The 243731-nt window shown below is 43.8% G+C and overlaps 7 protein-coding genes across 12 annotated transcripts; 1 reads left to right on the top strand and 6 right to left on the bottom strand.

Annotated features, from left to right (window-relative positions):
- Window positions 1-13031: 13031 nt before the first annotated feature.
- Window positions 13032-31408, bottom strand: LOC120051242 (trafficking protein particle complex subunit 10-like). The gene is made up of 23 exons (XM_038997998.1): window positions 31237-31408; window positions 29599-29680; window positions 29306-29441; window positions 27746-27942; window positions 27265-27460; window positions 27058-27169; window positions 26451-26698; window positions 25924-26070; window positions 21814-21928; window positions 21387-21463; window positions 20956-21047; window positions 20542-20682; window positions 19470-19582; window positions 18501-19057; window positions 18129-18270; window positions 17835-17993; window positions 17279-17508; window positions 16930-17030; window positions 16478-16604; window positions 16229-16399; window positions 15855-16035; window positions 15489-15683; window positions 13032-15283 (listed from the first exon to the last, which is right to left on the bottom strand). Exons 1-23 carry the CDS (start codon window positions 31295-31297, stop codon window positions 15027-15029), a joined length of 3837 nt encoding a protein of 1278 aa, XP_038853926.1. The 5' UTR covers window positions 31298-31408; the 3' UTR covers window positions 13032-15026.
- Window positions 31409-50529: 19121 nt separating this feature from the next.
- LOC120051240 (glycogen synthase kinase-3 beta-like) lies at window positions 50530-101744 on the bottom strand. Of its 4 annotated transcripts, none has more exons than XM_038997994.1 (11): window positions 100863-101744; window positions 82790-82983; window positions 79658-79741; window positions 61036-61146; window positions 59714-59844; window positions 59186-59292; window positions 58459-58556; window positions 57072-57179; window positions 54969-55176; window positions 53936-54034; window positions 50530-53257 (listed from the first exon to the last, which is right to left on the bottom strand). In XM_038997994.1, exons 1-11 carry the CDS (start codon window positions 100948-100950, stop codon window positions 53193-53195), a joined length of 1293 nt encoding a protein of 430 aa, XP_038853922.1. In that variant the 5' UTR covers window positions 100951-101744; the 3' UTR covers window positions 50530-53192. The 4 variants fall into 4 exon arrangements, with proteins under 4 accessions (XP_038853922.1, XP_038853924.1, XP_038853923.1 ...); XM_038997996.1 differs by having other exon boundaries at window positions 54969-55155; XM_038997995.1 differs by having other exon boundaries at window positions 57084-57179.
- Window positions 101745-111146: 9402 nt separating this feature from the next.
- LOC120051239 (leucine-rich repeat-containing protein 58-like) lies at window positions 111147-115004 on the bottom strand. The gene is made up of 4 exons (XM_038997993.1): window positions 114379-115004; window positions 112704-112832; window positions 112260-112537; window positions 111147-112049 (listed from the first exon to the last, which is right to left on the bottom strand). Exons 1-4 carry the CDS (start codon window positions 114831-114833, stop codon window positions 111856-111858), a joined length of 1056 nt encoding a protein of 351 aa, XP_038853921.1. The 5' UTR covers window positions 114834-115004; the 3' UTR covers window positions 111147-111855.
- Window positions 115005-115716: 712 nt separating this feature from the next.
- LOC120051238 (follistatin-related protein 1-like) lies at window positions 115717-136683 on the bottom strand. The gene is made up of 11 exons (XM_038997992.1): window positions 136551-136683; window positions 136386-136442; window positions 123950-124051; window positions 123626-123755; window positions 123322-123357; window positions 122840-122970; window positions 121967-122085; window positions 119701-119813; window positions 118982-119092; window positions 118597-118697; window positions 115717-117764 (listed from the first exon to the last, which is right to left on the bottom strand). Exons 1-11 carry the CDS (start codon window positions 136551-136553, stop codon window positions 117723-117725), a joined length of 945 nt encoding a protein of 314 aa, XP_038853920.1. The 5' UTR covers window positions 136554-136683; the 3' UTR covers window positions 115717-117722.
- A 19248-nt stretch (window positions 136684-155931) lies between these two features.
- Window positions 155932-157080, bottom strand: LOC120050452 (gap junction alpha-8 protein-like). The gene has a single exon (XM_038997040.1). The coding sequence runs from the start codon at window positions 157078-157080 to the stop codon at window positions 155932-155934; it is 1149 nt and encodes a 382-aa protein (XP_038852968.1).
- Window positions 157081-190604: 33524 nt separating this feature from the next.
- LOC120050451 (gap junction alpha-5 protein-like) lies at window positions 190605-191872 on the top strand. Its single transcript, XM_038997039.1, has one exon. The coding sequence runs from the start codon at window positions 190620-190622 to the stop codon at window positions 191829-191831; it is 1212 nt and encodes a 403-aa protein (XP_038852967.1). The 5' UTR covers window positions 190605-190619; the 3' UTR covers window positions 191832-191872.
- Window positions 191873-195619: 3747 nt separating this feature from the next.
- LOC120051237 (B-cell CLL/lymphoma 9 protein-like) lies at window positions 195620-229947 on the bottom strand. Of its 3 annotated transcripts, XM_038997989.1 has the most exons (11): window positions 229588-229947; window positions 226903-227095; window positions 219283-219357; window positions 213518-213909; window positions 211122-211435; window positions 207914-208024; window positions 207025-207187; window positions 201482-201575; window positions 198865-201157; window positions 198378-198626; window positions 195620-198079 (listed from the first exon to the last, which is right to left on the bottom strand). In XM_038997989.1, exons 4-11 carry the CDS (start codon window positions 213835-213837, stop codon window positions 196953-196955), a joined length of 4671 nt encoding a protein of 1556 aa, XP_038853917.1. In that variant the 5' UTR covers window positions 213838-213909; window positions 219283-219357; window positions 226903-227095; window positions 229588-229947; the 3' UTR covers window positions 195620-196952. The 3 variants fall into 3 exon arrangements, with proteins under 3 accessions (XP_038853917.1, XP_038853918.1, XP_038853919.1); XM_038997990.1 differs by lacking the exon at window positions 207914-208024; XM_038997991.1 differs by lacking the exon at window positions 213518-213909.
- Window positions 229948-243731: the final 13784 nt, after the last annotated feature.

The raw sequence follows: 243731 nt of genomic DNA, 5'->3' as shown, positions 1-243731 counted from the left end.
TGCCTATGCATAGAAAATAAATAGAGAGTAGCAACAGAGTAAAAGGGGAGGGGGAGGGCAATGCAAATAGTCTGGGTAGACATTTGATTAGATGTTCAGTAGTCTTATGGCTTGGGGGTAGAAGCTGTTTGGAAGCCTCTTGGACCTAGACTTGGCACTCCGGTACAGTCTATGACTAGGGTGGCTGGAGTCTTTGACAATTTTTAGGGTCTTCCTCTGACACCACCTGGTATAAAGGTCCTGGATTCAATCTTAGTCCTGTATTGACGCTTTGCCTGTTTGATGGTTTGTCTGAGGGATTAGCGGGATTTCTTATAAGTGTCCAGAATAGTGTCCCGCTCCTTGAAAGCGGCAGCTCTAGCCTTTAGCTCGGTGTGGATGTTGCCTATAATCCATGGCTTCTGGTTGGGATATGTACGCATGGTCACTGTGGGGACAACGTCATCGATGCACTCATTGATGAAGCCGATGACTAAGGTGGTATACTCCTCAATGCCATTAAATGAATCCCGGAACATATTCCAGTCTGTGCTAGCAAAACAGTCCTGCAGTGTAGCATCCGTGTCATCTGACCACTTCCGTGTTGAGCGAGTCACTGGTAGTTCCTGCTTTAGTTTTTGCTTGTAATCAGGAATCAGGAGGATAGAATTATGGTCAGGTTTGCCAAATGGAGGGCGGGGGAGAGGTTTGTATGCGTCTCTGTGTGTGGAGTAAAGGTGGTCTAGAGTTTTTTTCCTCTTGTTGCACATGTGACATGCTGGTAGAAATTAGGTCAAACTGATTCAAGTTTGCCTGCATTAAAGTCCCTGGCCACTAGGAGAGCCGCTTCTAGAGAAGCATTTTCTTGTTTGCTTAGGGCCTTATACAGCTCATTGAGTGAGGTTATAGTGCCAGCATCGGTTTGTGGTGGTAAATAGAAGGCTACGAATAATATAGATGAAAATAATCTTGGTAGATAGTGTCAGTCTGTACACGTAATACCACAGAGACAGAAAAAAAGATCATCAAATGGTAGCGTCTAGAGGATTGGATTAATATGCTACCCTTATGAAATTGAAGTCATCAGTCTAAATGACAATAGCTTGTGAAAAGCACTGTGTGTTTGAGGTCCGCTATCTGGAGAAGTGCCTCATTCTTCTCCTTAAGAACTTTGCTGTAACACTGTTCCAGCTTTTCTCCTTTCACTATAATGATACAGTAAGAGAGATTTGACATTAGCTCTCTTTAACTCTTGATTAAAACTTCTTGTGAATAGGGGGGCGCTGTTTTCACTTTGGAAAAAATCGTGCCCAAATTAAACAGCCTCGTACTCTGTTCTGGATCATACAATATGCAAATTATTATTACTATTGGATAGAAAACACTCTGAAGTTTCTAAAACTGTTTGAATTATATCTGTGAGTAAAACAGAACTCATTTGGCAGCAAACTTCCATACAGGAAGTGAAAAATCTGAAAACGAGGCTCTGTGTCAGGGCCTGCCTATTCAACTGGATTTTATTTATGGATCTGTATGCACTTCATACGCCTTCCACTAGATGTCAACAGGCAGTAGAAGGTTGAATGGGGTGTCTAGCTTGATGTGAGGCCGAATAAGAGCTTTTGGAGTGGCAGGTCCGGTCTTTTGTCAGTTTTCGACGGCGCGCAGGGGAACCTCACATTGTCTTCTGAAAAGCGTTCGGTATACACTACGAATTGCTCCGGCTCTCATTTTATTTGATACATATGATAATAACATCATAAAGATGGATTTTCAACTGAGTTTGACCAGTTTATTCGAAGTTTATTGGGAATTTTGGAATTTTTCGTTCCATGCGCCAAGAGATGAAGGACACGTGCGCTCCACAATGCTAGCCAAAGTTGCTAATTCGACAGAAGAAATGGACATTCTAAAACCAAACAACGATTTATTCTGGACCTAGGACTCCTTGCACAACATTCTGATGGAAGATCAGCAAAAGTAAGACAACATTTATGATGTTATTTCGTATTTCTGTGTAATATGTTGACTCCAACACGGCGGAGAATAGGTGAGCGCTGTCTCACAATAATGCTTGTGGTAAAGTTATTTTTTTAAATCTAACACAGCGGTTGCATTAAGAACCAGTGTATCTTTCATTTGCCATACAACAAGTATTTTTATGTAAAGTTTATGATGAGTTCTTTGGTTAGATTAGGTGAGTGTCCAAAATATCTCCGGACATTCTGGTGAATTGTTGCTACGTATTCACAATGTATAACCACGATTTGCAGCTCTAAATATGCACATTTTCGAACAAAACATAAATGTATTGTATAACATGATGTTATAAGACTGTCATCTGATGAAGTTGTCCAAAGGTTAGTGATTCATTTTATATCTATTGCTGGTTTTTGCGAAAGCTATGTTGGCGGTGAATAAATGTTTTTGTGTGTTTGGCTATTGTGGTAAGCTAATATAATTCTATATTGTGTTTTCGCTGTAAAACACTTAAAAAAATCGGAAATATTGGCTGGATTCACAAGATGTTTATCTTTCATTTGCTGTACACCATGTATTTTTCATAAATGTTTTATGATGAGTATTTATGTATTTCACGTTGCTCTCTGTAATTATTCTGGCTGCTTTGGTGCTATTTGTGATGGTGGCTGCAATGTAAAACTATGATTTATACCTCAAATAAGCGACATTTTCGTACAAAACATAAATGTATTGTATAACATGATGTTATAAGACTGTCATCTGATGAAGTTGTTCAAGGTTAGTGATTAATTTTATCTCTTTTTCTGGGTTTTGTGAAAGCTACCTATGCGGTGGAAACATGGTGAAAACATGCCGTTGTGTGTTTGGCTATTGTGGTTAGCTAACATAAATACATATTGTGTTTCCGCTGTAAAACATTTTAAAAATCGGAAATGATGGCTGGATTCACAAGATGTTTATCTTTCATTTGCTGTATTGGACTTGTGATTTCATGAAATTATATTATATGATATCCCTGTGGCGCTAGGCTAGGCTATGCTAGTCAGCTTTTTTGGTGAGGAGGATCCCGGATCCGGGAGAGAGAAGCGGTAGAGGTTTTAAAGGTCACAAAGAAGCTGTATTAACATACTGATGTTACTGAAAATGCCTGACAGTGAAAACTCACACAGGTGGTACTTGAATTTGACCTGAGACAAAAAAACAAAAAAAAAGATTTAAAAAAAAAATACATGATTTGCACTAGTGCTGAACAACATGAAGAGTAAACAAAAACAACAACTTTCACTCACAAAGAAAGCACTGTGACTATGATTATAACAGTTATGAATACATATTGCTAGCACATTAAGGACTATTGCCATCACAGCTACAACGTTAATAAATTCCCAAATGAGCGCTGTGATTAGTTCTTATCTGCAGGGCCTGAGCACCCTGGAGGTCATGGACAGACCTGGGCAGGGATTCTGCAATCCGGGGGTAGAGCAGGGCTTCTTCCAGGACATGACGGTATGGGAAAACCATTAAAGTGTGGAAAACTGGTCGGCCTACTCCACACACAGCGACGTAGGTGTCGTGAGAAATAGGTGGTCCAGGAGTGATCGGATACGATTGGTGGCTGGTGTCCATTCCTTGGGCAGTGTGGCAACCTAGAAACATACACACCCAGCCAAAAACACATTCCAGGGTGGAGGCAGCCCCAGAGAAGACACCAATTCAACTTCAAATAAATCAAACAGCGTAGGTTTCAAAACATTGTGCAGCTGAAGTTGAGCACGATAGACAACTAGGCCTACTGGGCAATGGTAGCCTATTAACTGTAGGCTAGTCGGCTTAGTATAGTCAGTAGCCTATAGTGGTTGAAATTCTCTCTATTTAAGTCTTCCTTAAATAGAGAGAATTTCATGGTAATTTTGTCATTCAGTCATCATAGATAAATAATAGTACTAGGCATATATGTCCACATAATAGACTACACATACAAGAGCGATGACAAACCATTCTAGTTAATAGGCACCCACAAGAAACCACAATGGCTCAAATTGTATCACTGCACATACACTTTACATCTGCAACACCCGGAGACAGCATTGCTTATGCAGTATCAGAAAGCGTATTTATACATAAACTATGCTGCAATACTGACATCAACAAAGAGTAAAAGCCAACTTAAGCTTGCTCCGAAAATGAGTTCCACAGGCTACAAGTGAAGACAGACACATCGTGGACGTGTCCTTATCCAATTCCGAGATACATATTAAAGATATTGGAAGAACTGTGAACTGATGGATAGTTCACAGGTCAAAAGCAGAGAGACATGCTGTAGCGTTTAGTCAATTATATAAAAAAGTGATCTAGTACAATGTTGCAACTTGCATGGGGCACATAACTGTCGGTTTCACGTAATTGACCGTTAATTAACAAACACATTAACATCTCTTGGATTCCACACATGCAGTGATGCAGACCTTTGGAAAGCAGACCACTGATGCAGACCTTTGGAACATCAACATTTTAAAAAGTCTAATAAATCCATGTAATATAGCCTACACATTCAAGCAGTTAAATAAAAGTTACATTTAAAATGAAATGAACTTGATAATGCCTCGAAATTCACGGCGACATCCCCTTTGTGTGGCCGTAATGCACCCTAAAAATAATTCATGCCATTTGCAGCCAGGCCTTGTGCCCTTGTCACTGAGTGCTGCACCTCTCACTCACATGGCTCTCCATCACGTGATAGGGTCTTTCTCACAGGCTACAAGTGAAGACAAAGACATCTTGGACGAACTGCGCGTGTCCTTATCCAATTCCGAGATGCATATTGAAGATATTGGAAGAACTGTACTGTACACATTTACTTTTCGTCAGCCAACAAGATGAGTAGGCCTAACTAACATCAAAAGCACTAGTCTATGTCAATCTACTATCCCCCATAGTACAAAAGTTGACCTATTCTATTCTGTGTGAAAAATGAATATTCCAAACATAGTCTGGGACAGTTGGGGATACGATAGATCCTGAATTAATACAACCACTAGCATCAAAAAAATGACAGATCAGAATATTTAGATTAAAATGTTGATAAACTATTAGGAAATTTCTTCACATTATGAGCGCATCAATGCACACATGGCAGTAGGCTATAAGCGCGAATGTTCCAATAGCGGGAAAACACCTTCATTATTGTTTCTTGCCTTATGCTGAGCATCATTCACAAGTGATAATATATAATTCACAAGTGATAGGCTAATATTGTCACCCAACAGATTATTAAGTATTTTTTTTTTTAAAAGAGACCACTGCAAAATTATCAGTTTCTCTGGTTTTACTATTTATAGGTACAGTTGAAGTCGGAAGTTTACATACACTTATGTTGGAGTCATTAAAACTCGTTTTTCAACCACTCCACAAATTTCTTGTTAACAAACTAGTTTTGGCAAGTCGGTTAGGACATCTACTTTATGCATGACACAAGTCATTTTTCCAACAATTGTTGACAGACAGATTATTTCAATTATAATTCACTGTATCACAATTCCAGTGGGTCAGAAGTTTGCATACACTAAGTTGACCGAGCCTTTAAACAGCTTGGAAAATTCCAGAAAATGATGTCATGGCTTTAGAAGCTTCTGATAGGCTAATTGACATAATTTGTGTCAATTGGAAGTGTACCTGTGGATGTATTTCAAGGCCTACCTTCAAACTCAGTGCCTCTTTGCTTGACATCATGGGAAAAACAAAAGAAATGAGCGAAGAAAAAAAATGTGGACCTCCACAAGTCTGGTTCATCCTTGGGAGCAATTTCCAAATGCCTGAAGGTACCACGTTCATCTGTACAAAAAATAGTATGCAAGTATAAACACCATGGGACCACACAGCCGTCATACCACTCAGGAAGGAGACGCGTTCTGTCTCCTAGAGATTAACGTACTTTGGTGCAAAAAGTGAAAATCAATCCCAGAACAACAGCAAAGGACCTTGTGAAGATGCTGGAGGAAACGGGTACACAACTATCTTTATCCACAGTAAAACGAGTCCTATATCGACATAACCTGAAAGGCCACTCAGCAAGGAAGAAGCCACTGCTCCAAAACCGCCATAAAAAAGCCAGACTACAGTTTGCAACTGCACATGGGGACGAAGATCGTACTTTTTGGAGAAACGTCCTCTGGTCTGATGAAACAAAAATAGAACTGTTTGGCCATAATGACCATCGTTATGTTTGGAGGAAAAATGGGGAGGCTTGCAAGCCGAAGAACAACATCCCAACCGTGAAGCACAGGGGTGGTAGCATCATGTTGTGGGGGTGCTTTGCTGCAGGAGGGACTGGTGCACTTCACAAAATAGATGGCATCATGAAGATGGAAAATTACGTGGATATATTGAAGCAACATCTCAAGACATCAGTCAGGAAGTTAAAGCTTGGTCGCAAATGGGTCTTCCAAATGGACAATGACCCCAAGCATACTTCCAAAGTTGTGGCAAAATGGCTTAAGGAAAACAAAGTCAAGGTATTGGAGTGGCAATCACAAAGCCCTGACCTCAATCCTATAGAAAATGTGTGGGCAGAACTGAAAAAGCGTGTGCAAGCAAGGAGGCCCTCAAACCCGACTCAGTTACACCAGCTCTGTCAGTAGGAATGGGCCAAAATTCACCCAACTTATTGTGGGAAGCTTGTGGAAGGCTATCAGAAACATTTGACCTAAATTGAACAATTTAAAGGCAATGCTACCAAATACTAGTTGAGTGTATGTAAACTTCTGACCCATGTGAGGAAAGAAATAAAAGCTGAAATAAATCATTCTCTACTATTATTCTGGCATTTCACATTCTTAAAATAAAGTGGTGATCCTAACTGACCTAAGACAGGGAATTAAATGTCAGAAATTGTGAAAAACTGAGTTTAAATGTATTTGGCTAAGGTGTATGTAAACTTCCAAATTCAACTGTATGTGTTTGGGTAAAATGAAAATGTTTGTTTTATTCGTCCTGCTAGGTAACCTAAACTGGGACATGCTTAAACCACCTGACCAAGTCCTAAAGCAATGGGACTCCCTAAATCTTTCTCAGATTATTACCAATCCCACAAGGTATGACTCCAAACACCCAGAAAAGACTACTCTCTTCAATGTTATCCTCACAAATAATCCTGATAGGTATCAGTCTGGTGTTTTCTGCAATGACCTTAGTGATCACTGTTTTACAGCCTGTGTTGGTAATGGCTGCTCAGTGAAACGACCTGTCCTGATTTGTCATAGACTCTTGCTAAAAACTTTAATGAGCAAGCCTTCCTTCATGACCTGGCCTCCGTATATTGGTATAGAATAAGCTTGATCCCCTCTGTCGGTTCGACCGTGATCTTGCAGAGTTACTCCACCTCAAGAATTGCATTTGGCGAAAATCTCGGCACATGCATACTCAGGCTGACTGGCTCTCGTTCAGGCAAACAATAAATAAGTGCACTCAAGCTATCCGGTAGGCCAAAGTTAGTTACTTTAAAGAGCAGTTCTCTCTCTGTGGGTCTAACCCCAAGAAGTTCTGGAAAACGGTTAAAGACCTGGAGAATAAACCCTCCTCCTCACAGCTGCCCATGTCCCTTAAAGTTAATGATGTGGTTGTTGAGCTTTTTAATCACCACTTCATTAAGTCAGGATTCCTATTTGACTCAGCCATGCCTCCTTGCCTGTCCAACATTTTCTCATCTCCCACCCCTTCTAATGCGACTAGCCCGATGCTCCTCCCTCTTTTTCCCCTGCCCCGCTACAAAGTTTCTCCCTGCAGGCGGTCACTGAGTCCGAGGTGCTTACGGATTTCCTTAAACTTGACTCCCCAAAAACTTCTGGGTCAGACTGTTTAGAACCTTCTTCACTAAGGTTGCTGCCCCTATAATCGCCAAGCCTATCTCTGACCTTTTTAACCTCTCTTCTCTCTGGGGAGGTTCCCATTGCTTGGAAGGCAGCCACGGTTCGTCCTTTATTTAAAAGGGGAGATCAAGCTCATCCTAACTGTTACAGGTCTATTTCTATTTTTCCCTGTTTATCAAAAGTTTTGGAAAAACTAGTCAATAATCAACTGACTGGCTTTCTTGATGTCTATAGTATTTTCTCTGGTATGCAATCTGGTTTCCGCTCAGGTTATGGATGTGTCACTGCGACCTTAAAGGTCCTCAATGATGTTTGCACTTGATTGTAAACAATGTTGTGCTGCTATTTTTATTGACTTGGCCAAAGCTGTTGATACAGTAGACCAGTCCATTCTTGTGGGCCGGCTAAGGAGCATTGGTGTCTCTGAGGGGTCTTTGGCCTGGTTTACTAACTACCTCACTCAAAGAGTGCAGTGTATATTGTCAGAACATCTGCTGTCTCAGCCACTGCCTGTCACCAACGGTGAAATAGCAGCCATTACGAACGTAATCGCTCCTCTTTCACCCCAGCTTCCAAACTAACCCTGATTCAGATGACCATCCTATTCATGCTAGATTACGGAGACGTAATTTATAGATCGGCAGGTAAGGGTGCTCGAGCGGCTAGATTTTCTTTACCATTCGGCCATCAGATTTTCCACAAATGCTCCTTATAGGACAGACACATCACTGCACTCTATACTCTTCTGTAGACTGGTCATCTCTGTATATCCGTCGCAAGACCCACTGGTTAATGCTTATTTATAAAACACTCTTAGGGCTTAGTCCCCCCTAATTGAGATATCTACTGCAGCCCTCATCCTCCACATACAACACCCGTTCTGCCAGTCACATTCTGTTAAAGGTCCCCAAAGCACACATCCCTGGGTCGCTTGTCTTTTCAGTTTGCTGCAGCTAGCGACTGGAACGGGCTGCAACAAACACTCAAACTGGACAGTTTTATCTCAATTTCTTCATTCAAAGACTCAATCATGGACACTCTTACTGACAGTTGTGGCTGCTTTGCGTGATGTATTGTCTCTATCTTCTTGCCCTTTGTGCTGTTGTCTGTGCCCAATCATTTTTGTACCATGTTTTCTGCTGCTATCATGTTGTGTTGGTACCATGTTGTTGTCATGTTGTGTTGCTACCATGCTGTGTTATGTGTTGCTGCCATGCTATGTTGTTGTCTTAGGTCTCTCTTTATGTAGTGTTGTGTTGTCTCTCTTGTCGTGATGTGTGTTTTGTCCTATATTTTTATTAAATGTATTTTGAATCCCAGCCCCCATCCCCGCATTAGGCCTTTTGCCAGGCCGTCATTGTAAATAAGAATGAGTTCTTAATTGACATTGCTCGTTAAATAAAGGTTACATTTTTTTTAAATGTAAAGAATCATGCACCTGTCTCGAAACAGGGGCAGCGTGAAAAAATACATCTTCTGTGCACTTAAATAGCAAATGGAGGATGCTTTTCCTGTGGTTTTTTCATGCCAGCCAAGTAGGCTATAGTCCTGTTGTAAAGATAAGCAATTTGCTTAATATTAGAAAAGTAAATAAATAAATATATTAGGCCTAGCCTATAGAAAGCTGATGGGAGTTGCAATCTACTGCAGAGATAGCCTGCAGAGTTCTATCTTACTATCCAGGTCTGTACCAAAACAATTTGAGCTTCTACTCCTAAAAATTCACCTTTCCAGAAACAAGTCTCTCACCGTTGCCGCTTGCTATAGACCACCCTCTGCTCCCAGCTGTGCCCTGGACACCATATGTGAATTGATTGCCCCCCATCTATCTTCTGAGCTTGTGCTGCTAGGTGACCTAAACTGGGACATGCTTAACACCCCGGCCATCCTACAATCTAAGCTTGATGCCCTTAAACTCACACAAATTATCAATGAACCTACCAGGCACAACCCCAAATCCGTAAACATGGGCACCCTCATAGATATTATCCTAACTAACTCGCCCTCCAAATACATCTCTGCTGTTTTCAACCAAGATCTCAGTGATCACTGCCTCATTGCCTGCATCCGTAATGGGTCTGCGGTCAAACGACCACCCCTCATCACTGTCAAACGCTCCCTAAAACACTTCAGCGAACAGGCCTTTCTAATCGACCTGGAATGACAATGTATCCTGGAATGACATTGACCTCATCCCATCAGTAGAGGATGCCTGGTTATTCTTTAAAAGTGCCTTCCTCACCATCTTAAATAAGCATGCTCCATTCAAAAAATGTTGAACCAGGAATAGATATAGCCCTTGGTTCACTCCAGACCTGTCTGCCCTTGACCAGCACAAAAACATCCTGTGGCGTTCTGCATTAGCATCGAATAGCCCCCATGATATGCAACTTTTCAGGGAAGTTAGGAACCAATATACACAGGCAGTTAGGAAAGCTAAGGCTAGCTTTTTCAAACAGAAATTTGCATCCTGTAGTACAAACTCAAAACAGTTCTGGGACACTGTAAAGTCCATGGAGAATAAGAGCACCTCTTCCCAGCTGCCCACTGCACTGAGGCTAGGAAACACTGTCACTACCGATAAATCAACAATAATTGTGAATTTCAATAAGCATTTGTCTACGGCTACCCCTACCCCGGTCAACAGCCCTGAGCACCCCACAGCAACTCGCACCAACCTCCCCCACTTCTCTCCCCTACAAATCAGCCGGGCTAGACAATCTGGACCCTCTCTTTCTAAAATGATCTGCCGAAATTGTTGCAACCCCTATTACTAGCCTGTTCAACCTCTCTTTCGTATCGTCTGAGATTCCCATAGATTGGAAAGCTGCCGCGGTCATCCCCCTCTTCAAAGGGGGAGACACTCTAGACCCAAACTGCTACAGACCTATATCTATTCTACCCTGCCTTTCTAAGGTCTTTGAAAGCCAAGTCAACAAACAGATTACCGACCATTTCGGATCTCACCGTACCTTCTCCGCTATGCAATCTGGTTTCAGAGCTGGTCATGGGTGCACCTCAGCCACGCTCAAGGTCCTAAACGATATCATAACTGCCATCGATAAGAGACATTACTGTGCAGCCGTATTCATCGACCTGGCTAAGGCTTTCGACTCAGTCAATCACAACATTCTTATTGGCAGACTCAACAGCCTTGGTTTCTCAAATGATTGCCTCGCTTGGTTGACCAACTACTTCTCCGATAGAGTTCAGTATGTCAAATCGGAGGGCCTGTTGTCCGGACCTCTGGAAATCTCTATGGGGGTGCCACAGGGTTCAATTCTCGAGCCAACTCTCTTCTCTGTATACATCAATGATGTCGCTCTCGCTGCTGGTGATTCTTTGATCCACCTCTATGCAGACGACACCATTCTGTATACCTCTGGCCCTTCGTTGGACATTGTGTTAACTAACCTCCAGATGAGCTTCAATGCCATACAACTCTCCTTCCGTGGCCTCCAACTGCTCTTAAATGCATGCTCTTCAATCGATCGCTGCCTGCACCTGCCCGCCCGTCCAGCATCACTACTCTGGACGGTTCTGACTTAGAATATGTGGACAACTACAAATTCCTAGGTGTCTGGTTAGACTGTAAACTCTCCTTCCAGACTCACATTAAACATCTCCATTTCAAAATTAAATTTAGAATTGGCTTCCTATTTCGCAACAAAGCATCCTTCACTCATGCTGCCAAACATACCCTCGTAAAACTGACCATCCTACCGATCCTCGACTTCGGCGATGTCATTTACAAAATAGCCTCCAACACTCTACTCAACAAATTGGATGCAGTCTATCACAGTGCCATCCGTTTTGTCACCTAAGTCCCATACACTACCCACCACTGCGACCTGTATGCTCTCATTGGCTGGCCCTCGCTTCATACTCGTCGCCAAACCCACTGGCTCCAGGTCATCTACAAGTCTCTGCTAGGTAAAGCGCCACCTTATGTCAGCTCACTGGTCACCATAGCAGCACCCACCCGTAGGACGCGTTCCAGCAGGTATATCTCACTGGTCACCCCCAAAGCCAATTCTTTCTTTGGCCGCCTCTCCTTCCAGTCCTCTGCTGCCAATGACTGGAACGAACTGCAAAAATCTCTGAAGTTGGAGACTCTTACCTCCCTCACTAGCTTTAAGCACCAGCTGCCAGAGCAGCTCACAGATCACTGCACATAACTCATCTGTAAATAGCCCATCCAATCTACCTCATCCCCATACTGCATTTATTTATCTTGCTCCTTTGCACCCCAGTATCTCAACTTGCACATTCATCTTCTGCACATCCTACCATTCCAGTGTTTAATTGCTATATTGTAATTACTTTGCCACCACGGCCTATTTATTGCCTTACCTCTCTTATCCTACCTCACTTGCACATGCTGTATATAGATTTTTGTACTGTATTATTGACTGTATGTTTGTTTATTCCATGTGTGACTGTGCTGTTGTATGTGTCGAACTGCTTTGCTTTATCTTGGCCAGGTCACAGTTGCAAATGAGAATTTGTTCTCAACTAGCCTACCTGGTTAAATAAAGGTGATTTTTTTTACCGTGATTAGACGGTCACATGGAATTTGACTGCCTTCATGACCGCCAGGTGTGACGGTAATACAGTCACCGCAACAGCCCTAGGCACAGCACACAATGGCTAATATAGCACACTGTTTTACAGGTCTACTGTCGAACATATTGTAAAGCAGTTCAGTAAAAAATTATTTTATGGAACTGCTTTACATTTATATTACTTTATATAAAAAGTATTTTATGGAACTGCTTTACATAACTTGCCACAATAGCCCTGTATCTGAAGATTTCTTCTATATATAAGGCTACTGAAAATGTAAGACATACTTGTGTCCCAAACTTACATTGGATCCCTGTCAGATTCCCATCACCTAAGAGCCTCATGCGCACCTACAAGTTCCTCCATGGCTTGCCCCCTCTGACCTGCTCTATGCACACACCCCCTCCTGCGGTCTCTGTTCCTCAGACTTGGACTTCTCACCCTTCATATACAAAAGCTATGAGTGTGACAAAATTGCATGCGACTTTGTAGTAGTGAGGAAACACATTGAGGATCAAGTTAGTCGATACCATACAGGCTTATAGTAGCCAAATCAGACCTTGTAGGTGTTTAATTTGAGCCACCCCAAACACCGTCCAGTTTCTCTTCGCACAAATACTTCACTGAACACCAGAACAGTCACATTAAAACATAGGTATATTTAATTTCAACTGTATAATGCATACATATGATTAGTTTAAATAATTATTCTGAAAACAATAAGTGGTGCTGAATTTCAAATGAAATCATTTACATACATTTTTTTTTATTTGATTTCATTGACCAATGACTGTAGAAAAAAATAAAAATATCACCAGACAATTCCCAATGGCATTATTTATTTTTGTGAGTGTGATTGATTCCATCCCTTCCAGCTATTTGCCATTAAATAATATATAAAAAATAAGACAATAAATACAGCTGGACATAAAATAAGATGAGTACATAGACGAGCACTGATATCACTAGTCTTCATATATCAGTTTTCCTGATCAGTTAAACACCCTTGTACACACCGAGGACACATGGAAGTTGCAAAGACAGGCCCGTGTTGCTGTAGGATCGGGCAAGTACGTTTTGTATGTGGAGTCTGAGTGGGAGGGGTTCTATTTCATTAAAATGGCCAGATAGAGGGAACAAGCCTTCTGCCTTTCGTCCTGGCGGTGAACACTACTTTCTGTTTGTGGGATTATGCTAGATACAAGCCCAGAGGTCTAGGAATACAGGACAGGAGTATAGCTGAGGGGGTGTGCTAGGGCCTCAGGCCCAAAGCCCTCATTGGCCTCCAGTAGATACCAACCAACCACACCGACAGACACAGAGCAACAACCAGAACTTGACCGGCGACACAGTACAAAAATAGGTCAATAAGCGAATGAAAATCGCATTTATACAAGCGAATTTCCCCTCCTAAATTGTTGTTTCTGTTAAAAGAATTGTGCTATGATAAGTGCTCTCCCTGACACAGTTACCGTAGCAACAGCGAATGTCTGAGAAAAAAGGGGAAAAAAAGGTCAGACACCACATTTACTAAACATAGAATTTACCTGCTCAGCATTCAAGTAAACCACAAAGTCATACAGAACACATGATGGTAACACTTCAAACAGACGGTCACTTTCAGACAAAAAGTAACTGAAAACAACCCATTGTTCTCAGGTTTCACCGATACCTGAATAAGTGAATTTCAGTGAACCTTAAAACCTGAACAACCAAAAACAAGGCAAAAATAGGTCCTCTTCCAGAGCCAAAAGCATGTGTTCGTTAGTACTCGGATTAAGTGCGTCTCCCACCTGCTCTAAAACAAAAATAGTTTATTTTTCCTCTAACATATTCCTTCGAGACAATTTGTTTTTGGTGCAGCCTTTGCACACAGTCAGTCAGTACAGTGATTCCTCTGGAATAATATGTACATATTGAACAGTTTGTACAGTGGCCAGAGGGTGGCACTATGACTACAGCAAAGGATAGAGGATTCAGCAGGGTTTGGGGGGCAAGGGGCTAGAAGTGAGTGAGGAGGAAAAATGAAGAAGATATTGCTCACACACACACACACACACACGATGAACTGGCCCCGCTCTTTCCCTTCATCTATCACAACTTGCCATGTCATGCATAGACAGAGACACACACCAACCAATACAAACAACCACAAACCAAAGCACCCCTGTCCAAACACACGTTAGTTTGTCCATGTGTGCCTCATACAGAAGGTTGTGTTGGCGATCAGTGGAACCAGCAAGCCAGTCACAGGTGCGTGGGGGGGGGGGGGGTTCTATGCAGAACAGTTTTAAGCGGTTTACTGTGTCCACGGAGCATGAACCAATAAGAGAGCTAGTATTACAGGTACACCAAACCCTCTTCGCTGACAGTGGGGGGAGAGAGGGGTATTTTCATATGAGAATTCAGTGAATACTGAAAAAGATTGACAAGATAAAAATACAGCAGATGGAACTCAGGCCAGAACAGGAGCAGGGCCAGTGGTCGGCCAGCAATGAGTCCTGAGAGGAGAGCCAGTGTCAGTTCCCTGCCGCCATGCCACGTCCCGGTTCCAGAACCACAGCCAGGAACCAAACCACAGAGGTCCAGGTGTGGTGGGGGCACAGCGGGGGGCGGGGCAGCGGCCCACAGGGGTCATGTTACGTTAACCTCCATCACATGGTCGTCAGTAACAGGCAGCACCAGCACCTGCCGCCCCTGGCTCCAATAGAACACCTGTCCTGGACTGAAGGGCTCCAGGCGGGGCATGGGTAGACCCCTCTGCTGCTCCCGCTGCTGCTCCCCACTGCCCACCGAGTGGACGCTGCCCCGGCTACGGATGCTGGCCGTGTCGCCCTGGTCGTCCAGACCTTTGTCCAGCAGGGACATGGTGTCGTTCTCTAAGCAGCTGTCTGTGAGCGGCCAGAGAGAGAGGGAGACGAGTGCATGTGACCGAGTACAACACATGCTGTAATAACGCCTATAAGCAAATAATCTAAACAGCGTGTAAGAGGTCGACAAAGACGGCACAAAATATAAACTACCATTTTGTTAAGTAATGGGAGACATGCCTACGGACTCAGTTTAAGTACCGTTCTGCAGCTGTGGGTTACATACCTGTGTCCGGCTGAATGGCTGGGACGGCACTGTGGGGCAGGTACTTGAACACTTTGATGTTGGGGAAGGGCAGGTGCCCGGCGAACAGGGGCATGACCTCCATCTGAACCCTGTGTGTGGCGCTGGCAGCCACGGGCATGGACACCACCCCCGAGCTCTTGCCACACACCGCCCAGTTACTGCTGTTGTCCACTACTGCAGACAACACACACCGGGGTAGACAGGTAAATAACGGACATGGACACACACACACACACACACACACACACACACACACACACACACACACACACACACACACACACACACACACACACACACACACACACACACACACACACACACACACACACTCCCGTGTCCTACCTTCATACATGAGCTTGGTGGTCCTCAGGCCCTCTATTTCTGTAGACTCCTCCTCCTCCCCTTCAGTCTCGCTGGGCTCCGCCTGCCGTGTGATGGATACCTCGAGGCCACAGAGGGCGCCGGTGCGACAGTGCTGGTCGCCAGACGGCGGCAAGATCTCGGCCTTCAAGCTGTAAAGGGTCTGGGGAAGAGGGGTTAGCAGAGTCCACGGTTAGCAACATCGAGCGAAGTTCGACAACCAGAACGCCGTTTGTTTGTGATGAGAACAGGGCTGTGTTCATTCGTTTTGCAATGGAAAACAAAAAACTGATGTGTTTTTCTTCCATGTGATGCCTAATGATGGGGACCCAGAGGTGGGTCTGGAGTATACGCACAGAGACCCGGTCCAGCTGGAACTCGTAGCGGTAGGGTTTGAAGGATGTGTGTGCGTCCGAGGCGGAGACGGGCGCGAAGCTGGCGGAGAATGCACACTGCAGGCACAGCGGGAGGTGTTTGACCCAACGCATCTCCCACAGGCAGAACACGGACTGCTGACAGCACACCGTCTGAGGCAAAGAGGATCAGATGAGTGAGTGACAGATGAGTGAGTGACAGATGAAGTGTGTGCACGGTCAGTTACTCACCTGTTGTGTTTTAGCATTGAGTGAGAGCAGCTCCACCGGGATTGTGGGCTGGCGCTCTGTGAGGACCGGGTCCGCCAGGTGGAAGTTTGTGTCGGACACGTTCTGGAGACACACCTGTATGTACTTCCTGTGTGACCAGTCAGATCAATGTTTAGATTCTCAACGTCACCATAGATTCCTTACTAAATGACTGAGCAGACACGTCATTGAATAGACACCGAGGGCGCCGATTTTTTTGTTTGAGCATTTCAAATCCTGTAGACGAGAAGGTATATTACCCAACGCAAGTTTCAAATACTGCAATTGGAATTTGCATTGCGTGCATCACTCAGTAAATAAATAAAAAAAAGTTCAAATTTAATCATGCTGTATTTCTTTGCACACATCTGTGACTATGCGTGACAAAAATGTTTCCCCATACAGTAAAAGCAGGTGGAGTGTGTGTGTCCTACCTTTTCCCAGCAGAGAGTATTGAGTGCTTGGCTTTGAAAGGGACATAGAAGGTTAGGGATATGAGCGTGGAGTAGATGGACCAGGGACAGTCGATGGAGACCTATGGAGAGAGAAAGAGAACACACAGGGCTGTAAACATCTGTTAGGCATGGTCATGTTCATTAGGGCACAGCGTAACAAAACACTTTCAAACATTTTGAGGCGGAATACTCATTGGACAAATCCAGGTAGTCCCTCCGTTTCAGTCTGTTGTCTTCCGTTGGGTGCCTAATGAACATGACCCTAAAAGATGACAAAGGTGGTCCTGGGGTTAACTCTATAGGCTAGGAGGACAAACGGTCTTCTAACCTTCTGGTCGATGTTGATCATGCCACTGTCTGCGTGGCTGTGGCTCTTGGGCCGGTGGCGGACCTCGCCGTTGGTGAGATGCTCGATGTCGGGCTTGAAGGGCGTGGGGGGGATGTGGCACAGCACCTCCAGCTGGAACTCCAGGGTGTGGTAGGGAGGGGTGGGGGGAAGGGAAATGCTGGTCACCTTCTCCGATGACTGGACGGAAAGAGCACGCTCCCCCACGCGCTCTGCAAAGAGATGGAGAGAGGGTGCGAGAGAGAGAGAGAACAGAAAATAGTTAGCATCAGCATTAGTAGGGAAAGGCAGTCAGCATGGAAAGCTAAAGGTGTCTCCCCCTATGGACCGAGGGACTGATCTCCATGGTAACCCCCAGACCTGCCTGGGCTAATATTAGTGATTGGAAGCATTGGCTAGTTAAACAAAAGGTGTGGATTGCAGTCTCTCCTCGTCTATAGACTACTTTCAATGTAACGAGGAAAATTTGTTCATTTGGATGAACTATCCCTTTAACCTCTCTGACCCTTGACCCAGAGTGGATGGAAGAAAGGCTGACCTCCCGTGCTGGACAGGATGGTAGCAGAGCAGCAGCTGGAGTGGAGGATGGGCATGGAGTCTGTATTGCTAAGCTGCAGTGCGTCACCCTTCTTCACACTGTAGTGGCCTGTTGCTATGGTGAACTTCACCTTCTGGGGAATGCCTGCCAACAGGTTGTCTGGAGGGCAAACACAGATACACACGGTTACACAGTCACAAATGTAAAAAGACAAGGATGACCCAGTCCAACAGGCAGTGATTAGCATCCACTGTTTATGGCAAAAGAGGGGGACAGAGGGCCAGACAGACGGACCTGAGAGGGGCTCGATGGTGAGCTGAGGCTCCTGGGAGTAGACCTCGTACTGCACCACAGGGTAGATGTGAGACTGGACAAACTGGACTCTCCCCACGCTCCCGCACAGCTGACGTAACGTGTATGAGCCCGGCTCTCCAGTCTAGAGAAAAGGGTGAGAGTGGAGAGAGGGGGAAGAGAAAAAGAGAAACCGACAAGGAGGGATAAAGTAACACTTGACCTCTAATCGACAGCGTTCCCCATTCTGTTTTAATGGAGAGGAGGCAAGGAGATTACAGATTTCTTTAGACAAATTGAAAATGAGTCATGGGGTGGACTTGGCTTCGAGACATGACTATTGATGACATTATAGGAGGCTGAAAAAAAACGTACCGGGGCCGTGAACAAGATGCTGTTGTCGCCGGGCTGCAGCGTTATGTCGCGTGCCCTCAGCATCTGGGCCCCGTCGTCCACGGCAACCGCTGCCGGGAGGGCCCCGGCGGTGGGCGTGTCCAGGGAGGCTGAGCTGTCATGGCGCCGCAGCAGCAGGTGCATGTTCTTACACACCACCCCCGTGGAGTTGAGCGAGCTGTCCGACGGGCTGCGGTCCTGCATTTCGTAAAGCTCCAGTGCGGGGGGTAGCGGAGCGCCCAACCCGGCCCCAGCTAGGGGGCTTCCATGGGGGAACAGGACCACTCCGTCCCCCTGGCCTTGTGGTCCCTGGCCTGTCCTCCTCTGGGTGCTGCCCGCCCGGCCCCTCGCCCCGCCCTGCTCCAGGCTGAAGTGGAGAGTGGCAGCCAGCTGCTCCACCTGCACGGCCACAGGCATCAGGCAGCGCACGCGCAGCTCCAGCTGCAGGGCGGCACCCACGTGCACCACGGCGCCAGGCGGGCTGAACTGCATCTGGCGCAGCTGGGCGAATGCCGCCATGCTCAGAGCCACAGTCTGGTCTGGAGAGACGAGAGGAGGAAGAGGGGGATGAGAGAGGGAAGTGACAGAGGGCATGGCATTACATGGACACATTGTGAAGTCAGAGTTATGTTGGTCTAGCCTGGGTGCCAGTCTTTCTCCTTATGGAATTGTCAGGCTTGACAATGACAATGGAGCAATCAAAAGCACAAACAGATCTGGGGACCAGGCTAATGTTGATCAGTCTTGGGAGAAAAACTAGCCACTATTTACATGTTTGACCAGTTTAGTTGGCAAGTCTCTCAGAAGTTGAGACAACCAGACAAGGATCCTTGAATTTTTCATTGTGCAATTAGAAGCTTTCAACTTTCTTCCTGCATCAATGAGAACAAACAACTGGCTGTTCCTGCCATGTCTCGAGTGTACGTGGTGTGTGTGTGTGTGTGTGCTCACCTGAGGGTGCCGGGGGCTGGCTGGCAAAGGTAAGGATCTCCTGGCAGAAGTGCCTCCTCTCCTCCTCTGTCAGGTTGGCGTCGCCCGCCAGCAAAGCACTGGTCTGCAGGTAGCTGGCACAGTGAGTCAAGGAAAGTTGAACTAGAAGATAGCCAGGTGTCTGTATCTTGACTATTTCAATGCAATGGGAGAGTGAAAGGAGAGAGAGCCTTCAGAAAGGATTCCCTACCGAGCATGCGGATTGGATAGGGGTAAAATAGTAGCCAACCTTCCTTTGTGGTCATTATTCATCTAGCGACCCATGATGGAAATCTTTAGTGCACCCACTCATTTAACGGATGACCTCTCAAACAAGTGATAGCACAGAAGGCTGGGTTGTGTTCAGCAGACACAAAATGGGGGAAAGAAATAATACTCTGAAACGCTATGAACCAGGGAGGTACTATCTTTCCAATAGGAGTCCCACGTTTTTGTTTTCCATTGAAAAAACGTTGCTACGGTTGGCCCTATTGAACATGACCCTGGGTCATATAGAATGTACACCAATGAAGACATTGTCCGTGTTAAGAGCATCTAAACCGTGATGTATTATGGGTAAATTGTGGCTGACTGACCTACAAATAACATTGAGTAGTTATTTATGATGCAAGGTGATTCGTAGTCAGTCTCGATTAGCCTTTAAAATTGGTTGCAATGTCCAATACGCCCACTGAGACTGATTGACATTGGGTCATATACACTAGGCACAGAACAGAAAGAAAACAGAAGGAAACAGGCAGGGACTACCTGAACTTGTCCAATGGCAAACACTTGTTTTGTTTTGCAACAGTGTGCTATAATGAATACGACCCTGTAGTGAGGTGGTCAATGTGTAAACTCTTTGTCAAATCATGAGGTCAGTGATCTTCAAGTCATAAAGTCAGAGCTCTAGAAAGGAGGCCTGAAAGAGGCTCGAGTTTCCGAGTTGGAATTCCGAGTTGGATCACCATTCAAAGCGATTTTCCCCCAGTCGGAGCTTGTTACCCCCCTTGAGTTCCCAGTTTTTTTTAAACGTAGCATTTTAGAAGGATACTCTTCGGTCTGCTGCAAGAGCTTCTGACACTCGGCCATCTGCTTCCTGGTATGAGTCACCTGCAGGCTCCACCCCTCTGCCACGTAGGACCTCAGAGAGTCATCAAGGAAGCCCTCTGCTCTCTCCGGGACACCTTTCTTCCTACGCACACACAAACCACACACAGTTAACACCGTTTTTATTCGTTTAGCATCAATCAATTAGAGCAACCCTATAGTCTTTCATTCAGTAGACATTAGCACATTTAGCTGACCGGGGCTAATCATTTTTCCCAGCAACCTTCATCGTTTGAAAACTTACAATACGTATACTACATTTAATCGAAATGATTCCCTCACTGGAAACACAATTCAGAGATAGAGAGTGATAGGGCAGAGAGAACACAGAAAAAGATAGAAAGAGAGAAAGGCTTACATGTAAAACTCAGCTAGACTCTTTCCAATGAGCCGGGATGAGCGCATCCTGCCGATGGTTCTGTACATCTCCATAGCAGCATGAGACAGCTCCTGAAAAGAAGGAGGGAGGGAGAGAGGGTAAGAGAGCAGGATAGAGGGGGAGAGAGAGAGAGAGAGAGGGAGGGAGAGAAGGATCATCAGAGGACAAAGATGGCATTCACTAAATAAGAATGTTTAGCTCTGTGATGGCTTTCTGCCCCAGTGCCTAAAGAGAGCGGGCCTGGTTTGCAACGGGGCCCAATGAACTAGATACCAAAACTATAAACAGAGGCACTCTGTCTAGGAAGTGTCCCACGCACACACATAACATGATGAAGCATAATCAAGGCTCTTAACAAGGACCACTGTAACTGGCTACACCATTATCCACTTAATCATCATGGCACTTACCAGATAGTGTTTTTCAAACGCCTCCACAGACGATAAGGCCTCATTGAGTTTTTTGTAAGGGCTCTGCAGGCTGTTGACTGGAAGAGAGAACACAGGAGAGACACTTAGACTATCTCTAAAGACCATTTCAGCTTTTTCCTTAGCGCAAAGAACTTCCAAGTCCTCACAATGATGTGTTTGTGTTGACAGTAAAAGTAACCCACTTCAACCTCAAACAGAGTCATCTGCACAACAGAGGGCTAAGCGGTTTTGACATGGCACACAACACAGCACAACCATTATCAAATGACACCATCCAACATTATCCAATGCTCAGGTACTCCTACTTTATAACTAAGGGCCTATTGTGAACCAAATGGGTCTCTAGCACACCTGTGTTAGCCAGCTGAGCTAAAGCCTATGGCATTAGTGTGTGTGTATATAATACCCGTCTCTGGTCTCTCTTCCCCCAGGCCAGCCAGAAGGTCTACGGTGCGGTTTAGGTCCTCGGAGGTGGGGCCCTTCTCGGCCACCAGGCCACACAGGTAGCCCAGAGACTTTAGCTGGGAACGCAACAACACACGCGTCACAACATACATAAGGCCACAATGACAAGCTGGAAATGGAGTCTTACGACGATCACCAGAAAGTGTGTTATCAGAGTTTCTTGACCACGTAAAACTCCTTGGGCCAGTTCCGCAGACACAGATTAAGCCTAGTCTTGGACTAAGAAGCACTTTTAATGATGATCCTCCATTGAGCATACTTCCAGAAAACAAGCCCCTTGTGACTTTAGAACAGTGTAGGTCCTCAGGGCAGGGGCTAACACAGTGTACCTGCAGTGGTGTGTGTTAGAATCAGAGGTGCAGTACGTACAGTGCATTCGGAAAGTATTCAGACCCCTTGACTTTTTCAACATTTTGTTACGTGACAGCCTTATTCTAAAATGTATTAAATCATTTTTTACCCAATAAATCTACACACAATAACCCATAACGACAAAGCAAAAACAGCTTTTAGAAATGATTGCAAATTCATTCAAAATAAACAAACTGAAACACCTAACTTACCTACAGTTGAAGTCAGAAGTTTACATACACCTTAGCCAAATACATTTAAACTCAGTTTTCACAATTCCTGACATTTAATACTAGGAAGAATTCCTTGTCTTAGGTCAGTTAGTATCACCACTTTATTTTAAGAATGTGAAATGTCAGAATAATAGTGGAGAAAACTATTTATTTCAGCTTTTATTTCTTTCATCAAGTTTACATACACTCAACTAGTATTTGGTAGCATTGCCTTTAAATTGGGTCAAACATTTCCGGGTAGCCCTCCACAAGCTTCTCACAATAAGTTGGGTGAATTTTGGCCCATTCCTCCTGACAGAGCTGGTGTAACTGAGTCAGGTTTGTAGGCCTCCTTGCTCGCACACGCTTTTTCAGTTCTGCTCACAAATATTCTATAGGATTGAGGTCAGGGCTTTGTGATGGCCACTCCAATACCTTGACTTTCTTGTCCTTAAGTCATTTTGGAAATATGCTTGGGGTCATTGTCCATTTGGAAGACCCATTTGCGACCAAGCTTTAACTTCCTGACTGATGCCTTGAGATGCTGCTTCAATATTTCCACATAATTTCCATCCTCATGATGCCATCTATTTTGTGAAGTGCACCAGTCCCTCTTGCAGCAAAGTACCATCACAACATGATGCTGCCACCCCCCTGCATCATGGTTGGGAAGGTGTTCTTCGGCTTGCAAGCGTCCCTCTTTCCTTCAGACATAATGATGGTCATTATCGCCAAACAGTTCTATTTTTGTTTCATCAGACCAGAGGACATTTCTCCAAAAAGTACGATCTTTGTCCCCATGTGCAGTTGCAAACCATAGTCTGGCTTTTTTATGGCGGTTTTGGAGCAGTGGCTTCTTCCTTGCTGAGCGGCCTTTCAGGTTATGTCGATATAGGACTCGTTTTACTGTGGATATAGATACTTTTGTACCCATTTCCTCCAGCATCTTCACAAGGTCCTTTGCTGTTGTTCTGGGATTGATTTGCACTTTTCGCACCAAAGTACGTTCATCTCTAGGAGACAGAACGCGTCTCCTTCCTGAGTGGTATGACGGCTGCTTGGTCCCATGGTGTTCATACTTGCGTACTATTGTTTGTACAGATGAACGTGGTACCTTCAGGCGTTTGGAAATTGCTCATAAGGATGAACCAGACTTGTGGAGGTCTACAATTTGTTTTCTGAGGTCTTGGATGATTTCTTTTGATTTTCCCATGATGTCAAGCAGAGAGGCACTGGGTTTGAATGTAGGCCTTGAAATACATCCACAGGTACACCTCCAATTGACTCAAATTATGTCAATTAGCCTATCAGAAGCTTCTAAAGCCATGACAATTTTCTGGAATTTTCCAAGCTGTTTAAAGGCACGGTCAACTTAGTGTATGTAAACTTCTGACCCACTGGAATTGTGATACAGTGAATTATAAGTGAAATAATCTGTCTGTAAACAATTGTTGGACAAATTACTTGTGTCATGCACAAAGTAGATGTCCTAACCGACTTCCCAAAACCATAGTTTGTTAACAAGATATTTGTGGAGTGGTTGAAAAACAAGTTAACGACTCCAACCTAAGTGTATGTAAACTTCCGACTTCAACTGTATGTATTCAGACCCTTTGCTATGAGACTCGAAATATATTTATTTTAACCTTTATTTAACTAGGCAAGTCAGTTAAGAACAAATTCTTATTTACAATGACGGCCTACCCTTGCCAAACCCTAACGACGCTGGGCCAATTGTGCACCGCCCTATGGGACTCCCAATCACGGCCGGTTGTGATACAGTCTGGAATCGAACCAGGTTCTATAGTGACGCCTCTAGCACTGAGATGCAGTGCCTTAGAACGCTGCGCCACTCAGGAGCCCAGGTGCATCCTGTTTCCATTGATCATCCTAGGAGATGTTTCTACAACTTGATTGGAGTCCATCTGTGGTAAATTCAATTGATTGGACATGATTTGGAAAGGCACACACCTATCTATATAAGGTCCCACAGCTGACAGTGCATGTCAGAGCAAAGAGGTTGAAGGAATTGTCCGTAGAGCTCCGAGACAGGAGTGTGTCAAGGCATAGATCTGGGGAAGGTTACCAAAAAAAGCACACTGTGGTCTCCATCATTCTTAAATGGAAGAAGTTTGGAACCACCAAGACTCTTCATAGAGCTGGCCGCCAAGCCAAACTGAGAAATCGGGGGAGAAGGGCCTTGGTCAGGGAGGTGACCAAGAACCCAATGGTCACTGACAGAGCTCCAGAGTTCTTCTGTGGAGATGGGAGAATCTTCCAGAAGGACAACCATCTCTGCAGGACTCCACCAATCAGGTCTTTCTGGTAGAATGGTCAGACAGAAGCTACTCCTCAGTAAAAGGCACATGACAGCCCGCTTGGAGTTTGACAAAAGGCACCTAAAGACTCAAGACAATGAGAAACAAGATTCTCTGGTCTGATGAAACCAAGATGGAACTCTTTGGCCTGAATGCCAAGGGTCACGCCTGGAGGAAACCTGGCATCATCCCTACGGTGAAGCATGGAGGTGGCAGCATCATGCTGTGGGGATGTTTTTCAGCAGCAGGGCTTGGGAGACTAGTCAGGATAGAGGGAAAGATGAACGGAGCAAAGTACAGAGAGATCCTCGATGAAAACCTGCTCCAGAGCGATCAGGACCTCAGACAAGAGCGAAGGTTCACCTTCCAACAGGAAAACAACCCTAAGCACACAGCCAAGACAACGCATGAGTGGCTTCGGGACCAGTCTCTGAATGTCCGGAGTAGCCCAGCCAGAGCCCGGACTTAAACCCGAACTAACATCTCCGGTAAAGACCTGAAAATAGCTGTGCAGCAACGCTCCCCTCCAACCTGACAGAGCTTGAGAGGATCTGCAGAGAAGAATAGGAGAAACTTCCCAAATAGAGGTGTGCCAATTTTGTAGCGTCATACCCAAGAAGACTATGCTGTAATCGCTGCCAAAGGTGTTCAACAAAGTACTGAGTAAAGGATCTGAATACTTACAATACCAGTCAAAAGTTTGGACACACCTAATCATTCAAGGGTTTTTCTTTATTTTTTACATTGTAAATTTATAGTCAAGAACTCAAAACAGCTTTGCACACTCTTGGCATTCTCTCAACCAGCTTTACCTGGAATGCTTTTCCAACAGTCTTGAAATTTCCGACATATGCTGAGCACCTGTTGGCTGCTTTTCCTTCACTCTGCAGTCCAACTCATCCCAAACCATCTCAATTGGGTTGAGGTCGGGGGATTGTGGAGGCCAGGTCATCTGATGCAGCACTCCATCACTCTCCTTCTTGGTCAAATAGCCCTTACACAGGATGGTGTGAAAATTTCTAAAAACCTGTTTTTGCTTTGTCATTATGTAGATTGATGAGCATTTTTTATTTAATCAATTTTAAAATAAGGCTGTGCCGTAACAAAATGTGGAAAAAGTCAAGGGGTCTGAATACTTTCCCGAATGCACTTTATATGTAGGTAGGGTACCTTCTCTGTGGCGTAGGTCCACAGGCCGACAGTGTGGGAGCAGTTGGCCTCTAGCTGGGCGCGGTCGCAGCAGCCCTCGATCCTGTGCAACACTTCCAGACAGCTGAGGAACACCCAGCAGTCCAACGCCCCCTGGACCACAGACACCTACACACACAGGATGAGGCTCTCTAGATTTACATTTTATATACTTTTTTGAATCCACAAACCTTCTCCATCTGCGTCCCACACACACAGATACACAGCTCATGCACAAACTAAAGCCAATATATAACACCAAAATTGATGTTTCCAACCAAACTCTTTTTGGCAGGAGGCAACAGAGTTATACAATGGTAGGGGAAACACTGGAGTGTGCATGGCCAGAATCAGAGTGTTTGAGGGGATCGGTTTGAGCAAGATGAGGTGCACTGCAGAATAGTTCATCTTCATCACATAATGAGTAGTAATTTGGGACCGAAGGTGAGTCGTATGTCAGCAGTTTGGCCCAGTCTGACTGCAATACAGTACTCAAAAACGCACTATACCTCGAGCAGGCGCAGCTCCTGGACACAATTGTGCAGCAGCTCCAGGGCTCGCTGGGTGACCTCCCAGGGCCTCTGGAGAAAGATGAGCAAGGTGCACTGGCGGGAGAACAGGTAGCTGCGCAGGTCCAGCAGGCTGGCCTCGGAGCGCTGGATCAGCTCGCGCTTCTCCATGTCGATGGGCCGCCGCAGGAGCAGCCCGCTCCAGCGCTTCACCGGGGCACAGAACGAGCCCAGCCAGTTGGCCCCGTCTGAAAGACACAACATAGAAAGAGACACAACAGACATGGCCACAAGAATAAGATGTTGCCCTGAGAAGTACAGTAAACATACACACAAATAGGCCTATAGTAAAGGTAGGGAGGGCTCTACGCTGACCTCTTTACAAGGAGCACGTGTGCACCTAAGTTGAAAAATGTAGGCGTACACGAAAAACATTTTGAAGCACAATTAAATATTTCGGGGGGTAATAAAGCTGGAATCCTTCATTTTTCTTAGCACACTGGTGCTGCTAAATAACAATTCCAGGTCACACAGCTAAATATTTAGGCGCATATGCAAGTAAAATGGTCGCACTGTAGAGCCATGTTAGGGGTAGTAAACACTCTACCTCCAGCCCCAAAGTTGAGGACATACTGAGTGAAGAGAGCGTCCAGCTCGTCATACTGGACCAGAGCATCCTCAAACTGCTGCAGCATCTCAAACACAAAGGCCAACTCCTCCTGCACAACACACACACCCCCATTGGTTAAATAGCTTACAACTGCTTCCCCTGTAGTAGAGCATGGATGATTGACAGGTGGTGGGAGTGACCCACCTGCACCATGAAGTAGTCGCAAAAGCTCCAGCCGGGCTCGGTGCGTTTCTCGCGGAGCGTGCGCATGTCATCCTCGAAGCGGCCCAGGTTCTTGGTGAAGGACATGAGCAGCAAGGTGCGCAGCTTGGTCAGGAAGGAGCTCCACGAATCCTGGGACCGAGACGACTCCTTCAGAGGGTCAGACAGAACCACACACCTGAACCATGTGGAGGGGAGAGAGAGTGGGGGGAGGTGGTGTTAGAGAGAAAAGTCCTCCTGGAGAGCCACACTCCTGCAGGCTTTTGCTCCATCCCTCATCTAGCACATCTGATTATACTAAATGAGTTGCTCAGGTCCTTGATAAAATGAATCTGGTGTGTTACACAACAGAAATGGATCAGAAGGCAGCATGCCCAGTAGATCTCCAGGAGGAGGGTCCCTTGGTAGACAAAATAGCTCAGATTCTGTTCTAACAAGAGATCAGAGCGGTGATGTTTCCGACCTGTCGCTCTGCTTGTTGCAGAAGTCGTTGCGGATCTTGTCTACGATGGAGGTGCGCGGCAGGATGTTGGTCTTGTTCTTCTTCTTGGCTTCGCTCTCCACCACCACGATGAGCCAGTCCACCGAGCCGTGCAGCCGCAGAGTGCTCTGCCACCGCAGCATGTCATCCTTCACCGACGCCTTGTACATCTCTGTGTCCTGAGACACACACACACACACACACACACACACACACACACACACACACACACACACACACACACACACACACACACACACAGAGTACACAAAACATTAATAAACACCTGCTCTTTCTATGACAGACTGACCAGGTGAAAGCTATGAATCCCTATTGATGTCACTTGTTAAATCCACTTCAATCAGTGCAGATGAAGGGGAGGAGACAGGTTAAAGAAGGATTTTTAAGCCTTGAGACAATTGAGACATGGATTGTGTGCCATTCAGAGGGTGAATGGGCAAGACAAAAGATTTAAGTGCCTTTGAACAGGGTATGGTAGTAGGTGCCAGGCGCACCGGTTTGTGTCAAGAACTGCAACACTGCTGGCTCAACAATATCGTGTGTGTATCAAGAATGGTCCACCACCCAAAGGATATCCAGCCAACTTGACACAACTGTGGGAAGCATTAGAGTCAACATGGGCCAGCATCCCTGTGGAACGCTTTCGACACCTTGTAGATTCCATGCTACGGATGCAAACTGACCCTCATTAAGCGGTCAACAAACAGTAAAACATTTTCCAAACAGTAAAATGACGTGCCCCCCAAAAAATGCTATCAGATCTGTATATAATGACGAGATGCTTATGTTCCCGCCCTAACAATGTGAGTCACCCCAAGGCGGGAAGGCAGGCGACAAGCTTAGGCCCGAAATAAGCCCATAGAAACGAATTGGACTTGTTTTGGACAGATTTAGGCTAGAGTGAAACCTCTCGCTTCGCCTCTTCCTCTATGATACGATGCATGCATAACAAGGACCGGCCATTTTTCATTAAGAGCTTAACGGAAACATGCAACAATAGCACGCCTATCATCTTAAGGTCAAAAGGCTATAGCCTATTATTGAACATGCAACTCCTGTAATGGAACAGCCAATAAAACGTCATTTTCAAACATTTGCCAAAATGCAATTAGTGGAAAACACAGTTCAAAACAGCGCAACTAATGTTCCATATGTGACAGAGATGAAAAGGCTACTTTGAAGCAAGGTAAGACATGCCTCATTATTTGAAGTAAAGTAAAATGTTCAGGTTTCAAACAATTATACTGCCTCAAGCTCACATTGCAAAGTGGTGGGTGACGGGCTGATAGTCAATAGTAGACAGGCTATAGCCCATGCATCCGAATGGCGAATGGGAGGCGCCCTTTACATGTTGAGATTTAGAAATAAAAATAGCATTAATACACCCATATGAGACAAACACACAAACAGCTATTGGAGCTCTTGTGAATCATAATACGGTGTTGAATGTTATGATACCAACAACGCCGGTCTGTCCAATATGCTCTTACTAAATCAAATAGTGACTAGCTGACTACTCACACAACAGTCTGTCCAGTATATGTGCAGGAAGGGAAAGGTGAGCAGGGCTCTGTTTCCATCCTTAGGAAGTAGCTCCTCTTTGAACTGAACAAAGTTGGCCTCGAGGTGAATCATCTTTGGTGCGCGTCCGTAGGACCTTCAGATGAGGAGACATTGGCATTGAAAACAAAGGAACTTAAAACAGTCAGCCACACACTCAAACACGTACACACACAACTTTGCACTAACCACACAGTTGCGCATGCCTGCACACACACATCTGATAGCGAAGTGCAAACATCCCAATAGCTCACCTCCTCCACTCCATGGGCTCCTTGGGTAACTGCTGTGCCAGAGAGGTGTAGAGGGAAGTGAACAGGCTCTGGTCGCCAGCACCTGTGTGTCGGGGTTGAGAGACAGAGTAGTGAAGAAGAGAGAAAGGGAGAGCAGACAGGTACTCTGTGCTTCCAACCAGCATCTTATTCCATTTTCAGGGATCAACGAGATCTGTGAGTCATTTGTTTCGTTACATTTTATTAGCTAGCCATCTAGTTAGGTCTCACTGCACACCTTAGGCTACATCACCCAGAGCAACAGTCTGAGTTTGCAACATAACAGCACTATTTGTGTTTTGAGATCATAGCGAACTACACTAGCTAGCTAGAAAATATGTTCTTGAAAGTACGTCCTGTCAGGGTCTTTTCTAGGTTGCCTCTTCAACCTCAGGAGGCTGAAGAAATTTGGCTTGTCCCCGAAAACACTCACAAAATTTTACAGATGCACAATCGAGAGCATCCTGTCGGGCTGTATCGCCGCCTGGTACGGCAACTGCTCCACCCACAACCGTAGGGCTCTCCAGACGGTAGTGAGGTCTGCACAACACATCACCGGGGGCAAACTACCTGCCCTCCAGGACACCTACACCACCCGATGTCACAGGAAGGTCAAAAAGATCATCAAGGACAACAACCACCCGAGCCACTGCCTGTTCGCCACGCTATCATCCAGAAGGCGAGGTCAGTACAGGTGCATCAAAGCTGGGACCGAGAGACTGAAAAACAGCTTCTATCTCAAGGCCATCAGACTGTTAAACAGCCATTACTAACATCAAGTGGCTGCTGCCAACATACTGACTCAAATCTCTAGCCACTTTAATAATTAAAAATTGGATGTAATAAATATATCACTAGTCACTTTAAACAATTCCACTTTATATAATGTTTACATACCCTACATTACTCATCTCATATGTATATACTGTACTCCATACCATCTACTGCATCTTGTCTATGCCATTCGGCCATCGCTCATCCATATATTTATATGTACATATTCTTATTCATTCCTTTACACTGTGTGTAAAAGGTAGTTGTTGTGAAAATGTTAGATTACTTGTTAGATATTACTGCATGGTCAGGACTAGAAGCACAAGCATTCCGCTACACTCGCATTAACATCTGCTAACCATGTGTATGTGACCAATACAATTTGAACTTGTCATTGATACATTGACAGACCTCTACTTGTAGCTCTTCTTATACAGGCCTCGTTTGATTAGTAGCTTGTTAACTAGCTAGCTAAAAAAAGCACGAGCCGACTTTGTAAAATAAGACAGTGAGGGGATGCCGAAATGCTGCATAAGGAATAGGCTATTTTGTTGGCTAGTTAGCTACTAACTGTAACCAAGCTAGCAAGCTATGCCCTTTTCAAAATTGTCAATGTAGGACTTCTGAAACAATCTTTATAAAACTGTATACGGTAGCTGGCTAGCCTGCCGGTTAGACAAAATAGATTATCTGCAGCGGCCACTGCATTGGTTGAGGTGTCACTCAGATTCACACCGCACAGCAACCACTGAGGTATACTGTAGCTAGCTACAGTAGCTAGCTAGCCAAGCAAGCTAACATTGCTAGCTAGCTAACGTTAACGAGACAACTCAAAGGTTAACTAACATGTCACAATCGGCTTGTTTTCCATTGTGTAGATTATTGGCGTTTCTTCATGGGTCTCCATGGATTCCGAGAGTCAACATTAGTCCTCCATTTGAAAGTGAACAATATCACTAGTGTTGTTATCAGAGCTGTACATTTCTGTTTGTATCGTATTTGGGCCTTTTTCCTTTTAATTTCCTGTATGTCCCTGACAATATGACGACATCCGGCACAAAGTCAACGAGAATAATGCCGCGTTCATGACTTCATGATTTGACCTCGTTTTTCTTCCCGAGTTCCCAGTTGTCTTAAAAGCACCATAACTATTATGTGTGCGTGCGTGCGTGTGGCAAATGTGTGCCTGTGTGTGTGTGTGTGTTGGAGTGTCAATATAAGTATGTGTGCATAGTCAGAACGAGTTTGTGCAAAAGGGGTAAATGCAGATATTCTGAGTAGCTATTTGTTTAACTATACTGAACAAAAATATAACACAACATGCAACAATTTCTACGATTTTACTGAGTTACAGTTCATATAAGGAAATCAGTCAATTGAAACAAATTCATTATGCCTTAATCTATGGATTTTACATGACTGGGAATACAGAAATGCATATGTTGGTCACAAATACCTAAAAAAAAAATGGGCCTCACTATGGGCATTCAAATAGCCATCGATAAAATGCAATTGTGTTCGTTGTTCGTGGCTTATGCCTGCCCATACCATAACCCCACCGCCACCATAGGGTACTCTGTTCACAATGTTGACATCAGCAAACCACTCGTCCACACAACGCCATACACATAGTTTGCAGTTGAACGTACTGCCAAATTCTGTAAAACGACAATGTTAAAAAAATATAAAAAATTACATTTATTTCACTAGGCAAGTCAGTTAAAAACAAATTCTTATTTACAATGACGGCCTACACCGGCCAAACCTGGACGACGCTGGGCCAATTGCGCGCTGCACTATGAGACTCCCAATCACGGCCGGTTGTGATACAGCCTGGATATGTAGGTGGCCTATCATAGAGAAATGAACATTAAATTATCTGGCAACAGCTCTGGTGGACATTCCAGCAGTCAGCATGACAATTGCATGCTCCCTCAAAACTTGAGACATCTGTGGCATTGTGTTGTATGACAAAACTGCAAAAAACTGCACTAAGAGGGATGTAAACACTTTTGTGCGTATGGAACATTTCTGGGATCTTTTATTTCAGCTCATGAAACATGGGACCAACACTTTGTATGTTGCGTTTCTATTTTTGGTCAGTGTATTTAGCAATGTTGTTACTTGGGGATAGAAGCTTGGGTAGAAGCTGTCCAGTATTTACACGTGTTTTGTAGAAGGTAGGATTGGGGGGCAAGTGTTTAAACTGTGCAGTATTTAGCAATGATAATAAGAGTCTTGTAGCCGCCATTGTGCGCGTGTGTGTGTGTGTGCGCGTGTGTGTGTGTGTGTGTGTGTGTGTGTGTGTGTGTGTGTGTGTGTGTGTGTGTGTGTGTGTGTGTGTGTGTGTGTGTGTGTGTGTGTGTGTGTGTGTGTGTGTGTGTGTGTGTGTGTGTGTGTGTGTGTGTGTGTGTGTGTGTGTGTGTGTAAGGTGCGGAGAGTCAGTGCAGGTGGTCAGTCCAGTTCAAGTGTTAAGCAGTTTGATGGTTTGTAGATAGAAACTTTCGCTAAGCCTTTTGGTATCAGACCTCATGTTCCAATACCGTCTGCCCGATGGTAAGGGAGTGAACATCTTGTGTGTGGGATCCTTGATGATACTGCTGGACTTCCTCAATATACAGAATATACAGTATGTCCTGGATGACTGGCAGCACAGCCTCAGTGATGTACTGGGCCATCTTGATCTTGACATGTTCCCTCTGCTTCCTGAAGTCAACAATCAACTCCTTTATTTTGCTGATGTTGAGGGAAAGGTTGTTGTCCTGGCACCACAATGCCTGTTCACTTATCTCCTCCCTATAGGCTGATTCATCATTGTTGGTTATCAGGGCTATAACCGTTGTGTGGTCAGAAAACTTGATGATGGAGTTGGTGTCGTGTAAAGCCATGCAGTCATGGGTGAACAGGGAGTACAGCAGAGGGCGGAGGACACACCCCTGCACCTGTGTTAAGAGTCAGTGTGGAGTAGGTGTTGTTGCCAATCCTCACAGCCTGTGGTTTGCTCGTCAGGAATTCCAGGATCCAGTTGCAGTGGGTGGTGTCCAGACCCACGGTGTCTGAGTTTGGTGTTGAGCTTGGAGGGAACAATAGTGTTCAATGCTGAACTGTAATCAATGAACAGTCAAATTGGAGTGGGTCCAGTGTGCCTGGTATGCTAGCCTTGATGTGAGCCATGATCAGTATCTCGAAGCACTTCATGATGACCAAGATGAGTGTGACGGGGTGATAGTCATTTGGGCATGTCACCTTGTTTTTGATGGGCACTGGGATGATTGTGGTCTCCTTGAAGAAGGTGGGGACTACGGCTTGGGACAGGGACAGTTTGAAGATGTCAGAGAAGACACCAGCCAGCTGGTCAGCACACACTCTGAGGATGCAGCCAGGGATGCCATCTGGGTTTGGGCTGACGGCTTTGTGAGTATTCACTCTTTTGAGAGTTTTTCCTCACGTCAGCCTCAGCGTGTGAAAGGACCTGGTCATCCGGAGCAACGAGAGTCTTCCAGATTGGCTCGGTATTGTTTGCCTTGAAGCGAGCAAAGAATGTGTTAATATAACTGCAGTGTCCAATTTACACTAGCTATTACAACAAAAAATACCATGCTATTGTTTGAGGATAGTGCACAACAAAACACTTTTATCATGGCAACTGGTTTGATACATTCACCTCTGAAGGTAAATCATGTACTTACATTCAGTAATCTTGCTCCGATTTGTCATCCTGAGGATTCTAGAGATAAAATGTAGAGTAGTTTTGTTTGAAAAAAATCTATTTTTATATTCAAATATAGGAACTGGGTTCTACAGTTTAACCCCACTGTTGTCTCTGGCTCCACACCCCCCAGCCAAGTTCTTTATTTTGATGCATCTCCTGTATGATGGCCTAGTCAGTCAAAAGAGAAATGGGTGATCATACCAGGCTGATTATAACAGCATGACAACTTTGGAGCATTACAGGTCTGAGTAACCTCACCGATGTCTACACGTTAAAGCTCTACTTCATAGCTAGCAAAACACTTAACACATTGTATAACCTGCTCACATCCGGCTCTGTGGCTTTTCTCTCAGAGCTCAGGAGTCTGGCCTCCTTCAGAAGAGCCCAGAGCTTTTTCAAATCAAAATCAAATCAAATGTTATTTGTCACTTGCGCCGAATACAACAGGTGTAGACATTACCATGAAATGTTTACTTTACAAGCCCTTAACCAACAATGCAGTTCAAGAAATAGAGTTAAGAAAATATTTACTAAATAAACTAAAGTAAAAAATAAAATAAAAAGTAAAAAATAAAGTAACAATAACGAGGCTATTAAACAGCGAGTAGCAGCAGTGTAATACAAAGTGTGTGTGTGGGGGGGGTGGTGGTCAATGTAAATAGTCCAGGTGGCCATTTGATTAATTGTTCAGTAGTCTTATGGTTTGGAGGTAGATGGTGTTAAGGAGCCTTTTGGACCTAGACTTGGCGATCCAGTACCGCTTGCCGTGCGGTAGCAGAGAGAACAGTCCATGACTTGGGCGACAGGAGTCTTTGACAATTTTTTGGGCCTTCCTCTGACACTACCTAGTATATAAACTCAGCAAAAAAAGAAACGTCCTCTCACTGTCAACTGCGTTTATTTTCAGCAAACTTAACATGTATAAATGTTTGTATGAACATAACAAGATTCAACAACTGAGACATAAACTGAACAAGTTACAAAGACATGTGACTAACAGAAATTGAATAATGTGTCCCTGAACAAAAAATCTAAAGTAACACCAGATGCATTTTGAGTACTGCAGTGCATCTCCTCCTCATGGACTGCACCAGATTTGCCAGTTCTTGCAGTGAGATGTTACCCCACTGTCACACCCTGGCCTTAGTTATCTTTGTTTTCATTATTATTTTAGTTAGGTCAGGGTGTGACATGGGGAAGTTTGTGTGTTTTTGTATTGTCTAGGGTGTTGTATGGTTTAGGGGGTTTAGTAGAGTAGATGGTTTAGTGTTCAGTGTAGGTGTCTAGGAAAGTCTATGGTTGCCTGAATTGGGTCTCAATTAGAGACAGCTGGTTATGGTTGTCTCTGATTGGGAGCCATATTTAAGGCAACCATAGGCTTTAGCTGTTTTGTGGGTAATTGTCTATGTGTAGTGTTTGTGTCAGCACTATTTGTATTTATAGCTTCACGGTCGTCTGTTTGTTGTTTTGTTTCATTTTTTCCTTCTTATAATAAAGAGAAGATGTATTTTTCACGCGCTGCGCCTTGGTCCTCTCTCTCTCCTATAGACGATCGTGACAGAATTACCCACCAACATCGGACCAAGCAGCGTAAATCAAGGCAGAGTGGCTGGAAGCCCGAGAGGCTCCCCCAAAAATTTCTTGGGGGAGGGCACACGGGGAGTGTGGCTGGGTCAAGTGGGAGAATTGAGCCAGTTCCCCGTGCTTACCATCAGGAGCAGTTGGCTAAACTAAGGTATGAGTCGGAGAATGTGGAGGAGTTATTGGACAGATTGGAGGAAAGTGAAAGGATGGGAGATTATGAGACATTTGAGGAGTTATTGGTGTTATTGGAGGAGAGCGAAGAGAGAGAGATGTTGATATGGGGGAGCATACAACCAGGTAAGGTTGGGAAGCCTCCTGTGCGTCTCCCGAGCCCTGTACGCACTGTTCCTTCTCCCCGCACTCTTCCTGAGGTGCGTGCCCTCAGCCCGGTACCACCAGTAACGGTACCACGCACCAGGCCTATAGTGCGCCTCGAGAGTCCAGTGTGCCCTGTTCCTCCTCCACGTACTAGCCCTATGGTGCGTGTCTCTAGTCCGGTACCACGCACCAAGCTTCCTGTGTGTCAACAGAGCCCTGTTCCTCCTCCACGCACTAACCCTGTGGTGCGTGTCTCCAGCCCATTACCACCAGTGCCTACACCACGCACCAAGCCTCCTGTGTGTCTCCAGGGTCCAGTATGCCCTGTTCCTCCTCCCCGCACTAGCCCTGAGATGCGTGTCCCCAGCCCGGTACCACCAGTTCCGGCACCACGCACTAGGCCTAATGTGCGTCTCCAGGGTCCAGTATGCCCTGTTCCTCCTCCCCGCACTAGCCCTGAGATGCGTGTCCCCAGCCCGGTACCACCAGTTCCGGCACCACGCACTAGGCCAAATGTGCGTCTCCAGGGTCCAGTATGCACTGTTCCTTCTCCCCGTACTCGCCCTGATGTGCGTGCCCTCAGCCCGGTACCACCAGTGCCGGTACCACGCACCAGGCCTATAGTACGCTTTGAGAGTTCAGTGTGCCCTGTTGTTGTTCCCCGCACTAGCCTGAAGGTGCGTGTCCTTAGCCCGGTGCCTCCAGTTCCGGCACCACGCACCAGGCCTACAGTGCGCCTCATCCGGCCAGAGCCATCCGTCTCCCCAGCGCCATCTGAGCCATCCATCTCCCCAGCGCCATCTGAGCCATCCGTCTCCCCAGCGCCATCTGAGCCATCCGTCTCCCCAGCGCCATCTGAGCCATCCGTCTCCCCAGCGCCATCTGAGCCATCCGTCTCCCCAGCGCCATCTGAGCCATCCGTCTGCCCAGTGCCGTCTGAGCCATCCGTCTGTCCCGAGCCATTAGAGCCGCCCGTCTGTCCCGAGCCGTCAGAGCCGTTAGTCAGTCAGGAGCCGCTAGAGCCATTCGTCAGTCAGGATCTGCCAGAGCCGCCAACCAGACAGGATCTGCCAGAGCCGCCAACCAGACAGGATCTGCCAGAGCCGCCAACCAGACAGGATCTGCCAGAGCCGCCAACCAGAAAGGATCTGCCAGAGCCGCCAACCAGACAGGATCTGCCAGATCCGTCAGCCAGCCATGAGCAGCCAGATCCGTCAGCCAGCCATGAGCAGCCAGATCCGTCAGCCAGCCATGAGCAGCCAGATCCGTCAGCCAGCCATGAGCAGCCAGATCCGTCAGCCAGCCATGAGCAGCCAGATCCGTCAGCCAGCCATGAGCAGCCAGATCCGTCAGCCAGCCATGAGCCGTCCAGCCAGGATTCGCCAGAGCCGTCCAGCCAGGATTCGCCAGAGCCGTCCAGCCAGGATTCGCCAGAGCCGTCCAGCCAGGATTCGCCAGAGCCAGCCAGCCAGGATCCGCCAGCCAGCCAGGATCCGCCAGAGCCAGCCAGCCAGGATCCGCCATTCAGTCCGGTGCTGCCCTTCAGTCCGGTGCTGTCCCTCAGTCCGGAGCTGCCGTCCCTCAGTCCGGAGCTGCCCCTTATCCTGGTGCTGCCCCTTATCCTGGTGCTGCCCCTTATCCTGGTGCTGCCCCTTATCCTGGTGCTGCCCCTTATCCTGGTGCTGCCCCCTAGTCCGGTACTGCCCCTTAGTCCGGTGCTGCCCCTTAGTCCGGTGCTGCCACTTAGTCCGGTGCTGCCCCTTATTCCAGTGGGGTTAAGAAAGCGGGTAGTGACTATGGTGGGGTGGGGACCACGACCAGTGCCAGAGCCGCCACCGTGGACAGACGCCCACCCAGACCCTCCCCTAGACTTTATGCTGGTGCGCCCGGAGTTCGCACCTTAAGGGGGGGGTTATGTCACACCCTGGCCTTAGTTATCTTTGTTTTCATTATTATTTTAGTTAGGTCAGGGTGTGACATGGGGAAGTTTGTGTGTTTTTGTATTGTCTAGGGCAGGGGTGTCAAACTCATTCCACGGAGGGCCTAGTGTCTGCAGGTTTTTGGTTTTTCCTTTCAATAAAGCCCTAGACAACCAGGTGTGGGGAGTTCCTAACTAATTAGTGATGTTAATTCATCAATCAAGTACAAGGGAGGAGCGAAAACCCGCAGACACTCGGCCCCCCGTGGAATGAGTTTGACACCTGTGGTCTAGGGTGTTGTATGGTTTAGGGGGTTTAGTAGAGTAGATGGTTTAGTGTTCAGTGTAGGTGTCTGGGAAAGTCTATGGTTGCCTGAATTGGGTCTCAATTAGAGACAGCTGGTTATGGTTGTCTCTGATTGGGAGCCATATTTAAGGCAACCATAGGCTTTAGCTGTTTTGTGGGTAATTGTCTATGTGTAGTGTTTGTGTCAGCACTATTTGTATTTATAGCTTCACGGTCGTCTGTTTGTTGTTTTGTTTCATTATAATAAATAAATAAAGAGAAGATGTATTTTTCACGCGCTGCGCCTTGGTCCTCTCTCTCTCCTATAGACGATCGTGACACCCACTCTTCCACCAAGGCACCTGCAAATTCCCAGACATATCTGGGGGGAATGGCCATAGCCCTCACCCTCCGATCCAACTGGTCCCATACGAGCTCAATGGGATTGAGATCTGGGCTCTTCGCTGGCCATGGCAGAACACTGATATTCCTGTCTTGCAGGAAATCATGCACAGAACGAGCAGTATGGCTGGTGGCATTGTCATGCTGGAGGGTTATGCCAGGATGAGCCTGCAGGAAGGGTACCACATGAGGGAGAAGGATGTCTTCCCTGTAATGCACAGCGTTGAGATTGCCTGCAATGACAACAAGCTCAATCCGATGATGCTGTGACACACCGCCCCAGACTATGACGGACCCTCAACCTTCAAATCGATCCCGCTCCAGAGTACAGGCCTCGGTGTAACGCTTATTCCTTCGATGATAAACTCAAATCCGACCATCACCCCTGGTGAGACAAAACCGCGACTCGTCAGTGAAGAGCACTTTTTGCCAGTCCTGTCTGGTCCAGCGACGGTGGGTTTGTGCCCATAGGCGACATTGTTGCTGTCGTGGAAATATTGAATCAAATATTTCTCAGATACCGGAACATGTAAAATCAAAATAGACTTTATTACAAAAGTAACAGAAGCCGAGCAATTCCATGTAACAACGGAAATCTCTTGGTACAGACCGCAGGCTTTATAGGTTTCCACCTTCAGATAACACACATGGTCACTCCCCTCTATGTAGATGATTAACACCCCTTGGCCTCTCGCCACCATTATCTTAAATGTCTGCGCAGGAGTGAAGGTTTCCCGCGAGAGAGTAACGGTTAATGTGATTGGATGTTAATTATTTGACTAGGCTACCTGTATTTGACATCGTGTTGTTATTTCGCTGAACACTAGATTATTTAATTTGATGTTTGGCAGTGAAACGAGGCTACTCAGGCGAGAAAAAGAACTCACCCAAATGTATAGCCCCATTGGAAAATATAACTGTACTGTTTGAAAATGTGAAGAAAAGAAAAACATGTGATTCGCATTTTTATTTGGCGTACCCCAGACTGCATTGTGCATACCCCTGGGGGTACGTGTACCCCACACCTGCTCTAGGGCTACTACCAAACCAGCCCTACTGTTTAAGTGAGTACTTATCTCTACACGTTAATTGACATTTACTATGAAATAAAAGAAGCCAAACATCTAACTGATGGGGATTTTAGATTTTTCTACTCCAGTTTAAAGAAATACGATTATTTTAGAGGAATGTGACTTGTATTCACACTATTTCACAATGATTAACATTGTGTTAACACCATTTCACAAGGTTTTCTGAAAAAAAACATACCTCTTCACCATTCACTAATCAATCACTTCTATAGTTCAGATTAAATAATTTGGTGTGATGAACCAATAACAAAGGGAGAAATGCAGAGAAGCAATTTGACCATAAGTATTTAGATTGTCATTACTGATACACCTATTAACTAAATGTGAGAACTCTGGCCTTGTGGGCAGGTTTTGAGTGGTCATTGGGCTATAGGTTTTTGCTTGATTTGGCAACACTGTATGCGCCGAAAATCCTCGTGCTGCTTCACATGAAGGTGACATATCTGAGCATACATTTGCACAATAGTCAGTAGTAGGCTACAAGGCACGGAAAATCAAACATTGTATGAGGCGTTATACGTGTCTATACCTTGACTGTAACATGTAATATTCAACTAACAACTGTTAAGGCAAAGCCGCAATATAGTAATTATTGTAAGAATCGAACCGCTCATGCAACGAGAACCAGACTGTTAGGGGAAACCTCAGCACAAACGTTTTTGGGAGACTGGTGTGGAGGAAGGTGGTACAATGTGTAGCTACAGGGCAGACTGCCAGACTGCTATGGAAGGTTGAGTGGAAGCTTATGTGAAATGACTAGCTAGTGTAGTCCAGGGGATGTAATGGCAGATTGGTAAATCACTGGTAATAGGCTGACCACTCCGCTCGCGTTGCCAAAATAATTTTAGAAATCTATGTTGTTCAATTATTGCACCCACACTGCTTGCGGCGCCAACGAGCGTCTGCGTTGCCAAGGGCATTGGTTTATAGAAGCAGGTACCCACGTGCCATCTCCTCATTGGTTATACCCACGTGGGTGATTGAAAGACTAACTCTTTTGCCTGTTGTCCTAGTAATAGTATGAAAGTGTAGATGCCAATCGCCATATAAATTCAAAGATGAAAAAGCCTGGAAGGAGAAGAGATGACTAGAAACGATTCGGTTGACCGTTTTATTTGTGGATTAATTGTCGGAGTAGAGGACCTTGTGCATTTCAGGTAAAATAACAACTCAATGTTTATATCCCAGGACAAATTAGCTAGCTAAATAGGACAAATTAGCTAGCAAGTGCAAGCTAACTAGCTAAATTGCCATACATGTTTAATGCCTTTCGACCTGTCCCCAAATCAATTTCATTGGTTCAGAGTTTGTTTTGATATTTGAACCTGCGTGTCGTGATCGCATCTGGTGTAGGGGGACAAAATAAATGTATGCACGATAGCGCACGACGGCGCACGTGCGCAGCCGGTTTGGGTTCCGTGTAAGTGTAATATCTTGCGTGGAAGTATACTCACTGGCTGTTTGCAGCCTGGAGCAGCTAGCCGCATGGCCAGCCCTTCTTGAGTGTTCCACTTGCTGTGTGCGGTTTATCTGTATCTACGCCCGTGCTTTGTCATACTTGTGTTTTGTTAGCGTTACGTTACGACTCTGTGTGCGTCCATTAGTATGGTGGCTCTTGCTGCCACAAACTGTAATTTACATTACACAACTTTCCGACTGGCTTGTTCTATGTGTGTGTTGTGAATTGCTTTATCATGCTTCTCTGCTAATTACCCTGCAGGGTTTTTTTTCTCTCGTTCTTTCCCCTGCAGAGTGTAAGAGTATCATGGTGGGCTTTCCACTATGTTGAGACATTAACTTTGGAGTTCCTTAATGGAGTTACTCCATCATATGGTGCTGCTTGGATATTAATCCGGCTAGGTAATATTGCAGTTGGCAAAAAACAAATAAATCAAATCCATTACCTGGTTGCTGTTTTCTTTTTGTGTGCCGGCTTTTCCCACACTGGTCTTCCCTGTTTTTTGCAGAGGTACTGGGTAATTTATCCCTCACCGGGCTACAAGCGAGTCATGACAGAAGTGTTGGACCCCTGCTCCGTGGCCTTGTTGGCATGGCTGATATATGGCTTCCCTTTGTGACAGGTGTGATGGTGTCATCCCCCTGGGGATCTGCATACCATGTGTATGCACTGCCTGGGTTTGAGCCATGCGGAGAGGGTGCTGGAGTGCCCTAATGGATGCCTGTTTGTGTGGTGTTCTCAAAATACCTGCACCTGGCGTGATTGGAGGCCATGCGTGAGTGGGTCGGTCAGGCTGAGGGCGAGCTCCCTCCCTCAGGAGTGGTGCACCATCGAGCTGTTAGTCCCTCTACTGGGCCCAGTACCCCTCCCAGGAAGCGTGGCCGGAGCCACTGCAGGTAGAGCCCATCTGCTGCCAGTCCTGGACGGGGGCAGGAGTCGGACCGCTTGGACCACCTTGAGCGGAGGGCGCATGCCCTGCGTCAGGAGGTTGATAGCTTCAATGGCGACGACAGCTGTTCCCTGTTGGCCAGTGATAGGCTGTTCCTTGGGACGATGCTGACACTGTTCACCACCGTGAGCTGGGCTACCAGGCTGACAAGTCATCCGAAGCCGGCAGCGTGGCTTCATCTCCCCCAGCGGCTCGAGAGGCTATGAGGAGCCTACTCACTCAGGTAGCCTCTGCACTGGATATCAAACTGGCGGACAGTGATGACTCTCCATCTGTCCCCATCTCTGCTGAGTTCAGCGAGGCCTTGCAGGAGAGCTGGGCCTTTGTCAGGGGGCGCTTCCGACTCACAGAAGAGACTGGACCATGGAGTTATGTTGCGGGGGTAGAGTCACTCGGCCTCTGGGAGTACCCGACCATGGACACCATGATAGCTGCCCTGGAACTCCCGGACTGGGAGATTATAGAGTGGAACCCGCAACTGAATCCGGGACCCTCCAGAGTCTTTGATCTGGACTTGAAAGCCACATATGGGTCCATCTGCTCACCAACGCGGCCATGCTGCTGCAGGCCTACCTGCAGGCCTACCTGCAGACTCTGTTGCCCCGGCTGCGGGAGGGCGCAGAGGAGCTCTTTCTGGAAGTGATGAAGGTGTCTTGACGGCTTTCCCTGCTCCAGAGGGATGTGGCCCGCGCCAACAGACGGGCCATGGCGCAGGTGGTTACCTCTCAGTGCCATCTCTGGCTGGCCCAATCCCGTCTACCAGCTGCTCTCCAGAGCACATTTGCCACTCTTAGTAAGAACTTTTCAGAAGTTATTCTTGGAAGTTGTGAGCTTAAGTATGATGGGTGCAAAGGATTTACTTCTAAGTTTCCTTGAATGAAAATACTATTGTGATATCATTAAATTACGTTTGCATAACTGCTTGTGCAAAGGTTTTTAAATGCGTAATTTTTGCACATCAAGTGCAAGTTGTCTCTCAGCCAAGAACAGCGAGAGAATGAGGCCGACTTCTCCAAAGAACTAGATGTGGTCAAGGTCTGGAAATGAAGGGTGGAGGAAATGGACAAAAAATATGTAAGCAAGGTTGGCAGTCTCCCTCAAACACATGCAATTATGATAATGCCCTTTTAGTGTAAGAGCTGTTTGAAAATAGCGTTCCTAACCTCTCTGCCAATCAGTGGTGACCCGTCATTCAGGGCAGGGGCTCTCACATTTTTTTTGTTGTTGGTGGGGTTGCCTCTTTTGCATAATATTTTCACATTAATACGTGTAACATATCAGTTTGTAAAAAAAAAAAGTTAATAACATTGAGTTATTAAAGCCTCCATACAAACATGGTCTTGTTTTTGCTTTCTTAAGGCAGCTCCAAAATGCAGGCGTTTCAGCCTAGCTCAGTGCTTTCTGTGGTGGTGGGGCAGCCAGCGGAAAATACGGAGCGTAGGGGTTGGTAATGTTCTCTAGTTGCGCCGTGATTGGCTCAGTGTTCTGTCACTCATGGGGACACCACATCGCTGCCAAATCTATGGGTAGAGCTTGAAAATGCATGCCCCTTCGGTGCTGCCACGTTAGAGGTGCCCATCCAAGAAGGCTCAGGGTCATTGGCCGAAGATAAAATGACATCAAATCTACAGTAGCTTTGATTGGACTGATCATGTCAACGTCATACTTTCAAAATCTTAGCTAGCTGTCATCATCATGAATCAAGTCGACAATCTACTGGCAAATCATTTTTAATCCTTGTCATATGAAGATAAATTATAGATAAAAAGTATCGGTGCTCATCGGCCATTAGACATAAACATTACACAACAAGTTGGAAATCGCAAATTCAACAATGAGTGGTTTGGAAGGAATCAGTAGCTAACTGCAAGCATTGCAAAGCAATCACTAGCCTGCTATTCAGTGGAGTGGGTGTGTGGTCCCAATCCTCGGTTTAAGGTTCTCTTTTCCAAGCTTAAAATGATAGACATTCAACATTGGCAATGCTTTCAATCCAGCATGATTTCTGCCATGCTCAAAACGACTGTTAACTCAGAACTTGGAAATCTGACTTCAGTGAGTTCAAGACACCTGGGAACTCAGGAAAGGTTATCCAACTCGGAATTGTAAGTCGGGAACTCGGGCCTCTTTCTAGAGCTACCTGAAGATCACTGACTTCATCATGATTCGAGATTGTTTTTTCCCCCCCCAGTTCCCAGTTGTCTTGAATGCACCATAAATCCAGAGAATGCCAGACTTTGATGACAAAGTTAATGACAAAATTTGCCCACGAAGGACCACGGCGCCACCTTCCTGTTCAAGTGAGCACAGGACAACAAGGTGAGTCCAAAAAGGTATTGTATGCTGCTGCATAAATGATGTAATATGCCAGGGAGATATGTATACTGCTAAGAAAGTAATACTAAGTGTATGTTGTGTGGTAAGTTGTTAGTAGCCCATGTGCCTCACCCTAATAATTTGGTCTATTTCCCCCTCTTAATTTCACCTACTGTTCTGACTTTGTGGTGCACATGTAGCCTATAACCTGTTTTTAAAGAAATGAAATCATTGAATATTGTAAGAGCTTTCATTGTCTGCTTATATGCCCCCTTTATTTATCCTACGGTTCTGACTTGGTGTACAAGGAGAACACTGTACAAGCGACCCATGTTTTGAATTCTGTCACTGTACATTTCAAAAGTGCTGAACAAAAAGTAATATTGACTACGTCCATCCTAGCTCGCTCATTAATGTCTTAATCCAAATTACGGATTGCCTCTTATCCTCTTGTCGTCCCCTTATGCCATAGTTTGTACATCTCAATTGTCAGTAGAAACTACATTTGTTTAAGCAAGTCAGCCATATCAGCTATGTTTTTGTAAAAGGCAGTAAATGAGGCTGAATGAACTGTTTTGCTGTCAGACAAGGCTCCACTTATAGCCAGGTGTAGCAGTGGTAAGGTGTTGGGACAGCTTTATTTAGGCCCTAACAGTCTGTGGGTACCGTTTGTCACCGTTCTAGTGCAATTAATGTATTGTTCAGTGTTGTAGTGGCTTTGCTGGCATGCAACCCCCCCCCCCACAAAAAAAGGTGTTAGCCCCACCATGCTAAAATTGCCACTGCAGCCAATAACTGCAAATTGTCATTTTTCCACTCTGACACTCCTAGCAAAATTCTTGCTTGAGAAATTGCCCTTTGCTAAGAAACAATTTTTTTTGTTTTCAATTAAAATGGTGAAAAATAATCACAGTTAGGTACTTAATTGTTACCCAGAAGTGATTTGATAGTCAGATAAAAGAGGCTGCATTGAACCTTTTAAAGTTGCAATTTAATGTCTAGAATGAAGCCTGTGCTGCTATAGATGTGTTGAAGGAGAGGGAGAGGGAAATGGCAATCCTCCACCGCAGGTACGTCCAATAACTAAAATAAATATTCAGTTTGACCATTAATGGAGTTCATTGTACTGTAGACAGACAATCCCGCTTGGCAAAAACTGGTTGAATCAACGTTGTTTCCTACATCATTTCAACAAAGAAATTCAATGTGGTGAATCAATGTGGAAAACTGATTGGATTTGCAAAAAGGAAATTTCATCTTTTTTTCACCCAACTTTTAACCTAAATCCAATGACATGGTGACATTTCATGTTGAATTCAGGTTAGTTGACAACTCAACCAAAAGTAAATCAAAACTAAATGTTGAACTGACATCGGTGACCAGTGGGATGGATATGGAAAACATACACAACAATACACACACGTACATTTCAATGCATATTAATTATATGGTTTACTTAGACCATTGTTAAACATTATCCTCTGTGGCACACGAGAGCTAGGCAGCCATTTTAATGTTAGAACTATGTCTAGATGAACTGTCTGAGCTAATCAGAAAACACTATTTAGGCATGGATCTTCTGCTGCTTTTCCCCCAGGCTCACACAGAATGTCCAGCAAATCCTACCCGGTGTCATGCTATCACCTGGTGCCCAAATCCCACCTGGTGCCCACAGACTCTGAGGCCAACACCACTGCTCACCACCCAGGGGACTGTGCCCTGGAAGGCATCTCTCACATGCCCCTGCCAGAGCCCAACTCCTCCCTGGGGCTTCTGTCCAGCTGTGGCTGATCATGGACTAACAGCTCCATCGGTGTTGGATATGCTAGTTCTGTTCACTCTACTGAACCCAGCTGTGGCATCAGCAGCAACTGTAGCAGCAGCAGCTCCTGCTCTGCCCCCCAGCAACACTGACACCACCCAGGGGTGACACTGCCCGTGGCTAACTTAGCAGGGAGCCTATCAGGGCACAGCCACTAACTATATGTGCCCTGAATACAGAACAAAAAAACTGGTAAACAACCAAGGACCAGACTTGTACTGTGTATAACCCTCCCATGCAAAGTGAATGACAGGTAAATACTTTTTTTCTGACAACCAATCATCACAGTAACATACAAGTGCTCAATATAAAACCTTGAGTATGAACAGACGTACTCTCCTTGGAAGTAACATTTGTTTTTATGATACAATATGCTGTTATATCCATCAAACACATCCAGAGTGTACATACAGGACGTGTTCCTAACTGTTCTGAGTCTCGGTGGTGGAGGGAGGTGGAGAGGTAGCATAGATGACCTGGAAGCTCTTTCCCTCGTCCATCAGGTCCTCCATGCTGACCCCCAGGAAGCCCACAGCCCTCAGGGCCTGCATGTAGGGCTCAGGCTCCACCATCACACCTTTGAAGAAGCCCTGCGTCATGCCATGACGCAGGAAGCCCAGGTCACACGTTGCCAACATCCTCGCTCCTACCGGGAAGGAAGAAAAGGAGGTGGTTGTATTCATTAGAACTATCCTTCTATTTCTATGGTAACCATCATACAGAGAGATACAACAACAACAGGTTCTGTGCACTGCAATACTGTCTTCCTGTATAGGCTGCTGTGATAACTCTATAGATATGCAGTGCCGTAGAGATGCAGTAAACGTTTAGTGCATGTTGTTATACAGCTTGTATAGTATGGCTCTGATTGCACTCACATTGCCCTCTACTGTTTGCAATAAAGAATTGCATCTTGTGTGTGCCTGTGGCATATGCATGTGTGTGCCGTGCTTCCACTAACCTGGCCTCATGACACGGAGCAGTTCGGCGGTGGCGATGGCCATGTCCGGCCAGTAGAGATGGCAGTTGGAGTGGAAGACTCTGTCAATGCAGTGGTCCGGGAGGAGAATACACTCCACCCTGCCCTGGAGCAGGTGGACCTTCCCTGAGGCCAGCTGAGGGCCCAGACGCTCCCGGGACACCTTGTGCATGTACTCTGAGACGTCCAGGCCGAACAGCCTGCCCCTGCGGGTCCGTCGGGTACTTCAAAGCCTCCTGGAGCCCCAGGCCTGGACCAAAGCCAACCTGGAGGACTGAGTAGATTTGATCGCACTGGATCAAGTGTGTGCGAGTGTGTGTGCGTGCGTGCGATCTGTTGGTAAAGCATGGTGCTTGCAACGCCAGGGTTGTGGGTTCAACCCCTTTGGGGGACCAGTATGAAAATGTATCCACTCACTACTGTCTGGATAAGAGTGTCTGCTAAATTACTCGTGTGTGTGTGTGTGTGTGTGTGTGTGTGTGTGTGTGTGTGTGTGTGTGTGTGTGTGTGTGTGTGTGTGTGTGTGTGTGTGTGTGTGTGTGTGTGTGTGTGTGTGTGTGTGTGTGTGTGTGTGTGTGTGTGTGTGTGTGTGTGTGAAATAAAGTAATACCCCTTTCATACACAGACAGAAATCCCATCTTCTTTCTACTTGCTTTTTGTTTATCTGAACGGGGTATGTTGTAAAAAACAAGGTATATTAAATCCCACCTCGAGACCGAGCCATGAAACCTGCATTTTCACAGACCCTGTAACCAAAATACAGGTATTGGGTCTAGGTGAATGGTCCTCAACTTTTTTTGCAGGTAAATTCATTAACACTTCCATTATTTACATGTCCCAAATTTGAATTGCACCCCTCCCAATTTGCCAGTTACCGACTGATACATATAAAATGGCAAGAAAGTGGTACATAAGGGTTTGAAAGGGGGTCATGTAAACATTGCTTTGCATTTTTTTACAGGTAACCACATCTGTGTGAAATAGGTATAAGTGTATCACATAAGCTGCTACCTCCAGGATAGCATGATGGGCCTGGATCTGACACAGTTTGACAACGTTCTTGATCATCACATTGTTGTACTTCTCCATTGTCCGCTTAGTGTAGAGGCCCATCAAGCTTTTGTTGGGGTGCGCCAGATTGCGCGTTATTCCATTAGTAAAAATGGCCGATACACATGGTGAAACAAGTGCCAAAATGAATGACAGTTGAAGAACACACGTGATACGTTCACATTAACGGGCACTAATGGCTGAACTATTTTCAAAACATCTACGCTGATCAAATAGAACATGAGTTGGAACTGGTTGTTATAAATTATACTGAAATGTTGTGTTAAAAATGTAGCAGGGGCTGAATACTACCAATAAATCGCCCTGGACATATCTGACACACCGGCCCACCAGAGGCAAATGGGCCAGTCCACTAAACTATTTTGAGCCAGTGTTTTAAATGGGATAGCTGCCCATTAGCCAAATTATAATTTTTTGCAAAAAATCCTAACATTTGTTAAGTCGCTCTGTATAAGAGCGTCTGCTAAATGACTTAAATGTAAAATGTAAATGTTAAGAGGCCTGTTTTTTTTGGCACGAACTACTATTTCTGTTTTCTGGGCTGCAGTTTTGGATTTTGAGAAGCTTTTGAATTGTTTTTCCAGTTATGATGCTGTTATTACTAAGAAACAGACAGGAATATAATATCATATAATATAAATATAAATTAAACACATTACCTGGAAAGAAAGGAATATCTCTCAGTAGATCATTATACTTTCTATATTTACTCATAATGCTGTGGAAGTATTTATCCTACAGGGATAAAACACCAGAGGGTAAGTAAGTCATTAAAGTCAATAATTACACAGAAATAAAACATTTGAAGCAAAAGCTTTTTGACAAGATTTCTTCATAAAGTTTTTGTTCACAGACATAGTGAGTAATTCTAATGTAGTCTACAAATGTTTGATTGAAATGGGAACAATGAATGATTCACTTGCTCAGACATTGATTGAATAAATACACTTATCAGGTAATATCTCACATCTACACTGCTATTCTACACAGAGTTCCTAGTTTTGGGAATAAAAGGAAACTGACCTGATTGGTTTGAGGGGATCTGGGTTCAGTTCAATATGGAATCCCTCGTAGTAGCAGATCAGAGAAGACCGAACTAACACATAAAACAGAATCCTGGTTTGTCTGACTTACTGTCCTGTGAATGTCCTGTAGCATTCTTTAAAAACGTGTATCAACTCTCTATCTCTGATTGTGCAGTCTCTTAAAGTCACATTCGGACAATGAAAATGTCTTCACATTATGTTCCTCCAATATGATAATATTGTAACAGTCAAATTAGCATTGAAAGACAGCTTGTAGTACCCTCCGTTTGCCTCAACAGTCCTTGACTAATGAATAGCAGCAATACCCTGGTGCCATTTTCAACTCCGTTACATACATTGTATAGGTTGCGATTAATCTATATGATTAGACATTTACTGATGATATACACTGCTCAAAAAAATAAAGGGAACACTTAAACAACACAATGTAACTCCAAGTCAATCACACTTCTGTGAAATCAAACTGTCCACTTAGGAAGCAACACTGATTGACAATAAATTTCACATGCTGTTGTGCAAATGGAATAGACAAAAGGTGGAAATTATAGGCAATTAGCAAGACACCCCCAATAAAGGAGTGGTTCTGCAGGTGGTGACCACAGACCACTTCTCAGTTCCTATGCTTCCTGGCTGATGTTTTGGTCACTTTTGAATGCTGGCGGTGCTTTCACTCTAGTGGTAGCATGAGATGGAGTCTACAACCCACACAAGTGGCTCAGGTAGTGCAGCTCATCCAGGATGGCACATCAATGCGAGCTGTGGCAAGAAGGTTTGCTGTGTCTTTCAGCGTAGTGTCCAGGGCATGGAGGCGCTACCAGGAGACAGGCCAGTACATCAGGAGACGTGGAGGAGGCCGTAGTAGGGCAACAACCCAGCAGCAGGACCGCTACCTCCGCCTTTGTGCAAGGAGGAGCACTGCCAGAGCCCTGCAAAATGACCTCCAGCAGGCCACAAATGTGCATGTGTCTGCTCAAACGGTCAGAAACAGACTCCATGAGGGTGGTATGAGGGCCCGACGTCCACAGGTGGGGGTTGTGCTTACAGCCTGCTGGAGGTCACTTGTATAAGAACGCAAATACCTGCGTTCTTATACAAGTTCAAGTAACTCAGTTTCAATGTTTTCTCTGTTCCAAACACAACCCAGGTAGCATATGAGAACATAACAAAAGACATGACACAGTTTGTTCATTTCCAGGCTAACCTACTGTTTATTTAATGCAAATTACAGTATCAGGTAACTATTTCTCTGAACCAAGTCACATAGAGACAGAAATATTTACAGGGAGAGGGGACATTAAGCATACCTTCACAGAACAAAAGGTTTATATTCAAAATGAAATCAAAACTTCAGTCACAGAGGCATTCAAGTAGTAGTAATGTTAGTTTTTTTCTGTTGTAAAGTCTTAATTTCTGAATATAACCCAGTCCCTTTTCCTTTAATTTTTATATATATATTTTTTTAAACATTGTGTTTTGTACATATATTATCCTTAAAGTCACAAGAAGTGGTCACATTGTTTGTTTTACAGGCCAAATGATTGGATAGCAACACATTTACGGATGCAAATATTACAAGCAAGCATACAAATATATGCTTTAAAAAATGTAATAAAAAAACATGAAGGATCGGTGCTACATGACATCTCTCCCAGAGTGCTGTTGAGAATGTGGACACACAAATCCTACAGACAAATTGTTTATTGCCATAGTTGAGAAAGTAATACTGAATACGATAAGACTTCCCCCCCCAAACCATGTGGGGTTGTACGTGCATCGCTCATAAAACCATAAAAACACATTTTAAAACCCACCCCAAACCTTCCTGGAAAGAGAATGTATTTTTAAAGTGTCTGAGAAAATCAATGCTACAACTCCCCCAACCCACCACCATCAAAGGGGATCCCAAAGTCAAAGACACATAGCCAATCGTACAAAAAGAAACAGTGACGAGGTGGAGGGGTGATGTGATGAGTGTGGTCTGTGTGAAGCCTGGCTTTGCAGTGAATTGTGGAACATGAACGATCAGAGAGGTGGAAAGGGGAAGTCAACAGCACTCCGCGAAGGAATAGGGTGAAGCTGCCCTGTACGCTGGTCTCGAGTCAGTTTTGTGTTTTCACACTATGATTAGGATTTCGGGAGGCCAAGCTGATCCTAGATCTGTGCGTAAGGGCAATTTCACAACAGAGCCTCCAGGTAGGACCATAGAGGGAGGAGACCTGGGGAAGAGAGGAGTGAACGAGTGGAAGCAAAGGCACTCCAACCTATAGATACACTATACATTACTGGTTATCCTTACAATGATACAGCCGGCACCTACTGTACAGTCGAGATTGAACTATATGGCTGGAGGAGAAAAACAAAGCTGATCTACAGTTTGACTATACAATAACTTTTAACCTGAATGTTTTTTTCTTTTGTATTCTTCTTTATACCATTCATTTTTGTTTTGTTTTTGCTCGTTAACAGTTCTTGGGTCTGCCTACTTACATACCATACATACCACAGGAAGACACGCACACGTAAGCCAGTTTGGTGAGGAGCATCTACTTACATAAATACATACACATTTGTGTGTACTTCTTGTATAGGTCTTCAAAGTGTTGAGGGATGGGATGGAAGGACTTTCAGTTGCAAAAGGAGAGCAGGAAAGGGTGAAGTCAGAATGAGGAAGAACTTCCAACAGTGGTTTAAAATGACATGGGGGCTGCGTCTGAAATGACACCCTATTCCCTACTACTTTTGCCCAGAGCTATGTGGACTGTGGTCAAAAGCAGTGCACTAAATTATAGGGAACATTCGGACACAGAATGGTAACAAAGAAAGATTGTGATGAAATGCAGCACAATCAACAGCATACGCCCTCATCCAAGCATCCTTCATAGCCAGTCCCCGAAACCCACCCCACCCTAACAAGAAATGGAACAATACCAGGCATTACTAGTCATAATGTCTATCTGACAAGCAGCAGGAAAAGTAAAACAGAGGTCGTGGTCTTCATTGAAATCACATGAAAGACCAGCAGAATATCTTGCTCTTAGGTCTGTTCTGGCAAAGCTTTGTCGGTACGGCATTACCCTTAGGGGAAAAACGGGGTAAAACTCATTTCTGCACCGCTTCTGGGGACGAACCCAAAAAACATGCGGAGGTGCGAGACAACTGTTGCCTTACGAGCAGAATCACAAAATGGTGCTGCATACAGTAGCAGAATTGTGATTTCTGAAGCGGGAGAGAGAGAGAGTAGCTGACACAATTCTACAATATATCAACTGTGTATGTGTACATTGAACACAGACAGATATCGAGGTCAACCATTAAAAGTCACAATGTCATCAAGGTCCTCAGATGTATATGTATGAATGGGTGGGATGGGGTCGACAGGGGCCCCAAGGGGCCACAGTCTGAACGTAAGGCTGTTGCAGGAGGCATGTAGAGGCCTCCCCTACACAGAGAGTGGGTGACTATACCTAGCGTAAGAAAAAAAGAAGATTGTCTATGGAAACAAACACGTCAGAGTACTTTTGTATACTTATTTAGCTATACATGATCTCTACACTAAACACACCCGCACTCAGTCCCCTCCTCTTCAAAGCACAGAAAGATGAAGTGCAGCTCTGAGAACATATCACGGTTGTCCTTTTTGTACAAATAAATAAACAAACATTAACACGATGGGAGAGGGTGGAGGTGGTAGGGGAATAACGAAGTTCCGATTCGGTTTTCCTTGCGTTCATCTTTATCGGGTGTCAGTTTTCTTGCTTTGCTTTATTAGTTGTTTGGTGTGCAGCCATGCCACTGTTGTTGTCCAGGAGCTGGGGCATGGGCAGCGGGCAGACGGGTCAGGAAGAGGGCTCAGGTGGAGGCGTTGGAGGCGGAGGCAGCGTTGGTGGTATGGCCACGGTCTCCGCTGTTGGCATCTGGAAATGGAAGCAGTACGTTACACTACTCGCCTTTAATGAGGAGAGCTCTGGGCCCTTATTCACAAAGCGTCTCAGAGTAACAGAGCTGATCTGGGATCAGGTCCACCCTTTCCATATCATGTTATTCATTATTTTCTAAAGGGGAAATCTGGTCCTAAATCAGCACTCTAGACGCTATACTCTGGGACGCATTGTGAACACGGGCCCTGGTTAGTACTGAGAAGAGACTAGCCAGGAGTACTGAGAGGGAGGACAGAGGAGGAGAGAGAGAGGTTCCCAATCCTCCACTGACCCCTAGCCCCTGCCACAAGAACCCTAGTTTACACCTATCCAACCCTGTCAGATATACAAACGTGTCTAGGGGTTGATTTAGGAATGGCAATAGTGGGAGAGGCAGGGTGAGAGAGACACGAGAGGCAGGGTGAGAGAGAGACAGAGAGGCAGGGTGAGAGAGAGACAGAGAGGCAGGGTGAGAGAGAGACAGGGTGAGAGAGACACGAGAGACAGGGTGAGAGAGAGACAGAGAGACAGGGTGAGAGAGACACGAGAGACAGGGTGAGAGAGAGACAGAGAGGCAGGGTGAGAGAGAGAGACAGAGAGGCAGGGTGAGAGAGAGAGACAGAGACACAGGGTGAGAGAGAAAGAGAAAGACAGGGGGGTGGGGGGTGTACTGACCTGAGGGTGCGGAGGCATTGGTAGGGGTGAAGGCCCCGGGCTGATTCCGGGCGTGGGCGGGGATGAGGATGGAGGCTAGGGAGGGGTTACTGGACAACTCTGGAAGCAGAGAAGAAAAAAACACCACGTTAGACACAATCACCTATAGACAGAGAGCACATCTTAGATTTACAACTACAGACCCGACTATCACCACCATCCTACCGGAGTCACAGCATGCATTGATGACCACATCGTAATCAATCACCATCCTCAACTTCAGTAAGTCACATTCTGTGTCTATGGACAAAATTTGCATACGCCCAAAGTTTACACTTGCACACTCCCCATCATGGATTTAAAAGAGTTGGATTGGTGTAAATAGTGACTAGAGGGTGTTTCCAACAATGTCACATCCACGACAAGAAGTGTGAAAGTGCACACTTTGTGAGAAGGGTGGAGAGTCAGGATACAACCACATCTACCAGTTACAACCACAGAGCCAACTACCCAAATACAGTTACCTATAGACACACATTCTACCATTTGGCCTACAACCACAGATCCAACTACCCAAATACAGTTACCTATAGACACACATTCTACAATTTGGCCTACAACTACAGGCCCAACTTTCACATTCACCATCATAGCATATTTAGCCTTTATTTTAGCAGGGCCATTGAGACCAAGCTCTCTTTTACAAGGGAGACCTGCATTACAAAGCAGCAAGGAATAGTGACACAATTACATCAATCATAGTCACAGCATTAATTCGCTGTGATCAAATTTCAATCTTAACCACAATTATCTGATGGATTAATAGTCACATTCCCCATTATCAACCACCACGCTAATCAGGAGTCAAATTTATAGAAATATAATTACTAGAACAGACATTCCTATTCAAGTCAAAGTTCTGTGATGAGAAGACTGGCATCCATATTTAGTGGTCCCATGAGTGTTCCAGTCAAATTTGCAGTCGTCTGAGGGGCTTTGTCCATTCTAGTAATTCTGTAGGAGATACAGAGCTGTGTCTGAGCTCCATCCATACCCTGTGTGGAGAAGTTGAAGAGCAGGGGCTTCTCGCGCCCGTTGGGCAGCTTGAGGTTGGGGTCCCGGAGCTCGTCGAAAAAGGTGTGGGCACAGGCCTCCAGGGGCGTGAAGCGCGCTGTGGGCGTGTACTCCAGCAGCCGCGAGCACAGAGCGATGGCCTCAGGGGGCGTGCGCGGCCGGAACACCTGAGAGCCAATCACACAAGGCTGAAACCGGTCAATGACATAGGTTAGAGGTGACACGTCGGCTAAAGCTCCTGGGTGAAGATTACCCTAGGTACAGATCTAGGATCAGCTTCCCCCAATCCTAACCTTAAGCATTAGTGGGGAATATGCAAAACTGACCAAAGATCAGCGTCCAGAGACATCTTCACCCTACACCTGCTAAACCAATGACAGCTAAATATTATACAGTGCCTGTGCAAAATCCCAATTAATTTTTAATTAAAAAAGAAATCTAAGGCTGCAAAATGTGAAAACTGTGCAAGGGTGAAGACTTTCACTAGGCACTGTATATACACACGACACTACAAGTGGAATGACAGGGTTTTAAAATCTTGCTCCTTGCTCCTTTAAACAACTTTACAAAGCCTTACATACACTATACATATACACTAATATATATATATATGGTTCTTACATCTGGTGTTTTTTTGCCTATGAATGTTTTCTGAAGCATTTATAGACTTATAAAAGCTTCATTAAACCTTTGAAGTGACTGTTTAAAGTGGGACCTAAAATGTCTTGTAGATTCACTTTTATTCAGACACCAACAGGCCAGAGGACAGTGCAGTGCAGTACTACACCACCAGAGGGAGTGTAAACATATCTTAAAGGCGCTACATGGTCAATCCCGATCTCTGCATTGGCCGTGCAGCGTTTAAGGTGATATGGCCTCTGCAGAAGTCAGGGCATTCATACTTCTTGCGCTTCACCGAGCAGCCCAAAGCTGTTTTGAAGGAAGAAGTGAGTTTGTGTTTATACAGGACCTCCCGCCTTCACCTACCGTCAACCAATCATGTCAATGCGGAGCCATACGGAGCCCTCCGCATTGTTACAGAATTTGAGAGGCGCAAAGAGATACAGAGCTCAACTTGGCCACACCACCCACACGTCACCTCCGACCACATTTTCAGATCAAGCATAAATTGTCTCTTGCAGAGGAGAGAGCTGGTGTAAAACCGTGGGTCAAATATTGCGGTCCCAATAACCTCCCTACCTGTATCCCTTCCCCTTGGCCCTAACATGCTGACCAAACCGCAGGCGTACGCCATAGCGCGCAAGTTCATTTTGTTCACCCACACCAGAAGCGATCAGGACACGCAGGTTTAAATATCAAAACAAACTCTGAACCAATTATATTAATTTGGGGACAGGTCAAAAAGCATTAATCATGTACGGCAATTTAGCTAGCTAATTTGTCCTGGTATATAAACATTAAGTTGTTATTTTACCTGAAATGCACAAGGTCCTCACAGATAAAACGGTAAACCGAATACGTTTCTCGTCATCTCTCCTCCTTCCTTCAGGCTTCTTTGGACTTTATATGACAGTTGGCAACCAACTTTACAGCATTACTACAACCGACCGGAGTGTGGACCTAAGTTCATTTTTCAATCACCCACGTGGGTATATGCTCCTAAAAACCAATGAGCATGTAACCCTTCGATGTGTGCAGATTTGTAAAGGTGGAATAATTATCCAACCCTTCAGATGTGGAAACACTCAAGGGTTAGAGCCTACGGGGAGAGCAATCGTCAGCGAATTTGGACCAGCTGTCCGTTTTGTCACCAATGTGGTGAGGTACATTGTGAGTCCTGCACCCAACTGAGCACATGCTGTTCAACCTGCAGATTCTAAAATGAGCTCTGTGTGAGTGTTTGTGTGTACACTGCTGTTCCTCTGCTTGCCCCTGGGGCTGGTGACTGTGTGAAAGTGTTTAACATGCTTATCTCAAGAACACTGGAGTTCACTGATGCATGTGTGAGATTTGAAGACGGGGAGAATCTGAACTTCCTCTTAAATTACATTTTCACTCAGCGACAGAGAAACTCAGATGTAGGCAACTGAGATTTTAAAATAGTAAAAAACGGTTCCTGTACCTGTTGACTCACCTTAGTCCATGGGTGTGCCTTGATCTGAGGGAACTTAAACTCAGTGTAGTTGGGATTCATCTCTCTGATCTGTTCCCGAGTGGGAGTGCCGAGAACCTGGGGAGACACGGAGACAGAGGAACCGTTTTCCCATCGATATGTACAACTATGTACATTTGAAGTATCAGGTGTGTACTTAGTACTTGTATGGCAAAACGGAAGTTAATCACTTATTACATTAGTTACATTACCACCAGGGTTGTTCTCAATTCAGAATTTTGGAATTGACTCCCATTCAATTCATCAGTTGAAATTCTAATTGGACTGGCCACACCCCACAGGATGTAGAATTTGAGTGGCAGGAAATATAATTTAACTCAAAGAAATTCCACTCAGTCATAGAACATGGGAGATTCATTGAATCTGACAGGTCACACAGACACCAAAGAATACATTGGTTTTCTCTGGAAACAATGTTCATACTCTTAACCTTAGTGCTTAAAATAGCCAATTATATTTCCACCACCCATTTCATTTCTTTGGCTTCTTTTTGAAGGCTCTAGGGTCAACTTGAGGGATAAACTGGGAAATGTAGTACTTAAAAAAATTTAAGTGATTAATGACATATAAAAAAAAAAACATTTTAAGAGTGTCCTGAAAATACATTTTTTCATCAATATTTTATATGCGAGTATATATGATGTTTTATGTACAATATGTACACTGAACAAAAATATAAAATGCAACATGCTAAAATTTCAAAGATTTGAGTGAGTTACAGTTCATATAAGGAAATAAGTCATTTTAAATGAATAAATTAGGCCCTAATCTATCGATTTCACATGGCTGGGAATACAGATATGCATCTGTTGTTTACAGATACCTTAAAAGAAAAGGTAGGGACGTGGATCAGAAAACCAGTCAGTATCTGATGTGACCACCATTTAACTTATGCACACATCTCATGCACAAATCTCCTTCGCATAGTTGGCTTTTGACTGTGGCCTGTGGAATGTTGTCCTACTCCTCTACAATGGCTGTGCGAAGTTGCTGGATATTGGCAGGAACTGGAAAGAGCTGTTGTACAGGTTGATCCAGAGCATCCCAAACATGCTCAATAGGTGACATGTCTGGTGAGTATGCAGTCCATGGAAGACCTGGGACATTTTCAGCTTCCAAGACTTGTGTACAGATCCTTGCGACATGGGGCCATGCCTTATGCTGAAACATGAGGTGATGGCGGCGGATGAATGGCACGACAATGGGCCTCAGGATCTCGTCACGGTATCTCTGTGCATTCGTTTGGTTGACGGTCCGGCTTACCGTCCATCCGGCTTACCGTCCGTCTGTCCGGCTTACCGTCCGTCTGTTGACATTTGAAGGCAGGTGTTTTTACCTTGATGATCTCCACCAGCTGATCCACCCCACTGTCGCCGGGAAAAATGGGTTGCCCTAGCAACAGTTCTGCTAGAACGCAGCCAGCGGACCATACATCTGCAGAGGATGGAGAAATACTGTGAGGACTCACACACAGACTCGCGCACCCACACATACACACTAGTAGTGGGAGTGTACATATGCTGGATGTATAGTTGGTGTAACGTGTAGGTAGTCAGTGTAAGGTGTTAGTAATGGGATGTGTAGTCAGTGTAAGGTGTTAGTAATGGGAGGTGTAGTCAGCATAATGTGTTAGTAGTGGGAGGTGTAGTCAGCATAATGTGTTAGTAATGGGAGGTGTAGTCAGCGTAGTGTGTTAGTAGTGGGAGGTGTAGTCAGCATAATGTGTTAGTAGTGGGAGGTGTAGTCAGCATAATGTGTTAGTAGTGGGAGGTGTAGTCAGTGTAAGGTGTTAGTAATGGGAGGTGTAGTCAGCGTAATGTGTTAGTAATGGGAGGTGTAGTCAGCATAAGGTGTTAGTAGTGGGAGGTGTAGTCAGTGTAAGGTGTTAGTAATGGGAGGTGTAGTCAGCATAAGGTGTTAGTAGTGGGAGGTGTAGTCAGCGTAGTGTGTTAGTAGTGGGAGGTGTAGTCAGTGTAATGTGTTAGCAGTGGGAGGTGTAGTCAGCATAATGTGTTAGTAGTGGGAGGTGTAGTCAGTGTAAGGTGTTAGTAGTGGAAGCGTACCTATGCTGGAGGTGTAGTCAGTGGCCCCAAAGATGAGCTCGGGGGCTCTGTAGTACCGTGAGCAGATGTAGGACACATTGGGCTCACCACGGACCAGCTGCTTCGCACTGCCAAAGATAACCAAGGATGAAGGAAGGAAGGAAGGAAGGAAGGAAGGAAGGAAGGAAGGAAGGAAGGAAGGAAGGAAAGATGGTGGGTAAGGACGGTCAAAAGGAGGATTTGAGACTTCAAACTGCTCTTTCTTTTATGTATACCAGTTAGTAGTTTGCTCTATTCCTCTCAAAGGAAAAAAGGATGGAGGAAGCAAGGTAACGAAGCTAGTAATGTTCTCAGACACATCTTCAGACACAGCCCTAACCTAGTCCATCTCATAAAAAAATTCTTACTAGAACTCAGGCCCAGACCACAGCAAATTGCTGTTGTGTAAGCCTGAGGGGCTTTGTCCATTCTAGTAATTATATTTCTATGAGCTGGGCTAGGTTGGGTCTTTGTTCCTCCATCAATATGGCTTTCAATGTTCCAGCCCACCTGCCAAAGTCACAGAGCTTGAGCACGGCTGTCTCCGGGTCCAACAGAAGGTTCTGGGGCTTGATGTCTCGATGGCAGATCCCAAAGGAATGGATGTAGGCCAAGCTCCGGAAGAGCTGGTACATGTACATCTGCAGAGAGAAATGTGGACACACACAACTTAGTACATGCTCTAAGCTAGCTACACATAATGACATGAGTGGTAGACCTATAGAGTAGAGGCAATTCCTGTTCCCTTGTATTCAATGGGCTAAAAATAACAGCGTGCCAGTGTCCAAATCCCCCAGAAGCCTCAGCCAGCGGTCCCTGGCTCTGACTCCAGTCCAGCCCTTTGTTTATGCCACTACTTCCACTTCCTTAAGTGGCAAGTTGGAAAGGCAGAGACGGCGGGGGCGCTATAATAAGGCCGCTGATGCCATCTCAACTGGCCGCTACATGATGACGCAGGACAGCATGGTGAGGAGGACGGGAGGGAAATGCCGAAAGGAGTCTGTCTGCCTGCCCAAACACACAACCATCCCACCACCACTCATTGCGCGAGACTATTCTGTTGGTTCTACAGTACCAGGCAAACATTTTTATTTGTACCCCTTTCCCCCCCCCAATTTCGTGATATCCAATTGGCTTGTCCCATCGCTGCAACTCCCGTACGGACTCGGGAGAGGCAAAGGTCCAGAGCCATGCGTTCTCCAAAACACGACCCCACCAAGCTGCACTGCTTCTTGACACACTGCTCGCTTAACCCGGAAGCCAGGCGCACCAATGTGTCGGAAGAAACACCCTACAGCTGGCGACCGAAGTCAGCATGCACGAAATTGGCCCGCCACAATGAGTCGCTAGAGCGCGATGGGACAAGGACATCCCGGCTGGCCAACACGCTGGGCCAATTGTGCGCCGCGTAATGGGTCACAGCCTGGGATCGAACCCGTGTCTGTAGTGATGCCTCTAGCTCTGCGATGCAGTGCCATAAACCGCTGCGCCAGTCGGCAGGCCCTGTACCGAGCAAACTAAATCAAGAACAGCTCAAGTATTTGACGTTTGTAATTGACCCAGGTCACCCACATATTGCATCTAAAGCAGTGTTTCTCAACTCCAGTCCCCAAACAGTACACATTTTTATTAAAAGGCCTGGACAAGAACATCGGATTCAACTTGTCAATTAATCATCAAGCCCTCGATGAGTTGAATCGGGTGTTTTTGTCCGGGGCTACAACAAAAATGTGTGCTGTTGGGTGCTCGACCTGAGTTGAGAAACACTGATCTAAAAAGAAACATACAGAGAGTAGTATCTTGATGAAGCGATAGACTTGAGGGGGTCTTACCTTCACATAGACCATGGGGAGGGTCTGCTTGGCTCGGCTGTAGTGTCTAGCCACTCTGTACACAGTCTCAGGAACGTAGTCCAAAACCAGGTTGAGATACACCTCATCCTTCTGTAACACACACGCAGAGACATTTAGAGTATGGGTCAGACTTGTGACAGTTGGCTGAGGAGGTTAGAAGCATGTATGAATTCCTTTGGAGTGATCACAATGTAACATGGTTCTTGTTCATTAGGCACCAAATGGAAGAAAACGGACTGAAACGTTGAAGGGCTACCAATAAGAAAGGCAAATTTTCGTTTTCCATTGCAAAACATATTTTCCATCGTGTGCCTAATGAACACGACCCAGGGCTCGCTGGATGACTAAGCAGACCAGACAGACAGTGAGAGAGAGAGAGAAAAAATAAGAAAAACGGTTACTGTATGATCTGGCAGAGACACGTAAGCTAGACTTAACATCAAGGGAGTCAGATGGTTGTTTTTTTTGGCAGGGCAACAGAGGAACAGATGACTGTTCTAGTTAGGTAAATGGGATATCACACTTTGTCTACGAATCCGTCCCAGCAGATGTCTTTAATGAACCACTAAAATATTAAGAATGATCACATAACACTGAGTGTACAAAACATTAAGAACAGCGTCCTAATATTGAGTTGCATGCCCTCCACCCAGCCTTCCCGTTTGCCCTCAGAACAGCCGCAATTCGTCGGGGCATGGACTCTACAAGGTGTCGAAAGCGTTCCACAGGTATGCTGGCCCATGTTGACTCCAATGCTTCCCACAGTCGTGGCAAGTTGGCTGGATGTTCTTTGGGTGTTGGACCATTCTTGATACACACAGGAAACTGTTGAGCATGAAAAACCCAGCAGTGTTGCAGTTCTTGACACAAACCGGTGCGCCTGGCACCTACTATCATACCCTGTTCAAATCCCCCATTTGTCTTGCCCATTCGCCCTCTGAATGGCACAATCCATGTCTCAATTGTCTCAAGGCTTAAAAATCCTTCTTCAACCTGTCTCCTTCCCTTCATCTACACTGATTGAAGTGGATTTAACAAATGACATCAATAAGGGATCACAGCTTTCACCTGGTTAGTCTATGCCATGAAAATAACAGGTGTTCTAAATGTTTTGTGTATATGTTTTAACTGTATATCATCTGTTCCTACCACACAGGAAATTAAAAAGGCCAAGTCAGGCTTAGAGGTGTTTGATCCCTGTGCCTTATTAAGTCTTCTCAAGACACACACAGTCACAGTCGCACACACACACAAACACTTCCTGATAGAGCCATGCTCTAAAATAAGCCTCACACAAAGGATGACTCACTCTCCTGCCTTTCTCACTACGGCAACAGCAGCCCCTATATTACACCTCTGATTGGCTCATCGGCTCACACAAAAGGCAGGTGATTGGATCCTTCTCTTGTTCCCTCCTGACCATGTAAATAACTGATTGGTTTGACAGCAACAGGTAGTGACTGCTTGACTGCTCAGTGCTCTGCCCCAAGTAACAGTGTGTGTGTGTCCGTCTATTTTATGCATTTGCCAGTATTCGCTGAATGAACTCAGAAAAACATAGGTTATCTGTAAATCATGTGGTAGGCTATGATGTTGGGCTGGAAAAATATGGCACAAATGTCATAACAATTTGTGATTTTTTAGATGGGGTATGTCGTTTATGTGCCAATTTGTGCCATGGCTGCATGTGTCTGCATGTTGTTTTCCAGAGTCTCACTACAAGCCTTGTATATGCTTATAAATGACACAAAGCTGTGCTTCACCAATCAAGAGAAAAGGCAAATCTGTTTCAACCAGACCACTTAGGACCCTGATTAACCATTAGATGGTGGGAATTAAACAGTATACAAGTAGCAATTCTGTGTATTTTCCGCAATGGTACAGTTAAGCAATAACGCCCGAGGGGGTGTGGTATAAGGGCTGTTCTTAGGCACAACGCAACGTGGAGCCCTTAGCCATGGTATATTGGCAATATACCACTAACTACCGAGGTGCCTTATTGCTATTATGAACTGGTCACCAATGTAATTAGAGCAGTAAAATTACATGAAATAGCACGGCTTTCAGCCAACCAGCTTTCAGAGCTCAAACCACCCAGTTAAAAAATATATAATAATCTGTTGCATGCCCTAATGAGCACCACCCTCTCCATGGAACGACAGTGACTCCCCTTCCACAGCAGACAGTCTCATGTGTCTATGAAGTCACAGTCAGAAGAGGGGAAAGGGCAAGCAGGGACGCAGATCAGTGTACAGACCTCCAGACACTAGGTCCTGGTGTTCGGTCTGGCTGGGGCTAAAGGGTCACATCTCAACAGTGTAAAGTGGCTTCCTCTCCTAGTCCACACCCAAAATAATTCCCTAATAACTGTATACATGTTTTCTCCCATCACAAGAGGAGGCGAGGAGATGAAGCCCCTTGAGAAGCACCCATGGTCAGCCAGAGAGACGTAATACCGTCACTGGGCAAGGCAGGGCAGAATAGGAGCCGGCTCTTCTAAGGTAGAGCAGCAGCCTTTAGTCTGGTAACATAGCAGGCTCCGTTTCCCTCTGGCCCACATCCATAGGCCAGACACCCAGTGTCAGCATGCCCACCACTGTGCCAGGCTGCAGGATCACATCACATTAAACACACACTACAGGTCATAGTGGCAGACTGACTGTGTCACTTTATCTATGCAAATAGACCTACACTGCACACCATCATAGGCCACAATGTCAGTCTGTCTAGCCACAATGACACAAATATAAATGCACCACATGCCTTTTTTCTTTTTAACAGGTTTTAATGCCACAACCCTAATGTCCCCTTGTTCACGTATATTCCAACTAGGGCTGTCCCCCCCAAAAAAAGAAATATTGGTTGATCAAGAGTTGTCTGTTCCAATCGATGGGTCGAAATTTTAAAATGTGTATTTTTCCATATATTGACACATCCTATTTGTTTTAATCAAATCAAATATATTCACTGAGCTTGTCTGATGCTTTAAGCACACTGTTTGATTAAATAATTAAGACACACAAATGACTAGAGGGAGTTCGACCAGCAATTGATTTGATTGTGCCGGGCCAGGCTCAGACTTGGTGTGCTGTGTAAAAAAAAAAAGAAGCAGTAACTGTCTCTCTCTCCTCCCTGCTGCAGTGACCACCACTGAATATCAAAGTGTTTATCGTATTGTCCGTGTTGCTGAAGCTGCAATATAATTACAGCCATTTCTGACTGTAAAGTTATGTTACCAAAATCTGTCATTTGTTTAGGAAGAACATTCCCTATTCCCTCAACCCTTGCTCTCTTTACGTGACACATGTATGTATTGCATGCACTTGAACAAAGACCTATTGGCATGGGACTAGTATTACTAGAGAACATTGGTTATGTAATTATAACTCCAGAATGTCCGTCATTCCAGAGGACGATATGGGCGGGATTAGATTTTTTCAAAACTGCCCGCTGTAATCTTTTATTTTTATAAATACATGGACAGTTATGACAGAAGCCTGGAGGTTTTTATTCTAGGCATGAATATATAATATTTCAATATGTCCAGGTGATAGGGCCACACTGATAACTCGAGACTGGTTCCCAAGTATTTAAACCATACCAAACCATCAATAGGATATTTTAGCGATCCGCAGTACGTCCTAAATGTAATTGTTACTCTCCTGCCATGTAAAAATTACTAACATGGCAGATTTGGACGGGACTAAAATTACAGATGTGGTGTTTTGTGATCGTGCACATAATTACATTACCCGACCTCCCCCAGTAAAACTAATCCTGTCTGAATTGGGCACAATGGGGCCTGATTTATAGCATATCATAATCACATCAATACATTGGTCATAAACTCTGAACACCGTAACAGCGAAACGGATGCAGACGACACCCCAACCCGAGCACTCCATTCTGCCACCTCAGGTTCTCTTGGCCCTCCCACTCAGCCCAGTCCAAGCTCTTCTCAGTCCTGGCACCCCAACAGTGGAACCAGCTTCCCCCTGAAGGTAGGACAGCAGAGTCCGTGCCCATCTTCTGAAAACATCTGAAACCCTACCTCTTCAAACAGTATCTTAAATAATCCTTCTCCTCACCTCGACCCCCCCCCCCCAAAAAAAACTATTATACACTTAACCAGCACTTGACCCCCCCAACCCCCCTTCCAGCTCTTACTCTGATAGCTACGTTGAGGAAAAATGTACTTTCTATTCCTGTGATATGTGGTTGCCCCACCTAGCTATCTTAAGATGAATGCACTAGCTATAAGTCCCTCTGGATAAGTGTCTGCTAAATTACTAAAATGTACATTACATGGCAAATAAACTCGAAACAGGGGAATGTTTACTGGTTGCTGAGGAGGTAAAGGGCAATTCAGATGTGTGGAATAAATTTGACTAGTTGTGAATAACACTGGAGATCAAGAAAAAGAAGGTAAGGAGCAAGCGCTGCGTGGATATTATGTGTGCCAAACAGATGCTGTATAGAATACAATATAATTTTTCTGACCGTTTGGAACAATGTAAACAGTAAATAAAGTCTGTTGTAGCGTTTTTTTGTTAGGCCTTTATTACAGCAAAGACTAAAAACAGTCGCATTCATTCGTGAATGCAATTTCCAAAATAGAACGTTTTATTTATTGTTTAACCTTTCACGAGTATCAACCCCGTATCCGGGATCACCCCCCACCCCCCCCACACTGATTAGCATCGCTAGCATAGCTTCACAAGTAAATAGTAGCATCTAAATATCATTAAATCACAAGTCCAAGACACCAGATGAAAGATACAGATCTTGTGAATAAACCCATCATTTCTGTTTTTTAAAATGTTTTACAGGGAAGACACAATATGTAAATCTATTAGCTAACCACGTTAGCAAAATACACCATCTTTCTTTGTCCACCATTTTCTCTCTCCACCACTAGCTATCACCAATTCGGCTAAACTAAGATATTGATAGCAACAAACCAAGAAAAAAACTCATCAGATGACAGTCTGATAACATATTTATGGTATAGGATAGGTGTTGTTAGAAAAAAGTGCATATTTCAGGTAGAAATCACAGTTTACAATTGCACCGACCATCACAAATCGACTAGAATTACTAGATAGAGCAACGTGTATGACCAATTTACTCATCATAAAACATTTCATAAAAATAGACAAAGCATAGCAATGGAAAGACACAGTTCTTGTGATTTCAGACCATATTTCAGATTTTCTAAGCGTTTTTCAGCGAAAACACAATAAATCGATAAGTTAGCATACCACATGTACAAACGTTAGTAGAGCATGAATTCAAGGCAAAGGGAGCTATAACGTTATCATCGCCAAAATATATTAATTTTTTCACTAACCTTCTCAGAATTCTTCCGATGACACTCCTGTAACATCATTTTACAACATACATATACAGTTTGTTCGAAAAGGTGCATATTTAGCCATACAAAACCGTGGTTACACAATAAAAATACTAGGAAATCAAGCCTCAATATGTCTGACGTCATCTATCAGAGTGATCTAGTTTAATTGAAAGCTAATCATATACTTGACTAAAAAATACAGGGTTGACAGGAATCGAAAGACAAATTAGTTCTTAATGCAACCGCTGACTTACATTTTTAAAATTATCCTTACTTTTCAATACAGGGTTCGCCAAGTGACGCGATAACAAACAAAATGGCGAAATATGCGTTTAAAATATTTCGACAGAACAACGATTTATCATATTAAATATTGCTTACTTTGAGCTGTTCTTCCATCAGATTCTTGGGCAATGTATTCTTTCTTGGGTTTAATCTTCTTTTGGTCGAAAGATGTCCTTTGTCCGTCTAAATGCCCGCTAACGTTCGACCGGGACCCCGAAATGTGCCCGGTGCTTCACATAGAAATGCATCAAAATCGCACTAAACGGATATAAATTGCTATAAAACGGTTTAAATTAACTACCTTATGATGTTTCTAAGTCCTATATCGAATTAAATTACAGACGGATACATTTTACGTTGATAACCGAGCCTTTGAAAATGGCATCCGGAGGTGTCTTCCTGCGTAAAGGCGAGCGTCGAAAGGGGGGCTACCCTCACTCCTTGGTCCTTTATAACCTCTGAGAGCTACGCAGAAGGCCCATTCCACTTCTCATTGGTTACTGACATCCAGGGGAAGGCGGGTGCAGTTCGTGTCGTTCCATAGGATATACACAGACTTTTAAAACTGATCTGAAATCAGAGCTTCGCTCTCAGACCTTTCACTGTCTGTCATGGATTTCGCTGTAGAAAGAGTTCTGGGTCACCCACAGACATCATTCCAACTTTGTATGAAACTAGAAAGTGTTTTCTATCCAATAGAATTAATAATATGCATATTGTACGAGCAAGAATTGAGTACTAGGCAGTTTAATTTGGAGACGACAAAATGCTAATTCGGAACAGCACCCCCTGTAGTCGCAAGAAGTTAAGCTAATTATTTAAGGCTCGCTTTATTTAATTTGACTAAAATGCTTGACTGCAATTCAAATCATGAATGACTCGTATGCTGTGTGATGACATGAACAATGAATGACTGATTGATAGATACAGTAGACTATAAAAGTATTGAAATATAGGCCTAAGTAAGTTACGATATTAAGACTAAACAGGAGGCGCTTTTAGGCCAACAGCTCAGTCACTGGTGGTTATACAAGGCTGCTATACTATGCCTTCCAATGATAATGACATTACTTATGATCATAATAATAACAATAAGGAGATCAAGAAAAAGGAGCCGTATAAATAGTTTTGACAATTTGGAAACAGTGTAAAAACTAAATGAATGATAATGTCAGAGGGGATGTTCTAACAAAAGAAAAGTGTAAAGCCTTTCTTACAGCAAAGATTAAAATCAGCCGAAATTGTTTACTTGACATGTTGCGTGAGCACGGAATCAGTAGGCTATTAAACACTCAAACAGGTAACAAAAGCAGGACATGTCTTATTTCTGCAGATATATTGATGATTTATAAAGCCAGGCACATTTAAGAGTTAGGCTATTGATTATAGACCTAATTAAGTTGGGGTTTCTTCTCTCCTCACCTTTCTTAGACAATAAGGCAAGGGCTGTTGTCTCATCTCATTCTGCTGCTGCCTCAAACGCATTGTTCTCAACACCAATATGCTGGTTAACTTTGCTATTATGCACATATAAACATGGTCTAGGAAAAAGGCACCAATTCAACAGCCCATTGTTGTGTTTCTGAACCGCGGACAGCGACCACTATCCAACGCGGGAGAAAGCGCATGTTATAAAATATTATTTTTATTAGTGTTGCACCATTGTTATTATGTAATATAACCATATACAATTTCAGGAGCATGTCTTAGAGTGATGGACCGTGCCATCACCATGACCTCCACAATGGATCAGTCAACTTCAGACAGGTGAGAAATCAGTGTCTTGTACACCATGATATATACAGTACCAATCAAAAGTTTCAGAACACCTACTCAAGGGTTTGAATTTTCTACATTGTAGAATAATAGTGAATAATGTAGTATCCCACAAAAAAGTGTTAAACAATTCAAAATATATTTTATATTTGAGATTCTTCAAAGTAGCCACCCTTTGCCTTGATGAGAGCTGTACATACTCTTGCCATTCTCTCAACCAGCTTCATGAGGTAGTCACCTGGGATGCATTTCAATTAACAGCTGTGCCTTGTTAAAAGTTATTTTGTGGAATTTCTTTCCTTCTTAATGCATTTGAGCAAATCAGTTGTGTTGTGACAAGGTAGGGGTGGTATACAGAAAATAGCCCTATTTGGTAAAAGACCAAGTCCATATTATAGCAAGAACAGCTCCAATAAGCAAATATAAAACGACAGTGCATCATTTCTTTAAGACATGAAGGTCAGTCAATACAGAACATTTCAAGTACAGATGCAAAAAGATGCAAAAAGCATTGAGCGCTATGATGAAACTGACTCTCATGAGAACTGCCACAGGAAAGGAAGACAGAGTTACCTCTGATGCAGAAGAAGATCAGCCTCAAATATCAGCAATTAACTGCACCTCAGTTTGAAGCATTTATTTGGGCTGCAGAGTTCAAGTAACAGACATCGCAACATCAACTGTTCAGAGGAGACGTGAATCAGGCCTTCATGTTCGAATTGCTGCAAAGAAACCACTACTGAAGGACTCCAAAAAGAAGAAGAGACTTGCTTGGGCCAAGAAAGATTTTTGGTTCCAACCGCCGTGTCTTTGTGAGAAGCAGAGTAGGTGAACGGATGATCTCTGCATGTGTGGTGCCCATCGTGAAGCATAGAGGTGGTGGTGTGATGGTGCTTTGCTGGTGACACAGCCTTATTTATTTAGAATTCAAGGCACACTTAACCAGCATGGCTCCCACAGCATTCTGCAGCAATACGCCATCCCATCTGCTTTGCGCTTAATGGGACTATCATTTGTTTTTCAAGAGGACAATGACCCGAAACACACCTCCAGGCTATGTCAGGGTTATTTGACCAAGGAGGAGAGTGATGGAGTGCTGCATGACCTGGACTCTACAAATCACCCAACCTCAACCCAATTGAGATGCTTTGGGATGAGTTGGACCACAGAGTGAAGGAAAAGCAACCAACAAGTGCTCAGCATGTGAGAACTTCAAGACAGTTGAAAAAGCATTCAAATAAAAATGTATTGGTCACATACACATAGTTAGCAGATGTTAATGTGAGTGTAGCGAAATGCTTGTGCTTCTAGTTCCGACAGTGCAGTAACACCCTAACAAGTAATCTAACAATTTCACAACTACCTAATACACACAAATGTAAAGGGATGAATCAGAATATGTACATAGAAATATATGGATGAGCGATGGCCGAGCGGCATAGGCAAGATGCAATAGATAATATAAAATACAGTAATTACACATATGAGATGAGTAAGGTAAGATATGGAAACATTATTAAAGTGGTATTTTTTAAAGTGACTAGTGATCCATTTATTAAAGTGGCTAACGATTTGAGTCTATGTAGGCAGCAACCGCTCTGTGTTAGTGATGGCTGTTTAACAGTCTGATGGCCTTGAAATAAGCTGTTTTCAGTCTCTCGGTCCCAGCTTTGATGCACCTGCACTGACCTCGCATTCTGGATGGTAGCGGGGTGAACAGGTAGCGGGGTGAACAGGCAGTGGCTCGGGTGGTTGTTGTCCTTGATGATCTTTTTGGTCTTCCTGTGACATCGGGTGCTATAGTTTGCCCCCGGTGATGTGTTGTGCAGACCGCACCACCTTCTGGATGATAGCGGGGTGAACAGGCAGTGGCTCGGGTGGTTGTTGTCCTTGATGATCTTTATGGCCCTTCCTGTGACATCGGGTGGTGTAGGTGTCCTGGAGGGCAGGTAGTTTGCCCCCAGTGATGCGTTGTGCAGACCTCACTACCCTCTGGAGACATTGACATTGAGTGAGAGGGTGTTTTCCTGACACCACACTCCGAGTGCCCTCACCTCCTCCCTGTAGGCTGTCTCGTCGTCGTTGGTAATCAAGCCCACTACTGTTGTGTCGTCTTCAAACTTGATGATTGAGTTGGAGGCGTGCATGGCTACGCAGTCATGGGTGAACAGGGAGTACAGGAGGGGGCTGAGCACGCACCCTTGTGGGCCCCAGTGTTGAAGATCAGCGAAGTTGAGATGTTGTTTCCTACCTTCACCACCTGGGGCCGGCCCGTCAGAAAATCCAATCCTTTCTAAAGACAAAGGAATTGTCCGGTTGGAATATTATTGAAGATTTAGGTTAAAAACATCCTAAAGATTGATTCTATACATCGTTTGACATGTTTCTACAAACTGTAACATAACTTTTTTGACTTTTCGTCTGGACTAAGTGCCAGCGCCTCTTGAATTTGGATTTGTGAACTAAACGCGCGAACAAAAAGGAGGTATTTGGACATAAATGGTCTTTATCGAACAAAACAAACATTTATTGTGGAACTGGGATTCCTGGGAGTGCATTCCGATGAAGATCATCAACGGTAAGTGAATATTTATAATGCTATTTCTGACTTCTGTTGACTCCACAACATGGCGGGTATCTGTATGGCTTGTTTTGGTGCCTCAGCGCTGTACTCAGATTATTGCATGGTGTGCTTTGTCTGTAAAGCTTTTTTGAAATCTGACACAGCGGTTGCATAAAGGAGAAGTATATCTTTAAATCCATGTATGACACTTGTATTTTCATCAACATTTATGATGAGTATTTCTGTTAACTTCTTCTCAATAGGGGGTGCTATTTGCACTTTGTAATAATTTCGTTCCCAAATTAAACTGCCTCGTACTCAATTCTTGCTCGTACAATATGCATATTATTATTACTATTGGATAGAAAACACTCTCTAGTTTCTAAAACCGTTTGAATTATATCTGTGAGTGAAACAGAACAGGAGTTGGAGCACTTTTCCTATGAGGATGTGAGAATGCTGAAATCTGCAAGCTGTTTCCAGGTCAGTTTATTAATTTGCCTGTCTTCTATTGGTTGAGATGCACTGCATACGTCTTCCCCTGGGTGTCAGCGAATAGTGAGAGTTGAAATGGGGTTGCTAGGCAGAACTGAGAGGTTATAAATAGCCTGGGAACAAAGTGTACGGCCTTTGTTCACTTCGCTCTGACGCAGGAAGGACATCTGGCTGTGGCTCTAGAACGCTCCGGTTATAGGCCTTAGATATATCCGGTCATATTTTTATTCGTTATAGGTGTTAAAGACATCATAAGGTAGTTAATTTAAACCGACTTATAGCAGTTTATATCAGTTTATTGCGATTTTCTGGAATTTCTTTGTCACGCGCTATCACGAGTTGGACACCTCTCCGGCACATAGCTAGCGTTAGCTGCTATTTCTACAGGAGAAGAGGACATCTTTCAACCAAAAGACGATTGTTCTGGAGAAAGGACACCTTGCCCAAGATTCTGATGAAAGCTCGTCAAATAGTAAGAAGTCTTTATGCTGTTAATTCGTATTTATGTTGAAAAATGTTAAACAATAATTCCGCCATGAATTTCGGTGCGGTCTCGCTTTAGCGCACGCTGTATGTAGTAGTAACGTTAATTTTAAAAATCTAACACAGCGGTTGCATTAAGAACTAATGTATCTTTCATTTGCTGTCCAACCTGTATTTTTTAGTCAAGTTTATGATTAGTTATCGATTAGATTAGGTGCCTCTCCAAGATGGCGCCGGACAGATTGCTTGAAGTTTGCCTACTAATCACATTGTATAACCACGATTTGTGCCGCTACATATGCACATTTTCGAACAAACCCTATATGCATTGTGTAATATGATGTTACAGGACTGTCATCTGAAGAAGTTTATGAAGGTTAGTCAAAAATTATATATCTTTTGCTTGTTTGTTACGATCGCTAACCTTTGCTGCTGGTAAATGGCTTGTGTTTCTGGCTATTGTGGTAAGCTAATATAATGCTATATTGTGTTTTCGCTGTAAAACACTTAAAAAATCTGAAATATTGGCTGGATTCACAAGATCTTGGTCTTTCATTTGCTGTACGCTGTGTATTTTTCAGAAATGTTTTATGATGAGTATTTAGGTAATTCACGTTGCTCTCTGTAGTTATTCTAGTCGCTTTGGTGAGTGTTGTGATGGTGGCTGCAATGGTAAACTATGATTTATACCTGAAATATGCACATTTTTCTAACAAAACATATGCTATACAATAAATATGTTATCAGACTGTCATCTGATGAAGTTGTTTCTTGGTTAGTGGCTATTTATATCTTTATTTGGTCGAATTTGTGATAGCTACCTATGCAGGAAAAAAATGGTGGAGTAAAAAAAGTGGTGTCTTTTGCTAACGTGGTTAGCTAATAGATTTACATAGTGTCTTCCCTGTAAAACATTTTAAAAATCAGAAATGATGGCTGGATTCACAAGATGTGTATCTTTCATCTGGTGTCTTGGACTTGTGATTTAATGATATTTAGATGCTAGTATTTACTTGTGACGCTATGCTAGGCTATGCTAGTCAGCTTTTTTACTGATGGGGGTGCTCCCGGATCCGGGATTGGGAGGAATTAGAGGTTAATTGATGTGGCTCTCTGCAAAATCACCAGATGTTTTGGAAGCAAAATATTACTGAACATAACAAGCCAATGTAAACTGAGATTTTTGGATATAAATATGAACTTTATCGAACAAAACATATATGTATTGTGTAACATGAAGTCCTATGAGTGTCATCTGATGAAGATCATCAGAAGGTTAGTGATTCATTTTATTTCTATTTCTGCTTTTTGTGACTCCTCTCTTTGGCTGGAAAAATGGCTGTGTTTTTCTGTGACTAGGTGCTGACCTAACATAATCGCATGGTATGCTTTCGTTGTAAAGCCTTTTTGAAATCTGACACTGTGGTGGGATTAACAAGTTTATATTTAAAATGGTGTATAATACTTGTATGTTTGAGGAATTTTAATTATAAGATTTCTGTTGTTTGAATTTGGCGCCCTGCACTTTCACTGGCTGTTGTCATATCGATCCCGTTAACGGGATTTCATCCATAAGAATTAAGCAATGGCTTTTTTTTGGCCACTATTCCGTAAAGCCCAGCTCTGTGGAGTGTATGGCTTAAAGTGGTCCTATGGACAGATACTCCAATCTCCACTGCAGAGCTTTGCAGCTCCTTCAGGGTTATCTTTGTTGCCTCTGATTAATGCCCTCCTTGCCTGGTCCATGAGTATTGGTGGGCGGCCCTCTCTTGGCAGGTTTGTTGTGGTGCCATATTCTTACATTTTTTAAATCATGGATTTAAATGGTGCTCCGTGGGATGTTCAAAGTTTCGGATATCTTTTTATAACCCAACCCTGATCTGTACTTCTCCACAACTTTGTCCCTGACCTGTTTGGAGAGCTCCTTGGTCTTCATGATGCCACTTGCTTAGTGGTATTGCAGACTCTGGGGCCTTTCAGAACAGGTGTATATATATATACTGAGATAATGTGACAGATCATGTGACACTTAAATAAAGTCCACCTGTGTGCAAACTAACTAATTATGTGACTTCTGAAGGTAACAGGTTGCAACAGATCTTATTTAGGGGCTTCATAGCGAAGGCGGTGAATACATATGCACGCACCACTTTTCACTTTTTTTTAGTTGAATCTTTGAAACAAGTTTTCATTTCAATTCACCAATTTAGACTATTTTGTGTATGTTCATTACATGAAATCCAAATAAAAATTCATTTAAATTACAGTTTGTAAAGCAGCAAAATAGGACAAACGCCAAGGGGGATGAATCATTTTGCAAGGCACTGTAGGTATTCCTCTTGTCCAGATGGGATATGGCAGTGTGCAGTGTGATGGCGATTGCATCGTCTGTGGACCTGTTGGGGCGGTATGCAAACTGAAGTGGGTCTAGGGTGGCAGTCCTTGACTAGTCTCAAAACACTTCATGATGACAGAAGTGAGTGCTACGGGGCGAAAGTCATTTAGTTCAGTCTAGTTCAATCTTTGCCTTCTTGGGTACAGGAACAATGGTGGCCATCTTGAAGCATGTGGGGACAGCAGACTGGGATAGGGAGTGATTGAAAATGTCCGTAAACACACCAGCCAGCTGGTCTTCGCATGCTCTGAGGACGCGGCTAGGGATGCTGTCTGGACCAGCAGCCTTGCGATGGTTAACACGTTTAAATGTCTTACTCACGTCGGCCACGGAGGAGAGGGGGGGCCCGCAGTCCTTGGTAGCAGGCTGCGTCGGTGGCACTGTATTATCCTCAAAGCGGGCAAAGAAGGTGTTTAGTTTGTCTGGAAGCAAGACGGTGTCTGTGACGTGGCTGGTTTTCTTTTTGTAGTCAGTAATTGCCTGTAGACCCTGCCACAAACGTCTCGTGTCTGAGCAGTTGAATTGCGACCACACTGTCACTACACCGACATTTCACTTGTTTGATTGCCTTGCGGAGGGAATAACTAGTGTTAATATTCTGCAATATTCCTAGTCATCTTTCCATGGTTGAATGCGGTGGTTTGCACTTTCAGCTTTGCGCAAATGCCGCCATCTATCCACAGTTTCTGGCTAAGCTAGGTTTTAGTCACAGTGGGTACAACATCTCTAATGCACTTCCTAATAAACTCACTCACCGAGTCAGCGTATAAATCAATGTTATTCTCCGAGGCTTCTCAAAATATTTCCCAGTCCGCGTGATCAAAACAATCTTGACGCGTGGATTCCGATTGGTCAGACCAGCTTTGAATGGTTCTAGTCAACAGTACATCCTGTTTTGAGTTCCTGCCTATAGGACGGTAGGAGCAAAATGGAGTCGTGGTCAGATTTGCCAAAGGGAGGTCGGGGGAGGGCCTTGTATGCATCGCGGAAGTTAAAGTAGCAGTGATCCAGTGTATTGCCCGTGCAAGTGCTACAGTCAATGTGCTGATAGAATTTAGGTAGCCTTGTTCTCAAATTAGATTTGATAAAATCCCCAGTTACAATAAACACAGCCTCAGGATATATGGTTTGCAGGTTACATAGAGTCCAGTGAATTTCCTTGAGGGATGTCGTGTTATCTGCTTGGGGGAGATATACACGGCTGTGACTATAATCGAAGAGAATTCTCTTAGGAGATAATGTGGTCAGCATTTGATTGTAAGGAATTCCAGGTCAGCTGAAGAAAAGGACTTGAGTTCATGTATGTTGTTATGATTACACCATGAGTCGTTAATCATGAAGCATACACACCTACCCTTCTTCCCAGAGAGTTGTTTATGTGGGAGCAACGCATGACGAAACCCGGTGGCTGTACTGACTCCGACAACATATCCCGAGAGAGCCATGTTTCCGTGAAACAGAGAATGTTAAAATCTCTGTTGTCACTCTGGAAGGCAACCCTTGACCTAATTTCGTCCACCTTGTTGTCTAGAAAAGGGACATTGGTGAGTGGGGTTGCACATTTTGGGGAATATTCAGAGATGGAAGCTTCCCGTGGGAAATTAATATTAATACCATTTAAATGTTGATGTTTTTTTGCATTGGATATATTTACCAAATCATTTGGAGACAAACCTTTTACCTTATCATAAGTAGACATAATTACAAATGATTAAATCCTTCCAATAGAAATAAAACAATTTAGTTACAAATTGTACTTTAAATGAGTTGACTCTTCACATGGGATGATTTCACTGAACAACAAAATGGAATATTGAATGATCCCCAATGATCCATCGCATCTCCCCAAAAAGTTTTCAACATATTATCTGTAAAATGATCGTCTAGAAACTAAAGCTTTGGTTGTCTTTCTCTCAGGCTTGTCTTCTCCCTGGACCTCCTCAATGTCCACCTCTTGAACATCAGACTCTGAGGCCTCATCTTCACTGTCACTTTCCAAACTTGTTGAGGATGGCTTGTTGTCAGGCCCACAAAGCCTAAAATTTTCCTGAATGGCCACCAATTTTTCAACCCTTGTATTGGTCAGCCTATTGCGTGCTTTGGTGTGTGTGTTCCCAAACAAGGACCAGTTGCACTCTGAGGCGGCTGATGTTGGTGGGATTTGGCGGATGATGGAGGCAGCAGGGGAAAGAGCCTCAGAGCCTCAGATCCACAAAGTCCCATCCACCAGGTGGCTGATGAGATATGTTGGCACGACTGCCATATTGCATCTCCATCCCAAAGCCCTTGCTTGGAAGTGTACTTCGCCAGACTGCCAAGAACCTTGTCCTCATCCAGGCCAAGGTGGCGAGACACCATAGTGATGACACCATAGGCCTTGTTGATCTCTGCACCAGGCAGGACGCTCTTGCCAGCATACTTGGGGTCCAACATGTACGGTGCGGTGTGTATGGGCTTCAGGCAGAAGTCTTCACGCTTTTTGATGTATTTCAGAACTGCAGTTTCCTCTGCTTGGAGCAACAGTGAAGTGGGGAGGGCAGTACGGATTTCTTCTCTTACATCTGCAAGCAGAGTCTGAACATCAGACAGGAGGGCATTGTCTCTCTCAATCCATGCAATGGCTACTGCCATAGGTTTCAGGAGTTTCTGGCTGCTTACCACTCTCTCCCAAAATACATCATCCAGGAGGATTCTCTTGATGGGGCTGTCCATATCGGCAGACTAATATGGCCATTTCTTGGAGAGACTCCTTCCCCTCCAGGAGACTGTCAAACATGACACGACCACCCCAGCGGGTGTTGCTGGGCAGCTTCAATGTGGTGCTCTTATTCTTCTCACTTTGCTTGGTGAGGTAGATTGTTGCTTTAACTTGATGACCCTTCACATACCTAACCATTTCCTTGGCTCTCTTGTGGAGTGTATCCATTGTTTTCAGTGCCATGATCTCCTTGAGGAGCAGATTCAATGCAAGAGAAGCACAGCCATGATGTGATGTGAGGGTAGGACTGCTCCACTTTAGACCAAGCAGCCTTCATGTTCGCAGCATTGTCTGTCACCAGTGCAAATACCTTCTGTGGTCCAAGGTCATTGATGACTGCCTTCAGCTCATCTGCAATGTAGAGACCAGTGTGTCTGTTGTCCCTTGTGTCTGTGCTCTTGTAGAATACTGGTTGAGCGGTGGAGATGTAGTTCATTATTCATTGCCCATGAACATTCGACCACCCATCAGAGATGATTGCAATACAGGCTGCTTTCTCTATGATTTGCTTGACCTTCACTCGAACTCTGCATCCAGCAAATGAGTCGATCAAGCATGTCTGGTTGGAGTGGTGTATGCTTGGCAAAGAACATTCAGAAATCCCTTCCAACACACTGCCTGTGAGCATCAGAGGTGAACCAGTTACATTCATAGCTTGAGCAAGACATTCAGCATTTCTCTGACTACATTCCTCCATTGAGTCAAAAACAATTCTAATTCCAGGAGGACCATGAGCTGTTGCTATCGATAAGGTGTCGGATTCATCATTTTCACCTCGAACAGAATTCTGCATCTTGTTGCATTCTTCATATATAGCTTGGCACAGTATTTGCAAATGTACACAGCTCTTCCTTCTACATTAGCTGCAGTGAAACGTCTCCACACATCAGATAGTGCGCCCGTGGCATTTTCCTGTGAAGATTAGAATAACATTTAAAATAAATTTAAAATAAAACACAATTCCATGTACATATAAATAATTAAGCAGTTAGATTAAACAACTCCTTTGTAAGAAAGTTTATAAAAAATGTAACCTGTATGGAAACAGGTGAATTAACAGTCCTCAGTTAGCAGGCTCAAGCAAGCTAAAACCCACATGGTAGCAAAACCTAACTAGCAGAAATTGTTAAAAAGTTAGAAATGATTTGAACACTTTGCTGTAGGCTACTATTTACTAGTTAACAAAAAAATAATGTATGTCAAAATATATTCACCCCACCCAGTATTGTAATCAAAACTTACCAGAAAGCAGTCCTTGGCTCAGATAGTGTAGTAATCGGGGCTCAATAGCATCTCATTAGTGTGCAAGATCTTGAGAATCAGCTGCACATGTGATGGAAGAATGCACTGTGCATGCAGAGGGTTGCAATTTCATTGAATTGGGGACAGTTTAAGCAAAATATGCCACAAGACCTAGAATTGCCTTGTGTAACCCACAAAAAAGGTTCACTGTTATAAGTTAACTTTTTTCATGAATTTAAGCAAAATTCCCGGGCTTAACCTCCCATCAAAAATGTACGGAAATTTACTGGAAAGTGTCCGACCCTTTGCAACCCTATTGGCGAGTAACATACTCAGAAGCGGTGGGTGGTGTGCATGGCTTCGAAGTCTGAGCAGGAGGCTGCTCCGTCTACCTCTTCTATGAAGACATTGTTTTGGGCCGGCCTATAGGATTAGATCCAATGGCCTGGGTGGTGGTCCGAACAAAGGATCCACTTTGGGAAAATCGTATTCCTGGTCGTAATGTTGGTAAGTTGACGTCGCTCTTCTATCCAATAGTTCTTCCCGGCTGTATGTAATAGCCCAGAAAATCTTAAAATGTTAACAATGTAAGAAATAATACATTAAAAAAACAAAATACTGCATAGTTCCCTAAGGACTCGAAGTGAGGCGACCATCTCAGTCGGCGCCATTCCAGGCAAGTACCTCATGAAGCTGTTTGTGAGAATGCCAAGAGTGTGTAAAGCTGTCATCAAGGCAAAGGGTGGCTACTTTGAGGAATCTAAAATATATTTTGATTTGTTTAACACTTTTTTGGTTACTACATGATTCCATATGTGTTATTTCATAGTTTTGATGTCTTCACTATTATTCCACAATGTAGAAAATAGTAAAATAAAGAAAAACCCTTGAATGAGGTGTCCAAACCTTTGACTGGTACTCTTTTATATATATATACACACACACACCTTCTTTTTTTTTGTTACTACTTGACTAAAGAAATCTTGGTCGACCAACAGCTTATTGAACAAATAATTGACCAGTTTATTAAATGGGGTCAGCACTAATCCCAACAATATAAGAGTATAAACCTAAACAGCTTAACTTAATATGAAAATATTCACAACGGAAAGCCTAAGAATGTAAGTGGTAGAAACAGAAGTTCAGGAGCAACATTTAGCCTAGCCAGTGTCAAACAAAAACTTGTTGAATAGGGTATCCATCACCTGCAACAACACACAGACTGACATATGAGCAGCAACCACCCACCTTGTCTCCACTGGAATAGAAGAAGTAGCGCAAACGCACTATGTTGCAGTGGTCCAGTTTCCTCATGATCTGCAGCTCCCGGTTCTGAGACGAGATGAGACAGAGAAACATTGATCAAATCTGACAACCAGTGAGCATTAGACAAGTTAAACAGGCTAGAGAAGCTAGCTTCACACTGAGCTAGCTGCACTCTCCCAGAATAAACTTTGCTCTGATTCTGGACCAGTCAGACACTCTCTCTTAAATGAGTCTTAAATGACTTTTGAGGGTCATCTGAGATGGGATTAGAGAAAAGGCTGTTGAGAGCGCAAGAGAGGAAGCGAGCGAGAGTGAGAGAGAGAGGGGGGTCGAGCGAGCGAGGGGAAGCGCGCGTGCGAGGGGAAGCGAGCGAAAGAGAAAGCGAGAGCGAGAAAGAGGAAGCAAGAAAGCGAGAGAAAGCGAGCGAGAGAGGAAGCGAGCGAGCGAGCGAGAGAGGAAGCGAGCGAGAGAGGAAGCGAGCGAGCGAGAGAGAGGAAGCGAGCGAGCGAGGAAGCGAGCAAGCGAGCGAGAAAGAGAAGAAGCGAGCGAGCGAGAAAGAGAAGAAGCGAGCGAGCGAGAAAGAGAAGAAGCGAGCGAGCGAGAAAGAAGAAGCGAGCGAGCGAGAAAGAGAAGAAGCGAGCGAGCGAGAAAGAAGAAGCGAGCGAGCGAGAAAGATAAGAAGCGAGCGAGCGAGAAAGATAAGAAGCGAGCGAGCGAGAAAGAGAAGAAGCGAGCGAGCGAGAAAGAGAAGAAGCGAGCGAGCGAGAAAGAGAAGAAGCGAGCGAGCGAGAAAGAGAAGAAGCGAGCGAGCGAGAAAGAGAAGAAGCGAGCGAGCGAGAAAGAGAAGAAGCGAGCGAGCGAGAAAGAGAAGAAGCGAGCGAGCGAGAAAGAGAAGAAGCGAGCGAGCGAGAAAGAGAAGAAGCGAGCGAGCGAGAAAGAGAAGAAGCGAGCGAGCGAGAAAGAGAGGAAGCGAGCGAGAAAGAGAGGAAGCGAGCGAGAAAGAGAGGAAGCGAGCGAGAAAGAGAGGAAGCGAGCGAGCGAGAAAGAGAGGAAGCGAGCGAGAAAGCGAGGAAGCGAGCGAGAAAAAGAAGAAGCGAGCGAGAAAAAGAAGAAGCGAGCGAGCGAGAAAGAGAAGAAGCGAGCGAGCGAGAAAGAGAGGAAGCGAGCAAGAGAGGAAGCGAGCGAGCGAGAAAGAGAGGAAGCGAGCGAGCGAGAAAGAGAGGAAGCGAGCGAGCGAGAAAGAGGAAGCGAGCGAGCGAGAAAGAGGAAGCGAGCGAGCGAGAAAGAGAGGAAGGGAGCGAGCGAAAGAGAGGAAGGGAGCGAGCGAGCGAGAGAAGAAGGGAGCGAGCAAAAGAGAGAAGAAGGGAGCGAGCAAAAGAGAGAAGAAGGGAGCGAGCGAGCGAGCGGGAGGAAGGGAGCGAGCGGAAGGGAGCGAGCGAGAGGAAGGGAGCGAGCGAGAGGAAGGGAGCGAGCGAGAGGAAGGGAGCGAGCGAGAGGAAGGGAGCGAGCGAGCGAGGGAGGAAGGGAGCGAGCAAGAGAGAGAAAGCGAGAGAGGAAGCGAGCGTGCGAGCGAGAGAGGAAGCGAGCGTGCGAGCGAGAGAGGAAGCGAGCGTGCGAGCGAGAGAGGAAGCGAGCGTGCGAGCGAGAGAGGAAGCGAGCGTGCGAGCGAGAGAGGAAGCGAGCGAGAGAGGAAGCGAGCGAGAGAGGAAGCGAGCGAGAGAGGAAGCGAGCGAGAGAGGAAGCGAGCGAGAGAGGAAGCGAGCGTGCGAGGAAGCGAGCGTGCGAGCGAGAGAGGAAGCGAGCGAGCGAGAGAGGAAGCGAGCGAGCGAGAGAGGAAGCGAGCGAGCGAGAGAGGAAGCGAGCGAGCGAGAGAGGAAGCGAGCGAGCGAGAAAGGAAGCGAGCGAGCGAGAGAGGAAGCGAGAGAGAGGAAGCGAGCGAGAGAGGAAGCGAGCGAGAGAGGAAGCGAGCGAGAGAGGAAGCGAGCGAGAGAGGAAGCGAGCGAGAGAGGAAGCGAGCGAGAGAGGAAGCGAGCGTGCGAGGAAGCGAGCGTGCGAGGAAGCGAGCGTGCGAGCGAGAGAGGAAGCGAGCGTGCGAGCGAGGAAGCGAGCGTGCGAGCGAGAGAGGAAGCGAGCGTGCGAGCGAGAGAGAGGAAGCGAGCGTGCGAGCGAGAGAGAGGAAGCGAGCGTGCGAGCGAGAGAGAGGAAGCGAGCGAGAGAGGTTCAACACCTGGTTGGTTAAATCAGGTGTGCTAGTATTAAAATAGATCAAACAAGTGGAATGGCAAGGGGTACTCGAGGAGAGATTTGGGAAACAGCTAAAACACAACCATGTGTGTCCATCACACAGCTAGTGAAACGTTCAAGATAAGAAACTGAGAATAGCTAGGCTGAGTTTGGCACCCTGTCACTGTCTTAAATTAGAAGCCCACACATGGTTAATTTAGGCCAGCTACAACTATCATAGATCGTTGTAAAACAGTGACAGCCATACCTGAATGGGGGTCAAATCATGTCAGTGATATCTGAACAGGGAGCAAATTACCCACAGAGACACATTATAAGCTATTTCAAACACTGACACTGTGCAGCCATTGCAGCACTTGTTTATTAACACAGTTAAAGGAAATCCATGGGTTGAGTTTCCTTTAGAAGAGAAGAAGAGATGAACTATTCATCAACTCAATGCTTGAGCTGAAGCTGGACTAGGGAGGGACGAGACTCCGCATTGTTTCAGCTCCAACAGGAAGGGCCGTGTTCTCATGAGACATGACATCACTGGGGACTAGGGCATCATGCACAGGCAGACTGCCAGGATGATTAACCAAACGCCTATCAGTGTGGTACGGCAGGCTACGATCACCATGACAGAGCAGTCTCACAGCGGTAAGTGACCTGACAAACCTAGTGTTTTCAGTCGAATGACAGTAGAAATGTGAGCCCATTTAATGTGAGACTCCAGTTAGGGATCTAGTTTCAGTGACGTCATACTGACAGCGACTCAATGACCTCAAGACAAAGAACCGTCGTTACTCAAAAACACACGGTGCAACAAGAACTCATAAAAATACAAATAAATACTCTGATGTACTCGCCTCTGCAGTGAAATGGTCTCACCTTGAACCTTTTGTCCTGCAGAACCTTCTTGATGGCTATTAGCTCCCCGGAGTCACACAGTTTAGCCTGGTAGACCACGCCGAACGAGCCGTTACCGATGACCTTAGTGTCTGTATAGCTGACCTCCTGCGGCCGGTCGGGGCCCTGGCCTGGGGTCGCTACAACTGTGGTCACCTTACTGCCGTCTTTGTCTCCTGAGAGAAAGAAAGATAATAAGCAATGTCACACAAGAGACGCAGTATAGGACAACTCATTCAGCTGCACAGCCTTTACACCAAGAAGCTCCTGTAACATTTCTCATCCTTTCTCGTCACTGCATCTCCAGACGTAGGCTCAGACTGAAGCCTGTAAGCCAGAAATTAGAAGCTGTACTAACCCACTTTTTAGCTATGAGTAATTTCCTAGGAGCAGGGCTACCCATGTTAACGGGCACTGGCAAACACCGTAATGACGACAGCCTGAAAGTACAGTAGAAGGATAAAAGGTATAGTCGTAAAGGTTGTGGTGAAAATGAGGATGTAGTTTTAGTTAAGATAATGTGTGGGTGGGTGCACTGCAAACGGCTAAGCACTTTCCTAGTACTGTTCCTATTTTGAAGCAGCGCTGCAGGCACCAAATGTTTCCCCACATAACAGCTCCAATTCAACAACTGCACATCGCCATCGCAACTTTTGACAACATGAAAATAAAAGTCTACTGGAGGTGTGAGTTGACAGACCAAGACGAACACTAACAGCCGGTCCCAAATCACTCTTTACCCATCCCGCTTGGCCCTAAGCCTTCATTGTTTGCAGATTGTAAGGGCTCTTCTAACCTACTGTTATGGCTGGCACCTGGCCGTGGACCTCAACACAAACTCAAAGAGCACCAGACAATACTAGATTGCACTGCTTTAGGACCGCACATTTTTTGACTTGTAAACTCGGACAAAACAGAGATGCTAGTTCCAGATCCCAAGAAACAAAGAACTATTCTGTTGGATCTGACAATTAATCTTGATGGTTGTACAGTCGTCTCAAATAAAACTGTGAAGGACATTGGCGTTACTCTGGACCCTGATCTCTCTTTTGATGATCATATCAAGACTGTTTCAAGGACAGCTTTTTTCCATCTACGTAACATTGCAAAAATCAGAAACTTTCTGTCCAAAAATGATGCAGAAAAGTTAATCCATGTTTTTGTCACTTCTAGATTAAACTACTGCAATGCTCTACTTTCCGACTACCGGTTAGTGCTAAACATGGCTGCTAGAATCTTGACTAAAACCCCCAAATTCTATCATATTACTCCAGTGCTAGCCTCTACACTGGCTTTCTGTAAAGGCTAGGGCAGATTTCAAGGTTTTACTGCTAACCTACAAAGCATTACATGGGTTTGCTACTACCCATCTCTCCGATTTGGTCCTGCCGTACATACCTACACATACGCTACGGTCACTGGAGGCAGGGCCTTCTCCTATAGAGCTCCATTTTTATGGAATGGTCTGCCTATCCATGTGAGAGATGCAGACTCAGTCTCAACCTTTAAGTCTTTATTGAAGACTCATCTCTTCAGTAGGTCCTATGATTGAGTGTAGTCTGGCCCAGGGGTGTGAAGGTGAACGGAAAGGCACTGGAGTAACGAACCGCCCTTGCCGTCTCTGCCTGCCCGGTTCCCTTCTCTCCACCGGGATTCTCTGCCTCTAACCCTATTACGGGGGCTGAGTCACTGGCTTACTGGTGCTCTTCCATCCCGTCCCTAGGAGGGGTGCGTCACTTGAGTGGGTTGAGTCATTGACGTGATCTTCCTGTCCGGATTTCCCCCCATGCTGTGGGGAGATCTTCGTGGGCTATACTCAGCCTTGTCTCAGGGTAGTACGTTGGTGGTTTGAAGATATCCCTCTAGTGGTGTGGGGGCTGTGCTTTGGCAAAGTGGGTGTGGTTATATCCTGTCCGGGGGTATCGTCGGACGGGACCACAGTGTCCCCCGACCCCCCGTCTCAGCCTCCAGTATTTATGCTGCAATAGTTTGTGTCGGGGGGCTATGATCAGTCTGTTATGTCTGGAGAATTTCTCTTTTCTTATCCGGTGTCCTGTGTGAATTGAAGTATGCTCCCCCTAATTCTCTCTCTCTCTCCCTCCTCCCCTACCGAAGGACCTGAGCCCTGGGACAATGCCTCAGGACTACCTGGCCTGATGACTCCTTGCTGTCCCCAGTCCACCTGGTTGTGCTGCTGCTCCAGTTTCAACTGTTCTGCCTGCGGCTATGGAACCCTGAACTGTTCACCGGACGTGTTACCTTGTCCCGGACCTGCTGTTTTCGACTCTCTCGCTCGCTACCGCACCTGCTGTCTCCAACTCTGAATGCTCAGCTATGAAAAGCCAACAGACATTTACTCCTGAGCTGCTGACCTGTTGTACCCTCTACAACCACTGTGGTAATTATTATTATTATTAGAGCCTGCTGGTAATCTATGAACATTTCAACATCTTGGCCATATACTGTTATAATCTCAACCCAGCACAGCCAGAAGAGGACTGGCCACCCCTCAGAGTCTGGTTCCGCTCTAGGTTTCTTTCTGGGTTCCTGCCTTTCTAGGGAGTTTTTCCTAGCCACCGTGCTTTTACATCTGCATTGTTTGCTGTTTGGGTTTTAGGCTGGGTTTCTGTATAGCACTTTGTGACATCGTCTGATGTAAGAAGGGCTTTATAAATACAAATTGATTGATTGATTAAGCTTTAACAATAGCAGTGCCAGAACCTGTCAATCCCTAAAGTACAAACTACTCTTCTACGAACTAAAATGTGGTTGAACGCTCCAAGAAGTGCATCATCATGATGAAGTCTACCACAACGCTGTTTCTGGAAATTGACAAGCCAAAACGACATTATACAGCCTAAAATCAAGTTTATTTTATATAGCCCTTCGTACATCAGCTAATATCTCGAAGTGCTGTACAGAAACCCAGCCTAAAACCCCAAACAGCAAGCAATGCAGGTGTAGAAGCACGGTGGCTAGGAAAAACTCCCTAGAAAGGCCAAAACCTAGGAAGAAACCTAGAGAGGAACCAGGCTATGAGGGGTGGCCAGTCTATGAGGGGCGGTTCGTTGCTCCAGAGCCTTTCCGTTCACCTTCACACTCCTGGGCCAGACTACACTCAATCATATGACCCACTGAAGAGATAAGTCTTCAGTAAAGACTTAAAGGTTGAGACCGAGTCTGCGTCTCTCACATGGGTAGGCAGACCATTCCATAAAAATGGAGATCTATAGGAGAAAGCCCTGCCTCCAGCTGTTTGCTTAGAAATTCTAGGGACAATTAGGAGGCCTGCGTCTTGTGACCGTAGCGTACGTGTAGGTATGTACGGCAGGACCAACTCGGAAAGACAGGTAGGAGCAAGCCCATGTAACGCTTTATAGGTTAACAGTAAAACCTTGAAATCAGCCCTTGCCTTAACAGGAAGCCAGTGTAGGGAAGCTAGCACTGGAGTAATATGATCAAATTTCTTGGTTCTAGTCAGGATTCTAGCAGCCGTATTTAGCACTAACTGAAGTTTATTTAGTCCTTTATCCGGGTAGCCGGAAAGTAAAGCATTGCACTAGTCTAACCTAGAAGTAACAAAAGCATGGATTAATTTTTCTGCATCATTTTTGGACAGAAAATTTCTGCTTTTTGCAATGTTACATAGATGGAAAAAAGCTGTCCTTGAAACAGTCTTGATATGTTCGTCAAGAGAGATCAGGGTCCAGAGTAACGCCGAGGTCCTTCACAGTTTTATTTGAGACGACTTTACAACCATCAAGATTAATTGTCAGATTTAACAGAAGATCTCTTTGTTTCTTGGGACCTAGAACAAGCATCTCTGTTTTGTCCGAGTTTAAAAGTAGAAAGTTTTCAGCCATCCACTTCCTTATGTCTGAAACACAGGCTTCTAGCGAGGGAAATTTTGGGGCTTCACCATGTTTCATTGAAATGTACAGCTGCATGTCATCCGCATAGCAGTGAAAGTTAACATTATGTTTTAGAATGACATCCCCAAGAGGTAAAATATATAGTGAAAACAATAGTGGTCCTAAAACGGAACCTTGAGGAACACCGAAATGTACAGTTGATTTGTCAGAGGACAAACCATTCACAGAGACAAACTGATATCTTTCCGACAGATAAGATCTAAACCAGGCCAGAACTTGTCCGTGTAGACCAATTTGGGTTTCCAGTCTCTCCAAAAGAATGTGGTGATCGATGGTATAAAAGGCAGCACTAAGGTCTAGTAGCACGAGGACAGATGCAGAGCCTCGGTCTGACGCCATTAAAAGGTAATTTACCACCTTCACAAGTGCAGTCTCAGTGCTATGATGGGGTCTAAAACCAGACTGAAGCATTTCGTATACATTGTTTGTCTTCAGGAAGGCAGTGAGTTGCTGCGCAACAGCTTTTTCAAAATTTTTTGAGAGGAATGGAAGATTTGATATAGGCCGATAGTTTTTTATATTTTCTGGGTCAAGGTTTGGCTTTTTCAAGAGAGGCTTTATTACTGCCACTTTTAGTGAGTTTGGTACACATCCGGTGGTTAGAGAGCCGTTTATTATGTTCAACATAGGAGGGCCAAGCACATGAAGCAGCTCTTTCAGTAGTTTAGTTGGAATAGGATCCAGTATGCAGCTTGAAGGTTTAGAGGCCATGATTATTTTCATAATTGTGTCAAGAGATATAGTACTAAAACACTTAAGTGTCTCTCTTGATCCTAGGTCCTGGCAGAGTTGTGCAGACTCAGGACAGCTGAGCTTTGGAGGAATACGCCGATTTAAAGAGGAGTCCATAATTTGCTTTCTAATGATCATGATCTTTTCCTCAAAGAAGTTCATGAATTTATTACTGCTGAAGTGAAAGCCATCCTCACTTGGGGAATGCTGCTTTTTAGTTAGCTTTGCAACAGTATCAAAAATAAATTTTGGATTGTTCTTATTTTCCTCAATTAAGTTGGAAAAGTAGGATGATCGAGCAGCAGTGAGGGCTCTTCGATACTGCACGGTACTGTCTTTCCAAGTTAGTCGGAAGACCTCCAGTTTGGTGTGGCGCCATTTCCGTTCCAATTTTCTGGAAGCTTGCTTCAGAGCTCGGGTATTTTCTGTATACCAGGGAGCTAGTTTCTTATGACAAATGTTTTTAGTTTTTAAGGGTGCAACTGCATCTAGGGTATTGCGCAAGGTTAAATTGAGTTCCTCAGTTAGGTGGTTAACTGATTTTTGTCCTCTGACGTCCTTGGGTAGGCAGAAGGAGTCTGGAAGGGCATCAAGGAATCTTTGTGTTGTCTGAGAATTTATAGCACGACTTTTGATGCTCCTTGGTTGGGGTCTGAGCAGATTATTTGTTGCGATTGCAAACGCAATAAAATGGTGGTCCGATAGTCCAGGATTATGAGGAAAAACATTAAGATCTACAACATTTATTCCATGGGACAAAACTAGGTCCAGAGTATGACTGTGGCAGTGAGTAGGTCCAGAGACATGTTGGACAAAACCCACTGAGTCGATGATGGCTCCAAAAGCCTTTTGGAGTGGGTCTGTGGATTTTTCCATATGAATATTAAAATCACCAAAAATTGGAATATTATCTGCTATGACTACAAGGTCCGATAGGAATTCAGGGAACTCAGTGAGGAACGCTGTATATGGCCCAGGAGGCCTGTAAACAGTAGCTATAAAAAGTGATTGAGTAGGCTGCATAGATTTCATGACTAGAAGCTCAAAAGACGAAAACATAATTTTTGTTTTTGTAAATTGAAATTTGCTATCGTAAATGTTAGCAACACCTCCGCCTTTGCGGGATGCACGGGGGATATGGTCACTAGTGTAACCAGGAGGTGAGGCCTCATTTAACACAGTAAATTCATCAGGCTTAAGCCATGTTTCAGTCAGGCCAATCACATCAAGATTATGATCAGTGATTAGTTCATTGACTATAACTGCCTTTGAAGTGAGGGATCTAACATTAAGTAGCCCTATTTTGAGATGTGAGGTATCACAATCTCTTTCAATAATGGCAGGAATGGAGGAGGTCTTTATCCTAATGAGATGGCTAAGGCGAACACCGCCATGTTTATTTTTGCCCAACCTAGGTCGAGGCACAGACACAGACTCAATGGGGATAGCTGAGCTGACTAAACTGACTATGCTAGTGGCAGACTCCACTAAGCTGGCAGGCTGGCTAACAGCCTGCTGCCTGGCCTGCACCCTATTTCGTTGTGGAGCTAGAGGAGTTAGAGCCCTGTCTATGTTGGTAGATAAGATGAGAGCACCCCTCCAGCTAGGATGGAGTCCGTCACTCCTCAGCAGGTCAGGCTTGGTCCTGTTTGTGGGTGAGTCCCAGAAAGAGGGCCAATTATCTACAAATTCTATCTTTTGGGAGGGGCAGAAAACAGTTTTCAACCAGCGATTGAGTTGACTCTGCTGTAGGGCTCATCACTCCCCCTAACTGGGAGGGGGCCAGAGACAATTACTCGATGCCGACACATCTTTCTAGCTGATTTACACTCTGAAGCTATGTTGCACTTGGTGACCTCTGACTGTTTCATCCTAACATCGTTGGTGCCGACGTGGATAACAATATCTCTATACTCTCTACACTCGCCAGTTTTAGCTTTAGCCAGCACCATCTTCATATTAGCCTTAACGTCGGTAGCCCTGCCCCCTGGTAAACAGTGTATGATCGCTGGGTGATTCGTTTTAAGTCTAATACTGCGGGTAATGGAGTCGCCAATGACTAGGGTTTTCAATTTGTCAGAGCTAATGGTGGGAAGCTTCGCGTCTCTGACCCCGTAACGGGAGGAGTAGAGACAAGAGAAGACTCGGCCTCAGACTCCGACTCGCTACTTAATGGGGAAAACCGGTTGAAAGTTTCTGTCGGCTGAATAAGCGACACCAGTTGAGCATTCCTACAGCATTTCCCTCCAGAAGCCATGAGAAAGTTGTCCGGCTGCGGGGACTGTGTGGGGGGATTTATACTACTATCTGTACTTACTGGTGGCACAGACGCTGTTTCATCCTTTCCTACACTGAAATTACCCTTGCCTAACGATTGCGTCTGAAGCTGGGCTTGCAGCACAGCTATCCTCGTCATAAGGCGATCGTGCTCCTGTATATTATGAGTACAGCGACTGCAATTAGAAGGCATCATGTTAATGTTACTACTTAGCTTCGCCTGTTGAAGGTGCTGACGAACCATGTCCAGATAAAGCGTCCGGAGTGAAAAAGTTGAATGAGGGAAAAAAGTTGAGGGAAAAACTAAAAATATAAACGGTAATTAAAAAGTAAAAAGTAAAAAACGTAAAGTTGTCAGCTAGCAAAGTAAGGTTGGCAACAAAACGCACAGCAACACGTCTGCAAGTTCAAGAGGAAGTGACGACAATGGAACAGCGGGTTCAAGGCTGTAATCGCTGCTAGCAAACTCCACCAGCATGCCCCATCAAATCAAATCGTATTAGTCACAGGCGCCGAATACAACAGGTAGCCCTTACAATGAAATGCTTAATTATGAGCCCCTAACCAACAATGCAGTTTAAAAAAATACAGATAAGAATAAGAGATAAAAGTAACAAGTAATTCAAGAGCAGCAGTGAAATAACTATAGCGAGACTATATACAGGGTGGGGGGTAAAGATACAGAGTCAGTGTGTGGGGGAACCAATTATTTGGAGGTAATATGTACATGTAGGTAGATTTATTAAAGTGACTATGAATAGATTACACCACTGCTACTCTCTGTTGTCAAGAGGGGGTGGGGGGGGGGGGCACTGCAAATAGTCTGGGTAGCCATTTGATTAGATGTTCAGGAGTCTTATGGCTTGGGGGTAGAAGCTGTTTAGAAGCCTCTTGGACCTAGACTTGGCGCTCCGGTACCGCTTGCCGTGCGGTAGCAGAGAGAACAATCTGACTAGGGTGGCTGGAGTCTGACAATTTTTGGGGCCTTTCTCTGACACCGCCTGGTATAGAGGTCCTGGATGTAAGAAAGCTTGATGTAGTGGGCCGTTCGCACTACCCTCTGTAGTGCCTTGCGGTCGGAGGCCGAGCAGTTGTCATACCAGGCAGTAGGCATGCAATAGTCATGCCACATTCCAATTGGCATGAAGAGAATGAAAGACACCAGTGGTGAAGTATTCCGTAAAGTGAATGATATGACGAAGGAGTTTGGTCTTGAAACATAATGAATGAAAAAACAGATCTCACAAGAACAGCTGGAGCTCTGTCCATGAGTGACTTCACAGAGTCCCCCTGCATAGGAATTAGCAACATGAGAAATGGAGAAGATCCATTATTACCATTGAGCCTTTCTACGCCACTGTTTGCAAGGAAGACACACAAAAGCCTAATTGTTTTCTTTGGCTAAATGTTTTAATGAAAATCCCTACCCTGACCGCTGCATCACACTTTGGGCAGCTGTGCAATAATCCTCTAGTCACACACTGGAACGTCAATCCATTGGCTGCTCTCTCTCAGCTTAGCACTGCATGAAGAGATTGGGTCTGATAGACTGGCCAATTGGATTCCTACCACAGAAATACAATTACTAGAACAGACATTCCTAAGTCCTGTTCTGCGATGAGTATTGAGTAAAATTGCACTGGTCTGATGGGTCTTTAACCCTCCGAGTAATTATATTTCTGTGGACCTGCCCCTGACTCCTGAACAACTCTTTAATTATTTGTTATTCTTCTCTCTTAATTGTTTTAGGTATTTTCTTAAAATGGAAGAATTGCATTATGGGCTCTAAAAGCACAGAAACAATGTCCCCTGCATGTATACTTCGTATTTTGGCCAATTTAGTACGACATCCGGGAACTTTTGGCATACTAACTATATCTATACTATGACTAATAAGCATACTATATATTCAATTCACGTCACAAATAGTACGGTTAGTATGAGTATTCGAACACAGTTAGGCTAGCCTACAAAGAAAAGATGGTGCCGAAGAACATGGCTGACATTTTACATTCTCCCAACCAATTGTGCCATTTTGTAAATCTTTTTGTGTAACTTATTTTTTAACTTATTGTGTACATAATGTTGCTGCTACTACTGTCTCTTATGACCGGAAAGAACCTCGGGACATCAGAAAAGCGATTACTCACTGCGGACTGGAAGAAACTTTTTCCTTTAACGAGCGATGAGAAGGATATCCTGCTTTCCCTGGAACAGGCCCAGATCCACGCCTTTTGCGTGAAGAAAAGACGCCGGAAAAGTGGTTGCAGATCGGGCATCCTTCTGAAAATCTGGAGGCGAGCAAGTAAACTCCCACTGCCTTCCATTCTTCTTGCTAATCATTGGACAATAAAATGGACGACCTACGATTAAGATTATCCTACCAACGGGACATTAAAAACTAACATTTATGTTTCACCGAGACGTGGCTGAACGAAGATAAAAACAATATGGGAGCTAGCAGGATTTTCCATGCACCAGCAGAACAGAGACCTCTGGTAAGACGAGGGGTGGGGGTGTGTGTCTTTTTGTGAATAACAGCTGGTGCGCGAAGTCTAATATTAAAGAAGTCTCGGGGTATTGCTCGCCTGAGGTAGAGTACCTTATAATAAGCTGTAGACTGCACTATCTGTATTATTCGTAGCCGTCTATTTACCACCACAAAAACAAAGCTGGCACTAAGACTGCTCTCAACCAACTCTATAAAGTCAAAAGCAAAAAAGAAAATGCTCACCCAGAAGCGGCGCTCCGGGGACGTTAATGCAGGCAAACTGAAATCAGTTTTACAAAAAAAATATATAAAATCGTAGACCACCTTTACTCCACACAGAAAGATGCATACAAAGCTCTCCCCCGCCCTCCATTTGGCAAATCTGACCATAATTCTATCCTCCTGATTCCTGCTTACAAGCAAAAACTAAAGCAGAAAGTACCAGTGACTCACTCAATACGGAAGTGGTCAGATGACGCGGATGCTACACTACAGGACTGTTTTGCTAGCACAGACTGGAATATGTTCCGGGATTCATCCAATGGCATTGAGAAATACACCACCTCAGTCATCGGCTTCATCAATAAGTGCGTCGATGACGTCGTCCCCACAGTGGCTGTACGTACATATCCCAACCAGAAGCCATGGATTACAGGCAACAGCAGCTTAAGCTTAAGCTTGAGCTTAAGGCTAGAGTTGGAGACTAATCTGGATGCTTATAAGAAATCCCGCTATGCCCTCAGACGAACCATCAAACAAGCAAAGCGTCAATACAGGATTAAGATTGAATCTTACTACACCGGCTCTGATGCGTGTCGGATGTGGCAGGGCTTGAAAACTATTTACGGGCTACAAAAAGGAAACCCAGACGCAAGCTGCCGAGTAACGTGAGCCTACCAGACGAGCTAAATGCCTTTTATGCGCACTTCGAGGCAAGCAGCACTGAAGCATGCACGAGAGCACTAGCTGTTCTGGATGACTATGTGATAACTCTCTCGGTAGCTGATGTGAACAAAACCTTTAAACAGGTCAACATTCACAAAGCTGCTGGGCAAGACGGATTACCAGGGCGTGTACTCAAAGCATGCGCGGACCAACTGTCAAGTGTCTTCACTGACATTTTCAACCTCTCCCTGACTATGTAATACCTACACGTTTGAAGCAGACCACCATAGTCCCTGTGCCCAAGGACGTGAAGGTAACCTGCCTAAATGATTACCGCCCCATGGCACTCACGTCAGTAGCCATGAAGTGATTTGAAAGGCTGGTATTGGCTCACATGAACAGCATCCTCCCGGACACCCTAGACCCACTCCAATTCGCATACCGCTCCAACAGATCCACAGATGACACAATCTCAATCGCACTCCACACTAAAGGTCGACCGATTAATCGACATGGCCGATTAATTAAGGCCGATTTCAAGTTTTCATAACAATCCGTAATCGGCATTTTTGGACGTCGATTATGGCCGATTACATTGCAATCCACGAGGAGACTGCGTGGCAGGATGACCACCTGTAACGGGAGTGCAGCAAGGAGCCAAGGTAAGATGCTAGCTAGCATTAAGGGCTTGTAAGTAACCATTTCACGGTCAAGTCTACACTTGTATTCAGGCGCATGTGACAAATAACATTTTATTTTATTTGATCACATGACCAGATCCATTAGTTCAATGATCTACTGCAGGGCTCTCCAACCCTGTTCCTGGGGAGCTACCTTCCTGTAGGTTCGCTCTCCAACACTCAGTTAATCAACCAGCTAATTATTAGAATCAGGTGCACTAGATTAGGGTTGGAGCAAAAAACCTACAGGATGGTAGCTCTCTAAGAACAGGGTTGGAGAGCCCTGGTCTACTGACAGCCCAACCCTCCCTTCATTCCTATAAGGGACTGACTGACTGGCCCCTAACACTGACGGCTTCCCATTTCCTAAGTCAGGGCTAGGATGTGGGTTATGGAGGGTCAGCCCCACAGAAAACATGGAAAGAATTGACCAGATAGAGCTCTGTACCATTTCTGAACAAAGGGTTTAGTATTATTGCTCTGTCAACAGGTTTACACCCCTTGTTGTGGGACACCCTTAAGGCTTAGATTGGAAAGGTTTAGTTTAGACTGTCTTAAATCCAGAGAGAAAAAATACCTCTTGCTGAACAGACAGAGATACTGCCTGACTGACAGTCAGACAGTTACAGGACTGTCTCAAAGTGTCACAGGATTTTTTTGCCATATTATGTTGATACCTTCAGATGAATGTTATCCCCCATTAATCACCATTGGGGTTAATACTACGAAAATATTATGTTTGAAATTGTTATGTTACTGATACACTTTCCATAGAATGCCCAACATTCTGCTATGAACTACACATGAAAGCCAGGCATCTTACAACTTTTAATTTGAAATTTTTCAGAGTTGTGTAATGGAAAGGTAATGCGAAACCTCTTGGATTGCAGAACTCATGTAATGTGTTCCCGGTAGTACCGAGTCCTGAGCACAGATACCTACATTTTCCTCGCACATTCCAGAGCCTGGCTGGTGGTGAGCCATTTCCCCTCCCTACAGGGACCAGAGGCTCGGCCCACGTCAACATCAAAGCCTTTCATTTCCTTCTGTACACTGACTCACTATCATCATAACATCACACTGGCTACCATTATCAACACTGAGTCGATACACTACCCAGATGCACATTATCAAATGTACGCAGGGAGGAATGCAAGCAGAGAACCATTCACACAGACTTGCAGGCGACGCAAACAAGCGGACACAGACAACACATGATGCTCTTAGGTTGGAAATGATAGAGATCTGGTTTCAGAGACACAGCTGTCATATGGTCACTCAGTTCTTGAAAACAAGCTTCGCAATCAAAACGGTCCTCCTCACACAAATACAGGGTTGGGGAATAAATGATTACATGTAATCTGACTACGAAACAACTAACCAGCTTCGTTACCAGCTAAAATATTGTAATCAGATTAGACACTTGAAAAACTAGATTACTTCTTGGATTAAATTCAGAAAGTATGTTTGTGAAAAAATATACTATCGCACCTTTGTTTTCTCAATGACATTAAATTCAGCGTTGAAACAAGGCCCAAGTCAGACACCACTATGATGACACACCAAATACATTTGATAGATCATTTTTGTCTTCTTCTAATGCCTAATGGAAAGTAATCCAAAAATAACTGAAAGTGATCAGATTACATTACCGAGTTTAGGTAATCCAAAAAATTACATTACTGATTACAATTTTGGACATGTAACTAGTAACTAACAGATTACATTTAGAAAGTAACCTACCCAACCCTGCATACACAGTACTGCCATTGACTGCAGTATAGATTTCATTTAAAAAAATCTTTATAAGGGCAGGCGATAAAAGCTAAATACTTTTTTTGTTCTTGGCCAGCTGCTTTGGAAACTCCTCAGAGGGGGCAGGATGCAGAGCGAGTAACTAAGCAAGCGAGCGAGTCACAAGCTGTTCTAGGTTTGCAGTTGCGTCATGATGCTGCTAATACCAGTTCTTCATATCTGGGGCCACATTCCCAGCCGCCACGTTCAGCAGACAGACTGAGACCGATGCGTTCACACAGACAGACAAATGCGATTACGATTGGAGCGCAGGCCTGCAGGGCCTGAGCACTATATGATTAGCTGTTATATTACAAGGGTCTACCTTCTGCACGCACTGTAGCAGGGCAGTACACTTGGGGAGAAAGTGAAGCCCATCGCACACAACAGCTTATCCACGAGGAATAATGTGTCACTTCAACGTGGCGAGGGGATGAATGCAATGAGGGTTTGATTTGCTTGAGCAATCCTGTAAAGGAAAGGCTTGTGTTTTTGTGTCTTAGCCCAATACTGCCAAAAGCTGGTGTGTGTGTGTGTGTGAAGAGAACTGAAACAAGTTAGTGATACTACTGTAGGTGTGGGTATGTGAGTATTCAACGTTGCCTTACAGCATGTTTGATTAGGGCCTCTAGATCAAAAGCTGTTCCTCGGAGAACAAGGTGAGCAGAGTGACGAGGAGCCTGATACTGGCTCAGCACTTTGCTATGTGATGAGTCAGAGCAGAGCCTGTGACAACACAGGCACATTTCCCACCCACCCTCCCTCTCTGACACACACACAACCTTTTTCATACACCTTTACTTTTTTTAAAGAAAGTATTGCCATTATCATCCAATTCCCTAAACTTTTTTCAGTTTAGCTGTGAGAGATGGGTGGAACCAGACTTTTTTTGCCGTCATTCAGAATGTTGATGAGCAATACTCATAAGCTATCAACTGGCAGAAATGTATAGAAATTATGAATTTCAGCTTTTTTTTTATGAGAATGTGTCTTAACACATTGGCATTCCTTCTCCAACACAAACCACAACCAGGAGAGGACATATCCTAACGCTGCTTGATTTGTAGGTTGCCATAGTGCCTCTGCCACGGTGAGTCAGCACGTGATTCCCTCTGATAAGGTGCGGTTCAGCACAACGGGGAGGGAAAGAGCACCCGTGCCACTAAGTACAGTGTTGTAAGCGGAGGATGCTTCACTGTTGCTACATACACACACTCGGCCCAAAATACTGCCCTGTAGGTGAGGCCAATCCCGTGAAATAAACACAGACATAACCCACACACTGAGACCAAGGGCTTAACACCTGAGGGATGTAACGCAGTAACTGCTCCCCAAAATAATTCCCAAACCCTTTTCTTTGACATTGTGTAATGTGCATATTCAGCTATACTTTGCTTATGGCTACATTAGCTGATGTCAAGACTATCATGTGCACGAGTCAAATATATGTATGCCGGTGGCACAACCGCCAATAAGGACATAGATTTATTTGAGGTTCCTTACCAGCGGAGTTAATCCCAAAGGCCAACGGGAGAAGCCCTGATGCCGGAGCAGCAGTAGCTCAGCCACAGGAAGAAAACAGGACACCAGAGGAGACGCACAACCCACTGAACTGGTCACAAGACCCTTGGCATGTTCGTGACAGTCGGGCCGTAGTAAGCCTGCTGAGAATAAACAGCAAATGTAATCCTATTTTTCATTGAGGGGAGTGAGTCGGTGCAGTCCAATTCGTATTAAAAAACTTAACACTAAATTGGTCCTTTGACCAATCACATCAGGTTTTTTCACATCAGATCTTTTTCAGAGCTGACCATCAGAAATGTGCTGCCTGTGTAAACGCAGCTCAAGGCATGTCAACTGACCTTCATTACCATGTTTAATGTTCAGTAGGACACCATAGCAAACAAATGAACATTTGTATTTCTAATTGGGCAGGTCCAGGAAGTTCCTCCCGCTTTAGGGAAAGGGGATACCTAGTCAGTTGCACAACTGAATGCGTTCAACAAAAATGTGTCTTCCGCATTTAATCCAACCCCTCTGAAATTAGAGAAGTGAGGGGGGCTGCCTTAATCTACATTCACGTCATCGGCGCCCGGGAGCAGTTGTTGTTGGGGGTTAACTGCCTTGCTCAAGAGCAGAACAGCAGATATTTCCACCTTGCCGGCTCTGGGATTCCAAAACGAGCGATTTTTCAGATACTGGCACAACGCTCTTAACCGCTAGGCTACCTGCTGCCAAGATTAGGGTTTACTCCGTTTTCAACTGTTTGGTGCCTACTGAACGTTTCCCTTGGAAATGATGGAGAGCATATCTAATTATGATCAATGCCGCCACCTCACCCACCCGCATATCACCCAGTCATCCGTCCATGCTCACATACTCAGCCTTCACGTCCTCCTTCTCCTCCTCCCCCCAGCTGGATATTACATCTTGATGCTTTCTTCTCCAGATCCCTATTTCCATTTCCTCCTGGCTAGTACACAATAGACTATGTAATACACCACTAGGGGGCAAAGCCTTCTCCGAATACAAATGAGGGCTAAAAAGGTAATCTTATGGTGAGCTATTTCCCAACATCTTTGTCCAGGTTCTTTAATTTGTACATCAGCAAACAAGCAAGCGAACACCAAGGCATAGCTTGACATTAACGCTTGTCCTCTTGTCCGGGACAAGTAAAAATATAGATTTTTGTAAAAAATATATATATAAATCACAATATCAAACAATTACTCCGATCAGAATAATATTCAAATCAATTTTTCATATTAAAAATGTCTACATTTTAAAGTGTAGGTGATATGCATATCGGCTAGTCTAATGTCCAAAACGATGCTGATACGAGGAAGGCGGCAGAAAATGTAGGCAAACTTTAATGAGACTTTTAATAACATAAATATAAGTTAAGCGCCAGTCATGTTTGACAAATATAATGAAGGATAATTAACATTAATGTCTCAAGGCTTGATTAATATGCTATTGAAACCAGCATTTCTCATGTTCCATTGGTTTTCAAATCAACTTTATTTTGTTGTCCAGCAGCCAAAGGCATAATTCTAGTCATATTAGTAACCCATGCTAGTTGACGCATCTTTAAAACTCCCCTATTTCTTAATTTCTAAAGGATATTTTCATCTCTGTCACATTAAACAGATTGTCTCAAAAGCGTACCGCACGCAGTGTTTCCCCCATATTGCATTTTGGAACATTCATGCATAGCCTACAGCCATGTGCGCATTGTTGAGCTTATAATATGAAGTAATAAATATTTATCAACATTTTAAGCTAAACGGTCTGACCTGCTGCATCAGCCTCATTGCTGTTTATAAAAAATATATGTGCAGTGGTCCCATAACTGTCCCAGAGTCTGTTTTGGACTGTAGACATGTTTTTTCATCGTCCCAGGGATGACGGGACGCTCTTAATTTCGAGCCCTGTAGGGAATTATTTCATAAAAACATAAGTACTTGGTTGTCATTGTAATGTTGCAATATTTTATAGGCTACCAAGGGGGGCCAACCATCCTCCAGGAGAGCCTTAAAAAAGCCAATAGGCAGTGTGTTGCCTATATTTTTGTCTGATTCTCTATGGTAAAAAATATGTTTAGTATTTTGTAAAGAGGACAAGTGACTTGATCTTTTGGACAAGAAAAAAAATGATCTGTCCTAGGACAATTGGCTAAAAAGTTTATGTCAAGACTTGTAAGTCTACACTGATGTGAGAGAAAAAAAGATCATAGCCCACTGTCATCTTATGTGCACACATAAACAGGATGACTCTCCAAAGATGGGAACTTGGTTTTGGCCTATTTATAATGTAATTAAGTCGATGTGTTGAAACGAGACAGTTATTTGCTCTCCAAGGGTTGACCAGGCTTTTCTGTAGACAGACATTTTAAAAAGCACTAGCAGGTCAGGACTGACTGGCTGGAGTCATATGACCAACCATGGATATCTTCAGAGACGTAGGCAGACACCAGATGCTGCGGACCAATCAGAAAGTCCCGGTGCTGCCCCCATTTTCTGGGGTCTGCTGATGCTGCACGGCAGAGCAGGGGCCAGCAGCTCTCCATCCGCTGAGCAACTTGTCAATTATTGAGCTGAACAAAGTGCTGATGAGCTGTGTGACCTGGCTGGCTGTGTGTGAAGCTCCAATAGTAGTAGTAGTCAGAACTGGCCTCATTTACCAGATGTTGAAGCTTTACTAGAAGTAGACCTATGCAGCTAAAGCATCCAGTATAGAGAATTTAGATGAAGATCAATTAATTTGGTGAAAGGCTGATGCTCCTATGTGCCAGTTATTATTTTGATGAACCAAGCAATCTTATATTGACATTAGATGTGAGTATAATGAAATGGAGCTACAATGGAATCCTACAGAAAAGTTAAGCAACGTTTTAGGTTTTTATCCCACTTTCACAAACCCTTTGGCAAAGACCAATGATACTGTGGGTCACACCTGACCCAACAGTCTAGCAAAACCGACCTGCAGTACGTACTGTAGGCTCTCCAATCCAGTGGACAGTCCTCTCTTTAAGTCTACTGGTCTGGATTAATTCTGCAGCCCCGGGGCTTCATCTGACCTAACCCTGCTCGATACCCGAGAGAGCTCGATCAACACTACCAATGGTGTGTCTGCCTCAGAGCTGCAGGGTGGGGAATGAGTGGATTGGACATGACAGTGTTCCCCTAGGCATGCCCTATCAGCTCTTTCACCAATCCATTGTTTTGGTACTCCCAAAAATCAAGGGGTCAATCTCTAGAGTAGAGGTAAGGCTCAAATGCAGTGATCACTCAGCTTACACACTGAGCACTACAAGCAAAGATACTTTCGCATCTAGGCTATTTTATGGTCGTTAATAATATGATCAGTGATCATTTGGAAAGCTCCAATGATATCTTACCATCCATTTACATTTTGTATGATCACGTTTCTCAATAATCCCAGACATAATGCTAATAACGTCATGCAAAATACCAGACGGTGGCTCTAAGAGCACTGGTTGGGTCTAGGTGACAACGGTTAACTAAGCAAATGACTTAGACAGTGAATGGGAGAGTAACGTTACTGTCTGAAAATATGTGTGGACCCATATGGCATTTCAGTATTAAATGTGAATTAGGCTAGGCCTAGTCCACTCCAATATATCAATAATGTACCCTTGTCTCATAATAGCAGCAGCAGAGTATTATGACAAAAAAAGCACAGAGAACATTTCAGATTTTTCGTTGTCGTAAACTAGCGTTTAGCTCTATGGTCATACTTACTGCTGACTTTCATACTGCCAAATGCTGAGGGCTGCGGCACTGTCTTGCAGCTCTCCGCAAAGGAGGTGGTTCTGGGCCGGCCCGACATATTCCAATCCAAGATATCCCTGCTTCGTTTTCAGTCGAATCGTACTTTTTTTCCAGTACTATTAGTGTTTTGACTTTCCCGTTCTATTAGTCTTCGATTTAAAAGAAAATCGGTAGCCAATTCCACGATAAAGGTCTGCTTCTTCTTATATCGTTGTAGCACGAGCTAGCCAGCCAGCTAGCTCGCTCGCTAGCAAACTAATTTCGAACCGGTCAGCTGTGTCAGGTCTCGAGCTGTCGTCCAGCCACATTCAGCAAGAATCTGTCATTCCTTTTATTTTGTATGTTCTTTTCACTTACCTAGGCTAACGTTATAAAGGCATTCTATAAAATAACGGCCTGAGTCAGTACATTTAAAAAAAGAAACCGTAAACAGGAATAGGCTACATACAGTGGCATGAACGATAGGTCTGCTTACGTTGAATGATTCCGCAAATAAAACAATATTAGGTCCAATAGCAAATCTTCATATTCTTATATGGAGACTAAAGGATCCGACAGCACCAGCCATGGCGGCTCCCAGTCTCAGACCGACCAACATTCAAATCGGACACAAATGAACAAAATTCACGATTTTAGGCCGAAAGAAACGCACGGACGTTTCTGTGACAACTTCGCCCCCATAAACACGGAAGCAATTGTCGATAGTCCTTGCTGGCTGACGGCGACGTGAAAGACTATCGCAAATGTATTTTTTTGTTGAAAATAGTCATGATACAGCTCCACTAAATCTGAAATTCTCTTTAGATTCCTTCTTTCTCTGTCTGCTACTTCTCTTTGTCAGACTACGACCAAAACAACGCAAATTACTTAAACTATTGAGTGGGTGAATCTCTTTTCACGATTTCCACTAGATAGCACAGCCACAAAGTCAAGCGCCACTATTGTAAAGATTCATGAAAAGAAAACATACATTTTTTTCTTAATTTCAGGCCATGATTAGGCCATACGGTTGGGATTAAAAACACATTTTAAGAAAATACATTTTAGAAATGGGCGGGGTTTATGACTTTGTGACTGTGGTAACTAGTGACGACCCTCTACGCAAATCTTGAACTACGGGAATATCGAATTGTGCACGCTCAATCAGACGCGAGGAGGTCACGTCGACCAATCCAAAGCGAATCCATACGAAATTTGTGTAGAGAACGCAAGCCCATTGAGCGCGTTTATGTCTGTAGTCTACTGCCGCTACTGTCAAGAAAAAATGTATTTAAAGGTATTTCGACATACCACATAATGGTGCAGTAGAGTGTATTCATGGGTGCCAAGGAAAGCCAGGCTTAGCCAAATATTTGACAAATAAAACAAATTTAAAAAACATTCCCTTTCGTTTCTCGCTTTCTTTTAATAATGTTCCGTCAATTCGCAAGTGTCTGATTCTCACCAGAGAAAGCGTCCAAGCGAGCGAAACAGCTCCCTTCTGTTTCAGTATGTGTTCCTTCGGAAAGTATTCAGACCCCTTGACTTTTTCCAAAATTTGTTACATTACAGCCTTATTCTACAATTGATTAAATCGTTTTTTCCATCATCAATCTACACAATACTCCACAATGACAAAGCAAACAATTTGTTTTTAGAAATGTTTGCTAATTTATTAAAAATAAAAAAGTGAAATATCACATTTACATAAGTATTCAGACCCTTTACTCAGTACTTTGTTGATGCTCCGTTGGCAGCGATTACAGCATAGTGTCTTCTTGGGTATGACGCTACATGCTTCGCTGCAGATCCTCTCAAGCTCTGTCAGGTTGGATGGGGAGATGTTCGATCTGGCTGAAGTCCGGGCTCTGGCTGGGTCACTCAAGGACATTCAGAGACTTGTCCTGAAGCCACTCCTGCGTTGTCTACGCTTTGTGCTAAGGGTCATTGTCCTGTTGGAAGGTGAACCTTCGCCCCAGTTTGAGGCCCTGAGCGCCCTGGAGAAGGTTTTCATCAAGGATCTCTCTGTACTTTGCTCCGTTCATCTTTGCCTCGATCCTGACTAGTCTCCCAGTCCCTGACGCTGAACAACATCCCACACCATGATGCTGCCACCACCATGCTTCACTGTAGGGATGGTGCCAGGTTTCCTCCAGACGTGACGCTTGGCATTCAGGCCAAAGAGTTCAAACTTGGTTTCATCAGACCAGAGAATCTTGTTTCTCATGGTCTGAGAGTCTGTCGGGGCCTTTTGGCTAACTCCAAGAGGGCTGTCGTGCCTTTTACTGAGGAGTACATTCCGTCTAGCCACTCAACCATAAAGGCCTGATTGGTGCAGTGCTGCAGAGATGGTTGTCCTTCTAGAAGGTTCTCCCATCTCCACAGAGGAACTCTAGAACTCTGGCAGAGTGACCATCGGGTTCTTGGTCACCTCCCTGACCAAGGCCCTTCTCTCCCTATTGCTCAGTTTGGCCGGGCAGCCAGCTCTAGGAAGAGTCTTGATGGTTCCAAACTTCTTCCATTTAAGAATGATGGAGTCCACTGTGTTCTTGGGGACCTTCAATGCTGTAGAAGTTTTTTGGTACCCTTCCCCAGATCATGGCTTGGTTTTTGCTCTGACATGCACTGACAGGTGTGTGCCTTTCAAAATCATGTCCAATCAATTGAATTTACCACAGGTAGACTCCAATCAAGTTGTAGAAACATCTCAAGGATGATCAATGGATACAGAATATTCCTGAGCTCAATTTCGAGTCTCAAAGCAAAGGGTCGGAATACTTAATAAGGTATGTCTGTTTTTTTTTTATTGCGAAAATTTCTAAAAACTTGTTTTCGCTTTGTCATTATGGGGTATTGTGTGTTGATTGCTGAGTAAAAAAAAAAAATCTAATTTAGAAAAAGGCTGTAACGTAACAAAATGTGGAAAATACTCTCTGAAGGCACTGTATCTGATGCTGTCTGGACCAAAAGAGTATGATTGATGCCAGCAAGCATTTGGCCTCCCTTGATAAAATAATTAGCCAATCAGCATTGAGCTGAGCTCAACTGTGGGTTGTCCTGGTGCAGAAAAACGCCCCCCAAGAGAGGCCAGTTTGGATTTGGCTTTACACCAATAAATCGGCCATTTCCTAAGCCATGGATGGAGATGGGGAGTTGGACTTAATTCTCTGTACAGGCCAATGATTGTGATGGTGATTCTGATCTAACCATGAATTAATATGTTTTGCCACTGGCCTGAGACAATTGAAGTTCAATATGTGGCCTACATGTAGCCTAGTTAGCTAATTTAGCAGGTTCATTGTTGCCCTTGCGAGAAAGTTAGGCTAGCAAGCATTTTAGCTAGATAGCCTATGACAACGAAAACTAAAAGTGTACTGTATGACAGAGCCATAGATCGTTTTGCCAACATGAAAGAGGAGGATAGCATTGGTGTTCAACTAGTTTATAAGTAGGGTGTTTTTACTTGCGCACACACACAGAGAAATAAATCAGTACCATGGACTACCACATGATATTTAGCTAAATTGATTGGACCAGTTGCGACCCGTCATTCAGGGCAGAGCCCCACCTGTTTAGCTATAAGATAAATATTTTAAAAAACATGTCATTAATACATTTCACATATCAGTTCGCGAACAGTGTAAAAAAAACAAAAGAACTTTGAGTTAATAAAGCCGCATACAAACATGGTCTTTTTTTTGCTTTCTTGAGTAAAGCAGCTCCAAAATGCAGGCGTTTTAGCCTAGCTCAGTGCTTTCTGTGGTGATGGGACAGCCAACGGAAAATACGGAGCGTAGGGGTTGATAATGTTCTCTAGTTGCGCCGTAATTGGCTCAGTGTTCTGTCACTCATGGGGACACTACGTCACAGCAAGCCCCCTGGTTGCTGCCATAGACTTACATTAGAAGTGCCCATCCAAGAAGACTCAAGGTCATTAGCCACAGATAAAATTACATCAGATCACGTTATGTCTACCATAGCTTTGATTGGACTGATCATGTCAACATCATACTTTCAAAATCTTAGCTAGCAAGCTAGCAGTAATCATCATGCATCAAGTCGGCAATCTACTGGCAAATTGTTTTCAAACCTTGTCATATGAAGAGAAATTATATATAAAGCGTATCGGGGTGCTCATTGGTCATACACATTACACAACAAGTTGGAAATGGTCAATTCAACAATTAGTGCTAAGGCACCACTGCAGCCCCCGGTTCGATCCCAGGCTATGTCACAGCCGACTGTGACCGGGAGACCCATGAGGCGGCGCACAATTAGCCCAGCATCGTCCGGGTTAGGGGAGGGTTTGGCCGGCCGGGATGTCCTTGTCTCATTGTGCTCTAGCAACTCCCAGGTAGGCTACAACCAGGTAGGCTACATGAAGGATGTAGACATGAAGAGTGATGGTGCACCAGCCAGACTGCGCTAGTGGAAGGATGTTTCTGTACTACATCATTCTTTAAATACCTTGTAGTCTGAAAGATAATCCAGAAGTAAACTGTGTAGTTTATTACCCAGATATATTCATTCATCCATTCATTGTTCATTCTGGTGTGAGTAGACCCTGAATTACTTCAGGTAAGCTTAGTATGAGTAACAGGCAGGTTGATGGGTTTCCTCTTTGCGTCCTCTTCAAGGATGACAGATGTGGGACACATTACAGTTTAATGGAAAATCTTAAGGGAGAGAAATGTTCCTATCATTATGCTACAGATTATAATGGCATGGGACACAGGCTAGCTAGACCATTTATGGTGGCATCTGGACTTGGACAACAGGATCATTTAAACTAGAAGAAATATTAGATTTAGAAGCGTGATTTTATTTAGTTATCCAATGTGTAATAGGCCCTATGAAAACAATTACGTACATTCCCACTGACCAAGAAATCCAGTCGATCTAAGATTCAAGTGCTGTAAACGCACATGCTCATAACCCACAGCAGCAGTGGGCTATATTTATGTCTGTCTCTAAGGCTGGCTCTTGGCGATCATAATTCAGCACAAAAAGTCTGCATCCATAATGGGAGCAGTCAGGGTAAATGGATGTAGCTGTTGCCTTCATAGCAACACAGTGCCTCCAGCTATCATCATCAACACATCTCTCTTTAAACTCCCCCCGCAATTTTTTTTTATTTTTATAAAAAGTTCTCTCACCCACCTTTAGCTAAATGTGTTGAAAAGCTAATGGCTAATTGCTAAGCTCTGGTCACAATGACATGTCATCATTTTAGAAACCTTTTTGAAATAAAAGTCAAGGTATTCCATCAAGCAAAACACTTGAGGAAATTAATATGAGGGTTTTCTGATGTTCAGGACACGACTAATGGAACGCAGAAAGTCTTGAATTCATGAATTAAAAAAAATTCCCCAGTAAATTTTCACAAGCAACATTTGTATCTAAAATGTATTTTCCTGCAATATTGCTTGTATATTTCGTAACGTCACATTTCTATTTGATAGATATATGGAAACTGACACCTTAACCAAACAAAGAATCATTGTCCGGAGTATGGCAGAAAATCTAAAACAAAATTGATGGCTCTACAATGTTCTATAATGATTTTGATTTCGGGCAAGTTATGTCAGTGTTCAATGGGACAGTGTATATTGAGACAAGGTTGATTGATGCTCTAAGACACACTATTTCAATAAAGTGTTCAATAAGTGGTAGATTTGCTGTATTTTAGTTGTTGGCTTGCCGAGAGACTATTGTGTTGCCAGGTGTTGCAGATGCAGATGAGACTGAGTTTGAGTGAGGAGGCTCTTCTCCACAGTAACTAGGTGCTTAGCTCCATGTGTGTAGGTAATTGAGTGGGATTCCTGCTGAGTCATTATGGAGCCTGGGCAGCAACGAGTTCCATAAATCATATTCCATCAACATTTTTAAATGCCAGGAGGATCTCCAATCCCAACCGGGAGTACTGCAAAATCCACAGAGGGAAACTCTGCCAAGAATTTTATAGCCTAATAAAATCATGGGTGGGCACCTGCTTTTAAGTGGTGCTGATTAGACCTACTCTATATTTTCACTTGGGTGGACTGCTGCAGTAAAGTCAGGCCTGGTAGGTCTACTCATTATAGTGTTTTTACATTTACAGAGCTGCTGAAGCGTAGCCCACTGGGCACAGACTTCAATTCAACGTCTATTCCACGTTGGTTCAACATAATTTCATTGAATTGACGTGGAATCAACGTTGTTTCAACCAGTGTGTGCCCAGTGGGAGGTGTCATTCAGTGAAACAACTAGGCTTTACATAGACAGGCCTTGGTATTTATGCAGTGGCAGGACCTGAGGAATACTTTCCCAGCATGCCATGCAGACTCTTTGTGAGGCTGTTCAATACAGTCAAAGCATAGTTGCTACCAGGGGCTCAACTTTGGTTTTAGAAGTGGGGGGGGACATTTTATTATTATTTTTAAAATAATATCCCTGACCGCTCGGAGGCGTCTGCATGGTCCTAAAGTACACCGCAGCCTCGTTTTGTATCACATTCCAATTATAAAACTGGGGGGGACAGAAATGCAATTTCAGAATGTGGGGGGGGGACATGTCCCGCCCCCAGTGAAAGTTTTGCCCCAGGTTGCTACAATCCTTTCTCCTGCAATGTCTGTGTGCTCCTCATTCCTCTTTCCCTCTGTATCTTGTCAGAGAATATTAATTATGTAATTTGGGAAACTCATAACAAAGCACCGTAATGACAGGTTCTTTTCACAGAGTCGTACAGCTAATTTACCATTGGTTCATGTTCAAGGACAAGAATAAGAACCCAAGTCAACACAAGGTACATTCTTTTTCAGGTGCTATGATCTTTTTTTCTCTTGATTGATCCAGAAAGACTGGAGGACATATGCTAGAGACATGGCTCTTCTTGACACTGCGCGTGGAGATGTAGTTTTTGTTAAACAATAGGAAAAACCTCCTCTTCTTATAACTCACAAGATCAAACCATTGACAGGTAAAGGGTCTGGATCTGACAACACGTGGTCTGTCGAGCTGCAACTTTACAGTGGTGGTGTCATGACTCCTTTACACCACAAGAGGGCATTATTTACTCAGCTTTCCATTCATTGAAGTCCTGGATACAACATAAGAGGAAACGTGATAGGCTACTACAGTTCTGGGAATTACAACGTTACTCAGACGACAGCAATATGATCCAATTCACACACCTGTCAATATAACACGTTGTAATCCCTACTGCCTCTGATCTGGCGGACTCACTAAAGACAAATACTGCATTTGAAAATGATGTCTGAGTGTTGGAGTGTGCCCGTCTGTCCGTAAAGAAAAAAAAGTTAATCATGCTGTCAGGTTTGCTTAATATAAGGAAATTGATGTATAGCATTAACTTTTTTATTTTGAAGTATGGCAATTGAGTACTTTTTTTCACCACTGTACTTAAGAACTTATACTTTTAGACTTCTACTCAAGTAGTATTTTACTGGGTGACTTATACTTTACTTGAGTAATTTTTTATTAAAGGTACAGTATCTTTACTTTTTTTAATCAATTATGACAATTGAGTACTTGTTCCACCACTGATTTTACACATTAAGTTTAAAATGTCACGTAACATGTCCCGCCCACTGTAGTCAGCACATTCTCATATATGCAGTTCTACACATTCATAGTGCTGTCTTATCTATAGAAACTCATAGATAGATGACCTCAGGTATCTTTATGAGCCATACCATCTTCAACTATCTTCCCACGCAGCTGCCTCCCAGTTGAACACTACTGAAAAAAAGTGCCCAGATAGATGTACTGTACTTCAGCCCAGACACAAATGTGACAGTATTGCTTTGGAATGCATAAATGAAGCAATTCAACTCCATAATGAGATAACAGTTCCCTGATATCAGAATTCTACAGTTCCAGGAGTTGATTAACGTTAATGGTGAGAGCCTTCGATGGGTAGTTTTACAGAAGAAGCAAGGTGTTATTTTTCATTTATACAGTTGTCTTTGGACTTCCCTTGGCCACCTGCGACTTCTATCCTCACCCCTTCAAATTAGAAGACATGGGGATTTTTTTTTCACTCACCTATAAGTATATCGCAATAGAGACGTGTCATCATACAACTGGCACTGCCACTTCAGTTCTGTAGGGTTGAAGAGTGCAAGCCGGGCACAGAGAAATTGAGATTTTTGCAAGCGCATTCAGAGCAATCTCTTTATCCGCAGGATTACTTTACCACCCAATTAAGAGCCGTTTAAGAACACGGTAAAGGGATGGCCACGGTATCAGATTATGAATGCTTCATTTGTTGTTGTTGTCGTCGTCTTACATGTTCATCAACAATATCGAAGACAAAATAACTTAACTGAAATACAGTCATGTGAAAAAGTAAATACACCCTTTGGAAAGTGGTCTTTTAATTAATTAATTTTGTACATATTTGTACACATGGATATTTTTGCAAAATTCCAACCACATTCATTGATAAAGGTAACCCAATTTAACAAATCACACAAAAACGTTTACTTTGAAAGTGTTAGGCAATTAAAATAAACAAAAATGGAATTTCCATATGCAGAAAAAATGTGTACACCCCTACCTAAAATGGCTAAAATTAGGATCAGGTGCACCAAAACAGGTGACAATGATTAGGAAATCATTAGAGAGTACCTTGGGAGGGTCAAGCCTTCCGTAAAGATTAGAAACTTGGTCTAGTTTGGTCTTAACCATATGGGTGTGTGGTAACACATCATGCAAAGATCAAAATACCTATCCGAGGCCCTCAGAAGAAAGATTATTGATGCCTGTGTGTCACGTCCGTCATAATGATTGGACCAAGGCGCAGCGTGGTATGTTTCCATCCTTTTATTTAGAAGAGAAAACTCAAAGGGAAAACAATAACGCGAATAAACGAAACATGACGCTCAACACTAGTGCTCACAGGCAACTAGAAGACATGGGGAATTTTGGGGAAATGGGGAAATGGCTACCTAAATATGATCCCCAATCAGAGACAACGACAAAAAGCTCTCTATGGTCAGGACATGACACTGTGAGTCTGGGAGGGTTTACAAATCAATTTCTAAGCAATTCGAAGTACATCGTTCCACTATCTGACAGATCATCTACAAATGGAGAAAATTCCAGACGACACCTGAGTAAAGACCAAAACTACTGGAACAATGTGCTCTGGACAGATGAGTCAAAGGTAGAGTCGTTGGCCGCAATGCTAAATGCCATCTTTGGCAAAAAATAAACACTGCCTTTGAACAGAAGAACATCAAACCAACTGTAAAGCATGGAGGCGGTGGCGTTATGGTTTGGAGCTGCTTTGCTGCCTGAGGGCCAACTTTAACGCAACCTGGACACAGAAATAGAATAAAATGAAACAAAAACAATATCATGAAATACTACACTTTTTTTTATGAATGAAAGTACATCATGCTAAATTCTTCACATTGGAATAATTATTGCCACGGGTATGAACAGCTAGATGTGGCTAGATGTTCTTTGCCATTCTGTCATCAGATTTGCCACCGATGCTCTTTTATAGGACACATCACTGCAGTCTATACTCTTCTGTAGACTGGTCATCTCTGCATAACTGTCGCAAGACCCACTGGTTGATGTTTATTTATAAAACCCTCTCAGGCCTCCCTCCCCCCTATCTGAGATATCTATTGTAGCCCTCATCCTCCACATACAACACCTGTTCTGCCAGTCACATTTTGTTAAAGGTCCCCAAAGCACACATCCCTGGGTCGCTCTTCTTTTTAGTTCGCTGCAGCTAGTGACTGGAACCAGCTGCAACAAACACTCAAACTGGACAGTTTTATCTCAATCTCTTCGCTCAAAGACTCAATCATGGACACTCTTACTGACAGTGGCTGCTTTGCGTGATGTATTGTCTCTACCTTCTTGCCCTTTGAGCTGTTGCCTGTGCCCAATAATGTTTGTACCCTGTTTTGTGCTACTACCATGTTGTGTTGTTGCCATGTGTTGCTGTCATGTGTTGCTGCCATGCTATGTTGTTGTCTTAGGTCTCTCTTTATGTAGTGTTGTCGTGATGTGTGTTTTGTCCTATATTTTTATTTATTTTTAATCCCAGGCCCCCGTCCCCGCAGGAGGCCTTTTGCCTTTTGGTAGGCCGTCATTGTAAATAAGAATTTGTTCTTAAAAATGACTTACCTAGTTAAATAAAGGTTCATAACATTTAAAAAAAAAAAAAAAAAAAAAAAGCATTATCTTATGTATCCAGTTAACAGAACAGTACTCATATCATTGATACACTGTATGTATAAAATAAACAGAATATATAAATATTCATTTCAATTTATTCAAATAAATGATCAAACAAACATTTAATTCACAGTACAAGCTCTGGATTAGTCTCTTTGAACAAGAAATCACATTAACATACACATCTTTCCCCTTGGTTAGTAACAACAAAAATGGTTGTTTTGTGAGGTAAGGGAAGGCATTAATGCATGGTGTGTAAATGTGACAGAGACTACTGTATATTAGGACTGCATGTGGCGAGCAGCCAAAGTGTCAACAGAAGTATGACGATTAAAGGGTAACTTAAGAAGAGAGGTGATTTAAAACAAGCATGAAACACATTCTGTGTTTCTGAATCTATATTGTAAAGAAAATCAATTTTACATACAATTCATTCATCCCTTCATGTTAACACAGAAACTACAAACTGAGGATGTACATGAAAATACATTTGATGAGTGCTCTACAACAAAATCAGTACTCCATAAGCTTCAGTTAGATGTTTAAAACACTACGGCTCGAAATATCAACAATAAACTGTGGTTAATATACGTTACAATCAGTCCTTGAGGAATCCTACATCTCATGTTGAAAGTGGCACTGTATTGTAGGTGAACAGCTCAGTGTCAGTGTTTATCGTGTTTGGCACAGGAGAAGTTGGGTTAGTCAGGTCAGTTGGGGAGTCATGGAAACTGTCCATCATCCAGTATGTGTGTCAGTGAACTCGAGGTCCTTTCACTTTCTTCTATCCCAGGAGCACTCTCTGCAGCCTGTCGGCCGACACGCACTTCTCGTCCTCCGACTCAGCGTCGCTCTGCGGGTTGGAGCTGCAGGGAGAGGTGCATTCTGGGGAGCACAGGTAGTGCATGAAGGGTAGCCGATACTTCCCGCAGAAGTCCACAAACTTGATGTGCCTCACACACGAGTCAAAGTACACACCTGAGAGGAAGAAGTAGCACAACAATATGAGAGCAATAGAAATATCTCAAGGTGTGATTTTATTTACAAAGAATGTTTTATTTGAATTTTTCCTCAAATTATTGAGGAGGACCAGCCTTCTCTTCCTCCCTGGACGAGCCTCCTCTGATCCACTCACAAATACTAGTACATAAGTATGTAACTTAAACCTGTCCCCTCTCCTCCACTTACCGGTACATTTAGGGTTGGGACACTTGCTGGCCAGGTCCAGGTAGTGCACCAGGTTTCCAGGCAGGTCATTGGGGTGGTAGTGCAGGTTGCGGGACTTGATGGTCCGTCCGGCCAGCTCCAACAGGGAGGGAGGGTCGTAAGTCATGTCCTTGATGAAGCGGACCACCAGGGGGTTGCCGCGGAGACTGAGCTCCTGCAGGTGCACCAGGCTGAGGATCTCCCGTGGTAGGTAGGTAAGTAGGTTGTTATGGAGACTGAGGCAGCGCAGGGAGTAGAGTCTACAAACAGACATATTCAGACATGACCGTTAATCATGGCTTTAGCTCAGCAGGCTAACACAGTCTTATGACACACAGGAGACCTAAGTAAAACAACAACAAAAAACTGTTGGTCACATGAGCAAATTATGTAAAATCAGTGTTTCTCCTATGGGATGGCCCTCACCTTGTGAGTTGGGGGGGTACACTCTGTATCCGGTTGTCACAAAGGACCAAGTATCTGAGACCGCGAAGGTTGGCCAGCTCTGGGGGGATGGAGATGATGAGGTTCCCACCCAAATAAAGCATCTCCAGACTGCATCAGATCAGAGAAAAGTGTTTTTCTTCACACTTGGAATGACAGGGAACATTGCTAAATTAACATACAGATATAGGATCTTAAATTGAACCAGTTTTCTACAGCCCCCCAAAAAATCATGTGGATTATATAATGCACAATGTTCAAAGGTCAAGAATGGCCAAACAGTTTGAGTCTAAATACAGAAGAAGCATGTTGAAATTCCAGGGTTCAAAGATCCCGGAGGACAGGCTGTATTGGACTGAGGGATCTGTTTGTTTTTGGAGAACCGCTGTGATAATTTTACACACACACTACACTCTTGAACACCTCCAGAACACCTGCCAACTTTCTCTAAACAAGCTGACAACAGAAGAAAGAGAGAGGAGATAGAAGGACCGTTCGGAATTTAACTCCAGTGTTTGACAATTTTATGTCAATGGAAGATATACAGAAGAGGTGAGATGATTGTAAAAATAACTCTGTGAAACGTCTTCTCTTTTTTAGAAAGAGATCGAGAGATCGAGAGAGAGAAAGAGAGATCCTATGATAGAAACGTCAAGAGGGAAGGCCTTATGATGCAAAGCACAGCTGCTAACTTAGCTACAATACAGTCTGAAGGATGCTGTGGGCGTCCAATGGACCTTTTCATCTTGTCTTTATTCTATAACTTATTCTCCACTCTGTTCCAAATCCTGAACCCCCATGTTCCTCTCACGGTGCCAGTCCCCTACTGTGGTAAGGCAATATGTCAAATGACCTGATTTTGTAACATGGCACACAGCCAGCCAGACAGGCTAAGCCACACTGATGAGCCGACTCCAAAGAAGTGTGTCAATGCAGCACCAAGATGGAGACTATGACCTCCTGTACCATCATGCAGGACATGATCAGGAACCACATGCTCATGTGGAACCTATCTAGGTGAATACAGCAACAGTATTGATTTTATGCAAACTTATTTGCCCGTTATCTTAACCCTCACCATCTAGTTCCTGAATGCACACTATGAAATTACGGCTGCAGTAATGGAGGCCCAGTCATTTCATTAAGACACCAACAGAGCTTATAATTCTAGCCTACTACTACATAATGGTTATTATGAGCATGCTATTATCAGGTAGGGTGGCAGGTAGCCTAGTGGTTAAGAGTGATGGGCTAGTAAGTGACAGGTTGCTGGTTTGAACCCTTGACCTAGGTATACAATCTGTCGATGAGCCCTTGAGCAAGGCACTTAACCCCAATGGCTCCTATCAGTCGTTCTGGATAAGAGTGTATGCTAAATTACTAAAATATATATGATAAGGGCAACATAACCTTGATATGGCAATTTCTTTATTCACATTTGAGTGTCCCAACGTTGGGTTATTAGAAGCTAAGAGTTTATAAGCTCAGAAGCTTAAAAGCTCATCTAAGTTTCAACAACCTCACTTCGTCATGCATAGCTGTGTACAGATAGTTTGTTAAAACGTTACATGGGGTACTACCGTGTAGGCAGTTAGTTGCATTGTAACAAATACCGTTAGCCTAAATTGTTACCGCTATAATGTATCGGTATTCTTACCTGGTAATATTTTCTATCTCTGCGGGGATAGCTTTGAGTCTGTTACCCCCAAGAGACAGATATTTTAATCGCTGGAGTTTTAGAAACTGAATGGGCACCTCTTCAAACATGTTCCCACTGAAGTTCAATGTGTCTATCTGCATGGACCCAAATTCCTTTGGGAACGAAAATTCGTTCAAACGGTTGTTCTTGGCTATGAGTGTTTTGAGGTTTGACAAACGTTGAATGTCCTCACAGAGAACAGTTAATCCATTGTTGCTTATATCCAGAACTTCCAATTTGGAGAACAGACATACCGAAGCAGGAAACACTGTCAGTCGGTTGTTATACAGGTAGAGTTGTTGGGTCACTCTCCTCCGTTCGTCACCGACAGTGTCCAAATTTAAATTCTCCAGGTTCAGATGGGACATGTCCAAAATGCAACCCCCCTGATCAACTGTTGCAAATAGCTCCATATTCAATACCAATTGCTAGCCAACTAGTTCAAACATATGAATGAATTACAATGTGATTTTACAAAGTATAAGCTCTTTCAGCACTAATCACGACCGTATAAAGCCTCTTTATGCATTCTGCTCATGTGCAAATCCTTTTCCATTAAAGACAGGCACACGCACAGCTGTTACATTTGCATCAAGTTCACATGTAGTCGGTATTATAAGGCTGGTCAAGCTTTGGATTCTCCGCCCCCAGTTTAAATTAACCCGTGCATGCCTGCTTGCTCTGGTGCCACAGGTCTCCATGTCCAGAAATCAAGTTTGCGCGTGTGTGGATGCTTTGTAAATGTTTTCACGCTGAAATATATGGTCAATTAACTTTGCAATAGGAAACCACAGCTCTCATTTCTATTAGCCTATGAGGAACCATATCTAATATTTTGTAATATGCCCTACTAGTTTTAGTGGTAGACCTTATGTCACAAAGGTCTGGAGACATGTGAAATCATAAAATACATGTGCAATGATACAATGACCAATATAAACTGGGTGGTTTGAGCCCTGAATGCTGGTTGATTGGCTGAAAGCCGTGGTATATGAGACAGTATACCACGGGTATGACAAAACATTTATTTTGTACTGTTCTAATTACATTCGTAACCAGTTTATAATAGCAATAAGGCACCTCGGGGGTTTGAGGTATATGGCCAATATACCACGGCTAAGGGCTGTATTCAGGCACTCCGCATTGCGTCGTGGATAAGAACAGTATTTAGCCGTGGTATATTGACCGTATACCACACCCACCCATACCTTATAGCTTAAGTATCCAAAGAACACACGCATGAACACACACATTCAGTCAAAAGTGTATCAGTAAAAATGTGCTTAACCATTCCAGTACGTCTATTAAATGTATTTATTGACATGTATAAAGCTTGCATACCTTTTTGACAGTACAGTAGTGTTAATAATCAACAGGGAGTAAATGTTTTATTGAAAGTCTACTGTAACAGCGAACAACGTGAGCTGGTATTATTCTAAAAGTGAGACAATAAAACATTACAAACAAAAGAAACACAGGCTTTTAAAACTTCAATTAGACCATCCATTTGGCATGGTTTCATAGTGTCAGTCATTGCTCTAAGAGAACGACAGCAGGATGTCCCATAGGTCTTAGTGGAACATTTAAGGCACTGAATACCACACATTATAAAGACATTGAAGTGAGATCCACCACATTCAAATATTGACATGCAGGACATACAGCTCTGAACAAAGGAAGGAAAGCTCAAGTCTAAGCTGTGAACCTACTTTCTAAAAGTTACTACACATACTGTACTTCAGGTATCTTGCATTTGAACTTTGGTTTAAGTAATGCCATCTAAAATGTGTTTTTTAAAGTGGTTGTTTTGGCAGTTTTTCCCAATCCTTGTGCCTAACAAAGTCATCCAATCCAAGCACCTATATCCTGAGAGACCGACATGCGTCAGCTTCCAAAAGAAACGGATTGCAGTGCTGTTGGCAAAGCATGCACAGATGATGTATGTCTCAGACGGGACCAGACAATTATGTATTTCAAACTAGTAGGAGGGACCCATAGCACTGGAGTACTTGTGTTATCAAGTACTATTAGTACTATTAGTTAGTCCATATCTGCAGCATCCTCGAAATATTTCCCCCTGAACATTCTACAATTCATCAACTTTATTGCTGGGTTTGAGGAGACACAGGCGTTATCACAAACTCTCCTCGCAATACAGTACTGTCACTACAGTGATTCAAACAAGCACCGTCTATGTGGTTTGGTAGCCTGGATCCATACTGAATTCTTCAGTTTCACTTCACAATCCAAAAAAGTATCCAGGGTAGTGTTTTGGCATTAGATTCATTTTATGGCGTAATAACTCTACAACCTCATGATAGAAAAGCCATTTGTAAATAGATGAACAACATTACCTCATCAGTGTAGACACGTAAGCCTACAGGTTGAACCCTAGCATCATCGCTTTACCTTGAAAAAGCAGGAAACCCTGCACACATCTAATCATAGATTCTTGTCATATTGTTGGTGCATAGACAAGAAAATAGAGATGGTATACATGTTCTTGTCTAAGACTGAGTGCGGACACTCTTCATTTTCCTTTTCCTAACAGATTGAACCCTGGCACCATCAGATGTTATGGGTCAGTCGGTTTTACTGTATATATTACAGATATGATATGAGTAGTTATACTGCCAGGAAAGTGTAATCGCACTGTTGATGGATTTACAATGGTATTCAGGTACATTTACAACTCAGCCATGTGTTCATCTTTCATGTGATTTACTGGCCCTATAAAATACCCAGGTGTCTGGAAGAGCACCCTGTAAGGTCAAAGCATCTGATTATGCTTTCTCGCTGGATTGCTTATCTCAATCCTCTGTGATGTGGTTGGGTATGTGACGTGGCCACTGTGAAGTCATTTTCTGCGAAAAGTAGTTCTTTACAACTTGTGCTTTCTTTATAGCTCCAATTCCCACACTCTTCTCTTTTCTACAGATGAGCTAATTTGACTGACAGAAACAACAACGAAAACAACAAATTAACTCAAATGAATACAAATATTAACCCACCACTAGGTGATGGGGATTCTTACCAAGGCTTGGGAGTGTTACTCAAATAGGATAACAGTACTGTGTTTGTAGGTACACACAAGTCAACTAGTCTCCCCTCTACACAATAATATTATAATAGACATTGGTACAGTTTTTAAATCTTAATAATTCACATTGTAAAATATAAAAACTAAAAACAAGTGATGCATTTCTTTAGTAACAGTACAAGCTCCAAAGCTTCAGCCAGATAGTGATTGTTGATGGTGGGACTGAAAGAGGGCTCTCTCTCTCTCTCTCTCTCTCTCTCTCTTAAATGTCCTTAGTGCTCACTTTCATCTTCTCCACAGTTTCCTAACAAGAGTTAAAGGAACAAGATTATTGGCTACTGTAGTACAAGTACAGTTATGATACACAGTGTATACAGCATGGGTTCATATCGTTTTTCCCTCTTTAAAATACATTAGCTGCTCTTGATTGAGCTTGCCTGACACAATGGAACCAATGAAATAGTCCCAAATGTGCAAACCCCGCCAATCTGGCACCTCAGGCAGGCACAATCAAATGCGCCTAGTACTAAAAATAAAGCAAAACCTATGTCTGATGTACAGTAAAGATGCAGCTAAAAAGTGAGACATACCTAGAAGCATGGGCATGTAAACTATGACAAATATAGGCTCTGGTTATTACAGTAATTGACTCATAAAGTTCTAAGTACAGGTGTGTGTGTTGTATAAGTACACAGCCTCATTGACCTATACTGTTACTTAAAGGGGCAATCCACAATTAAAACAATAACACTTCTCAAGTGTTTCGGTTAAAAGCTGAGGGATGGGCTGGAGAAATGTACTGTAACCACTCTCAAATTCATAGACAGAGCTATGGGTGTAAGGACCGACCATCCATGATATCAGAATTAAAGTTTTAACCATGTTTTAAGGCGATACAATGTTTGTGTACACTTACTTTTCTCACAAAAATTGGAGTAAAACAAGCTTATATGTTGGGTTCGGATGGATTGTGACAGTTGAACTAAGCTCATGAGGCATTTACAAACTATACTCTTTAAGAATCAATGGGTACATATCCTTAATTTCTAAGTCCAAAAATTGATGTCGCAACTGCAGATTGCCCCTTTAACAAGTAGCAGTGAAACGTCATGTGCTGTTCGTGGTGCCAGACTAACCTGATGTTTGTTGAGCTCAGCCACTCTCCGTGTCCACTCCTCCTCTGTCATCTCCTGGTCAGCACCTTCAGTCTTCTCCACAGCAGGCACCTTATCTGTGCCTGCGGGGAGGGAGAGAGGAATAAAGAGAGAGAGAAAAAGAGAGAGAAAAAAAGAGAGAGAGAATAATAAACAGAGGAGGGGGGACAGAGGAAGCGAGACACAAGCCAATATGGACAGAGATAGAGAGTAGCAAAGAGAGAGATAAAGCGAGGGAACAAACATACATAAATAGAGAGAGTGAGAGAGAAAGAACATAACTAATCTAAGCGCAAAATCCCCTCACACAATGACCCAGATAAGTAAGGGCCTACTATAACGGCAGGTGTGAGACAGCTAGTCTCACCTTCGCAGGTCACAGCTGTGCAGACCCAGTTCCCACAGGCACAGACACAGCGGTTACACTCCACCTGAGTCTCTGCCCCGTCCTCATAGGTCTCATCCTCCAGGGCACACTCTACAGGAAGCAGGAAGTGGATAACAGGAAGTTAATGGACATCACAGGAAATTACATGTTGATCAGTAACAGCACAGTTTTCAAACCCAGAGATGAGAGTGGTCAATTCTTTCGGGAGCGCCTTCCGAAGCAGTCTCAACGGACCAGACCGGGTTTTGGGAAATCAGTAGGAGAAAATTCTTCCTTATTTGTACATTTTCTTTAAATCCTACAGTAGATTCGAGCCAATGTTTGAAGCTGAACATGTCATTACTACAACTTTGTGAAAGTGACAAACTGACACGTTTTCATTTTCGTAAAAAACAACTTTATATCGAAGGAATGCTTTTGATTTGATGACCTGCACATCGTTAGACCCGATGATGTGTTTCTGCGCATAACCTTAGATAGCCTACAAGCGTAATCTGGGATTTTGATTGGAGAAGCAGTTTCTGGACATCTTCATGTATATTTTCTTTGGTAACAGTATTTTATTTATGAACGTGTCTTTTTTGGTGTGTTTTTAAAATGGTCTAATAATCAAATCACTTTTTTTTTTCAACGTAAGGATTGAACATTGGACATAAAAAAACATACCAGGAAGATACTGTATATGGTGTAAGTCTTACTTCTCTCTGGTGGGTTGAAGCCAGGCTTGAAGCAGTTTAGGAACTCATCGAAGCTCAACTTCCAGTCCGTGTTCTCATCTGAGAGCTCGATGAGGGCATCCACACACAGGCTCCTAGTGACCAACAGGAGAGGTGTGGGAATTAACAATAGGGCCAATAAGACACAGGAGGGAAATAGAGTAAAACAGACTACTGTTACCCTCATTTCACTGGAGCTATATACAGCGTTGACAAAACATTATTGAGTTGCACCCCAGCCCCTTTTGCCCTCAGAACAGCCTCAATTCGTAGGTGCATAGACTCTACAAGGTGTCGAATACATTCCACATGGTTGCTGTTGACTACAATGCTTCCCACAGTTTGTGTTAAGTTGGCTGGATGTCCTTTGGGTGGTGGACCATTCTTGATACACACGGGAAACTGTTGAGCGTTGAAAAACCCAGCAGCGTTGCAGTTCTTGACACAAACCGGTGCGCCTGGCACCTACTACCATACCCCATTCAAAAGTATTTCTGTTTTTTTATTTGTAATACATTTGCAAACATTTTTATAAAACGGTTTTGCTTTGTCATTATGTGTAGATTGATGAGGATTTTTTTCATTTCATCCAATTTAGAATAAGGTTGTAACATAACAAAATGTGGAAAAAGGGAAGGGGTTCTGACTACTTTCCGAATGCACTGTAAATGTTCCTCAATGTTCCTTAGACTGGGCCTAAAACAAACCACGCCTAAACCAAACCATGCCTCACTATTTTGTTTTTGGCATCTTTTGAAACTAATACATTGGAATGACAATGACCACAGGAGTAGGCAAGACAGCACAAACAGATCTGGGATCAGGCTAATGCCTGTCCAGTTGCCCTTTAACTCTGGTCTATCTCACAGATGACCCCAGATAGCCAGCCGGCACACATTGGGAGGAAGGTTCCACACATGAATGAGAGTTGATACTGCCCAAATCCCCGTGTCGCTCTCTGCGCTCGCTCCCAGACCCATGATGCATGGGAGAAGGGTATGGTCCCACGGGACAGCCAGTGTTGTGCCACTGAGCCCCAGCCCCATTGCCGCCCACACCCACCACCACTTCCCATCAAAACAAGCCGCCTCACCATAACAGAACTGGCAAAACAGCACTTTCAGCCCCCCCCAAATCACCCGTCCCCCTACCCCAACCCCCGTACACCCTGTCTCGAGGTCACCATGTAAACAACTGTGATATAACAAATCTACATCACTCATCCTAGTCTTATCAATGACATTCTTGATGATTCCATACAGTCACAACTGTAGAAATCTACAGCACACTCACCATGGCTGCAAAGGTGCAGCAGGGTGGTTAGACACTAACAACTGAACAGTTCAACATCAGAGTTAGAAAACTCTTGATAAGGGCAAGAACTGAACAACTGAATTCTACAGAATGTGATTAGCATATATTGATGTATTATACAGGCTGCCATTGCTTCTGTATACGGTAGTTTTATATCAATATGGCAATAACTGATTCACTGAAAGAACTCAATCAAATACCTATTAGCAGTGCAAGCATTAGCTTCATCATGGCCTTTCCATTGCTTTCAATTGCTCCATGTACTCCATGTATTTAATTAAATTAGTGTTAGTCTCAGAAAAATGGATATTTAACTTATTTTGAAGTTACGTCCCTGGTTAGGTGCTGGAAATTAAAACCCTGTTAATTTGCTTAGGGAGCTCATTAAGTGCTGAGCCCCAGTCATAATATGAGAATGTGTTGGTGGAGATAGCTTCTCTTCTCTTCAAGCAGCGATTGAAAACAATGATGGCAAGGTACAGTCACTAGTCTTTTTAGTAAGTACTCTTATTCAACACAGAAATACACCGAGATATAAATACACCGAGATACCAATATGTTGAGAGACAAGCAACCATGACGCTGCTACTACTTGAAGTGAATGCACTGCACTAAGCAAATATCAGTAAGTAACACTATAAGTAACACTATATTATATGTCTAAACATTCCCACGGACTCAAAACGTCTGGAATTTAGTCAGGACCATTATGACATGATTATAAGACATTATAATCGGGTCATACTTGCTCGTGACTTACAGTGCATTATCAATAACCTTTAGAATGCATTATAACTGCAGGCTTTACGTGAAGTGTTACCCGATTATGGTCTGGGCTCAGTGAGAATCGACCAGTGGGCGCAGCTCATCTGAGCTGGTCTGTGACGAGTGACAACTGTGCGCTACTGACTCTGGGCCAGTGGTCGGGGCTCACCTGAGCAGGCGGTTGTTCTCCTCGTCGGCATATGAGGTAATGTTGATGGCTGTTTCGTTGTGCTGGAGGAACTTAAGGAACTCAGTGGAATCCAGCTGGGAGTCTCCATTGTCATAGTCCTGTAGGAATATTCATTCATACATTTTTATTTTGAGCCTATGAGGATGCAGGAGATGTGTTTTTTTTTTGTGCAGTTCCACTATGATTATTTTTGCTTTATGGAGTATGAAAATAAATGGTGGAGATGACCATCAGAGCTCTATGGGCTTTCTGTGAGAAGTGTTAACCACACAGGCAAACAGTGGGAGATGATATTGACTCTTTGGGGGGCCAGAGCAGGAGAGCTGTTGCATAACTGCTGTTATGTGTTCAAGTGCTGGGCAGTGGGAAGAATGTTAAACAGTCTGTTCTTGCTGTGGGGCCTTTTTTGTGCTGTGAAGCTTGGCCCACAGAACAAACCAAAAAAACGAACTGACAGAGGGGGAGAACTCTGTGAACTTTCAACAGATTCTGTCTCAGTAGAGCTGCTGCAAGTGAAATGTATCATTCTGCTGCTTACGGAGTCATTAAGTAGTCCATACATGCTAACGGATTGTAATCTTAGCCGTTTTATTAAGATGAGGACAGAGGAGGACTTTCTAGAAGTACAGGACTAGAAATAAATACAACTCCATTCCACTTTAAATAATGTGAGCTGTTCGGTACTTTCCCCTGCAGTTTTCCATTATTTTACAGCAATAGTTAAACTATGAAAGTATCATTACCTCTCCACACACACACACAGACACACACAGACACACAACCACACACACACACACACCTAACCACCCACCCACCCACCCAACCCCACAAACACGCACAAGTCCGACCTACCTTGAAGTACTTGAGCAGGGTGTCGGAGAAGTTGGAGCCCTTGGCGAACCAGCCGTCAGGGACCACCTCATTCTGCAGCCACTGGATGACCCGGCTGCGCAACTCGTTCCTGTTGGCCAGGTAGCACACGACTACACAGGCAGAGAGGGAGAGAGTAGAGAGGGTCAGTACTGCAGACAGCTGAATGATTATACAGACTCGCTAATATTTACCGCGTGTTTTTACTGGAACTAAATATGTGAGAGTACTGCTGTTTGTGTGTGTGTGTGTGTGTGTGTGTTAGGGGGGCTGGGTGTGAGTGTGTATGTGTGTGTTTCCCTTGAGCGCATAGCTGTCATGTGAAAGTGTAAAGGAATATCCAACAGTGTATCTTCCACAGTGCATGCAAGGATGGTATAAAATGAACATACTGCTATTATTAATCAATTATTCATTAACCTCTCTGAGACAATGGGCCTCATGACCTTGAGCAGTATACTTACTTGGGCTAGCAGCAACAGCTTTGTCTGTCTTTTTCTCTGAAAGAAATCACAGCACAATCAAAACAACTGCAAACACTTCGCTTAATCTCCTCTTTATTGCAGAATGTTCCTTAGAACACAGAAATAGAACTCCCAGAACAGACGTTCCATTCAAGGTAATGCTCTGTGATGGGAAGACCAGCAGTCATATTGAGTGTACATATGTGTTTCATTGAAATGTGCATGGTCTGAGGGGCTTTGTCCATTCTAGTAATATATTTCTATGCCTTAAGACAACCCGGGGATTCTTTTCAGGGTCCCCTACCTTCACAGTGTCCGTCGTGGTACACCTGGATCTTGAGGCCGGTCAGGCAGGCGTCGCGGTGGAGCTCACAGTGGTTGCGGTACGTCTTACCATTACTGCCACACACAGAGCGCTTGTGAGGTTTGCATTGCTGAAGACAGAGAGAGAGAGAGTACACACGTTTTCAATCTGTGCAGTGAGACATTTGGTCTTTGCCAGGAATGTGTATGTGTGTGTGCATGTGTGTGGGTGTGTGTGTATGCGCGCATGCATGCGCGTAAGTGGATATGTGTTTGTGTGAGCGCGTGCATGCATGCCTGTGTGTGTGTATAGGCTAAGACTCACCTCGATGCACAGGCAGGAAGGTTCCCCTTTCTCTGTCACAGCACACTCCCTGCCAGCCCCACAGAATACATTGGCACACACCTTGGACTTGCTCTTCCCCTCCTACAGGGACACAGAGACACAGAAGACATGGGAGATTATACAGCTGATGCCTTCTACTTGTGTGATGATGTCTATAAACACAAATGAACATCTCCTCCCGCAAAGAAATTGAGATTACATGACACTTCTTACATGCATTCTTCTAATCTACATGATCAGAAAGATACAAGGAAACACTAAGGAAATTCACAAGAATTAACAGTAATAAGTAATAGGGAAGGGTCCTTCTTTACTGCTGTAAGTAAACTACAGAGCGATCTCATTGAAGGTGGGTATCGCCATCTAGTGTTGACTAAAATAGCTAGATTTACAGGTATAACATTCGACCGGAATGCAATCATTTTAGGTTTATTTGAGCAATATGCATTATTATACAGCTCCTGAGTAATGTTAGATTTGGAAAAAGGGTGATTTTACTGGAACCTGGTCTACTTGGCTTGAGTCAGATAACATTGTATTTGTAAAGACTGCACAATTAAATCAATAAAATAATATAATATTATTGACATTGATAATTTTCTGCTGTGATCACAAGTAAGTGACCACATTTTACTCACTGGCGTATAAGACAGACAGACAGACAGACAGACAGACAGACAGACAGACAGACAGACAGACAGACAGACAGACAGACAGACAGACAGACAGACAGACAGACAGACAGACAGACAGACAGACGTAGATAGATAGATAGATAGATAGACAGACAGACAGACAGACATGAAGGCTGTCACTAGATGGCGAAATGCCCTTCACTTCCTAGCGGTAGGGTTTTCTAATGTGTATACCATTACTGTAACACCCTGATCTGGTTCACCTGTCCTTGTGATTGTTTCCACCCCATTATTGTTTCCACCCCTCACTTATTATCTCCGGTGTATATATCCCTGTTTTTCGTGTCTCTCTGTGCCAGTTTATCTTGTTTGCCAAGTCAACCAGCGGTTTTCCTTGCTCCTATTTTTCCCCAGTCTGTTTGTTTTCTAGTCCTCCTGGTTTCGACACTTGCCTGTCCTGACTCCGAACCCGCCTGCCTGACCACTCTGCCTGTTCTGACCACCAGCCTGCCTATCCCCTTGTGCTGTTTTGGACTCAGATCTGGTTTCTGACCCCTGCCTGGCTTGACCTCGAGACTGCCTATCGCCTGGTACTGTTTGGACTCTGACCTGGTTGATGAACTCTCGCCTGTCCCCGACCTGCCTTTGCCTACTCCCTTTGTTATAATAAAAATCGGAGCTCCACCATCTGCCTCCAGTGTCTGCATTTGGGTCTCACCTTGTGCCCTTATAATTACGTTCTGTTTCAGATGTCTTGATATACAGTATGTTACATTTTAAGAAACACTACGTCATTTCAATATATATCGTTTTTTACACTCAAACACATACACAGCAACATTGAGAGAGAGAGAAGTGCGTTGCCCTTTTGTCTGCTATCTAAATCCCCCAGACTGCTTTCCAGACCCTCAGTTGCAGATGGAAGTCTGAACAGCCCGTTGACCTGTGACCTTTCATTCACAGCGAGGGCCGCTAAGCCACAGTGACTTTAGCAAAACAATGTTTCGGCAAATGCCCTCCCACACGCATAGTGACACATGTTCTCTCAGCCAACGCAGTCAGACAAAAGACACCCACATTTTATAGGGCAGATGGTAGACAGACAGACACTGGAATAATATGTCATGGAGTGTCCAGGTGACTGAAGAACACAAACAAACCCACACATACACTACTGTTCAAAAGTTTGGGGTCACTTAGAAATGTCCTTGTTTTTGAAAGAAAAGCTAATTTTTTGTCCATTAAAATAACATAAAAATCATCAGAAATACAGTGTAGACATTGTTAATGTTGTGAATGACTATTGTAGCTGGAAACGGCTGATTTTTTTAAATGGAATATCTACATAGGCGTACAGAGGCCCATTATCATCAACCATCACTCTTGTGTTCCAATGGCACATTGTGTTAGCTAATCCAAGTTTATCATTTTAAAAGGCTAATTGAGCATTAGAAAACCCTGCAATTATGTTAACACAGCTGAAAACTGTTGTTCTGATTAAAGAAGCAATAAAACTGGCCCTATTAAGAGTAGTTGAGTATCTGGAGCATCAGCATTTGTGGGTTTACAGGCTCAAAATGGCCTGAAACTCGTCAGTCTATTCTTGTTCTGAGAAATGAAGGCTATTCCATGAGAGAAATTGCCAAGAAACTGAAGATCTCGTACAACGCTCTGTACTACTCCCTTCACAGAACAGCGCAAACTGTCTCTAACCAGAAAAGAAAGAGGAGTGGGAGACCACGGTGCACAACTGAGGAAGAGGACAAGTACATTAGAGTGTCTAGTTTGAGAAAGCGACACCTCACAAGTCCTCAACTGGCAGCTTCATTAAATAGTACCCGCAAAACACCAGTCTCAACGTCAACAGTGAAGAGGCGACTCCGGAATGCTGGTCTTCTAGGCAGAGTTACAACGAAAAAGCCATATCTCAGACTGGACAATAAAAATAAGATGGGCAAAAGAACACAGACACTGGACAGAGGAATATTGGAAAAAAGTGTTATGGACAGACAAATCTAAGTTTGAGGTGTTCGGATCACAAAGAAGAACATTCGTGAGATGCAGAAAAAATGAAAAGATGCTGGAGGAGTGCATGACGCCATTTGTCAAGCATGGTGGAGGCAATGTGATGGTCTGGGAGTGCTTTGGTGGTGGTAAAGTGGGAGATTTGTACAGGGTAAAAGGGATATTGAAGAAGGAAGGCTATCACTCCATTTTGCAACGCCATGTCATACCCTGTGGATGGAGCTTAATTGGAGCCAATTTCCTCCTACAACAGGACAATGACCCAAAGCACAGCTCCAAACTATGAAACTATGCAAGAACTATTTAGTGAAGAAGCAGTCAGCTGGTATTCTGTCTATAATGGAGTGGCCAGCACAGTCACTGAATCTCAACCCTATTGAGCTGTTGTGGGAGCAGCTTGACCGTATGGTACGTAAGAAGTGCCCATCCATCCAACTTGTGGGAGGTGCTTCAGGAAGCATGGGGTGTAATCTCAGTTTACCTCAACAAATTGACAACTACAATCGCAAAGGTCTGCAAGGCTGTAATTGCTGCAAATGGAGGATTCTTTGACGAAAGCAAAGTTTGTAGGACACAAATATTATTTAAATGAAAAATCATTATTTATAACCTTGTCAACGTCTTGACTATATTTGCTATTCATTTTGCAACTCATTTCATGTATGTTTTCACGGAAAACAAGGACATTTCTAAGTGACCCAAAACTTTGGAACGGTAGTGTATATAACATATGGCACCAATATGTTATTATATTTTCTATGCATATATGAGGGGGTTCCAATGGGGGACCATGTATAGACTGTAGCCTGGTGTCACAGATATGACAGGCATGACTGGGGGTCAGAGAGCACCAGCTGCCTGAGCCTTGTGACCCCCGACCTCTCACCATTGATATTTTGGGGTATTTTATTAGGATCCCCATTAGGGTCCACAAGGCCACAGCTACTCTTCCTGCCAGGCCGCACAGCCCTACACAGCCCTACACAGCCCTACACAGCCCTACTTCCCGGGAAATGATTAGTAACAATCATAAGTACCTGCTGGTATATCACTGCTTGGCTGGCATGTGTTTTGAGATTTTCACAGACAAAAGATATGAAGCCTTGTGTAATCTCTCTCTCTCTATATCCCTCCTTATAGAGACATAATCACTCTTTTATACATAAGCTAAACAATCAAGAGGGTTTGCAGTTTTTTGATTCTATTGGTTCCATTGAGTTAGGCAAGCCCAATCAAACCCAACATTTGAAATTCTCTTGAATACTATTTGAACCTAGGTCTGACCCACACATGCACACACTGGCATTAACAGTATGTGCACACTCTAGCACGCACGCACACACACACACGAACACACACACACACACACACACACACACACACACACACACACACACACACACACACACACACACACACACACTCACACTCACACTCACACTCACACTCACACTCACACACTGTACGATATGCAGGTCAGGCCGAGACCCCCTGTCTCAGGCATGTTATTTTCATTAGTCCACGTGAAGACTTATGTTAGGGTCGGTCCACAGGCCAAGAACTGATGGTAAAAAATACTTCCATCTTCGAGTTGTCTAACAGAGGAGCTGTACAAACATCAACACACACACACACACTTGAACACACACACAGATTTGCATTCTCAGCTGGAGTGTCTGGTCTGGTCTGGACTGACTTCTCTCTCTGTGTGCCCAGAGGGAGATGGATAGCGTGAGTGGAAGACAACAAGAAGAAAGACACTTCAGGGAAACGAGGGCGCAAACATTCCCCTGCAGAGCCAAGATGAGGAATTTGGGAGCATGTCCAACCTGTGACTCTCCCATCCAATCCTAACTTGTTTTATAGGGCAAAGTCAAGACACTGAAAAAAGAAAGCTGTAAGTCAGGGGCATACCAAACCAATCATGGCTTTAATAGCGCTAGAAGAACCAATCAGTTGGGGATAGAGCCTTCCATCTGTTTTCCAAGGAACCTCGTTTCTAAATGACCTACTTATCTGAGTATAACTTAACTCCGGTTAACACCAAATGCGACACTCTCTCATTGACCTAATACCAAAATCCCTCACTTTTTGATATTATTTTTCGTGGACAGATTTTGGGCAGAGTAAATGATCACGCATCGCCTCTTCCTCTCTGGTGTATCCAGTACTGGAGACCCATAACAGAGACGGAAAAGGAAGCGAGACACCCCAATCGCTGTTTTTTTCCCTGTTTTTTTTTCTGGTTCAATGAAAGTCACTGAACTAACCAGACCAGACCCAGCTGCTATTGCATTGGTGTCTATGGGAGACTGACAACTTTTCCCCCAATGGTAAACGGCCTGAGTGAACTATCTTCATTTATCCACCATCTTTGCCCATATGGCTCAAACAGAGGAAGTGAGTGTGAATGGACTGTGAGCAAAACATAACGGGTACACAATTCTACACCACACTGCCTACATGGCTTTCACAATAAAAACCTTCTGGCTCCACCAGCACCTTCTGAGGGGCCTCAGGGGAAGATGTTAGAATGGCTACACAGGTATAACTGTTTCTGCTCTTTATTTCACAGCCGCTTTGGATTTTTTTGGAGGGAGAGGCCTAGAAGGGGCCAGGCAGGAAAGAACACACAGGGAACAGTGATTACTTTAGCAGAGAGACAGACAGCAAACACGGGCCTGGTCTGGTCACTCCACAGGGTGAGGAGAGCAACTGTGTTCTCCAACGGTGGTAAATATTCAAACCAGTGCCAAGACTAAAACTCCATAATTGAGTTTGGGATGTACTGTAGTGTGGATGACCACGACTTACACTAAACTATGGCTAATGACTATACATTGTCAGACAACCAAAAGGTCAATTTATTGGATATATGTTGGATAATGGTATTTTACCGACAGAATGAACTATAAGGCCAACACTGAGTTTCTGTGAGGTTCATACCAGCAACACAGAGAGTTACTAGAGACCCGTAGGTCTCAAACACAGGAAGTGAGTGTGGACGGACTGTGAGCAAAACACAATGAGTGCACAATTCTGCACAACAGTGAGTGATCCCTTTGGAGAGACCTTCCAGCGCCCAGCTGTAGACAAGAAACAGACCTAGTCCCAAAAACAAACAAACACGGTTTTCTTCGATTCAAACAAAGGAAGTGTCACTTTCATCATCCTAATTGGTTGATAAACAACAATGTTAAGGTTTGAGTTATAATAACCTATTACTGTATTTAGGTCATTAAGATGTCATATTGGAAGAAAATACTCTCTCCTTTCTGTTCTGTGTGTGTGTGTGTGTGTGTGTGTGTGTGTGTGTGTGTGTGTGTGTGTGTGTGTGTGTGTGTGTGTGTGTGTGTGTGTGTCTGTGTGTGTGTGTGTGTGTGTGTGTGTCTGTGTGTGTGTGTGTGTGTGCGTATGCATGGACTACTTTGCATGAGTAATGGAAAGATACCGTTCAACGACAAACCAAAGTCACACCCTAGGTGTAACTTCAAGATCCTTCGTCATCAAAGCTTCAAAAGCCTTTACATAAAATGTAATTGCCGATGTCATACTTTTCTTTGAAAGCCAGTAAAAAGGCTGTAGAGGCTGATTATACTCTATGACTAATCTTCCCAGCTGGCTGACTGCTGAGACCTTTAATTCTGAGGTGCTTCCAGAAGAGGAGTGTGTGTAATGTCTATACTTCATAACTCACCAAGACCCAAATCAGAGGGCCCACAGTGGACTGAACATATGAGTCACATTAGTCCTTTGCAATCAGACCAAAAAAGAATCGAGATGGAGGCAGAGGAAATGTTGTTTTTGTACCGTAGCCCTGTCTCATGTAAGGCTATGTCTGTGGCTATTGGGGAAGGGGGCCTTATACATCTAAACAGAAGGACAAACAGCAAAGAAAGGCCTCTTGTCTCCCTGCAGAGAGAATATACAGGTAACTGCCAACGTAGTATCTTAACAGAGCAGAACAGAGCCAGAACAGTTTCAAAGCACCTCAGCATGAATTCTACAAGTATCTGGAACTCTATTGGAGGCATGCGACACCATTCTTCCACGAGAAATTCCACCATTTGGTGTTTTGTTTCCGGTGGTGGAAAACGCTGTGTCAGGCGCCAATCCAGAATCTCCCATAAGTGTTCAATTGGGTTTAGATATGTTGACTGAGACAGCCATGGTGTATGGTTTACATTGTTTTCATGCTCGTCAAACCATTCAGTGACCACTCGTGCCCCGTGGATGGGGGCATTGTCATCTAATGGGGGCATAGCCATGGTAGCCAAAATAATGTTGCCCCTGGCTAGCCGTAAAAAAACTACTATGCCGTCTGGTTGGATAATATAAGGAACTTTAAATGATTTACACTTTTAATGTTGATACTTAAGTATATTTTAGGAATTACATTTTACTTTTGATACCTAAGTATGCTTAAAACCAAATACTTGTTGACTCTTAATTAAGTAGTATTTTACTGGGTGACTTTCACCTTTACTTGAGTCATTGATTATCCTTGATTTTTCCAGCAATTACGTTCCATACAGCACATAACTTGAACTACATGTAATTGCAGAACAACTTCAAACTTGTCTTATCCATCTACATAGGACCATGATTTTAGTTTAAACTACACGCACAAATAAATCAATCAGTTAAGTCGTGCCTTAATAAGTGTGTCTGAAGTGAACAGCATTCTTTCCCTCTATCTCCCAGGTCAGGCCCAAATGAGAGAGCTCACCCAACATACCAGGCATTCCTTTCCAGGTCAAAGGCCTGATTCGGGGGACTGCTCACCCAGACAAACCCTCTGACTTCCAGGGCCATGAACGCGCGCTCCAGCTGTGCTGACCCATTTAGCACTTGCACAGCCCAGCTCTTGCTGCTTAGCCTGCACACACACACACACACACACACACACACACACACACACACACACACACACACACACACACACACACACACACACACACACACACACACACACACACACACACACACACACACACACACACACACACACACACACGTTGTGATAATATCGTATCGAGGGGTCCCTGGGAATTCCCAGGCCAAATACACATGCACGCACAAGGGTCTGAGCTGTGTGTGAAACCATCACCATGTTGAGAAGTAAGCTGCTGGGGGGGTAGGGGTGGAGGGGGTGGGGTCAGAGGGCTCTGATCACGGAGGAGGTGACCCTGTGTGGCCCTGACTTGTAAGAGGACATCTGGCCTGAGGTGGCCCAGCTGGGAGTGAAACTTTGTAAACTCCATATTAGTCTTTATGAGACTTCTTCGGGAAGAAGCAGCTGCTTAACCCCAGGTTTAGTGTTCACTACTTACGAGACAGAGTCGGGATTAGAAGGCACTAGCACAAAGTGATTCTTTGGCATGTGTGACTTGTTAACCTCTCAGTGTTAGACCCTGACTCAGGCATCAGATAGGTCAATAGGTACTAATAATAGTCGCTGTGCCCCCCTAAAATGGTACCTGACAAAGAGAATTGAGTCAACGCATACATATTTCAATATGTAATGAACCCCAGTTCTTTCTAAAGCTGGCAATGAGTTTTGTTCTACTTTCTTGTTTTGTTTTGCGTTCCCAACAAGCAGTATGCTTGCATAAATAAATAAAAACATGGACTCCCTGAACATTTCGTCAGAGCGTCCTGCTCGGACAAAAACATGCGTTTCACATGAAGCTTTACAGAGCTAGGAGGGCGTTAAGGTGGGCAGTGAATTCCTCCCAGGCTTTCTAACCCAAGAACTCACATCCTTTTTCTCCACTCACACATTCGACCTGAGCACAGACAACTCGATTCCGTGTTTTAAAAACTTCTGATACAAATTCTATTTGAAAACGCCCTTTCTGATTCTCCCTCTTTTCTAGTTCTCTTCACAGATCTTCTTGGAAGTTGCGTCTGTAACAGTATAGCTTCCGTCCCTCTCCTCGCCCCTACCTGGGCCTGAACCAGGGACCCTCTGCACACATTGACGACAGCCACCCTCGAAGCATCGTTACCCATTGCTCCACAAAAGCCGCGGCCCTTGCAGAGCAAGCGGAACAACTACTTCAAGGTCTCAGAGCGAGTGACGTCACCGATTGAAACGCTATTAGCGCGCTAACTAGCTAGCCGTTTCACATCGGTTACACGTCTGAATTTGCAGTGTCCTAGCTGCTGCTGTAGAACTTATTCTCTTTATTTGTCTGTCGCTCTAAAAGGAGCATTTAAATAATTCCATGCATTTAAATTAGAATATTGGTAGATGCATTTGCATCATGCATTATGTATTAAAAGCTTTCATTCATGAGATCTTGGAGGGGTTATAAATTCCACAGCATTCCACAGGATCGCATTCATTATTTGATGGTCTCTGACAAATTCAGGAGGGAGGAAGTTCAAATTCATTCATAAATTAATTCATTAATTCATTCACCGTATTAAAAGTGATTGGTTTAGATAGAGCGTCTCGTTCCTAACGGCTGTTTGAACCAATAAAAGCCAAGGTGATGTCATGAGCAAAAAGGCGGGCTCTAACAGCCTAATCAGCCTATAGCCTTATTGTTTCAAGTTCATTCTCATGCTAGGTGAATGTCATTACAGTGCTTCTCTCATCCACCCAAAAGCCTTGTATATACCATCTCCCATAAATCCTTGGGAAGCTCAGTCCATTCAACTCCTCTCCCCCGTCCTCCCACCCTCTTTTCCCGGCTAGTCTCTCGACTAACTCTCATCGCCTATATCACTCTCTCCCACTCTTGTTTCTCACTTCTTCATCCCACTCTCTCTCTCTCCCACCCACTTTCTTCCTCCCTCCTGTCTCAATCTCTTCTTTTTCTGTCTATAACTCATCTCCCTCTACCCCCTCTCTTCCTGGCTAGTCTTGGCTGGTGCTGAGTGGTGTCATGGCAGAACGGGCTTGTTCCTGTGTTGCTCTGTGCAGGCGGAGAGGGTGAGCTAATGGCTGACAGATGTTTAGAGGAGGAGGAGAAGGAGACACACTCTAGGAAAAGGCATGCATTCTTAAGCAGAGCACTGTTCCAATCACACACTCTTGAGGAGGGCCAAGCTAGCACACTTAATAAACGTATAAACTGCCATAAACAGCTATAAACACCTATAGACCATTGTGTTAATACAAGACAACCTTGCTGTAAATAGCCTTTCTGCACTGCAAGGTTGTGTTTATCAGTTGGCGGTTATGCACTCATTTGTGCTGTGTTCCTTATCAGCCGTCCAGGCAACAGCTTCAGTCATCCAGATCACATTTTGAGACTAATTGCCCCCTCTAATAGGGCTAGAAATCGGCTGGTTTTCTCTCTGTCTCCTTCTCTCTCTCCCTTTTTTTCTCTCGCTCTATGAATCTGGGAAACATGCCAGCCAGGGAAAGAGCGAAAACTAGGCAGAGACAAAAGATAAAGAAAGAGAGGGGGAAACCTTAAACTGGCATAAAACACAGTGAAAAACATAAATATTTCCCTTAATGAGCTTCACAAGCTGCTCTGTGTAGGAGAGCAAACAAGCGTTTCCACTGAGGGCATTGAGGATGGCTCTGAAGTAGTGCCAGAAGTCAGGGAATGGGTGCACTGCACCACACCACACGCCTGTCAACCACAACACACACACACACACAATAACCATGTTCACAAAACAAGAAGGAAGAAGGGAGGGAGAGAGAGAGAGGCAGTTGGATCTCCTCATTGTCTAAGGCGCATCTGGCTCCTCAGCCATCACACATGCCTGTCAGATCCCAGCCTGCTCCACTCTGACCCCTAAACCATGAACCCTGGCCTTCAATGTAGGACCGGCCCAAAGGACATACAGCAGTAAATTCAGTCTGGTGAAGGACAAACAGCCACCATGGCTCATATCACCATTATGGGCATCATGGTACTGCCTATAATGCTTGCTTTTAGATTACAGAAGGACTGTGCTACCAGTCAGTAGCTGGTACCTAAAGCTATTTTTCTTTCAGACAACAGTCAAAGGTTATGGAGCTATGCCCTACTTCCAACAACACATTGATTTTCCATTCTGAAATCGATAGAAAATGGCCCTGTCTGGGTATCCTTTTTCAAGGGCCTTTGCAACAAATACAGCTTTTAGTTTGAGAGATTTGACATGTATTCCTCTAGTGCTGTTACATGTTCATGTCCAGGGTTGGATAACTCAGTCCCTCAGGCTGGCTGGGAATGAACTAACAGGGCCTGGGAGGGCATGGATGAAGCAGGACAAACTGTACACAGCTGAGACCATGTTGACACTCCGTGTCCACACTAACAGATTACAACTGAAATGAGGACATCTGAAATACCAACCTAGTTTCTGCTTTTGGAGCAGCATGTTTTAAAAAAACATATTCAATGATACTCATTCACTACTATGGTATTCAAAAAGTCAACATTGCCGTTGCTGTCTGCGCCACAGTATAACCTGGAGGGAAACAGGTAGGAAAGGAGGCTGGCTTTGAAATGAACCTTCAGAAATCTAAACCAACAACTGGAATATCCAGACAGACAGAGCAAAATGATTGAACACAGCAACCACTTTTCCTCTTTCTTCCTTGTCATGACTGCATGTCTTTGGATGTTGAGGTCTAGGGCATGTTCTCTGACTCAGTGTACATGCGCAGCTAGATGAGGATATAGACACACACAGGCACACACACACATACATCCAAATATAGAAGATGTGGCCCCAGGGCTGTAGATGAAAAGACTGACACATCTGTCATCTGCGTTTGTCAACACCTAAGAGCTGCCAAGCTGTGTATTTCACAGCTGTTTAAACAGGTAAAGATGGTTTAAAAAACACACACACAAATACATAGTCTAAAAAAAACACCTGGAGTCTTTCATTGCAGGGAACTGGTAGTGTGTGTGTGTGCGCGCGCGCATGCCTACGTTTGTGCATGTGTGTGTGTGGGCGTGCACGCTTGCCTATCTGCAGTGCTTGTGTGTGTGTGGTTGAGGTGTGACAACAACAAAATTCCAATTGTCTGTTATATTGGTCTATTTTCTCTGAGACCATCAATCACCTCTCTGGCCACCACAGCACAAGACCAGTTCATTAAGAAGTGCCATGAACCTAGCCAGAGCCTCCAACATGTCAACAACACTACACTGGTGGTCAATGACCAAAGTGGCCACCTCTACAAACAAGTGTGAACAACTGTTCCTGCATGGCAACCAATCAGAAGTAGTTTACAGGAAACTACCCCCCCCCCCCAAAAAAAACTCTAAAAAACTATGCTGAAGTGAAGTACATTCAACAGCAGTGATCAGGATTTGCTTGATGTAAATGGCAGGCATACAGCACGTTAATTATCTTCTAATGTTCTCTAAAATATATTACATATCAAGTATGTGTTATAAAGACGTTTCATAGAGATACTGACGGTTTGGAGCTAATTAGAATAGGCTGCTATTTCATTGGCACATAATGTACACACAACATGCACTCGAAGGCACTGGTTTGGTGAATGTTGACATTGCATCTTTGAAGCTGGACAGATGTGCAAGGCTCTGCCTCTTCTTTTCTGAACTCTTTGTCTTCTTTAAATTACTGTGTACACGTACACACATCAGACGGTCCGAAGTTAAATTGACCAATCAGACAAGCACGTTACTGTTGGATTATGTACAATAGCCAAATAATGAAAAAGTATACAGTTGAAAAAAAAGGAAAACATTCGTTTGTCAACAGACTAATCGTCCTCTAGAGCGTATATATTTTTTTACATCTAAATAATAAAAAGCATTTACCTCGGCATGACAGCAAACGACTGCGACTAGTAGACATAAAAGGACACTTCGGAACATCTGCAGAGAAAACAAATAACACAGTGACGGCTTGACAGTCAAAACAAAACTGAAGAAACTTAAGTATTGATGAAAACTAAGATGTTGTCCTTTTTTCCGAAAACTTACCATGTTAGCGGGTGATGACCCAAAGGCAGAGGAAAGACGGCAGTGTTCAGACCGAGACAAAGGAGGATAGGAAAATTAGATTGGCGAAATTTGAGCACCACGAAGGAATTTCCCCCGTCTGTCTCCCCCCTCTCTGACTTGGCCAATAGCGCTCGAGGCACTCGAAGCGGGACTGAGCAACAGCAGCAAGAAGTGAAGTGCTCAAGGATGGACAGATGACGGGGAGAGAGTTGATTCAAAGTTTAATGTTTTCCAAAAATACATGTGCCATCCATGGTTCCTTAGTTGATTTACTGTGTAGGTCTAGCCTACAGTTGAAGTCGGAAGTTTACATACACTAAGGTTGGAGTCATTAAAACTCGTTTTTCAACCACTCCACAAATGTCTTGTTAACAAACTATAGTTTTGGAATATCGGTTAGTACATCTACTTTGTGCATGACACAAGTAATTTTTCCAACAATTGTTTCCAGATTATTTCACTTATAATTCACTGTGTCACAATTCCAGAGGTCAGAAGTGTACATACACTAAGTTGACTGTGCCTTTAAACAGCTTGGGAAATTATAAAATGGCTTTAGAAGCTTCTGATAGTCTAATTGACAATATTTGAGTCAATTGGAGGAGTACCTGTGGATGTATTTCAAGGCCTACCTTCAAACCCAGTGCCTCTTTGCTTGACATCATGGGAAAATCAAAAGAAATCAGCCAAGACCTCAGAAAAACATGTGTACACCTCCACAAGTCTGGTTCATCCTTGGGAGCAATTTCCAAATGCCTGAAGGTACCACGTTCATCTGTACAAACAATAGTACGCAAGTATAAACACCATGGGACCACGCAGTTGTCATACCGTTCAGGAAGGAGACGCGTTCTGTCTCCTAGAGATGAACGTACTTTGGTGCAAAAAGTGAAAATCAATCCCAGAACAACAGCAAAGGACCTTGTGAAGATGCTGGAGGAAACAGGTACAAAAGTATCTATATCCACGGTAAAACGAGTCCTATATCGACATGACCTGAAAGGCCTCTCAGCAAGGAAGAAGCCAGTGCTCCAAAACCTCCATAAAAAAAGCCAGACTATGGTTTGCAGATGCACATGGGGACAAAGATCGTACTTTTTGGAGAAATGTTCTCTGGTCTGATGAAACAAAAATAGCTGTTTGGCTATAATGACCATTGTTATGTTTGGAGGAAAAATGGGAGGCTTGCAAGCTGAAGAACACCATCCCAACCGTGAAGCACGGGGGTGGCAGCATCATGTTGTGGGGGTGCTTTGCTGCAGGAGGGACTGGTGCACTTCACAAAATAGATGGCTTCATGAGGAATGAAAATGATGTGGGTATATTGAAGCAACATCTCAACATCTCAGTCTGGAAGTTTAAGCTTGGTCGCAAATGGGTCTTCCAAATGGACAATGACCCCAAGCATACTCCCAAAGTTGTGGCAAAATGGCTTAAGGACAACAAAGTCAAGGTATTGGAATGGCCATCACAAAGCCCTGGCCTCAATCCTATAGAAAATGTGTTAGCAGAACTGAAAAGCGTATGCGTGCAAGGATGCCTACAAACCTGACTCAGTTACACCAGCTCTGTCAGGAGGAATTGGCCAAAATTCACCAAACATATTGTGGGATGCTTGTGGAAGGCTACCCGAAACGTTTGACCCAAGTTAAACAATTTAAAGGCAGGGCTACCAAATACTAATTGAGGGTATGTAAACTTCTGACCCACTGGGAATGTGATGAAAGAAATAAAAGCTGAAATAAATCAATCTCTCTACTATTTTTCTGTCATTTCACATTCTTAAAAAAAAGTGGTGATCCTAACTGACCTAAGACAGGGAATTTTTACTAGGATTAAATGTCAGGAATTGTGAAAAACTGAGTTTAAGGTGTATGTAAACTTCCGACTTCAACTGTATAGGCCTACCGGTATGGGTTTGATTTCCGACCCATACCCTTCTAGCACAATACCTCAATCCCCCCCTTTGATTTAGTTACACATTTTAGATATCCCGATATTGATAAGAAATTACCATAACAGACACTTTTATTTTAAAGACAGTGGTATTTTAATGGCTAACATAAATAGGAAACAAATAAAAATATTTACAGGCTACACCAAAAGTTTTCATTCATACAAAGTGTCGGGTAAATTGCCACGGTAGATTTGCAGTGGTAAATGAGGAAATACTTGATTTATGTTGTATGGAATGCTTGTCCACTAGATAAATCACCCGTAGTCTGTTAAAAAGGACTAAATAGTTCCGAAGATAATACCAACCAGAGGGTGAACATATCTTAAAGGACTTTGGTTGCAAGAAGGACTGAGGTAACACTTACATAATATTTTAGGGAGCAGTAATGATGTGACCAATAAAGGCTGCAATTGAGATCAGTTTTGTGGGTGAATTTCACACGAAGTGATGGTTTAACAAAACATCAGCTAGCGATAATCTCGTGCCATTGATGGTTAATCTAGTGCCATAGATGGTTGCAATAGGCCCCTTGTTATTTGATTATATTCCAATAATAAAATATATGCCATTTAGCAGACGCGTTTATCCAACGTGTTCTGTAGGCTACCCGTTAGCCTAACCATATAATGAAAGGTGGTGTTGACATGATTTGGGCCATTAGTTGATTGACAGATGTAGTTCTACTAAGTAGAACGATAAACTTTACTCCAGAGTGGATGCTCGCCCATGTTATATGGTTAGGCTATGTATAAATATTTCTTCAGCTATTCAAACCCTCCTGCTGCAGGATTGTTTCCTCCTGCTATGAAACAGGCCAAATTAATATCCGACATCTGTGTGATAAAATTCCACCTGTTTGCGTTTCCATTTCACACACATCTTTAAAGGATAAATACATAGGAGGTCTATACAACATGTTAATTTATATTTGTACATTGTAAAAAAAAATAAGTCAAAGAGGTTAATGGCCTTGTCAAATAACTGGCATGTGCCTCCTGAGTGGCTGCAGTGTTCTAAGGCTGCCAGGTGGCATACACCACTAAGGCGGTAAACTCGGAATCTTCGGGTTGCAGTAACTGGGCGTTAGAGGGAAAAACGATTCACTTCTGGTTGCATATGTGACGAAGTGGATGATTATTATAATAATGCATATAATATATTATACATTTAAATGTACACGTCTATGTAATACAGCCTATATAATTAACATCATTATTATCCATGTATTTTTGTCTATATGGCTGAAGAAAGACTTAGCTCCTCATTACATTTATTCTTAATCTTCATTTTCAAGGCGTTGGCTGCACTTCCCTTCGCAACACACTAACACAAGAATTATAATTCTACATTATAAAATGTTAAAATAATATCTCATCTGGGATTCAAGCCCTGGCCACAAACTGTGACCATTCTCAGGAGCCAGGCTCGCTACACTGTGAGCTAGCTCGTGGGACTGCAAATGCATACTGTGTGCCTTTACTTGTCTAAAAGCAGATTAAAACTGAAGATTTGACTCCAAGTGACCAAGCAGTCCATAGCATAGATTGCACATATCAATTTGGCGTGTGAGGTATGACATTCCTCCTTGTATGTTTATATGATTACATGATGAGCCATGTATTTTTATATGACCACATAATGAGAGTTTCGTAATATAATAATAATATATGCCATTTAGCAGACGCTTTTATCCACAGATTTTATCCAAAGTGACTTACATTCATGTGTGCATTCTTCCTCTACTATTATCCAAAGGGTGTTTTTATATGGCACAGTCTGTGGGTGGTGTACATAAAGGTGTTGCCATTAGGTGGACCTTGTGCAGCATTCCATTAACAGGCTATAGCAAACTCATTTAGACACCATGTAAAGTGATCGGAAAGTACTTTTGGGAAGCACACAGATAGAGAACTTCCAGGTCAAAGGTCATGTCCTGCTTCCTGTGCTGGTCATTTGTCAGGCATGCACATGTAGATTGAGTTGATCTTCTCTTTGTAGCTTCTGTGCCCTCTGCCTACTTTCCTCTCACGCATACCAGGGACCTGAGAACAACAGAGGCTACATATCATCACATACTTTATATTAAACAGACACATCTATAGCTGGCTTTGCAGAACAAACATAATTTGGTATTTTCATTTTAACACCTTTCAAGGCCACGATTCAATCACATAAATTAGTCAGATATCTACCTCGGGCTGGTGTTCTACCACATCCTGTTGAGACATAGTCCTACAACACAAATAGAGTATCAGTGCTGTCACACACACACACAATTAACCCACAATATTCAAAAACACTTAGTAGTTACAAGTAGTTTCAGATTGATATGCAGTCTTAAAGGGAGAGATCACTTCATTCTGTAATGAAACAGCAGGGAAGCATGTCTCGAACCTTCGACCTTCTGGCCCGAAGTCCTGCGCGCTATCGACTGTGCCACAAAAGCATGCTCCTGCGGCAGGGTCGATTTCCGCGCTTATAAAGCCAGGGTCGTTACAATACATTTAAGTAATTTAGCAGACACTCTTATACAGCACAATTTACAGTGGTGAGTGCATACATTTTTCATACTGTCTCCAGCGCAATGCTCTAACAAGTGAGCCACACAAGCTGGTTGCTTTAGTGTTGTAGTACTTGAGACCGGTCTTGAGACCACATATTGAGTGTCTAGGTCTTGTCTTGGTGTTAGATACATTTGTACTCGGTCTTGGACAGTGAGGACTTGTCATTTCTTCAGAGACCAGCCAAGACCAGCGGAGTAAAAAACTCATAACAATCAGCTTCCATTCAGTCAGCGCATAAAAGCGCTTCGCCATGCCAAATATATACACTCCATTCTTGAAACATTAAACGGTATCTTAACAGCCTTAATATATATTATAGACATGTTGGCGAAGTGGTGAAGTGTGTGACAGATTTGTGATTCTGAAAGGACAGCCACCGTAATACCAGCGCAGTCATGTAGGAGAGTGCACTTTTTGTAATACACAAAGGGTTAGTGGTGTAGTGGAGGCTATACGCAAGTAAAGTATAAACCCTATACCAAAATATTTTTCAGTGGACATTGCATATACTCACTTCTTAATTCCTACTAATGCATATCAAACTACTGTAGTGGAGGTATACGATTTATCAATGATGTAGTACAATAGAGAAATCATGCACAAAGTATCCTACACAATCGCAAAGCACTTGAAAAATATTCACACGCGCTGCGCCCACAGCCTAGTTTTAGCGGAATATCATCTGCAGGCGGCAGCAAGAGTGAGTAGCTCTCAACTGGTTTTGGCACAGAATAATGACATCGGTAGTCGGTAGGGTAGGAAAGACGTTTGAGTTTATGATACCTACCAAATAATGGTAAGGCAAAAATGGGTATGCAAAGCAGGTATTGAAAATGTTTAGTCCAAAGTGTTGTTTGTTTACATCAGGGAAGTAGCCGGGCCTGGGTGGAAAGAGGCTCACCACTGGGGAGCCAGGCCCTGACAGGCCCACCCAATCAGATTGGTTTGGTTTAAGCATTGTTGTGAATTTAGACCATCATTTTGAGAGTGAAAATCTGAAATATCTATAGGAAAACTAATTTAAAAAAACATAAGAAATAATATGATTTTTCAGACAGGAGGCCTTTCCTTTGCTGGGCTGGACGTTTAGGAACTTGTGGGCAAACTTAGAGTATAGCCACTTCTCCAGGAATCACTACACCACTGCATAGGGCCGATGGAAAGACAGCAGTCACACACAGCATGATGTTTAAGGTTAAGCAATCCATAAACGTTGACAGAATAAGCCAGGAGGTCCCAATCATAAGAATACAAAAACACCATCATTAAGCATTTCCCAATCGAAATGTACAACTATTACTTCCCATTGGAAAAAACATTTCACATTTAGCACACAAAGTAACCAGTGACCTACAGTTTAAAGTGGAACTGACAGTGTTTTAACTAATTTGCAGATATGAAACAAACAGACAATCATACAGTGCATTCGGAAAATATTCAGACCCCTTGACTTTTTCCACATTTTGTTATGTTAAAGCCTTTTCTAAAAATGTATTAAATGTGTTTTTTCCCTCATCAATCTACACACAATACCCAATAATGGCAAAGCGAAAACAGTTTTGCAAATGTATTAAAAAAAATAGAAATACCTTACTTATATAAGTATTCAGGCCCTTTGCTATGAGACTCGAAATTGAGCTCAGGTGCAATATCCATTGAGCATCATTGAGATGCTTCTACAACTTGATTGGAGTCCAGCTGTGGTAAATACAATTGATTGGACATGATTTGGAAAGGCACACACCTGTCTACATAAGGTCCCACAGTTGACAGTGCATGTCGGAGCAAAAACCAAGCCATGAGGTCGAAGGAATTGTCCGTAGAGCTCCAAGACAGGATTGTGTCGAGGCACAGATCTAGGGAAGTTTACCAAACAATATCTGCAGCATTGAAGATCCCCAAGATCACAGTGGCCTCCATCATTTTTAAATGGAAGACGTTTGGAACCACCAAGACTCTTCCTAGAGCTGGCCGCCCGGCCAAACTGAGCAATCGGGGGAAAAGGGCCTTGGTCAGGGAGGTGGCCAAGAACCCAAAGGTCACTTTGCCAGCGCTTCAGAGTTCCTCTGTGGAGATGTGAGAGCCTTCCAGAAGGACAACCATCTCTGCAGGACTCCACCAATCAGACCTTTATGGTATAGTGACCAGACAGAAGCCACTCCTCAGTAAAAGGCACATGATAGACAACTTGGAGTTTGCCAAAAGGCACCTATAGGATGCAGACTATGAGAACAAGATTCTCTGGTCTGATGAAATCAAGATTGAACTCTTTGGCCTGAATGCCAAGCGTCACGTCTGGAGGAAACCTGACACCATCTCTATGGTGAAGCATGGTGGTAGCAGCATCATGCTGTGGGGATGTTTTTCAGCGGCAGGTAGTGGGAGAGTAGTCAGGATTGAGGGAAAGATGAACAGAGCAAAGTGCAGAGAGATCCTTGATGAAAACCTGCTCCAGAGTCCTCAGGACCTCAGACTGGGATGAAGGTTTACCTTCCTACAGGACAACGACCCTAAGCACACAGCCTAGACAACGTGGGAGTGACTTCGGGACAAGTCTCTGATTGTCCTTGAGTGGCCCAGCCAGAACCCGAAGTTGAACCCGATCAAATATCTCTTGAGTGACCTGAAAATGGCTGTGCAGCATCGCTCCCCATCCAACCTGACAGAGCTTGAGAGGATCTGCAGAGAATGGGAGAAACTCCCCGAGTACAGGTGTGCCAAGCTTGTAGCGTCATTCCCAAGACGACTCGAGGCTGTAATTGTTGACAAAGGTTCTTCAACAAAGTACTAAGTAATGGGTCTGAATACTTAGGTAAATGTGCTATTTCTGTATTTTATTACAGGGTATTGTGTGTAGATTGATGAGGGGAAAAAACGATATAATCCATTTTAAAATAAGGCTGTAACTTAACAAAATGTTTTTTTTAAAGTCAAGGGGTCTGGATACTTTCCGAATGCACTTGAAATATCAGTCAAATATATAAAATTCCCAGTTTATAATACAAAACCAACTTTGTAGGTTTTAAAAATAGGTTATATTTGACTCAACGTTCAACGATGGCATTGTTGGCAGATTAGATGGATGCAGTTCAGTGCATGATTCATATAACTCACCAATACATTTCTTGGTTGTCCAAAATATATTGCTATCAGGTTGTAAATCATAGCTGATCTGGTACAGTGTTTGCTGCCTCCATTCGGGATGCACTGTTTCAGTTTCAAGGACTCAATATTCTGGACAAAAACGGGTGAATGTAACTAAGGCTTGGAATGTCAATACAATCAAACTAGCAAGGGCAATGATCACAAGTCAGTCATAATGTGGCTAATGGGCTAGCTTATCTATTTATGTAGCAATGTAAAATACAGGAGCCTATTATTAGCTAGATAGCTAGGTAGCTGCTAGGAGGATTTCAAGTCATGCTATTGGAGGAGTGGGTAAGTGAATACATTTTTTCCCTCATATAATTTGACCGGTGTCAAATGACCGGTGTCAGTAAACGTAGACAAAAAAAGTAATAGTTAGTCAAGAACGCTCTAGATACCATTTAAACAGCACAACCCGCTCTGCTACGGTGAGTAAAATGGTCAGGGTGAGGTGAACTCTCATTTGTGTCTGGAAGTAGCTAGTTAGCAAGCTAGCCAACTTTAGACAGTTAGCTTGGGTGCTTGCTTGGGACAAGCATGCATAGGCAGGCAAGCTGTAGAAGAACAACGAGGCTACAATTCCCAATCGTTTATCAGTGCAATTTTGACAGCCAACTAGCTGAAAAAGTTTGAGGGTTTATCTAATGTTCCTTTGTTAGATTTTAGCTCATCTTGCTCTGGCTAGCATTAGTTGTTGATCTTGTTGTTGATCTGCATAACTGAGGGAGAAAGAGACTATCTTTCATGGTTGTTTGATCAATAGGAATGTAAAGTTCCCAAATGTAAGAGGACTCCCGTGGTGTTTACATATTTGCAGAAATCCATTCAGGTGTATTTTGTGACTTTTGGCGAATAAGTTCTAATGGATCAAAAGTCCTGCTGTTGCAACTGCCTGAAAACACACAGTCCAGTTCAAAGTGAATGATCCCAGGTCGTGTGGCAAATGTCTTGTTTATATAAAGGCTTACTGTAGACTCCGTTCCTGGACAAGACAGATGTTTCTATTCACTTTAATTTACTGCAGCATCTATTAATTGTCCAAATGCACAGCCACTTTCCCACTTCATATTGCTTTAGAATTTTCACAAATGCCTTAGTATACATAATTCCCAAACATTACAAGAATCTATGAAAACGTGAAAATGACCATATCTATGTGGCCGCTTGTCCAAAAAAATTGTGCTAAGTGTCATTTCTTCCTCGCGGTGTATATGAAAAGATTTGAATAAGATTTCATGTTGCTTAAATGCTGTCAGTTCTGCTTTAAATGCAACAATTTTCCACACACAAGTTATTTTCAAAGAGACAGCAAGTGCCCAGATGATGATTATGATGATCATTTGAAACTTAACTTCCTGTTTAAAGTTATTTTTGACAAGGGAGAAGCTAACAAATGAGCAACAACATCCTCTTTGATAACACCTGCTGTATTCACTGCAAACTGCAAACTAACAAAAGCTAGCTAGACTGTGGGAAAACTACTGCTCGCTATTGCGCAGTGACCTGTTGGTCTTCAAGAAGGCAGAAGTTTACGTAGGTTTTTAAAAAACGTTCCCACCCATTAAGTCAAAATGTGATTGGTTGATTCCACTGTCACTGCAAAATTAGGCCCTGATACAGTTGAATGGCAGATGCCTTTATCTAGCTTCCGATGGCCTAGGATATGTCTGACTTAGCTTGCTAGATTCATCTCCCCAGAGACCAGCTAAGACAAATCCTGATTGGGTCTTTTTCTCTGCAGTGTTAACCCTTTCCTTTCCAATAAAAACTGAAGAGATTACATTAGAATATCACTGAAAATAATAGTGATAGTATAATCATTAGGTATATTATTATAATCATAATTGTTTTAATCCTTAGCCCTTTAATCCTTAGAAGACCCATTGTTCTCCACTGTGTTTGGCTTAGCAATAATGTTGTTCTGAAAAATGAACACAGAAATACTGGACATTTTGAACTCTTATTATGGTGGTAATTTGACAAAACTGCAATCATGGTCTTGAATTGGACTCGCATTTTTCTGGAATCGGCCTTGACTCGGACCCCTTGTCCCCCTCCCGGTCTTGACTGGGTTGCTATACATTACTTTTACCCATTGAATAAGAGACTCACCGCAATTGAAAAAATCCAGGCATTCATTTATAAAATCCAGTTTGAATGTTTTTGTTAACGGTCATATATGATAATGTACTTCTAAAATCCAAACAGGACAAGTATCACCAACCTGTGTATCTTCCATTTGTGAAGGAGGGTGATGACAGCATATGAGAGAATGAGCATGGTCGACAAACCCAGACACGTGATAGACAGTCGAATAAAACCAAGACGTTCTGAAGAACAAGGAAATAAAAAATATTTTGGGGGGGAGGTTTAACTTGTTGCTTAGTGGCAATTCTATTGCTTTATCATGAATGTTACTGGCCTTGTACACAGTCAGGTTTTACAACTGATGTACAACACATTTGGCAGATTGATTGTGATACAGAGTATTTTTCATGGAACCCAAAAGGGTTATACCTGAAACCAAAAACGGTTCTCCTATGGACAACCGAAGAACAATTTTTTTCTAAGAGTGTATGTCACAACAACTGTGTCAAATGTATTGTATATCAGTTGTGTGTAAAGGGCTTCTATGTTTTGAGTATGATGTGCATATAAGATAGATTTAATATCTTAACGCCATCCTGTAACTCACCAAGCTTTATTCCATCTGTTGTCTCATCAGTTCCAGTGGTTCCATTCTCACTATGTTTGGTTTGGTTCGGAGAATATTCACCTGTGTGTCCAATAGGTTGATAAAACTTAATCATAGTGCTGTTTCGTACTCGACAATATGTAATAACAATATCGAGAGACAGTAGAAATCAGCAGAATACAGTGGGTGACATTTTCATCACACAAAAGAGCACGCATCTCTGCAAAAAATCACAGCTAGATTCTGTGCAAGAATTAAGGCAGCTGGCTCCCTGACAGGCTCACTTTCCTGTTGAACTTCTCATCTTTCTTCTCGAATCCGCAGGACATAAAACAATATAAAGTGCCTTGCAAAAGTATATAGACCCTTTGGATTTCTTTACATTTTATCGTGTTACAAAGTGGAAATAAAATTGATTGAGTCGTCATTTCTTTTTAAAGATAAAAAACAATTCATAACTAAAATATAGACTTTGCATAATATGAGTGTAACCTTCAACTTCTTACCCCAGCATGTTGAAAGGACAAACAAAACTGTGAAAAAACCATTGGCCATCATCTCAAAAATAGTACTAAACAATACCCAAGCAGCACCTTATCGTTTCTTGGCTAGTGTTATCTTGACTGTCTTGAAGTATTAAGTGACACATTAAGCCCAAAGAAGCAGCAAAAAAGGAAATGTTTTTCTCACACTTCAGCCAACAGGTCATGAATGCTAATGATTGTATTTACATATCCAGTCCCCCCACCACACACACACTTAACCCTCTCATCGCTCTCATCTTGGTCTTTATTGTAACAGAGAATGTGTTCTCAAGGACTTACCTGGTTAAATAAAGGCACAAGAAAAAATAAACGCAAACACATTAGAAATGTCCATGACTTTCACCACTTGTATTGGTGTAACATTTCACCCAACCTAAACCCTTATATTTCACAGATTCTATGGTACTCTGAATGAGTGTCTGCTTGTGTCAAATACTGTGATAATGCAATACATGTTTGGTTATTACTGTAGGCCAAATATACTCCACAAAGAGCTCGCATTGAGAAGCATGTGTAAAGACAAACAATTTGAAAAGATATCATGTCTCATCACACTGTGACCAATAGGGAGCAGCAGAAAACTGTTTACACACGTTTTCAAAACTGTCTCCTTTTTTCAAAACAATTCCCAAAACTGCACAGACAAAATGCAAAATGTCTCACATCTCCTTCAAAATGTAACACTGCATTCAAAATGCCATAAACACATGTCAGAATGAAGCATTTGCATCATCAAATGGCAAACACTGCTTTCATAATAGTACATTTTTGGATATACCATTTAAACACTGTTGTTCTAAATCTAAAGCTCTTTGGCCTTTCATAGGCTTATATCTACATTTCAATACAATGTTCTACAGTGAAAGTAATCTGCTGAGAGGGGTAACAAGTACACTGTAAACACCAATGCAATGTAGAAACAGAAAATATTTATTAGGCCAAACATTACTCTTGTGTACAGTAGCATACAACAAAACCATAAACATATGTATACCAAAAGTATATTCTTTAGAATACAGTAAAGAACACAATTGTGTGAGTCGGGTCCCGAGGGGGCAGTCCAGGAATTGGTGGGGGGGGGGGGGCAGTCACCAGTTCTAAGCTACGCTTCATCTCTTCTCCGGCCTGGGTCTGGCCACAATACTTCGTCCACATCACAAGATACGTTTTCTCTTGCCAAACATCGAGGGAAGTATCTCCTAGCATGGCATATCCAACCTTGGACAGAGGCAACCTCTATGTCCCCAGATGCGTCCTCCATTGCCTGGAGAAGCGGCATGCAGGCATAGGGTTGGCGATCATACACTTTTCAGCGCCAGGCTGAGAAGAATTCCTCTATGGGATTTAGAAAAGGTGAATATGGGGGTAGGTACAAAACTACAAATTGTGGATGGGTGGCAAACCAGTTTTGGACCAGAACAGCCCAGTGAAAACTAACATTGTCCAATAAAACCACAAATCTAGCAGGCTCCTGATCTGGATCAGGGACAAGCATTGTGTAAATTGCATCCAGAAAAGTGAGCATATGGCCAGTGTTGTACAGACCCAGTGTGGCATTGTGATGGAGGACCCCGTTTTGAGTGATGGCAGCACACATACTTATATTACCCCCACGCTGTCCAGGGACATTGGTAATTGCCCTCTGTCCTATTACATTTTTTCCGCTGCGCCTGGTTTTGGTTGAGGTTGAAGCCAACCTCATCCACATAAATAAATTCATGGCGAATTACATGGGCATCCAGCTCCAATACTCTCTGTAACAGACAAAAGGATATACAGATGAGTAAATATGGTATGTCTGAAGTACTGGAAGTAGTGTTGCATACATACCTCTACAAAGTCATGTTGCATATTCTTGACTTTGTCAGAGTTTCTCTCAAATGGCACCTTGTAAAGTTGTTTCATCGTCACTCGGTGTCGTTGGAGGATGCGTTGTATGGTCGACAGGCTTACAGCATTGATGTTGTTAAATATGGTGTCATTATTCAAGATATGCTCTCTTATCTCTCGAATCCTAATTGCATTGTTGGCCAAAACCATATTTATAATTGCAGTCTCTTGTACATCTGTAAACAAGCGTCCTCGTCCTCCATGATGTCTTTGCCTTTCCACTCTGTACAGAATTCAAACACAGTATGTGTTCAGCATAGGAACTGTAAACAATGTACAAAAGAATGTAGTACAGCATGATAACCAACCTCATTCATTCAATGCAGTGCAGTAAATGGATGGCTTAGAGTTACAAATGTTTATGCAATACTATGCAGTCATACGTATTTTACAGTACATTACTGTAATGCTAAAATAGTCATTAGATAGTTGCATACCTGTTTTCATTTCTGAAGGTTCGAATTATGGACGCCACTGTAAATCGACTCAAGTTGGGCTGGACTCTGGACTAAGATACAGTGGCGTAGCATAGAATACAGTATATACATATGAGATGGGTGATGCAATATGTACACACAATTAAAATGACTAAGATACCGTAGAATAGTATGTGTGTGTGTGTGTGTGTGTGTGTGTGTGTGTGTGTGTGTGTGTGTGTGTGTGTGTGTGTGTGTGTGTGTGTGTGTGTGTGTGTGTGTGTGTGTGTGTGTGTGTGTGTGTGTGTGTGTGTGTGTGTGAGTGATGTGCAAATGTGTCTATGTGCAAGTGGGTGTGTGTGTATATGTGTCCGTGAGTGCTGCGTGATAAGTGCTGCGTGATTATGTGTGTGTGTGTGTGTGAACTAAGTTTGTATCTGGATCGGTCAAACCGTGTTGCCCTCTCATCAGAGATGGCTCTCCTTCCTTCTCTTCTTTGCCCTCCTACTCCTCTTGCTCTCTGTCCATTGTTGGCATCCATTGTTCAAAACAGGTAATCTGACCTTTGACCTATTTATAGGCCTATACTACAGTAAAGCAGTGATTGGTTAGTGATCAGCTATTAGTGTTTGCACATGTGAGGAGTGTGTCTGTGACCTGGTGAATAAGTGTAGCATTTTGATTGGTTGTGTTTGGAAAAGGAAAGCAAGTCACTTCCTGTTAGATTTTTGTGTTTTAGGTAGAGAATTGTGTGTAGTGTTTTGAAAAAAGTGTTTTATGCAATTGACAACTGAATCAAAGGCTGAGAAATAGCTTATGGTTTTGGATATTTGGTGTGTAGTTTTGCACTTTGAGTGAGAGGTTTCAAAAATCGTGTGACATGAAAAGATTTTGTGTGTAAGCAGTTGGAAAAAACTGTAATAATGGAAATTGATGGGAATTTATCAAAAATGTATCACTAGCCACTTTAAACAATGCCACTTAATATAATGTATATGTATATACTGTACTCTATATCATCTACTGCATCTTGCCATCTTTATGTAAAACATGTATCACTAGCCACTTTAAACTATGCCACTTTTATGTTTACATACCCTACATTACTCATCTCATATGTATATACTGTACTCGATACCATCTACTGCCTCTTGCCTATGCCGTTCTGTACCATCACTTATTCATATATCTTTATGTACATATTCTTTATCCCTTTACACTTGTGTGTATAAGGTAGTAGTTGTGGAATTGTTAGGTTAGATTACTCATGGTTATTACTGCATTGTCAGAACTAGAAGCACAAGCATTTCGCTACACTCGCATTAACATCTGCTAACCATGTGTATGTGACAAATAAAATTTGATTTGATTTGATCAGGAAAGTACATGTGAAATTGACCATGTCATTTTACAGATTAATACTTGTTTGCCATTTTTTATTTATTCTCAAATCAGAGCAATTATATTTTACTAATTAATGTTTTACTAATTCCTTTGCCTTTGAATATCGAGGAGACTAAATATGTATTTGCTCTTTATTCATGTGCTACACATGTATCATTCACTTAATTTAGTTGAAAGAGAACGATTAATCAGTAATTGTTATGAATGACTTGCTCAAATCTAGAACCAGACTGCAGTCAGAGAGAGTGTTTCCAGGTTTGAGGTCATGTCCTCCTCACTGTGCTGGTATTGGTCAGGCACGCACATGTAGATTGAGTTGATCTTCTGTTTGTAGCTTCGGTGTCCTCTTTCTACTGTCCTCTCTACACACCAGAGACAAGAGAATGCACAACAACAGATAGGCTACATATCATCACACACTTTCTGTTAAACAGACACATGTTTTTGCGTCATCATCAAACAGGGGATATGGCACATGAATACAGATAGGATCTTATTTTGATCACCCTGTTGTTGCAGGAAATGTCCACAGGTTGACAAAGTGCAGTCAACTTTGTTCTAAGGGCAAAAGTTATCTGATTGGTTTAGGGCAGAACACATCTGATTAGTTTCTTTTTTTTAAATCACAGAAATGTCCTACACAGCTGGACATGCAAACATGTAGTTTATATGAGGTTTAAAAAGGCCTCTAAAGTTTATTTCCACTTTAAAATGGCAGACTTGATTTGCACTAACTAAAAATATAACCAACAAAATGTCCATTAATTATAATCCACACAACAATTCACATTTCCTGCTGCAGGATCATTTTCCTGCTATGAGAAACTGGTAATTTTAACACCTTTCAATCATTAATTAAATAGATCAGTGAGCTACCTTGGGCTGGTGTTTTACCACATCCTGTTGATACATAGTCCTACAAAACAAACAGAGAGCATCAGCGCTGTCACTCACACACACACACACACACACACACACACACACACACACACACACACACACACACACACACACACACACACACACACACACACACATACTATTCTACGGTATCTTAGTCATTTTAATTGTGTGTACATATTGCATCACCCATCTCATATGTATATACTGTATTCTATGCTACGCCACTGTATCTTAGTCCAATACCACTCTGAAATACAGTATATATTCTTAATCCATTCCTTACTTAGATGTACGTGTATTTTGGGTATATGTTGTGAAACTGTTAGATATTACTTGTTAGGTATTACTGCACTGTCGGAGCTAGAAGCACAAGCATTTCGCGACACCCGTAATAAAATCTGCTAAACACGTGTATGTGACCAATACATTTGATTTCACACACACACACACACACACACACACACACACACACACACACACACACACACACACACACACACACACACACACACACACACACACACACACACACACACACACACACACACACACACACACACACACACAGACATATTGGTAGGAATTCCAATAAAACATAAGCTACTGTGCTACTTTAGAGTTTGAAAGCATACTTTACTCTATGCCCAGCCATCATGTTGCTTGGTGTGACTACACTACTACAACAATCTGAGCTGATCAAGAGTTTAGTTTGCTGCTGCTGTGGTGAGACATGTTGTCTTTTCACATTTACATTCAAATTGTTTATCTTTACACATGCTTCTCAATACGAGCTTTATGTGGAGTATATTTGGCCTACAGTAATAACCAAACACTTGTTGCATTATCGCAGTATTTGACACAAGCAGACACTCAGTTAGAGTACCGTAGAATCTGTGAAATGTAAGGGTTTAGGTTTGGTGAAATGTATTACGCACTGATACGAATTGATGAAAGTCGTGGCCTTTTATACTTGCTAATTAAAATACATTCTGTGTGTGTGTGTGTGTGTGTGTGTGTGTGTGTGTGTGTGTGTGTGTGTGTGTGTGTGTGTGTGTGTGTGTGTGTGTGTGTGTGTGTGTGTGTGTGTGTGTGTGTGTGTGTGTGACCCAAGTCTGTATGTGTGATGCAGAAAAGACAAGGAGGCGGCACCTCTTGACCACACCTGACCTTTTATTGGATTTGTTCACAGTTTCAAAAGATGATACTTGCACACAACTATGAGCAAATAGGACTACAAGTTAGTAAAACGTTTATTTTATTTTTACTAAGAATACTTATTTTGATTGTAAAAACAGTAAAAGACTGACTTTGATACTGCTAGGACACTGAGTCCCTCGTCTGTCTCTTGATTATTGGAAATGTACACAGCTTGATAAGAAACTAATATTCCTCTGATATTTACTACTGATATTCCCGATATTCCCTAATATCTCAGATATTCCCTACTGACATTCAGGTGAGCAGGGCAGCAAGGCCGATGACTTTCAGCATAGCTCAATGTTTAACTGGATACCTTGCCAACGTCATGAATTCGTTTTGGATTTCATTTTTAAATGAGAGTTAATCCAAATGAACAGCACCCCATCTGGAGCAGCCCTCAGAAGTGAATGTCTGCCCCGTTCACATTACACACATACTGTATCTGAGCTTTGGGCTAAGTTGATAACCTTGCAGCTTGTAGCATCTTGTCTAGGACAGGGGTTTGAGGGGCCACTGCACTATACTGAGATGGTTTGCATTTGTTTGTTGAACAAGGCTCAATACTCCCCCCTCCGTGGAAGCATTACTTTCCCAACTATATCAACACTCAGAAATGTTTGCTTTACCTCCTCTGACTGGTGATTGTGCTAAATGCCTCTCATAATTTGTTGCAATGTGTTGATGGCGATACTGATTGCTGAATCATTCGGCCTCTGGCAAAATGGCAGGACTTAGTTGGAATGAAAGCACCATTGAAATGTTCATCAGATCTCTGGTCTGGGTCTTGTTCATTAGGGCACACAACGGAACATGTTTTAAAATGTTTTTGCCATGGCAATCGAAACCAAGCCAGTTACAGCACTCCCTTTCAGTTTGTCTGTTTTTGTCCGTTTGCTGCCTGATCAACGCGACCCTGGTGTTTTTCTGAAGTAGGGTGATGGGTAACAGATATGCAAATCTTTGAGGAAGGAAGATAGGAGGGGGATTCTATTTCTATAAACTGTATGTTTGAATAACATGAAATAGAATTGGGATTTAATTCAAATGAACAACATTCGAGCAGTTCCCAGAGCAACAACGCCTTAACAACTGCACCATTTTAAATAGCATTTTTTGTAAAATAATGAAAATAGAAATGAAAGCGACTATTAACATGGAATCAATTGACGCTCGTCAAAAACATTACAGACATTCCTATTTAGACACACAGTTCAACTTTCAACTTCACAATATGATGTTTCAACGTCACAATATGGAAGGGCTCATACGGCCTGAAGACAAAGTATCAGAAAGCATATCCTTGAGGCACTTACAGTGATAAATGTTTCCATATTTCAAAAGCAAGGTTGATTTTTAAGGCCCGTTAATTGTTTCACTTCAGCATTTATGTTCTGCCACTGTCCAGTTAGCAGAATTTGTGTCAATGGGTTTCTGATATGTATAGTCTTCATTTGTAACACAAATGAATCAACTAGATTACCAATACAATTGAAAAGAATACCTCTTCATCATATATTTGTACATATGAACATCGGTAAAGCAAAATGGCATATTGCCTGACAATATGACTCATGGTTGAACTGTGTCGACACCTGACCGACATGATAGACGTTAGTGTGTTGAGGCCCTTAGTTTGACATTTAATTCCAGTTTTGTAATATACATTGCGAACTGAGCACTTTGGCTACGCTGCTTATGGTTGTCACATTTCATGAGATGGAATCAAAAAGTTGTTTTCTTTCAAACTTTGTCAAGGAAGGCCCGTTTTGTGAATATGAGTTTGTTATTTTATTCTCTCTTGTTCAACAATACTTTGTGCTGATAGGGCAAGATCTTTATCATCATGGCGGCTGTGTGTAGAGGAAGGGAAGAAAGTATTTGGCCCACAGTAGTTTCCATGGTTCCCATAGTTATCAATAAAATCTATGTTTATCAAGGTTTGTTGATACATGTTGTGGATTAAAAATGTAAAATGCCAAGATTGATGTCAATTTTCATTTAACCAAGTGGTCCTTTCTTTTTACATTTTTTGATGGCAATTCTATGAGAATGTGATGTTTCACCTCACAGATAAAAAAAAAAGAATCTAATCGACATTTTACAGCTTGCACACATACTGTAGGTCTATTAGGTGAAGTAAATGAGTTGTATATGTGTGAGTAGATGTGAAATTATTGTAATACATACACACACGCTCAAGTGTAATCCTGACAGTACTGCAAACATAACTTGCTCAATATAAATATAACATTTAACATCAAGCTAATCAAGCTAATGGCTAATCAAAAAATGTAAACATCGGAAGCGTTTGGTTTTTGGTTAAACTCTTGATAGAAAATATGTGAATTAAAAAACAGCACGTTTATTGTTAAATAATAACCTCCTCTGTACGATATGAATCCTGCTGAAAATTACCTTTTTTTGTTGTTAGCTTTTAAATAGATTGATAAAAACAGTACAAAAAATGCTGTCTTATAAAATACAAGTTTATCTTTCTTTTAAAACTAAAGGCTCCTTGCACATTGCACAGCATTTTAAACTCTTTTTCCCGAATAACAAGCTGATGTTAACTTCCCTCACAGCGAGAGTTAAGGCTCTGTGAGGCTTTGCTCCCATGCTTTTTCACATTGCTTTCACTTTCATACTGTCAAATCGTCTGACCTTGCCCTGCTGCTGGCTTTGCTTAAACTGCTGAGTGGTCTGGTGTCTGCTATCGTGTCGGTAGCCTCCACGCCGGGGTCCGCGGGGCCCTCGTCCTCGCCGCTTTCCGGTAGGACCCTCACCTCCGCCCCCGTGGTCTGGACGTAGGAAGGCAAAGACTCGTCATACACTTTAGAGACGTTCTCACTTCCCGCCTGGTAAGGTGCGGGCAGCCTGCCTGCCTCCATGCCCACCTCTGTCAAGGGGAAGAAGTGCGATGCGGGTTTGTCCTCCTCCAGCAGCCGGTAGCCCTTGGCCTTCTGGATGGACGACACGGCCATGGAGTGCAGGCTCTTTTCCCCGGTTGGGCTCTGGCCTTCGCCGTCCTGACCGCCCTGGGTCTGGGGCGGCGGCTTGCGGAACACGAAGCGGATCTTCTTCAGGCCCAGGTGGCTGATCTCCACGAAGTTGAGGAAGAGCGAGACGCATGCCACGGCCAACATGAAGATGATGAAGACAGTCTTCTCGGTGGGGCGCGACACGAAGCAGTCCACGGTGTTGGGGCAGGGCCAGCGGCTGCACTGGTACAGCGGCAGGATGCGGAAGCCGTAAAGGAAGTACTGGCCCACCACGAATCCCACCTCGAACAGCGTCTTAAAGATGATGTGGCAGATGTAGGTCCTCAGCAGGGTGCCCTCCAGCCTGAACTTTTTGCTGCCCTTGGTGCTGGTCTCCTTGGTGGTGCGCACGCTACCCTGGTCAGGCGCTAGCGGCAACCTCTCCTCACTCAGCTCCTGCTGGCGGTTCAGCTCGGCCTCCTCGCGCTCCTTGCGCTTCTCCTCCATGTGGACATAGTGCACAGCGTGGCCAACGTACACCAGCGAGGGCGTAGACACAAAGATGATCTGGAGAACCCACAGACGGATGTGCGAGATGGGGAAAGCCTCGTCGTAGCACACGTTCTCGCAACCAGGCTGCTGGGTGTTGCACACGTAATCCGACTGCTCGTCGCCCCACACAAACTCAGCGGCTGTGCCCAGGATGAGGATCCGGAAGATGAAGAGCACTGTGAGCCACACCCTCCCAATCACCGTCGAGTGTTCATTTACTTCCTCTAATATGTTTCCCAAGAAGCTCCAGTCACCCATGATCAACAATCAGCGCTACATATTGAGGGTTGGAGAAGAGAAAAGCAAGTTATAAATCGATCTGACGACAAAGAATCATTGTGTTGCATCCACAGCTCTCTTTTGTCATTTTTCGATCCCCATATAACAATCAAAAATGTTCTTTATAGCTAGCTACACTGTGGCTAAAAACATTTTGTAACTACAGCAATGATGAGCCACTCACTCACTCTTTGTCAAATCCAGAGAGAGCAAACACAAAATCGCTGCGTGCCTCGTTGCCTCACCCCAAATGACTAAAACCAACAGTCCAAATGCACATTTTTGCAACAAACACCATAGCAATAAACACCGTAACTCTCTAAACTCTATATAAATAATCAATCCCAGGTGATATTGTTCCCGAAACACGAATATAATATTGGTGAAAGTTAACAAATGGGCAACTTGCCACAGTGAGAGCTCCAGTGTAGTTGTGTTCCCCTTCTCTTGGCACTCAATGGTGTGATGTGAACTTTTTCCTCTCTCTTTCCCACCTAAGGCCCCCAGTCCGTGTCGCACCACTGAGCAGAAGTGAATGAATTGAGTCTGATGGTTGGTTTTTAGTTTGCTGCTATATTTAAGCTGGGAGCCAGACAGCCTTTATTCGCCGGGCGACGTGTGGTGACGCAGAAGACAATAGGATCATCCAAACACAAATGGGAATGTATGGGACACCGCAGTTGGGAATGATACCAACTCATGTAGTGTACAATATACATGGTGTGTCCCATTGAATGGTTTTATATTAGGGAGGGAAAGGAGGACAGGCAAGGCACATCCTAATGAACTAGCTGCTGACAATAAAGCTGTTTACTGACTTGGTTAGACTGAGACATATAGCAACTGATGTAGATTGTTTATTGGTGAATTAGACGTTTCATGTGGAATGTACTGTGATCAGCAATATATAATCTACTGTACACTGTTCTGAAATGTGTGTTATATTTTGAGAAAGTTGAGATTTTGTTGGTATTGATCAACAATGTTTATTGTAAGGTCAGGTCATCCTTGTTTCTGTGTGCTTTTATAAATGCCTAGGAATGTATGATCTAACATTTTAGCAAAAAAACAGAAGGACTTTGGTTTGCTCATTATCAAAATAAATATTGGTAAACACTTTATTTAAAGCATCCAGGTATAACGCTTTTCCAATTTTGTTCTTGGATTTTAGTCAAAAAGTCAAAGGGGTCAGGCATTGGTTTGGTCAGCTGTAACCCACACAAATAGAAAAGATAAACTGAGATGTGGGCAACATATACTATGAGAACGATATTGTTCTACCGTCTAAACAGTTGATCTTATGATGTTCCCAGGAAACTGTAAGCAGACCAAACGTTATAAAGAGACAAAAGACTTACCACTCATTTGCTAATGTTTATTTATTTGCAATTTGTCTTCCGACCATTTCCACTACTTCTGTGTATATGGATGTTCATCAAGATATCGTACACTCAATGGCTCAAAATGTCCCTCGAAGACAACAATGAACTTTACAGCAGCTATTTCAGATGTACAGATATCTCGGGAGAATATATTTTTTTAAATGTACGGCTTGGCGTAAGTGGGTAATAATAGTGTACCACAGAGTGGCCTCATCAGCCATCTACGCACTCACAATACCCCAGACTCATCCTAATGAATTGTGTCATGTTATCATCAACTTATGATTGACAAACAAGGAGTTACCAGTAATAGGCATTATAAAGCATCATATCTAGCTTTATATCCTGTCTTAACCTCACAAGACCATGGTTTGTTACCCAAATACAGTTACTATGTAATGTAATACAATTGTATCAGAGCTGGAAAGTGCTAAATTACCTATGTCCGTTATTACCATGTTATTGCTCATTTATTCTACGCCGTAGAGTGCTACCAATATTTCTGTATTGCTATTATTGTATTTGTATTTTTTGTTATTGACATCTTTATTTTATTTGTATATATTTAGCATGGCCCCAGTGTTTAAATGAAATGTACACAAACGACCACATTATCTGATGTTATTGTCTGCAGTGTTTAGTCAAAAAATAAGACGTAAGATTGTACATGGGTTACCTAATGGGTTAGATATGGGGGTAACACTTTGGTGTACAGGGGTATAATGCATATGAGTGCATCATAATACATAAACCTTGTATCAAGTACCTTTGAACTGCTTATATTGTGTTAGTAGTCTTATAATGAACCAGGGCTAATATCAGTCATTTTGAAACAGTTGAAAAATTGACACATAGAAAGATGTAACATATTATTAATTGATATAATATTATAACAAGCGATAACACATAACTCCATGCCTTAATCTCTACGGGATCGGTGTCCCTATACCGTGATGGTTGAGCTAACATGCGCTAATGTGATTAGCATGACTGTTGTAAGTAACAGCAAACTTTCCAGGACATAGACATGTCTTATATGGGCAGAAAGCTTAAATTCTTGTTAATCTAACTGCACTGTCCAATTTACAGTAGCTATTACAGTGAAAAAAGACCATGCTATTGTTTGAGGTTAGGGCACAACAACAGAAAACTTATCATGGCAACTGGTTTGATACATTGACCTCTGAAGGTAAAGAATGTACTTACATTCAGTAATCTTGCTCTGATTTGTCATGCTGAATGTAGCATAGTTTTGTTATATTTTGATCAAATAAATAAAAATATTCAAATGTTCTGCAGTTTGAACCCCTGCTGTCTCTGGCTCCACACCCACCCCGCCCGGCCATCTAGATGTGTGAAAGTTAGTGTATATGTCACGGCTGTTGAAAGAGGAGGACCAAGGTACAGCGTGGTCAGCGTACATTTTCCTTTATTGATAAAAATGACGCCGAACAAAACTATAAACAGTACAAAAACAAACCGTGAAGCTAAAGGCAATGTGCCCTAAACAAAGTCAACTTCACACAAAGACAGGTGGAAAAAAGAGCTACCTAAGTATGGTTCTCAATCAGAGACAACGATAGACAGCTGCCTCTGATTGAGAACCACACTCGGCCAAACACAAAGAAATAAAGAAACTAGAATGCCCACCCTAGTCACACCCTGGCCTAACCAAAATAGAGAATAAAAACCTCTCTATGGCCAGGGCGTGACAGTATAAGTGTGTTAAATTAAATGTTGTATTACCATATCATGTTTGTATGTTCTCTATAGTTATGTACTTGGAAATGTATCAATTGACCAATTCAGGAAACATTTTGGCAGACTTGATACAAAATATTGTCTAGTATTGCAATGCTTCACTGGATCAATCTGAAACATTGCGCACACACTGCTGCCATCTAGTGGCCAAAATCTAAATTGTGCCTAAACTGCAATATTATATTATGGCATTTCGCTTGCATTTCAAAGATAATGGAACAACAAAAAATAGATAACGCATGTTTTTTTGTTCGTATTATCTTTTACCGGATCTAATGTGTTGTACTCTCTGTGTTATAGTCTCCTACATTATTTCACATTTCCAAATACTTAAAAGTGTTTCCTTTCAAATGGTATCAAGAATATGCATATCCTTGCTTCAGGTCCTGAGCTACAGGGAGTTAGATTTGGGTACGTCATTTTAGGCAAAAATTGAAAAAAAGGGTACGATCCTTAAGATGTTTTTAAGGAAAGTGTTACAAAAATCGGTTTCAACAGGGCATGTCCTCAGGGTCTTAATTCACGAACCACATCCTCTCTGATGATGCTATTGGATCCACAACAGGATGTACCTTTCATCCAATGAGAAAGCAATCTGCAGATGATACTTCATGTCTCTCATTGGCTGAAGTGCAACAGAGGGCCCTCGGTTATGAGGGGACTTGCTGATGACCCACTTGTTTTTAAGTAGAATACTGCATCTTTTCTTTGCCATAGCTGTAAGTATCCGTTCTATGGATTGCAATATGCCCAAAAAAAGTTCCATCATCCCTCTAGATTGAAAGAGTTTCATTCCAAAACTCTATATATCAATTTTCAGAAATGTTGGTAAATAAGCATTTATTGTTTAAAGAAATTATGAAAGAGATGTGTTTTTTTCACTATATAATCATGGCATAGGGTCGTTCAATGACAAATATGTATTTGTTTAAAAAATATCACAAGATGGTTTCATTTCAAAGAGACAAATAATCATGTTTTTTTTCAAAATGCTATATATCCGCCCCTCTCTCAGAGAAATAAGTAGTACTGCTAGGTTTTACACAGTCAAATGTAACAAATAACAAAACAGTTTTATAAAGAACTGTACAAAAGATACATTGGTGACATCAATATTTAAAAAATATATATTTTTTATTATTCAATACAGTAACATGAGATCTATATGTAAAACATTTACAGTTAACATTTTTGTCATTTAGCAGATGCTCTTATCCAGAGCAACTTACAGTAAGTGCATTCCTCTTAAAAAAGCTTGGTGAGACAATCACATATCACAGTCAAATATACAAGATATGAATATTCCATTCCAGCTAAACTATTTATATACTGTATAGTGTTTAGCAAAAAAAAACATTTTCATAAACATCTAAAATACATTTTACATCCACATGAAGGTAAATGTAACAAATGTAAAAAATTGGTGCATTTCGGGAAATAAGCTCTTCATTATATCCCATTTTATCTGAAGTGTTTGATGACTGACCGGAGGTGGAAAGCATGGGTTAGAGTCTTTGAGCGACTATACAGTTGAAGTCAGAAGTTTACATACACCTTAGCCAAATACATTTAAACTCAGTTTTTCACATTTCCTGACATTTAATCCTAGTAAAAATGCCCCGTCTTAGGTCAGTTAGGATCACCATTTTATTTTAAGAATGTGAAATGTCAGAATAATAGTAGAGAGAATGGTTTCTTTCAGCTTTTATTTCTTTCATCACATTCCCAGTGGGTCAGAAGTTTACATACACTCAATTAGTATTTGGTAGCATTGCCTTTAAATTGTATAACTTGGGTCAAACGTTCCGGGTAGCCTTCCACAAGCTTCCCACCATAAGTTGGGTGAATTTTGGCCCATTCCCCCTGACAGAGCTGGTGTAACCGAGTCAGGTTTGTAGGCCTCCTTGCTCGCACACGCTTTTTCAGTTCTGCCCACAAATCTTCTATAGGATTGAGGTCAGGGCTTTGTGATGGCCACTCCAATATCCTGAGTTTGTTGTCCTTAAGCCATTTTGCCACAACTTTGGAAGTATGCTTGGGGTCATTGTCCATTTCGAAGACCCGTTTGCGACCAAGCTTTAACTTCCTGACTGATGTCTTGATGTTGCTTCAATATATCCCCATAATTGTTCTGCCTCATGATGCCATCTATTTTGTGAAGTGCACCAGTCCCTCCTGCAGCAAAGCACCCCCACAACATGATGCTGCCACCCCCGTGCTTCATGGTTGGGATGGTGTTCTTCGGCTTGCAAGCCTCCCCCTTCTTCCTCCAAACATAACGATGGTCATTATGGCCAAACAGTTCTATTTCTGTTTCATCAGACCAGAGGACATTTCTCCAAAAAGTACGATATTTGTCCCCATGTGCAGTTGCAAACCGTAGTCTGGCTTTTTTATGGCGGTTTTGGAGCAGTGGCTTCTTCCTTGCTGAGAGGCCTTTCAGGTCATGTCGATATAGGACTCGTTTTACTGTGGATTTACTGTGGATATAGAAACATTTCCTCCAGCATCTTCACAAGGTTCTTTGCTGTTATTCTCTGATTGATTTGCACTTTTCACACCAAAGTACGTTCATCTCTTGGAGACAGAATGCATCTCCTTCCTGTGCGGTATGACGGCTCCGTGGTCTCATGGTGTTTATACTTGCAAACTATTATTTGTACTGATGAACGTGGTACCTTCAGGCATTTGGAAATTGCTCCCAAGGTAGGCCTTGAAATATATCCACAGGTACACCCCCAATTGATTCAAATTATGTCAGTTAGCTTATCAGAAGCTTCTAAAGCCATGACATAATTTTCTAGAATTTTCCAAGCTGTTTAAAGGCACAGTCAACTTAGTGTATGTAAACTTCTGACCCACTGGAATTGTGATACAGTGAATTATAAGTGAAATAATATGTCTGTGAACAATTGTTGGAAAAATGACTTGTGTCATGCACACAGTAGATGTCCTAACTGACTTGCCAAAACTATAGTTTGTTAACAAGAAATTTGTGGAGTGGTTGAAAAATGAGTTTTAATGACTCCAACCTAGGTGTATGTAAACTTCCGACTTCAACTGTATAACTGGTCCAACTATATGATATTACAGAATAAAAAGTATAATTCTGTATTTCAAAACATATCAATTCTAAATGTATTTCGTTGAGAAAAATCGGTTGTGTGAGAACACAGGACAGCCAGCAGTAGTGATGCCCTTCAGCACATTGAGGCTGGGGTCATGGAGGCCATAGCACTAGACTGAAGGAAGAGTCAGACCAGACATTAGTGGGTCAAGGAGGACTGCTAGTTCTGACCGTGTGGTTTAGTTAATGTTTCATCTCAGGAACAAAATGAAGCTGCCATTTTTTTTTTACAGCTTTTACATTGTTGTCCCCACATCTTGTGCATCAATAACCAGTCTTCCCCGAACTTTCCCTAAGTGAATTTGAAAGGATATCCAGGTACAGAGACACATGTATACTAACTGGGCTAGTTCTCCGCACTGTACTTGTCTGTTAAGGGCACTACTTGTTGATATTGCCGGCGCTAGCGGCCTAAGCCGAGAGCAGGGCTGTGAATGGCGCAGGGATTTTGCACAAAAGCATGATGTCATGATGGGGCATGCGGGCTCTTTTGAGCAAGGGCGCTGAGGCGTGAGCCCAGATTGTGCCAATGAAGCACCTACTCGTCGCTAAGCGGAGGACCATCCTGCCAACAAAGTTATCTTACGCTTATCTGCCTACCCGCCGTCGCGCCACACGTTTCCTGCTCTTGGAGTTGCGATTTAGCTGACGATCCCAGAATTATGCGACGATTTGGGATAGAGAGGATGCAAGGCATTAGGGGAAATGAAGGCCAGAGGGGACTCTCACGCTAGCATGTAGTAGTTATTTGGAGGAGAAGCATGCTAGTGCGAGTGGGTCTGGCTTTCATTACACCCTATATGGAAATAGGACTGCACAGCCATTTAAACAGGTAGAACAATGCAGATGTGTCTCCCTCTTAGGATATCCCACCTGCATGAATTTATTTAGCAGTACCCAATTCCCAAAGCACTGAGGTTATTTCTTAGAGTTATTTCTTGCACTGTAACAATACGGCTATAAGTATTCTCCTTGATCTTTGGGTGCTGCACAGTGGGTCTCTCCATCTTTCAGTTAGTGAACATCCCAGTCCCACATTGACTTCCCTCATCTCGTTTTCCTGTCATAATCCCATTAATCTCTATTCCAGGATCAGTCGTTTGATGCTACCCAGGCGGGACACTCTCTTCTCGGTTCTCTGTGCATACCAGAGATACCAGCCACAATGAGAAGGATTTGTCCGATTCAGCTCACTTACACTGGAGTGTGGGGGGGTTAGGGAATGGGAATAGAGTGAATGGATGGACGGACTCTTTGCTGCCTTCCAGTGGAAAGCGATATTATAGTTGGAGTGGGACAAAACCAGGGCAGCAATGATACATTACATGTGTAATAAACTGTTATCTCACCCCCTCCATCAAACTTTAATGTGGGTATTTTTTTTGTTTGATGTTATTTGGTGTCATGGAATGCAGTTAAACTGAATGTGCACATATACAGTACCAGTCAAAAGTTTGGACACACCTACTCATTCCAGGACTTTTACTATTTTCTACATTGTAGGATAATAGTAAAGACATCAAAACTATGAGATAATACATATGGAATCATGTAGTAACCAAAAAAGTGTTAAATATATTTTATATTTCAGATTTTTCAAAGTAGCCACACTTTGCCTTGATGACAACTTTGCACAGTTTTGGCATTCTCTCAACCAGCTTCATGAGGTAGTCACCTGGAATGCATTTCAATGCATTGCAAAGTTAATTTGTGGAATTTATTTCCTTCTTAATCTGTTTGATCCAATCAGTTGTGTTGTGACAAGGTACGGGCGGTATACAGAAGATAGCCCTATTTGGTAAAAGACCAAGTCCATATTATATCAAGAACAGCTCAAATAAGCAAAGAGAAACGACAGTCCATCAGTACTTTAAGACATGAAGGTCAGTCAATCCGGAAAACTTCAAGAACTGAACATTTCTTCAAGTGCAGTCGCAAAAACCATCAAGCGCTATTACTGGTCAGGCACCGTGTTATGAGGTGGAGTGCACGGTGTCTCCAGTGCGCTATTCTAGCCCGGTGCGCTCTATTCCAGCTCCTCGCATTGGCCGGGCTAGAATGGGCATCTAGCCAGGAAGGAGGGTGCCGACTCAGCGCTCCTGGTCTCCAGTGTACCTCCTTGGACCAGGATATCCTGCGCCGGCTTTGCGTACTGTGTCTCCGGTGAGTCTGCACAGCCCAGTGCGTCCTGTGCCAGCGCCCTGCAATAAACAAACAACATCCAGCCAGGACGGGTTGTGTCAGCTCTACACTCCAGACCTCCAGTACGCCTCCACAGTCCAGTACGTCCTGTGCCTGCTCCCCGCACTCGCCCTGAGGTGTGTGTCACCAGCCCAGTACCACCAGTGCCGACACCACGCACCAGGCTTCCAGTGCGCCTACAGAGTCCAGTACGTCCTGTTCCTCCTCCCCGCACTCGCCCTGAGGTGCGTGTCCTCAGCCCGGTACCACCAGTTTCGGCACCACGCACCAGGCTTCCAGTGGGCCTCCAGGGTCCAGTACGCCCTGTTCCTACTCCTCGCACTCGCCCTGAGGTGCGTGTCCCCAGCCCGGTACCACCAGTTCCGGCACCACGCACCAGGCCTCCAGTGCGCCTCCAGCGTCCAGTACACCCTGTTCAGTACTGTCACGCCCTGACCTTAGTTATCTTTGTTTTCTTTATTATTTGGTTAGGTCAGGGTGTGACAAGGGTGGTTTGTTTAGTTTTTGTATTGTCTAGGGGTTTTTGAAGGTCTAGGGGTTTTTCTAGTCTAGGTGTTTATATGTCTATGGTTGCCTAGATTGGTTCTCAATCAGAGGCAGCTGTTTATCGTTGTCTCTGATTGGGGACCATATTTAGGTAGCCATATTCCTTGGGTATTTTGTGGGTTGTTATTCTATGTTTAGTTGCCTGTTCTGCACTAGCCATATTGCTTCACGGTTCGTTTTGTTTAGTTCTGTTCAGTGTTCTCTCTTTTATTAAAGAGTTATGTTCGTTTACCACGCTGCGCCTTGGTCTCCTCATTATGACGGCCGTGACAGGAGACTGCTAGAATCAGGCCTTCATGGTCGAATTGCTGCAAAGAAACCACTACTAAAGGACAACAATAATAAGAAAAGACTTGCTTGAGCCAGAAACACGGGCAATGGAGATTAGACCAGTGGAAATCTGTCCTTTGGTATGATGAGTACAAATTTGAGATTTTTGGTTCCAACCGGCGTGTCTTTGTGAGATGCGGAGTAGGTGAACGGATGATCTCCACATGTGTGGTTCCCACCATGAAACATGGAGGAGGAGGTGAGGAGGTGTTGTGCTCATGAGACTGTCTGTGATTTATTTAGAAATTAAGGCACACTTAACCAGCATGGCTACCACAGCATTCTGCAGCGATACGCCATCCCATCTGGTTTGCGCTTAGTGGGATTATAATTTGTTTTTCAACATGACAATGACCCAACACACCTCCAGGCTGTGTAAGGGCTATTTGACGAAGAAGGAAAGTGATGGAGTGTTGCATCAGATGACCTGGCTTCCACAATCACCGGACCTCAACCCAATTGAGATGGTTGGGATGAGTTGGACCACAGAGTGAAGGAAAAGCAGCCATCAAGTGCTCAGCATATATTTGAAGTCGGAAGATGACATACACTTAGGTTGGAGTCATTTTTCAACCACTCCACAAATTTCTTGTTAACAAACTATAGTTTTGGCAAGTTGATTAGGACATCTACTGTGTGCATTGTCAGGTTTTGGCCAGGACTATTCAGGTTTTGGTCACTAGATGCCCCCATTGCGCCTTTTTGAACCTTTTGTTTTTCCCTTGTTCTAGTTATTGTTTTCACCTGTGCCTCATTTCCTTGTAGGTATTTAAACCCTTAGTGTTCCTCAGTTCTTTGCGCTGTGTTTGTATGTTAGCACCCAGCCCCAGCCATGCTGTGACCATTGGTGTCTCTAGTTGGATTTTCCTGAGGTACTCTGGTTTTGTTCTTGTTAATTTTTGATTATTCTTTTGAGGTTTGTTTTTTCCCTGCTGTTCTTACCACTTTGTGGATTTTCTTTGTTTCTTGGAGGATATTCATTTTTTCCTCTTGGCTTTACTTTTGACGTTGTGGATTTATATATATTTTTTTTTTTTTTTTCCTTTATTAAACCACCGTCTCTAGTACTGCTGTGTCTGCCTCATCTTCTGGGTTCTGCCGACTAATAGTGACTGTTTCTCACACCGGGTCCTGACATGCATGACACAAGTAATTCTTCCAAAAATTGTTTACAGACAGATTATTTCAATTATAATTCACTGTATCACAATTCCAGTGGGTCAGAAGTTTACATACACTAAGTTGACTGTGCCTTTAAACAGCTTAGAAAATGCCAGAAAATTATGTAATATCTTTTGAAGCTGCTGATAGGCTGATTGACATCATTTGAGTCAATTGGAGGTGTACCTGTGGATGTATTTCAAGGCCTACCTTCAAATTCAGTGCCTCTTTGCATGACATCATAGGAAAATCAAAAGAAATCAGCCAAGACCTCAGATAATAAATTGTAGACCTCCACAAGTCTGGTTCGTCCTTGGGAGCAATTTCCAAACGCCTGAAGGTACCACATTCATCTGTACAAACAATAGTACGCAAGTATAAACACCATGGGACCACGCAGTCGTCATACCGCTCAGGAAGGAGACGCGTTCTGTCTCATAGAGATGAACGTACTTTGGTGCGAAAAGTGCAAATCAATCCCAGAACAACAGCAAAGGACCTTGTGAAGATGCTGGAGGAAACCGGTACAAAAGTATCTATATCCACAGTAAAACGAGTCCTATATCGACATAACCTGAAAGGTCGCTCAGCAAGGAAGAAGCCACTGCTCCAAAACCGCCATAAAAAAGCCAGACTACGGTTTGCAACTGCACATGGGGACAAAGATCATACTTTTTGGAGAAATGTCCTCTGGTCTGATGAAACAAAAATAGAACTGTTTGGCCATAATGACCATCGTTATGTTTGGAGGAAGAAGGGGGAGGCTTGCAAGCCGAAGAACACCATCCCAACCATGAAGCACGGGGGTGGCAGCATCATGTTGTGGGGGTGCTTTGCTGCAGGAGGGACTGGTGCACTTCACAAAATAGATGGCATCATGAGGTCGGACAATTATGTGGATATATTGAAGCAACATCAAGACATCAGTCAGGAAGTTAAAGCTTGGTCGCAAACGGGTCTTCCAAATGGACAATGACCCCAAGCATACTTCCAAAGTTGTGGCAAAATGGCTTAAGGACAACAAAGTCAAGGTATTGGAGTGGCCATCACAAAGCCCTGACATCAATCCTATAGAACATTTGTGAGCAGAACTGAAAAAGTGTGTGCGAGCAAGGAGGCCTACAAACCTGACTCAGTTACACCAGCTCTGTCAGGAGGAATGGGCCAAAATTCACCCAACTTATGGTGGGATGCTTGTGGAAGGCTACCCGAAACATTTGACCCAAGTTAACCTTTTCTCAACTTTGTAAAAATTTCGTTCCCAAATTAAACTGCCTCGTACTCAATTCTTGCTCATACAATATGCATATTATTATTACTATTGGATATAAAACACTCTCTAGTTTCTAAAACCGTTTGAATTATATCTGTGAGTAAAACAGAACTCAAGTTGGAGCAATTTTCCTGTGAGGAAGTGAGAAATCTGAAATCAGGCAATCTGTTCCAGGGTCGGTTTATTAATTTGCATGTATTCTATTGGTCGACATGCACTGCATACGCCTTCCCCTGGATGTCAGCAAGCAATGAGAATTGGAATGGAGTTACTAGGCAGATCTGAGGACATATAAATGGGCTTGGAACCGGGGGTGCAGCCTTTTCAACATTCGCCATGACGCAAGACAGACCTCAGGATTGCGTTCTGGAATGCTCCCGTTATAGGCCTTAGATATATCCGGCTCTGATTTTATTCGATATAGGTGTTAAAGACATCATAATGTTGTTATTTTAAACCGAGTTATATCAGTTTATATCAGTATATTGCGATTTTCGGATATTTCTTAGTGCTGCGTTATAGTGAGTTGGACACGTCTTAGCCACATGGCTAATGTTTACTGTTAATTCCAAAGTTGAAGGCGACAATCTACAACCGAGCAACGATTCCTCTGGACAAAGGACAACTTGCCCAAGATTCTGATGGGAGCTCATCAAAAAGTAAGAAGTATTTATGATGTTAATTCGTTGTTCTGTTGAAAAATGTAAATCTACTATTCCGCCATTCATTTCGGTGCGGTCTCGCTTTAACGCACGCTGTATGTCGTAGTAACGTTAATTTTAAAAATCTAACACAGCGGTTGCATTAAGAACTAATGTATCTTTCATTTGCTGTCCAACCTGTATTTTTTAGTCAAGTTTATGATTAGTTACTGATTAGATTAGGTGCCTCTCCCAAGATTTCTCCCGACATTTTGTTTGCATTTTGGCTACTATTCATATTGTATAACCACGATTTGTGCCGCTAAATATGCACATTTTCGAACAAACTCTATATGTATTGTGTAATATGATGTTATAGGACTGTCATCTGAAGAAGTTTGAGAAGGTTAGTGAAAAAATGTATATCTTTTGCTGGTTTATTCGTTATCGCTATTGTTGGCTTGAATCAATGCTGTTGTGTGGTTGGCTATTGTAGTAAGCTAATATAATGCTATATTGTGTTTTCGCTGTAAAACACTTAAAAAATCTGAAATATTGGCTGGATTCACAAGATCTTTGTCTTTCATTTGCTGTACGCTGTGTATTTTTCATAAATGTTTTATGATGAGTATTTAGGTAATTCACGTTGGTCTCTGTAGTTATTCTAGTTGCTTTGGTGAGAGTTGTGATGGTGGCTGCAATGTAAAACTATGATTTATACCTGAAATATGCACATTTTTCTAACAAAACATATGCTATACAATAAATATCTTATCAGACTGTCATCTGATGAAGTTGTTTCTTGGTTAGTGACTATTTATATCTTTATTTGGTCGAAATTGTGATAGCTACCTATGCAGGAAAAAAATGGTGGGAAAAAAAAGTTGTGTCTTTTGCTATCGTGGTTAGCTAATAGAAATACATATTGTGTCTTCCCTGTAAAACATTTTAAAAATCAGAAATGATGGCTGGATTCACAAGATGTGTATCTTTCATCTGGTGTCTTGGACTTGTGATTTAATGATATTTAGATGCTAGTATTTACTTGTGACGCTATGCTAGGCTATGCTAGTCAGCTTTTTTACTGATGGGGGTGCTCCCGGATCCGGGATTGTGATGAAGTAGAAGTTAAACAATTTAAAGGCAATGCTACCAAATACTAATTGAGTGTATGTAAACTTCTGACCCACTGGGAATGTGATGAAAGAAATAAAAGCTGAAATAAATCATTCTCTCTACTATTATTCAGACATTTCACATTCTTAAAATATAGTGGTGATCCTAACTGACCTAAGACAGGGAATTTTTACTTGGATTAAATGTCAGGAAATGTGAAAAACTGAGTTTAAATGTATTTGGCTAAGGTGTATGTAAACTTCCGACTTCAACTGTACGTGGGAACTCCTTCCAGGTAAAGCTGGTTGAGAGAATGCCAAGAGTGTGCAAAGCTGTCATCAAGGCAAAGGGAAGCTCCTGATTTGTTGAAGACTTTTTTGGTTACTACATGATTTCATGTGTTATTTCACAGTGTTGATGTCTTCACTATTATTCTACAATGTAGAAAATAGTAAAAATTCAAACCCTTGAATGAGTAGGTGTGTCCAAGCTTTTGACTGGTAATGTATGTCTATAATTTTTTTCATTTGGTGCTCCAATTATGAAAACTGTAGACCATTGAACAACATGGGAGGGAAACAAACAAATATTTCGCTTAAGAAGCAAAAATCCTATATTTTTTGCCATCTTGGTGTTCATCAGAATTAGTGCAAACAGAGAGACAAACAGAAACAAAATTGCATAAAATTAGGACAAAGAGACAAAAGCACCATTGCTGACGTGAACAAGCAACTTGCCTGTGGGACCAGGCAGCCACACTGGTCTACTTTGTACATATCTGGACACAATAAATATTTAGAATACTTGTTGGAAGGTTCAATTGTTTGGCATTGCCACCTCCGTTTTGGCTGCACTTTTCCATTTCCAGGTTCAGCCCCAAAACACAAACAAGACAAAATTATACAAGGGAAAATAAATATCCGGACCCATTGCTAATCTGGTTATTTGCCACTTATACAGTACCAGTCAAAAGTTTGGACACACCTACTCATTCAAGGGTTTTTCTTAATTTGTACTATTTTCTACATTGTAGAACAATAGTGAAGACATCAAAACCATAAAATAACACATATGGAATCATGCAGTAACCAAAAAAGTGTTAAACAAATCAAAATATATTTAGATTCTTCAAAGCAGCCACCCTTTGCCTTGATGACAGCTTTGCACACTCTTGGCATTCTCTCAACAGGCTTCATGAGGAATGCTTTTCCAACGGTCTTGAAGAAGTTCCCACATATGCTGAGCACTTGTTGGCTGCTTTTCCTTCACTCTGCGGTCCAACTCATCCCAAACCATCTCAATCGAGTTGAGGGCAGGTGATTGTGGAGGCCAAGTCATCTGATCCTGCACTCCATCACTCTCCTTCTTGGTCAAATAGCCCCTACATAGCCTGGAGGTATATTTTTGGTAATTGTCCTGTTGAAAAATATATATATATTCCCACTAAGCGCAAACCAGATGGGATGGTGTACTGCTGTAGAATGCTGTGGTAGCCATGCTGGTTAAGTGTGCCTGGAATTCTAAATAAATCACAGACATTGTCACCAGAAAAGCACCCCCACCCCATCACACCTCCTCCTCCATGCTTCAAGGTGGGAACCACACAGGCAGAGATCATACGTTCCACTACTCTGCGTCTCACAAGGACAGGGTTGTTGGAACCAAAAATCTCAAATTTTGACAGATTTCCACCAGTCTAATGGCTATTGCTCGTGTTTCTTGACCCAAGCAAGTCTCTTCTGATTGGTGCCCTTTAGTAGTGGATTTCTTTGCAGCAATTAGACAATGAAGGCCTGATTCACGTAGTCTCCTCTGAACAGTTGATTTTGAGATGTGTTAATTGAACTCTGTGAAGCATATATTTGGGCTGCAATCTGAGGTGTAGTTAATGAACTCTAATGCACTTATCCCCTGCAGTGGAGGTAACTATGGGTCTTCCTTAAAATAAAGAAAAACCCTGGAATTAGTTTTCTTTTTAAGCAAAGTGAAGTAATCTTGCTTGATTTGAATGAAATTGAGCTTCATTGTACTGCGTAATTCAAAATATTATGTGTCTAATAATTGTGGTATCACAGCATTTGACACTCGTTAAATGGCCATTCCTTAATTAAAAAACAACAAAACGGAAACACTTCACACAGGGATGGCCATGGAGAAATGTCACCACTCTCAAAACTACAGATGTCCCAAATGCTTAGTTCCCTGTACATCACAATAGGCCTGCATGGCTACACCTTATCCCTGTTCTATAGTCACCAATGATCCCACCCCTAATCATGCTTCCAAACAACCAGTGTTGGCTATAGATTCCACCCTGTTGGACACAGCCATAACCACACACGCACGCACAGACGCACACACACACACACACACACACACAAACACACACTTACTTAATGGACAAGGGACAAGGCCGTAGAAGAGAGGAGAAAGGGGTGATTGATTGTTCCCTCCATTCTGAGCGGAAGTGAATCCAGAGGTTCCTCTGTGACTGTGTGGGGCTGAAGGGCCAGTGGGAGGGCCAGTGGGAGGAAAGATAGGAAAGATAGTGTGTGTTTAGCAATGAGAAAGACAAGACAAGAGAAGAGAAATAAATACATGAAAGACGGAAGTAGAGAGGATGAAAGAAAGGGTCAAGAAAGAGAGAGAAGTAGACTGTTTTAGAAGAGAGTTAAAGGAGTATCAGAACAACGCTTTTGTTCCACCCCAGGCAACCAGTCAGATATGAGTTCACCCCCAAGTTCCTGTTGCCAGCTGCTGCAACGCAATGTTATCAGCCTGTGCGCATGCAATGGCCATTCCGTTCTGTTTGGACACACGCACGCACACACGCACGCACGCACGCACGCACGCACACACACACACACACACGCTTAATCATTCTCCCAGGCTTACACACACAAACACACCATCTCCCATGGCCAGGATTCTATCAGGTTTCAGATACAAGCTCCCCTCAGCACCACCCATGTGGATGGGACACACTTTGTCAGACGATAACCCTGCCCTGCATGGTGTGGCTATCACACGCCAGGGTTTAACAGCGCTAGGGGTCTTTATAAAAATAGGGTATCAAGAGGTTAGGGTTTATGTCCCACTACACTCTAGATTTATTTCACAGAAAATACATCTGGGCTAAAAGTAACAGTTGAAGATGTCAATGGATGTGAGGGAAGTACCTGGAAATTGTAAGTATTTCTAAAACTTGAGAACTTCTTGTTAAAAGGCCACAGTTCAAAAGATTGTTAGAATACTCATTAACACACACATTTAGCTTCCTGAGAGACATCACAATGGAACTTGGTACGTTTATTTTCCTCAAACTCAAAAATCTATAACTTTGATCTAGATATGTAATCTATACCAAGGTTATGTTCTTTTGCCATTTCATAAATGCTATTTGTGGACATACAAATTGAACATGGTAAATCGGTAGAAACTGAATGACTCTATGAGTCTAGCATGTATGTTATATGCAGTCAGATGGTGAGGTGCCCCACCCAGCAGTGTGAGATCAGGCCAGGGCAGAGGGATGACTGAGAGTCAAGTGTCTAGACCAGGAGACCCAACCCTACAGAATGTACATTTACATTTACATTTAAGTCATTTAGCAGACGCTCTTATCCAGAGCGACTTACAAGTACATACATTCATACTTTTTTGTACTGGTCCCCCGTGGGAATCGAACCCACAACCCTGGCGTTGCAAGCGCCATGCTCTACCAACTGAGCCACACGAGACCGTCAGATGTAGTAGTAGAAGTGGTAGTGTAGTAGTAGTAGTAGTAGCAGTAGTAGCAGTAGTAGTCACAGTAGAATAAGTAGAAGTAGCATTAGCAGTAGTAGTAGCAGTAGTAGTAGTAGTAGTAGCAGTAGTAGCAGTAGTAGTCACAGTAGTAGCAGTAGTAGTAGAAGTAGCATTAGTAGTAGTAGTAGCAGTAGTAGTAGTAGTAGTAGCAGTAGCAGTAGCAGTAGTAGTAGTAAGAGTAGTAGCAGTAGTTGTAGTTTTGATTGGTGTAACGTTAGAAACCACAAGTGTCTATCCAGATAATGAAAAGGCACCCACGAAAGAAAGTTCAAGGGACTTTGTGGCGTGCATGATCATGAGCAGACCCACTGGGCATAATTTGGTTGAATCAATGTTGTTTCCATGTCATTTCAACCAACAACAAAAAAATATGATGATGTTGAATCAATGTGGAAAACACATTGGATTTGCAAAAATTATCAACGTAAGGGCATTCTGCACACATCAACAACAGTCACCCACGAAGCATCATTACCCATCGCTCCACAAAGTCTGCGGCCCTTCAAGGTCTCAGAGAAAGCGACGTCACCGATTGAAAGGCTATTAGCGCGCACCACCGCTAACTAGCTAGCCATTTCACATCCGTTACACATGCTAGCTAGCTACACTGACAGCTGTCAGTGCCCTATTTGTTGATGTGTATCAACTCCACATTGAAATTCCCACACCCAATTAAAAAATAAGTATAAGTAGCCTTTGTCATTCTTCGGAGGTGGAACCTAAACGTGCATTTCCTCTCCGGGAGGGTCCTTTAAAATAGTTTAAATTTCAATAGAGAAGTACAGACATTTAATGATTAGATAAAAGAACCGCCTTCCTTCTTTCTAATCGCATCATCAAATATATTAATACATGTTCACACAAAAAGGATAGTTTAAAAATGACAAATGCACCATATCCTTTGGAGAACTAGCAACATTGCTAAAGCTTAGCTTTGGATGAGTAAACAAGTCCCAGATCTCAGAACTGTTTTTTGACGTCTCCCTCTTTCATGACCTCACCTTACATACAAGTATTTTTAATTGATAACCCAGCTTTGTGTGATTGGATGCCAGATAGGACCTTGTAACACCAAGTTCAAAGGTGTTTGTGCACATAGAACGATCTTATTGCACATTTTTTTTAATCATAAATTATCAAAAGCTTTGACGAAGGCCGTGAGGCCGATACGTAAAGCTTATTAAATATCAGTGATACTGTCAAGAGCCGTGTGCGGTTTCCTTTTTCCTTCAAATCGTAAATTATAAAACATTTTTTTATCTGACATATCTCACATGTGAAGGAACACTTAAAGAGCACCTCTATATGAATAACAATGTTTTTCCTGCAATTCGTATGATATGTTAGAAATTCCGATTCGTATAATATGTTACAAATTTGTAAGTACATAAGATCCCGTTCAATCTTTTTAAATCGTTTAACCACTTTCTACCTAGTTTTAGTCGTTTAAATTCTGACTGGAGTATAATTTCCTCAAAACCAAAAATATATATATATATTTTTTTTTACTCAGACACCTGCAATCCATTCAAAACCTCCCACAACTAACAAAGTTGGGTCGCCACCCACTAGTTGAGAATCGCTGACCTAAAGGGCTTCTGAGAAAGGGCACTGAATATCAACACGTAAAATTGTAGTCACAAAGCCAGTGTAGGCCTGTGGTTTTCTAAACTCTTTTTTTCTATAGTTTCATGACTCTTCAAAAGTCACTATAGTGGATATTGTGTGTGACCGTAGGACTATCCTGTACGCACTTTTCAGGAAAACTTCAAAGGTTTTGCCTTTTTGGTTGGACTAACTGCCAATTCAGAATCATCCAAAGATCAATGAAGAATGAATCCTATCTGAATTCATGTTCATTTCACTGCCAAACTCTTCCTTTAATCTGGAAGAATTCCTAATCATTGCAACTTCACACACTTTATCTTGCATGAGGTAATTCAGCACATTTGTGAGATGAGCATGGATTTGACAGAGTACTGTGAAATTGAAAATTGAGTTGAAAATTTGTCTGGTATTCACTTTTCTCTGCAGTGAGAACGTTCCCGGGCCGTGTCGCCATCGCACAAAGTGCTTTCCCCTCTGTCTCTCTCTATCTCTGTCTCTCGCTTTCTCTCCGTTCTTTCTATTCTTAATAACAGGTTCAGATGTCAGTTCGGGGAAAGGATGACTTGTCTGAAATATCAGCAGAACTTTTGTTGGGCAGAGTCGATAAGAGCGAACCCTTTTGCTGAGTAGGGAAAGCTGCTGTCTTTCTCCCTATTGTTCAGGGAGGTTAAATAAAAGAATGAGAGGTGACACGGGTCCACCAGGGGAGACGGATGCAAACACCAAGGGGTCGAGGGTTTTTTGTCTCTTTTTGTCCTCGAAACAGAGTTTTTATTGGTCAAAGTATTAACCTCCTAAAGAGACACCTATGTCTTTTGTTTGGCCATTGAGAAGCCAAACGGCATGATTGTGCTGACACTGCAACACAACAGTGTTCATTTCGCTAACAAAAATAATGACAAAAATATTAGTCAAACACCTATTTTTCAGTGGCATTTGACAACACTATAACTGACTAAATAGGCACGGAAGAAACTAAAACGAGACGAGACAAAATGAGCTCTGTGACTAAAATCGGACTGCTAAGTACACTGAACTAGTTTTTGGAGAGATTGAGAGCTTTTCAGTGAAAAGCACAATTCATATTAGCAGCACAGATGCACTGCGCAGTTCTGTCAGCAGTGGGAAGGACGCCACACCCGGCACACACAGCCTACATCAGCTGGTGAGCTGCGGGGGAACAAGCGATGAGTGTGGGCAGACAGGCAGACAGACTCCGCTCCGCCTCCGATTATACACAGTCTGACTCGATTCAGACTAGAGGTTTAGTGACTCGACCACATCACTGGGAGAAACAGTCATTAGCTCCCGTTCTACTTTTGGACACCAATGTGGCTGCAGCATCTGTGGAACATTGATAACAATGGCAATGTCACTGAGTGATGGAGGTGCAACCCATATTACTTTGCCAATACTCTGGTGATTGTGCTAATCTCTCTCTCTCTCTTTCTCAGTGTGAGGCTGATAGGGCTAAGCTTTTCTATTTCTGTCTCTCTATACTCCCAGATTACTCCCTGGTACTGGGTGTCTCTCTCTCTCTCTCTCTCTCTCTCTCTCTCTCTCTCTCTCTCTCTCTCTCTCCTCTCCTCTCTCTCTCTCTCTCTCTCTCTCTCTCTCTCTCTCTCTCTCTCTCTCTCTCTCTCTCTCTCTCTCTCTCTCTCTCTCTCTCTCTCTCTCTCTCTCTCTCTCTCTCTCTCTCTCTCTCTCTCTCTCTCTCTCTCTCTCGTGTGTCTGTTTGTTTTGAATCTGATGTTCAATATCTATGTAGCCTGAATTAGGAATTTATATGGCCAGATCATTCTTATATTCTATATGTTTGTCATATTTCTGCTCTCGCAGAAAAATGCAGAAAAATATGTTGGTAGGACAAGGCTATTCATGTTTGTGCACATGGAAGTCAGTGATGTATGTTTACTATAAGTTAATGAGGCAATACAAATGTGATGTGTCTTAAATGAAAGGGCATCTAGTTGGCAAAAATGTCCCATTGTTTGTCATTTTGACAGTAACTAGACTAAATCATTATTCAAATGACAAAAAATGTGACTAAGACTTTATATTTTAGCCCAAAAAACTAAGACTAGACTAAATCGAAAAAACTGTGCCAAAATGAACACTGCAACACAATTTCCAACAAATATGTCACTTATGAATGAGACATCAAATATGCATGTCACATATTGACATATTGTGAAGATTTGACATATAATAATAATATATTCCACTTAGCATATGCTTTTACGACAACACATAATGGTATTCATGGTATTTTCAGTAGTGTAAAGTACTTAAGGAAAAATACTTGAAAGTACTACTTAAGTAGTTTTTTGGGGTGTCTACTCTACTTTACTATTTATATTTTTGACAACTTATAACAATGTGCGTTGAGAGTCAGGAAGCAAGTTCAGGGAGTGAGTGTTTTAATAAACACACCATAATACAAAATAAGAAACACGAACAACGCACAGACATGACACAGGAACAGAAACAATGATGCCTGGGGAAGGAACCAAAGGGTGTGACATATATAGGGAAGGTAATCAGGGAGGTGATGGAGTCCGGGTGAGTCTGATGATGTGCAGGTGTGCGTAACGATGGTGACAGGTGTGCGCCATAACGAGCAGCCTGGTGACCTAGAGGCCGGAGAGGAAGCACACTTGACACAACTTTTACTTCACTACATTCCTAAATAAAAATATATACTTTTTACTTCATACATTTTCCCTGACACCCAAAAGTACTCGTTACATTTTGAATGCTTAGAAGGACATGAAAATGGTCTAATTCATGCACTTATCAAGAGAACATACGTGGTCATCCCTACTGCCTCTGATCTGGCTGACTCTAAACACATGCCATTTTCTGTTAAGGTATCTACTTTTACTCAAGTATGAAATTGGGTACTTTTTCCACCACTGGGTATTTGACCAGCTACTTTTTTTCGCATTTCATGTCCAAATCATAAACTTAGAGCTAGATTCAAACCGCATCGCAGAAGTATAGCAGAAAATCCACGGTATTGCTCGATTTAAATTTGAAGGCAATGTTCCCGCGTTCGCGGAGACTGCATTCACAGTAAACACTGCATATGTCGGCTCAATCAGAAAATTACCTTAGAAAGTTAATAGAGGTCTTCCGCGATACGGATTGAATCCAGCTCTTAATTGAGCTACACAATCAATTTTAGACACTTTGGTATGATTTGGACATGAAACATGAAACATGCTTATATCGGGGATAGAGACTAGCATTGGATTCGTGCCACAGTAAACTAATGTCATTTTGGAATTTGGTTGAACTATCCCTTTAAGAGATTGGGTTGGAATTTGACAATAACGAAGATTAGCGACAGTTGGACAACCCCTGTCATTTTCTATACACTGTGTTAACAAACCTCAAAACGAGCTTCAATGCCATACAACACTCCTTCTGTGGCCTCCAACTGCTCTTAAACTCTAGCAAAACCAAATGCATGCTTTTCAACCGTTCTCTGCCCGCACCGCCTGACTGGCATAACTACTCTGGACGGTTCTGACCTAGAATACGTGGACAACTACAAATACCTAGGTGTCTGGCTAGACTGTAAACTCTCCTTCCAGACTCATATCAAATCTAGAATCGGCTTTCTATTCCGCAACAAAGCCTCCTTCACTCACGCCGCCAAACTTACCCTAGTTAAACTGACTATCCTACCGATCCTCGACTTCGGCGATGTCATCTACAAAATAACTTCCAATACTCTACTCAGCAAATTGGATGTAGTCTATCACAGTGCCATCCGTTTTGTTACCGAAGCGCCTTATACCAAGCCCCATTGACTACCCACCACTGTGACCTGTATGCTCTAGTCGGCTGGCCCTCGCTACATATTCGTCGCCAGATCCACTGGCTCCAGGTCATCTATAAGTCTATGCTAGGTTAAGCTCCGCCTTATCTCAGCTCACTGGTCACGATAACAACACCCACCCGTAGCTCGCGCTCCAGCAGGTATATCTCACTGGTCATCCTCAAAGCCAACACCTCTTTTGGCCGCATTTCCTTCCAGTTCTCTGCTGCCAGTGACTGGAACGAATTGCAAAAATTCGCTGGAGACTTACTGGAGACTTACATTTCCCTCACTAACTTTAAACATCAGCCAAATGAGCAGCTAACCGATCGCTGCAGCTGTACATAGTCCATCTGTAAATAGCCCACCCAATCTACCTACCTCATCCCCATATTGTTTTTATTTACTTTGCTGCTCTTTTGCACACCAGTATCACTACTTATACACCATCATCTGCTCATCATCATCTGCTCATCTATCACTCCAGTGTTAATCTGCTAAATTGTAATTACTTTACTACTATGGCCTATTTATTGCCTTACCTCCTCATGCCATTTGCACACACTGTATATAGACTTTCTTTTTTTCTATTGTGTTATTGACTGTAGGCTTGATTATTCCATGTGTAACTCTGTGTTGTTTCTGTCACACTGCTTTGCTTTATCTTGGCCAGGTCGCAGTTGTAAATGAGAACTTGTTCTCAACTAGCCTACCTAGTTAAAAAAAGGTGAAATAATTGTTTTTTATTTTTTTATTTTTTTAAAGTATTTTGGCTTCATCTATTGTGTAAACCTGCATATTAACTCGTTTTCATCATATAAATCATCCCATTCAGAACTGTCCCGTTTCAGGTACTTTGATTGTTTGATTGAGCTTGGAGGTGCCAGGTGTGCGGGGTTTGCACTTTTGGCACACTTTATTGGTTCCATTGCACTAGGCAAGCTCAATCAAGTGCAGCTAATGTATTGGGGTGGAAAACAAAATACTATTTGAACCCAGGTCTGGACCCACCCCTAGATGAAATATGTACTTAAGTATTACATTAGGTTGCTGAATCTAGTCAGTGTACCCATCCTCACCATATTAGGGTGTCCTCTCTCTCCCCTTTCCCCTTTTATCAAGACATAAGCAAGGCTCTCCCTGACAGGCTCATTTAAGGCAGGCGGTTGCCCTGGCATTGCTCTCACCTACGCTGGGTGGAGTGAGAGAGGGCTAAATAAAGGGAAGGCATTTTATCTGCGTTCTCATGACCAGCAATATAGAGAGGCAATGTGAGAGGTGTCAGGAGTCAGAGAGGTGCTGATGACAAGCGCTAGAGGCCTGGTCACGCTTTCCACTTAAAGTTACAAACCCCATCACCCTAGAGGGAGGGAGGGAGGGAGGGAGGGAGGGAGGGAGGGAGGGAGGGAGGGAGGGAGGGAGGGAGGGAGAAACAGTGGAAGAGAGAGAGAGAAACAGTGGAAGAGAGAGAGAGAAACAGTGGAAGAGAGAGAGAAAAACAGTGGAAGAGAGAGAGAAAAACAGTGGAAGAGAGAGAGAAAAACAGTGGAAGAGAGAGTGAAAGAAACAGTGGAAGAGAGAGAGAAGGAAACAGTGGAAGAGAGAGAGAAAAACAGTGGAAGAGAGAGAGAAAAACAGTGGAAGAGAGAGTGAAAGAAACAGTGGAAGAGAGAGAGAAGGAAACAGTGGAAGAGAGAGAGAAAAACAGTGGAAGAGAGAGAGAAAGAAACAGTGGAAGAGAGAGAGAAAAACAGTGGAAGAGAGAGAGAGAAAGAAACAGTGGAAGAGAGAGAAACAGTGGAAGAGAGCGAGAGACAGTGGAAGAGAGAGACAGTGGAAGAGAGAGAGAGAGAAACAGTGGAAGAGAGCGAGAGACAGTGGAAGAGAGAGAGAGAGACAGTGGAAGAGAGAGAGAGAGAAACAGTGGAAGAGAGAGAGAAACAGTGGAAGAGAGAGAGAGAGAAACAGTGGAAGAGAGAGAGACAGTGGAAGAGAGAGAGAGAGAAACAGTGGAAGAGAGAGAGACAGTGGAAGAGAGCGAGAGAGAGACAGTGGAAGAGAGAGAGACAGTGGAAGAGAGAGAAACAGTGGAAGAGAGAGAGACAGTGGAAGAGAGAGAGACAGTGGAAGAGAGGAGCGAAAGGATAATCACCTAAATGATTATCACCTAATGCATATCACATAAAGTTTTGGCCGCCAACCGACTTCATCAGAAGACGGAACCTAGATGTTTCCCATTTGCTTCAACTGGGTCATTCCATTGTCTCATGCTCCTTAACAGAGCTGTGATTGGTCCAACCCAAATCGGGTTGAGTGGCCAACCGAACTAGGACATGAAAAGATTGAGAAACTGTGAACAGCTTCCTGATACAGGCCTATTCATTCAGATTAAAGGGGCAGTTCCCTCCAAAAATCTAACTTAGATGTTTTCAGACTTTAAATGTGTTCTAATGTAGAGATGAATCCATGTCCTATGCCATCGAATGTGTAGATACAGCTACATGTATATGCCTCAAATTCCAAATAAATGGAAAATGATAAGCACATACTAAAATCTGGAAATTATGTGGCGCTTATCTTTTCCATTCCACAGATGGCATGGGACAGTGTAACTCACACTCTCAAACACACAGATCCCCTGAACGCAGCTCACTTTCCAGCCCACTTTCCAGCTCACACTCTCAAACACATAGATCCCCTGAACGCAGTTCACTCTCCAGAGCCCAATCGCCTGAATTCTGATCACCTGTTCACACACCTGTATGTCATTTACACACACTATTTAGTTCAGTTCTTTGCACCCCATCATTGTGAGGTATTGTTTGTTTTGTTATACGGTCTAGTCGGAGCCCTGTTTTAGTTCTGTATTAGTCCTCCTATGTATCATCGTTTTTGGCCATCCTCACTAACAATGCCTTTTTGCCTATTACCTACCTGTGCTTTTGCCTGACAGGTTTCCTGTCATCAACCTCTTGCCTGATCTCCTGGATTACGTTGTTAGCCTTTTCCCTGTCTGTACTGTTACCTTTTTGGAGTCCCTGTGTATGACCTTCTGCTTGTCCCTGGAAACCAGCACTCTGGCTTCCATCGTATTCATTACAGACAAATACTTGTCTCAACATAAGACCACTTTTGAAATGTCTGAAAACATCTGACCAACTTTGATTTTGGAATGTACTTCCCCTTTAACATAATTGTCAACATTTAAGCACGAAAACAACAATGTCGTCATTGGAAGTCTAAAGTAACGTAACTTCCCCCAGATTTGTGTAGACACTGGTGCCAGGACCTAGCTCCAGACTAGACAATCACCGAGCAGGAATACTCGTGATACCAAGAAAACTGGCTAAATGTGTGCCCTCTCGGACAGATGTTTTGTCACAAGTCTGAACCTCACAAAGCTGTTCTTTCTGATTTGGGGTTGGAGAAGAAGGGGTAAATAAAAGGCTGAGCACCGACAGGAGACAAACACTCTCTCTGTGTTGGTTACGATTGAGCTCCTCTGGCCATGCTGATTGGTCTACAATGACTGACATGACAATTGTGAGTCCAACCATGTGCTTGCCTGAAAATTCTCTGTGGTCCTTTGTGAAAGGCACATTTGTTTTTGTAGAAGGAATAATTGTTGTCGAATCATGCCAGAGCTGTAGGCGATCAGTTGAATTTGAACGGATGGAATACTGCAGCTGTCCATGTCAACGCCAGAATGCAGCCTACAGTCTGATTATTTAAAGATGTGTTCCAAAAGGATTCTTCGGCTGTCCCTATAGGAGAACCCTTTCGGGTTCCAGGTAAAACCCTCTGTGAACAGGGTTCTATTCAACAGCTTACAGGCCATTTCTAAAGTTACCACTGTACACTCTTAGAAAAAAAGGTGCTATCTAGAACCTAAAAGGGTTCTTCGGCTGTCCCCATAGGAGAACCCTTTGAAGAACCCTTTTAGGATAGAGGGGGGAGAGAAAAAAAGGGTTATCTTATGTGGACCACCGAATAACACTTTGGAAACCTTTTTTCTAATAGTGTACTTGCTAATAGCTATAAGGCTGTAATGGTATTGCAAACATGCCTTTAAAAGCAATCTGTAAAAACCAGGAAGTCATGGAAAATCAAGTTGTAATTTGGTTACTTGAAAATAGATTGCATGTGCCCCTCTCTTTCTCTCTCTCTGTGTGTGTGTGTGTGTGTGTGTGTGTGTGTGTGTGTGTGTGTGTGTGTGTGTGTGTGTGTGTGTGTGTGTGTGTGTGTGTGTGTGTGTGTGTGTGTGTGTGTGTGTGTGTGTGTGTGTGTGTGTGCGCGCGTGCACTCCTGTATGCGTGTGTGTGGGTCTACATGTATGGTTTAGAGGGAGCAGAGACAAAATGGGAGTTAGTGGCCAATGTAGAATTGCCATTGTGCTCTAATACAATCTGACTTCCCCTCCTGACCTGAGATATTCCTCTCTCTAGAATAGAGAACCAGGCAGGCAAACCGAGGGCATTGTGGGCTGAGAGAGAGAGGAAGGAGGAGGAGAGGAGGAGGAGGAAGGGAGGAGGCTGTGGGAGGGCTGCAGGGTACTGGGTAGGGTAGGAGGATAGGCCACAAGTGATGCCTGGTATTTCTTCCACTGCCCCCATGCTTAAGGCTGCATTTCTGTCCGTGGTCCGTCTGGTAGTCTCCTACATTACAGACAGCTGCTCCTGCTCATCAGCCTTAGGTCTGTGCCCTCATCTACTCCGTCCGTCCTCGAAGTCTGCATCACCAGTCCCTCTACCCTGATCTCTGCCAAGGAATGAAAAAAGGGAAAGATAGGGAAATAGTAATTATAGTTGACGAAAACGTTGAAGTTTTCTTAAAGTTGAAAGAGTTTGTTTTATTCCGCTGATCATTGACAGATAGTGGATTTGGTCCCTCAACACATCAAGCCAACTGGTGAGAGACTCATTTTTCTGCCCCAGTGGAGAGAGATAAACAGCTTTCTGTCTGGACTCTAGAAGACAGACTCGACATTGGGGGACAAACCCAGTCATCTTTAGCCAGGACACTGAAAGAGACTAAGTTTGCTGCTTTACCTTGAGAGACACAACCTTCTGTGTCAAAACAAGACAAGACGAGCAGTTTTCTGTCTAAACAGAGACACACAGCCTAGAAAGAGAGACCAAGACCTCTGGATTTCACCCTCTCAGGGTAATACAGAAACGGAGAGTACGACTGTTGTACTGCAATATTCCTTACCCCTAATATTGAGAGTCCTTCGCTTTTCTTCCCTGTCACCTGAGCACTGAGAAAACCTTTCTGCATTCTCATTTTTAACAGAAAAGGCACCAGCGTGGTCTAAGCAGCTGCATCTCAGGTAGAGTAACTCTGTCTGTCTGTCTGTCTGTCTGTCTGTCTGTCTGTCTGTCTGTCTGTCTGTCTGTCTGTCTGTCTGTCTGTCTGTCTGTCTGTCTGTCTGTCTGTCTGTCTGTCTGTCTGTCTGTCTGTCTGTCTGAGTGGTAGAAAAAGTATCCAATTTTCATACTTGAGTAAAAGTAAAGATACCTTTAGAGAAAATTACTCAAGTAAAAGTGGAAGTCACCCAGTAAAATACTACTTGAGTAAAAGTATTCTGTTTTAAATATACTTAAGTATCAAAAGTAAATGTACTTGCTAAAATATACTTAAGTATCAAAAGTAAAAGTACAAAATATTTTTTATTCCTTATATTAAGCAAACCAGACACATTTACAAATGAAGCATTTGTGTTTAGTGAGTCCGCTAGATCAGAGGAAGTAGGGATGACCAGGGATGTTCTCTTGATAAGTGTGTGAATTGGACCCTTGTCCTGTCCTGCTAAGCATTCAAAATGTAACGACGGCGTTTGAGTGTCACGGAAAATGTACGGAGAAACAAAAATACATACTTTTTTTAGGAATGTAGTGAACTAAAAGTAAAAATGGTCAAAAATATAAATAGTGAAGTACAGATACCAAAAAAATCTACTTAAGTAGAACATTCAAGTATTTTTTACTTAAGTACTTTACACCACTGGTGCGTGCATGCATGCGTGGATGTAGATCTGTAGCATCTGCTGTTATGTTGAAGGAGTAAGCATTGTTATGTTAGTACTGAAATATTATCTGACCTGTCAGATGAATTTGAGATCTAAAGTTGACTCTTTAGACCAAGGGATTGCAGCCAACACATATAAAAGCAGTTTTTAGTCAACTACTCTGGCATTGTCTCCAAAGACAAAACCCTCCTTGTCTTTTAGACTTTTTTGTTTGTGCTGCTGGTGATCATGCCGAAAATAAAACAAACATGACATAGGAAGGAAAAGAGCAGCAAGCCAAACAATATAGAGAGCAGGAGAAAGTCAAAATAGGGAAGCCATTCTTTCTCAGAGCTTGGACTATTGCTATTAATAATGGGTCGACCCTTATCCTGATGTAATCTCTTAATATTACATTGTCCTGTGACCTTGGGGCAAAATATGGCCAAAAGTATTCAATGGGCTTTGAGTGACATGAAAGAATGGTGTTGGAGCTTAAAGGAAAGGACCTGATGTCAAACTAATTCTGAGACATCCACAGTTAGATGGTGCTGACGCCTTTACACACATATATATATATATACCTTTCTCGTTAACCTTTTGTAGAAGCAGTTGACTTTAGACACTTAAATAAGTCGCTTGATAAATAACGAAGCTTTGAATGATCAGTGGCAATTATTCGGTCAAAGCTAATTCTACAAATTGTTTAAAGACATAGGACTATGCTCTTTGAAATTGGAAAAAAAAATGGTCTTAAGTAGTCTCTTAAAAGTAAGTAAGTAAAAGGGACTGAACGATTCAGGAGGAGTCCAATACCCTCATTGGTCAGACTTCTAAAAGTAAAGTGTGGAATTGCTGATAGACTATAAGGATAGGCCTAAGATGATCCAAATGTCCAAATGTCCAAACCCTTTAGTCTGTAGCTCCCAGGTGGCAATAACTGGGAGTAAAGGATGTGTGTGTCCACCAAGACATAACATAACGAAGTCATGGCTGGTTTACTCTACCGTTACAGTACCTCTACAGAAAGCTATCATGCAGGTACCAGACTTTAGTAAACCCTGCTGGAGAGACGGTTCGCCTTTTTGAAGTTGTATCTTATTTTCTACTTTAAAATGTGAACTATCCCTGATGGGAATATTTTTAATTTGTGACTAACTGGTCTGTATGAGGATTGATTATGTTAATAATCACTTATTTATGAGCAGGGTGGGAAGGTAAAGGCCCCAGTGGACTGTCTCCCCTATTTTAAATTAGTCAGGGGGCTAAGAGTCAAGTCTGCTTAGGAAAGCGTGAGTCAAAATCCTCATGTTGCTGTGACTGACCTAGAGGGACCATACTGTATGTACGCCATGACACCATTATTTGGTTAACACAGACATAAGACAAAAAGCGGAATAAAAGATTGTGTGCTGTGCTTTCCTTATATCACAGAACAGAAAGAACCACCCTGTCCTCTCCTATCAGGTGTCCCAGACTGTTTTCAAGGTATTTCCCCCTTCCCTCTCCGTTCAACAGTTGCCCTCAGTGTCACCGGCACAGAAATATAATTACCATAAGGGACATTCCCATTTAAGTCAATGTTCTGTGTAGCCATGAGCGTGACATTGCCGCGGTCTGAGGGGCTTTGTCCATTCTAGTTTTTCTATTTCTATGGACTCCAGACAAGCACCAAGCACCGTAAAGCGAGCATCATTGTTCTCCTTTCCGAGGTAAACAACAGAAGGAGCAGGGCGGAAGGGCAGAGGGAGCACCTTCTTCCTCCCTAAAGTACCCCCAGCTGCCAAGACCCAAGTCAGGTACATTGTCCTGGTGCTGATGTAAGTAAGACGGGGCCTGCAAAGTGCCAACAAGCACTGACGAAAACCATAATAAGCTGGTCTGGGATATTTGTTTTTATTTTATTTCTTTTTAAACACTGACAACAGGACTGCTTGGTGTGAGAAAAAACGATAGAAGGGTTGGTGTTTTTTCTCAAAGCGCAGAGATGAGCTTTTTTGAAACTTGTTTTCTCGCTCGAGTATGGGCGATTTTCTTTGAAGTGCCTTGGCAGTAGGAAATCATATTGTTTGACATTGCTTCCTCGACTGCCTACGGGGAGACAGGATGGCGACCAAGACCCCTCAGACAGAAATGTAAAGGGAGGTGAGTTTCTATGGGAAGTGAGTCAGTCTCAATGACTGTTCTCAAACTGATTTACTAAATAGATGTACATCAGCAGTAAAAAACCAATAAATTCCAGGTTATTTTGCCATGTTTGAATAACTGTTTCTATACACCAATATGGGCCGGTATTATTTTTATCATGTCTTAAAAAAAACTACTTTCCACTCAGCCATAGTTCCCATAACTTGCCTGAGGTCACTGTCATGTGGCCACTAGAACTTCAAATGTCCTCCAACACAAACTACTGGTCTGCTGTAGATAAAGAAGGGAAGCCCTATTGGTCCACTTTCCCTCTTACTCAGGCACACACACACTTATTTATTTTAACCTTTATTTAACTAGGCAAGTCAGTTAAGAACAAATTCTTATTTTCAATGACAGCCTAGGAACAGTGGGTTAACTGCCTTGTTCAGGGGAAGAACGACAGATCTTTACCTTGTCAGCTCGGGGATTTGATCTAGCAATCTTTCGGTTCCTGGCCCAACACTCTAACCACTAGGCTACCTAGCCCCCTATAGTCACACATGCGTACACACACACACGCACACAGTCTAATCAACACCCTCACTTGAGCTTAAAGACCACTGATCCTGCAGCTCCATACTTTCCATTGGTCCTGCCCTTCAGGAGAAGTGAGGGAGAAAGAGAGTGGAAATGCTACAAAGTTACAGTAATTAACAGTCTCGTCTAGATAGAAAGACTGAGGATCTCTACAGTCTGGACAATATTACAACCTTCAGTGCCAGATGGATTTTAGTCCACGGAGGGTTTATTGTCTCTGCTGGTAAGACTGAACACAACTTCTTAGCAGGGAACGCAACCTTGACTTGAACCACTTAGTCTGTACAACGGTAAATATCGCACTGGATAGTTTGTCAAACATCACGTTTGTATAGCTGTCTTTTTACATATGCTATTTAGTTTAATGAAGGTTTTCACTGTGTGCCTACTGTATGAAACTAAGTATTATGAAATGTTGTTCAATAGACACTAGTTAGTTTATCCTTTGTTTGAGTGTGAGTGGGGGGGGGGGGGGGGGGGGGGGGGAGTCTGGAGTACACACTACAGTACAGTGCTGTCTGTGCTCATGAAGCCGATGTGGAATCGCCAGCTAGTGAGCTGTGCGTGCTAGTAGTGTTCAACATAGAAGTCGCTGTTTCCTTTGCTCTGCAAGGGCCAAGGCTTTTGTGTCGTGACAGGTAGCGCTGCTAGTTCGAGTGCAGATATACAGTATATGCGCAGAGAGAAGACCTGCCAGTAGAGTTTATGCGGTGATGAAATGGTAAAGCTCAGGTGTTCATAAACTAGACCAATATATCTACCAAGAAGAAGACTTTCCTATACTACAAATAATATCGTTATTTACTGTATATTGTCATATGACCATGTGGCGTCTGTTATTGGAAAATGCTTTCGAGGGAATGGGTCCTTTGGAAATTTCTTGACTCAGTTCTGAAACGGATGAATTTCCATCAACAGAAACAAAGTACATTGATTTATTAGTTGTCAGATCTTTATTCATTTTAATTTTTTTTTTTTTTTTTTTTTTTTTTTTACATCTTACCAGTTACCACTTCCTTATTGATTTTGTTTGTTTTCAATGTGTCAAGAAATATGCACCACCTATCTCTGACCAAAGGAAATGTAAATCAGTATGTCTCGCTTTCCCAGGCTAAGTAATGCAAAGATAAGCCCCGTGACATGTTTATTTCTGTGTTTTTGTTGACTTTGGGCTTCCTTAAAACTGACATCCGATTTCCCAGATTGCTGGGCCAGGCAGGCAGGGCTGTGGGAACATACTTGACCCAAACCAGGCCAGTCTACTGAGCCCACTGTGGTCACACAGGGAGAAAAGTCTATTAATATAACCACTCCACAGCCCCAAACACATCGCCTGGTACAAAAGAGGATAGAATTGTAAAGCACAGCATCACTCAATACAATACAGCACAGCATCGCTCAATACAGTACAGCACAGCATTGCTCAGTACAGTACAGCACAGCACAGCATTGCTCAGTACAGTACAGCACAGCATTGCTCAGTACAGTACAGCACAGAATTGCTCAGTATTGTACAGCAAAGCATTGCTCAGTACTGTACAGTAAGGTACTGAGTGACACAGAGCAGCTCAGCATAGCACAGAATACTTTGGTGTAATGAAGAGATACTTGGAAACCAGTCAAATAAAAACACAAGTCAACACTTAATTCACAAGTGATTTAAGTCACAAAGTGTGACAAGTCATGAAACAGAATAATCAAAAGTCCTGAAAAAAGAAACACAAATGAAATATCCCACAGAACAACGACAGCACTTTCATTCAATGCAGAAATGTAATTCATTGATCTCTAAGTGCAGTAGATCGTAGTTAGCGTGGTCCCAGATCTGTTTGTAATGTCTTTCCAACTCCTGTCGTCAATGGCATACCAGTGACCATCGGAGTTGGAAGACAACGCAAACAGATCTGGGACCAGGCTAGACGGTAGTTATAGATGGTGACTGACTGTTCCCTGACTGCTCTACTCTCTCCCAGGTTGTTCCAGAGGTGTGGTGTGTGACGGGTGATGGCCGACTGGAGTCTCCTGGGAAACTTCTTGGAAGAGGTGCAGGAACACTCGACGTCTGTGGGCAAGGTGTGGCTCACCATCCTCTTCATCTTTCGTATTCTCGTCTTGGGCACGGCCGCTGAGTCGTCATGGGGCGACGAGCAGGAGGACTTCACCTGCGACACGGAGCAGCCCGGTTGCGAGAACGTTTGTTACGACACGGCCTTCCCCATCGCCCACATCCGCTACTGGGTGCTGCAGATTGTCTTCGTGTCCACACCGTCGCTCATCTACATGGGCCACGCCATGCACACGGTGCGCATGGAGGAGAAACGCCGGCGCAAGGAGCAGGAGGACCAGGGGGGAGGTGACGGGGAGGAAGGAGGGGAAGGAGGAGAGGAGAAGCATTATCTGGAGCATGGGGAAGACAAGGGGGGAGAGTGCGGGAAGGAGGGCAGCGGCATAGGGAGGGTGCGTCTGCGCGGGGCGCTGCTGCAGACTTACGTGTTGAGCATCCTGATCCGGACGCTAATGGAGGTGGTCTTCATCGTGGTGCAGTACATCCTCTATGGGGTCTTCCTCAACGCCCTGTACGTGTGCCACAGTCGGCCCTGTCCCCACCCGGTTAACTGTTACGTCTCGCGGCCCACAGAGAAGAATGTGTTCATCGTGTTCATGCTGGCCGTGTCGGGCGTGTCACTGTTTCTCAGCGCCGTGGAGCTCTACCACCTGGCCTTTAAGCAGTGTCAGAGGTTTCTGAGGAGTAAACGACAACAGCAACAACAACAGCAACGTCAACTGCTACAAGGACGCACACCCTCAAGTGCTACGGTCATCGCCGCTGAACCTGACAGCCCACCCCGTCCATCCATGCCCTGCACCCCGCCCCCAGACTTCAGCCAGTGTGTGAGCTCTTCCCCACACACACACCCCATGCACTCCCAATCCCACCCCCATCCTAGCTGCCCCCCCTTCAACAACCGGCTGGCCCACCAGCAGAACTCAGTCAACATGGCCACTGAGCGCCACCGTGTTGTTCACAATGACCTGGGGACGGAAGACTTCCTGCACATGACCTATGAGGGGCACGCCGACACGACCAACGCCTGCACCCCGCCCCCTTCGCTGCTCCAAAACGGCTTCCAAAATGGCTTCCTGAAAGAAAAGAGGCGTCTGAGCAAGACCAGCGGCTCCAGTAGCCGTGTGCGACCCGATGACTTGGCTGTATAGCCCCAATTCCCAACACACACACTGTTCCTGGATCGTTTCAAACACACACTCACACAAGACTGGGATGGCTATGGCTCATCTGTTGTGGGGGACTAATTTGAGCACTGCATGGCACGAGTCAACGAAGTCACAAAGTATCACAAGTCATGAAACGGAATACTCGAGCTAATCGGAAGTCCTGAAATATGGATGCTTGAGGAACAATTGACATACACATTGGCACTTAGATATCATTAGTATGGGTCTCAGTCATGGTTTTGAGACATGGATCCACGGGCACAACACAGCTGTAGAGGGGTTAGTGCCTTCATATTTAGCCCTCAGGACTAATCCCCTAATGTGACTGTCTGAGACATCTGTCTGGATGCGTCCTAAATGGCGCCCCATTGCCTATATAGAGGCAGGTAGCCTAGTGGTTAGAGTGTTTGGCCAGTAACCGAAAGATGGAATCCCCGAGCTGACAAGGTAAACATCTGTCATTCTGCCCCTGAGCAAGGCACTGTTCCCTGGGCGCTGAAGACGTGGATGTTGATTATGGCAGCCCCTCGCACCTCTCTGATTCAGAGGGGTTGAGTTAAAGGTGGAAGACACATTTCAGTTGAATGCATTCAGTTGTACAACTGACTAGGTATCCCCCTTTACTTTTAACCAGGGCACATATAGCTTCGGTCAAAAGTAGTGCACTATATAGGAGAATAAGGTGCCATTTGTGACAGAGACATTGACTGCTGTCTCTGAGTCTCTCCCTGAGAGGGGCCTTGTGCCAAACCTGAGAATGAGTGGGTCACTGCCACACTATCAGCTCTGTGACACTGACTGGCTGCTGGGGACAGCTAAGTGGGACAGATGACAGCCAGTCTGTCGCTCAGAGAGAGAGAGATATGTGAAGGACGGCTGCCTGTCAATGACCCACAAACCCACGCTTAGACAAATGCTCTACGCGTGTAGGCTTGCTCTCTCTCACGCACACATACACACACACTACATTTACTGAGGCACGCAGACACTTTCATCGGCATACAATACAAACACGCAGACACACCATGTGAATCCTAATATTGTAATCCCCTCCGGAAACCACTTCCCATAACCATTGTTACTAACTTTGCAATTGAAAACGCTCGTAATCGAACAACTTCTAGAACAGCTAAGTGCGTCAGATGCTTTGTCACACTTTTATACACAGAGATCTCTGCTAAACATTGAATCACATAGTGTGATAGTGTCTCTGTAACGTCGATAACTTCGGAAACAAAGTTGACTACAAATACAAAGATGCCAATGTGTTTGCAATTGATACAAACAAGCGACGTAGGAAAATATGCTTCAAATGAAAACCGAGATGACTTCATTAAAATATAAATAGTAGGTTGTAGGCCTATTTCAATAATATGTTATAAAATGTTCAAATAATTTAGTTACATTTTGCTCCTGGGCACAACTTTTGTTTTAGAAATGGGGGGACATAATAAATATATTTAATTTTTTTATCCTGTCGGATAAACACTCCAAACAGCCTACCCAACCGCTCGGAGGCGATGTGTCAAATCGGGGATTTAGTGCATTTTCATTGGGTAAGCATTATTCATAATAAGCTGCCTGAATATTTGCAGAAGTAGGTGGGAATATCTCTCTAGGATCTGATCCGTTTTCAGTATTGTGAAATAATTATAATGTTAAGGAAATATTTGAACGGAGAAAGCTGATCCGAGAGCAGCGCTCCCTTTCTTTCGAGTTTATCAGGATCTACACAATGCTCCAACGATGTACTTTGCGACAGTTCTCTCTGCATGGTGTTTTGGCAGATGCATTATACATCGTTATCGGAAAGCCGGGCTGAGACCTTGAACGTGATCTTGCCAAACAAGTGTGTCTTTTGTCAAGGAAAGACCTCTTTAGTTTATCACTGTCAGCTCGTGAGTTAGGAAACTGTGAAAAGTAAGCCGGAGAGGAATTCTCTTAATTTTTGGAAAGTCCTTCCCTTTCAGAATTATCAAACAGAAGGCCCGATAAATATAAAAAAAAATAGGACCTATCTTTTTTACCTGGCAAAGTATGTGGTCGAAAACTGAAAACCTTTTGCACTGGTTTACCAAATCTATGTGTGTAGTGTTTTACAAAATCTCAGATTTATGTTTTGAAATGTTGTCTAGCTCATTTTCAATGCATCTTTGTTTAACGTGAATGATTGTATTGGTGTGGTGTCATTGCAATCACATTTTTGTAAACTTGGCACTTTAGCAAAAAGCAATGTGAAAATATATGTATCTTTAGTGTTCCAAATGTTTTCATGTTTATTTTATGTAAAAGTAGATATTGTCTGCCATTAAAAACACATTTACCCGTGACACATGATAGGAATTTGCAAGCTATGTCTTATCTACTAATATTTTAAGTAGAGCGATTCTATTTTGCACACTGATAACAATAACATTCACTGTTCTATCTGCACTTGTATATTGACTGTGTGTACGGTAAATACCACTGATCCTCTTAGTACTAATTATGACAAAATGTAAAACAAGCACAAACTCAATATATACACCCCATATGTATCATGCACTGTATCTGACTGATATTTTCTAACCTATGAACACACTTCAGAGGTATTGGGTTAGATTTATTTTTTTACTGGTTTATCAAGCAACCGGGTCAATCATTTGTTGAGTTTCAGTATCAGTTTCCATTTGTCCTGATCTTCTATAACCCCTCTTTATAGCCATATTTAATCTGTGTGTATAAACAAGAGGCATGAACGCCAGGCTTTCACAGCTGCAGGACAAATTTACCATCACTAAAATTAGCCGAGGACGAAGCCCTCTTGACCAGGCTGCTCTCTGGAATGCTGGGTAATTATAGTGTCTTGGTGGACATTCGGAGCCAGAGAAACTTGAGAAATAATTCCCAGCGTTAAAGTTTTGATAATAGGCTAGGGAATTATTCCCAACGTATCTCAGGGCACGGCCTGGATGGGAACCAAAGATAATTCTCTGGGGGTTGGTTAATTTACATACAATGAGTATGTATGAGCAACATTCGGAAATAGTCACTACCTGTGCTTGAATTCACAAAGCATCTGAGTAGCAGTGCCGATCTAGGATCAGTTTAGCCTTTTAAGTTATAATGAATAAGAGGGGGGACCTGATCCTAGATTAGTTCCCCTACTCTGAGATGCTAATACGGGCCCCGATTGTATGGTTATCATTTTGGCCTGATATACTTCAAGAATTATTTCAACATTACACAGGAGTAAAACAATTTGCCAACACCAATCTGTCGGATATTGCTGCCAGTTCCGAACTTCAATAACAAGAAAAGGTTTAATGCACTAGGCTCTAAGTAGAGCAGTAGTTCAACCAGGTACCCCTGGGGGATACTTTACCTATCCACAGGGAATACTTGAAGAGACTCAAAAGACCATAGGCTTACTGGTGAAATGCAAACAAGGGGGTACTTCAGGGAACAAAATGAACTTGGTGGTACAGTAACCCAAAAAGTTAGAGAACCACTCGAGTAGAGTACCACAAAAGGATAGTTGTTGGCATGGGCCCTGGAACTCTAAGAATGGGATGTAAGCGCCGCTGACCAGTGTTTCTCCACTAGGTGGCAACATTGCTCTATACAGTGTGAGATCCATTGCAACCGAAACAAAGGATTCTTCCATATTGTTTTGATGGAAAATAACATTCATCATATGTAGATTACTCCTCCAAAAGGTGCGATTGACTAGTGCCATGGGAATTCTGTTGCGCTAGGGGAAAATAGTATACAACACATCACAGGCCACCTGTATACCAAACAATATATTTTATTTGTCTTCCAACACCACAGCCCTGTACCAAATTCAATGGAGTCACATGACAATGTGTTAACACAGGAGAGGCAGGGACACAGATACAACCTATTAGCTCATTTTCTGTTTTGCTTTTTTGTTGTCATTTTATTTATTTTTTTATTCTGCAAAATTCCATGGTCACCACCGTTCCAAGTAATCCAGACATGGTTAAGGCTACTTCTTCTTCTCTCTCCTCTCTGTACTCCTAGCCTGGCAAGGTAGGAGCAGAGGCGTTGCTTGCTGCTGTGTCCGTTTGTCCGTTAGGGCTAAGAGGGGTTTGAGGTGTGACAGACATCACCCCCCCTAACCCACAACCCCATATCCAATTCTAAACCAGGCCTCATCAGCGTATGCCCCAGAATCACCCCTCCTACTGAGTGTTTTTTGACAATAAAAACAGGAGAAAAGAAAAAAAAACATTCTTTACAGTTAAATCATGTTTGTGCTTTTTTAATAATACCATTATCTGTATGAGGTCATCGTTTGGCATATTATACAGAGTAACAAAGGAAAATGCAGTTTTTAAAATACTTTGACCCCCCTACATGGTAAACAGCATTTCGGAGTGGGAGTTGCCCCCTCTCCATACCCCCACCCTCCTTTACAAAAGAAGATGGGAAAACAAACTAGAAGTCACTATTAAAATCCCTTTAACAACACAAATACAGTACACAAATACAAATAGCATTGAATCTCTGGAGGATAGTGATGAGATGAGATGTAAACATACAGCCAAAAATGGTGCAACTCAAGACAACAAAAAAACAGTGACCTTTTCGTCTTTTCATTCAGTTCCTTGTTTTTAATCCTTTATTGTTCTTTACATTTCGTCGTTTAGCTGTTCTTATAACAGTACAACTACGGACCTCTGGTCCCGGGTCATCCCTTGAGTTTTTATGAAGAGGCCCATTTCCTATCCGTCCGTAGAACACTGGAGCTTAGATTCGTCCCGTACATTCTACGTTTTCCCAAACAGAGAAAGATCAGTCCCCTCTGAAATGGTGTACATCCGCCCTCCCCTCCATGGAACACGCTGCAGTTGCTCCACCACACCCGACAGACTGCTAAACCAGCTCAAAAGTGTCTCGGGATGTGTGTGTTGTGTGTGTGTGTGTGTGTGTGTGTATGTGCCAGAGTGAAAGTATGTGTCCCCAGTCCACACAACAACCGCCTAAGAGAGCACAAGTCTCATGTGTATTCCTTTGTTGGCGCAGGTTCTAGACTCCAGGTTCTAGACTCCTGCGGATTCCGAGTCAGGTCTTTAGTTTCTACTTGGCTGTAGCAGCTCAGAACATGAGGTTCCCGGGGTTTCCGGGACCAGGGTTGAAGCCCATGTCCCCTGCCATGCCGCGAGGCCTCATCTGAGGCGGCATCATCATAGTCTGCTGGGGGCCACCCATGCCGTGGAGTGACATCATCATGTTGGGCGAGCCCACGGGGCCCGGGTGATTGTACATGAGCCCCCCCCTCTCTTTAACCTGCATCATCCCATGCCCAGGTCCTCCCATCATGCCCGGCTGCTGTCCCGGCGACAGCATCCGGTGCTGGGGTCCCATCATGCCCTGGGGCATGAAACCGGGGTGGCCCGGGTGTAGCTGCCGCATGGGATTGTGGCCAGGGTTACCCATTGGCATGTCTTGGGGCCCCCCCATGTGGCCGGGGCCCGGCGGACCTCCCATCCCCTGCATGGGCATCCCCATCCTGGGGTTCCCCTCCACCATCATCCCCTGCATCTGGGGAGGGAATCCCTGGGGGCCGGAGGGGTGAGGAGGTTTCCCCCCCGGGCCGTCGCCACCGCGGGGGAAGTAGGACAAAGTCTGGCTGGGCTTTTCCGATGGGATAATCCGGGAGAGGTCAAACTCCGGCATTCCGGTGGCTCCCGTTCGCATGACCTCGTGGAGGTCGTTATCATTGTTGAACATGTTGAAGTCCTGGCCTCCTCCGGGAGTGTTGGGTTTACACATGCCGCCTGGATCCCCGCCAGGGCCCATGTTGCCCATTCGGCCCATGGGGCCCCCCTCCACCTGGAAGCCCATGCCGTGGGGGAAACCACCCTGGGGCCCGGGGCCGTTGTGGGGGAAAGGGACCTGCTGAGGAGGAGAGTGACCGGGGGGGAATCCCTGGCCTCGGTGGGGGAAGCCCATACGGCCCTGAGGTATCATCTGAGGGTTGCCCATCCCTGGGTCCTGCCCGCCGGGCATCATCATGCCGTGGGGCCCCATCATACCCGGCCCCATGGGCCCCTGGTGGGGCCCCCCCATTGGGTTGGGCGAGGGCATCTGGTTAGGCATGCCGTGAGAGAGGGGCTGGGAGCCCATGGTGTTCATGCCCATGGGGCTGAGAGCTGGCATGGGGCCTTGTGACGTGGGAGCCATCATGCGGTTGTGGCCCGGGTGGTGGTTCATTCCCATACCTATAGGAGGCAGCAGAGAGACAGACAGGGTGAGATCACTACATTCAAACCATAAAACAAAGAGCAAAAACATAAAATGGTTGGCATACGCTTACGCCTCTGTATAGTGAAAGTTCTAGGCTCCAGGGGTGTGTGTAAAAGGCAATTGCAAAGGTGCAAATTTGGATACAGATATGTATAAGTATTTATGATTTGTGATGCGTTAACGGAAAATGGCCTGGTCTAAACAGCTACCGCTCTGGTACAGCTGTGTGTGTGTGAGTGTGCGCAAAATATAACTGCATGTTGGAGCTCTTACCAGACATGTTCATGGGCGGCAGGTTCGGCGAGCGGGCCGGTGGCGAGTCGTCGTCCGAGCTCGCCACCGTTTTGATGGCGTCGTGGTAGAGGGGCGTGGAAGTGGGCATGGCGAACTTGGACATGCGTGACATCATAATGGACAGGGGGTTCTGAGATATCGTGGGCTCGGGGGGCAGGGCGTAGGGGCTGCCAGACGGAAGACTGGAAGCACTACTGGAAGGGGGTGCAGTGGGGGGACCATTCCCACCTGAAGGGGAGGGGGAGAGGAGGACGAGAAGGGGAGAGAGAGAGGAGAGATTAGTTACATAAATATCCACTATCTTCTTATGCAGAGAACACATTGGGCTGAATCCTAATTAAACTCAAGCTTTCACACATTGCCTGAGTCAAGCGCACAGACCTCAAGTCAAGATTCAGTCCATAAAGCACAATCTACTGAACTGAATTGATGGAAGGTTAACAGAGGAGAAACTTCTGGGACTCACCTTGCTCCACATTGCCCATCATGTTGGGTGAGTTCATGCTGAGCGGAGGCTGCTTGTTGTTCTGGGGGATGCCTGGGCTCTGCATGGGGGGCTTGGGCGACGATGTCCACCCTGGGGAGGGTGCCGGAAGTGAGGGCGACTTCATGTGGACGGGAGAGGCTCCGGCCGAACCCATCATGGTGGGAGACTTGATGGAGGCGGCCGCCGCGGCTGCAGCCACTGCCGCCGCCGAAGGACCCTGGAGCATGCCGGCCAGCTGGGAGGGCGTCTGGGGGGACTTGAGGTTCCCAGAGGGCGAGCCCAGCATGGGGGACTGGACCTGCCTCAGCGTAGGGGACTTGAGGGGGTTGATGTTGGGTGAGTTAGCCTGGCCGCCCTGGATGTCCTGGGGACCCTTGCGGCCCCCCATGTTCCTCTGGTTGGGAGGCGGGCCCGAGTTGGGGGGCATATGGCTGAGGCGACCGTTGCCGCCGTGGTTAGGTCCTCGCTGGTCAGGGCCGAAGGGGGGTTCACCTCTGGGGCACCTAGGGTTCCCAGGCCCGTGTGACCCCATGCCTGGGAAGTGGCGGTTGGGGCCCATGTTGAAGTCCCCTGGGTGGTGCCCCTGGTCAGGGAAGGGAGGCCCCTGCATCATCTTCTGAGGGCCCATGTTCTCTGGCATGGAGCCTCCTCTCATCTTCATCATCTCCTCGGGGCTCAAGTTCATGGGAGGCTCCCCCCTCATCTTAGCCTGCATCATCTGGGGATTGGGCCCCATGTTCATGTTCCCGGGGCCCATGCTGAACTCAGGGCCCATGTCCCTGCCCAGGCCCTTGACAAACTCCATCCTGGAGGATGGACTCATGGGGCCAACGTCGCCAGGCATTCTGGGAAACATCATGCCTCCTCCGTTAGGGCCATTGCCGGGGCCATCCATTGGCCCCCGGGGGCCGTTGCCCCCCATCATCCTGTTCATCTCCATGATCATGCCCGGGGGCAGCCCCATGCCCTGCTTGTCACCCCCCATGCCCTGCTGGAACATGGCCTCCTGCACCGCCTGTGGGTTGGGGAACCTCTCCACCCGACCCCCTGGCCCTACAAACTGCCCCTGTCCGGGCGGGAAGCCCCTGCCGTCGCCCATGTTGGGTCCCACGTCGTCGGGCCAATTCATTCCAGGCCGGGGCCCCCTGGGGTTGGGGCCGCCCTCCATACCCGGGTTCATCATGCCAGGAGGGAAGCCGCCGGGCATCCTCTGCATGTGGGGGTGCATGGGGCCCCGGGGGCCCATGCTCATCTGCTCTGGGAAGTGCTCGGGGCCCCACATCTCCCCAGCCGAATTGATCTGGTAGGGAGGCGGGGGCCCGCGCATCATGGGGCCCCGGGGGCCTTGTTGGTGCATCATCATGTCGCCCATGGGCCCCCGGTGCTGCATCTGCTCCTGCTTCCTTTTCTTCTCCTCGTAGAACTCCTGCTGCAGTTTCAGCCATGCCATCTGCTCCGGGTTCATCCCTGTGTGATCCCCGTGCTCACCGCCGGGCCCTCCGTGAGAGTTCATAGGCGGCCCAGGAGGCAGGGGCCCCAGCTCGTCCGGGGAGAAGGGCATGTCTCTGAGGCCTCCGGGCCCAAATGGAAGCCCATCGGGCCGGGGCCCCCCAGGGCCTCCAGGCTTCCCCAGGCTCTGGGACTGGGCCATCATGGCCTGGAGGGGGCCATGCTCCACTGGCTTCTTGGGCCCCCCCTCCATCATGCCGGGGTTGGGCCCGGGGGGCCCGCCCAGGTGGCCCTGCCCCATGGCTACCATGTCTTTGAGGGATAACTCCTTGTCATCGGGGAAGAGCATGCGCTGGATGTCCCGTAGCGTTTGCAGGGAGCGTTCGCGGTGCTCCAGCTGCTCCTGGGACAGGCCCTCAGAGTTGTCCCCCATGCTGGACATCAGCTCGTGTGCCAGCTGCTGCTGCTGGGCCGTGAGTTTGGCGTCGGCACCATTGGGAAGGTCCAGGGAGGGGAAGCCCTGTTGGGATGCTCCGGAGGGGGTCTGGTGGCCGGGCGGCCCTCCAGGGTTACTGTTAGGGTCGTGGGGGGTGCCGTCCTGGGGGCTTCCGCTCTTAGAGTCCATGCCCCCTGAGGCGGCCCCGTCCTGGGGGAAGCTCCCAGGCTTGGCCCCCTGAGGCTGGGCTTCTGCTGGCTGCTGTTGGCCTGGTGGAGGTGCTTTGGAGGCCTGCTGGTGGTTCTGGTCAGAAGGGTGAGATGATTGCTGCTGGGGGGCTCCGCCCAGCTGCTTGGAGTCACCCCGAGGGGGTCCCATCTGATTATTCTACAACACAGGGTGAGGGTGAGCGAGGGGTTGGTTGGGTTACCAAAAATTCCCACTCACTGACACATTAAGAGACACTTATCAAAAGCATCCCAGGGTGCATAATTAACATAGCTATAAAAAAATACACAATTATTTTGAGTTGGACAAATTTAACATTGTCCAAACCATGCTTAAAGTTTTAACATTGTTATATAACATTATATTACCAGACCAACAAGGGGCAGAATGCAAATGGTCTGCTAATGGCAAAATGACAGGTTTGTATGATACCCCAAATGGTATGATAAATAATAGGTTTGTATTGAAGTGGGTTTGTCTTACCACAGGTAGGTGGGGCTTGTTGCCCTTGGAGATGTTGTTCATGTGGAAGGCAATGATGTTGTCCGAGTGGCCTGTGAAGACCGCATCGGCCGCCCTGCAGACAGTAGGAGCACACTTATGAGTAGGTGCGCGCCAATGCGTTTCAAACAGGCAACGGGTAGAAAAGTCCCATTTCAAAAATCAGGTTAATAATTTAATAATTGAAGCCTATCATCGAAGCCATATATTGAGCACAATTGCCACAGCAGACATTAAAAAAGGTCCAATGTAGATGTTTTTAAAAAAAATATATTTCTGGGTAACAATTTGGTATCTTACTGTGAACGTTTTCAATTAAAAATGGTCAAAAATAAACAAAAATAACTTCTTAGCAAGGGCAATATCTCAAGCAAGAATTGAGATATTGTGGTCTGAGTGGGGAGGGGAAAACTGTAACTGTGTAACTCCTATTGTTCTATTAACTCATTTACTGCATGGTGACATCACGGGCCTTTAAATACAAATGCTTAGTAGTGTGGGCTCAATAGCATCTCATTAGTGTGCACGATAATGAGAATCTGACAAAAGTCCCTCTACTTCTATTCGAGGTGAAAATGATGAATCAGACACCTTATCGATAGCAACAGCTCATGGTCCTCCTGGAATCAGATGTTTTTTTGACTCAATGGAGGAACGTAGGTCAGAGAAATGCTGATGAATGTCTTGCTCGAGCTGTGTATGCAACTGGTTCACCTCTGATGCTCACAGGCAGCGTGTTGGAAGGGATTTATGAATGTTCCTCACCTAGCATACACCCCTCCAACCAGACATGCTTTATCTACTCATTTGCTGAATGCAGAGTTCAACAGAGTTCAAGTGAAGGTCAAACAAATCATAGAGAAAGCAGACTGTATTGCAATCATCTCTGATGGGTGGTCGAATGTTCGTGGGCAAGAAGTAATTAACTACATCTCCACCCCTCAACCAGTATTTTACAAGAGCACAGACACAAGGGACAACAGACACACCGGTCTCTACATTGCAGGTGAGCTGAAGGGAGTCATCAATGACCTTGGACCACAGAAGGTATTTGCACTGGTGACAGACAATGCTGCTTGGTCTAAAGTGGAGAAGTCCTACCCTCACATCACACCCATTGGCTGTGCTGCTCCCGGGTGGCGCAGTGGTCTAGGGCACTGCATCGCAGTGCTAGCTGCGCCACCAGAGTCTCTGGGTTCGCGCCCAGGCTGAGCTGGGTTCGCGCCCAGGCTCTGTCGCAGCCGGCCGCAACCGGGAGGTCCGTGGGGCGACGCACAATTGGCATAGCGTCGTCCGGGTTAGGGAGGGTTTGGCCGGTAGGGATATCCTTGTCTCAGTATGTAAAAATGTAATAAAATGTATGCACTCTACTGTAAGTCGCTCTGGATAAGAGCATCTGCTAAATGACTAAAATGTAAAATGTAAAAATGCTGCTCATGCATTGAATCTGCTCCTCAAGGACATCATGGCACTGAAAACAATGGATACACTCTACAAGAGAGCCAAGGAAATGGTTAGGTATGTTAAGGGTCATCAAGTTATAGCAGCAATCTACCTCACCAAGCAAAGTGAGAAGAATAAGAGCACCACATTGAAGCTGCCCAACAACACCTGTTGGGCTGGTGTTGTCATCATGTTTGACAGTCTCCTGGAGGAGAAGGAGTCTCTCCAAGAAATGGAGTCCTTGATGCCATGATGTCCTTGAGGAGCATATTCAAGTCTGCCGATATGGACAGCCCCATCAAGAGGATCCTCCTGGATGATGTATATTTAGAGAAAGTGGTAAGCAACCTGAAACCTATAGCAGCAGCCATTGCACGGATTGAGGGAGACAATGCCATCCTGTCTGATGTTCAGACTCTGCTTGCAGATGTAAGAGAAGAAATCCGTACTGCTCTGCCCACTTCACTGTTGCTCCAAGCAGAGGAAACTGCAGTTCTGAAATCCATTAAAAAGCATGAAGACTTCTGCCTGAAGCCCATACGCCGCAGCGTATGTTGTACCCCAAGTGTGCTGGCAAGAGCATCCTGTCTGGTACAGAGATCAACAAGGCCTATGGTGTCATCACTACTGTGTTTCGCCACCTTGGCCTGGATGAGGGCAAGGTTCTTGGCAGTCTGGCAAAGTACACTTCCAAGCAAGGGCTTTGGGATGGAGATGCAATATGGCAGTCGTGCCAACATATCTCGTCAGCCACCTGGTGGAAGGGACTTTGTGGATCTGAGCATCTTTCTCCTGTTGCCTCCATCATCCTCCAAATCCCACCAACATCAGCCGCCTCAGAGCGCAACTGGTCCTTGTTGAGGAACACACACACACACACCAAAGTACGCAACAGGCTGACCAATACAAGGGTTGAAAAATGTGTGGCCATCTGGGGAAATTTGAGGCTTTCTGAGCCTGACCATGAGCCATCCTCAACAAGGTTGGAAAGTGACAGTGAAGATGGGGCCTCAGAGTCTGATGTTCAAGAGGTGGACATTGAGGAGGTCCAGGGAGAAGACAAGGAAGCCTGAGAGGAAGACAACCAAAGCTTTAGTTTCTAGACTATCATTTTACAGATGTATGTTGAAAACGTTTTTGGGAGATGCGATGGCTCATTGGGGATCATTCAATACTCCCTTTTGTTGTTCAGTGAAATCCTCCCATGTGAAGAGTCAACTCATTTAATTAAAGTTCAATTCGTAACTAAATGTGGTTGTTTTTTTCTATTGGAAGGATTTCATAATTTGCAATTATGTCTACTTATGATAAGGTAAAAGGTTTGTTTCTGTCTCTATATGATATGGTAAATATATCCAATGCAAAAAAACATCTGGTATTAATATTAATTTGCATACATTTCCCATATATTCCCGTTAATTCCCATATATTCCCACGGAAAGTTTTTCACAAAGTTTGCTACTCCAGTGTCTTTAGATATTTTTGTCAGATGTTACTATGGAATACTGAAGTATAATTACAAGCGTTTCATAAGTGTCAAAGGCTTTTATTGACAATTACATGAAGTTGATGCAAGGAGTAAATATTTGCAGTGTTGACCCTTCTGTTTCAAGACCTCTGCAATCCACCCTGGCATGCTGTCAATTAACTTCTGGGCCACATCCTGACTGATGGCAGCCCATTCTTGCATAATCAATGCTTGGCGTTTGCCAGAATTTGTGGGATTTTGTTTGTCCACCCGCCTCTTGAGGATTGACCACAAGTTCTCAATGGGATTACGGTCTGGGGAGTTTCCTGGCCATGGACCCAAAATATCAATGTTATCTTCCCGGGGCCACTTAGTTATCACTTTTGCCTTATGGCAAGGTGCTCCATCATGCTGGAAAAGGTATGGTTCGTCACCAAACTGTTCCTGGATGGTTGGGAGAAGTTGCTCTCGGAGGAGGATGTGTACCATTCTTTATTCATGGCTGTGTTCTTAGGCAAAATTGTGAGTGAGCCCACTCCCTTGGCTGAGAAGCAACCCCACACATGAATGGTCTCAGGATGCTTTACTGTTGGCATGACACAGGACTGATGGTAGGGCTCACCTTGTCTTCTCCGGACAAGCTTTTTTTCCAGATGCCCCAAACAATCGGAAAGGGGATTCATCAGAGAAAATGACTTTACCCCAGTCCTCAGCAGTCCAATCCCTGTACCTTTTGCAGAATATCAGTCTGTCCCTGATGTTTTTCCTGGAGAGAAGTGGCTTCTTTGCTGCCCTTCTTGACACCAGGCCATCTTCCAAAAGTCTTCGCCTCACTGTGCGTGCAGATGCACTCACACCTGCCTGCTGCCATTCATGAGCAAGCTCTGTACTGGTGGTGCCCGGTCTTGGCGCTTGCTGGACTTACTTATGCCTCCTGAAGCCTTCTTCACAACAATTTAACAGCTCTCCTTGAAGTTCTTGATGATCCGATAAATGGTTGGTTTAGGTTCAATCTTACTGGCAGCAATATCCTTGCCTGTGAAGACCTTTTTGTGAAAAGCAATGATGACGGAACGTGTTTCCTTGCAGGTAACCATGTTTGACAGAGGAAGAACAATGATTCCCAGCACCACCCTCCTTTTGAAGCTTCCAGTCTGTTATTCGAACTCAATCAGCATGACAGAGTGATCTCCACCCTTGTCTTCATCAAAACTCACACCTGTGTTTTCGAGAGAATCACTGACATGATGTCAGCTGGTCCTTTTGTGACAGGGCTGAAATGCAGTGGAAATGTTTTTGGGGGATTCAGTTCCTTTGCATGGCAAAGAGGGACTTTGCAATTAATTGCAATTCATCTGATCACTCTTCATAACATTCTGGAGTATATGCAAATTGCCATCATACAAACCGACGCAGCAGACTTTGTGAAAATTAATATTTGTGTCATTCTCAAAACTGTTGGCCACAACTGTACTTCTGACTAATCAGATCAGCTCTTTTGCCAATAATTGGGCAAGACATCTGAATTGGGATGCCTGTGTAAATACAGCCAATGTGTTCTGGGAGGGAGTTCAAGCAACTATAAAACCAGTAATAGCCAGCTGAACTGCACAGGTGAACTAAACAGTTGAAAGCTCCATGGTTAGGGACACGAGTGGCAGGGCTGGAATTGCCTCTTGTTATCTATCACCAATCTATCAAATGTATTTATAAAGCCTTTTTTACATTAGCAGATATACAGAAACCCAGCCTAAAACCCAGAAGAGCAAGCAATGCAGATGTAGAAGCACAGTGGCTAGGAAAAACTCCCTAGAAAGGCAGGAACTTAGGAAGAAACCTAGAGAGGAACCAGGCTCTGGGGGGTGGCCAGTCCTCATCTGGCTATGCCGGGTGGAGAACATAAGAGTACATGGACATTAAGGCTATATCGTTCTTCGATACGTTCAAACGTTCATAGACAAGCCGGGTTAAATAATAATCACAGTGGTTCTAGAGGGTACAACAGGTCTGCCCCTCAGGAGTAAATGTCAGTGGGCTTTTCATAGCCGAGCATACAGAGGTCGATACAGGCAGAACACACCGATCAGGGGGTTTGCTGGGCTACTCAGGGCAGACAAGGGTTGGGGGGAAGAGAGAGAGAGACCTTGTTGTCATCCCCTGTCAATCAAATGAGAACACCCCACTAGGGGACAGCTCAGAGTTTGGGTGACCCTCTGTCATTACTCACAGCCAGTCTGTCAGTGACTGGCAGAACACACTGAAAAGGTGGCTGGCTAGGCTAATCAGGGCAGACAAGGGTGTGTGGGGGGTAAAGAGGGTGTGGAGGAGAAGATGGTAGTGTACAGGTCAGAGACAGGTAACTGGCTAGATCTCTCTGAGGCGTGGGGAGGGAAGGGGGCAACTGCATTCACTCGTCTCGACCATTCTCCAGAAGTGTGAACTTGCACCCTCCTTTGTCAGATTTAAAAGCATCAGATTGGTCAAAGAAGCATTGGCCTGAGGGAGTTTACGACCATTGTTAAATCCAGAGAGTTCAGGGTGTGGTACACTTTAATGTACAGATCATGAATAATGACCAATCAACCATACAAACAAACAGCCAGAGCTAGCTTACTTGTTGGCCATCTCTGTTGTGAAGACGTACACGACCTTTGACCCGGGCTTGGGACCGCTGCCGCCCAGCTCCATGCTCTGCCCTCCAACGGCATTGTGGGTCGACGTGGCCGAGCTGAGCGCGTTGTTGGAGTCCAGAGGCTTCATCTCTATCGAATTGCAGTCTGGAGAGAGAAACAGAGAGTAGAGGTGAGAATGAGAGAACACTATGGACCAGACCATGATGTTCATAACCAATGGTGTTGTTTCAGGTTGTCTCCATTGGGCATCTCAAAATATCGCTATATGTGGTTCCTGAGACGCTAAAACACTTCTCCGGGGGCGTTGTGAGATCAGATATAATCTGAATACAACCTGGAACTATTCAGATGAGATATACAGTATCAAGCATCTCAGAGTAGGATTGCTGATCTAGGATCAGTTCATCCCTATCCATGTAATCTTATTCACTGTGATCTAAAAAGCAAAACTGCTCCTAGATCAGCACTCCAAGACGCTTGACACATACGACCCCAGGCCATTAGGCCTGTGTAATCTTCTCAGCGTTATTTAGGAGGACCACGGGGAGCACTCACAGCAAATCACGCTTCTGTTCCTTCCCAACCCCAGTTCACTGGTCTAGTCCCAGATCTGTTTGGCTGCGTTTACACAGGCAGCCCAATTCTGATATTTTTTCCACTAATTGGTCTTTTGACCAATCACATCAGATCTTCTCACATTTTTTCCAGAGCTGATCCGATTGGTCAAATGATCAATTCGTGAAAAAGAGGTCTGAATTGGGATGCCTGTGTAAACGCTGCCAGAGTACCGTTTGTGGCAGTGACCATAGGAGTTGGTAAGACTGTACAAACAGATCTGGGACCAGTTGCCCAGGTAGCTACAGTACTTACTAAAGAACCCTGGGTCTTCCTCGTCACTCTCGCCCCCAGAGCACCAGTCCGCTCCACTGTAGGGCTGCCGCCGCTCAGCTACACACAGCCTCTTGGCTCGGCTGCCCAGCTCTACACCAGAGAGAGAGATGAAGGAGCTAAGTCTGACTAGTGTCAATCAAGCACACCTATAAAAGCTGTACTTATTACAACTTACTGATTTTGTCATGCACAAGTGAATTGAACAACACATTTAGGCCTAGCTGGTGTTCCAGGGTTTACAATAATGTGATGCAGCATTCGTAGCCTGGTTCCAGAACTGTTTGTGCTGTCTTGCTAAATCCGTTGGACAATGACGATACGAGTTGGCTATACAGCACAAACAGACCTGGGGCCAGGCTAGGCGACAGCATTAACACTTTACGGCCAAATAACGTGTTGCTTATTCACTAGTTCAGATCAATGCTCTCAGTGGGCCAATGAGTGGAGGGAGACGAGCTGCCAGTGAGGCATGCGGGGTAAAGCGGGCGGTCCAGATTGATCTCAGAGAGAGCGAGAGAGAGGGGGTGAATGTAAATTATTTAGCCCGGTGTCTTTTAAAAACAGACAACAACCACAGGGAGCCCAGTGGGACAATAAGGGGTGGCCTGGGTCATGTTCATGAGGCAAAACGTTGTGCAACGAAAAACAAAAACGAGCATTCAGATCGTACAACCCATTTCACTTTTGAGTGTTTTCTTCCGATTCGTGCCTACCGAATATGACCCTGTACCTCTTACCCCAAAGTCTCACATGTAGACAACCAAACATGCACAAAACGTGTCACACACAGTCACTCATTTAATAATAGCATCTTAAACTTTAAAGGCTGGTTTCTCTGACCCAGATTAAGCCTACCCCTGGATTAATTTACAAAATAGCCTCCAACACTACTCAGCAAATTGGATGCAGTCCATCACAGTGCTATCCGTTTTGTCACCAAAGCCCCATAAGACTACCCACCACTGTGACCTGTATGCTCTCGTTGGCTGGCCCTCGCTTCATATTTGTCGCCAAACCCACTGGCTCCAGGTCATCTATAAGTCTTTGCTAGGTAAAGCGCCGCCTTATCTCAGCTCACTGGTCACCATAGCAACACCCAACCATAGCACGCGCTCCAGCAGGTACATTTCACTGGTCATCCCCAAAGCCAACACCTCCTTTGACCGCCTCTCCTTCCAGTTCTCTGCTGCCAATGACTGGATGAACTGCAAAAACATCACTGAAGTTGGAGACATATCTCCCTCACTAACTTTAAGCATCAGCTGTCAGAGCAGCTTATCGATCGCTGCAGCTGTACACAGCCCATCTGTAAATAACCCATCCAACCAACTATCTACCTCATCCCCATATTTGTTTTTGTTTTTCTGCTCCCTCATCTGCACATCTATCACTTCAGTGTTAATTGCTAAATTGTAATTACTTCGCCACTATGGCCTATTTATTGCCTTACCTCCTTACTTCATTTGCACACACTGTATACAGATTTTTCTATTGTGTTATTGACTGTACGCTTGTTTATCCCATGTGTAATTCTGTGTTGTTTTTGTCGCACTGCTTTGCTTTATCTTGGCCAGGTCGCAGTTGTAAATGAGAACTTGTCCTCAACTGGCCTACCTGGTTAAAGCAGCATGCTTAATGGAGGCTCTCCAATAGGTCTCTATTTCAAGTACTTTTAGTCCAGGACTGGACTTAATCTGCATCCCTACAATAGCTCCCGGTCCGCCATTGTATGTATACTTTAAAGTCAGTCTCACACATCACTAGGAGTGTGCACTGTTGACACACCAGACCACTCGCTTTCAGAACTGCAGAACCTTCTGTCCCCACCGCCAGCCCCAAACCTGTGGGCCCCTCCAGGCAAGCAGCTGTGAGCAGTGCACTGCAGGCCCCGAGGCATAGAGCCTGAAAACTTTATAAGGTGGGGGGGTTTGTGTGTGTGTGTTAGCTGAAGATGGACATGGAGTGGAAGCTCCCTGTGCAGAATGATCCACATGCTCCATCAGACGCACATGCCACAAACAAAATGGCCACTGGCACGTACCTAAAGCATGTCAATATATAATCAACAATTACCTAACAAACTACATTAACACTAAAGAATCAAACTGACGTGTCTGCAGGTGTATTCTGGGACAGTGTATTTTATTAACATACACTACACCCATAAAAAAAAAATTCTCCCATGCTTTTACCATTTACCACACTAAAATGATAGTAAAAAAAAATTTTTTTTTAATTTTAATTCATCTAAAATATCTAGTTGTGGTATGCTCAATACTGAAGAAAAATACTGTTCACATTTATATGCTTTCATTTCATGAAAGAAGTAGAACCAGATCCTGCTCAGTAACAACAAACCACCAGAGGTCTCAGTGAAATGGAAATACTAAGGGGAAAACGACTGGACACCCCCTCTAACACAGTGAAATGGTTTCTTCCCAGGCTCCAGCCCACACAGAGTTTTTTACACCAGGAGATAAACGGGGTTGTGGATGTCTTAATGCAGCACTACAGCCAGCCCCAAGGAGGAACACACACACACACATATATTATATATTATATACACACATGCTCCCTCTTACTAGGGCGACAGCTACCAAGAATAGTGTGACTAATGCCATTCCCTGTGGGGTCCTGGGGGCAATCGTGACATGCCAGATAAGCCTGGGAGCCATCTTATAAGGACACGACTCTACATCCGTCACAAATCACAGAGAGTAAACCCCACAGACAGACCATAAATACACTCCCACTGACACAAGCCCACTCAGACAACGCCATATCATGAGTTAATAAATCACACTTCAACATCCAAGACCTAGTCCTTGTATTTTGATGCTTTGAGTTCGCCCCTCTGACTAGTTGATGTCACGGCGGACCGTTGAGAAGAAGGTGCAACAGCAAGGTGATGTTGAAGGTGGAAAAAAAAAATACGACAAAAAGTACTATTTGGTATGAACAGTCATTTCCACGAGGGGCCAATAATCTGCCTTGAGATTCTGGAGAAAATGACCTACGTGACAGTAAGAGCAGCATGTGCATATCTGAACTCTGAATCGGGGCCCCATGAGCCTATTATGATGTAGTGATACTGTAGGTGCCAGAGGATGTCAATCATTACCCTGGCTTGACAGACTAAACCTGTCGATGGCGCCATCACTAGTTGTAGGGGAGGGCTCAGCCTTACCTTTCTGATCCCCCTCGTTGTTGGACGTCCCTGTGTCACGCTGCTCAAACGACTCCACTGAAGTGCTTCTTTCCCTCTTCATTTTGCCCTTGGCCCCGTTGCCTGCATTCAGGCCTTGTCCGTTTTTTAGTCCTAGGCTCCCTATGGGCCCCTTAGGGCCTAGAGTTTTGGGGTCACAGGGCGAGGGCTGCGATTGGCTGCCCACGCCCCCTGGCTTTCCCTGATTGGGTAGTTTCGAGTCCATCTGGGCGGCGCTGGAGGGAGACATGACGGGTGGAGAGCGCACCATGGCCTCCTGCTTCTGTTTGGGACTGCTGATGGAGAGGAGAGACAACCAGGGTTAGTGGGGGAACATCAAACAATGTCATTGCTGCTCCCCCCCCCCCAAAAAATAAAAATGCCAAAAGCAAGTCTTATCACATGCGCTTAACAGTAGAAACTAATACACCCATTCTTTACATCAAACCACCAACCGCTGTCATTATCAACAACACATGAGAAATCACAGAAGAGTCATTAATATTATCTTACATAAACGTTGCGGCGAGAACAGACGGGCAAGTACTACGGCTGAGACTAGTTCCCAGAGGCTGAGGCAGCTCCCCGCCCTGAGAAAGCATCACTCTTAAAACAGCAGCTGGGTCATGTTCATTAGGCACCAATATGTTAGAAAATGGGCTAAAACAGGGAGGGAATCCACAGACTTGTCCAATAAGAAACGTTTATTTTCATTTTCTGTTGCGTGCCCTAATGAACACAGCCCAGATCCTGGCCGGGGAGGCATGACGCACACAGGTGAGTGACTAATAAAAGGGTAAACACGGCCACCTCCAGTCCTCACCCTTTCTTTGTTGACAGAGTTGGGAACAGCAGGGGAGGTGGAGGGGGGTGTTAATATATAATCGGTGCCTTGTTAAAGTAGGCACTTTAAGTACACAGCCTTATTTCTCCCTGTGCTGGGCCGAAACCTAGAGACAGGAACACAACTCGCCTCATTGCCATGGAGACCAGTTACACATGGATAAAGCAGGGGAAAAGGGGCTGCTCTGTAGCCGACACGATGAAGTCGGAGGAGAAAGGGGAAGTTGAACCTAACACAGGGAAGCACAACTGATACGGAAGGGGTAGTCAGACCAAAGGTGGTGGATAAATGAAGATGGTTCACTCAGGCATAGATTTTTTTTTTGTCAGTTCCGGTCTACTTAACTGGATGTGTATTCTATAGACACCAATGCAATAGCAGCTGGGTCTGGTCTACTTAGTTCATGGACTTTCATGAACCAGAAAAAATAAATAAAAGTGAGTATGGTGCCTCGCTTCCTCTTCCGTCTCTGGTCTGACCACACACTAACGTAGCTCGAGAACACTGCCGGAATCCATTGCTGGTGGTACGAGGTTTAGCATGACCACTGCACTGGGCTAAAAGTCCACGGACAGATCGAAAATAGTTCACTGGCAGCGTCACAGCACTCAATGAGAGTAACAACAAGCTCCAAACAGGCCCCTACCAGGCCTCAGTCAATCCTCCATTTAAAACAGAGCTCTCCCTTTCCAGCTAGCAGTGAAACATAAGCCCTAGCACTCTCCTAAATGACCTCGCAGCCAAAACCGGAGCCAATATAGATCCGAAGCCAAACGTTGAGCCAATATGGCCGGCGTGCCTACTGTGAGATGGGCCCCAGCAGGCTTTGGCAGTGCAGCTGCAGCTTTTATACTAGCCCCAGAGGGCCTGAGTCAGCACAGGCTGGCCCGGGATGGGCTGGCAGAGAGGCAGCTGCAGGGTGGAGACACTCAGGTCACTGTTTCAGGGCTCACGCATAGCCAGGACCTGCTGCACTAGGTTAAGCTTTAATAGGCCAGAGTAGTTCACCAAGTCTGGTCGTCGTGTAACCTCACACAGGATGCCAGATCTGATAGATCTGAGCTCGCCTGACCTCGTAGCAGGTTTAGGAGCAGAGGACTTCCAACTGCTAGACAGGATTCAATAAATACCACGCCAGAAACTACAACACAGAACGGAGAGTCAGACGGCACGGCAGACAACACGGTGGTCTCAATCAGAGAAGGACAAAGGGTTCGTTCTAGGTCGTCTTTATTGCAGAGACTGTCCGATCTCATGACGCCTGGAGAAGTGTTAAACATCTCAAGAACCACGTTGAGATGGTCTATAGCAATCTTCTGAGATACGCAGCCCGGTTGCTTTTTGAGACAATGTGGAAGGCATTCAAACTCATTTCATTATGCAGTGGAATTGACAGGTTGTCAAGCAGGGATGTGCAACCTGCGGCCCGCGGAGTGTCCCTGGAGCGGAGGATCGTTTGTCCTTAAAGTTGATTTGTTCCCCTGTTTTAAAGAGCCAAGAGAGAGACATAATAGCAGACAAGGACCCAGCTCACCTCTGCGTGTTAGCCGATGGGGAGTTCCTCACTTTGGGATTGCTGGAATGCATTGACGGCGATCCCAGGGAGACAGAGGGCGGAGTCAAGTGCTGATGCGGGCTGGCCGAGGGTGTGGCCTTGGCCCGGGAGTTCCTGTGGCCTGTGCCGGCAAGGGCGGAGTTAGGGGCGGGGCTGTGGTTATTAGAGGAGGGGTTAATGTTGCTATTGGCTCGGCCACTGTCTGGGCCTGCCTCGTCCCGCTCCTTCTTGACACGCTCTTTCCGGCTAAAGTTTCCTGCTGTGGCTGCTGCTCTTTCCTCTTGCACCTCCAGCATCATCTGGATGTCAGTAAGTGTGAGGTGCTGTGTGCCTGGAGTCTCCTCAAGGAGCTCTCACAGTCCTTGGGCACACTGGTAAAGACAGGGGTGGAGGGAAGGAAAAAAGAAAAAAACAGGAGGAAATGTTAAGAAACTTCACAATGTGTGCATGTTTTCGAAGGCCACTGTTCTATCAGGCAACCCTGGCATTATAACATCTCCTTAGATGGTTCGCGTCACTCAAAACAAGCGGGTGACATTGGCAACTAACCAAATCATGACCGCTTACTTGGTTCGACTTTGCACCGCTCCATAGCATTGGATACTGCTGACCGGTCCACCAACTGACAGGACAACAGTATCATAGACCAGGGGTTGAGAAACACAGACAGAGTCTCTGATTGAATAGCCACACTAACATTATACTAAGTATTCAATCCTAATGCATGGCTTTAGTCTAAGTGGTATGCTAGTATGGATGGGCATAGAGAGGCCTATTCCTCCCGTGTAACCTTGTTTGGCGTGTCATCCTCCTCCTCCTCCTCCTCTCCCCCGGGCCCTTTTTCTCAGAATCACTATCATGAGACAGTTCCCTGTCCTCTGAGAAAACTCCTCCATGAAGCTGCACTGTCAAGATAGCATAAAATATTCAGGATAGCTCTGATCATGCAAGTGGTTCCATAAGCCCCCTCTGGCTAACGGGTAGGAGACTGAAACCCGTGAGAGAATCATCCAAATGAAACTACGGCTGAAACTTCAGCTTGGCCACAACCACCAAAACACAATTCCACACAAGACTCACAATTAAAACCCAAAATTCGTTCAAAGACTCAACCCTAACAAACAGCTAGTTGGCTGCCTGTGCATAAAATATTTGGTTCTGGCTTCTGAGATGACTAAAAATGGTTAAATGTGACGTACACTACTCAATAAACTACATCAACAGCCCTCCTAGCTTGACGTGCACACTATATGTGAAATCTAAAAATCTAGTGACAAGAGGATGGGATCGGAGTCAAGAAACCAGGGTGCTATTCACTATACATCAAACGGAAGCAAACGGACTGAAACGGGGAGCCTGTCCTTATAAGATAACCAATAAGAAACACTTATTTTCATTGCAAAACATTTTCCGTTGCAAGACATAACTGGCTACGTTTAGCTATGGTGTGCACTAATGAATACGGCCCAGCAATGGGAGCACATCTCTGCAGACGTAACAGGCTCAGTATCGGAGTGTGCGAGTCAGGTTTTGTAGGGGTCCTGCTATATCTGACACATCCCTGCCCTCCTGGGTATGCAGCGGGACACATTACTCATGGGGAGAAAAATGTGGTAATCAAAACCCAGAAAGAGAGGAGTCGGTTGGGAGGTTGTGAAAGAGAAGGGTGAGCTCACCAGCAGCAAGCCTTGATCAGCTCTACCTCTGCCATCGATGACTGAGAAAAACAAAACAGGGTTCGGTTCATTAGAGCACATCATCGCAAAACATTTCTAACCGGCAGACACGTGGGCTTGGTGTGTCCATCAACCACAAAATGACAAGAGCTATATAACAGAGTTGTGTTCATTAGGGAACGCCGTTTGAAAAAGAAGTGCAACGGAAAACATAACATATCTTATTGGACAAGTTCAGATTGTACCGCTCCGTTTCACTGGAGCGTTTGTCCATTTTGGGCCTAATGAACACAACCCAGGCCAGTATCCCTAGGCAAGGCTTCTGCCCTCTCCTAACACAGTATGTTCATGATATTCAAAGACAGAGACCCGTGTCTGTATAAGGCCATGAAGAGTCTAAGAGAGACAAAACAGTTTCCATTCCACCACTCGAGTGCGGTAAGCACCGGCAGAGGCATTGGAGTCAGTCGAGCTTCTGCGCCGGGGAGAGAAAGACCGAGACATCACACTTCACTAACGAGCATGCACCCACACGGTCACCATGGCAACACCACTGGTGTCTGAATCTGAACGACTCCCAACACAACTCGGGAGTGTTTGAACGAACCGTGCCGCTCCACAGACAAGCACCCACCCCCACACACACACTGGGAAAGAGGCAGAGGGACCACAACCCCCCCCCAACCAGCCTCATTCAAACATCGACCGACCCCACACACACACACACACACACACACAGAGAGAATGCAAGAATGTACCAGCTTTTCCTGCTCCCTCCCTTGGTCTGTGAGATCTGAGATGGACGAAATAACGGGATGATACAGTTTATCAGGCCCGCTGGTCCAGCGCCAGGGCAGGACATAACAACCCCTGACTAGTACAGAGTGGTGCAGCAGGAGCCTTTACTAGGCCGGGTCAGGTCAAGGTACCTTGGCTAATGCCCCTCTCTGCAGTGGCCCAGAAAACAAGCCAAAAATCGCAGACACTTTATTTGATGATGATAGATAGAGAGATAGAGAGATAGAGAGAGATAGAGAGAGATAGAGAGAGAGAGAGAGAGAGAGAGAGAGAGAGAGAGAGAGAGAGAGAGAGAGAGAGAGAGAGAGATAGAGAGATAGATAGAGAGAGAGAGAGAGAGAGAGAGAGAGAAAGGAGGAAAGAAAGGGAGAGGGTCTTATGGAGGGAGAAAAAGGAGAGGAACTGAAAGAAGGTTAGAAAGAGACAAAGACGAAAAGCGGGAGAACGAGGAGAGAGAGGAGGAGCAAGCGAGGGAGACGAGGATGAAAGGGACAGGCTCTCACCCACCGGCATCATCTCCCACCGATAACTAGCCGGTTCGTCTCAGGTCTAGCGATCACAGCAACTAATTGGGAGAATTGAAACAAACTATCAGCCCAGCTCAACAACAGAGAGCCATTCACACAGACAACACAGAACAGACCCTCTCCCGTCTGCTTTGCTGTGGTGCCACAGGGGCTCCATGCTAATAGCTAATGTGTCTTCTTAAATGCCTGTATGAACTGCAACTGCTTGTTGTTTACTCTAACAGCGTTCTCTGTGTAACTGTTTGTGTGAGCGAGAGAGAGAGGGGGAGAAACAGAGTCAATGAAAAAGAGCGAGCGGAGAGAGAGGGAGAGAGAGTCCACGAGAGAGAGAAACCATCCACTCACATTTATTCTTTGCATTGCTGGAGGGCTGTGCAAAGCGTTGCAACATCCCCTCTCTCAAAGAGCACTCATTTCCATACTCCCGGCAAGGAGATGAGCGCTCTCAAATTGACCTTGACGAGGGCTCCACATAAACCCGCCGCGAAGACACCAAAGCATGTCTTTTTATCCTACTGAATACTAGATAAACATCATGCAACTGTGTGAAGTCTCCCCCTGGACGTACCGCGTACTACAGAAATATCCTGAAAAAGGGGTGGTGCTGGATAGAATTAGTCTAACCAACAAATCTCAGAGAGTGCATGTAACCTGGTGGTGGTTACGCAATATGCACGCATGAATGGAAAATATGGATCCAGAATTACACTCCGATGTTTCACAAACACAGATCTCCATTTTCTGAAGGACCCATTTCTCTGGACCACACAGTAGACATGCATGTAGGCTACACACACACACTCTGTGCCCACCAGCATCTACCAGCCATATTATGTAAATTCCATTTTGAAGCAAAGCCACTACTGATCAGTGAGACTCTCCCCCTCCCTCCATCCCTCCTGTAGTGAGGATATAGCCTCCCTCTCTCTCCCCCTCCCCCTCTCTATCTCTCTGTGTTGGGTCTGTGCTTGGCTGCCTGCAGGGACAAAGGCTCACACACACATGCAAACGAAGCCTGGCCAAAATCTCAGGATTAAAGACTGGCGGTCCCACCAGACACAAACCTGTGTGCATTTATCACATGGGTATGAGTACACACACACGCCTACAACAGCACACAAACGCGTACAAATGTACACACACAATAACAACATATGACCAAAGAGTAGAAGATTGCTACACATGGAACAAAATGGGTCAGATTCAGATTCAAGACAATCCTGGGTGGGTTCTTCTTCACACAGACAAGGAAAAGTCATTCTGCAAAGCCTCGGTCAGTCCGTTTTCTGCCTGCCTGCCGGGTCGGCCAATCCAACCTCCTTCCCGTTCGGTCTACTCTATGCGGAAACCTTGGATTTCAGCTGATTTTACATCTGTAAGGCTCACATTTCAATAGAGGCCAGGGACATTAACTGGTTGGCTGCTGCTAACAACAACAACAAAAAAGTAGGGTGACATACATTATGATCCTCTTCCAAAGACAAACTAACATCACACCAAACCGTTTCACTGGCTAACGGTTGCTGTCAGTCTTGACAAATGTCATCGGTGTCACCTCCAGTCCCGGTGAACTTTAAAACCACAGTTTGCGCGCAAGGAGCTTGACACATGACACGCCCTCGGGAGGATGACACACTCCTACGCTCCTCTGGCCAGGCTCAGTGTGTGCGTGGTGTATGTATGTAAAAGGTTGCTCGCAGTCATTAACCGCCGGGTCTAAGACGAGACTGAAAACACTTCATTCAGAATGAGTCAGACATGAAAGCTAGAGAAGGCTACCGCTACTCAAGAGTCTAAAACATTTAGATCGAAATTAGCATATTTTAAAATGTTTCACCAAGCCAAAAATTATAATAATGGTGATTTGGGACTTTAAGAGCAGCCAATGCTATAATGCACCGCTAACTGATAGTCTGTTTCCACTAGCATTGCTAACATGCTCCAAAAATGCTAGCCAGGAGATTCTGGCCATTGCTAAATAACCAATGGTTTGGATGAAATGACAACTGCCTATGTGAGACGAAAATAAGCTAAAACGTATTTTAAAGCCAACTATCCCTCAACTCCAGGCGAGTATTACATACTCTGGGTAAAAACAATACTCAGACTTGGTTCAAGGAAGAAGGAGAATAAGGAGGCTTTACTTCTGAACATACAGTTCTTTGTTGCCAATGTTCTTCTAGGAAATTGATTATTGTTGACGTCAGGGACTCATTCCAGGGAACCGCTTTTCTGTGGACAGGCAACTACATCTTGTTTTGAAAATCACCATCCTCAAAATTAAGTCCTTGTATTGCTTTCATAGAGGATGCCCAAGTCCAAGCGCATGTCTTACAAAGAACGAGGCTCAACAATGAGATCTTGTGAGCTCTAATTTTGCGTTCTAATCTAGATACCCAGAAATCCGCAGGCGCCTTTGAGCCAATGTCACAGAGAGAGGCCTAGGCAAATGTTCATCTGAGCCACTGACCGACCGACTGACTGAGCTAACTACAGGGAGTAAGGTACATTGTACTGCCTCAGGGACAAAGCTGGAGGAAAACTGGATGCACTCTCTCTGCCAACCACTTACTCTCTACCTCTCCTCTCATCCAACCTGTGCTGCTCACCCTCCTCTCCATTCCCTCCACCCCCCAGCTCTTGCTTCACCAGGCTAATGCTCACCCCCTCCTCCCTCTCAACCCCCTGCAGTCAAGCGGCTTGTCTGTGTGTGTGTGTGCGTGTGTGTGTGTGTAGCACTCACCATGTCCCTCTGTGTCACGATATAGCCGTGGCCATGTCTGCATTGCAATGGGCCGCGCTCGTCAAATCCCCAACGCTGCAGGAGACAAAGAGAGAGACATCACTCACCAAATCACAACACCACACTGTCCAACATGGCTGGCACGCACACACAGGCTTAGCAGACAGAGCTGCGGGTAGGCAACTGAGCGGCTCCCCTTTTCGCGATACAATGCAACTTCGGTTTAGCAGTATATAACAGCAGCACTTAGACAGCTAGTAGTTCAGTATAGGAGGAATGAGGCCTATTTACATGTACAAATATACATGATTAGGAATAGCATGAAGGAAAACCAAAAAGGGGAGACCATTAAAAATGTCATAGAAACCATTACATGTCATCATCATATCTTTACCACATAACGTGCAAACAGAACACCTCCACCGGACATTCTAATTGGTTTGTTAATTACATTTCCTATTAGGTCTACCAGGTCTACCCGCTCACAGCAGCAATTTAAAAAGAGATTTATTGAAATTAACTCTAAAAACACATCAAACTGTACCATGAGGAGAGTGAAGTGGAACTGAAACTGAACATGATACTGCTCTGAACATGATGGAGAGATGCCCATGTCAGATGACGTAATCCCCACTCTCTCCCACACACACGCTGGTGTGGACAAGAGTGTGTGTGTGTGTGGACAAAAGTTGTGTGGCAGTTCAGCGTTCACCTTTCAGTGGGTGAGCTAATCTGCTTACAGCGGCTGGGGCCGGGGCCAAAATCTCATCAGCACTGCCAAAGACCATCATCCGGAGCAGGTCAGCACTAGTGCCAGCACACTCACTTAATTCCTCTAATCTGCACACGGTGTGTGTGTGTGTGTGTGTGTGTCTTTGTAAGCCACATCTTCGCACTTGCATTTAGTACATCTGTGAAGAGGTGCGAGAGTGTTTGTGTACGTCTCTACAACGTGTGCGAGGGTCTGAGGCATGCGTGTGCCTTGTCTGTGTCCTAACAAGCAATCCTGCACCGCCATCAGCCTGATGCCAAGGAGTAGCAGGCAGACACAAACTAACTTGAAACCAACATGAAACAACAGTGTACCAGGCAGGCATACTTAAGCTCAGCTCAAGTATGAAAGCATTTGACCCAGGTCTGCTGGCCCTGGTTCTGGGTTAGACATCCTGATTGGCCCCAAACACTGTCGGGGTCAGCTCATCACACAGTTAACACAGTTAATATCTGCAGCCAATCACGGTTCTAAGACAATCTACCAACAGCGCCGAATGAACAAAAAAGGTCCACAAAGCAGCCAGACGATCACAGAAAGCTATACCCAAACCATAGCCAATCGTCTCCTAGTGTGCAGGTAAGAAATATAATTTGATGTAAACCTAAATGAAGAGTCAGAAAGGATTGCGAAGGCGGCTGTGTTTCTTATACTTTGAACATGCATCCTTCCTTGGAGTCGTCACTGCCGGTGTATGTGGAAAGAGTGAATCTGCTTTGGGATTTGATCTCAGGAGCGAGAGGGAGAGACCGTATCGATAGAATAATATCATTGATGTGCAGATGGGGAAAGAGGAAACATTAACGCAGAGAGCTGATGTACCACTCGGTGACAAGACGCCACCATATCCATCACCACTCATAGCCCCATCAATGTGTGTGCACGTACATACGTTGAGTGTATGAGCATGTGTGCTTATGAATGTGCTTATGAATGTGTGTGTGTGTGTGTGTGTGTGTGTCTAGTGTACCGAGGGCTATCAGACATCCCAGTCACAGGGGCTGCATTACGGCTTGACTGCGGCAGAGCAGAGGGGCAGAGAGGAGGGGTTGTCACTGCATCGCTCATACATAATGAGAGGAGCATGATCAGCAGACGTGCCTCCCTCTCAGACCCAACACACACAGACGTATCATAACTGAGATACTCAAACCTAACTCAGTAAACTGATTGCTGTCCAAGCCCTACACAAGACAAAAAGACTCACACACAGTAACACAGCTCACTAAACAGATTAAGCTACTGACAAACCAAAGCCCACTAAACCTATTACCAACTAAAACCCTACAAATACCCCTCAACAGACAAGCAGACCCACAACAAACATTTTACCAACAAAACCAGTGGTAAACCTAACCCTGTGCAACACCCTCTGGGGGCTGTGACAATACCAGTATTGTGGTATTTTTTCCATCGCCAATTTTTTTGTTATTGTTATTATTATTATTATTTTTTTATACAAAGCAGAACAAACTCTTTTGTCCTTTAAAAACCTGCAGCATATACAATATTGTGTGCTATAGCTTGAACAACATTAGGGCTGTTCTCCTAAAGAAGTTAAAACCATGTGTTGTGTTCCCTTGCCACAATACTAACGAGAAGTCCTGGCTTTACTCTGTATTACACGCCAAATAGTTTTGACCTTGACTTAGGCCTGAACCTGGTCCCAGATCTGTTTGTGCTGTTCCCTACTCCCTTGTCATTCAGGGACGCAAACTGGTGAGGGTCAAAAAACGGGACCAAAAATCTTTGCACCGAAAATCTGAGTAAACAGCAAGAAAATGATCCTATTTTAAGAGTGGGGTTGTCACAATACCAACATTTTACTAAAGATGCGTTACATTTTAGTCATTTAGCAGATGCTCTTATCCAGAGCGACTTACAGTATTTTATTTTACCTTTAACTAGGCAAGTGAGTTCAGAACAAATTCTTATTTTCAATGACGGCCTACCAGGGAAGAGTGGGTTAACTGCCTTGTTCGGGGGCAGAACGACAGATTTTTACCTTGTCAGCTCGGGGATTCGATCTAGCAACCTTTCGGTTACCGGCCCAACGCTCTAACCACTAGGCTACCTGCCGCCGCGGTAATAAATACAGTTTTTATAATCGTTTAATTTTTTCATACTACCCGGCAACGGCCTGCTTGTTCTTACATGCGAAATGAAAAGATACAGATCCACTCGCACTGTGAGCCATTCCAATATTTAAACAATTGTAACAACAGGAACCCAACCACTGTCTGCACACCCCAGCACGCCATCACGGCTAAATAAACATTTTAAACTGATGAAGATGGGCAGAAAGAACGGCCGGAGACAAGCGGCTGAGTCGGCTAATGGCTGGTTAGGAGATGCGGCTGACTGCTCACAGCTGTCACAGCTGATATTGGATGAAGCGTTCTGATATGACATTTCTGACATCAGGCTTTGAACTCCGATATTCTATTTGTAGGACACGTAACGGATGCATTCTGTGTGGTCATTAATTTAGAGAGAGAAGGTAGTGATCACACAGGGAGAAGATCTGTTTGCACCTCTTTTATAGCGCAATGGGCGATACACCCCCCCCACAGGATTTTTTACAATTCTACACGATTCGCGTGGATGACCTATTTTGAGATCAAAACGGCAAATATCGCCTTAAATTGACGAGTTTGCATCCCCGTCTATGGCAGCGGCATTCAGAGGCTGCGTGACAGCGAAGCCTAGTCAGACTGGTCCGTTTGTTCTTACAGGCGAAATTAAACGTATCCACTTCGCTCGCGCTCTGAGCCGCTCCAATAATTAAAACAAAATGTAACAGACACCCCATCACTGTCTGCACACCCCAGCTTGCCAACACGGCTAAATACCATTTTCAAACTGACGGAGATACACAGAAGGAACGGACGGAGAGAAGTGGCTGAGTTGGCTAATGGCTGGTTAGGGGGGGGATGTGGCTGGCTGCTCACAGCTGTCACACCTGATATTGGATGAAGCGTCTGATATCACGCTCTGAACTCTGATATTCTATTTGTAGGACGCGTAGGGATGCCATCTGTGCTCAGTCATTCATTTCGATATGAGAACATACACCATTATTTAGTGATCACACAGAGAGAACCTCTCTTTTATAGTTCAACGGGTGACACACTGCGTCTGTGCACTTTTTGTTAGACTGACGCCTCAATCACACCTACAGCCTCCCTGCATTTTGGTACACCAGAAACACATTAATTTCCAACAGAACGCTGCGTTTGCCTTGCAGCATTGCGTTGCAGAGGCAGTTGTAGTACGTTCAGTGTGGCACGCACACTGGATTTATTGAACATATGCCTCAAACTGTATGCGTAGACGGCTTGACAGAAATGGTAGTAGAAGCTGAATGTTGAACTTTTGTTGCACACACATGCAGAGGATGATGCCTCGTACCATTTCGCGCCAAAAACGCTGTCTGCGTGATAGAGGCGTTATAGATGGGTTAGCTGACCACGTCACGTGTCTTGTTTTGAGGTGTTGACTGATTTTCATGTCAACGCTAATATGGCTAAAAATCCCTAGCTAGCTAACCAACAACTGTAACAACGTATGAGAGACAAGCGCTCCATGTGCAAATGTATTCGTTTTCAATAAACATTGGAGACGAAATAGTTTACATGTTGTCAACAATCTATGCCAACCCGTCTGTTTTGCGCGATAGTTGTGCCAACGTCGGTTTTGTTGCTAAACAACCAACCAGTCATTAGCAAATAACACCCGATTGGTACTTAATTAAACTGGTCAATGGTTCTGCATGAATCTCATTTACATGTTCTCATATCACACTGTTCACTCAATAGGCCTATGCAGCCATGAATTCACACTGCCATAGGGGAAATTGAAGAAACTATTTGAACAGGTAAGTTCTAGGCTAAGCGGTTAAACGCAAGTACGACATTTACCACTTGGAGAAGCCGAACAGAGTTTGCGACTCACCAAATCGCCACAACCCATGCTCTTTCTCAATGGTCTAACAATGATTTGACGAAACCATTGAAGCCTTGCCTTCAACTGCAATGATTGGATCAGCCTTGACAGGTAAATAGAAGCTCATAGAACAGGAATTTCAGTTGTCATTTCGGAAACGTCAGTTCTGTCATTTCAGTATTCATAGTGCAGGAAGTTCAGCTCTGTCATTTCAGTGCAGGAAATATAAAAACAGGTCAAAGAGCATCTCTAGACCGCATAGAGTAGCCAAGCTTAGTCTAAAAAGTCCTGTTCATTTACCACAAAGGGTGTGGTACAATACCGCTGAACAATGCATATGTTCCTATCATAACACCCTGGCACCAGAACCATTTCATCTATGGGTGGTGAAAATCTGCCCCCCCCCCCCATATCAAACTGTGTTTAGCTAGAACAAGCACGACGTAGGAACAGGAGCAGAATCCTTTGCCAGTGAGAGACAGTTCAAAAAGCAGCCCATTTAATGTCCTGGCAGGCCTCAGCTCTTCTTGGCACACTGGCACAACCTGGCCTTGGCATCGGGAAGAAACCATTGGCAATACATTGCCACTCCAGAACTCATTGCGCTTGGCAAAGCCTCGCCAGTGCACTCGTATAGCATAAGGTTACAATGTCTTGCCAATGCTTAACCAGCCATATTACAGAGTGAAAGGGAAAAGGAAAAATGTGCCTTGTTAGCAGAAGGGATTATTTGGGATAGAAAGGGGGGAATGGAGGAGAGAAATCCCAGAGTTCTCCTGTTTCAGTGGAGGATGCCAAATGCACCCCTCCCCCCACCCGCCAGTAAAGCGTTTCAAATCAGCACACCCTAAATTTTTTAACTCAGGGAGGGATAAGGTATCCGTAGACCTGGCAACCTTCATATTCACATCATGAGCCCATGGGCTGAATTGAAAAGATTCCACTACAAGGAACTGAGATATACTCAGTAGCCACTAGCCAATCAGAGAGAAAGTTTCCATTTTCAGGGGGTACCACTAGCCAATCACAGAAAGTAGGGGTGTAACGGTTCATCAAACCCACGGTTCGCTACATATTGCGGTAAATGTAGTTCATATTTATTTATTTAAGTGTTGGTATTTCTGATTGTGAAATAACAAAAACAACACTAAAATAAAGTGCAATATGCATGTGAAATCAATATGTAAACAGAATCTATGCGTGTGAAATCAATATGTAAACAAAATCTGTCCATCTCCGTTATAATCTACTGGGAAGCCAAAATACTCCCAAACTAGAGATTTAAACGATGATGGAGGATCCTCCTGGTTGCGACAGTTCATTTAGAGTTATGTGACAGTACCGGCAAACTGAGCCACTGCGAAACCCTACAATTTCAGATTACACAGAGGAGAGAGAGAGCGAAAGAGACGACAGAGAGAGATGGGTGATAAGAATTCACATTATGCAGTGGAGGGAGAAGTAAAAAGAAAACGTTCCATTTCTCCAATAGGGTTTTGAGGAACAGTAACTAACCGTGCCAGATTAAAAAGAGGCCCATTTATTAGAGCCATAGCCTGTGGCAGCTGTGGCAGTGACAGATGGCCCAGTGCACTATGGGAGAGTAGCTGGGTCACAATCAGGTCAGTTGGGCACTGGTGGAAAGGGCAGCAACACCACACACTGCACATGAGTGGAGAGGGAGAGACTGCACATCATTAGGCATTAAATAGTAGAAAACGGACCAATAGTGGGTTTGTCCAATTGATAAATGTTTGAAAACATTTCCAGTTGCGTGCCCTATGAACATGACACAACATGGCCTACTCTTACGAAAACATACAGACTGCTCACATCAGACTCTCATAACAGTCTAACACCATCAACAGTATGCCACCAATCACAATAAACCAGAATAGAACATCCGTCAATACCCTATCCACACACCTGAGCCAAGCCAAAGTTGCTGGAACTGTGCTAGGAAGGACAGTGTGAACAGAAACATTTTACCCTGTACGGTTGATGAGCATGTCAGTGTCGCTCTAATTTACATCGCCAACAATCTAAAATGAAGCATTAGCCTATATGTAGAGCCAGCAGTATGTCCTGACCATGTGGCTGGACGAAGAAAATAAACTGTGTGTCCCAATTAAAGGACATAACTAGACTACTACCCAGCCATGGAAACAATGCATGCCTACACCACACAGTCTCCTGTACATATGCGCACACACACCATTTCCTGTCTGTCAGCCTGTGTATTCCTACATCGGAGGCCATTAGTGGGTGTGTAGGTCACGGGCTGTGATTACAGGATGGTGTGCTGGGCTGTTTCGTGCCATGTGTATGTGCCCGCTCTTAGATCTGCCCAGGCTGGCGTCACACATTGTGTGTGTCTGTGCGTCTCTGCGTCGGTGTGTCTAGGCAGGGCCTGAGATAACCCCTGCTGCACAGCATACCATTCCAGAAACAGGGTGCACTGTCCTCTACCCAGGGCCTGAACCCATGGATACAAGGACATGCCCCACCCCCCCACACAAACACGTGTCTGAAATTTGTGGAGTAAACTATCACTTCAAGTTTCCCCTGTTACTGCTCTTTGAGTTCTTTAAGTTTAGACTCTTAGATCCCATGCACAAATAGACAATCGCGCAACATAAGCAGTCAGATGTCATGGGAAGAGTCTATATCTGTGAATACGTTGTCATGGACAAAATAATAAACCGTTTGATTAACCGTATTGTAGTCCGTGATACGCGTTGTGCCTAGCCTTCCTTCTGCTTGAATAGAATTGGCACACACACCAACAAGCACAAAAACATTTACACGTCATATCTCCTGCCTGTAAAGTCCAAACCACAACAGTGACAAAGTAACATGGAGGCTACATACACACGCATTTGTGTGCGTGTGATGTTCCTTACCTTAAATAACCCCAGGTCTCAGAGACCCCGGCTACTCCTCACGAGGAGAGCCTATCCCAGGGTTCCCTTTGACCTTGGTCCGGCAGACAAAGCAAGCTGACTGGCTTAGCGTCGGCCCGGAGTCACAACTATCGCAGAGCCTCAAATCCCAGCACTCCCTCTCAGCAGAAGACCACAGTGCCCATTCACAAACCTGCAGAGAGAAAAAGACAACCATCAGGGGTGAATTCACCATCTTTAAAACGCTCAGACTATCGCAGATAGAAATAGAACAAATCCAGTTGACACAATCCCCTATTCCATCAGAGACAATCATTTTGGTTCTGAGCAATACATTCCCTCTACGAACGTTCCGTAACGTTACATCCTCCTAAACAGGCCTCAATCTCCAAAGAAGACATTAACACGCTTAAGTTTTGGGCGAGGAAAATTATTATTAACAGACCACAGATGTTTACATCTCATTCATATCAAGCCGCTTTTAAAAAAGGCACAATCGCTACATCCAACGCCTGGTTGAAAAGCAGTGTCTTGCTCTTTGGAGGTTTGAGGGCAATGTCTTAGAGAATAATTAAAATAGGAAGAGGAACAGGGTAGGCACAGTCTGGCCCAAATCGAACTTGTTTGATTTGAGATCGACTGTGTTTCTTCTTTCTCTGGCTGCAACAGGGGACATGCAATTTAGCAATTATACATTTAACAACTAAGATGCACAAGGGAAAAGACACATAGAAAAAGTGTCACTTGTATCATGTGTACATGATACGTCCCACATATACCAAGCCAATGAATACAACCAATGCATACATCCATCACATATACAAAGGCAATGGAACCACATGGCAGATTCTACACACAGTGCAGAGGGAACAGATAGCAGACAACCTACATATCCACAGCATTTGTGACGCACATCACCTTTAACATTAGGTTAGATGCCCAGGTTTAAGCCCCTCCACAGCAGAAACACTACAGTACAGCTAGGATGAAATAACATTTGATCCAAGAGGACATCTAGGAAATAGCATTACCCTAGACTGGTATGCATCACCTTTTAGGCCTTAATTATCATCTCAATGCTCAGATCCATAGTTGAAACAATAGCAAAGCAGCCACCCCACCTCTATTTTGGTAAAAAGCTAAGATTGGTTGCGTTTCTCCAGGCCGCTCTCAAATTCATAGACAGAGCTATGAATGAAACCCTGACCATGATATCAAAATTATAGTTTTAACCATGTTTTGGGGCTATACAGTGTTTGTTTACAAACATTGGAGTAAAAAAAATATTATATTTTGAGTTCTGGTGGGGTAAAACACTTGAACTAAGCTCATGCGGCATTTATAAGTTATATTATTCAAGAATCAATGGGTATATCATTCATTTATAAGTCCAAACATGCATGTAGCAACTAAGGATTCTAGCTTTCACCTACTGTACTGCAGCAGATTTATTTATTTTCCATTCCAATTTAGCGTTATACGGCTTCATCAGCTATTCTGACCAGTATCATTTGCAATGGCATCATTCACATCTTCTATATGAATAGTCTACAACACCAAAATAACCCTTTGGCAAATATTGATTATGCCCAGACAGTCGTGAGCAGAGTGAATAGGCCAACATTTTGGTTATCTAACTAACCTACCATACAAGCAGGAAACACAACCAGATGGACACAGGACATGGCACTGTATTATCTATGGGCAGAACAGGTAGACCGTCCTTGAGCAAGAAACAGATGGGCTAGTTACACAGCATAAATACCATGTATAAAACTACAACGGGGTGGTGATGCAAGTTTCCAACTAATTGATACAACACCTATTATGAATACTATAAAAACGTATAATTCAACATTTTCCAGTATCTCCAATCCAATGTTTACATACGCAAAGGAGTTTGGATTACATTAATTTCAGAATATGTTGCAACGTCCCATTCCATATTGAGTCGGAGACCATGAATGGAAAAATAACTGTACCCTCTCGTAGCTTTATGTTTTGGTCAGAAAGTTACAAAACATCTCCTTTCACGCTTGTCTTAACAAGCGGCTCAAACCCATTTTTAAATTTTTTATTTAACTAGGCAAGTCACTGCAACATTGTAACACTTCGGTAGCACGAAATGTAAATATAGATTTTGCTTATTCGACCATGGCTGCCCGAGCCTTCCACTAGAAAACGTCGGGGTGGATCACAAAATGGGACAAAAAGCTTCAGGCCAAGTCGGCGAAACACGATCAACATTGCAGGATAAATTTGTTGCTTACTGCTTTGCAATGATTTCACCACGCGTAGACCTGAATAAGTACACTGATTTAAGTTTTCCGAAAGTCAGAATTGGTTAGTATTAGTGGGAAAACGATAAACAAGTAATCGGTAAAGTAACCCCAACAAATGCATTACGAAAATAGAAAACAGCAGCATGTGTGTTGCAATGGACAAATACCCATCTACACAAATTCATAGGGTAAAATTAGCAATTGGGACAACTTTGAAGCGATATATTGAAATAGCAAATTGAAGTCTAACGTTTAAAGGTGTAACGTTAACTTCAGAGAATAAGGGTCTGACTTCCCAACGGAGTAAGGCCAAGTATGTTTACAGCTGAAAAACGGGCATGTGATAAAAATGCTATCTAGCTTGGTTAGGTAACGTTAGATGCAAAGGGAAACCCTCTCTTACCCATTGTGTCTGACACAATATCCTTCATTATTGAACACGATATCACATATGTATACAGAGCTCCACGAGTCCCATCTTTCTTCGGTGAGGACAAATTATTCCATACACAAATAGACTTTCACCCATAATTATCCTCGAGGAAAGTAAACCATTTTCAAAAGAGGTTAGGCCTACGCGAAAGACGAGGTTAAAATGTTATTTTCCACGACAAACAAGAACAGTAGAATACTTCCAGATTTTGCACAAATAAATCTCAACTCCTGGCTATAATACTCCAAGGGATAACAAGGGCTTCTCCAAGACGTTCCAAACTTGTGCAGCTTTTTTTCTCTCAAAGGAGTTGTTCCTGTTTCGCCAAAGTTTGGGGGAGGGGTGCTTGTCAAGCAAGCTGAAAAGCCCAGCCAGTTTAGAACACAGACAAAACTCACAGAGAAGTGAGAGCGAAGTCGATCCGTTATAGCCTACTAAGAACGACAAGGTAAAGATCATAACCGAATAACCAATTGCAAGACCAGGATAACCATAAAATATCCTATGCATTTTGCATTTGGGTAATTTTTATTTTGGCCTATTAGGCTGAACAGTAAATAGCAGTGGTGTAAAAATTACCATAATATATTTTTACACCACTTAAGTCTTTTTTGGTGTATCTGTACTTTACTATTCATATTTTTGACAACTTTTACTTCACTTCATTCCTAAATATGTACATTTTACTCCATACATTTTTCCTGACACCCAAAAGTACTAACATTTTGAATGCTTAGCAAGAACAGAAAAAGACAGTTCACATAATTGTCCATTTAAAGAAATGTTGCCAATGTATTCATTACTAGTTAGTTAACATTAGATAGTTAACCCAGAGATTCTTACCTTTACCTCGATTCAGCAGTCTCATTCAGATCATCGTGGCATTTGTAGTTCTTTATGATAGCCACATTAGCAGCTAATTAGCATTTCATTTTTGGTGGGTAAATACAGGCGAATATATTGGTAAAAGTCACCTTGTCCTAGAGAGATTTACACGTTTATCAAAACGGTACGCCAGGGTAAGCCTACACGAAGCACAGCCCTTACTGGGGTGGCAGGTAGCCTAGTGGTTAGAGCGTTGGGCCAATAACCGAAAGGTTGCAAGATCAAATCACTGTGCTGACAAGGTAAAAAATCTGTCATTCTGCTCCTGAACAAGGCACTGTTCCTAGGCTGTCATTGAAATTAAGAATTTGTTCTTAACTGACTTGCCTACAAAAAATAAAGGAAAAAAATGTGTGTTTCTAAAATCCCCTATGGGAAAAATGAATGGTGGAAAAACTACAATGATTAGAACATTTCCTTGTTTGACCGCAAGGTATTATGACTCATACTGTGGTACTCTATACACACACTTATCAAGAGAACATCCCTGGTATGCCTCTGATCTGGCGGACTCACTAAACACACATGCTTCATTTGTAAATTACGTCTGAGAGTTGGAGTGTGCCCCCTCCAAAAAAAAAAAAATGGTGCTGGCTGGTTTGCTTAAGGATCCACACCTTTTTAAAAATGTTCACCTAAAATGACATACCCAAATCTAACTGCCTGTGGCTCAGGCCCTGAAGCAAGGATATACATGTTCTTGGTACCATTTGAAAGGAAACACTTTGAAGTTTGTGGAAATGTGAAAGGAATGTAGGAGAATATAACACAATAGATCTGGTAAAAGATAATACAAAGAAAAAAACAACTGTTCTTTTGTATTTTTTTTGTACTATCATCTTTGAAATGCAAGAGAAAGGCCATAATGTATTATTCCAGCCCAGCTGCAATTTAGATTTTGGCCACTAGATGGCAGCAGTGTATGTGCAAAGTTTTAGACTGATCAATTGAACCATTGTATTTCTATTCCAAATGTTGTATCAAGACTGCCCAAATGTGCCTAATTTGTATATTAGTAACTTTATGTTCAAAATTGTGCACTCTCCTCAAACAATAGCATGGTATTCTTCCACTGTAATAGCTACTGTAAATTGGACAGTGTAGTTAGTTTAAACAAGATTTTAAGCTTTCTGCCAATATCAGATATGTCTATGTGTAACGGCTTTCGTTGGTGGAAGGAGAGGAGGACCAAAATGCAGCGTGGTACGTAGCCATAATATATTTTAATTAGAATGAATACAAAATACAAGAAGAACAAGAGAATCTAAATGAAAACCGAAACAGTCCCGAATGGTGCAAACACTGAAACGGAAAACAGGAAACAATCACCCACACCACACAATGAAAAACAGGCTACCTAAATATGGCTCCCAATCAGAGACAACGATAAACAGCTGCCTCTGATTGGGAACCACACCAGGCCAAACACATAGAAAACAAACAACCTAGAAAAAAGAACATAGACTGCCCACCCCAACTCACGCCCTGACCAACCTAACACAAAGACATAAAAAAGAAACTAAGGTCAGAACGTGACACTATGTCCTGGGAAAGGTTCTTGTTACTTACAAACTCATGCTAATCGCATTAGCCTATGTTAGCTCAACCGTCCCATAAACGGGTCACCGATCCCGAATAAGTTTTTTATTATATGGAATTTGAAATTATTTATTCTATTACTTTTGATACTTAAGTATATTTAAACCAACTTTTACCTAAGTAGTAATTTTCTGGGTGATTTTCAATTTTACTTGAGTCATTTTCTATTAAGGTTTCTTTACTTTTACTCAAGTATGACAGTTGGGTACTTTTTCCACCACTGGTAAGTTGGCCTATCTTTCCATATTTTCACAAGCTATTGGAGTAGGAGAAACAATGTTTTCAGTAGTCTATTGTTCAGTAGGGCAGGCAATTGCCTCTATCCATATAATCATACCTATGTTTGAGTGCAAAATAGCCTAATACAAGGGTGGAGGTGTAGCCATATGCATAAGTAATAAGCTTTATAGGCTATCATAGGGTGACAAGGGCATAGCTTATTTGCTAATTTCAATAAAAAATTGCATTTAAAAGCAGAAGAGCAGTAGCCTATAAATCTTCCCCCACTTATGACTTCTGCATTACTCCTCCTAATGAGGGTTGCTGGCATCAATATCTCAGGTTCCACCTACTGCCGATGTTCCCTTGAGCAAGTAACTTAACCCCCAAATTGCTAATTGGGCCCTGCACAGCGGCTGCCCTCTGCTCCAGCCTCTCCAATCTAATGTGTGTTTGTTTGTGTATGTGTGTGTATATCAGGGGGGTTGGATAAAAACAGAATACAAATTTCCACCTCGCATGGACTAATTAATACAGTATATTTTGTCTTGTCTTCTTGTCTTGTTTCCTCTGCTACCCTCACTTTGAAAAATAGTTTAACCCAAATTCTTAATCAGATTCTAGGTAAAGTCTATGTGCCATACTGTATGTGAACTGTCAGATCAATTGTAGTTGAAAGAGCCGTGCACCGCATGCCTGCACAGGAGACTATAGTAAATGAAGAAGCAGACACTTTCCTATAGCCTGTCGTCTTTTTAGATGTGCTCAAAGGTTTAAACATCAAAGGTGTAGGTGTGTTCTCTTCAAACTGCACCTGGCTACTCCACCACCCCAACCCAAGAATCCCCCCACCCTTGCACTTATCCACTTGTTCTTCTTTGAACAGTTTTATTTTATATGGGCCTACCTGGCAACTACTTTGCCCCTCCCCCATAGGTTTAGGTAAGAGTCTGTTAAATGACAAGAAGTGAATGTGAAAGTATGTCCGTCATCTGTCTGTCTAACTGTCTGTGTCTGTCTTTATCAAATGTAGTAGACTGTAGACATGAACAATCAACCTGGACATATTCATATGATGGATCACTTTAAACCCCTGGCATCTCAAGATGCTAGAAGTAGCCAACCTGGACTCAGCGGTAGACGTAACATAGTAAATGTAAATCTTGGCCACTAGTATAATATGTTAAGTTTCATATGGTATGTATTAATATGTGGATGTCCATCTTGCATTTCGTATTTTATGTTACAATTACAATTTGTATTACATGTTACAAATTTATATTTGTACAATATGTTCCGAACTGCAATTCTTACAATATGTTATGAATTTGCAAAAACGTATGATATGTTACAAATTCCAATTTGAAGTAGCTAATGTTAGCTAGGTGGCTAACACTAACCTTAGCTAGGTGGCTAACGTTAGCTAGGCTAGGGGTTAGGGGTTAAGATTATGAGTTAGGTTAAAGGGTTAGGGGATGGGTTAGCTGACATGCTCAGTAGCTAAAAAGTATTATGTAAACTCAGCAAAAAAAGAAATGTCCTCTCACTGTCAACTGTGTTTATTTTCAGCAAACTTAGCATGTGTAAATATTTGTATGAACATAACAAGATTAAACAACTGAGACATAAGCTGAACAAGTTCCAAAGACATGTGACTAACAAAAATGGAATAATGTGTCCCTGAACAAAGGGGGGGTCAAAATCAAAAGTAACAGTCAGTATCTGGTGTGGCCACCAGTTGCATTAAGTGCATCTCCTCCTCATGGACTGCACCAGATTTTCCAGTTCTTGCTGTGAGATGTTACCCCACTCTTCCACCAAGGCACCTGCAAGTTCCCAGACATTTCTGGGGGGAATGGCCCTAGCCCTCACCTTCCGATCTAACAGGTCCCAGATGTGCTCAATGGGATTGAGATCCGGGCTCTTTGTTGGCCATGGCAGAACACTGACATTCCTGTCTTGCAGGAAATCACACAAAGAAAAACCAGTTTGGCTGGTGGCATTGCATGATTATAAATATTTTTAGTAATATTTTTGCATTTGGCGCCCTGCAATTCTAGCGGTTGTTTAGGAAAGTGATCCCGTAAAAGGGATCCGTAGCACAGAGAAGTTAAACCCTTTACAATGAAGATCTGTGAAGTTATTTGGATTTTTATGAATTATCTTTGAAAGACAGGGTCCTGAAAAAGGGACGTTTCTTTTTTAGCTGAGTTTAGTTGCAAAGTTTCTAATTAGCTAAAATGCTTAAGTTATCCGTGATGAGATTTGAATGTGCAACTTTTGGGTTGCTAGACGTTCACGTTATACGCACACCCAGCTACCCTGACTACTTTTGTTTTTGCCTTTAGTAACATTCTGTCCTATGTAACCATACCAAACAAAACATACCTTACTAATTTGATTGTGCCGGTTTTACATTTACTATGTTACGTCTAGTCTATGAGACCAGGCTGTACTAACAGCCTAGTACATGCTTCAGGATAGCGGTTTACATCTTTTGTCACATTTGCGTTTCCCTGTGTCCCTTACTGAGGACATGCTATTGGCTGTACTCTATAGTATCCTCTAACCGTACTAGTCGGATCCCCTCAGATGTAGGATACAACACACTCACAAAACCAAAGAAAGAGAATGCCATCTCAGAGATACCAATTGCAATTTTTCACAATCACTTGCCTCTCTTAAAACACTCTTCCTTCAAATAGCTGAGCAAGAGTGATACAATGCAATAGAGATTCTTTGTATCAACACAATAGAATAGACACTAGGCAAATGTTTATCTGTTCTAGTTACACATAAAGATATAGTTCTTTATATTGGTTAGAAATAGCAGCGAATGATCAGAGACCTATCGCCATATATATGTTTCTTGATTCAATATGGAGACAAAGACAGTGAATGTTAGAAGGAGGAGAGGAAGCACTAGATTTTTGTCTGTTGTTCGTTCTGCTGCATACTAAGCGTGCAGCGGAGGGAGGGCTGGCATACTCAAGGGATTAAAAGCGTTTGTTTACCATCTAATCCTTTGCATGAACCCACAGCACCACCACTACGCACCCAACAGACTCCCGGATCCCAGAAAGAGCGGGGAGAGATAGAGAGAGAGAAAGAGAGAGAGATAAAACAACAACAATCTAAGTGAATACTCCGTTCTGGGGAAAACAATTCCCTTAGAAGTTCCATGGCAATTGCTTTTACCGTTTTACTCAGTTGATTCTTGTGCTGGAGCTCTTAGATAACAAGGGGGGGAAAAAAAAGGCAATCCTTTTTACTCTTTGGAAGTGATATGAAAGATCGTCCCCTGCTGATAAAATGTCTGTTCCTCTACCCCCAGAGAGTACATGACAAACATGTTTCAGACATATACCATTTACTATATGGGCAAAAACAGAGACAGTTGTCAATGTTTGCATACGTTTATATGTAATATGGTGCCTGACATCCCCAGTGTTACAGGGTCGTGTTCAACAGGGTACACCGTGGCATATTTTTTGCAATGGAAAACAAAACATTTAATTCTTATTAGAACAAGTCCAGATAGTCCCTCCCTGTTTCTGTCTGTTTTCTTCCAATTAATGCCTAATGAACACGGCAGTGTTAAATGTTTACGGAACACAGTGAGTAAAAACATCAGTTACACACGTTTTTCATGTTTAACACCTCAGAAAGTGGTGACATCTGGTAGCAAGGAAAGCAAAAACAAATTCCGTTTCACAATGAGGCATGGGCTTTATTTCTATCCTGCTGTCTTGTGTTCCAGGTCTAAGTTGACTCTCTAAGTGAATGTATGTCATTGCCATAGGTTAACAAAGAGACCAACATATGTGGCTGCTTAGAACAGTGCAATATAGTGAAACAGAGGGATTTAGTGGTGCCCATAAAGAGGTATGTTTTTATGAGAGCTGCTCAACTACTGTATATGCAGTACCAGTCAAAAGTATTCGGACACACCGACTCATTCAAGGGTTTTTCTTTATTTGTACTATTTTCTACATTGTATGACTACATTGTATAATGTATAATAGTGAAGACATCTAAACTATTAAATAACACATATGGTATCATGTAGTGAATTATATTTTAGATTCTTCGAAGTTGCCACCCTTTGCCTTAATAACAGCTTTGCACACTCTTGGCATTCTCTCAACCAGCTTCACCTGGAATGCTTTTCCAACAGTCTTGAAGGAGTTCCCATATATGCTGAGCACTTGTTGGCTGCTTTTCCTTCACTCTGCGGTCCAACTCATCCCAAACCATCTCAATTGGGTTGAGGGCGTGTGATTGTGGAGGCCAGGTCATCAGATCCATCACTCCATCACTCTCCTTCTTGGTCAAATAGCCCTTACACCGCCTGGAGGTGTGTTTTGGGTCATTGTCCTGTTGAAAAACAAATGATAGTCCCACTAAGCCCAAACCAGATGGGATGGCGTATCGCTGCAGAATGCTGTGAAAGTGTGCCTTGAATCCTAAATAAATCACTGACAGTGTCACCAGCAAAGCACCCCCACACCATCACACCTCCTCCTCCATGCTTCACATTGGGGAACCACACATAAGGAGATCATCCGTTCACTTACTCTGTGTCTCATAAAGACATGGCGGTTGGAACCAAAAATGTCAAATTTGGACTCATCAGACCAAAGGACAGATGTCCACCGGTCAAATGTCCATTGCTTGTGTTTCTTGGCCCAAGCAAGTCTCTTATTCTTATTGGTGTCCTTTATTAGTGGTTTATTTGCAGCAATTCGACCATGAAGGCCTGATTTACACATTCTCCTCTGAGCAGTTGATGTTGAGATGTGTCTGTTACTTGAACTCTGTGAAGCATTTATTTGGTCTGCAATTTCTGAGGCTGGTAACTCTATTGTACTTATCCTCTGCAGCAGAGGTAACTCTGGGTCTTCCTTTCCTGTGGTGGTCCTCATGAGAGCCAGTATGAAACTGGCTCTCATGAGGACTACCACAGCAAAGGAAGCGCTTGATGGTTTTTGCGACTGCACTTGAAGAAACTTTCAAAGTTCTCTTTGCCTATTTGAGCTGTTCTTGCCATAGTATGGACTTTTACCAAATAGGACTATCTTCTTCTGTATACCACCCCTACCTTGTTACAACACAAATGATTGGCTCAAACGCATTAAGGAGGAAAGAAATTCCACAAATTAACTTTTAACAAGGCCCACCTGTTAATTGAAATGAATTCCAGGTGACTACCTCATGAAGCTGGTTGACAGAATGCCAAGCGCGTGCAGATCTGTCATCAAGGCAAAGGGTGGCTACTTTTAAGAATCTAAAATATATTTTGATTTGTTTAACACTTTTTTGGTTACTACATGATTCCATATTTGTTATTTCAGAGTTTTGATGTCTTCACTATTATTCTACAATGTAGAAAATAGTAAAAATATATTAACCTGGAATGAGTAGGTGTGTCCAAACTTTTGACTGTTGACTGTAGGAGGGGATAAAGTCCCAGTCACACCCTTTGTTAGTGTGCACATGTATGTCAGATCTCCCACTTCTGCACCCATCCAGGACATCACCAGGAAGATACAAGTGGTGTGTTTCTTATGGTAGCACTACCAGAAATCAACAGTGGTGAGGGATGACTTGACCATCACTATGGCGCCAATATTATGTTTGCATTTGCTGACCACTGACCCTATAGTCGACACTGTTAACTTATTGTTCTACTATACTATAAGTCAAGTCAGTGAGTGGTCACTGAGTGAGTCATAAACAACCATTCACAACATTTTGAGAGTGAACAATAATTTGTATTTCCTGAAAAAAAAAGGCCTTTCAAATTCATAGAGGCTTATCCAACAGCAGTCTTCCAAGTACAGATTTTATTGCTTTTGCAACTCATCACCACTTTCCATTTATCTCTCCTCCCTGCACCCCTTCCCTCTCATCTCCTCTTCATTCCTCTCCTCTACAATGGAGGTAGATATCTAAACAAGCTCCAATTAAATGAATGCGCCTCTCGAGTGAAATTACATCAATGAGCTAGTCATCAACAAGGAATTTGATAGCAAACCATTCTATTGAGTGCCCCATAATTTATTCAATAACCGCTAATCAGGGAGCTGAAAACAGCAATAAAAATTGGATGTAATTGTTGTCATACAGAAATTAAATCATACACTCAGTTTAGAGTGCATACGTTGAACAACAACCTGGCAAATTAACTAATTAAATATTGATATCCTATTGAAGTGAATCCTGTTCATTTGTGAGTAACGAACAGTTTTTCCCCTACCCAATAAGTAAGCTTTAAAGACAATTGTTCTCTCAGCTTGTTTGTCTGTGAGTTTTTTTGTCCATGCTTATATCTGGCCCTGCGAAGAAATCCTTTGACTCTGAACAAACCTTACAACAAAACAAAGTACTTCTGCCGAGCCTGCACTCTTGCCTTAATTCATTTTCGCCACTTCTTTCCAGTGGACATGTTTTACAATGTCTCTAGCTCTGGCTGCCTTGGTGTCACCACAATACAAAGCCTGCAGGAACACTGGTGAGTCAAGGTGTGCGTCCCAGATGACACTCTATTCCCTATGTAGTGCAGTACTTTTGACCAGGACCCATAGGGCTGTGGTCAAAAGTAGTGCACGACATAAGGATTAGGGTGCCATTTGGGAAACATCCAAGGCCTTTCATAGTCTTCACTGCTGTAGACCATTAGTGAAACCAACAGCTTCAGGATATTCTATTACATTCACATTTTAGTCATTTAGCAGACGCTCTTATCCAGAGAGACTTACAGGAGCAATTAGGGTTAAGTGCCTTGCTCAAGGGCACATCAACAGATTTTTCATTTTCACCTAGTCGTCTCGGGGATTCGGTTACTGGCCCAACACTCTTAACTGTTAGGCTACCTGCCGCCCCCTTCTATAGATGGAATGATTGGTTAAAACCGCATTCCAACCAGTGTCTATTCCAGAAGTTACCAAAGGCTAAATCTATGACTTAAAAATGCCTATTTACTCTGTTCCATCTAACTGTGCAATCCACTGTCTCATCAGCCCAGCCAAGGCAATTTATAAACTTGATCTCCACTATAAAAAGCATCTAGCCATTATCTCACATTTATTTTTAGACTAACATTTAGTTTTCAACAGCAGATATTTGTATAAACCTTGCTGTCTGTCTCTCCGACATTTGCAACATTGTTTCAATATTCAAGTTCATTCTCCAGCTGTCCCATAGTAATGAAGGTGTTGGGAGTCGGGATGAGACGGAGAGACAGGCAGGCAGTGTTTCTCAGCCAGTCGAAATCATGAATCAGCTGGCATAGTTTTTATGGATATAAACAAAGAAATGTCAATTGAAAAAAGGTTCAACGAAACAAAGTGCAGCATGTTTGCAGTCTTTCCAGCTTCAGTTGGAAGTGATTGTGTTAGCTGTGTTGTTGACTATCTCCTATGAACAAGTGTCCTGACGAGAGAGAACTTTTTCTATGCCAGGCAAAATCGTGCCTCATTAGCTCATTGTTATGGGTGTATCCAAATAAATGTCACTAGAAAACAGCTTAAACAAATGCAAATGCAGCTACTTTGCTGTTATTATGGCCGCACTGTTAGACGTGACTGTAAGTTAGCCGTAGTTGGCTAACTACTAAGCAAGTGATAAGAATGTTGTCAGCCAGTATGGCAATGGAACATTTAGAACAAACGACTGGATCGCGTCCACAGATACAGAACAGAAAGACTGAACGACTGGGTCGGGTCGATGGCAACCGAACCAATAGAAAGAACGATCAGCCCGCTTGGGTAGCAACCCTAGATTTGTGTCGGGACTATATCTTGTGGAAGGATGAAATATTATGAATAAATTAATCAAAATAACATTTTTAATGAAAATATGTAAATCATTATTTGAATATGTTGGTAACCCGTAGTAATACAAGTGATAATACCCTTGAAGCCGGTGTTTGGAGGATATATTGGCACAGTTAACAACACCCGTGTCAATATATCCTCCAAACACCGGCTTCTAAGTGGGCATAATCACTTAAATATGCAACAGAGATGCTATCATTCCAGTTCCATGCAGCTTCTAGGTACTGAGGGTTGCTGTGTGGCTGTGAGAGGACCACCTCTATGTACACAGATAGGGGGCATCAGGGTGTCATAAATTCAGACAAGTAGCTCCTCTTTGTGTGTGTGTGTGGTGTGTGTGTGTGTGGGGGGGGGGGGGGGGGGGGGGGTTCTTCTATCCTTGTGGGGTCCTAAAATCCCCACAACGATATTAAAACAGGGGAAAGTATCCCTCTTGGGGACATTTCCCACATCCCCATGAGGACAAAGGCTATTTTAAGCTTAGGGGTTTGGTTTAGGGTTAGGCTTACAATTAGGTTTAGGGTTAGAATTAGGGTAAGGGGTTAGGTTTAGTATTAGTATTAGGGTTAGGAGTTAGGTTCAGGGATTTGGTTAGGGTAAGGGTTAGGGGGACATTTTTTTTTTTAAATGTAAATGAATTTTAGGTCCCCACGAGGACAGAAGAACAAAACGTTTGTGTGTGTCTGTCTCTCTGTGCCTGCACCTGTGTCTCTGTGAGTAGGTACCATTTTGCAACCAACGGTTTCAACTGTAAATTCCTTATAATTCCTTTATAAACTGGATGCCCATGTAGACCACTTTTTCATTACTTACAACGTTGACATTGAGCAAGCTTCTCTATCAATACTGGTAGTCATGCGCATGGTTAAGACTCGTTTGAATGGAGATCAAGTAAATCAGTTGGCTAGCAAGCACTGTGGACGTTTGAGTGAATTACTCTTCATTATCACAAGACTGAACCACTTGCCAGATATAGAAATCTGTCAAAATTCAATTTAGCTGTCATGTACTGTAATAAAAGATTCAAAAGATTACCAGGTTTATTCTTAGGCTCTCTTATAACACTGTTTCAAGTTGTAAGTTACAAGGGTATATAAATAGGAGAATGAAGGAATGAAAAAGGTTACAGATGACAAATTCACAGGTCTCAATCAGACACAAGTATTAAAAGATCACGGACACATGTCAATCTGTGACCTGCATTCGAAATCTATGCTACGCCATAATATACTATACAATACTATATACTATTCTATACTGTTTATAATACTAATGTGTTCTATAGTTTCCTTTTCTTATTTAACTGCATGCATACTGAGTTGAGCCAGCCCTGCCCAGAGCTTAGGGTCTGACTAGTATTTTACATCCACAGCTGAGTGAAAATCAGTGTGACTGGTGGCATCAACTGCCCAGCAGACCAACTGCCCAGCAGACCAATGCTCTGCTCCATGGCTCAGTAACACATTTATCTTTAATAATACATCAATACGATCGGTGAGCTTTACCATGTAACGTTAAGGAATGAGGTCTTTCACATCGGATGAGCCTGAATGTTAGGTTTTTCAACAGCACTCTGTTATTTGCAAGACTACACAAAAAAATAAAGGACTAAAAGATATAGGGTCCAACATGATCCTCTGTGTTAGTTTGTAGCCCAGTTCTATAGCCAGAGGTATGGCTATGCAGTGAGTATGGCTCAGTATAGATCAGCCTGCTGCAATTTGGACGGGAGCCGACCTGAACCGTACAGTGCTGGCTCTGAGATTCTCTTTTGTCAACGGTAAACTATGGTGGAGGCGTAACATGACCGACAGGTGATTTATACACATCATTGTTGATTTGTAACTGGTGATTCTGTCACGGTCGTTTGTAGAATTAACGGACCAAGGCGCAGCATGCGTAGAGTTCCACATGTTTAATTAAAGAAACTCACCAAAACAATACAGAACAAAACGAAACGTGAAGCCAAATGCAGTGCACACTGGTAACTACACACAAACAAACAAGATCCCACAAAAACCCAGTGGAAAATGTTGCCTAAATATGATCCACAATCAGAGACAACGATAAACAGCTGCCTTTGATTGGGAACCATACCAGGCCAACATAGACAAATAATAACCTAGATAACACACCCTAGTCACACCCGACCTAACCAACATAGAGAATAAAAGGATCTCTATGGTCAGGGCGTGACAGTACCTCCCTCAAAGGTGCTGACTCCGGCCGCAAAACCTGACTCATTAGGGGAGAGTCCGGGTGGGCATCTAACGTCGGGGGCGCCTCCGGTGCGGGGCGAAGTACCCACTCCGCTCATGGATACGTCAGCTTCGGTGGCGGCTCTGGTGCAGGGATCGTCGCCGGAAGCTCCGGACCGTGGATCGTTGCCGGAGGAACCGAACCGTGGATCGTCGCCGGAGGAACCGGACCGTGGATCGTCACCGGAAGAACCGGACCGTGGATCATCGCCGGGGACTCCGGACCGTGGATCATCATTGAAGGCTCAGGACTGGGAACCCTCGCAGGAGGCTCTGGACTAGGAACCCTCGCTGGAGGCTCTGGACTGGGAACCCTCGCAGGAGGCTCTGGACTGGGAACCCTCGCAGGAGGCTCTGGACTAGGAACCCTCGCAGGAGGCTCTGGACCATGGATCATCACTGGAGGCTCCGGGCCATGGATCATCACTGGAGGCTCCGGGCCATGGATCATCACTGGAGGCTCCGGAATGGGAACCGTCGCTGGAGGCTCCGGACTGGGAACCGTCGCTGGAGGCTCTGGACTGGGAACCCTCGCAGGAGGCTCTGGACTAGGAACCCTCACTGGAGGCTCCGGGTCATGGATCATCACTGGAGGCTCCGGGCCATGGATCATCACTTTAGGCTCCGGGCCATGGATCATCGCTGGAGGCTCCAGACTGGGAACCGTCGCTGGAGGCTCCGGACTGGGAACCGTCGCTGGAGGCTCCGGACTGGGAACCGTCGCTGGAGGCTCCGGACTGGGAACCGTCGCTGGAGGCTCCGGACTGGGAACCGTCGCTGGAGGCTCCGGACTAGGAACCCTCACTGGAGGCTCCGGGTCATGGATCATCACTGGAGGCTCCAGGCCCTGGATCGTGGCTGGAGGCTCTGGACTGCAGACCGTCGCTGGAGGCCTGGTGCGTGGAGCCGGCACAGGACGTACCGGGCTGGGGAGACGCACAGGAGGCCTGGTGCGTGGAGCCGGCACAAGATGTCCTGGGCTGTGGAGGCGCACTGGAGGTCTGGAGCGTAGAGCTGGCACAACGTGTCCTGGACAGATGACAACCTTCGCACGGCAAGTGCGGGGAGCTGGCACAGGACGCACCAGGCTGTGGAGGCGCACTGGAGACATGGTGCGTAGAACCGGCACAGGACGTACTGGGCCGTGGAGGCGCACTGGAGGTCTGGAGCGTAAAGCTGGCACAACGTGTCCTGGACAGATGACAACCTTCGCACGGCAAGTGCGGGGAGCTGGCACAGTACGTATCGGGCTGTGGAGAAGCACTGGAGACACGGTGCGTAGAACCGGCACACATTGTACCGGAACGATAACACG

Source organism: Salvelinus namaycush, chromosome 7, assembly GCF_016432855.1.
Source record: "Salvelinus namaycush isolate Seneca chromosome 7, SaNama_1.0, whole genome shotgun sequence".
Lineage (NCBI taxonomy): Eukaryota > Metazoa > Chordata > Actinopteri > Salmoniformes > Salmonidae > Salvelinus > Salvelinus namaycush.
The sequence above is the reverse complement of the archived record's forward strand: the minus strand, read 5'-3'. Positions and strand labels throughout refer to the sequence as shown.

Bases quoted from the DNA above. Each gene is read 5' to 3' on its own strand.
- LOC120051242 (XM_038997998.1), bottom strand. From the start codon at position 31,297: ATGGAGACCCATGAAGAAACGCCAATAATCTACACAATGGAAAACAAG. The intron at 19,583-20,541 runs GTATCCTTCTAA...TCACTGTGCCAG, and splicing joins CTCTTGCAGCAGACCGAAGA to CTACCTGCAGACCAGTGCTT. The intron at 16,036-16,228 runs GTGCGTATACTC...CCTCTTCCCCAG, and splicing joins TCCAGCTGGACCGGGTCTCT to ACCCTTTACAGCTTGAAGGC.
- LOC120051240 (XM_038997994.1), bottom strand. From the start codon at position 100,950: ATGTCGGGCCGGCCCAGAACCACCTCCTTTGCGGAGAGCTGCAAGACA. The intron at 58,557-59,185 runs GTACGCTTCCAC...CATCCTCTGCAG, and splicing joins TGACTACACCTCCAGCATAG to ATGTATGGTCCGCTGGCTGC. The intron at 55,177-57,071 runs GTACAGGAACCG...GACCGGTTTCAG, and splicing joins GGACTAAGGTGAGTCAACAG to CCTTGTGTGATTGGCTCTCA.
- LOC120051239 (XM_038997993.1), bottom strand. From the start codon at position 114,833: ATGGAGCTATTTGCAACAGTTGATCAGGGGGGTTGCATTTTGGACATG. The intron at 112,538-112,703 runs GTGAGGGCCATC...GTCTGTTTGTAG, and splicing joins GTACCCCCCCAACTCACAAG to ACTCTACTCCCTGCGCTGCC. The intron at 112,050-112,259 runs GTAAGTGGAGGA...TCTTCCTCTCAG, and splicing joins TCCCAACCCTAAATGTACCG to GTGTGTACTTTGACTCGTGT.
- LOC120051238 (XM_038997992.1), bottom strand. The intron at 123,358-123,625 runs GTAGGGGACCCT...GATTTCTTTCAG, and splicing joins CCACGACGGACACTGTGAAG to AGAAAAAGACAGACAAAGCT. The intron at 122,971-123,321 runs GTAAGTATACTG...CTGCCTGTGTAG, and splicing joins AGCTGTTGCTGCTAGCCCAA to TCGTGTGCTACCTGGCCAAC.
- LOC120050452 (XM_038997040.1), bottom strand. From the start codon at position 157,080: ATGGGTGACTGGAGCTTCTTGGGAAACATATTAGAGGAAGTAAATGAA.
- LOC120050451 (XM_038997039.1), top strand. From the start codon at position 190,620: ATGGCCGACTGGAGTCTCCTGGGAAACTTCTTGGAAGAGGTGCAGGAA.
- LOC120051237 (XM_038997989.1), bottom strand. From the start codon at position 213,837: ATGATGCTGGAGGTGCAAGAGGAAAGAGCAGCAGCCACAGCAGGAAAC. The intron at 207,188-207,913 runs GTAAGTACTGTA...TTCTCTCTCCAG, and splicing joins GGAAGACCCAGGGTTCTTTA to ACTGCAATTCGATAGAGATG. The intron at 201,576-207,024 runs GTAAGCTAGCTC...TACTGTCTGCAG, and splicing joins ACAACAGAGATGGCCAACAA to GGCGGCCGATGCGGTCTTCA.